The 243,793-nt window shown below is 41.2% G+C and overlaps 10 protein-coding genes and 1 long non-coding RNA gene across 19 annotated transcripts; 6 read left to right on the top strand and 5 right to left on the bottom strand.

The window, feature by feature from the left end:
• Nucleotides 1-14,234: 14,234 nt before the first annotated feature.
• On the bottom strand, nt 14,235-99,919 carry LOC146517286 (uncharacterized). The gene is made up of 2 exons (XR_014874368.1): nt 99,218-99,919; nt 14,235-15,068 (listed from the first exon to the last, which is right to left on the bottom strand). It is a non-coding gene; the product is annotated as an uncharacterized LOC146517286 (long non-coding RNA).
• On the top strand, nt 23,387-37,243 carry LOC146517291 (beta-1,3-N-acetylglucosaminyltransferase lunatic fringe-like). 2 transcript variants are annotated; one of them, XM_085161646.1, is made up of 9 exons: nt 23,387-23,936; nt 28,088-28,136; nt 28,502-28,604; nt 28,685-28,838; nt 29,788-29,873; nt 30,010-30,169; nt 30,392-30,477; nt 30,662-30,746; nt 35,334-37,243. In XM_085161646.1, the coding sequence occupies exons 1-8, from the start codon at nt 23,571-23,573 to the stop codon at nt 30,696-30,698; spliced, it is 1,041 nt and encodes a 346-aa protein (XP_085017772.1). In that variant the 5' UTR covers nt 23,387-23,570; the 3' UTR covers nt 30,699-30,746; nt 35,334-37,243. The 2 variants fall into 2 exon arrangements, with proteins under 2 accessions (XP_085017772.1, XP_085017771.1); XM_085161645.1 differs by lacking the exon at nt 30,662-30,746 and having other exon boundaries at nt 23,388-23,936.
• Nucleotides 35,825-68,254, bottom strand: ttyh3b (tweety family member 3b). 4 transcript variants are annotated; one of them, XM_085161639.1, is made up of 15 exons: nt 67,660-68,254; nt 66,558-66,743; nt 57,615-57,811; nt 51,908-52,019; nt 51,609-51,829; nt 50,856-50,951; nt 50,624-50,696; nt 50,418-50,493; nt 48,134-48,189; nt 47,940-48,032; nt 47,760-47,852; nt 47,294-47,430; nt 45,407-45,580; nt 43,864-43,939; nt 35,825-42,426 (listed from the first exon to the last, which is right to left on the bottom strand). In XM_085161639.1, exons 2-15 carry the CDS (start codon nt 66,681-66,683, stop codon nt 42,292-42,294), a joined length of 1,665 nt encoding a protein of 554 aa, XP_085017765.1. In that variant the 5' UTR covers nt 66,684-66,743; nt 67,660-68,254; the 3' UTR covers nt 35,825-42,291. The 4 variants fall into 4 exon arrangements, with proteins under 4 accessions (XP_085017765.1, XP_085017764.1, XP_085017767.1 ...); XM_085161638.1 differs by having other exon boundaries at nt 67,715-68,253; XM_085161641.1 differs by lacking the exon at nt 43,864-43,939 and having other exon boundaries at nt 67,715-68,251.
• On the bottom strand, nt 69,719-78,612 carry iqce (IQ motif containing E). 3 transcript variants are annotated; one of them, XM_085161631.1, is made up of 22 exons: nt 78,323-78,611; nt 78,163-78,236; nt 77,916-77,957; nt 77,696-77,741; nt 77,460-77,609; nt 76,926-77,027; nt 76,627-76,697; nt 76,305-76,418; nt 76,158-76,208; nt 75,994-76,064; nt 75,824-75,896; nt 75,697-75,737; nt 75,411-75,562; nt 73,784-73,839; nt 73,458-73,687; nt 73,205-73,312; nt 72,667-72,934; nt 72,453-72,539; nt 71,828-71,955; nt 71,646-71,728; nt 70,052-70,150; nt 69,719-69,905 (listed from the first exon to the last, which is right to left on the bottom strand). In XM_085161631.1, exons 2-22 carry the CDS (start codon nt 78,232-78,234, stop codon nt 69,808-69,810), a joined length of 2,142 nt encoding a protein of 713 aa, XP_085017757.1. In that variant the 5' UTR covers nt 78,235-78,236; nt 78,323-78,611; the 3' UTR covers nt 69,719-69,807. The 3 variants fall into 3 exon arrangements, with proteins under 3 accessions (XP_085017757.1, XP_085017756.1, XP_085017758.1); XM_085161630.1 differs by having other exon boundaries at nt 78,163-78,611; XM_085161632.1 differs by lacking the exon at nt 76,158-76,208 and having other exon boundaries at nt 78,163-78,612.
• Nucleotides 82,587-89,371, top strand: LOC146517288 (fascin-like). Its single transcript, XM_085161643.1, has 5 exons — nt 82,587-83,652; nt 86,570-86,726; nt 86,848-86,969; nt 87,219-87,389; nt 88,124-89,371. Exons 1-5 carry the CDS (start codon nt 82,830-82,832, stop codon nt 88,327-88,329), a joined length of 1,479 nt encoding a protein of 492 aa, XP_085017769.1. The 5' UTR covers nt 82,587-82,829; the 3' UTR covers nt 88,330-89,371.
• Nucleotides 92,872-96,230, top strand: rasd3 (RASD family member 3). The gene has a single exon (XM_085161647.1). It carries the CDS (start codon nt 94,936-94,938, stop codon nt 95,575-95,577), a length of 642 nt encoding a protein of 213 aa, XP_085017773.1. The 5' UTR covers nt 92,872-94,935; the 3' UTR covers nt 95,578-96,230.
• A 130-nt stretch (nt 99,920-100,049) lies between the features above and the next one.
• plk1 (polo-like kinase 1 (Drosophila)) lies at nt 100,050-105,055 on the top strand. Its single transcript, XM_085161637.1, has 12 exons — nt 100,050-100,277; nt 100,370-100,748; nt 101,046-101,214; nt 101,416-101,560; nt 101,843-101,936; nt 102,046-102,271; nt 102,403-102,445; nt 102,561-102,658; nt 102,753-102,830; nt 103,594-103,748; nt 103,849-104,031; nt 104,136-105,055. Exons 2-12 carry the CDS (start codon nt 100,386-100,388, stop codon nt 104,328-104,330), a joined length of 1,749 nt encoding a protein of 582 aa, XP_085017763.1. The 5' UTR covers nt 100,050-100,277; nt 100,370-100,385; the 3' UTR covers nt 104,331-105,055.
• Nucleotides 105,056-107,783: 2,728 nt separating this feature from the next.
• palb2 (partner and localizer of BRCA2) lies at nt 107,784-117,986 on the bottom strand. 2 transcript variants are annotated; one of them, XM_085163477.1, is made up of 12 exons: nt 117,079-117,986; nt 116,941-117,000; nt 116,679-116,859; nt 115,108-116,544; nt 112,254-113,566; nt 111,960-112,112; nt 111,560-111,642; nt 110,460-110,606; nt 110,210-110,326; nt 109,731-109,818; nt 109,463-109,638; nt 107,784-109,373 (listed from the first exon to the last, which is right to left on the bottom strand). In XM_085163477.1, the coding sequence occupies exons 1-12, from the start codon at nt 117,154-117,156 to the stop codon at nt 109,148-109,150; spliced, it is 4,059 nt and encodes a 1,352-aa protein (XP_085019603.1). In that variant the 5' UTR covers nt 117,157-117,986; the 3' UTR covers nt 107,784-109,147. The 2 variants fall into 2 exon arrangements, 1 of the variants encoding a protein (XP_085019603.1); XR_014874641.1 differs by lacking the exons at nt 107,784-109,373; nt 109,463-109,638; nt 109,731-109,818; nt 111,560-111,642 and having other exon boundaries at nt 110,214-110,326.
• A 1,904-nt stretch (nt 117,987-119,890) lies between these two features.
• On the bottom strand, nt 119,891-126,212 carry LOC146517283 (retinol dehydrogenase 8-like). The gene is made up of 6 exons (XM_085163475.1): nt 126,052-126,212; nt 122,477-122,638; nt 122,195-122,374; nt 121,903-121,996; nt 120,608-120,791; nt 119,891-120,485 (listed from the first exon to the last, which is right to left on the bottom strand). Exons 1-6 carry the CDS (start codon nt 126,155-126,157, stop codon nt 120,258-120,260), a joined length of 954 nt encoding a protein of 317 aa, XP_085019601.1. The 5' UTR covers nt 126,158-126,212; the 3' UTR covers nt 119,891-120,257.
• A 5,372-nt stretch (nt 126,213-131,584) lies between these two features.
• Nucleotides 131,585-177,742, top strand: LOC146517282 (uncharacterized). The gene is made up of 66 exons (XM_085163298.1): nt 131,585-132,062; nt 141,474-141,641; nt 141,742-141,833; nt 142,325-142,446; nt 143,053-143,215; nt 144,320-144,442; nt 145,333-145,452; nt 145,567-145,695; nt 145,786-145,833; nt 147,256-147,297; nt 147,439-147,501; nt 147,594-147,668; nt 148,213-148,296; nt 148,407-148,463; nt 149,250-149,303; nt 149,419-149,472; nt 149,583-149,636; nt 149,720-149,773; nt 149,857-149,910; nt 150,002-150,046; nt 150,900-150,953; nt 153,302-153,346; nt 153,422-153,475; nt 153,562-153,606; nt 153,682-153,735; nt 153,826-153,870; nt 153,956-154,009; nt 155,824-155,868; nt 156,011-156,172; nt 156,272-156,325; nt 156,408-156,461; nt 156,550-156,594; nt 158,387-158,440; nt 158,553-158,597; nt 158,671-158,724; nt 160,037-160,090; nt 160,264-160,317; nt 160,429-160,536; nt 160,621-160,710; nt 160,802-160,855; nt 161,675-161,782; nt 161,967-162,074; nt 162,168-162,221; nt 162,310-162,363; nt 162,733-162,840; nt 162,916-162,969; nt 163,063-163,116; nt 163,207-163,260; nt 163,345-163,398; nt 163,523-163,630; nt 164,659-164,712; nt 165,244-165,297; nt 165,381-165,434; nt 165,654-165,707; nt 165,791-165,898; nt 165,984-166,037; nt 166,312-166,365; nt 166,448-166,555; nt 167,732-167,785; nt 167,903-167,938; nt 168,050-168,103; nt 168,246-168,576; nt 168,715-168,827; nt 168,997-169,065; nt 175,474-175,707; nt 175,799-177,742. The coding sequence occupies exons 1-66, from the start codon at nt 131,984-131,986 to the stop codon at nt 175,943-175,945; spliced, it is 5,238 nt and encodes a 1,745-aa protein (XP_085019424.1). The 5' UTR covers nt 131,585-131,983; the 3' UTR covers nt 175,946-177,742.
• Nucleotides 177,743-182,226: 4,484 nt separating this feature from the next.
• Nucleotides 182,227-221,028, top strand: LOC146517281 (noelin-2-like). Of its 2 annotated transcripts, none has more exons than XM_085163104.1 (8): nt 182,227-182,726; nt 195,561-195,710; nt 199,656-199,811; nt 206,191-206,410; nt 208,542-208,648; nt 219,435-219,611; nt 219,722-219,895; nt 220,674-221,028. In XM_085163104.1, the coding sequence occupies exons 1-8, from the start codon at nt 182,664-182,666 to the stop codon at nt 220,992-220,994; spliced, it is 1,368 nt and encodes a 455-aa protein (XP_085019230.1). In that variant the 5' UTR covers nt 182,227-182,663; the 3' UTR covers nt 220,995-221,028. The 2 variants fall into 2 exon arrangements, with proteins under 2 accessions (XP_085019230.1, XP_085019229.1); XM_085163103.1 differs by lacking the exon at nt 182,227-182,726 and adding an exon at nt 186,279-187,276.
• The last annotated feature ends 22,765 nt before the right edge of the window (nt 221,029-243,793 follow it).

Below are 243,793 nucleotides of genomic sequence, written 5' to 3'. Positions count from 1 at the left end.
ATGATACAGTGGAAATCCTAACACTGCTTGTTTACACTGCATCAGTAAGCAGAGCTCATCCTTATCTCCAGTTTGAAGGAGTTACCTTGAAAAAACCAATACCAATCAAAGCGCTCACAGTGTTTTAAGGGATTGAGGCAGCTTTGCCTACAGGGCCGTGAAGAGACAGGCACAAACTCCAGATATGGTCAGAGTGTCAGTTAATCAGCTTGTGGATCTGAGTGTAAGCTCAAAGTTATCCTCTGATTAGTTCCCGCTGATTCTTCTTGACGTGTTTGAGTCATGAGGAGAATTCAACATGTGGAAGGCAATTGGGGGGTGGGGGCTTCGATTGGGTTGCTTTAGGTGGACTTGCTTCAGAGAATTTTAAGGCGGATGTGCAGATGAGTATGCATGTAATGTGCGCATAAAGCGATAGATCAAACACGCACAGAATGTTAAAGCTGTGCTAAGAACTCTTCTGCGTGCGTCCCCGGGCTGTTTGCTTATCGGTGTCAGTGGAAAGTGTTGCACTGTGAGGGCAGCATTTTATGCCTCTGTGTGTGAGAAAGAGCTTTTCTTCTCACGCTATGATGACTCACTGGTGACAACAGCCACCACTGAGATTCCTTTTAATATCAATTATCCTGGATTCTCCTAGAGGAGATCACACACACACACACACACACAAACATACATATTTCCTCGTGACATTTCTCCTTCTCTTATATTCAGCCTAAATGACTGAATGTAACTGCAGTACCCATGAAAAAACGACTTTCCTTTTATTATATCTAAAAAGAGTTTTATGTAATCACAAATCAATTTAAAATACAGACATTTCTGTGTTCGGTTCTGAATGCAACAGATTTACGAGGGACAAAGTGGAATTCCCGTCTGTCAGACTCTCCATTTATAGTCCATTACTGATGCACTCTTTGCAGTGTGAAAGGGCTCCATTAACAAAATAAAATAGCAGTTTGATCCGTCATGAAGACCAAAGGCCTTTAATGGATTCATGAAGTCATGGATTATAAATCAATAAAAATGTCGCAAGCTACCACTCCACCTTCCACACAAACACTATACATTAGTACAACAATGTATAAGAAGAAACACAGTTACCATTAACTAGCTGATTAAGTCATAATCAAGCACTTATTAATATATCAATTAATAATGCATAATTAGATCATGATCTAATTAACAAGAAAGAGGAAGGAAAAGAAAAACAGAAGGGGAGAGGGACAGTGAGAAATGGGGAAAAAAATATCTCCTGGATCACCTGTTGAGAGAAAAAGAATAGAAACAAGCAAAAAAAACAAAGCAACATACTAAACACAACACCATCGCATTAATCTAGCTAAGTGTAAACAGCAGTAAATACTAAATATTGAATGTTGTTGTGCAGCACGCAGGACAGACAGCGCACAATGTGCTTTGAAGTAGCAGCCAAGAAATGTGTGATTTAAGTCTACGAACAGTGAACACCCGTGTGCACACCTGTGTGGATCGGCGCGCTTGTATTCAAATGGTTTCCCCATGTAATGGTCTGCTAGAGGATGTAGAGAGCCATAGCCCTGTCCCCCAGGACATGAAACAGGCATGGAGGAGATCCAGGCCCCAGACATCCAGAGGCCCCAGAGTGCGAGAGCCCAAGGAGGACCATCGGAGGGGCATCCGTGTCACCTTCATGGGAAGGGCTGAGGATCCCCAGACGAGGGGTCATCCAGTAGCCACCGGGCAGAAGCTAGAGGGGGCTGCACCGGTGTGCCCGCCGGCTCTGCCGGCAGCCAGCTGTGCCAGAGTGAACCGAGCCGCAGGCACGGAGGCCGGAGGCCCGAGGGCCCCCCGCGCCCCGGAAGAGGCCTGACCGAGCAACAGGCGCCAGGCCCCGCCAAGTAGCCACCGGGAGTGAGCTGGTACATACCTGAGCGCCCAGCCCCGGACACCAAGAACCACCAATGCACCGACCCCTGAGGGCATCAGTCACCGGCAGGGAGTGTGGTGAGGGGAGATAGGCCTCCACACTTTGGAGGGCCTTTGAGTTCCCAGAGAGGTGGAGTCTAAGACCCGACCTGACATATAGACACAGACAAACAGGCACACACAGACACAGACATGCATTCCCACCCTCATGCACACATATACAAACACTCAGCACTCACCCAACGTAGGAATAAACGTAAATGGACATGTACACACAATCACACTCCCCAAACATACTCTATACCCCGGGTCCAGGTACCCTCGCCCCCAGAGGGGGAAACGGCACCCAGACCCAAGAGATGTTACCCTTCCCTCCGGGGTGGAGGCAAGCAGACCGTCCCAGGCTCCGCAGCAGCAGGGAGGCCAATCGGACAGCCAGCATCTCCTCCCAGCCCCACCGCCCCGATGGCTAGTAGAGAACGGGGGTGTGTTATTGGTCTATTTTTCAAAACTGATAAATTCCAGTTAGAAACAATGGGCTAAACACCTATAATTTCTCTAAGGCTTTCTTACGTAGCATCATTAAGTAAGCAGTAACAGTTGTTGTTGAAGGACACTTACATAGGAATCAATACATGCTTAATAATGTGTCAGTATGCTAGTTTATTAATTTAGGAAAATTCTAATTTCCTTCTTGCAGAAAGTTAGACTAATGCTATTGATTAGTTTGTACACATAACATACATAAATCCATGCAGTCTATGAACTACAGTCAGCAGCGTAGCTAAACAAAGAGAGGGAACCATGGCCTTCCAAAGGCAACAAAAGCACCTGTCACCACTGTTATATTTCCTGGAAGTATAACAGTGATGACATAAAATCCACTGAAAACCTCTGATCCGGCCGAGAAAGAGTGCCAAAGACAATCCACCATCAAACCTTTTTATTTTTGTGCAGATTAAACAAACACCCTATATGGCTGGGCCAAATTCTAACAAAACAATTTACCAGGCCAGTGCAAGACAAAAGTATTCCTTTTAGACTTTTCTGCAGATGCTCTTTTGCCCCGTAAACTGCCCATCCCAGGCACTCTGTGTTCCTGAAATAACCACTGCATGGTAGTGGCAGGCAACAGAAAAAGTGCAGCCCAAGCCTGTTGTTCTTAATGGCAGCACGTAGCACTTTAAAATCCATCCTGCCTGTGTGGAGTAAACTACACATTCTTTTCCACTGCTATAGAAACCAGTACAATGACCAGAACTGCACAATGGGTGTGTGTGTGCCAATGTCTGAGTGTGTGTCTGACGGATGCGTTCCTGACAGTGATGTAATTGGCAGTGTCCGAGTGCAGATTTGCAGGTGTCAGACTGATGTGACACATCTCTGCTGCAGGCTCTTTTTGTACCCCACTGATAAGATAAGACTCAGTGTCTGTCGCTATCGCATTCACACAAAGTGTGAGGTGTCAGCTCCTTTCTTCCTGACAGATTAATGCGCTGCCATATTGGAAGTGTTTTTATCACTCACACACTTCACACCCGTAAAGCACAAACACATTCATTTCTGGAAATAACCGAGTGAGGATGACAATAATATTCTCCAAACTAAATGCTTCTAAATTCGGCTGTTTAAAAAAGATTTTTTAAAAGGTTCGTAACTGTGAAACTTTCATTTCTCTTTATTAAATTTTTTTGTTCCGACCCTCCAATTTCTCCCAATCCATCAGCACCTCAGTTCTAACCCAGCAGGCTACAGCTCTCCACAGAATAATAATGACAATAATAAGGGCTATTACACAGAGGTGCGCAACCGAGGGGAATACAGGAAATGGTAATGGATTTGTACCTACAGCAACACACATTGGCCCAAACCTGCACAAGCAGAGCACTATTCATCACTTAAAAAATTTTTCCCAGTAACAGCAGAGAAATAAGATATTAATGGGGTCCATGTTATGAGCATTCCAGTTAAACAGGAAAGGGCTGCAAGCAAGCAAATAACTAAAGGCAGAGGCTGAACTAATGCCAGCTGGTTTGAAAACTGAATCACAAAAGGTTGTGACCAGGCCATATAATCTAAAGTGGATGTCAATGATTTACATTTAAACACTGGAGGGTTCATAATCTGGGAGCAATTTTGCTAATATGGCTTTTATAAAATAGATGCAAAATTTCAAAAATGATCTGACAAATTTGTTTTTCATGTCTGTGCAAAGGTCAGATTGACACGAAAGATTTAATAAAAGTTAAGAAATAGAATGCATATGTCGACCTTTTCCATTAGTACCAACTCAGGTCGGCCTGACATGGCTCGACGTGGTTTTTAGAGTTTTAATTTAGGTGATTTTACCCTGTACCAGGTGCTTTTTAGTACATCCTCGATCTGGGTTCCAAGTGATCCAAGGTGAAAAAATGACGTCAAAAGACTGCATGCGACCGACTGGCTACTCGGTAATGTCAGTCGATGAGTCGTGAGACCATCTCCTTCACCAAAGTCCAAACCCCTCAACAACCAAAAGGACTACACAGAAACAATAGCATAGCATTCGTGTCGCATACAAACAAAGTCACAAGGTGGGTGCTTAGAATAGAATAGAATAGAATAGAATACCCTTTATTGTCATTGTACAAAGTACAACGAAATTGGAGTGCCACTCCCTTGGTGCAAAATGCAATAATAAATATAAATGTAAAATATAAAAAGTACAATAAAACAACCGAAGTACTCAGACAATAATAAGTACAATATATACAGGATAGCAGCATAATATAATGATAGTATGAATAGCAGCATAATATAGTGACAATGCCAAGTATGGTATAGTTAAGCAGGTTCAATTGTTTTGTGCTTATTTACTACGGTGATAGCTCTGGGAAAGAAGCTATCCCCGAATCTGTTTGTCCTGGTTTTATGTGACCTGTACCGTCGGCCTGACGGTAATAGTTCAAACAGTTGATTACTGGGGTGGGAGTAGTCCTTAATGATATTGCCAGCTCTGCTGAGGTATCGGGAGTTTGCAATGGCCTCCAGACTGGGCAGAGAGCAGCCAGTGATCTTCTGGGCTGTGTTGATGACCCTCTGCAGTCCTTTCCTGTCTGCAACTGAGCACCCTGCATACCATGTTGTTATGCCGTACTTGGGGTCGTTGCTATAACAACCCCACGTACATTAGGTGGTACTCAATTGTAATGGAAAACGAGTCGAGCCGAGTGTCCTGAGAATAAAGGTAACTTAAGGGACTTTGAATCTGGCATGGTTGTCAGTCATAGATGGGCTGGTTTGAGTATTTCTGAAGCTGCTGATCTACAACCTACAACCATCTCCAGGGATTACAGACAGTGGTCTGACAAAATATCAAGGGAGAGGTAGTACTCTGGGTGGGTTCAGAGGAGAATGGTGGGACATGAGCTATTAGGAAGCCAATAACCACCCAATACAACCAACGTATGCAGAAGAGAATCTCTGAACATCTCAAATCAAAGTGCCCTCTTTGTCAGCCCAGAACAGTAAACTGAGGCTGCAATTTACACAGGCTCACCAAAGCTGGATTGGAAATTAATTCTACTGCAAATCATGGATGGTAGAGAGCATGAATCCATCCTTCCTTGACGTTTATGACGTCTTCCAGCAGGATAACGCTCCATGTCAAAAGGGTCAGATAATTCTTGATCATGGGAATGAGTTCACTGTACTTAAATGGCCTCCGCAGTCACCAGATCTCAGTCCAGTAGAGCACCTCTGGGATGTGGTAGGGAAGAAAATCCAAATCACGTGCAGCCAACAAATCTGTAGAAACTGTTTGATGTTAAAATTTGGACGAAAATCTCTGAGGAATGTTTCCAGGACTTTGTTTAATCTGTGACATGAAGAATGAAGGCAGTTCTGGAGGCATACGTGGTTCCAACATGGTACTAGCAAGGTGCATCTAACAAAGTGGCCCGTGAGTATAAGTATCTTGGCAGCATACAGATGTCAGACCTGTCATAATCTAGAATTATGATATGTTTGTAGAAAGTTTAGTTTTATGTGATGTCTCTGTTTTACATATTGGGTGATGTTATTTCTGGAGAAAGTTTTTAAAGGATTACATTTTTATAGCATGAAATACTAGACATGTATATGGATTCCACATTGAAAGACACACACTCACTCTCTCACAGGGAGGTCACCAGCTGCCATAAGTGTCATGTGCTGTAAAATGAAAAGTCTCTTTTAGCAAGTAAAATGCAGTTCTCACACACTCAGGGCCAGCAGACAGTTTAACAAGTCACGCATGTTTAAGATTGAATAACAGCTGTAGATTTATCACTCTGTGTGAGACAAACAGAACCTGATCTGTTGATTTATTTCCCCTTTTCCCGTCATCATCATCTTTTTTCTTTTTTTGCTCAGTTCAGCATTAAGATGCAACTTGAAACGCAAACAGTACGAAAAAACCAATCGAACTCAGTAAAGCAGTGCTTTGCAATTTGCTCTATTTAGTTTGTTTCTCTGTGCCGATCAAAGAAGGAAAAGCATCGACATTGGCTGTTTTAATATTTTACTTTTATCTGTTTTAAGATCATGTCAGTTTTGCAGATTCAGTTATAGTTTCTTGACTGTGACACCGTGACGAGGCCGAGGACTGACGGGGAGATCGGAGGCTCCCCTGAATTTGTCCAGAGCCTGAGGAGGGGTTGAGCTTAGAAAATGTGTGTCTGGGCAGACAGTGTACATTTTAGGAGCTGGGGTAAGAGTGAATCACCAGGGGAACATAATCAGCCATTAGATTTCAGGGGATGAAGGGATCATACTGAGGACAGCAGGCGACTGAGGCAAAGGTAACAGGCTGGAGTTGAAAGTGAAGGGAATCAATCTCTTAAAAAGCCCTGCCTAACTGGAGGGCCACTCCAACAGCGATTGTTCACTGTCACAGAATTTAGGATACACAAGTCATCCAGAATCTTTCCATGTACACAAATTAGTGCTGATACTGGATTTAAATACACATTCACACTTTATTAGGTCCTGTTCAATTGACTGTACAGAGACATTGTGAAGTCTTGCTGAAGTTCAAACCAAGCAATGATGAAGTAAGGAGAGTAAGGAGACTTTTTAAGGTGACATAGGTGCAAAATGGTCTGAGTAGTTCAGAAACTGCTGTTCTACTGGGGTTTCCCACAGAACCATCTCAAGGGTTTAGATAGGATGGCCCAAAAACAGGAAGTATCCAGTCCTCTGGGCAAAACTGTATTGCTGATGTCAAAGGTTAGAGGAGATTGGCTGGAGCTGATAGGAATGCAACAGGTAACCAGTCTGAATGCACAATACATCAAACCTTGAAGCAGATGTGCTATGACAGCAGAATACCACACTACAGGCCATTTTAATATCCCGAAGAGTACATTGCAGAGTAGTTTTTTTATCAGTTGTGCAATGAGGAGTCACTGATATTGGCAAAGATCTTGCAATATTTTCTCACTCCCACACAGTGACAATTATCTTTGCTTAGCAAGAAAAGAAAAAAATACTTCCAGTTTTGATTATTTCATCAGGTCTGCGATGCCAGGGGGGATTTCCAAAGAAACAGAAGAGGATAAAACCATCCAAAAAATCATAATTTGTCATTTTCCAATTTCAAACAAACAAGACATACTGATAAAAAGTGAACTTCAGGGAAAGTGGGAGGTTGATTTCAGACCCATGCTAGCTGTTTTCCTTTGTTACAGTACTTTGGCTTCATATTTAACATAATGTAAGTCTTCTAATGTCCTGATCATTTGCTTCTTACTGTTAATACATGCGAGTCCTGAGAAAGCTGTCAGTAACCAAACATCTCTCTCACTCGCCTCCGTATTCATGTTTTCTTTTCATTTTCTCTTTTGTGTGTGTGTGTGTGTGTGTGTGTGTGTGTGTGTGTGTCAGTATCAGGTCAGACTGATTAGACATGTTTTGGCTCTGAGTCAGATTAAACAACAGTTCATTTCCCTCCGTCTTTCCTACATTGTTTGTCTTCTTCAATCTTATTTGTGTCTCTTGCCCTCAGTGTGACACTCAGACACATGCACACTGTGGATTTTATCATCGCGATGCTCTCTTTGATGTAAGTGAGAATGTGGAGTGCAGCTTGCAGCTCAAACGTGGGAGAGGTGACGACTCGATCTTGTGTCATGTACTCTGCAGACAAGGTCGTAAGTCTCACTCACTGTGATTGAAACACTGAGTGACTCGCCATCTGAGAATGAGGCTGGATGACACGCCTAGCGTCTTTTCCAACTTCTTCATCGACTTTCTCACCCTCCTATTCACCCATTTCCATAATTCCCAAGTCTCTATTAAGGTTTGTTTTTTTTTCCATTATATCACACAGATTGTTCTACTAAACTCCCATTCACTCATTCAGAGATGTGCTTTCCGCATCACAAAGATGAGAAGAGCAAACCACGGCTGCAGCTTTCACTGCTTTTAACACTTAATTTAACATCACTGCAAAAAAGCTCTTTGTCTATTTTGACTTTTGTCAAAGGTAAAAGACTGACAAGATCGCAGACATAATGGCCTATAATACTAGTTGTTCTGAGGTAACAGGATATTGAAATGTGGTTCTGGAAAGTTCTTCATACCACTTATGCATTACCATCTCACTAAAATGTCTGGATCGCTTGACGAGAGAAAATATGGTAATGTTTTCCCCTCGAGTGGTCAAAAACCTTATTGCCCATTTTCAGTATAGTTTGACAGCTTAGCCTGGCATAAGTAGGACACCTGTCTGTTCTTTGACAGTCCCAACAACTATTTAAACTTGAAACTTGGCGAGTGCATTGTCGGGGACACGAGCAGGCTACACAAAAACCAACACCATGGTCCAATGACAAAGTGCATACACTTACCATCATCTCAGCGTCTTCCAGTGTTGTGTTGTTTGTGTCATATATAAATGATGTCACAGGACTTCAGCCACGTTCTTATAACAACCCCACACACATTGAGGTGGTACTATAATGGAAAAATAACTGAAACCGAGTTGAGTCGAGTCAAACCTTGTAGGTCATTGTGGAAAAAAGGAATAAGTTAAGAAGTAACCATCAAATGTTTATCCGAGCCAGAACCTGTCGTGACTAGTGCTGTGGCAGGCCTCAAATGCAGGACTCAAAACAAAAGGTTTAACTGAAGGAAGCAGCTTTAATAGCTGTGCAAAACTCAATACAAGAAAACTTAACCAACGCTAGAAACAGAAACTTTGGAACTAGAACTAGAAACTGAAACTGGGAACTGAGAGGAAACACTTAGCTATGGGAGCAAGAAGGCAAAAGACACACGCAGTAACGATGCGACAACGGACAGAGGACACCACAGGGCTCCAATACACCAGGGAGTAACGAGGGAATGGGAAACAGGAGGGAGACACAGCTGGGACTAATTTGACAAATCAAAACAGGGCGTAAGCAAAACCGAAAACACTGAACGCAGGACACGAGACTGTCAAAGGTGATAACGAAGACAGAGTGAACATGGAGCACAGAGACAAGAGTAGCAAACTGTGACATGGAGACACGACTGACTGGGGAGACACGGGCAGTGTTGGGGAGTAACGGGATACATGTACCGCTGTTACGTATTTAAAATACAAAATATGAGTAACTGTAATCCGTTACAGTTACCGTTTAAAAAGGTAGTATTTAGAATACAGTTACTTTGTTGAAATAAATGGATTACATGGTGGTACTTTCCTGTTTCATATTGTGGCGGGTCAGGACTGTTTGGGTGTTGTTTGACAGCTACGTTCTGTTGTTCCAGGTGGCAGCGTTACGGTTGCCATGGTTACAGGGCTACGCTCTCTCTCTCTCTGCGAGGTGCTCTTGTGGGTGAGAGAGAGCACCTTTTTGTTGTTGTTGTTGTTGTGCTAAGCTAACAGGCAGAATGCTACAGGCATAGCTCTAAAGAATGTAGCCTCATGGGCAGTGTAGTCCGTGCTGCAGGGAGAATGGACCGCCATACCCGTTATGTGTCTGTGAGCAAGAGGAGGGAGAAAAAGGAAAAGTATGAGCTGTCATCGAGCAATAACGGGAGCTGGAAGCATGTAAATATAATAATAACCACTGCAGCCAAGAAGAGTGCCTAACGAGCCCAGTTGTCACTCTTTTACAGCATCTGCTTGTCCTCATTTTACTTTGTGCATGAGACAACCTCATATACAACGTAATCGACAAATAATGCACAGAGAATGTACACAGAGCACTCGTTAGGGAGACTTCTGGGAATTCCTGTGATCAAAGATTGTGGTTTTCAAATCCCTGCAGGTCACACACTGTCTCCAAATACCCACAGGAGACACTTTTAACCCATAAGCACACACACATGCACAAAATTACACACACATCCTGGGTGTTATGTGCGGTTGTGATATCGTTTAATGGACTCACATGGTCTTAATCAGCTTTTGGCAAATAGCTGCCAAGTCATCCATGAAGATTTATTCGTGCTTTTATTAATCATATGATCATCACTCGCATTTTTCTTTCAAGGCTAGCAGCTCCGTTATCATCCCAACTATCAACACCAACTTCAGCAAAAACAAATCAAGTAAAACAAAACCATAAAGCTCTACTTATTTAACCCAGCTTTCTCCTGGCTGTAATAACGTTTGACTTCAGCTTAAAAAGATTTATATCGTGAAAAGTTTTTGTCCCCCAAAAAGATAGGTCCTCACACTGTTGACTTAATATATTATGTCCCCACAACACACATAAACAAACACAAACTCCCTGTATACATGTTTGCAAATAGATTTTTCATTGACGTTGAAAACTATCAGTCCTTTTATCCATAACTGAGGGAAGTATTTTAATGAGAAGCACATGACTTTACAATCCTGGTTAAGATGACAGGACCTCTTTTTGTAGCTGGACACACACACACATATATACACACATATATACACACAGCGAGAGCATGCAGAGACACCCACACACATTCTGGAAACTGGATAACATGCAGAAGGATGTGGTTTTATTAATTCAGGAAAAGAAACAAAAGGTCTCAGATAGTCTAAAAACACACACATATTTTTCACTGTTAGTGTGATTTTAATTGCATTACACTATGAAAACGGGCAGATGATATGAAACACAAGCAATGGCCAGGGAAGTTTTGGCATCAGTACACAGTGCTCGGTATCGCTCCTCTGTGTGGTGATTTGCAGTGGAAAGTACCTACCATGGCACAGAATTAACCATATGGTGGCAGAAACAAACTGAGGTAATGAAGGCAGCAAACAAAAGGGTGAGCATTTGGGGGAAAAACACTGAAGATAAAAATACAATAAAGACAGAAAAAAACATGTTGTGATGAGCCAGCTGAAGCCCTGTAAGCTCCATGCAAACTCTTAAAGATCTGTTTCTCATTGTCTTCTCTCCTCGACATTAAACAAACTCTCTCTTTCTAAAAAAGGCAAAACCAACAAACCATCCAAGCCTGAATAATAATCCAAGACATATGATGCTCTCCAGGCATTCTGTGTTTTCTATTACAGCCAAATACACGAGTCCTAGCTCATTTGATTGCCTTCCCGAGTTACTGGATGCATCGGCACTCATTCTCAATATGGCCGGGGTAACCTGTTCTGGAGCCCAGTGTGAGAAAGTGCCAATCTACTCTCCAATACCCAGAAACTGGGAAATAACAGTGTTACAGCATATGTGTATGTTTGTATAAACGATGTATAAAGTTCACAGACTGGTGAACTTTAAATTTCAAAAGTTGAAATTGAATTAAAGTAAGGGTCTGTCACGACATGTCATCATGACATGAGCTGTATATGAAAGATGGACATCGCTTTAGATTAAGTAAGTAAAATTAATATTTAGAAGGGTTTTTTTATTTTTTCAGCTGCTTTTATGTTTATCAGTCTAAGAGCAAAGAATGAAGACAATGATATAATTGGTGGCGTGGTGGCATAAACTATGTAAGTAAGTGCTCTCATATATTAATGCTTATAGAGCCTCAAAATTGTTTTAAAATGTTTGCAGCCAATAGGAAAAAAATCAGGCATGAAGTTACATATACAAGAATCAATACTGATGTTTTTCAGGGAAACCCAAAGATTTTGGTTGGTATTACAGAACTTTAATCTCTATGCACAGATGTCTGAGGAATCTTCCAGGAATAATCGCACTACTTCCCAGAGAATGGATTGGTCAGTATGCAATGATTTCACACATGTTAATCTCTAACCTGGAACCTAACTGGGTTAACTCTGGGTTAACTCAGTAAAGTGGATAAATACACAGAGATGTTAAACCAACAGGACTTTGGTCCCCAGTGGCTACTAACAGTTCACTCAGAACTGGGCCACATAGACATATTTGGGGCTGCTGTGGCTACTTCTAATTTACTTCTGTTTTATGCTTGACTGGGTATCGCCAAGGCAGCTGGTGGGCAATCATGGAAAACCTGTCTGGTTTTCTTGAATTTCTCACATTTCTAGTGAACTTCCTTATACTGGCTCGCTTGTCAACCAATCAGCATTCGACCGACCGACAGATAGGTCATCCCTATCAAGCAACATGCAGTTCGTACTGCATGGTGGCACATTTGTGGTGGGTGAAAAGCCCCTCTTAATGAACTATCCCTCACTTCCCCTCCAACACCAGACCTATGCCAAAAATACATTACCCATCAGGCAACCTTACAGAAAAGTCCCTCCATCTAACACTAGCTAACAAATGCTACCTTTAGCTGCTAACTGCCTAGCGCTACACAAGATTTCCAAAATAAGCCAAACTTTCAACAAGTGGTCCACAAACCAAATGGTGAAATCTGTCTTTCATACAGTCTACATACTTATATGCATCATAAAAAAAATGCATTCCTTTAAATACTGAGCTACATTACTTGATTACATTTTTGCCGATTTCGTTACACAGTTTAAATGAATCCATTCTCAACAAGCATCTGACACATAGAGATTGTACTGCTTTTGGTCCTGAGCTGTGCTTCTAAAGTAAGAGTGGTCAGATTATATTACTCTTACTTTCAATACACTTTGGTGGCTTGACTTATACCAAATAAACATGATAGGTCGCACACCATTGGTTTACACAACAGCAACAACACGTACATTTGCTCTCTGAGGATAACTGTATGTCTGTCTGATGGTTTTATCAGTCGGGATGAAGTGAGGAGCAGCTGAAGCAGTTTAAGAAGCTTCTGCGGACTCACAAATACACACCAAATGAAATACTTCCTCTTTTTTCAGGGAAGCCCAAACCTTTAATCAATATCACACTGTGAATCAGAATCCCCGGAAACCACGAGTGACGCCATGGCAACCCCAATTCTTCATCCCAAACTGACACCTGGGATACATCTAACCCTACCGCCCACCCCCACTCACAGCCCACCACACGCCAGACTTTTCTCCATTAGATGTGGTCTGAGAGAAATCGTCACTCTGGAAAAAAGGAACGAGGAAAACATCCTCATTGTTTAATCTTATTCCCGCTTCCAATCACCCAATCCCCACTGTTTCTTATTTTTTTTTCCCCTCTCATAAATAAGCACAATTAGGAAGTTGTTGAACTTATCAATTCAAACTTGGAGATGAAATAGACTTTGAAGGCTCGAGAATGTTTATGTGCGTGCATGGAGTTTGTAGAGCGAGAGGAAACCGGAGGAAAAGTCCCAAGTTGAGGCTTGGAAAACTGTGACCTGTGACTCTGAATTCTGCAGCGTGTGGATGACAAGTTGAAACAAGAGAGGAGAGAAGGGGAAAGGAAAAACACAAAAAGAGGGAGGCAGAAGGGGGAGATTTGAGAAAAAGAAATGAAAGAAAAAGCATTCAGATAGGTGAAGTAAAATAAAAATAATAAAAATAATAAAAATGGTAAAAATGTACGTTTTGAAAGATGAGAGACAGACAGAGAGGAACAAAAAGATGCTTTACAGTCTTTGTAAGTGTTTAACATAGAAAACACACACAGTACTGCAGAAGCACACCGATAAAACATCTTCTGTCAGGACTATAGATATGACTTCTTGAGTCCATTCAACAACCACAGCATGCTCTGGAGACTTCGTGCACACAAACACAGCTTCAGCTCACATGGTAGCTGCACAGATACAGTTTGAGAAAAAGAAATTAAAGCTACCACAAAGAGTGTGTGTGTGTGTGTGTGTCTCAGATGCTGTGCTCTTAATGATCCCAGTAGGATGAAAGTAAAGGCAATAAACTGCCCACCTGCAACTCAACACCTCAAAGACTAAGGAACTGGTTGTGGACTTTGGGAGGTCCAGAGCAGGTCCACTGCCGGTTCAGATAGAGGGGGAGGAGGTGGAGGTGGTCAACAAGTACAAGTACCTCGGGCTGTGGGTGGACAATAAACTGGACTGGTCATGCAACACAGAGCACCTGTACAAAAAAGCCCAAAGCCGACTGTACTTCCTCAGGAGGCTGAGGTCTTTTAACATCTGCAGGAAGCTCCTGAGGATGTTTTACCAGTCGGTGGTTGCTGGAGTACTTTTCTATGCTGTGGTGTGCTGGGGGAGCAGCACAGCAAAGAAGGACTCATCCAGGCTGGAAAAACTGATCAGGAAGGCTGGCTCTGTGGTCGGCATGAAGCTGGACACTCTGGTGACAGTGGCAGAGAAAAGGACACTAAAGAAACTGCTGGACATTATGGACAATGCTGGGCATCCTCTGCACACGGCCATAAACAACCAGAAGAGTCTGTTCAGTGACAGGTTGCTTCTCCCAAAGACAAGAACCAACAGACTTAAAAACTCCTTTGTCCCACACGCCATCAAACTGTTTAACTCCTCTCTGGAGGGGAGAGGGAGGGGAAACAGGAGGACAAAGGAGGGGGGGAACAACTAAGCTGTAGTGCCTCTCCACTTCACTGTGCAATTACCTTTTGTGCAATACTTTTTGTTAATAATCAGCGGTGCAATAGACTCCATACTTGAAATGTGCAATTCACTTGTATTTTTATTTTTATTCCTATTTATTCTATTTATCCCCTTTGTATATTTTATCTATATATGTCTTTGTATTTATATATGTGTGTGTATATATATATATAATATTCTTAACTCTGTAACTTCTGTCGGTGCTGTGCTTTTTGGAAAACAAATTTCCCAGAGGAACCCACCCGAGGGATTAATAAAGTTTTATCTTATCTTATCTTATCTTATCTTATCTTATCTTATCTTATCTTATCTTATCTTATCGTTGAAGGGAAGTAAAAAACAGGGATTTCATGATGAAGACAGGCAGAAGGGGACACAGAGAGAGGAAACGGCAGAAAATCTGCTTCTCATATCACCAAAAAGAAAAACACGCAAAGACAACTCAGAGAAGTCAGAGATTTGAACTGTTTCTTGTTTATGGTCGCATTATATTGAAGAAGAAAACGTAAATCTAGAGCATTTTTTGGAGTAATGTGAAACTGTTTTATCTGCTGTTGTCTGTGTAGGATCTCGTGTTTTGACTATATTCTGTTGTGGGCACGTGCTTCCTGTTATACTTCTTTGAAGTCTGCCGCCTGGAGCAAACGTACTCAGATTCACTATACAATTTTGTTACATGAGTTCAAATGTTGCATTTAATGCACTGTAATCTGGTCAAATGAAATGCACTTGATTGGTATGCATTCAGTTTATATCAAGCACATTCTCCTTAACGATTCATTATTTGAATAAATAAAACTTTGATTTTACACATTTCAGGTGTTTTTTGTTTGTTTGTTTGTTTGTTTGTTTTTTTCATTTTTCTCAAAACTTTTGTGGGTGAAGAATCATTTTTTGAAGGTGTTTTCCTCTCATCTAAAAGGCTTCTGCATTTCTAAAAGGTGGTGAGAAGCCCCAGGTATGTAACCCCCGGTGGGGTTGTCACCTTGGAGGTGGTCCTGAGACACATTCAAGTTGTTAGCGGCACATGAGCCCAAGGTGTGAAGTCTTTGTGAGATGTTGCCCCACCCTGCCATCATGCAGGTATTAAGGTGTCATGGTTTAAGTCGTGAACGGTTGAATCGACTGGGAGGGGATCTCAGGGATGCATTATAGGTGGCTGATAGTTGGTGTTGCAGGCTTGGAGCTCATTAGCTGTTAGAACTAAAGAAGTCTTTCAGCTGAGAAGTAAGACATTAAAAAAATGTTCAGTTTGCCTCCATCTCATGAACTTAAAAATGTATCTGCTGTTACTTTGAAAACTTGCGTGGACATGATTCACTACTTGTTGTAGTTACAGTGTTTCCATTACTGAACTACACTTTATTTCTGATCGGTGGCATTAAAACAGAATTTATGGGTGAGCAGAGGGTGGTCGTTGGCTGTCCGCTTCACTCCAGGGCCTGCCTGTCTGCCTGCAGTGAGCTTGTCAGATGAAAGCAGTGTACAAAGTATGTGTTGCAACCGGTCTGTGGGCCACTCTTGCCTGTGTTGTTATTAGTTCGTGAGCCAGCTGAGAAGGAGAGCGAAATTATGACATGCAAAAAGCTGAAGTGAAACCGAATGTTGAAAACAAAGAAAAGTATCAATGAAAACCACTGTTTGTGCTGTTCAAGCATTAGTTTGTGATATTTGAAGTTTTGTTTAACAGTTCTCCCATTCCTGGTATCATTTCCCGCTCTATTCCAGCCCACTCATCAACCAATCAACATTCGGCAGCCGCATACGTCATCTGCTTCCAGTCAGGATCTTGGAGGACTGCACAGGAATGCATTTCGCATGGGTAAGAACCCCTCTCACTCCTCTCTCTGAAAGTTGAAGTTCATCCACAAGTCTGCCAAGTTTCACTATGGTCATCATCACATGGTGAGCACAAGGGCCTGTGCAGACATCTGAATGACTGCTTGATGTGTTGCCTCGTCAGTGGAGAATTTACATTACAATGCACCAACTATGCACGCACAGGAATGACTACTCAGCTGGGGGTCTCCAACTCTCTGTGTTCAGAACAAGGTGTAATCAAGGCTTTCAATAAATCCTGTTCTATTATTTTAATGCAGCAACTAGAGTGAACATTTAGAATTTGCATGAAATATTTCAACAATGTGTTGAAAGTAAAATCTGGTTTAAAAGACTCTCCTTCATTTATAGCCTTCATGAAATTCAAATAGGCCTCAGCTGTGCTTTGTGTTGACTGCTAATTAGCCAATGTTGGACTGCAGGACTCTAAACTGGTGGCTCTTTTAGACACGTGTTTTTTCCCACCTGAACCTGCCAGCTTCACGTCCAAATAAACACCATGACATCATTTGACCTGAAAAAGAGAGACTATACAGATCTAGTAGCAGAGGGCACACGAAGACTACTTCGTCAGAGTAGCCTAATTCTGATCTCCTCCACCACCAACAGCAGCATCTCTACAGACCAATAAAACACAGTATTGTTTCTCCCACAGCTCCAAGCCAACACTATACCACCACATTAGATGCCACTTTGATGAACTGTCCAATTTCATTTGTACCATTTTCCTCTCCATCACTGTCATGGGTATGTCTGTATGAAGCCTTTAGATAAAGTAACAGAAAAGAGATGCGTGTCTTAAAGACAGAATATCATCACTCCAACAGACTGGTGAAGGCAGCAGTATTACGGTTCCCATCTCTGAAAAGGGCTTAAGATGCTTATACAGAACAACCTGCAAAACATCAGCATGTCAGCATAACTGTCTTTGTGGGCATGTCACCCCAATGTAAAAGTATGCCAGCAGGCTGTTTCAGACAACAAAACAAGGGATTCGTACAACATGTCGAACAGATGTGTCGAAAGGCAAAAGTCTTTATTTATGATCCAAACCAGCACAGTGGAAGGAGGCATGAAAAGAGTTTACATTGAGTTTTAAGTTCTGTATGTGAAATAAAAGGAGCCAGAGAAGTTTAAACCCAGCCTTTAACACCTTCACACAGCAATCACAATGAGAAGTGGGTGTGAATGTGGGGTCACTGGTTTCACAAAGTTGCAGAAATGCTTGAAAACAGACGCACTGGTGCACTCGTATCTTGAGTGCATATGCAACAAGTTGAGTCTGGTGCATACTAAACTTTTACTTTGTTTCACACAAGTCTCAGACAAACACACTTTAAGTTACTTTTAGAAAATTGAAACAGTGTGGCTAACAAGCAATAATACCAAACCCAAAAGAAAACAGACAAACCAAAGTGACCACAACAGAATTCAGAAAGTCCTTTGAGCAGGAATGTCAAACTCACTTTACATCACGGGCTACTTTGATCTCAAGTCCTGCCGGCAGTTTTTCCACTTGATAAAGTAATACTCCGGCAGTCATGTCAGCGCAGATAAAATTGGACTTCAACTGTAATACATAAATTAGTAAAATCACAGTTCTGGCAGCTTATTGCCCAGATTGTCCTTTAATTATAAAAGAAAACGTCTGTTAATTCACAGAACATTTCCATTCAGTCGTTTATCTGTTACTTAATTAGTTTGGTCTACTATGAATCGACATAGGCGATATATCAACATATTGATGTATCAGAAGGAAAAGCTGTACTACTTGCACAGAGATAAAAGTCCAAAAGTTATGCCTTTTTTCAGAAGGCCATCCAGTGGCCTGGACTGGACCCTTTGCTGGCCCTTTTCTGGCAACCAGGCCTTATGTTTAACACATCAGTAGAGGAAGCCTTCTCTGTTCAGTCGTTCGTATCTTAATGGGAACGGGATCATTAATCCGTACCCACAGGATGAGGATAACGGGGCAACACAATCACAACCATTCACACAACCTCTGTTCAATGTTAGAATCGAGTCTGGTTTTCCACTGCAGGCGCAATTCGTTCAGCACGGTGGTCATGTGACTGTAACTGTGCTGATAAAGTCTAACACGTACCCTGTAGTGACAATATTTACCTCATTCAGATCCCAGAAGCCTATTTCAGACTTATGCATAAAGTTACCAAGGTGAAAAATATAAAAAGTGATTATTATCTAAAATGATAGCAGTGTGAGGGGAGGGGTGGCACCCATAAAACATTTCCATTTGGTTCCCCATATTTATGTCACTTTCCTACTTAATCAGCTAAAGGATTTCCTGCTAACATGACACTTATCATAATAGTATTAAACCACAGGATGCAAGATACTGATCACAAATCATAGCACCTACGCAAATCATTCTGAGACATGTCACAAACTAGCATCGTGTGTGACAGAGAGGGAACTTTCTGAGAAAGAGCATTTTTGACCTTTGAAATGTTTGATAAACATTTGTGTTATCACATTTAAAAAAAATAACTTAAGTATGGTTCACTAGATGGAACTAGTGCTTGTCTTAAAATAGACTTACCATCACTTGCTTTAAAGCAATTCAACAACAAGCTATAGAAGCAAGATACACACATATGTCATATATGTCAGCTTAATATTTATTCTCTTCTAGCTCTGTTTCCTTTCTGCTATTGAGAAAGACTTTTTCTTTAGCTGCTAAAAGTTAGCTTTAAAAAAAAAGACTGATAGGAGTGATGGGACTGACCCAAATTGTGAAATCACACATATTCAGCCGATTCTCTGCTACTGTAAGGGTGAGAAACCATATTTGATAACTTAAATAAACATCCATATTGGACTTCGCATGACTCACTGTGAGATTATAGAAGCCCATTGGTTTCTACCAGCCACACATGAAAGATCTGGTCATGTGACATATTGGAGGATTTCAAACTTCAGTGTTGTTCGTAAAATCAGGAAGTTTTTTGCCCCTACCTGCTCCTACACATCGGGTCATAACATCAGAACTAACAGTGGTAAGCTGACGAATGTTAAGAATTACACATTTGAAGCCTGTTCTAAAATTTGACATCGGTGTTGTTTGCGTTGGATTCTAGAACTCTGTGGCACAAAAATAGTGGCACCATCATATGTAAGAGATGGGAAGTCTCTTATTAGGCATGCACCAGATGCATCTAGTGAGCCATACTTATTTCTAAAAGATACCTTATTATAAACAGAACAGTAGCAGCCAATAGGGTTGGATGTTGCAACAACTTTGCATATCAGCAGACAGGATCCAGTGAGAAATTTAACCAATTTATAGACAGTTTCAACTGAGAAATATGTGATTTTATTTGTGTTAATTTGTGTTATGTGTTATTTGTGTTATGTTTTTAGCAGTGACATTCCTGTTACTGCTAAAATTAATTTAGCAATTCAATACTTGTTTAGTTTTGACTGAATCATATATGAGAAAACAAAGAGGAGGTACCACTAGTAGTTACAATCCTTTTTTAACCTACTGTTAAGTATTCAAAATTTTTATGTCAATTTATTTTGTTTTTTAGTAGATCTACACTTTCCTTTGACTGTTTTCCTTCCACAGCCTGCTGGATATTGACTCAAAAATGTACTTGCTTTTCTTTTGCAGCTGTCCACTTGGCTCTTTTATGGAAGGCACCCCATCCAACACCATATCACAGAATACACACGCTCAGTTGTCAGTGAATGAACTTAAATTATCAGTTTTTAGCCATATTGGATATTATTACCACTTCTGCTTCTGCTTGTGACTGAACAGGGGTGCATTTCTATGTATTTTTAAATGTTTCCTGTAAAAGGTTAAAGCAGCTTCGAAGATACGTTAATCAGTTCCTTGGACCACAGAAGTGAACAGAAGTGTGACCACCAAACTCAAAACTTGAGTGTTATCTTCCTTTACTAAGTTTTTTGGGCCGTCTCCGTTGTAACTGAACAAATTCAATCAAATCAACAGTACATGTCATACAACTGAGATGCCAGCTGAATATAATTATTATCTACAGTGCCTAAAGACAGTATGACAGCATGCAGTGGTCTTTTATCAGTGTCTGAGACAGGCTTCTGTGTTTTGAAAAATGCAACATTACACCAATTTGCTTGAGGGACCAGCACAAACAAACTGCACACTATTAGAGGGGAAACATTCCTCAGATGGTTGGTGGATCTGGCAACCTGTCTGCTTGGCACGTCTTGTGTTCTGTGTGTGAGAGTGCACAGAGTTGGCAGCACTACACACGCTCCTCTGTCACGGTCTCTTTCAACATCTGTCCTCTTGGAGAATGACCCACCAGGCTTCCACACAGAGGAATTCAATACACTCTCCCGAGAGGAGAAGTGCCACTTTTATGTCCAACAACTGAAACGGCTGTGCTGATTTATCATGTGTGTTATGCTGCATTTGAAACACCTGCCATATTTCCTTTCAAGCATCACAGGGGAGGTCATTAATTGTGTCCCATTGGAGAACCTCATTTTTTCAGGTACTGATTTTAATTTAACATTGGTCAGATTATTGAAAACTAGACCGCTGAAACAGATGAGACAGATGCAAAATAAAAGGAAATGGCTGAATAAATTTTTATGGATCATCCATACGCAACACAAGGAATGTGTGACTAAGTAATTCGGGCACCGTCCTTTTTGATCATTGGATTCCAAACCTTGCTTTAACACTCATGGGATATTTTGAGACAGTACTCTTTGCCAAATTAGGAATTCTGAATTTCACTTGGAAAATGTATCCTAAAAAAAATCAAAGGAAACTCCAAAGAGCTCTGTTTCTAATAATTCAATTCAGTCTTCCTTATTAAACGTTAAATAAACAACAATCGACAACAACAATCGCCTCACGGCAGACCCTACAATAATACAGAGAAAGCCTCAACAATCGGATGACCCCCTACGAGAAAATGCTTGGAGACAGTGAGAAGGAAAACTCCCATTTAACAGGAAGAAACCTGTTAATTGGGACTGGTTGGTTCTAGAAGCACAGATGGCTTTGCTTTTGCTAGCTGTCCCTGAGCCTGGTTCTGGTGAAGCTTTCTTCCTGTTAAAAGGGAGTTTTTCCTTTCCACTGCTGCCAAAGCGCTTGATTATAGGGGGTCATATGCTGGCATCTGCCGTGACCTACTGGAGGTGAATGGAAGAAGACAGGACAAAGACATGCTGTGGAAGAGAGCCAGAGATTAATTATAACAAATAGTTAAATAGTGAGCAAAAAGGATCACTGAAGAAGTAACACTCAGTGTATCATGGGAATCCCCCAGCAGCCTTGAACTATTGCAGCATAAGTAGAGACATTGTCTGTCTCTCGAATCCAAATTGGAAGCTGGTTCCACAAAAGAGGGGCCTGAAAGCCGAAGGCTCTGCCTCTCATTCTACTTTTAAATACTCTAGGAACAACAAGTAGGCCTGCAGTCTGAGAACCTAGAGCTCTAATGAGTGATACAATAGTGATACAATACTATAATCAAGATAAGATGGGGCCTGATATTCCTTGTATGTGAGGAGTAGGATTTTAAATTAGATTCTGGATTTGGCAGGAACCCAATGAAGAGAAACCAATATAGGAGAAATATGCTCTGTCTTTCTAGTCCCTGTCAGCACTCTTTCAGGGAGTTTTTGGTCATGTTGATAATAACAAATTACAGTAGTCCAGCATAGAAGTAATAAATGCATGAACTAGTTTTTCAGCATCACTCTGAGAAGGATGTTTCTCATTTTGGAGATATTGCACAAATGGAAGAAAGCAGTCCTACATATTTGTTTAATATGCGCATTGAAGCACACATCCTGGTCAAAAACGACTCCAAGGTTCTTGGAGAGGCCATGTTGCTAGCGAGTCAGCTATGAGCTGAGCTGAGCGAAGCTTAGCGATTCCCTAAAGACATAAATACTGTGAAAATAATTAGCGGCTGAATCAACAGACTGTACCTTTGATAAAGCATGTGAAGATTACACTATGAAATAAGAAGTTATATATAAGTTTGAAATTAAATTGGCTAAGCAGATAAGCAACACAAAAAGACTGCTTTGTGTAGGAACAGTAAGTGATACTCTGCCCCTCTGCTCAGAAATTGGAGAAATGCCAAATAGGCTGTAAAAGGACAAGTATGAAATTTAAAATGGAACACAGCAAATGGCCAATAAAGTTAAAAAATACATTTAATGAAATATTTGGAGCAGGGATATTGTTCCTCTAAATCAGGGGAAGGCAACTCCAGGCCTCGGGTGTCCTGATGGTTTTAGATGTGTCCATGATCCATCACAGCTGATTTAAAGGGCTAAAGGACTCCTCAGCATTTCTTGAAGTTCTCCAGAGGCCTGGTAATGAACTAACCATTTGATTCAGGTGTGTTAACCCAGGGTGCAATCTAAAACCTGCAGGACACCAGCACTCGAGGCCTGGAGTTGCCTACCCCTGCTCTAAATTATTGGGGGGGGGGTTACATGAGTTGTTTTTCTTCTGCAGCTGATCACACTGGTTGCATCTTTATTCAAGACAAAGTCCCAAAAGATTTTTAGGGAACTTGAGAAAGTTTGTCTTTTAAAGAGACAGTTCACCCCTGTATACACATACGTACAGGCCAATGGAAAACTATGTATATTGGACGCTGGGGTGAGCTGTCCCTTTAAAGTGTATTCAGCAGCGGACTTTCCCTGCTTCTTTGCTGGATCTCCGCCCACACTAAACGCTCAAATCTGCCACTGGATGCAAACCGGACCTAAAACAGTCCCGCCCACTGGTGGATAACTTCTGTGTTAAACACAGCTGCAAGCCACTCAGTGGGAGGTCATCCACTGAAGGAGACACGCGGGACGGCCGTGATTTGTGTACTACAGTGGAAATGCTGTAATCCGGAGACAAGCGCTCTCAGAAACTTTCTCACTCTAAAAGCGTCCACGCAGCCACGATGTGGAAACCTGTGTGGGTATCAAAAGGCCTCCTTGGCTCCGCGGGACCTCGCGCTGCTGCCGCCGCGGTCACCTGTCTGCTAGTGACCGGGATGCTGGTAGTGACTGGCGGACACCCAAGCTGCAGAGTCCCGGAGGAGCTTCCAGCCGCGGGTACGAGCGGAAAAGTTTTCTCAGCGTATTTCAGCAAACTGACCCGGGAGAGAAGAGCGGTGAGCGGCCCCCCGCGGAGCAGCGATCCAACCGGTCCGGTGGAGCGTCTCTCCCCGGCTGATCTGTTCATAGCGGTGAAAACCACCGGCAGGTATCACCGGCAGAGACTGGAGCTTCTTTTGGACACCTGGATCTCCAGGAACATGCCACAGGTAAGTTTGATGGCCCACCTGTTACTCAGAAACGGGCCAGCTTCTCTTCACATCATGACGCACAAGATTTGGTTTTTAAGCACTTCGGTTTCAGCCCTTCGGTAGTCTGTATACTTGTTTCTAGCACCCTTTAGTTTCAGGTCAACTCACTAAAGGCACAATTGGGGAAGGCGTGTCCTAAAGGTTTCATACACCGAAGGGTGCGATTCCCATTTACATCCCAAGTCTTTATGTGAGTCCGGGACAGGCTGGACTGGGACAAAATAACATGGCCCTGGAAATTTGTGTCTAGGCGGCCCACACAGCACGTGACAATTAAAAGCCAAGCTTTAGTTATTAGTAGTTGCTCATGGTCAAAGTAGCCATTCATTTTACATGAATCCTTTACATTCGGCCCACCGGGAAAATGCCTCTGTAACCCAGATTATCAGTGCTGCCCTGAACCACACTCACGGCTCTTTGATGCTCCAGGCAGGGAGCTGTAAAACGGAGATGGGTCCTTTTGTAATGTATGAGATGGAGATCAGAGGGCAAACAGGCTGATCACACTGCTGCTAATGTGTTGACACGATACAGGTACAGGCAGGCCTAAGGACATGAGCCAAGTGAGGAAATCAACTTGACAATTCAGATCATTTTTTTTCTTTGTCTCTGCGATAACAATGACATGAAAGAGCTGTGCATGGTATCACTCTCATCGATTTTATTTATATAGCACCAAATCACAACAACAGCTGCCTCGCCTTACTTTGTAAGGTAAAAATCTTACAGTAATAGAGAGAAAACAGAACAAACACCAACCCCTATAAGCAAGTACTTTGGCGACCTTGGGAAGGAAAAACTCCCATTTTTAACAGGAAGAAACCTCCACATTCTGCCTTGACTGGTCGGGGCTTAAGGGGAGGAAGACAACTAACTTTGCAGATTTTTTTAGAGGTCTTCTGGGATGAATTATTTCAAATTATCATCAGGATTCAACATGAAACTGCCTGTAGCTGAATTTTAACCTCAAGCTACCCGAACAAGATTTTTTTTTTCCTCTTGTGCTATAAATGTTTTCACTCAGACTGTGTGCACAGGGCTAATCATCAACTAATCATTTTCATGTTCTGAAAACAATCAGTCTTCGGATTTTTGTAATTGTGTCTATTTTTTATTTTATTTTTTTTAAAAAAGAAAGAAAGAAAAGAGAACGACTACAAAATATTTTTCAACTTTCTTCCAAATGAGTCATTAATGAATTGGCCGATCACTACAGTTTCCTTTTTTTCTCCTTTTTTTCATTTTTTTTCTTTTTTAAACATTAGTCCTGTGATGAGGATTTAGAAGATTTTTCGTAATTGTGTCTATTTAAAAAAAAAAAAAAGAAAAAAAAGACAACGACTACAAAATACTTTTGAACTTTCTCCCAAATGAGTCATTAATGAATTGACCGATCACTACAGTTTCCTTTTTAAACATTAGTCCTGTAATGAGGATTTAGAAGTGCTGGAGTTTTAGGGAGAGGCTGGTACAGGAGGAGTTTCAGTGCCTCACAGATAAATATTTAAGATCAAACAGGACGAGCAGACAGCTTTTTGGTCTGAGGCGCGGTGGTGAGTGAGTCAAGGATGAATCCGTTGCTATAAAACACATGGGCCAGCGGTCGAGTGCACCCAGCAGCTTCAAAGCTCGTAATCAAAGGCAGACGTGACTGCGGATCGTGCGGCGGTCATTCTGATTTCCATTTAAACCTCAGTGTTTGAGGGGATGAAGCTCATTCGAGTTCAGTGCTACACCCAGACTGTTGACATGTAAATACAGTTTATGTGGAAGGAAATCGGCGTGTGTATGTGGGGCATAATCATGCATTAGCTCTCACAGTCAGGTGTTTGTAACCCTACCTGTTTCCCAGACACACCTCTGTACTGTAAGGTTGCTGAGTAATGGAAACGCGCACACGCACAGTCAGACCTTCACAAACGCACACATGCCCTGGGAACTCGAAGGATTTCTCATGGGAAGTTACAAACGTGTCTGATCACGAGGATAAACACGCACGCACTCCACCACACACACTGACTGGCTTTTGCTGCTTTTTTTTTTTTTTTTTTTTTTTTTTTTTTTCTCCCTGGGTTGCCAGCCCAACTCCTGGCAACCTACCCCCCCCCCCCCCCCCAAAAGCAAAAAAGGTCCACATTTTCTCCTCCTCCCCCCGCGCTGCTGCCTTCTTAGACTGGCTCCGGCGTGCACTGGTTTGTCCTAGAACACTCTTACGCAGGCGTTCTGATGCAGAAGCTGACTCTGCTCTGGGGGCTTAAGAGGCTCAGAGTGGGAAAAAAAGACTGACAGAATCTCACAGCTGGCTGGAGTGTTGCGTTTTGTTTTTTTGGGGGGGTTAGTCACGTTTACTCTCTTGATCACGTAGTACTTAAAGCAAAGATTTATTGATATATTCATGCTGCATGTCAGGAGGGAATAAACTGACTCAAGAACAAGGAAAGAGCCTGGAAACAAAGAGCCTATAAGATGCAAAGACTTGAATTTATTTTGTCAAATGAAAAAAGTGCAGTACATGATAGATTTTTGGAGGGGACACAACGCAGTGCTATGATGGGTTTTGCCATTTAGTGTCCTAGGAAGTCATTTGCATTCAGTTTGTGGCTGGAGGTTGTAGCAGACTTTGGACATCTGCCCTGCCCTGCTGCCAGGTCTGGACCGCAGCATCCTCTCGCATCAAGTGTTGATCTATCCGCTGGCAGAGCAAGAAACTTCTTGGCAACTTTTGTGGAGGTTCTGTAGACTTCAAGGACAACCGTTTTAGCCCTTGCTGTTGTGTTGTCTGTTTTGTTTTTGTTTGTTTTGTTTTTTTTCGTTTTTGAGCTCTTTTCTTTTCTTTTTTTTCTTATATCAAAAAATCTCAAACATACCAAAAAAAAAAAAATGCAGTAGAATCTTTTTGTTCTATGTAGGAGTTTTGGGGAGTTCAGATTTTAAGTTTCTAACGCCTCACTCGAACATAGACAATAAAGTCATAAACGAACCATGAAGAATTCTCTTTATGAACAACAATGAAAGAAAAACGGAGAGACAGATTAAATCCACTCAATCTGAGATTCCTGAAACAAACTGTCTGCCAAGTACAGTGATGACCTTATGTATTAGCTACTTGCACTTGCCACACTTGTTTACCCTAAATTTGATATTGAGAAATTGGGTGATTTTCATGGACTTCTATTCAATAGAGTCGCCCCCTGCCGGCCATGAGAAAGAATGTCCCTTTTCAGACCCAGTCTGTATTTAGTTTTAACATATTAGCACAACAAGCAATTTAACATTTAGGTGTTAGCGTTTAGCTCTATACGCCCTTGTTTTTCTTTTTGGGCGGTTTCAGTTTTTTCCATCAGTTGGCTCTTTAACACTTTAACTGCTTTTATGCTGGACTGAGCTGACAGGATGTAAAATCATCAGATATCTTGTCTAAACGGCCTGATGCAATGGGGGAACTAATGATGTGATCCCCTGCTGAATTTGTAAGTTTGCTCACTTACAAATTCAGCAGGGGATCACATCATTACTTCTACCCCTGAACATATGCGGGGACTAAATATGACAATATTTAGAAAAAAAAAATTTTTTCCCCCTCAGGACCTATAAACGGATTCAGAATTACTCCCAACAGTGAGCACATTATACCTGCGATTGTTTCATTTCAAACACATTGTCCTGGAACAAAAAAAGCCAAAACAACAGACTATTTAGAGACGTGTATGTTTGGGGTTTTTTGTTTGTTTTTTTTTAACTTCCTGTGGAGGGTTACGAGGTCTGCACAGCTTCCTGAGTGCACAGTGACCCTCAACCCTGTCACTCACCACATTAACGCTCACACAGACGCGCAGCGAGGGGGGTCGAAGCCAGCTGCTGCGCTGCTGATAGACGGGAGGTTTACCTTTGGCCTGGCGCTCAGTCAGCACAGCGTCGGTGCTGCTTACTGCTGCTTCGTGGAAACGGGATGAGCCTCACCTGAAATCACAAATGTGATGTGTGAAATGCTGATGCAGTCATCACCTGCGTGGTTGCTGTTTTTCTTTCTGTGCTACTCGGGAAAGATTACTGAAATAATATGACCGCCGTCATGTTTTTGTTTTTTTCTTTTTTTCTTTGTCCCACAGACATACGTGTTCACTGATGGAGAGGATGAGAAGCTGAGGAAAAGAATAGGTGAGAGACACACACATATACACACACACACACAGCAGTTTTGCTGAGTAGCTGCAGTCTTATCTACAGTGTGCGAGGCAGGAAATCAGGGACCAGGCTGCTGACTGGGCAGTAATGTTTCCATAAAGTGCAGGAAGTCACTTCAGTTTAATCAACAGGCCTTTCCTCCTCTTACTCATGGAATTGTTCAACTTTCAATCAGTTATTCTTCTCATGGTAATACACAGTGCAGAAATGTGTAATTGGGGTGTTTTTATAAGTGTTTTGAAGCAGTCAGGATATAATGAAATCCAATACTTAAACAGCTCCACTGCTTAAGTCGAGGCTGCCTTGATCATTGATTTCTGCTTCTTATTGATCATCAGGAGCTCACCTGATCAACACCAACTGCTCGCAGGCACACAATCGTCAGGCGCTGTCCTGTAAAATGTCTCTGGAGTATGACGCTTTTATCAGCTCTGGGAAGAAGTAAGGCGCAACCCACACCACACTGTGCACTACACACCCACATACACAGTTTACTAACCCACAGCATTGTTATGTCGCAGGTGGTTCTGTCACGTTGATGACGATAACTACCTGAACACAGGCTCCCTGCTGAAACTCTTATCTCAGTACAGCCACACACAGGACGTTTACATTGGGCGGCCCAGCCTCGAGCGACCGATAGAGGCCACGGAGAGGCCCGGCACTGACGAAATGGTAATTTGGCATGATTTTGTAGAACAGTTTTACCTTAAAATTGAAATATTGAATGTTTTAGGTTTGTAACTATGCAGGCTTGCACCTTTTTGTTCCTCCTTCTCTCACATTTTTTCTTTCTTTCTACTCCTGGCGTCACAGACGGACGGGAGTACGGTGGCCCCAAGAGGTCAAACAGACTGTAAGATAAGAAAACACCGGCAAAAGCGCACTAAACGCAACAGGAGTTAAATGAAACACAAAAGAAGTAGAAAAAACGATCTCGCAGTAACGTGATGGAACAGCTGCGGAAGTGACAGAAACCAAAACATGGGAAGGGTCACACTGAGACACGCTTAAGGTGGAGGATTCATCAGTGTTTTCAGGGAGAAAAAGATACTGTGTGTGTGTGGGGGGGGGGGGGGGGGGGGGGGGGGGGGGGGGGGGGGGGGGGGGGGGGGGGGGGGGGGGGGGGGTTGGGGTTTTTTTTTTTGGTTTTTTTAAATTGCATGATTCATATAATAGTGTCAATATGTTTGTAATTAGCCGGATACTGTTAGCTTGTCACTTCCCCAGCTGTTCTCATGTTATCGTCTCCCCAAAAACACTTCAGTTGTGTTTTGTGGGGGTTTGTTAGCTTTTATCTTGCCTATTTGCTGGTGTTGTAAGTGTTTGACTGATCAGGGCCACCGTACAGCAGCCCCTTCCACTAGCTGTTTGAGAGGGGCAACCAATAAGAATAAAGCTAGTTTAAAGTTAGTTGGAAGGCAGCGACAACAGCTTGTTTCAGACACTGGGACATGCAAAGCTACTCTAGAATAAACACATGAAGCTGAAACAATTGATTATCACACAATGGTAATAAGATTGTTTATCGACATGCAGAAATTTACAAAAGAGATTTGTGGACGCTGCACAACAAAACAAAGTGGACAGACCATTTATATTCATGCTGTGTGTTTGTTTGTAGAAGCAAGTGCGTTTCTGGTTTGCCACCGGAGGAGCGGGGTTCTGTCTGAGCCGTGGCCTCTCCCTGAAGATGAAACCTTGGGCAAGGTAAGCCCTCACTTAAGATGAATTATTATTATTATTATTATTATTTTTTTTTTTTTTTTTTTATAAATTAATTTATTTTCTTGGCACCGTTTCAGCTGCAGGTCTCATTTACTGATTCTTTCCTTCTCTGTTCTAGCGATGGCACTTTCATGACCACAGCTGAGCACATCCGCCTCCCCGACGACTGCACGGTTGGTTACATCGTGGAGGCGCTGCTCGGCGTGAGCCTCATCCGCTCAGGGCTGTTTCACTCCCACCTGGAGAATCTGGGACTGGTGTCAGACATACACAACCAGGTACACACGTCCACACAAAGACTCATTGTGACGCCAAAGAAACTAAAAGGGCAGATGAGGAGACATCTTGCACAAACTCAGTCAGTTTTAAAGAGCGTGATTAAGATCTGCATCAGAATTTGAGGATCTCTCCCTTTTGCTCAGTTTCACAAACTTTGCCTTGTTGGCTTTTGCTCACAGACAAGAAACTAACAAGCCTCATACATGTCGCCCTTCCATCAGGTCACGCTCAGCTATGGCACAGTGGACAACAGCAGGAACACTGTGAACGTGAAAGGCCCGTTTACTATAGAAGAAGATCCCACCAGGTAAATCTTCTGTGTCAACGTGTGACCGTATGTTGTCAAAAACATTCGCTTGTCTGCCTTCTCACACACACGTACATGAGGGATTATTATGTCAGCACATCATATTAACAGCTCCAACTCTTCTGGGAAAACTTTCCGCAAAGCATAAGAGTGCGTTTATGGGAATCTTTGATCATTCTTCCAGAATCTCATTTGTGAGGTCAGATCCTGATGTTGGATGAGGCCTGGCTCGCATCCTTTTCATCCCAGAAGTGTTTTATCAGGTTAAGGTCAGAACTCTGTGCAGGCCAGTCAAGTTCTTCCACACCAACCTCACTCATCCACATCTTTATGGACCTCGTTTTGTATACTGGTGCGCAATAATGTTAGGGGTCATCCCCAAACGGTTCCCACAAAGTTGGGAGGACAGAATTATCCAAAAATCTCTTGGTATGTTGAAGCATTAACCCTTGTGATGTCCACGGGTCATTTTTGTCCTCTAAAGAAATCTTTTGCTATCAAAAATGTGTTTTTTATTCATTAAATGGTCTGAAAATAACAGAAGTTATTCATTACTATACTATGCGTGATTGGAATAAGTTTTAAGTAATTTGATTTATTTATGGGGTTTTTATTGGATTTTATAACAGCTGCTGTCCTCAGGGGTCAAAAATGACCCCAAAGTACAAAGTGTTGCAAAGGGCCGTATTTTCACAACACACTGCTTTCAAACATCTTTGATCTTGGATCACTGATGTGTGGGGTCAAGCACTGGTCATAACAACCAAAACAACAACAACAACAGGCAGCACAATGAGGAGGCAGGTGCTCTATATTCAATGAAAGTTTATTTACACAGCACCGAATCACAACAACAGTCGCATCAAAGTGCTTGGTATTGTAAGGTCGACCCTACAATAATACATACACAGAAAGTAGCTCACAAGCCTCCATTGCACTAGAGATTTGCATACTTTGATGAGCATACATTTTTTTACCATGTTGTGCAAAGCAATGAGCAGCAGGCCAAAGCACATATTGTCCTCTAGTATAATGAGGAGGGAGAATCAATGTTCAGGAAGATCCAGGGTTAGAAGATAATGAAAATATAGCCAATATTTAGAGCACATGTTAACCTTTCTCTGAAAAAGCACATCACCCACCTGCAGAAGTGGAAGAAGACTATGAAGTGAAGGAAAGTGATGAAGAATCTGAACTATGTTCAAGTAGGTTCTCAGGCCTCCAGGGCTTGGTAGTCTGAGGAGCTTGGAAAGAAAGTGACTGGGCTTCTTGAAGTTTCTTGAATTTTCAGGATGTGAAACTGAAATAGAAGATGTGTCAGAGGACTGCACATCTTCTATTTTAATTATGATGAAGACAAAGAATCAAGCAGGAAAGAGGAGTCAGCTGAGACAGAGGAGTATTTACAGTAATGTGAGGAAACATTGATCTGGTCTTCTATCTTCCCAGTGTCAGACGATGCATGACTCTCTCATGGGCCTCAGAGAAAGACGATCTACCACAGTCCAAGCACATGTGCCAGGTCCCATACTCCTTCAGTTACTTTTCTACTCGAGTACTGAAAGCATTACACACAGTGTATTCTGCTTGTATTCTGCCTTTGAACGTTTACATGCCAATGGATGCATCAGAGACCAAGTTGGGGTTCAGTAACTTGCCCAAGGACACCTTGGTAAGAACTCCAGACTAGAGCACACAGAGATTGAACCAACAACCATCCAATCAGCAGATGACCTGCTCTACAGCCAACTCAATGACGAACAAGGAGGGACAACGAGAGAGGAAGAAAAATGGATCGAATGCAGCTGTAGGCGTATGTGGGTGTGTTGATTCTTACTGCCGAGCATCCAGTAGAGTCGCTACGGCCAGTTTATGACATCCTGAGTCTGGTAGAGTAGTTTTAAAGGTGACACAAGATTAATCATAGAAGCACAAAAAGGATATAATTTCTTGATAAAGACACAATAGATGATCATCGTTCATGACACAAACGTGCTCCCATTTGAGGTGTATGGAGCAAGTGGGCGTGTCTCCTGCTGTGATGTCAGACCCTGGTACTGATGTGACTGTATGAGCACCAAGTCCCCTTCAGAGGACTCTGTCCAACAGAACATCCAAGTAAACCAGGGATGAGATAAAAACATGGGCAGCATGTGATGCAGGTCCAGCTGTACATGGAACATGCTAGTGTACGATGGCAAACCGTCTCCTGCAGTCAGGACACGCGAGTTGTCCCTAACATTGCAGAAGGTTTCCAAAAGAAAACAATCACCTGTAACAACTTGTTTACTGTATATGACCCTTGGCCTGCAACTGCAGAAAGAAAGCTGTCCATGATGGGACCAGTGCAGAGGAATAAACCTGAGCTTCCTCCTGATAGGACCAGTGCAGAGGAATAAATCTGAGCTTCCTCCTGCACTTGGGTAAAACATGGACACACCTTTGTTCTTGCTTCAGGCTCTCATGTGTTCACTCAGACTCATGCCCTGCTGTCCTATCATGCCAAAATATAGAAAACTGTCAGGTAATGAGTTGGAATAAAGTTGAATAAAACCTTGAAACACAGAGATGGATGATATTTTATACTTCTTGCTTTATAAACAGTCAAAGCAAACGGGGTCATTTTTGAGCCCAGAGGACAACAGATGTGATTATTTGCTGCCAGTAAAAAACTTTAAGTAGTTTAAAAACAGCTTTCTAAATTAACTTTGACATAAACACGTCTGTGATCATCTGTTAAAGCAGCCGACTCTGGTTGTGAAACGATAATCACAATAACTGATGATTTAATTTATTTTTTACCCAAAAACAAAGAAAAAAAATCATTTTTATGAGGTTTTTATCAGACTTAAATTTGAAATGGAATAAAAAAAAATGTTTAAAAATGTTTGAATTAAGTTTTAATTAAAAGTGGGGGAAAAAATCCACTTCATATTAATTAAGTATCAATCAAACCAGATGGGGACATTTTTGACCCCTGAGGACCACAGGTGTGATTATGTGCTGCCATATAAAATTTATAAATGGTTCAAAAAAAACTTTCTCACTAAAGTTCAACATACAGCACTCTGTAGTTATTCAGATAGTCAAAATAATTTGAACATTTAAATATTTTATTTTCTCAATTTGTTTTTGCTCAAAAACACAGTGTACTTTATGTAAACAAGGTGTGGTGGCCCTAAAATGTAAAATGTTGGGTAAATTTTGTGTTAATGTGTTGGTCTTAAATAAAACTAAGGTGTAACACTGAATTGATTGACAATTTATACTTTATATTTTAAAAAACACTCAAATGAAGTGGGGACATTTTTGACCCCTGAGGACCACAGGTGTGATTATGTGCTGCCATTTAAAATTTATAAACGCTTGAAAAAAAACTTTCTCACTAAAGTTCAACATACAGCACTCTTTAGTTAGACAAATAGTCAAAATTATCTAAACAATTAAATATTTTATTTTCTTGTTTTATTTCCACTCGAAAACACAGTGTACTTTATGTAAACAAGGTGTGGTGGCCCTAAAATGTAAAATGTTGGGTAAATTTTGTGTTAATGTGTTGGTCTTAAGTAAAACTAAGATGTAACACTGAATTGATTGACAATTTATACTTTATACTTTAAAAAACAGTCAAATGAAGTGGGGACATTTTTGACCCCTGAGGACCACAGGTGTGATTATGTGCTGCCATTTAAAAAATTTAAATGGTTCAAAAAAAAAATTCTCACTAAAGTTCAACATACAGCACTCTGTAGTTAGTCAAAATTATCTAAACAATTAAATATTTAATTTTCTTGTTTTATTTTCGCTTAAAAAACAGGGTGTATTTTTTGTAAACAAGGTGTGGTGGCCCTAAAATGTAAAATGTTGGGTAAATTTTGTGTTAATGTGTTGGTCTTAAGTAAAACTAAGGTGTAACACTGAATTGATTGACAATTTATACTTTATACTTTAAAAAACACTCAAATGAAGCGGGGACAGTTTTGACCCCTGATCACCCCAGTTGTATGGAAATCGGGAGGACATTATGAGGGTTAAGAGTTCCTTTCACTGGAAAGACTTGGCCAAGCCCAACTCCTGAAAAACAACCCCACACCATAATCCCCTCTACCATACTTTACACTTGGCTCTGGAAGTGATTGACAACGGTGTTGGCAGTTTAGTAGTTTAGTTTCCTTATGTAATGTTGAGCACAGGACACAACGGTGTAATTGTTTGATCTCTAAAATAGTGACTACAAAATAGTAAGTAAAAAACAAAAGGTCACCTTCACTGTGATTATTTACAGTTCAAGGACCATAGCACATCCAAGCAAAGCAAAACAAAAGGCTGGAGAACACGCTTCCTGACATTAAGGGGATTCCTTCCCTTCTTTCCCCCCTCCCTTGGCTCTTTGGCCAGTAATTATATTGTTGTGTATTGAATTGAGGTAATTCTCTTTATTTATCTACTTTGTTAGCAGGCGCTGATGGCAGTGTGCCTAGATGTTGGGAGCTAATGAGATAAGCTCACTGTGAGCTACTGGCAGCTAATGGAGGGGAATAGAAAATCAGTAAAGCCTGCAGTAGTTTATTTTATTCATTTTATTTTTTTAAATCTCTTCATCGTAGTCCCACAGCTGCTTTGGCAGTCTGCTTTCAAATATAGTTTAGTACATGTGTAGTAAGCTTTATGTAAGCACTTGTGGTGCATGTTTTACTACTACAAGTTTCCTGGCTTTGTCCTCTGTCTGTGTGCGTGTGTGTGTGTGTGTGTGTGTGTGTGTGTGTGTGTGACTGATTGTATCCACGGCCTTATTTTGAAATCCCCAGTTGGCAGCTTCCAGGCATTGTCACACTCATTTCCCTCCTCTCTCTCAGATTTAGGTCTGTCCATTGTCTGCTGTACCCAGACACTCCTTGGTGCCCCGGCCCCTGGCGACTTTAACACCCATGTAGAGACAAAAGAGGGAGGAAGGGATGGACCGATGGGGGAGAAAACGTAAATATCTGCCGAGTCCCCCGCTCCCGACTCCGGAGAATGTCTCGAGGCAGTTGGGAGATTTGTGTTTGCCTCTCTACAACTCAACTAGAAGACATGCTTTTTAGGACACTTGAACTCTGACCCTGTGTGTAAAGGTCACGTGTCTTTTACGTGGAAAACTGATGGAGATTGACATTTATTTTTTTTATGTAGCTTATTTCTTTTTTTTCTTTCTTTTTTTAACTTACAAGATCAAATGTAGACTGTTATTTCCAGTTTTTTGAGGCGCTGAGAGGAAAGTGTTGCTGTCTTTGGACAGATCCATCCTGTAGGATTCCATCTTTTTTACTTTTTTTTTTTTTTTTTTTTTTTTTTTTTTTTTTTTAAATTTTATTTTATTTTTTTGCTGAGCTGTGCTAACTGACAGCTTATTGTGCCTTCATACTCGCACTGCTGACCCCGACAGTATGAATTTTATTTATCTGACTCTGCAATAATGCAAAAGGCCTTCAAAATGTCAAAGTCAAAGATGCTTTTCTCCTGCAAACAGGGCTGTTTAAAGTCTGTATGTTGGTGTGACTACATGGATTTATAACACATTTTATGATCATAACACCGCATTCATCCTCTGAGAACAGGGAATGCCAACGCCAGCTTACTCATAGCAAACTCTCAGATATTTTAGTTTCAAGTTTATCAGGCCTGGAGCGATGATTCAGGCACGCACCTCAAGGCCTGAACTTTTGCCGACATAACCCAGGGAAGCTGCAGTCAGATCGGCTGATCCTTAGCATGCCGGTTCACGAACACGAGAGTCTGCGTGATGTGTGATTGCGCCTGTGGAAGAATGCCGAGCAGGTATTAGTCTATTGTAGTCACGATGAGTCATGTGTGCTGCCTTCTGCACGCTCTGAGGCGGATTTTCTCCTGCTGCGTGCTACACGAGAAAGGGCACATTTGGACAATGTGTCGATCTGATTTCACCAGTGTTATCTGGAGTTTGTGTGCAAGATATGACACAGTCTGAATGTAGAGAGATGCTCAGTACCAGTAGCGCCGCTCCATTAGAACTTTTATAGAATTGGCCCCATTTGGATCTAAACTGCTGCATAGTGCAGCCTGTCCTGCTTTCCTTTGAGCATCCTCTCTTCTTTCTCTGCTGTAAAAAATCTCTTGAATGTATATGACTGTATTTCCCCATCATGAAGGAAAAAAAAAACATGTCCATAGTGTTAAAACAATGTGGGGTTTTTTTTTTTTTTTTTTTTTTTTGTGGTTTTTTTTTTTTTTTTTCCAATCAGTGTTCAATATAAACCCCATTCTTGGGTGTATATATTTTAGAACTTCACATTTTTCTCTTATTTTTTTGCTGTTTGCAATTTGTCATTTGATTAAAAGACTAAAAGGAACAGTCTGACATTTTGGGGAAATGACTTTCTTCTAATGTTTGTGCCTGGCTACTCTGTCGTATGATGTAATGTCAGTCTTATTTAATTCTCCAAGAAAACAATCAGATTCCCCAAAATGTCAACCTGTCCTTTACAAAAACTTCTTTGTAAAGGTTGTTATTGATGCAAATGGAAGGAGCATGACTGCACTGCTTCTAAAATGTTTTTGTTTTTGAGCATTGACTCATGTTGAGTCGTCTTGATGTCTTTCTGTGTGTTGAAGGAAGTTTGTGCAATTAATAAAAGTCCACCCCCTGTCCCTCCCCACGTGAATGTATATATGATAACTGTTGCTCCTGAAGCAGAAAGGCTCTCTCCAGTATCTGGACTGTATGGTTCTAATAAAAGTGTTTTATCAATCAGCTGTTTGTTCTCTTTACTCAATTGCTTATTGTCGAATTCTCCGATCACAAACAAGTTGGAGTGATAAAATTTGCACATGCAAATACACTCCCACTTCTTACATGAAAAGATATCTGCCGTTTGTTTGAAGAAGTCTGTGAGCTATGAAGAAAAATGCACTTTGACCTTTCACCTTTTTACTTGTTCATGAATCTATGGGTTTCTGTCTGGCGGGACCTCTCCTCCGCACTCATAACCCTCTGACATTTCCCTCACACATTTACACTAACAGTCCTCTTATCTGATCAAGCCATGCAGAAGGGCCTGCAAGAGATAAAGGCAGAACCCAAAGATTAGCAGGTCGTGTGTGTGTGTGACATCTCCCGCTGTGAACCCACCAGTGTCAGGCTGTGTTGACTGTGACGAAAACTTAGCCAGTGAATAAAAATCACTTTGGGCTTTCACACTCATCTGAGTGGACAGCGACACCTGCTGGCTGTATGTGTAACTGCACTGCTTTTCAAGGTCGGACGCCTTTTTATCCGCCTAACACTGTAGGTTTTAGCTCCACCATCAAGCCTGTGAGATCCAAAATCATTTGTCTTTCTCAAGATTAAATTTTAAACAACGCAATTACAAATTAAATTGCGCTGCTTATTAAGTAATCATTCCCCTTATTTAATCCAGAATCCAGACATTATTGCAAAATAAAAAGTAAGCCGAAAGTTTTGTTTCTCATGAATTTTGTCTAAGCATTAAACGTGCGGCGTGTTTGGTATGTAAGTCTAAACTGTACATGGCATATTTTATTATGGATGGTAGAATCTCAGTGCCACTTCTCTCAAAACACCGAACTTGTAAATGTAGCAATGATATTGTTAGAGTCTCTGCTTCTTGCTCAAAGTAATCTGCATCGTCTGGAGTCTCATGAATGCATGAATCGTGCTTGCTGCTACTTCTGCGCACAAGTCTGAAAACGCTCTATCAACCACTAGGTGGAGACGTGGCCATGACAGTCCTCTTACTGAGGTGTAAACTTGCTGTTTATTAATATACTAGGCTAAATGTATCTTATACTATTCTCCTAGGTTTCATTAATCATCAGTAAAAACTGCTGCTCTTAATCTGTACGAATCTAGAGGTCATAGAGCAACAAAACAAATCATTCCCCATGCAAATGTAGCTCTATAGAGATTAAAGCTTCGCATCAGCTGCGCTCATTATTGTAATATCTACACTGTCAAGATTAATGGAAGTAGCTCTCTCTGTTCATTGACATCGGTCCAGTCGCTTTTATTTTCCTCTTGATGTGATTTGTACTGGTATTCATTTTGATGATGCAGGAGAAGATGCTGGTAAATAGCATCACATCAATAATGAAATGATGGAGTCTGCAAAATTAAATGGCTGTAAAACCAATATTTCACTGTCACTGAAGAGTTTCCAGCACTTTTAAAACATATGCAATATCACCTTACAGTAAAGACGCTCATCCGTCACTTTTAGATAAAAAATTAGATAAACTTGTTCAGCTGGTCGTCAGTGGGAACGTCTAATCAGTCAAGGAAACGACAGCAAATCAGTCCATTAAGGCACTAAGATTGTTTAAACTTGGGATGGGGAAGAAAGGTGATTTAAGTGACTTTGAATGTAGCAGATGGACTGCTTTGAGTATTTCAGAAACTGATGATCGACTTGAATTTTCCCAAACAACCATCTGTAGGGTTTATTAAGAATGGTCCTAAAGAGAGAAAATATTCAGTGAGTGGCATTTCTCTGGGTGGAAACGCCTTGTTAATGCCAGAGGGCAGAGGAGAATGCCTAAAGCTTTGAGCCGATAATAGCAACAGTAACGCAAATAACCAAGTATGCAGAAGAGCATCTCTGCATCGGCAGAAGACCACACCACTCCTGTCAGATAAGAACAGGAAGTTGAGACATTTAGTGTGAAAAAAACATGAAAACAACCCACGTCACAAAGCTCACATGTCTCAAAATGTTTTCTCGCACATAACGACAAGTTCACTGCACTCAAATGGCCTCCGCAGTCAGCAGTCTCAGTCCAATAGAGCAGCTTACGATGTGGTGGAACAGGAGATTTCCATCGTGGATGTGCAGCAGAGAAATTTGCAGCAACTGTGTAATGTTGTCATGTCAATGTTTGCAGCACCTTGTCAAATCTGTGTTAAACCTGGTAAAACCTTCAGGGAACAGGGTGATAAGAAAAAAAAAAAACAGACACAACGGTCTTCATCAGTAGGTTAAAGTTGCTTTAATTTCTTTTTTTAAAACATTTATTCCAGGCTGAATGATATCATTACCACAGTTTTGACATGTATATCATTAATATCTTAGTTAAACCATCAGAAAATAAAAACAGCCATAGAAAACATTGTTTGTCTGTCACATCTGAACAGTCGTGCATTTGAAGTCCTGTAATTACCACACGGAGAAGCGCCCACTCGTTACTGACTCCTACTGGGCTCTTCCCACCTGTCACGACATACTGTACCAGAGCAGTCAAATCACAGACAGCACTGGCACAGAACTTCAAACGCAGCACTGCGTCAGGTGCGCGGACGACACTGTAATATTCTTATTAAAACAGTTGCAAGACAGAGAGTCATTCACCATTAATAAGAGAGGAAAAACGCTGCTCTTGCCTTTATTCTCCTACAAAACAGCTAGCTATTATTTTATCTTTAAAGTCTGATTTTTACAAGACAGCGAAACACTTAAAAAAAAGAAAAAAGAAGAAGAAGAAGACATGTGATATGAAGAGTGCTGTAAGAGTTTAAAAACATTATGAAAGGCCATTAATCAGTGACTAGTCCCACAGATCTTAACACTGTTTGCATCCATGGTGCAATAAAACATTGTAAAAGTACTAGACCATAGGTAGCATTGTTACCATAACATGGACGTTTCCTTCCTAGTAAAATCACACATGTAAGATTGTCTCGCTAATACGAGAAGTGGTCATCGATTAATAAGACAGTATTAAAATGCTGTACAGGATCGGGTGGTGCAACAGCGTACGGGAGTTCAGGGTGGTCGACTACAGAATTGGGGGTTTCTCTTTAATTCGGTTACTACCTACTACATCACCCATAATGCACGGGGTTATCAGCATGGTGGAGGGGGGCGCGCTGCTACTATCGCTCTAGATATGAATGTAAACAGGATAAAAGTAGGGAAAGATGGGCTTTAAAGAATACTGCAGTATGTATGGAAGGTGTGTGTCAGTAAAGCACAAAGTGTGTATATGTGTGTGTGTGTCCATTAACGTGTGTGCAACGTCAGTGTAGGAATGACTCAGGCTAGATAGGCCAGCCTTTGCTCGCTTTGCCAGTCACTTAATCACTACTCACACAGAGTAACAGTGACATAGAGCAACGGCCAATCACGTCGCAGTGATGTCACACACACGCGGGTTCACGACTACTGTGTTTGGATTTTTTTTATACACTGTACACAGAGTGGGAGGAAAAAGAGCCACTGGCAGTGACCCAGGCAGTGAGTTTTACTTCTCCATCTCACAAAGTCACCTTGAAGAGAATTTGTGCTTGTGGGTAGAAAAAGAAAGAAAGAAAATAAAAGATTCAATATCTGCGCTGAAAGGTTAAATCTGAGGTCACCAAAATAAAAGCACAGGAAGAAACAGAATACTACAGTTGGTCACAGTATCACAGCATCAATGTCAGCTTATGATAAAAACAAACTTTGATGTAACATATTTTTCAATCAGGAATGGGGTTTTTCTGGCTTCGGGACACAATTTACATTTAGTAATCACAGAAAGCCGCTCTGCTTTTCTTTAACAAATCCCTGAATTTAAAAAAAAAGAAAAGGAAAAAAAGCATTAAAAGTAACAAAAACATTTCTGTCCCTCCTCAGTCGCTTTACATAGCACCTGGCAAATGTGTAGTTGCAACTATCGTTGCACTCCTTCCCTTTTCCAAATGTCTCTCCTCTTCCCTTATCGTTGACAGACGGAGGGAAAAGATTCCGTGTGAGGTTTCTTTTTTCCCCGTCCTTTCTCGAGATATCTGGAGGCAGTAGGAAATGAGGGCAGAATCAGGCATCCCTCATTGAATTATTCAGTTTTTTGGCACAGGTTTGAGCCTCCGTATGTCCGTTGTCTCAGACTCCATTTTCCCAATGTTCAAAAGCAGTCATTTCACAACAGGGTTACTGGCTCGTAACTGAAACGTATGCGCACGTTAACAAGTATGGAAAAGACACGCGGGCACACTTTTTTTCTTTCTTTTTTTTGAGCTTACAATTCAAGTCTTAGACGACAATGTTAAGCTAAAGAGAGAATGGGGATCTGGTGGTACAGTTCATCTAAGCATGGCTTTCTGATTCACTGGCTTATTATTTACACAAATGAGTGTTTGGTTAGACTATCTTCCTACTTGTGTGTGCGTGTGTGTGTTTGTATGAGAGATACAGCAAACATTTCCATGATAAACACACAGCACACCACGTTACCAGTAAAGGATTCAACAGTCTACTTTTCATGAACTCAGAATAAAGCACATGGTCACTATTTACAGCTCTGTACAGTGTGTGTGTGTGTTTGTGTGCTTGCCTGTGTGTGAGTGTGTCAGGGGCGGTTGAGCAGTTACAGCAGCGTGGATGCCTTCACTGGACGGCAGTGAACAGATGCAAGTTGGGAGGAAGAAACTGTGGCTTTTGTGGTCCGTGCATTGTGGTTATGAGGGCTGAGCCATCGCAGCAGTGGTGAATTAAGCAGCTTGGGCGTGTGTATGTGTGTGTGTCTGTAAAGAAGAGAAGCAGAAGCATTGATCTTCTACGATGTACTCTTCTGCTTTTTCAGTTATGTTGGTTTTATGTAGGAAAGAAGTAGAAGTTGAGCTTTAAAAGTGCAGTCATGTGCTGTGGTATCTGGTTGATGAGTTCTGCTGATGAACCGGTCAGTGTTGGTTAAATTCAGTGGACCTGGAAAAAGAACTGGAAAAAAAAGCACCCAGCTCTGGTGCTGTGGGCCGTGTTGGCTGTGAGAACTGGATTCAGGCAGTGTTGTGGCTGAAGTGCTTTCTTAGTGGACTGAGGACTGTGGTCTGGCAGCGGGGTGAGGCCGGCTAGCGGGATCCAGTTGGTCGTTAGGAACGGAGCGTCGGTTCTGGTCTGGTCGGTTGGTCGCCAGGTATTTCGCTCTCATACTGGAGGTGTACTGAAGAGACGGGGGATACACAAAAAGAAGAGAAGAAGAAGCAGAAAGGGACGAGAGTGGGAAATGACGAGAAAGGAGAAAAGGATGAAAAGAAGACAAGGAAACCACGGACAAACAAAGATTAATGCTTGTAGATTGATCGATATGAAAGGCAAACACAAACACACACGTACAGCTGAAATACTGTGAGCAGTCATTTGGACAGCCGGGGTTTGATTACAACAGTTATTCATTGTGTAACAGCTGATTAGGTCAGGATGATGTTATTGTAAATTAGCAGATGTGGTTCATTCGTAGTTAGTTGCTCTACTTCTGATGTAGTAGGTTAGCTTGGTATGAGTTAGTGGTCTCTCGGGAGCACCGAGGTAGTTACAGTCGGAGGTCTGCGGTTTCCACATCGCTGCAGAAGACAGAAGAGCAGCTGTGCACAGGACGGCGGCCCAGCCATCGGCCCTGTCTTAAGAGTGGCGAGCGGCGGGCCGTTTTGCTGGCTGCTACGTTTCAACAGTGGAGGTGGGGGAATAAGTGCTCCTGTGGCTGTGCAATGGTGAAGGGTGAGGGGGAAACACAGGACACATACACCTCGACCAGAAGATGCACACATAGACACGGTGTGGGAACAAGGGAGGGAAGGAGGAGCGGGAACTTTTAAGAGGCTTGGGCTCAAGTTTTGCTAGAATTGCAATATAAGCTATATGAGCTCTGACCCGCAAGTGTTCGGGGTCAGGTTGCACCGAGCGAGGAATGCAACCCGAGCCCTGAAGTAATAACACCAGATTTGTTCAATAAATGCTGTCACTCCACAGTATTGTAATGTAGAAGTGTCCAGGTGATACTGCATGGAACGAAATCCACAACTACAGGCCCAGCAGCACTTTTTTAAAAGCCATAACAGTCAGCATTTCATTTCTTACAAAAAAAAAAGGTTCGAGGTTGAAAAAAAAGTCTTTGAGGAGAAAAAAAAAATCTATGTGGTCTGCACATCACCCAGCACCAACCAGACGTTTTACATCAGAAATAGAAGACAACTTTAGCCAAACATGACCCGGCAGTTGCGCATATCGAAACAGTCTGCCCCCTTCTTTTGATGCAAGTGCAGATCTTACTATAACAACAGGCTACTTTTTCAAGCTTCCAGTTTTCCCAGGCTGCCAAAATGACCTACATGAAGGCGATCTGTGATCACGGTCTAGCGTGAGCACGGAGGACACTTGCAGTGTTTTAGGGATTTGGGGTGGGTGGGTGGCGCTACCTTCCAATATCCACACATAGCGCGCTATGAAACATCTGAAATAGTGAATAATTTACACCGTTCTTTGCTCGTTACGCTTAAATGAATAATATGCCAACTGTGTGGGATTTGAAATGTGTCCCAGCAGCACTGTGGCTATTGGAAGATAGCTGTGGGAGAATGTGTTCTAGAAAGTGTGCACTTACAGAGGGTGGAGGGGACTCCCTGCCAATCAGGGGGGTGTTCTCACACCGAGGGTTCTGAAAGTTTGCGTTCTGGCTCCTGCATTATAGAATAAGAGGTTACTGCATGTCGTCACCCTGCCGCTGAGCTCATGATGTGCGGTTCTGCTCATCGCTGAAACACAATGACTCTGACATATGGCCTCTGAAAAATTACCTCAATAATTATTGCCAACATAGGACGTAAGCTTGGTACTACAGGGGCTTAAAACGTCTAACATAATTAACATACTTTCAGAACAAAGGCAAAATATTGAATCTCACAATGGGACTCAGTGAAATAGGACTGTTATCATCATGGATAGCCACTGGAGATGAGCCTCAGGCCCACATTTAAAAGAACTCTGCAGCAATCGTTTTTTCAGGCCAACATTTCAACTATTAAAGGATTCAACAAGATATTTTTTAACTTAATAACAGGCTGTAAATGTCCTGTGCAAGCAAAATTTATTAGGGAGCTAAATGCTGAGGAGACTGTTTATTCTATTACTGCAAGCGGACACTGTGGGTACAGAAACCAACAACCCCGGCATGGATAAGCTGCACTTTTTTTCTATTTAGCTCGATATAATCAAAGCCAGCCAGCGCTCATGCGACACTCAGTTTTTAGGGTTTTTTAGTGTACTATGGTTTAACAACAATGGATTTGCATGCTTTGTTCATCTAACTGTAAACGTATGATTCGCATTACTGCCAAACCAGCTCCTAAACCTTGTAACTATATGTTATGAAACTTATTTTCCAGGATTGATGACAATCTGGAGCTTGTCATATTCAACAGATTCAACTACCATATGAGACTGTGTACCTATGCAATGACAGCTTAGCTATGGCAAAAAGGAAAGTAATGACTGGATGAGACTTCCCATCTAACTTTCAGGAAAAGCTCAAACCAAACCCTGTGGTATACTTTGGAATATAGACTCATACAGGATTGGTGAATGTGGTCCTTCGATGGTCCAAAAACCTCACATTAGCACATGTCTTACTTTCTGGTTTCTTTGTGGCTTGAAAACCATCATTCTTCCCTTTGCAGCAAACACTGCATTGTGTTTATTAATTGTGCAGAGATATATGCTTACTTATCTTCTCTACTTCCTATTATGAACAAGCAATTCAGTCCTGTGCCAACAGCAAGCATGGTGCAATTATTAACTTAAACTATGCGAGTGCAAAGCTGAATTTTTGCTAAAATCATAGACTTTAATAGGCAGGTTGGTTGTATACAGCAAGCAGCTGTTTTTCTTTTAGCATCTCAAAGATGATAAGTACTAACTCACTGAGTAACAAATATCGCTGACAGTGTGTTGCAGTCGACATGCAAGCCATACATATTTTAAAAAACTATTTAACAGCTTTTCTAACTTATCATTACCACAAGCAGAAAGCACTGCTGCACTTCTAGCCTAGATCACATGGTGTGGGGGGGGGGGGCAAGCATCAGCTACCTATTGGCAGGCAGTGTATGATCCTGCTAGCCTCCAGCTAGTGGTGGGTGCTAACTCACATGTATTCAGTGACGGGGGCATTGCTGACAGTGTGGGCTGTAGCGGGCAGGCTAGCTTCGCTACCGTAGCTGGAGCCACAGCTGTAGAGACTGGGCATGTGAACGCGGTACAGGTTATCGTGCACCCCGCCACGTGAGGCGCCCGACTCGTCCTCTCCGTCTTCCTCATCCATCCTTCAATTGGTCGGGGTAAGGGCCAGGCACGAAAGGGCATGATGAATAAGAAGGGGGGAGGGAGGGAAAGGTACAGGGAGAGGGAGATCCGAGAGAGACAACAGAGTGTAAACAAGTGGTTGAAGAGGAGGTTAGGAGAAGGGGGAAGGTGTACTTGTACTATCAGGAGTTCCCCGATATTAAAATCTGGGTCAGGCTACGCCCTCCGGCCCCAAAGCAGCTGGACAAGAAGAAAAGGAACATTGGGCAGCATTCATCTACTAAACAGACCCACCACAAGTGCAGTGAGGTCCAGAGTGGACACTTTTATTTCCCTTTATTGCTATGTGTTGTTAAGTAATCATCAACTGTAATAAAGTAGCAAACCCTTCTGTATTCCATGTCATTGGTAGAAACATGCATGTCATTTTCTTCATGCAGTCATCCACTGTTTTGGCTGAGAGAGTTTGCTCCTTTTATTAACAGGTCGCATTGTTCAAACAGTGTCCGATTTCAAGAATGTCCTTTTATATAATTCATGCATCTCTGTGTGCTCCATGAAATTAAAGCAAAAACATCAGGAAAAAAAAAGATAATATGGCTGGTTTGGGCAAACCATTTTCAGACAAAAAAACAAAAAAAAAATGGTCAAAAATGTAAAACAGCCAGCAACGTAACAAAATGAGGCATCAGATAAGATACGTGCTGATTTGGAAGTTGGATGAGAAAGAGTTTCAATTAAGGTATAGAGGCAGGAAGCTGTATGATGAATAAATTAGCCTAAGGCCTGTGTTAACAGAGACAATAAGCTACAGGTGTTGTTGCCCCAACTGGCCACCAGATGGAGACGTGTTACTCATTAAACCAAAATGGAGTTTGCGACACAGTCAGTCTTTACAGGCAAGAGACCCAGTGAGCACTTGTTCTGAGAGATTGATTATTTTTCATACCTGTTGGGTCATACACTGCGATTCATGGCGATTTATGCCCGCAAACAGCAAGTGTAAAAGGAAGCAAAAGCAAAAAACTATCATGGCACAGCTGTTTCAATATTCAAATCCTTCACCGGAGTGACACGGTCACTGCGAGCAAAGTCTACCTGTCTCTTTCTCTGATTTTATCGCAGAATTATTTGCTCGTTTGAATATCTGTTTGAATGGTAGCGGTGGTTAATCTGACCGTGGGGGTCATATGCATCACCATTCGTTGAAGCCCAAAGCATTTCCAAATCAGGACACAGGGGAGAGGAGGAAGGGAAAGAACATAAGGAGGAAGTGGGGCACGGAAACAAACAAACAAAAAAAAAAACTGTGGTGATATAAAGTCTAACACGACACTGGTGCTCCAAGTCCAAAGAGGAGAAAAGAAAAATGAGAAGTATGTACAAACATACAAACAATGTTCAGCCACACCGGCAAACGATAAAATAAACTGTATAGATGCAAAGATGGCAAGAAGATAGTACAGAGTACAGAGTGATACGACAGTCTGGGAGGCAGGTACACTTAAAAAAGAATGACATGCATGGGCACCGAGTCGATTCTTTATGGGTCTTCCCACTGTTATCGAGACCACCAGCTGAGATCAGTTAGACAGTTACAGTAAGATGTTAACGAGCTAGTGATGTGTCAGTCATTAGTTAACTGAAGAGATGGATTTAAGAATGTAAAGGCTCATGTAGGTGTGTATGTGTGTGTGTGTGAATGAGAGAATGTGAGGGTGGGTGTGTGTTACCTCTTGCCAGGCCAGGTGTGCGGCACACTGCACACAATAGAGGAGAACATCAGAGCAGTGACAAAGGAGAAGAGAACCAGGTAGATGAGACCCTCCACGCCATCATAACACAAGCCAGTCAGTGCTTGGACGTAGTCCTACGAGGAGAGGTGAGTAGAGGAGAGCTTTGGCCCTAAAGTACCAGTCCTTTAATGAATCAATTCCTTATTTACAGTCACACAAAGGAAAACAAAAAAATAAAGCTACTGTGCATGTTTCCACCACACGAGGAGAGGAGAGAAATCGCAGGGGATTTCTACTTCACCATAACCTCTGAAAGCCTGCGCCATGATCTGGTGTGCATCTCAACAGAAATGTAACTGCACAGCCTAAAACGGTGTCAGCCGTGCCATAGAGTCACCGCACACGTCTACTTTGAGCTTCAATTACGGACATTATCTTTACCACGACACACCCTGTAACTCACCATGTGCAGGCTGCGACAGTCGACGAGAGCAGTCAGCTGGTGCAGGCCCACCTCGGTGGAATTCAGCACAGACTGGATTTGCTCGAGATTCCCCTGCACACGCAGAGCAAAGGTTACACATGTATGCTCAAATATACTGTAAATATCTGCTCTTATGTACATCTAGACACACAGACACACCTTGGTGCTGGCAAAGTCACGTGCTGCTGATCTCAGTAACTCTGCCACATCATCCTGCATCTCCACCAATGCTTTGTGGCTCCCCGACAGCCTCTGCAAAAAAAACAAAAAAACAAAGCAAAACAGCCTCGTGAAAGGAAGAAATTGCAGAAAAATGAGTTCCAACGATGCAACAGCAATGACAAAGACCTCACCTGCTGAAAGGGGTTAATCTGTCCAGAGCTGCAGGTCAGGTAATACTGCAGGATATCTGCGAACATGCCAGTAAATTCAGATCACAATGACGATGGGAACGTTTGGAATGCACAGTTTCATTTAAAAACCTCACGTGTAAAAAAATATCCAGTATAAATCTATTGAGCCATGATTGCAATTCTACTCAGGCATAATTCAGTGTGTGTGTTAAAGAGGCAACATCTGTGCGCTACAGCAAACAGACAAAGCGGAAACAACTGACAGACAAACAGAAGTCATTAGATGAGTGAAAGGAGGCGAGCGAGGGAAAGAAATGGAGACAAAGAAATGGAGCAACTGAGAAATAAAGAGGGATATAACAGGATGGAGAGATAGAACAAATGCAATAAAATGAAAAACAAAATGTAGTCAGGTTTTTTTTTTTTTTTTCTGAATCTGAGACAAGCCAAGGCAGAGCGAGCAGGGAGTACAGGGTTGCTGATGCATTGCAGTGAGCACAGAGAGAGAGTGAGAGCTTTTAGATACCAGAGTGCCAATCAAACACAATCCTGCTGGATACACACACACACACACACACACACACACACACACAAACACACACACTTGTTTCTTTAAATAGCAGCAACATGTCAGGGTGAGATTCAACTGTCAGTGAGGAAAATGGACTCTGTTTGAGACGTTTCTGCTCACACTATTTGTCAATATGCTGCATTTGCATATAAAGGGTCGTACCCTACATCCCTTTACCATAAAATGTTCAGGATTTATAATTAACAGAGAATTTCTAAACATGACAATCCCCTCTCCAAGACTTCTGGATCCAAAAGTGTCGCATTCTTTCTTTAAATTCTGATATTTTATTTGGTGAAAACCAAAATATAATGTGGGCTGCTTTTGTCTTCAAGCAGCATAAATAACTGTAAATATTCTTTTATCCGGGGATTCCCAAATGGTAGGCCACAGACCCCTGGTGGGGCTGTGATGAAACTGCAAGTAGACAGGAAAAATTTTGATAAATAAATGGGAAAAATTATAATATAAACTATAATTATGTGTGATATATAAATAATATAAATTTGAAAAAAGAAATATCACTATTTGCACAAAGCCACCAGATTTAAATTTTTTTGGGGGGGAAAATCTGACATATTTTGATGGTTAACTTCCCTTAGACTTCATTAATGATGTAAAAACCATAATGGAGATGTGGCTATCGCATGCTGCAACTAAAAGTGTTAAATGAGAATCAGCTTCAACAAGTAAATCGTTAGAAGATAAAAACGAGTAAATGGAAACACAGAAACACTTCATGAGCTCGTCTTATGACCACAGTTGTGGTTTAAGGTTTGGACTGCACACAGATTTACAGATTTTGAAATAGATGGCAGTGGTCTACAAGACTGGAAAAGGCTGTTTTAGCCCTGTAACACTTCATGCCTATCTTACCAGCACTTTTTAGACACACTGCAGCCAATGCCAATACAGTTGGATTATGGATCAGTCACACAACAATAGAAATAGGATAATAACCTCCTTGCCTTATGATTGCTGTTAATTTAGTTTTTTTCTTTATTTTTTTCCTGCCACAGGTCAAGCGTGCAACATCCTAAGTGTCTCAGCACTACTTTCAACCACAATGGGTCTCGACAGGTCGTGTGTCTCCAAAGAATTGCGACCCAACTTGGACTGACTGCAATCCCTCTCAGACAGATTGGCAAAGCTGTGAAATTAATATAATTCATAAACACAGACACGCTCACAGTCTGAGTCAGTCTGCGCCAATGAGTGTAACTCGTGTGTGATTATCTCTGTCCAACAGAAGACTCGAATGCACTGGTTGTATTTCTATATAAAAGCAAGGTTACAGACAACCTGTCATGTTGCAGTTAATTCACTGTCCTGAAGAAACTACATCACATCTATGAGGTTCTGGCTGGACTGTAAGTAAATTTCTGTGCATGTAGACAACAACAGATATCCAATTAGCGTCGATATATATCAGTTAATTGCTGTTAACAGATTTGACCTCATTTCCAACTTGATTCCATCCAATCGCAACCTGATGGCACATAGACTCTGTCTTATTGCTGTTTCATGCACCAAAGTTGCTTTACAGAGGGCAACTGACTGCAAGTGGTCACAGACCTGGTCCCCATCTTAAAAGCCATCATTTCAAAGCCAACAACACCGCAATACAATTTGTTAAATTCATTTTATGATTATGTGAAAGAAGCACAAAAGGTTTTGAAAAAAGGCCAGTGATTTATTTTCTCGTCTCCATACCTTGGTTAATGACATCGTTTTCCTTGGTCACCCTGGTGATGTAGGTATCGGGAGAGACGCAGAAGTCGCTGGCTGACTGTGGGGGTCGAGTGCACATGACACATCAGGCTACAGTAACGTGCTGAACAAACTCACTCGAGCAGTGGGTAAAGATTACATCACTGCAGAGCCGGAGAGCTCAGCAGTGTTGCCATGGTTACACTTACAGCAGCGACAGCCAGCTCCAGGCCCAGCGATCCCCAGCTGATGATCAAAGTCAGAACACCCAGCAAACACACTCTGAAGAACAACCCCCCCCCCCCAAAAAATATCTTTTTAAAGCAAGATTCAGCTTACCAACACGACATACAGGAGGCAGTCTCAGCACACACAGAGGCACGACACAATTTGATCTGTCCAATAGGAGCAGGCTTTGGTGTGTGATGTAAGGTAGCATACCCAATAAGAGTGCCTCTAGAGTTGCGTATCAGTCCAAACAGCACCAGAAGACAAATGAGAACATCAAAGAGCAACAGGCCAAGGTACCCCAACCACCTGTAAATAAAAATAATTATCACACTGTTTCATACAAACATACAACAGCAAGCCAAACAGATACATATGCAATGCAAAGGACAAGCTAATTAAAGCTTTACTAGAAGACCCGACACGTAACAGCATCACAATCTGTTTTTTTTATCAACCACTTTTTCTGTCATTCTCACTCGAGCAGTGGGTAAAAAACAACAAAGCAGGTTAACATGAACAGAAAAAGAGGGATGAAAGCCATTCACACTTAAAGAATGAGATCAGAGTACCCATTCATTCACAAACTACTGCGAAGGATACAATCTCCACATGAATATCTTTTAAGGGCTCCTTTTAGCATGAATCTCAGCCTCTCCCTTTAAAGGTGCATCATGACATTGTTGATCCAATGTGTCTGTCAGAGAAAGCGTGTAGCCTTCATTCTGGTTAGAACTAGAACGGGTTATTTTGCCTTTTCTTGCTAACATTCGTTGAATTCTGCTGTTGTGCACCTAAAATATTTAAATTCTGATTTGATTTGATGGAGGATATGACCAGAACATATGGCCCATCATCTGTGGTTTTAATAGTTTAACCTTACAGTATAACACTTTGTGTACGAGAGAATGTAAGAGTAGTCTTGAGTCTGAGCCAGAAACAAAATCCATGCTGGTCAGTAGTTACCTGTAAAAGTCAAAGGCCTCCGTTTTACGGGCCAAGTCCTCCAGGGAGATCTCAGTATTGGACCAGAAGGGAACATCAGCCATCAGCCTCACCAGCTCATCCAGCTGTCCCTGGAGCTTCTGGACGATGGACACATAATCTGTCTGATCCTGGAAGGCTGTCTCTAACTGGACCAAGTTCTCCTCCACAGTCTGGTTTAAGGCTAGGGCGCTGTCTGAAACCTAGAAAGAAAAAACTGTCATCAGGAAGGTTTTCCATAAATAAATAAATAAATTTTTTGCAATCAGTGGACAACTCACCAGTTTCTCCACTCCAGACACGGTGCGGTTGGCATGACGGAAGGAGTACGCTAAACGTGCGGCTCCATCACTCGACTCTCCGTTTCCATAGAATCCTACGGCTATGCCAGCGCTAGGAGGCAGAAAACAAGACATCCCACATGTAAACACAGCACATAATTTAACCTTTAAATTCATATCATACAGAACTACCCGCTGACAGTTGAACTGCTGAGTGCAGTTGCTCTTTCAACCAGCAACAGGCGACATTGAGCACTTTGGCTTTTTAGCTTTGGTGTCACCCTAAAGCCTCGGGCAAGCACAGGACTACCAGGAATGATTCACACACACACACACACACACACACACACACACACACACGGAGCCCAAACAATAATTGGGTCAGCAGACCGCAAATAATATGATCCTTCTGCAGCTCTGCACCCACGTTCACACATTACATATGCTGCAATATTTGGGGTTACTGGCCCCCAACTTTCCTTTATTTCAAGCCCACGTCCTCCTTAACCATGTTCACGCTACAACTAACCCATCGCCCACCCAACACCACCACCATTACAGAGATCTTCTCCACTCTGTGTTTTGTCACTCCTGACCCCTTTTCCCCGACATCCCCCCTCCTCACCATGCTTTTATAGCCTCACTCAGCCTGTAAAAGCTCCTGCGCTTCCCTGCCCTCCCCTTGTATGCGTGTGCCCGACTGTATGCTTTTGTATTGATGATGCTGTCTGCACAATAACACCAGACAGATTTGTAGAGAGAAATTTATGGCCCTTATTACAGCAATTCATTCTAGCCCATTAGATTTTGAGTAGCCCCTCTTACAACAGGGTCTGCGCTGTGTGTGTGTCTGTGTGTGTGTTTCAGAGCTTTATGACATACATGACAGTAAACCGCAAACACAGAAGAAAAACAAAGTGGTAATAAAAACAAGCACAGTGGCCCTTTAATGTGCTTTGTGCATTGATGTACCCACTGTCTACTTCATCAGTTATCATTTCCCCACCCATCCCTGCCTCCCATCATCTCACTCCATCCTCCATGTGATCTCAGCTTAAACAGTCAACCACCTCGCTCAGCCCCTATTTACACATCCTCTTCTTCTCACCCAACACCCATTCTGTCCCTTAGTTCCCTTTTATCCCTCCTTTCCTCTCTCCATGAGTTTTATCTCCCAGGTTTTAATACCAGCTGCTCCTATCAGGAGATTGCATAAGCTTAGGATATGAAACAGATAGAGCTCCTCCTTTAAGGCAAAAGTTGAGAAGTCAAATAAGAGACAGTAAACACTATCCAGCTTAGTTCTGATAACACAAACAACCTCCAAACGGGAGAATACAAATACGTTACTAGAACATCTTTTTGCCTTTTAGGAACAGCAAGCTGTTCTGAACGAGGTCGCCTCAAAGAAACTGCGCTCTGTTTAGTTTCTGCTTCAGTCCACTTTCAACTGAAATGAACTGACTTCATGAGCTAAAAATGCTTTGTTCTACCTAAATGAGCACACTTAAGTGCAGTCAGACGGAGCTCAGCAGATAAGAAAGTAAACGCTGAATACAAAGCTGGGTTATGATTAATTCCAGTGCAAACAGATTCACTGCAGTCCAAAATAAATGCATTCAGTTAGCAGACAGCATTCTGACAATCAAAACCGCTACTAACAAAGCAGCTGATGACTATTAAGATTATTCTGGGGGATTCACCAATCCAATTCGTGCTGGCCAGGCCTCCTTTCTGACTCTAATTTCATACATTATCAGGGGTGTCAAACTCAAATACACAGTGGGCCAAAATTCAAAACTGGAACAAAGTCGTGGGCTAACATTAATATTTATTGAAAAAAAAATCTTCCTCTAGATATAAGAATGAATCTTTTCTTATGGACTCAAACAAGTTTTGCTGAAAAACTGAATATGGAACAAGCAAAGCTTAATACTAAACAACATATATATATATTAGCTGTATAATACCAGTAGGCCAGCTCTAATAGTAATTTGGTATGGCTTCGCGGGCCAAATGTAATTAGGCTGAGGGCCAAATTTGGCCCGCGGGCCAGAGTTTGACACCTATGATCTACAATAAGGTCATCAAAAACATTTTGATTAATCAAAATTGATACAAAGTGTATGATACATACAGGGTGAGTGTCATAGTGCCCGTGGTTTTTATTAGTTTTACTGTTTTCTCCCTCTGTGTGAGTCTCACAGATTCTGTCATCTTGTTCAGCGTTGCTGTCTTCATGTCTCGTCATTAGTTATTTGCCTCTACCATTTTTACTTTGAAGGTTAGTTTTCTCGTGTGCCTTGTTTTGGTTTTACTTCCTGCTTTTGTTTCCCTCCTTCGAGACGGTCCGCTGTTCACTGTTTTCACCTGCATCTAGACACCGATCAATGTGTGTCGGCTCGTCTGTTTGTTCCCTGTTGTTCTCCCGTTTGTTCCCTTGCTCCTTGTTCTTTTGGTGCTTCTTTATGGATTCTTGTTTACCTTTTCAGACTGGACTCTGGACTGGGTTTGATCTGACAGTAAATGCTCATTTTCTATTGCTTTCCCTGCCTCCCTCTGTGTCCTGCTTTTGGATATTCTCACTAATATTATATGAGAAAATGAGACACATGGCTGACTTTTTTTTTCAGCAACAGCCATTTGAGCTATGCATATTTTTTTGATCCTATGATCTCTCTGTGTAATTGTTTTGATCATTCTACTAGATTCAAATTGCACAGGAATCCAGCCATTTACATTGATCCACAGTTCAGCAGTTCATGTTACCTTACCTGTTCTCTAAGTGTTTTTGGATATGCATTTTACAATCAGTTTCTCAGATACAGTGTTCAGTTCATTCTTGGCAGCCAGTTTGTTATTTGAGAAAATGTCTCAGCTAACTAATAATCAAATATGTTGATCTTTTTGTTTTTTGGCTGATCTTTTCACAACAACAGCAAAAACAAACCTAAAGCAAGCTACAGAGTCTCCTGTATAAACACACTACAGCTGCACACAAATGGAGGAAGCCCACATGTAGCTGGAGCTGAGCCAAAAATAACACATGATGTCATATTAAATTGTGGACCAACCAACCCCCCACCCCCCAAAAAAAAACAACGCATGGAACCGCACGCACACAAAATCACACGCAAATGCGTTCACATATACTCAGATCCATATTCAATAAGAAATATTACAGCTAATCATAACATATGAAAACCTCCAAAACAACGATCTTCAGCTCTGAATCACGCTAATGTGCGTACATGCACACACACACACTTATACACAAAGACAGCTTCCCCGACTGTATAATTCATTTCTCGTCTCTGCATCAAATCTGCTTCTGTCTCCATGGCAACCTTTCTAGGCCAGGAAGAAGGCCGAACAGAGAGAAATAATAAATAAAGGAGGAGGACTAACAGAGATGTAGAAATGGAAAGAGAGGAAGGAAAAGTCAGCAGAGGAGAGGCATAAAATTGATGAGAGGGTAACTGAAAGAGGAACAGTCTGTGTGTCTCTAAGCAGGCAGAAATGTGCTCGTCTGTGTCTTTGTGTCCAAGTAAGAGCAGAACCCACACACACTCTGCTATCTGTGGTCAAAATATCCTACTGCTGGGTCACTTGGGTTAAAGAACTCAGAGTGTACAAAGCCTTCAGAGTCAGATAAACACAAACACTGAAGTGTCACCACCTGGCTGGCTCCCACATATCCCACATGGGCTTCAGGCATGTGATACAGCAGCTGGAATGGTGACTTGCCACCATTGCCACCTATTCTGCATTTCACTGTCAGCTTCTTACCCTCGGCCTCTTTTTATTTATCTATTGTCCTGTCAGGGCGTGCAGCTGTAATAGACCTGCCAATTCTCTCATCAGGACTAGCTTACCCACCATGAGGCGTACCATTTCAGGCATTAACACTTTCTGGAAAGATTTTATAGCGCTTACAGTGTCATGACGACTTATCACTGATCTGCACACTTTTGTTATCTTTACTTTATATGTTCTACTTGGCTAGCCCCACATACACACATATGGTTAAACAGATAAACACACTAACATACACATGGCAAAGCAGATAAACACACTCACACACACATGTTGAAACAGAGCAGTGGAGAGAGGGGAAACGATCACGATCTTAAATAACTGGAAAATGCTGCACCTGAGTATAGGGAAGTCACTGTAATATGTAAAGAAACCAGTTTGAGATGATTAATTCAGCATCAGAAGATGGGTATACTGTGGTCATAGTATTTAAATGATGATCAGTTGATACTAAGGGGCCCAAAGTGTGCCAAGAAAACAATCTCCCACACCATTACACCAGCAGCAGCAGCCTGAACCGTTAATACAGGGATTGAGGCCAGCGAGCCTGAGTGAATTGTAGCCTCAGTTTCCTGCTCTTTGCTGACTGTAGTGTCACTTGGTGTGGTTTTCCGCTGCTGTAGACCTTTTGCTTCAAGGCTGCTTCAGAAATGCTCTTCTGTATACCTTGGCTGCAATGTGTGCTAAGACAAAACTAGTTATTAATGATAACTAATTCAAAAATTATTTACATGTTGACTGCATGTGTTTGTTGTACACATATAGTACAAGTAAGAGTCAAATAAAAAATCCAAAGTCATTCTGCTCATGCCACTCACTGCACCAAAGTAATGACGAGAGAAACTTGTTCTGATTGAGGAAAATTTAAACGTTTGCCTTAAGTCATCACTGCTCAGGCTGTTAGTCAAGCACTACAAGCCTGCTATCCCTTTTTAGTGGCACGCTGTACACTAACTGGCTGTATAACGCTTTTCTTAGCAATCCCCTGAGAAAATTTGAGTCCAGGGCTAGAGGGCAACTCTTCCAAGTGAATAGCTAATTATGCTGGCTCAGCCCTATGGGAGCATTCACACTTAACCACTGCCAAACAAAGGCATCCCTGACTTTTGTTTTGTTTTGTTTCTTTGCAGGATTGATGGTCTAATGCTGCGCTTCATTTACCTCCGAAGTCAGATGTCAAAGCAGGGAATGACATCACTCCCGACTTGACTGCGTTCAAGCCGGAAAAGAAAGGAAGGAAGAGGATTTGTTTTGCTCCTAGCAATGTAGAATCATCCATCTAGCAATACAGTATAATGTCTGTTTTTCTGCCCTTAAACACAAAGATGGAGCCTGGTTGGGTCTCTGTGTGTGACTTATTTAATAAGTCACAAATACAAAACAGTAGTAGTACAGATGAGAGGTTTTACAGTTTTTATGTGCACTTCCGCCAACATGGATTTTGAAGTAAAGGACTTTCTGAGCTGGAAATCCCACTTGAAGGGGCGTTCCAGTTATAAATTCAGTCTTGGAAGTCAACATTTCCAACTTCTAACTTCAAATAAAGTATTAGCAACACTGGCACTCTTAAGGCAAGCCAACCAAGTTGCTGTGGATACCTTTACATTAACGAGAGCTAGCTAGTGCTGGACCATTTGAATAAACGTGGCTGATATGGTGCTCGACATTCTGAACTTTTATCAACTTTTCAGCATAAGTAAAGTGAAGCAGCAGATCCACAATTCAGTTCAGCAACACACGACATTACTTCATTCAAAGTCAATGAGACACAATCCTACCTTACTCATCTTACAGACTGTGATGCAAAGGTAGATGTTGCTAAACGCACTCAAGCACAAACAGCTTCATCACATTGTACAGAAGAATCGATCTCATAGGAATAACGTCTCACCTGCAGACGAGTGTGGCAATGATGACGCACCAAGCGGTGCAGCAGCAGTCAGCGCTAGGCTGCTGGGAGTGCATATGGGAGTGTGAGGACTCATCACTCTTGCGCCGCCGGCAGCAAAGCCAGAAAGAGTAGAAAAGGAGGAAAATAAGGTCCAGGCCCAAACACAGCAACGCCACAGCACCGAGGAGCAAAACAGACTGAGGAAAGAGTGAGAGAAAAAACAAAAAAAACAATTAGCAAAAACAAGACATTTGTGATTTTTGTACAGTTTGTGTTACACGTTTTCCATTAAACTTTGTCTTGATTCATTCAGATGCATCGTGTTTGAGAGGTTTCCTTTATCACAGGGAAGTGGGCCATTTAGGATGTGGGTTAAGGAAGCAAATTAGCTGATATGAACAGAAACCAGACACACCGACAGACCACATGATTTGCCAGACACATGTGAATGTATTTGCAAAACTGTGTTCCTGTCTCCTGCTACTTGAGGCCCCCAAAATAGTGACTGTTAAATGGGCTTTTGATAGACACCATAAAATTTTTACCTTGTACTGTATTTGCACACCATAAAGCACATGCACACACACACACCTCCACGAGTGAGAGGAAGCGCTGCTGCTGGGGAGCTGTATGCGCCAGAGACCCACCACACAGATCACATACCCTCTAAAAGCTTTGAAGTGTAAAAGAGGGTGGGGGTGATGGGGGTAGACAGAAGGAGAAGTAGGGGGAGTCAATTTGAAACAAAAAAAGACACGCTGGAGAGACGTACAAGGAAGCAGATGTGAAAAATGACTGAAGTGAACTCTAAAAAAGGAAGAAGCCGGTAAAGACAGACACGAGAGCTGTTACAGCAGTTTGGCTGGGACTGATGAAATCTTTTTTTATCTTACACACACGCTGAAATGTTGATTTTTCTTCCCCCTCTGGGACTGTCTGGAAAAGTCATTGTACTGGAGGACCGTGAGGGACAATTACACGTTTCTGGAAAACCAAAAATCTCCACCTGCTAGACTACTTAAGGCAAACAAAGGAATCCTGCCACGGAGCTACATGGTGACAAACTGCAACAGTGCAACTCTGGGGACCCTTGATGATAAACACAATGGGACTCCACCTCCACAAACACTTCCTGACTTCCCAAGATTTTAAACTGCTGCTTTTTTGCTACTGACCACATGTTTTTGCTGATTTCCAGACGGCAATGCCCTTACATCTTTAAGCTTATTAAAATATATCAGGAAAAGCAATCTCTGGGACAGTGTCTCTCAACCCAACAGGATTCGTGCAAGGATTAGAAGAGCAAAAAAAGAACACACACACAAAAAAAACAGACAATCACTGCAGTTTTGAAGGTCTTCTTCCTTGAGCCTCTTAGAATGGTTCCAATGAAAAAATAATGGAGAAACATGAACATCCTCCTAAGGATTGAACCAGCTATGTGTAAATATAGGTCTAAACGAGTTGCTAAGCACCTATATTCAATACGATGTCAAAACCACTAGGCATGGCACTACTTTTGAAGTAAAGGACTTTCTGAGCTGGAAATCCAACTGAGCTAGACGCCAATGTTAGCATGCTAGCATGAGCACAAAAAACAATGCTAATCTGTTAGTAAGAGACAGTGCCAAGTTTGCGTGTTCAGCATCTTAGTCTAAAATGTTAGGATGAGGGGCCAGCTAAAACTGCAATGTTCTTACTTCTATTTCTACTTTCACTGTCTCTTTAAATTGGACTTTTTCAGTAAGCAGTACAATTCACGCTAGCTACTCACAAAAGCATATAAGTGATAACTTGTCTTTGAAGGCACAAATCTCTTTTCACATTAAGAAAAACTATGCACCCTAATAATGTCAGTGCTTCTTGGCGTGTGAGCTGAGGCACATGTAACAGCACTATAGCACCATACCAACACCTGGGGGGATTGAGCCAATCTAATCAGGTATGGGTTCATTAGAATACTACAGCAGAAGTTTTCATACAGTATATGTGTAGTGAAACATGCCAGGCATCATTATTTACTTAACGCATCAGTCTACTGTGTGAGATCCTACAGTTGTGGCTGTGACCTTGTGCAATGTTTAAATGTGATGTACCTCATTGCAAGATAAGTTACAACTATAGTATATGGACAAAAGTACTGAGCTAGCTATACTTTATACCTACAGGAGCTGCTTAGCATTGAAAATCTAGCCAACGAAGCTCCTGGTGCAGTTTTTTGCTGATGTTAATGCCAGAGGAGGTTTGGATTTCTGCAGTTATGGAGTCCACAGTGTTGGTGACGTTTACACACTACGTGCCTTGACCATTGTCTGCCATTTGTGTAGTTTTAAAAGTTGTCTTATTACACTACTATCCCTTTTCTGTCTTAAATTATCCCCTCCAGTAGTTTTATTTTAAAAAATGTAAGTATTTTATTGTGCAAATTCTGACTGTGAGAAAAAATACTCATTAGTGAGGGTCCATCTCAGCAAATGTGCCATTAGCAATGTTGAGCCCTGCTCATCAGAAAGAAGGAGGAGGAAAAGGAGAAGAAATCTGGTTATTACCCAGCTATCCCTGACTGTCTCCTCCCAACAGATTAAAGATGATGAGAGAGGAAATGATATGAGTTTCCTGATTCTTAGTCTATGGTATTATGTATAGGTATGTGTGTATGTAAAATCAACAAAGGGATTTAAACTAAATGGAGATACAGATTAACTGTAACAGACTGGCAATGAAACTGCACATATACATTATGATACATGTCACTAGTAGGACACATTCATGGAGAGGAAGTAATATTTTTTACATGAATTCACGGTTTCCCCTTTCATAAGAGTTCAATTTTGGTTGGATTATGTTTTTTTTTTCAAGTGGCCGAGATTGGATTTCAGAGCAAACTGCTCACGATGTGGTGACTCGCATGCCCAAAAGAACAATGGCAAAGACGTCACATCTCATACAGAAATAAACATGGAGGTCACAGTTAGTGTTTACATTTTCTACTTCATAAGTTTGTGTGGGAAAATTTGTGAGCAGATGACAAAGAGCACAAAGACGACAGCCAGCTTTTTAATTATGGCATTTCTTGTGGCGTGTGTGGGTGCAGAGTCGGAGCCATGAGTGGCGGCATTGTACCATGAATTGCTTCACAGAGACAATTTTCAGGTTGTCACAGGCTATTTTAACTACATAATAGAATTGTGAATGTAAATTTCAGTTCAGATACCAGAAAAAATAACAAGACTTCTGCCTGCAGTCTGAAGACAGCCTTCGGCACGGCACTGAAACAGTTTCATGCAATGACTAAGCCAAAATGGAAAAGAAAAAAATACTATACTGGCCTGAATGAATGAGAAGATCATCAAATATCAGGGGACTAGGTAATTCTTTCTGCAGATTTGTTTTTGTGTTTGCAAGTCTTATTTACAGCCTTACTGTTGCTAGGCAGGAAAATATTTTTGGACTGTTTATAGCATGTCTTTCAGGGTTAATACAATTGTTTGGTTAACCCAATTAAACACAGAGCACGAGTGAGACAGCAAAGCTGCGACATGCTTTGCTACAACATTGGGAAGAAACTCACTGTGAACACAGAGAAAATCTCCTTTTCCCAAATGATGGGCTGAAAGGTGAAAACCCAAGCCTCCAAACACAGCTTAAACTCATGACAAACGTAGGCTAGGCCATGCAATCAAACTGCAGGGCTTAAAAATTGGCATTAGTCAAAACAGTATTTAAAAACAAATTAAATGTCATTTTTCATCAATAAACTCACATTTTTAGAGTGTGCATTCTTGATTTAAAGAAAGCAATTTTCACAGAAAACCTGGGCGCCATATAAGCCATAAACAGAGTTTGTACAATTTTAGTGAGCTTGTAAGTTAATATTTGGAATATTAAACCCCTTTTATTCTTCAGCACAGACGAAACCATTTTAGGCAAACTTTCTTCTAATTTCTTATTCCAGGCTTCTTGAAGGACATTCAAAGCTCTTCTTTGGATACCGGCCGTGTTTTGTTCCATAAAGATGGAACAAAACACTATCGGGCATGATAGTATTCATGCCCGATAGTGTTTTTCTATCCAGGTATGCCTTTATAGCACTGTTTGGGATCATTGTCATGCTGAAAAATAAAGGATTTGCCAATGAGATGCTTTCCAGATGGTATTGTACGGTGGATCAAAATCTGATGATACTTTTCTCTGTACATAATTCTCCCAAAACAATGACAGTCTCCACCCTGTTTTACAGATGGCTGTAGACACTCACTGTTCTACCTCTTCTGTGCAGACTAACAACACTTTGGACAAAAGCTTTCAAATTTGGATTCATCACCCACTGCCACTGATTTTCAGTGCAGTTCTTGTGTAATTTGGCATACCTCAGCTTTCTCTCCCTGTTTCCCCTCCTAAAGAATTACTTCTTCACAGTCACCCTTCCACCGACACCATTTCCGATAAGGCTTTGGAGAACAATAGATGGATCAACTAAAAGGCCAAATGCATTTTACAGGTCCTGTGTCATGTCGTTGTTTATTTTTCTGTTTCTTAAGGACATGACTTTCAGATACTGTTCATCTGCTTAATACATCTGTTTTATGTCCTCCGCTTGTCCAGTTCACTCAGATCTTTTAAGTAGACACTGCACTGAAATGCAGTGTCTACTTAAAAACCCTAACCCATCACAAATTGGGTCTTGGAGATTATCAAACCCCAAAATTACTCAGTGCTTAGTGTGGTTAAGAGACGTAATGAAGTGAAAGTTTATGTTTAAGCAGCTAGAAATGAAAGATATCTCACGGTTTGCAGGAAATATGATTTGAATGATCACCTGCCAATGAAAAGTACAAATCAGTGAGTCATGACTGTTATGTTTACAAAGCAACAACAACTGACCTAGTACTCATAGAACTCCTCCTGGTGTGCTTGATGGCTGTTAGATTAACTGTCAGGCTAACAAACCATCAGTGCAGATTAGGCGTGGATCAATTAGCCCCTAATAAGCATGGTGAGCCTGGGTGTACATTAGTGTGTGTGTGTGTGTGCGTGCACATCTCCACACTAGAGATCAGCTTGCAGGCTGGAGGAGGGGCTAAACTTTAAACACCCCGGCACACTGATCTACTTTCAATCTGCCCATTTAAGTGTGTGTACGTGCACTCCCACAAGTGTGCGTACATGTGTGTGTGTGTTTGAGATGACAGGATCAATCACTTCCACTTCACTGAGTTGTCCTTGCACTCTCCCTGCCTGTGTGTTACTCTGTAATTTGGCCTACTATCCTCTCAACTTCTTTCCTGAGGCATTCACTGACCTCAAGTTCATTCTGTTAATATTCACCTGTGCCACTGGGTCAAAGAGCTACCAAAGCATAAAGGCATGGACAGCGCACACAAAAAACATTCAACGCTAGCATCATCTTTCTAAACTGCTACGAGGAAATGCCTTCTTCAGTGCAAACTGTAGCAAACCATCCAAAATACCAATTACTGACTTACTTTCCACAGCTGGCAATATGAAAGTGTGTGTTATTACAGGTCACATGATTCCTCTGTAATGTTCTGCAGCTGCTTAACTATGGCTGCGAGCTGACTTTGCGATTCCACCATAACGCAAACAGATGAACACAAATGCAGAACCTCAGGATAAGAGCTCCTATTTCAGCTATCCAGGGAAAAAAACGCAAACAGTTTTCTTCACAAAGCCACAGAGTCAGCATCCCCACTACAGTCAAAGTCATCACAGACCAGTGAGTGAGTGAGACATGGTGTGAGAGGAGAGCTTTTTTCTTTTTTTTTTGTGACCAGCTTCAAAAGCTGAATGCAAATGAATCCGAGCCAAATCACATCAGAAAGAAAAACACTACACAGAAGAATCTCTCTCTATTGTGTGTGTGTGTGTGTGTGTGTGTGTGTGTGTGTGTGTGTGTGTGTGTGTGTGTGAGAAATGTCGTGGTGCGGTGACGGACACCGTGTGCTGAAAGACACTGTGTAAGACCTTGTTTGTTATGTGTGCGCCCGAGTGTTTATGTGCTTCTCAGCTGGATGAGTAGATGCATGAAAGCCTTTGAGACAGATATACTGAGCCAATCTAAAGACGGGCTTCAGTGAAAGAGTGAAAGAAAGAAAGAGAGCATTCTTCCACAACAGACTCCAGCCCTCCCCTTCACCCTCCCCCCAGTCCAACTCACCCTCCTTCTCCTTGTCCTTCTCAACCTCTATCTCTCCCTCCTCTGCGTCTAGCCAGAATTAACGATTTCACCCTGAATGGAACCCCTACATTCACTCACTCACACACACACTTGCGAAATAACACACATGAAACCCCCCCAAGGGAGCTGTGTGACCTCATCTCAACGAGCAAGCTCTAAATACGCGCTGACACAGAAAGCGAACATACTGTACGTGACATATATGTATGTATATATATATATATATATAAATACAGTGCACGCAACATCTACAGCTGTACAAACAAACGTATGGCCGTAGCACAAAACCCTCACTGACATAGAAACCGCCTCGTTTGCTAAAATATGTCAGGATGTAATTAGTCTAAAAGGGGGGTCCTTAAAATTCCAGTGGGCAAACACATTGGCACACACATCTACAAAGGCCCTTAGTTAAACACTGAATAGCTCGCAGGAAGTGGCTATTTGGCAATTTGGAAGCACCTCCCATGGCTCATGGAGCCTTCTCTCTCTCCTCTCGGCTCCAATCAGTCCCTTTTTTATCTTTCTCACTCCTCTTCCTCCTCCTGCTCTCTCCCTTCTTCTCTCTCCGGTTCTCATCTCCCTCCCCTTGTTCGTGGCTGTGGGTGCCTTCCCACGCTCAGCGCATGAACTTGTACGCCCTCCCTTCTCTCCCCGTAGTGTCAGCAAATGCATTGAGGGATGACTGCGGTGCATGAAATGTGAGATCCTGAGTGATGTGCCTTTGCTTTATATGGCCTAGCGAGGCTGGGTTTACTGCTGCAGAGACCTGGGAGTCACCTTGTTTGAGGATTCTAATGAAATGCAGCAAAACTGGGGCAAAACTGGGGCAAATCCCCCCCCTCCCCCCCCCCCTCCTTTCAAGATGAAGCTGCTTTCCAATGCACCGTTCCTGACTCAGTCAGTGTTTAATCCAAGAATGATATCAATTAGTTTTATGCTTTCAAAGAAATCTAATTTGGGATTTTTCCTCATTAGTTTTTTCCAAGTATCAGGTTCATTTTAATCCGATAAAATGCTGAAAATTTGTGGAAATACGGACCATCGGAGAGCACAAAGTGCTGACTGCATATTTTGTCCAACCAACCCTCGCAAATCAGCAGCTATTACACTGATAATGATATACAAGTAGGACAATCGTGTTGGGATTTCGGCCAATGATAAATGACTTTACATATTAATAGGTTTTCAAAACTGTCTGTGATTTATTTGTGGCCATTGGTTCCTACACTTCTAATGGTGTCTAGAGAGCCAAGAAATCAATTCCTACTCACTACCTCATATTACAGATTGCATATATGTATGAGCTGCAAGCAGTTCATCATGAGTGATGATACTTTCACAAACCACCACATTTTATCATTGAAAGGTAAGAAAAAAAACCCCAATCTGTCCACAGATGATTACACAGACTTAATATGGATTCATGGCCTGTGCTGGTGTCCAACTGGTACCTTTTTGGCTAAACAGAGGGAAGAATTATGGGAATTTAACCAACGTCGATCATGCTATTCATAGGTTGACTGCTAATTGGCTGACTAGTTGGCTTGGAGATTGAGGGGAACAACAGCAGAGTTCTTAATGAACAAGAAGAAGGGCAAAAAATTGTAAATATTAAAAAATAAAAATCACAAGACCTCAGACAATGGCTTTTTTCATTGTTTTTTCCTGTTTGATCATGACAGGGGTTAAAGCACAAACAATGGGACAAACAGCCCACATTACTGACTGCTCCATGTGTTTTTGGCACTGCCATCAGGTGACAGTACAGTTGCAGCACGTAGACGGGGTCCTGCACAGCTCTGTGTAGCTGCTCCAGCCTACCAACACTGCATCATGCCACGCGCTTTACAAGGTGAAAAAAAACCACCAGGAGCACTGTTAACAAAGGTTTATAGTTTCAGAGTGTAAAACAGTGTTTACTTACTTCGTTTGATTTTATTTTTTGAAATTATAAGAACCTTCAGTGCTTAGTTCTATGTTGTGTTATGTTGGATATATTATGTGTCAGAATTGGGAGTTCTACAGCAAACTAAATTTAATTTGCAAAAAAGTAACTCTCTTAACTGATTACTAAATTCATTGATTTACAGGTTCTCCACTTGTTATGTGTCAGATTTGGAGTTCTACAGCAAACTAAAGTTTGCAAATAAAGTAAGTCTTAACTGATTACTAAATGCATTGATTTACAGGTTCTCCACGGTCTGGGACTTACAGTGCAATTCAAATATCCGGATATCTGTTGCAAGACTTCAGTTCAATGAACCAGTCACTGTTTACAAATGTAAATCCGTCTTTAAAAAAGGCTAATAGAAAGCTAAACCACTTTCAGACAAGCACGAGTGGGTTTGAGATTGCATTTCTATTCCCTTATTTAGTCTCTACGTGGATTACAAACGTATTTGGGGGAAAATAAATGGAAGAGTCAGGCTATTCATATGCAGTATCTATTTATATAGATTCATCTGTCTATGACTGTGGAACAAGAATAGGCTCACAGATTTTATTCTCTCTTTTTTTCTCTCTCTCTCTCACACACACACACTCACACAGCACACTGATCGATGCAGGGAGAGACCCCACAACTCTGGCTGCAGGACGGCTTCAGTCACCACTTGGCCACTCTGCTGTGAAATTACAGTGTGGGCATGTGGCAGGAGGTACGATGATGAGGCAATGCTGCACGATGAAGGAGATGATGAATTTCTGAGTGGGAGGTAATTATTCTCCCGCACTTGTCTTACCTTCTGGTACTCAGAGTCCTCTGGCCTGAAGTCGCTGCTCACTGTCTGAAACTCGATGTTAAAATGAGGCAACCGGTGGAGCAGATTCACCCACCAAGGTGGAGAATAATTCACCACGGCCGCCATCCTGATGCAGCTGCCTGCTGGCTCTCACTTCACTTTATAGCCTGATTCCTCACAGGGACACTGTAAAAGAAACAGCCAATCACTGCATCTGAGGAGGACACAAAGCAACTTTTAATGTCACCAAATGCATTAGATGAAGAGTAAGACGCAGCATTCGCATGTTATCATAAGGCTAATGTGATGACCTAACAGTAATCAATACCCACTAACAGGGCGGGTCAAAAATGCCAATATAATGGATAACCTCTTTATTCATTAGTTATGCATATATTTTCACAATTTATTAATTTCAATAAGATTATAGCTGCTGAATCTTTCGTGATCATTTCCCATTGGACCAATATAAAACACCCCTGCTGTAAAACACAGGGGTTACATGTTTCTGTGTTCTGTGTTTTGTTACAAAGGCAAAAAGACTGCAATATGACATATGACTTTACTATTTGGGGGGTTGCCTTCCTTTACAGTGATGTATGTTTAGCTTATTGCCAGTATCACAATGCATTATAATAACTATATTATACTATATTACAACCGCACAACAATTATCACCAATAACCTATTAAATGTAATTAAAGCCCGACAAGACATTCAGTAAGTGTACATTTCGCCCAAACGTTAAACCTGTACATGAATTATGGCATGACAAGAGCATCCATGACAGCGTCACCCAATTTACGCCCATACTGCAAAAACACAGGCTTCGTGAGGTAAATGTGTCTTGAACGGGGGGGGGGGGGAATGGCCGTTGTACTGAATTTACTGTATGGGTACATGTAGGTCAGCCCCTTCGCGGGTACCCTCACACATTCAGCATTCAAGCCTTATTTATCTATCGCAGCGCTCAATAAATTGTTAGCAAACCCAGATTAGCTAGCTCTATCCCGCTTTGTCCATTAAATCTACCGCAGTACCACAGAGTCGTCAAGGCAACGAGAAGGGAGAAAAGGAAGAATTAATTTCGAGGTCTGCTTGCCTGTGGACATCCAAGTCCGTGTGCTGGGGTGGGTAGGAACCGTGTTATGACCTACCTAGTGAAGCCCAAGCGGATGCAGACCCTCGTTTGGTATAGTCTTGGAGGTCCAGACCGGCGTATAGTTCACCTATTGTCTTCCCGAATCCGGCGGTAGATTTGAGCACGACAGCCGTGCGCTGCTGCTGCATCAACGCGGCCGGACCGAGCTAGCTGCAACGAGCGAGTCGCTTGTAGTCCCATCCACATTGAAAAGAACGGAATAACGGTCACCGACCCGGTCCGCTCACATTTCACCGAGACGTCCTCCCGTTTCGACTGCCTTCACCCTCTGCAAAAGCGTCACGGCAGATTAGGGGTTAAATTATCTGACCAGCAAACCACTATCTATTTTTTTAATAATAATACAGTTGCTGTCCTCCCCTGCTCACGGTTCGTGCTCGTCGGCGGTCTTCCCACAGTGACCGCCGGTTCAGCGTTGCGGCTCTTCAATTGGATGGTATTGTTGGAGCGTGAAGCAAACACGGTGCTTTAAAAGCCCTGAAGGACGGGGCTTTGCGGCAGCTCCGTGCGCGTGTGAGCTCTCGTGTTTCTGTACGCGCGCGCCTGAGTTTGTAGATGTGTATGGGAGAGGGCAAATGCGCAAAAAAGCCTCCCCCTGGTGTTGAAGTGGTGGAAGTACACATTAGACAATAGGACGTTTTATCCTCCACAATGGTGAAGATTATTTTAGAAAGCCTATATGACTACGACACAGGTGGAAAGCAACACAATGGGTCTTTCACTAGAAATTGTTTCAAATGTTTTCCTGGAATATTTCCAAATTTGAAAAAAAAAATCAGAAAAACAGTCCCAAACAATATTAATGTCTCCTACCAATAATAAATATAAATAAATATGATATCAGAGGTTGAAGGTTGCAGACTCAGGGGATGCACAACATCGTCAGTGTTGAGGGTGATTTTTTATTACATTATAATAAATACATAGAAATTATATTTTCACTTGTACTTTTAACACTGGGCTAATTTCAAATACATACATTTTGAAAAAAATCCTATATTTCACTGGTTGTTCTCTGTGTTTTCCCCAGAGGCACCCCTTTTGTTCTCAGACTTATTCTCTACATGAGAAGAGATCCATAAACAACATTATGGAGTAATGACACTTAACTCTGTCACTATTCTGAGGAGTTTTAGTAAAGAATTTCTCTTTTGTTTGAGCTAAAACTCTTGATCATGATACTGTTGGAGGTTTTTGTACAATCCTCAGTGCCAGAGCAGGTCAGGAGCTGTGCGGTTATAAAGTCAGCAGAGTGTTGGTGATTTTTTTCACACTACACCTCAACCAGCTTTTGTTGTGGTTCCTATTACAGCACCACACTCAGCCATCTCTTTAAAACTACACATTATTCACAAAGGTTTGTAAAGACAGACGCACTCAATCGTTGATTTTATTGACTCATTTGTCTGTTTTAAAGCACAAGTATTATTGGCATTAGACACAGTCCCTGTGTATCCTCCCCTGCTCTCACCGTTTCAGTATAGCAGCAGCCTGATCTATAACTTATTCACAGTTTGGCTCAATAGTGCATCAGTTAAGAGCTGTCCCTCAACCACACCGCAGACTCAGCTATAACGAACTAAGCATGCAACATATATTAGTGTGCTGACTTTCATGTATTACCAAATGAGGCATGTGCAAATGTGATTTTATGGATTATTACAGCCTGATGAAGCCAGATGAATTTAAAGTGATGCCTGCTAGGTTAGCAGAAATAAATGCATTTATTACTGTAATTTCAATTTGAATTCCCATGCAGCAGGCAAAAAGAAACAAAAATAAATCTGACTAATTAAACAGAGATATTTGGCTCAAGAATAACACACTCAACAAAAATGGGCTGTTCGTTTTATGTTCTTGTCTGATTAAAGAAAAAAAAAAAAACATGTCATAACCTTACATCAACACTGAGACACATTCTGAGAATATTCCTGTTATTGGCATTGGCATGGGAGCAGCTCGTGTTACACAGTGAATATTGTTATTGATATTACAAACATTATTGGAACAACCCAGCTTTTATTTGCAGGTTCAGTAAGAAGTTAAACTTCTTAGTAACTATACTCAGTAACTATACTTAGTGACTACTCAGCTTCTCGATGGGCGTGACGGAGACACGATGATGTCATCAGAATCATCAGAATAGAAAGCGGCGTCTTCATCGATGTCACGAGACTCGCTCTGGGCTGCAGGAGACATACAGCACGCATGTTTATAGGTGTGTGAACGCACTCATCTATAATTACCTTCAACACTTACATTTAAGAACAAAGGCCATGAAAGAAATAAACACAGGATACAGTAAAATAACTTGCTGTGACCTCTGTCTGACCTTTTGTGAGCGTCTTCCTGGAGGCAGAGATGTTAGACGCAGGCCGGGTATTTTTCTTTACACCTTCCTCTTCACCATCATCACTGAGAGATGCAGCATCTTATTAACAGAACAGCAAAGAGTAATTAATGCCATTCAGCCACACCCTCAGAGACACATGTACAGATGATATAGTGCTAACAGCATGCGTTTAAATATGGACCATTTCTTCTCTCGTGGCATTGACTAAACTTTTCAACAAATAAAACCCTGGCTGTAGGAATCTAGAACTGCTCAGCGAGGGAGTTCATGTTGCTCATGATAGGCCTTTTACCACATTATTAAAAACATCAAATGAAGATGGTAAAAAACATCAGCTTCACTGGAGGCTGTCCTTTACAACTTATAAAATATAACTACAATGTACCCAGTGAAGCATGACACAATACGACACACTGTAAAGATCCATAAGAAAGCACGTGTTCTCAGATGGAAAAGAAGTTGGAACGATGCAGGTTAAACTCTCTCAGTGAAGCCTACGAGGTATCAAATGCAGAGGCATCCTTGTAAGATTATAGGGGGAAAAATGCTGACATCACTGATTTGCTCTATGCACAAGCATGCTGTGACATGCTCAATACTCTGGGAGATGGCGGGGAAAGTAATGGGGGAGTCAGTTAGGGCAGACAGATGTGAAGGCAGGACTCCTGAAACAGAAACAGCTTCGCACAATGTTCTCAGAGAACTCCTAACTTTCTTGCTTAGGAAGGATTGAGGATAATTCACAGAGCGGTTCAGTCACATGGAAAGTTCACGCTCATTTGATCTGTTCGTAATTAATCACCGTCATCATCTGATTTCCTATTTTGGCATTTAACAGGAAAAAATGGTTCTACTTCGGCGCTGAAATGAACTGCATCACAGTATGACACAGTCAAATCCCTGCAATCGTTTGTGTGATGGCTCCGCTGATGGGAAGCTGCGACACACCTGAGTCATCGCGGATGTTGCGATCGCTTGACGTGAGCGCATTAAATATAATTCTGTAAAGTTTAATTAACATTGAATTACTTGCAGAGAGTTTGGGGGATATTCTTCCAAACTCTTTTTTTTTCTTCTTGTCATTTGTGTCTCTGTTTAAACAGTTCTTAAGCTCCTAAACAGTCTTTTCTACTCCTAGTAAAGTAGAGGCAGTAGTGGTGTGAAGGTCCGCTGAGTGCCCTCTTAAGTCTTTATTTTATTTGAGGCAGACGGTGCCCTTGCTGGTGCTGAGCAGACAGGCACAATAGTATTACATTACTGCTCCAGCGAAATCCATCAATACTCAAAGCAGTGCCGGGCGGAAGGAATCATAAGTGATTTGGAACCTGAGAGCAGGGAGGTGCATACATCAGTGAATATGAAGTCTGAGCACTGAGTAGTTACAGTGTAGCACGGAGGCACTGAATACATTTGTACAGCGTGTTGGGGTGCATCAACCCCTATCCCAGAACTGAAGATGGATGGAGAGCTGTGACTTTGTTTGGTTTTTTGCTGTGTTCTGATTAATATTTTGATAGTTTGCCGTGGATGTGTTTGCATATAAACAATTTTTAAAAGATGGCGAGAACCTCACCTTTTTTGCTGGGTGGGTGTGGTAATGCACTTCCTCTTGGTGCCAGTGTGGGAAAATTGTTTTCCATTAAAGAAGGCACAGACCTAACACGCAAACGCAAACAAGCAATTGTGGATTTTTTTTCTTTGGTTTGACTGTTTGTTTGTTGTTTTGTTTTTTAATTCAGTGCCTAAATGAGTCACCTTTCTCGTGCAAGACTACATCGAGCCAGATGTCCCCTGCACGCCGACTGTATCGTCGTCAAGGCGTCATCATCCAGCGTGTCACCAACGGAGGAAGCTTCATCGCTGAAGTTTGAGGATTTTTCAACCTGGAAACAGCAAAAAAGGGGGAAGAGATAAGAAAGGTTCAGCAGGGACAAAAGCTTACAGCCAACCCACCAAAAAAAATGTTTTTTAGAGCCACCTAGTGGTTATTTGTGTTAGCTGCAACGCCGACTCTGGCTTATTAAGGACATCATGATCTCTAGTAGGATTGTTGGAAGTAAAGACATCAGCACACAAGTAATTTCTGGTTTAATCAATTTTTTCCCCTTTTGTTTAGGTTTGAAGGGAAAAAAGAAAGAAAAACAAAATTACATTTAAGTCCTTCATTGCTGAAAATACTTCACACACCTGCTGATCATTATCCAGCATTAGAAAAACAAAATCAGCACTCGTTATGCTAAAATTAACCTTAACATAACATACATGAGTCTTCAAGTATCCATGAAAAGTAGCATTTATTGTTTTTATTAGTACACTGTTCTCAATGCTTTACAAGTACGGCTTGATATGAGTGCATCGCATGGAGGCGTGTGGGTAAAACCTGATTCAGTGCATCTTCCGGTAGCTCCTTCAGCTGTGAGTCTCTGAAGAGGTGGCCTCTTAAAGCTGACTGCAGCATCACTGTGTCCTTAAAAGAGAATGCAGAGGACGGATATGGACAGAAAGAGAAATCTGGGCCAGAGTGTCTAGACATTTTTTTACATAACATTTCTATCAGATATTAATAACTTCCTTTGCATAAGCGTGTTACATACCCTGTTTCTGTGCTCCCTCCAGCATATCTGAATGTCTAATGCTGCTTTCTCCTTTTCTTCTTCCTCTCCGTCACCTGTGACTGATTCCTCACCTCCCTCTGCCTCCTCTTTGCTCCCCGTGTCCCTCTCCTCTCCCTCTCTCACACCTGTGCTGCCCCGAGTCTCCTCTGCCAATGTGGGAGGAAGAGAGGAAAGCTCAGCCTGTGCAAGTTTACTGTTTTCCTCCTCCAGAGTTTGGATCCGAGTTCGCAACTGTTTCAACTCCTGTCTGGGAAACACAAAACACACGCGTGCAAAGCAATAAATAAACACAACTTTGCATGAAAAGCAAACCCCACCTGCAAATCATCATAATAATAATAATTATTATTATTATTATTACATATGTATCTATTACTTAAGACTTGAAATGAAATTACACTTGGCTTTTAACTTAAAACTACAATGATCAATGTTATGAACAATGCAAATTGAAGAAAAGTGTGGACACACTGAATCACATCCATGTCAAACACCAAATGCAGGAGTGAAAGTGTACTTATGCTGCCGTCTCTCTTCATCGTGTAGTTTTTTCTGTTCAGCTTTCCACTGTTTTGTCGCTTTCTCTAGTTTTTCTCTTTCAGTCTTCAGCTGTTTGTGTTCATCACTGGAACCACAGACAACACAGATTAACAGCTGCTGTTACAGATGTAATAATGTGGTAGGTTCAGATTATTCATTTATTAGACTTTTACATTTAGAAGTAGTGTTTTGTTTTTTAACTGAGCACTCTCAGGCTGTTCGTCACTCACTCTCTACTTGACAGCAACTCTTCAAGTGCCATTTTCTCCTCCTCCAATTGGCTCGAGCGTTCCCTCAACTCCGAAACCTCCTCCCTTTCATCAGTGAGCGTTCCCCCGGAGATCACTGCCTCTGTTGCCATGGTAAACGCCAGACTCTCAGTGAGTGTGGTCTGGACTTCCTTATCCAATAGGATGGTGCTCTTTGGTGACTGGGCGTGTCTTTTGCTGTCTTCCAGCCTCTGACAGGAGGAGAGAGTCTGTTAGCTGCGAGCTTAGAAACAGAGGCAGGCAACTGCTCGTGTTTACATGAACAACTGGTTACGGCTTCCTCTCACCTTCTCCACCTCCAACAGCCGTCTCAACAGTCTCTGTTTACTCCACTCTCTGTAATCTGGGACACATCATTACACACACTATTTTCAGTAACATTACAGCACACAGCAGAAAACTGTAACCACTTCATGACCATCCTCTTGATCTCCAGGATTTTCACTTGTGACCAAAGTGCATTTAGTCTCCTTGTGTGTTTAATTGGAGGCACAGCATTTGGTTTTAGTTGTGGCTTAAAAACTACAACTTTTGAGTCTTCTGGAAGCTGCCTGCATCCATGACCACAAGGACTTTTTGCCCCTTTCGCCCAACAGCACAGATGTAAAGACTAATACCAATTCCTTTGTTTCCTTTGTCTTTGCATTGCACTTAATGTTAGCTGGAATGTAATCAGCAATGGCAGCCTACGCAGATCATAAAGTTAAACTGTATTAACCAATTAGGATTTAAAAACAATACAATTGTTTTATAGCAGCGAGCTTTAGTAGGAGAATGGAAGGCATGTTTCTAGTACAAGCTCCTTTAACGGAACCCTAAATCAACATATAGAACAGACTGGTTCCAGTATCATTGGTTTTTTACTCCTCTCGGTTTTATTGTAGGCGTTTTACACTGATATCTGACTCTTGCTGGTTTTTTCAGCACTATGTTGTGGCGTGTGAGCAGTGTTGGGGAGTAACGGAATACATGTACCGCCGTTACGTATTTAAAATACAAAATATGAGTAACTGTATTCCGTTACAGTTACCATTTAAAAAGGTGGTATTTAGAATACAGTTACTTTGTTGAAATAAATGGATTACACGGCGGTACTTCCCTGTTTCATATTGTGGCGGGTCAGGCCTGTTTGGGTTTTGTTTGACAGCTATGTTCTGTTGTTCCAGGTGGCGGCATTACGGTTGCCATGGTTACAGGGTGACGCTCTCTCTCTGCGTGTTTCCTGGGTGAGAGAGCGCCTGTTGTTGTTGTTGTGCTAAGCTAATAGGCAGAATGCTACAGGTATAGCTCTAAAGAATGTAGCATCATAGGCAGTGTAGTCCGTGCTGCAGGGAGAATGGACTGCCATACACATTATGTGTCTGTGAGCGAGGGAGGGAGAAAAAGGAAAAGTACGAGCTGTCATCGAGCAAAAACGGGAGCTGGAAGCATGTAAATATAATAATAACCACTGCAGCCAAGAAGAGTGCCTGACGAGCCCAGTTGTAAGTAAGCTATTAAGACTCGACTGTACACCGTGTTCGTGTTTTCCTCCAAAAACAATAAGTTCCGTTGGAGCAGCGGTTCAACGCCTCTCTCTGTCTCTCGCTAGCAAAGTTGACCCAGACAACAAAGTAAAGCTAGTTTTCAGCTACGAGCCTGACACAGAACCCACCGTATTAGCCAGAGGTCCCTTTACTACGGTTCGGAGCCGCGGACCTTCAGTAACAGTAATAAATCACAGCAATAGAACATTCATGTAGTTGTTAACAGCATGATAATATATTAAGTAATCCAAAGTATTCAGAATACGTTACTCTCATTGAGTAACGTAACGGAATACGTTACAGAATACATTTTGCGGCATGTATTCTGTATTCTGTAATGGAATACATTTTAAAAGTAACCTTCCCAACACTGCGTGCGAGAAAAAACCTTTGGCTCCTCCAGCAGGACTGTCAGTGTTGAGTTCTTCTCTGAGTGCCACGTTCTCTTGTTGAAGCTGCTCCAGGTTCTCAGTCAGACGGTGAACTGTGGAGCTCAAAGCTTTTTGCTGCCTCTGGGAGCATTTGCTCTCGGCTCGACAGCTGCAACAGAGCAGGAAAGGAAGTCTCAATGCCAGAAATGTACTTGTTTATTCGTTAACCTTTTATAATGATGACGACGGAGATCCGTGATTCTCCTGAACTCGGCTACACTCAGACACGCGTGTGTCAGTCACCTTTTCTCAGCTGCTTCTAGAAGCATCCTCAGTCTCTGGATCTAAAAGGAAAGGCAGACAGACCCACTTTACTGAACTCCTTTACACACCACCAAGCTCACAGTGGGCAAAGTGGGACTGATTTTACCTCCTCAAAGTATGATTTGACTCGAATCTTCAGTTCTTCCAGGTTGGTGGCCCTCAGCTCACTTTGCAGTTTACTGAACAAGCAAAAAATAAATAAATAAATCAGATGAGCATCATTCTGTTTTACACAGAAACCAAACATACGGAGGCAAAGGTGGAGGACGGCATTACCTCAGGGCGTTTTCTTTCTCTCTGCACTGCTGCTCCAGCTTTAGGATCCTCTGCCTCAGTCCATTGATAACCTTGACAAAGAGGATCAGCTTTTCTTGTTATAAACACATCCTAAAAATTACATTTATTCCCGGCATGTTCACCAACCCACTGGGTATACTCACCACGCTCCCTTCTCTTTTCCTATCTACCAAACTACGCGTATATTCAGATCCCTACAGGAAAAACATTGCACAGTTGGGGGTTTTTTTTTCCATCATTTTCGTTTCTTTGACAAAAAACACTACACACAAAGAATTTTCTGTTCTTACCTTAGTGGGATCCAACAGTGATTCTATCTGTTTCTCTCTCTTGGCATTATCTTCCTCCAGGCGTCGTAGTTTGGCTTTCATTTGCTGGTTGTCAGATTTCTGCTCATGAAGGCTCTGCGGAGAACAGCACCAGTGACTACTCAAACATATAATAAGTGCATAAGGATTTACATTTTAAAGAAGCCTGACTAAATTAAAGAAGAAAAATGTAAAAACATATTTTTCTTTTTGAGAAGAAGAACAAAAACGAGATGGAAAAGTCACTACACCGATGTGCAGGCATGCATGTCTTGTTTTAACGTGTGATTGTGTTACTCCTTACCTTCTTGAGGTGAATGATCTCATCGTACATGTCCTCCTTCTTCATGAAATCACTTGTAACTAAAGTCAAACCTGCAAATGATGGGAGAACGTAAATGATTTCACAAAGAAGACAACACATGCTTGGCTTTGTAAGTTGTGAAAAACAACACTGACTGCACTAATATCACATCATACTCCCTTCACAGCCAGTATTTTTCCTTTTTTAAGCGTCTCCTGTTCAGCACAAAAATCTGACCTTCAGCTCTGTCTCCCTCTTCGCTCCATTTCTAAGTCTGATACACAAACGCGTTCTCTCACCGTTGGAAGCAGAGCGGAGATGTTTGGATTTCCTCGTGCTCAGGGTCTGCATGAGAAGCTCCGGTGTGGCGTCACACTCTGATCTCAGAGTTTGAGACACATCTGAAAAAGAGAAACAGACAGAGGCTACTTGTCAACGTGCTCCGGTTTCCTGATTCATTTGGCAGATTTCTATTGTTTTTAATAACGCAGTGATAGATGTCTGTACCATGCTTGTTTTTAAGCCTAGATGATGCGCTAATAAACATTAAAAAGAAGTTTGGCTTACACAAACTGTTCCAACACGAGTCAATACTGCATCTGACTCATGCCTTTTCACACTTTTCGAGGACACGCTGCAGAGCATGAATAATGCATTTAAGTTCAGATATGTGACGAAATCACTGCAAACCTATATTTCCCTTTACCTCCTTGTTTTTGCTGTACAGCCTTCCATAAACTGTTTCATTTCAAGCAAGCAGATAAACCCATTCACTGTGAATGTATTTATGTAGGCACCATTCACAGAGCTTGTTGTGCCTTCATGACACCTACCAAGGCCGTTGCTGAGGGAAGTAAGGCGAGCTGGGCCAGTCTCCCCGGGAGTGTCCAATCTGGTGTCCCCCAGAGAGGCCCTTGGTAGTCTCCAAGCACCCACTGCTGCTCTCCTGTGATTCACATTCAGACTGGTAAGGTATGGAGACCCTACAAATACAAAAGCAAACATAACTTTCAAGGTGGGTTTTCCCAGTCTGAAAATACTACCTACAGTGCAGCCGAACAGGACTCACCTGGAGAAGGAGGAGGCTTGCTAGAAGAGACTTTCTTTTTCGTTTTCTGATAGAGGACAAACACGAAGGGGGCAAAGCAGATGACAGGAGTATTTATGAAACTGATTCCATGCGGAAGAGCGCGTCGAAAGCAAAGGAAATATCCCAGCCATAAAAACAAAGACATGACGATGTGATCATCATCATGTCACAGATTAGATTCACGAGTCCATTTGTTTACCTTTACTGGAACATCAGCAGGGAGCGAGAAGCCATCCTCAACCTAGGAGGCGTAAGACACCCATACTAAGATGGAAATCCCCTCTGATTGAGAAGTCAAAAGTGCTGAAAACAACTGCCATAAACTACCATGGCTTTAAATTATGGAACCTTGTAGGCTTTTAATAAGCAATACCAAAAAGAACCACTGTAAAGTCAGTTTTAAGTAAACAGCTGTATCTTTAACCCAGCCAGATCAGAACACTCACCAGCTCCTCGTAGTCTTCATCTGTTTGGACATCACTCGCCTGAAGAGACATCTTAGCATTGGCACTGAACATCGCTAGTAAATAAATGTTATGTTAGGTTGGAAAACTCGACTTTTCCCACTTCTAAATCGGTCATCTTTTCCCAACTCCCAAATCTTACTTCACGTCGCCTCCTCTCTTGCTAAGAAATACACAGGGGGCAACAAAAGAGACGCTAGCTATGCTACAACTGGGAATTTACGTGTTTTGGGACAGCTAACTTTCCTTAATAATAAGCAGTTCATACGGTAACGTGGGCTGTAGAGCATAGCTTCCTTAAAACTGTTAAAATGCTGCTGTCTTTCGGTACAGAGGTTACTGATTTCTCATCGGCGTCGCAGATTGAGTCGTCTAGCAACCAGGCTGCCGTTAACCAGCGATGTCAATTTACCAAGAAAAAACCCGAGCTGCGCCGGAACTTTATGAGGACGTCTTCAAAATAAAAACGTAAACGCGTGATAGAAGATAGTAAACGTGACGCGTGATGCTTATCTTAATTTAATGGTAGTTTATGAAATAATGTGTTTTAAGTTGGCAAACTACGCTTCGATTTCAAACGAAGGGCAACGCACTATTTTTAACAAGAAACTTATTTTGAAAATATCGGCCGGTTGTACCCGTTAGCTTTGTTTACCATGATAGAGCACAGCCCAGGTAGTGTTTTGCCCGCTGCTCTCGGAGTGGTGCTACAAGGAGGGGCTGAAAGTGGGTTCTTCTTCCCAGGATCATTCAGGTCCGTGGGACACATACAGCCCAATTTGATCCTATCTGGGGTGGACCAAAAAAAACCTCCATAATTTACAAAACAGATGATTAACAGATGGAAGTGTGTTAGTTTTTACTTGTGCATTAGAGCTTACATCGCTGTAATGCATCATAGTGGATATACAAAGGCGCAAAACCTTCACGTGCGTTTTAAAACTAAAGAGTAACAGTATTTTTACTCCTTTACGATCTAAAAAACTTGAGATATCCAATATAGCATTATTATCGACTTCTATTATCACTTTGCAAAGACATTCAGTTGGCCAGATATGACCATTCTGAAGTCCAGTTGTTCGAACCCATTCTTGGTTCCATATAGCATGAGTCAAGGGGATGAGGATGTAAAAGTAACCTTTGAGCTCAGTTTGAAAAAGTCAGAAAAACTAGAGAATAACTGACAGAACCTAATAATCCTATTGCCTTATAGAAGACACAGGGGTGTTGTCTTAACATCAAACATGTATCAGCCTCTCTGATGCTGAGTAATTTTGATTTGTTCAGAATATTTGCCTGAACTGGAAAAACCTGATCAAATCTTTCTCTTTTGTATGTCCACTGTCAGGAGTTCATTTTTTTTGTCATTCCCTCAAATTCTCCTCTTTGCTGCAAACTCTGCAGCGAGCTGAGTGGCCATGTTCCTGTATCATTTTCTCATACTGTTTACACAGGTGCTGGACCCCCAGCGCCACACAACCAGGCAGACCAGCATATTTCTGTTCAGGGAGAGCAAACTCATTGTAACCCATTTAATCGTACAGCTGTAGTTTTTTCTTAGAGAGCTTCACCAGTCTGTATCTTTAGAATAAAACCAGTCACCTATTTTGCTCATATACACAGAGATGATTATGGTATAATTAAAATTCATTTCAATTTTATTTATGTAACACCAAAAAATGCAACAGCAGTCATTGTAAGGCATTTTATATTGAAAGGTAGATACCCTGCAATAATACAAAAAAATACAATAACACAATGATACAGAGAAAACAATCAGATGACTCACTTTGAACATGAACGTGGCAGGAAGAGACCTCCGGCAGAACCAGGCTCAGGGAGGGGCAGATGTCTGCTGAATAACTTGACTTTATCACATAGTTTGTAATCAAATAAAGACTTCAAACTTCCTACAAACCATCCACGATGCCTTTTCATTTTGGTCAACAACTACTAAAGCTGGACCCTATCCCAGCTGTCACAGGGCAAAGGGGGTATATTCTAGACAGGTATGGTCAATTTACCATTGGACTGTGGGAGAAAACTAGATTATCAGGGGAAACCATCCAAACGTCACACAGAAACAACCCCTACCAGCCAGTGAATTCAAACCCAACTTCTTGCTTTGAAGCAAGAGTCCTAACCACTGGACCACCATGATGCCCGGTGTCCTCAAACAATGATCTTAAATATCAAAATTTCCCTTTGGAGTCTCTCCTTCTCAAGAGAGAATTTCTGTTTTTATCCAAATAAAGGGATGAAAGGAAAATTCCCTGATAGAAAACCTTTCTGCCTGTGAATGGTGTAAATTGTAAATTTGTAGCACCATAGACTGATAGTTGTCAATCATTTTGTTTCTCAGCTGCTGTTTTATGAGATCTTTTAGTCTATTTCATTTTGTCATTTAACTTGATTCAGTGCTTCTGCCAGTAATCAGGCCTGGCTCTGGCTAGTGGAATTGAAATTTAACCCCGGTAATTCATGATTTAATAGGGCCAGGTAGGTTTGTTTCATTTTCTCTTGAAAAATGAAATAATAATTATAAAATATTGTGTTAATCTTGATTATCTTTTTCTAATATTAACATTTGTTTGATGATCTGACACGTGATTAAATGGGAAGGGGGTGAACGCAGCACTGTGAGCCCCGTGAACCAAAAACCCATGCTTCACATTACTTGAGTAGTAAATACTGTATCATTTGAGCAAGCTGAGTTATACTTCATTACACTTTCTCACCACGAGCTATCTAAAATACAGGCAACCAGGCATTATACTTCAAAAGTATACACAACTCAGTGTTCATTACCAAGACTCAAGGACTTTACTGTTAGGTAATGAAAAACACCCAGACTCTCCTTAACTTGATGAATTTGCTTTTTTTCTTTCCGAGATTCTTGTCCTCGCTGCTTTTCTCCAAAAAGCCAGATGGGGGCGATGTAGTCCCAGCTGTTAGATATCCTCTCCCCCAGATATCCCACCTCCGCACTAACTTTGCAGGCTGTGTCCCAGCACAGGTTTCATGTCCTGCACAACCTCCCGCTTCAAACTATATGCACAAGCTCATATAAAATCCATACTTTTCATGATTTGCTTATCCTACATGTTCATTTCATTGGACAATGTTGTTGGTGGGGCAAATCTGGGATTCTTTTCCTCTGTTGCTACCCCTTCTCTTTGTTTAGGGTATATCGTGCTACTCGTTTTAGCGATTTATAACCAATTATCTAATTATTTTATCTATATAAGCCGTAACTAATGATAAATAAAGATCCAAGCATGGGATGCAAAAGTAGTGCCATCAAAATGCTCGTCTTGTCCAGATAACGATCAGAAACCTCCGTTTGTTTTACAGTTATCAAAGATCAAAAGCTTAAAGTGAAAAGTTGTCAAAGATTTTCCTAATTTTTATCAGGTTACTGACGCAGCAGCACACCAATTTTTCACGCAACAACTTTGCAAGCCACTAATCTCCCTAAATTAAAACCAAGTAACTGAAAATGTATGCATACAAAGTGAACTGTTCATGAACTATCCCGTCTTTCAACTACATCCTCAAATTACATTAGGAATTAAGGTTTTTAGCTCTACACAGGCAAAGCTGCTGTGAGAAAACTTCACTGGCTTATAGCTGTGAGGAAGATAACTTTGCGGTACAAAATCAAAACACCATTACCATCATCGATTATATGTTCAACTACTGGACAATAAAAGAAGAAGAAAAGAGAAAAGCTTCATTTAGCTTCTCGTGGAGCTTTTTATACCTTAGAAAGCTCTCCTGGGGTAGTGGGCGTGAGGGTAAGGATAAGCACCCGCCGTTATCGCTCTCGCTCTCTCTCAGAGTAAATAAAGGTGGATGTGTAGACTGGAGTTATGACAAAGCACTGGGGAGAAGGACGGAAGGGCTGATCAGACTACAGGATGGAAAATGGGTGGAATTTCAATGAAGGGAAACAACTGAGTAAATTCGCACTTTTGTCTCTGATCTCTCCGATGTTCATGTGTGAAAACACAATATTTGCATTGTTCCACACTCAGTAGTTTTTGTTTGGTAATTTTATTCAGCACAGATTTTGTGAAAACTACAGGGGGAAGAGAACATTATACTAAAAACTACCCCACATCAGATTCAGAGGGGACATTTGACTCATAAGAGATCCCAGCACCTGGCCTTCTGTATGCTGATATTGTCAGAAAATGGCCTTTCTCTGCCTCTTTCCAGCACAAACATACCAAATCTGTTAGGTGGTGAATCCACATGGACCTAGCAGAGTTCTCCAGGAGCACTGGAAAAGTTAGTGCTGATGGTGTGGATGATACTGGTTATATGTGTGGGGCTATGTGAAGATCAGTGCAGGGGTGGAGTGGTTTGTAGTCATCTCCCTCCAGCTCCTCTGCCTGTATCTGTATCTGGGGCGTGTACTGCCTTGGAAAAAAAAACCTCACAAGCTTGCAACTCCTGCAGCTCCAGCGAGCCAGTCCGGATTTTTACCCAGTTAGGGGACACTGATCACCATCAGCACCATCAGCAGCAGCTCTCTCTCTCCTTCAAACACCCCCACAGTCTCTCTCCCTCCCTCTGTCCGTGTGTCTATCCCTCTCTATAAGACCAGCATCTCCTTTCTTTGCTCCTCTTGTCAAGCTGCCATCATGTCCTCAAACGGCGCCGACGGGGACCTGCTGCAGATCCCTCTGGGCCTCATCAACAGCGAGGGCAAGTATCTGACTGCGGAAACATTCGGCTTCAAAATCAACGCCTCGGCCAGCAGCCTGAAGAAGAAGCAGACATGGACCCTGGAGCAGACCGGGGAAGACGACAGCGCCGTGTTCCTCCTGTCCCACCTGGGCCGCTACCTCGCCACGGACAAAGACGGCAACGTTACCGCGGACAGCGAGACGCGCGAGCGGGACTGCCGCTTCGTCATAACGGTGCACGAGGACGGGCGGTGGTCGTTGCAGTCCGAGCCCTACGGCCGCTTCCTCGGCGGCAGCGAGGACCGGATCACCTGCTTTGCGCAGACCGCCTCGCCGGCGGAGAGATGGAGCATGCACCTGGCCGTGCACCCGCAGGTCAACCTCTATAGCTTCGCCCGCAAGCGCTTCGCCCACCTGAGCGCCCGGCAGGAGGTGTCAATAGATCGGGATGTCCCCTGGGGGGTCGACTCGCTTGTGACCCTGGTGTACCGCGATCAGCGCTACCACCTCGAGACTTCTGACAACCGGTTTTTGCGCAACGACGGCAGCCTGTCCACCGCAACGGACAAGGATACCGGCTACATGCTCGAGTTCCACTCCGGGAAAGTGGCATTCCGCGACTGTAACGGTCGCTACCTGGCCCCCATAGGCCCCACCGGCACTATGAAGTCTGGGAGGAGCACCCGGGTGGGAAAGGATGAACAGTTCGGCCTGGAGCGCAGCCACGCGCAGGTCGTGCTGACTGCAGGCAACGAGAGAAACGTCTCCACAAGGCAAGGTGAGGCTGTACAGCTGCACTGACCCAAGAGACACCAAGTAAAAGAAATGCAGTTTCACCCTGAGGTCACCGCATAGCTGGACACAGCAGGAGGCAGCTGTTGCGTGAAAAAGTAGAGCAGAATTAGAGACCCCCGTTAGCTCATTTTCCTCCCACACCATGTGTTTTTCATTATCGCCCCCTCCCCTCCCCTTTTTTTGGTAGTTGTTGGGGGGAGCGGGGGGGGGGGCAGTCCCTGCCAGTTTAACATTTTTCCTGCAGTAATTCTACCCCTGCTCTGTGGTTGCTGGCCCGGGGTCAGCTTTAGTCTGCAGCTGTGCATCGTTCTTTATCTCAGAACAGACAGAAAACGAGGGCAGATTTGCTTTGGAGACAATGGGAAAATGGTGGAGAGGCAGAGAACGCGGGCCACAAAGAGCGAGGTGTGCCTTACACAGGTCTGCTGAATGTAGGTCTTTATCCCACATGCAACCCCATTGTCTCGTTGCCTCCCGGTCTCTAATTGATTCTGTGCACAACATTAACACAGATTTATCAGTGTGTGAGTGAGTGTGAGACAGACAGAGAGCATACCAAGGGAAATAGAGGATGGTTTTCTTGAATGAGGTCAGTGTATGTAAGGCAGTGACTTGTGACCTAAATTATGACCATAATTGAAAGGCTGATGGAAAGCAAGACCAGGGGACTTGGACTTATAATTCATCCCAATTTCTTTTCTTTGTTAAAGAAATAACAGTGCTGCTGCATTTGTACTAACCACTAATGGTTCAGTGGGCTCAATATGGGCATTGCACAAGCATTTTGTTAACTGGCAGCTTGGGTGTCAGTAATGAGGACAGAGACATTTTTACTCTCTCAACTCTTTTATGTAATGGGAGGCTGAGTCCAGTTTCGTGTCTTTGTAAGAAATCTACTGGTCAAATCTTTTTGCTCTTTGTCTGGAACCATTTTTCCCTATCAATAGATGTGATAAACTCGTGCTAAGTTCATATTCAAACATATTAACACGTTTCTTCTTCTGGTATTCAAAATATGTTGTCTCGATGTGGGTTGCAGAGATGATGGGGCTCTGCCATTTCACCACATCCCAAAGGTGCTCTACTGGATTGAGATTTGGTGACTGTGGAGGCTATTTGAGTACAGTGAATTTGTTTCCATGTACCGGTTTAAGATGGTTTAAGCTTTGTGACGTGGTGTGGTATGCTGCGGACATAAAGGGATGGACATGGTCCATCCCTTTAGCCTACCTGACAATACTTAGGTAGGCTATGGTGTTTAAACAATGGCCAGTTGGTACTGAGGGGCCCAAAGTATGACAAGAAAATATCCACCACACCATTACACCACCAGCCTGAGCCAGTAATATACAGTAAAATGTATCCATGTTTTCATGTTGTTTATATCAAATCCTGAACCAATTATCCAAATGTTGCAGCAGAAATTGAAACTCAACAGAGTAAGAAATGCTTTTTCCAGTCTTTTGTTGTCCAGGTTTGATAAGCTTCTGTAAATTGTAGCCTCAGTTTCCTGTTCTTAGCTGACAAGACTGGCACTCAGTGAGATCTGCTGTACAGTCCAGAGGTGCCCTTCCTGTTGCTGTCCTATCAGCTTGAAGCAGTCTGACCATTCTTCTCTGAACTCTGACATCAACAAGGCATTTTTGCCTAGAGAACTGCTGTTTCTCTGTAATTTGTCTTCTATGTAAACGGTTACTTGAATCACATTTCTTCTCCATTTTCATGCTTGGTTTAAACGTAATATCCAAATACATTAAATCTGATCACGGTCTCACTAACATCTCCTCATATGTAAGAACACGATTCCTTCTATGGAGGGATATGGTGGAATACCAGACCCTTCATGCAATTGTTCATTACAAGGTTGGTGGATTTGTTCTGAGCAACCATGTCATGATTTATGTAAAATACATTGCAGTTGAATTTATAAAATGTATTTTTGGCAATTTTATGTGCCATTTAGTTCCATTATATTGTAGGAAAACCACTTATATCTGCAAAACTGGCAACTCACACCAAAAAAGCTTAGACAAATATCATTACAGCACATGTATTTAATTCATGATTTGATTTATGGGTGAACTCTTTCTTGTTTTGATGAACTCACAATTATTTTTCAGCTCTACAATTTAGCTCATTGTTTTGGTTTTAGTCTCAGAGCCTATATTTGCAGATGGCTGCCTTTTTTTAAACAATTAATTCACTTTAATATAGTTGTCCAGCAAAAAACAAAGAAAAAGGGAGACAAAAACAGCAGATCGGGGGTGAACTCAAGTAGCTATTTCCCCTTGCAGATGAAGTGAAACGAATTACAGCTTAAAGTGGGGAACATTTAAGTGGCACTTGTCATTTGACCTCAAACATGGCTCCAACTTAGTGGTCATCCCCCTGATCAGCAGCAGACGATTCTGCATGGAACAGCTGACTGGATCAGCAGTGTTTTCCCAAAGGCGTGTTAACATATGGTTATGTAACACACACATTTGTTTTTACACAGCACTTGATTTGAATGGTTTGCTTTTGAGTTTCAAATCTTTAGCATATAGTTGGAGTGTACGTGTTTTGAGTCAGCAGGCTGACAAATGGATCATAAGCAGAGATGTTCTCCACACATTAGAATTCTAACTGATCAATGAAACATTTAATGATGAGGAAAAACTTTCTACTTTATTGTTACTCTGCTCACATGACCACATCTACTTCTTCTTCTTTTATCTAGTCCCATTCAGGACTGGTGAATCCACTGAATGGGTGCAGTAAGGCCCAGATCTTTGTGAGTTTGAGATATCCTCTGGCTTTAAGAGTCTCTCGGAAGAAAGTTCATAAATTTAAGGGTTTGAAAGTTTCTGACATCCAGAGACAAGAATGAAAGCTGACAGCAGTCTGCCCCACTTTTCTAGGCATGGATTTGTCAGCCAATCAGGACGAGGAAGGGGACCAGGAAGTCTTTCAGCTGGAGATGAGCCGTGAGGACAGGAAGTGTGCTTTCAGGACCGCTGCTGGAAAATACTGGACACTCACAGCTACCGGAGGACTGCAGTGCACTGCCTCCACCAAGTAACAACACACATACGCACACACCATATAATGTTGAATGTTGGTTAACACCCATTTTATTTCATGCATAACCAACATTCAGTGGAATAACTGGCTTGTTTATTGTGTGGGTGTGTTTCAGGTCTGCCAATAGTTACTTTGAATTGGAGTGGCGTGACGGCCGTGTGTGTATCCGTGCAGCCAACGGCAAGTATGTGACTGCTAAGAAGAACGGGCAGCTGGCTGCTACCATTGACAGCGCAGGTCAGCCATGCTCCTTATATTCCCAAATACAACGTTTTCGCCAAAAAAGGCTTTGATGCACATCATATCAACATATTAAATGTAATATGTGTGAAAAAAGATGTTATGGTTCAGCATTGATGGTGCCTCCGCAGATGTTCGAGTTACCTATGCCACGTCCTCTAATGCCCCCATATACCCGCGTAAGGTGCTTTTATGAAACGAGCCCCAGAGTAGTTTGGTCCAACCTTAATCTTTTTTTCACTTCAGGGGAGGCCGAACAGTTCCTGATGAAGCTCATCAACCGTCCAATCATCGTCCTCCGCGGGGAGCACGGGTTCATCGGGGCTCGAAAAGCTGGAACGGCAACCCTAGACTCCAACCGAGCATCCTACGATGTTTTTCAGCTGGAGTTCCACAATGGTGCTTACTCCTTCAAAGGTGGGTGACTGTTTGAATAAAACAGTAAAATTGTGTGTCACCTAGATGCAATGTGTTGTTTTGGCAGGTCATACTGTTTTTTTCTTACTAGAAGTCACAGAACGTGACTTATGTGAGACTAGTTAATGCATTTGAATAATGTGGATAACAAGAAATGTGCAGTTATATTTAGTATTTTGTCAAAGATATACTTAATATAACTGAAGCTATCTACACCACACAGCAGTTGTGCTAGAATGAGACAAAGAAGCTGACTGAAACCTCTGTAGCAAAAGAGCCTGTATCAGATTCAGATCGTTCAATAAACAATGCTTCTATTTTCTTGTCTCGTGGCTTTGATTTGATTTTCTAATGAATGCGGTGATGTTTGCCATGGTGTTTAAAATAGTGTTCTCCACAACCCAACCCTCTTCAACCCCACCCTGCTTAAGGGAAAGTCAATATTTAAGCATCTAATGGGAAAGCCATTATAGCTGTATGGATCACTCACCCGGGGCCATCTCCCATTTGAACCATCATACTCAGGCTTGACAGGGAGCCAGTATGATGCATTATTTTTCATCTAGTATTGTATTGTTGGCCAGCAAATTCTGATCCCAAAGTATTTTAAACATTTAAATAAAATGATGTCAAATATCTTTTCCTTGAATTCCTAAAATGAATTGACAAATTGATATACTTATATATGTGTACTGTGTGTCTGCCGAGCCTCATTAAGTGTGTTGTTTGTCCAGACTCCCAGGGGAAGCACTGGTGTTTTGGAGATGGCACAGCCATTGTGTGCGGCGACTCATCGCCTGTCCAGTTCCTGCTCGAGTTCTGTGACCTCAACAAGATGGCCATTCGTACTCTGAGGGGGAAGTATCTCAAAGGGGATCACGCTGGAGGGCTCAAGGCGAGTGCAGACTCCCTGGAGAGCGCCACCCTCTGGGAATATTGAGAAAGCACAGCTGGACTTCTCCACTATGCTTCAAACTAGAGGTAGTTAGTGTAGGTAGCAGTTCTTTCTTTCGTGCGTGTGTGCATTTCTGAATTTGTTTGGATGGGTGGCGGAAAAATGACGCTGACGAGAGGAACCAAAGTGCTAAAGGTGTTTTGTTTTTGTTGTTTTTTAAAAATTGCTCAGTAATGATCTCATCTTACTGGTCTTTGTACTGGAGGCTTGGATTTACAACGACTTGATGTTAACTGAATGCATTGTAGTGTGATTGCACAGTATTTCTTTCACTCCCACTTAAACTTTACACATGCCGTACCTGATAACCGTCAGGACAGTTATTGTTATAAGTTGTGCCTGTCTGTGGTAACTACTGGTGTAAATGAACGTGTTGAATACTATAACCCATAACTCGCAGTATCTAACCTTCAAACCTTCTCCCGCTAATTGTCCCGCTGCCTCTATACGCTGCTTACATCTCCTATTCTCGTTCAAAGTGTAACGCATAATGCTCATCAGATGGAGGAATGTTACTGATTTACACGCGTCTGCTGTAAATACTGCTCTTTTTTTTGTCACTCAATTATTGAAACCATAGTAACCATGAGAAACACAGAGCCAGGGGCTGGCAGATGTGTCTTTTTTTTGCCTGTACACTCTCGGTGAATAAAATAAAAACAGTTTGAAAGGAGCTTCGAAACTCACTCACCGAGTGAAGGAGTCGCCTTAGCACAATAATGACACACAACGCACTCAAACGCACACAAATGCATATAAATAAAGATGCATTAATTCCAGCTGTTCTAACACAGCGCCCAAAAATGAGCACAATATTACAGCGTCCTTTTTGAACTACGTTAAAAGCACATGTTTGTGGTGATGAAGTGTCCGCCTTGGATTTTGTGCTGCTGCTGCTGCTGGTGTGTAAACACAATGGTGGAGTCATCTCTCTGGCTGTGCCTTTCATAGAGTATTCTGTCTTTTCCCTTTCATGCTCGTACATTTCAATCAAGTGAAAAGTCCAATAAAGTTTACCTTCTCAACAGTGGATCGTCTTGTTTTTCTCTCGGTTGATTTTACTTGAAAGGGTCAGCTCCACAAAGAGAGGGCATTTGTGGATTTAAGGGATTATTTCTAAAGATTCACACCAACTTCCATCTACATGTTCATCTGCTTCCATCTACAGCCAATTAGAGTGTTACAGAAACCGATATGACATTCATTTATTTTATGTGGGGCAAACTGATGTAGGCCAAAATATCTTTATCCCTTGCTTGTTTGGGCAGGACTACACCATGAGAACTCCTATAATAACTTTTTCAATGCAACACTAAATTCTTTAATGGCAGTTTAAATTGTTGGTTGTAGTATTACATTTTTTTCTATGGTAGCTGGGATAGGCTCCGGCCCCCTCGTGACCCTGATAAGGATAAGCGGAAGAGGATTGATGGGAATGATAACTGTAGAAACATGGACAGTATAAAAGTTATAAGTGGTGAACCTTGATGAAAGGGTTAGTGATATCTCCTTATGAAGCCTTGGGCAGAAATGACTTTTCAGAGTTATTTAAACTGGATGTGATGTGTGAAACCACACGCTTCCTCACTGCCTGACGACCTTTCAATCCAAAGTTCTTACAATGTGCTTACAATAACTTGTAAGTTATTCAGTATTAAGGTTGCACCTGCGATTTCTTGCTCCCAGAGCAGCTGTCTTGCCTAATCATGTGAGCTGCAAAAGCGCACTCACTTCCTTGTTCTGCTTTTTTAAAGGATCATTTCAGTCATATTCCAATCATGATGATTGTGTGCAGTGACTAGACATTCTATAAGGTGTATATGGCCACCCCTTGGCTCTGCTGCTGCAAAATGGTAGTGGGCTTACAATTTCATTTTGAGCATGCTCAAAGTACAGCCTCACAAGTTCCCAGCCTCTGGTCTAATCTTGCCCGTAATATAACTGAATTGATCCCATAAAAACAAGTCCGAAAACGGAAGTGAGAGCAGATCACATGATTAGGTAAGATAGCTACTCTGGGAGCAAGAAGTCATCCTGTCCCTTTACAGGAATCCGCTTGATAGATGTAACTTTAAAACTGAACAGCTCGAGTCGAGAGATTGAACAAAATGCACATAGTGAAAAAGATAAACCTGATAATACTTAATAATGCTGTTTTTATTGTTATTAAATTGTGCATATGGATCAATAACAGGGCTCAGTTGATCTATCTGTGCAACAACTGAGCTCAGCATTTGGGTCACATGTTTCTTCATGTTACACCTAAACAGAAAAGACGGCGGACCTACATTATTATTCTTTTCATAGATTTTTTTTCCTCCAACCATCTTGTTCTGATGAGGCTATTTAGCAAATGCTGTAGTGTGTGGGAGAAGGAAGAAAGAGCCTGCATCACGTCCCCCTGAGATTGCACTGAGCCAAAACGGTAGAGGAGAAAGGCAGCCGAGCTCAAGAAGGAGGTAACCTACTCCACTTTCTCTCTTCTGCAGACCAAATCTCAACTCTCGAACGCTATAATGGGTGCAAAACTTACCTCGCATGTTTGAAAACACGCAAAAGCAGACGAACGATCATCTTTCATCTTTCACTGCAGGGTCTCTGCGTGTTGCCATGGCAACAAGTAATGCAGGAACGAGGCTTTAGGAAGATGACTGTTGAAAGATGGAACACACATTGCTGAATAATCCCAGCAAACCTTGTAATAACAGAACTACCCTGTGTAACTACAAACACAGTTTCTGACACACTTACATGAGGACTGTGGAAATTAAAAGCCTGAGTGCTTATTAAATGGATTGGAGCGTCCACTGTGCTCACGGTAATATGATAACCTCCCATGCCTTTTTCAGTCTGTGTGCACAAAGTCTTTAATAGAAAGCACATGTCGGGTTTGAGCCAAATCCTCCTGCCAGAAAAAAGCTCACATGGCACTGGAGCGGAGGGACAGAGCAATGAACAGAAGTGAAGACAAAGCAGGAATGAGGTTTTCTTTGTCCTTCAGTTATAGGACAGATTTCTCCTGGGCAATAAACGTGATAAAGAAACTCTTCAAAGTGAAATGGGACAGTGTTTTACCATCCTGAGAAAACTGTAAGAACAGTTGTTTTTCATTTTATTATATATATATATTCTTTTTTTTAGGATAAATTATGTAATGTGTCTATAGTCATACCAGTGGGAGAACTCTTGAGTAACATGCTAACACTAGAATGTACCACACTCACAATGACAGTGTTCTCATACACTATGTCTAGCAGCAGTGTCCCTTTATGCAAACTCATAAAAGGACGCTAAATCTTTTATGAATCTTGAAGTAAAAAAACATAACCATAATAAAATACACACACACACTCACTCATTTTCATGTCTTAGTGAGGGCATCTAAGTGACATAATGCCTTCCCCAGCCTCTTACCCTAACCATCTAAAATGAATGCCTAACCCTAACCCTTAGCCTAAATCTAACTATAACCTAATTGTAACCCTGACACTAAAACCACATTTTGAGCCTCAAACATGCCTTCAAACTCGTGGGGAGAGGTGACTGTTGGTCCCCACAAGTACAGTAGCACGGCAATTTTCTGTCCTCACAAGGATGTCTAAACATGTACACATATATCAGAGGACTACAGCAGATGCCAGTGTTTTGGCGAAGCCCACAGTTGACACACTTCAGATTCATCTAAACTGCATGAAAACGTTTTCTTTTAATGTGCCTCTCTGACTGAGACAGGACAGACTTTGTTTAAGGGTCAGCTACTGTAAGATATGAAGCCGTTGTCGATTTCATTATTTATACCCGTGATTCCTGTGTAACATATCGATGACTCTTTGCTGTCACTTCTGCACAGATCACATACTTGCGACAGCAGCAACTTCCCAGTTTTTAATTGCAACTCCAACTGTCTCAATGCTTTTTTAATGTGTCTACTGCTGCCATCTAGTGTACATCATTTAAAAATGCTTTAAAACTGATTTTCACTTTATCACCAAAGTATATGGGCACTTCTGTTATTCCTAGCTTAAACTATAACCTTAATTAATATTGTTAATTAAGATAAATAATTATTATAACTGTGCATTAAGGCAAATGTTACCCTGGCAACATTTATATTTATATTTATATTTTAGGTGATTATGTGGAGCAGTATTCTGGTGCATTGTCTCATAATCCAAAGGTCCTGGGTTCAAATCCATCACCTGGCCGCAGCCTTTCTGTGAGGAATTATGTTAATCGGTGATTTAAAATTTCCCATAGGTGTGAATGGTTGTGTGTTTCTATGTCTTAGCCCTATGACAGATTGGTGACCTGTTCAGAGTCTACCCAGTGTCTCAGCCCACGGCAGCTGGGATAGGCTCCAGCTCCTCCTCCTTCCCACAACCCTGACTTAAATAAGCAGAAGAAAATGGATAGACAGAAGGGTAATACATGCTTCCAGCTTTCTGGAATATGTTTCAGTGAAGCCATCTTTCAATCTGAAAATGTTTTCATGCACAAAAGCTGAGTGTGTAAAAGAAATTCCACACTACTTTTTTTGTTGTTGTTCTAAATTGTTGTATTAATTCGTGTTTCACACCTCGCAGCTACCATATGGATTTACCCACATTCTGGAATGACCCAAAGCACTTAGAACCCCCCTTAAAGCTGCAACCACTTGTACAAGAGTTCCAGCAGGCCTCAGGTCAGTTTCAAGGTTGGCTGGTTCTGTTTTTACAGTTTGTTCCCATCTTATTTGCTCCTTTATATTACTGCATACACTTCTTCAAGGGTACAGATAAGAGAAGCAAATGCACTCACCCAAATACATGTGCACAATGACAAGCTATCGCAGTACCTATTTACCAAGTGATAGCCACGTCCAGCCAGACAGAGCTAGTCAGCAAGACACAGGCGGAGAATTTAGTTCTGTACTTCGTGCAGGGGCGTAATTTCCAGGGGGAGTTAGGGGGGTTATGACCCCCCAATAATCAGACCCAGCCAATATAAATAAAATTATGAATTATCTTGCATAAATAGGCTGTTGATTTTCTTTACTCATTTCAGTTATTACCAGCAGAATAGTTGCATGTTTAATCATCTGGGAATTTACCGAGATTTTTTTATTTATTTAGACAGAGATCTTGACACCCCCCCCCCCCAATGTTCAGCAATGTTCAGCAATGTTACGCCCATGACTTCGTGACAGTAATTACACGCTTCATAAGAAAAAATCTAGTGGGTATAGTTTTCTAAACTCCATTACTTGCATCACATAAATTCTACTCATGCCAGCCACCTGCTGTGAGGTCAATGTGTTCGCATCATCACACCACTGACAGCTTCTTCAGGGTGGTGCTGGTAGGTCCGCACAGCCAGTTACCACTGGGCAGCCTGATGCTTTCCAGATTTCTTTTGGAAGGCCAGCAGCGCTTTTAATTACAGGTAGTGCGCTTTAATCATCAGATTATAGAGCATGTGTATTTGCATCAAACAATGGGTCTTTGTGGCAGGACTGTCATTAAAAAAAAACCTTCCACACATGGTGTAAACATAACTGCACGTGACAGGACCTTGTTTGCACGTATGACTTTTTTTTTTATTATTATTATTACCACCAGACTTCAGGTTGTGGCCACAATAACAAATTCAGGTGTGGGTGGAAATGTTGAGTCAAAGGAATGAGAGAAATGAGCCAATAATTCAAAAGCAAAGGTGTAATCACCGAGCAGAAGACGGTGCACACATTTAGTTGGGAAGGGGAAGATTTACTGGTGACAGACTCACTGTGGTTAAGTCTCAAGTTTGACCACTGAACCTGAAATGGGACTTACATGCTTCTTTTAGATAGGAAAATCAAAATAACTTCTTCGCAGTTCAGAATCATGATTTATTTTATACTGGGCCTTGTAGCAGTCCCTTAATTCATCCTCTGTCAAGTAACAAGTTGCAGCTCCCTCCTAGCTTTTTTTTTAGCCAGCTTTCTTCTGATTGGCCACCCTTTGCAAACACAGGGTTTGATCAGCAGGTGGGGGTTCTTGCTCACTGCCAGAGCTGTATTTCTGCTGGTGGGAAGTAGAGTGTTGCAAGAATTACATTTTACGATGAGGATCCAGAAAGGTATAGCATCCCCATTGTTCCATTAATAAAAAAGAAAAAGAAAAAAAAGGGGGATTAGGATCATTGCAGTAAATAAGCGAACGCAATGGTGGGATGTAAAAAGGTTAACCATGGGTTGTAAATTAACTAAAAAGCTTCGACAGAAGCTTGTTATTGTATGCACACTATTGTGGACTGTGTTGTGGAAATGATTTATGATATCCGGGTTCCTGTGAAATACACTGGCATTGAGTTCCATGACTCACAAACGCTGCAAACAAACGCACGTGTTCGACTCTTTCACACATGTTGACATAAGCGCTGAAAAGACATTAAATCCATAAATCATTTATGTTTCCATGCTGCCAAATCGGGTGTGCTCCGTGGCTTTCAGAGTCTGAACTTGAGCGACTTTGAGCGGAGAACGACCGGGTGGGGTCGTATCGGTGGAGCAGCCTATAAATAGCCTGGCCGCATGAAGCTGCATAAAGCTGCACGTGCACCGGGATCGTCGGGATGTCTCCGTCAGGGCGTCCCAACACGGTCCGGCTTGTATTCCTGGGAGCAGCGGGGGTTGGCAAGACCGCGCTCATCCACCGATTCCTCCACGACGGATTCGAGCACAAGTACACGCGCACTGTCGAGGAGCTTCACGTGCTCGAGTATGACACCGCGGGCTCTGAGGAGAAGATGCGGCTGGAGATACTGGACACGAGCGGCAGCTACTCGTTCCCGGCTATGCGGGAGCTCTGCATCCGACACAGCGACGCCCTCGCCCTGGTGTACGCGGCAGACGAGCCCGACTCCTTCGAGGAGGTGCGTCGACTGCGCGCCGAGATTCTGGAGCTGCGCGGCGGCGGCAGGAGCGTGCCCATCACCGTGGTCCGCAGCAAAGCGGATCTGACCGAGAGCGAAGGTCGAGCGCCGGTTGCCTGTGACGCCATGGCCACGGTGGAGGCTGAGTGGGGTGCAGACTTCGTGGAGGCGTCCGCGAGCACGGGCAGAAACGCGGTCGGGGTGTTCAGCTCGCTGCTGCAACAGGTGAACCTGCCGCCACGACTGAGCCCCGCGGCGTGGACACGCAGAGACGCCGTACCTAGTCCCCGAGCTAGGAAGAGACCCTCGCTGAAGAAGCACAACAGCTGTGTTCTGTCGTAGAAACAGCTGCAGCTGGACTGCGCCTGCTCAGTTTCGAGCCCGTTCTCACTCCAAAATGTTTTTGGAGTGTCTCACTTTGGGAGTGAGAACGTGTTGGAGCGTGTTGCAGTTTCACACCTGTTCACGGGTGACGGCTCCTCGGGTCACTTTAATGTGTCTGAAAGCCAGTAGGGTCTGTGATGCTCATAGTTTAAGGGGAGCAAACGGGATGATGCACTTTATTTGAGTCCTGTTTTGTGTGTACATTTTTATATGGTGTCAGTAAAATAACTTTGTTGTAAAATGTGTCCGGTGCTTCATTTGTAAACCTTCCTGGTCTTGGCACCTCTGAAACGAGTCTGCCCATGCGTGGATCACACCCCTGTGAACAAGTGTCTGATGGGCCCTAGAGCTTTTTTCTTTCTTCAATAATCAGAAATCTCATACAGTAATGTGATGGTTAAAGTAACCATTAAAGCACACACACCTGTTCTTTTTCTCCTCTCATTCCCTTTGTCTGGTCTCCTCTTTTTCCTCCTTTCAGCACCTCTCTTGCCAGTAGACTGCTACAGTCCCGGATGAGTGTTGAAACGGTAGAGCCCAGAGAGCTTTTATGAGAAAAAGCACTTTTGTGAGGTCCCCACTTAGAACATTTATAAAACTTTTTTTTTTTTTTTGTCAATAAATAAGTGGATGAATAAATTAATGGATAAATGATCTTGTGAAGGCAGCCTGGTTCCTTAATTAAAATCCAGTCAAGGTCGTAAATCCACTGTTACTGTGCTAACCTTCGGATTAACTTGCTGGTCGATGCAATGAACGCCTTAACAACTTTAAAGTTAACAATGTTTTCATCCCGAAATACTATATTTTGGGATATTGTGGAAGTACTGTTAGATAGCTAGCTGACTTTGGGAGATACCATTAGTTTTATCAGTGTATAGGGGAGAAAAAGGCAGGTCAAATACAAATAAAACTACTGGATTTTACCAGTTATGATAAAAAAAAAACGAAGCAAAAAACTATATCTATGTATGCTGGCTTGTACACATACACGAGAGACACGAGAGTTCTTCTTTACTGATGTTTACTGTGCTTCTTTAACGTACACAGGTACACCGTAGAACTGGTGAATACAAATGTACAAGAAAATTATATTTCAGCATTAAACATATTACAATATAAAATTCACAAAATATAAACAAACATACCACTTTGGCCTGCAAGTAGACAAACCGGTGTAATTGGAACTTAGGACTTATTTCTTCTTTCTTAACTTGACTTTACACGGCTAGACCGTCACCATGAGCAGCTTTTCTGACTTTACTTCCCAAAACAGGAAGTTACCTCTGCCTTTACCTTATACTTACAAAATTAACCGGTTATTTTCCATGTATCAAATTAACTGTACACCAATCCGGTAGGCAAAAAAGGAAAATGTTAACATGGTCAACACAAAAATAAAACATACAAAATAAAATGCGTTAATTACGTTATAATTACAAGAGCTCTGCCTAGTGGTCAAATACTAACATAACAACTGTTACACTATGTTTTGTTAAAATAGGAGTAAAGTTTGAGATGATACAGTTCTGGTCTTTTTTTTTATTATTATTATTATTTTTCATTTCATCTTCTCTTGGATGGGCCCCCAAATATACATGGGCCCCTGAGGTCGTGCCCAGAATGGCAATTGGCAATTGGACCCACAGTCTGTCGATGCTGTGATATGGTTTGATCTACTTTTTTAAGAGAAAATGGACACTGAAAATCAGTTACAAATTACTGTGACTATTCAAATGTATCCTCTGAGAAAATATTTCTGATGGGAGTCTCTTCCATTTATTCCTAACTTCCCAGCATTCCAGGCTTTCCAAGATTTACATCTTAAAATTGTTCTTCTGAGTTATTAAATCGATGTACAAAGCCGATGAGCATATTTTTTCTAGTAATAATGAACAACAAGCGCCATTTTCAGCTTAGCGTGAGATGGTGCATCATAAAAATAGCTCCTTTCTTTGCTTGAAGCTGTGTCGTGACGTTTTAGACACACACACAGACACTTATATGAAGTAGAACAAAGGAGCTAAGCAAACACGCTGGTCTCATCATCTGTCCTCTCTTCATCCACTTGTTCTCCTCTTATTTTCCTCTCTTTATCGCCATGTCAGTTTTATAATCTGTTGCTAAGCAGATATTAATCGTGTCTGCCACAAAAGCATTAATATGAATGAGGAGCATGGCTCATGCAGCACACAAGGGCTAAAGAACAGAGGCTCCTGACAAGGATGAGTCTGCATCATTACACATCAAAAATGTCACACTGTTGGATTAAAAGCTTTTGTTGATCTTTTACCAAGAAGAGTGAACAACATGAAAATTAAAGTTTAAATTACTTTATTTGTCAGCTGCACGTGGCAAGAATAAAAGAACACCTGTGCTCTTGGACAGGCTTCTCAGTCATTTAGATAAGGAATAGATCAATAAAAAAGAAAACCAATATACACATCTTATGAAACAAGATGATAAAAATACAGAATAAATAAAAGCACAATGATTCAAAATACATGTAAACAGATGGGTGACAATGATGTGATTAAGAGAAATCTCTGAAACATGCCATGTATGTTTGTCTTGGATGAAGATGAATCCCATTATTTTCATTCTTGAGAAACAACTGAGTGCACTATGGACGGAGGCTGTGATGCTAGAAGAGACTATTTCCATCACAACAGAAATGTTTCATCAGGCCCGAGATGAACACTCATGACAGCTTAGCATAGATTTACAGTAACCACACACACACACACACACAGCATAAATGATCCACCAGTGCACCTCAGGGATGGAGGGTTCAGAGAATATTACAGCACTATATATAAAGTTTATCAGCTTTCGTAGCAATTAAGGTTTTTGTAAAGCCAACATACAGTTTTTCTTATTTTATTTTTTTTTATTGTGTGTGATAATAATTGTCATTTACCAAAACTAGCATTAGTGGCAATTGTAGAAGCAACAGGCTAGAAGTAAAAGGCATTAAAGGCAATGACGCAGAGCAAGGCTGTAGCCATGGAGTCAAGACTGGGGTGAAACAAAGGCCTGAGTGGTTGGTTTATCATGACTTTCAAGGTGGACCATGTTTGCCACAAATTTTGTTTCCACTCCACGCAATTCTTAATAATTCTTCTTTCCATAGTTAGACTTCCAGTGAAAAATTATTTACATAACCTTTTTCATGAATGCTCCGCCTGAAGTTAAGTCTAGTTGGTGTTGCAATGACAATCCCATCAATAATTGCGTGGAACTATAATATATCCTGAATGTACACAAAAGTTTTTAATGAAACTAATGAAACACAGACATTGCACTGACTAACACTCGATCATACTTGATCCAGAAAAGGTTTTAATGGAAATATGGTAACACTTTTGGAACAATCCATTCAAAGAAATTCAGTCCTTTGGTCCACTGTATAACTACAGCCTCCAACAACAGCAATCTGTTATGGTAGTGATATCAACATATTTTTGCTTTTCAACATATTTTAATATTGGGACCGTACTTAACACACTGGTTACTGCTACAACTACACATGTTTCTTTTCCAGCTATTTATTAATACGTGACTTATATATATATATATATATATGTATATATTGTACTATTCTTAGCGTATTGTCTGTCTTGTTAATGTTGGTTCATAATGGAGCACTGTAACAAAATAATAATTTCCCCCAGGGATCAATAAAGTATTCTGATTCTGATTGATTCTGAAGTTATAGCTTTATATTGCATTCGGGAAGTTATAGGAGTGACAGTGCCCCCTACTGGCTAAAAATAGTAATAACAATAGGTTGTGTGTTTTACATGAATGTACAGTCTACATGTTGTAGCTGGTTATGCTTTAGAGTTAATTAAACTGGACAACCTCACGACTGATAATTACGAAAAGCAGTATTACACGAGTAATAACGAAACAATTCTTATCGAAAACTAGTGAGGTCCGCGTATAAATAAGCAATGGTTTTTGCAGTGAAGTAAATCTACAAATTAGTAGTCTCATATAAATTAGACTGCTGCCTCGACTAAACTAAATCGGTTACAACAATCCACGATGACGACTGTTTATTCTTTTAGTTAAAAAAGAAGAAGAAGAAGAAGAAAAAAATCAAATGACCATTAAATTCACGTCATCTACTTGGGTAAAAAAAAGAAGAGGAAAGAAACAAAAACGGATGTATGTCACGATTAAAGCCCACCCCGACTACATTTCCCATCAGTACTCGCTCAGAGAAAACGATGAGAAACCAACAACAGGGATTCAGCCAATAACACTGCGGAATGTGACATACTCGTTTAGTGATTGGCTATTTTTGCCTGAATCTCCCACGATGCTTTGCTGCAATACCTTAGAATTCAAATCGAGCGGACCAATCAGAGAGCACCGTAACGACCGAGGCAGCATTTTAAACTTGTAGCAGAAACTGTTGTCAAAAGGCAGGACGGGTTAACGCTGCAGCCATCGACGGACAACTCTGGCGATTACTTTATTCAATATTTTCGTTTTAAAAAAATAATTATAGTCTAGTTGCACCGCGTTTTAATTGTCAATGAAATGTTTAAGTAACAACCGCGTCTAAAGCGTATTATAGCTAGTTTTGATTTAAATTCAGAAGTGCAGGGAGCACGCTAGCTTCCAAGGCCAAACTAACGTCAGTTAAGGTAGGGTTAACAATACTCTCTTCCTTGGGGTTTATCATTAATAACTCTATTGCGAAGGGGCTTTAAAACGTTTCTTTTTACTCCCGGCTAAGAGCACTTTAATCCAAAATGAGCGCTGGTGTTGCAAAGCCGGCGAACCCGATGCCGCACGTCGACCCAAAATCGGCCACTCTAAAAGAAATCCCAGATGTTCTGGTCGACCCACGCACCATGAGACGATACACCAGGGGGAGATTCCTCGGAAAAGGTGGTTTTGCAAAATGCTACGAAATCACAGACGTGGAGACAAAGCAGGTTTTCGCCGGAAAGATCGTGCCCAAATCGCTGATCCTGAAGCAGCACCAGAGGGAGAAGATGACTTCGGAAATCTCCATTCACCAAAGCCTCAACCACCCCAACGTCGTGGGCTTCCACGGGTTCTTCGAGGACGATGATTTTGTGTTTGTCGTCCTGGAAATCTGCAGGAGAAGGGTGAGTGCAGAGAAAGTGTCCTTTCTGTTAACTGAGGACGGCCAACGGTTACCCTGGCGGTCTCTTCCCATGGCCTTCCCGTCACAGTGCAGGAAGCTTGGCCTGTTTAAAACCACAGGAGCTCTGAACATAATTCAAATGAGCCACTATTCCTAAACTCAGTATTTTGATGGCATTAGTACTTTTTAAAAATCCTTTCTTTCTACACTACATGGTAACCATCCGATATACTTGATTTTTGTTGCTGCTTTACTGTCTCAGTGCCCCAGTTTAAAATCATTTTCTTCTCCAATTCAGTCCCTGCTGGAGCTGCACAAGCGTCGTAAGGCTGTCACAGAGCCCGAGGCCCGATACTACATGACTCAGCTGCTCAAGGGTGTCCAGTACCTGCACAACAACAAAGTGATCCACAGAGACCTGAAACTGGGCAACATCTTCCTCAACGACGACATGGATGTCAAGATAGGTAATTTGCTCAACTCAGCATGATGGCATGGACTATAAATGTAAACTGGGTATATCAGCAACCTCAAACTGCTGGTTTTAGTAGAAAAGGATGAGGCACACCCAGGTCCTTGCGTCAGTAATTTCTCATACTTCAAGAATGAACTTTTGCACACAAATGTGCCTCGTTACAGTTATGTCCACCCTTTTTCTTTTAAAACAGGGGATTTTGGCCTTGCCACAAAGATTGAGTTTGATGGTGAGCGGAAGAAGACCTTGTGTGGAACACCTAACTACATAGCTCCTGAAGTGCTCTGCAAGAAAGGCCACAGCTATGAAGTGGATGTCTGGTCACTTGGGTGTATATTGTAAGTCTGAATACACAAGCACACCTGGAAATGGAGGTGTTACGGCCACTGAGTCATTCACACCTTGTAGTGTCCATTCTGATGCCAATGCCAAGCTTTGCACATCTGCTTGTGTTTAATTAGGGTTTTTTGTCTTTTTACAAAATGCAGCCTTATGAGTCCTAATGGTTTTATATTTTTTCCCAAGACATACTTCTAATGATGTATTAGAAAGTTAAAAGTTGTTTAAAAAAACAAAAATCTGCACAGTCACTTTAACCTCCTCCTTGTCTGAATTCCTAGGTACACTTTGTTGGTGGGCAAGCCTCCATTTGAGACCTCCTGTCTGAAGGAGACCTACAACCGCATCAAGAAAAACAACTACACCATCCCCTGGGTGAGGCGGTTTAACATGATGCTCTTTTTTTTTTAAAGAAAAAAAATTGTATACAAAGATGCTTTTTTGTTTAAGTCATATCAACTTAAAGGCAATTGTCTTTGTGCAGCACATCAACCCAGCAGCGACCACCCTCATCAAAAGGATGCTGCATGCCGATCCCACCCAGAGACCCACCATTGCTGAGCTGCAAGCGGACGAGTTCTTCACGTCCGGCTACATCCCCTTGCGCCTGCCCACGACTTGTCTCACGGTGCCCCCACGATTCTCTATTGCCCCTTCCACAGCCACCGAGCTCAGCCAGAGACGCCCGTTGACGGCTATAAATAACAAAGGTAATGCTCCCACCAGGAAGAGAGTTGAAAGAAGCCCCAACTCTTCAGACGTTTAAAGCAAGGCTGAAATATTGGAGATGAATTATTTTAGTGTTTGCAGGAAAGTTAATGATACGGGTTTGTTTCTCCAGTAGGGACAGAGAAGGTGGAGATGAAGGACGAGCCTGCACCACGGTGAGATGTTTGTCCCACTGAACTTGAAATAATGGAAATATTTATAAAGTACAGGTTTGCTTTTTGTGACACATTTATGTATTTGGATGTTTTGACTGGTGTAATCTGTGTGCAGGGAGGTTGACCCGTCGGAGAACCACCTCAAAGACATGCTGCAGCAGCTCAACAGCATCATTGCTGCCAAGCCTTCTGAGAAGGCAGTCGTCCGCCAAGGTGAGTGCTGGCTTTTTATGACTGTGCTGCATGTTTCATTAAGCTGGATAATCTACGTGCTTCATACAGAGATGTAAATTCTTTTAATAAACAGAGGAGGCAGAGGATCCTGCATGCATCCCCATCTTCTGGATCAGCAAATGGGTGGACTACTCTGATAAATATGGACTGGGTAAGTATTACACTTAGAGTCCACATCCATCCATCTAGTTGGCTGCACTTGAACACCTAGTTCAAAACAAAAGAAACACAACTGTGATATTGGCTCATTTATGAAGTCTGTCTAATACTAATAGTCTAATATTGAACTCTAAAGAGAATTTATAGTTTCACTGTGAAAATTGGTAGTCATTGGCCTGTGTGTGTGTGTGTGTGTGTGTGTGTGGCCATCACTATTTTATTTTTCCTTTATTTTGGAGTCAAAAGTGATCAGATTTACAAGGTTACGAGTTCATAGATGGTATAAGACAGATGGAGCTAGTGTGATGCCAAAGCTGCAGGTTTTCACATGGATTTATTTGACTGCCATGGGACTGGATTTCTTTTTGCAACCTTGGGCTTTCGCCCTTTGGTAGCCATTAAATAGAAGACATGTTTAAGGGACTTGTGCTTAAACTTCACTTTTCAAACCCAGAATCTATGTCCCAGTTTTATACTCTTTATGCATCGGTTAATGCATAACAAGCTGATGCAGGAATTACACTCACTGTAATTCTGAGCACAGACGACGTGTTTGCTAGTTCAAAAGAAACCACAGAGCAAGTGTTGTTGTAAGGAATTGGCCTTAGATTGACTGAGGTGTTGCTTAACTAACAAGTAGGTTAACACTTTGGTCTAAATGCAGGTTATTTGGTTATTTTAAGTATTGAGCGTTGTGCTAAGTACATTTTGTGGTTATGAATATTTCAAACAAGAGTTTCTCATCTTCATTTCAGGATATCAGCTGTGTGACAACAGCGTTGGCGTTCTGTTTAACGACTACACCCGTCTGATCATGTACGCTGACGGAGACAGCCTGCAGTACATCGACAAGACGGCAACTGAATCCTACATGAGCGTGCGCTCTTTCCCTTCCACTCTCAACAAGAAGGTAAGAAGTTAGATGTTTTGTTTTGTGTGTGAGACGAGGTGTTAAATGGTCTCGCGCCTTCGTTTTCATACTCAACTCAGTGTTTCTCTCCTCTTTGTAGATAACATTGCTGAAATACTTCCGCAATTACATGAGCGAGCACCTGCTGAAGGCTGGCGCAAACATAGCACGTCGGGAAGGAGATGAGCTGGCACGACTGCCGTACCTTTCCCTCTGGTTCAGAACCAAAAGCGCCATTGTGCTGCACCTCACTAACGGCACAGTTCAGATCAATTTCTTCCAGGTAGGACGCCACACCACCTTCCTATGGTCCTTAACTGTTTTACCTGTCTCGTGATGCCATATACAGATCCTTTATTCATGCTTTTGTTGCTTTGTCTCTGGCAGGACCACACCAAGCTGATCTTGTGTCCACTGATGGCTGCAGTGACCTACATAGATGAGAAACGAGACTTCCGCACCTACAAGCTGTCTCTTCTGGAGGAGTTCGGTTGCAGTAAGGAGTTGGCGAGCCGCATTCGTTACGCCAAGCTCATGGTGGAGAAACTGTTGGACAGCAAGCCCACTCCCGCCGCACATTAGTCCCCAAGTGTCTTTAATCACCGGCTGCTTCTCCGTGAGTTCAGGACGGGCTCGAACTTTCAGTCTTCATCTGTTTTATGGGTCATGTTGTAATCCTTTTTTATTGCCAACACTTTCACACCTACCGTGACAATTCATCTTATATATGTTGTACATGGAAAATTCCCGTCTTTCAGCCGCTGTTTTCTCTTTTAAAAAATTTTCTTGCTGTTTATAGAAACTCTCATTCACCTCTTGTTCTTGTGACTTTCTCGATGAAGCTTGCGTTCCCGCTGACATCGCAGCACACAGTGTGTGTTCAGATGAGTCTAGACGGGAAAACGTGAATGTTCCCTTGGTTTACATTGAACTTAAAGTTGGAACGGTCCTCCGAGGTTTCCTCTGCATCTTATGTTTGTACATAAAGTCCTGCTTTTCTAACTCTAAGCTGAGTGGACAGACTGTGAGGTGGGAGGTTGAGACTCAGGCCGGCTGTGTGGGTGGACGAAAGCTTCTCTGGTCTGCTTCTCTAGTTTGTTTTTTCTGTGTTGTGTGTAGAGAAATGGACCATGTTAATACGTCTGCATCATGTACATTCTTTGTTAGTTTTACTTTTTATAATTCTATTTTTAGATGGCATTTTCAACAAGTTGTACAAACATGTACATACTGCTGAATATGAAGACATGTTGTAAAGATGGATTAATTTTACCTGTGTTTAAATAAAGATTCTCTTGTACAAGGCACTTACTTCATGTCTTCAGTTGAATTTTGATGTTAATGTAAGTTGTTTTTTGGGGGGGGGCAGTGTACAATCTGGATATTTGTCAGCAACAAAGATTAGTATTACAAGACAGGGATGTTAACTGGGGGGAAAAAACAAATAAATACCACACCAGCTGAGAACTGGTTGAACTTCTACTCATGGTATGACTGAAATCGTGGACAGATATCCTGTTTTCATACACCCAGCACAGGATTCACCCCTTCTCAGGTCACATGTTGAGGTAAGCTACTTTCTCTTTTTCCCCCTTTAATATAAATGCAGGTGTCCTCTGATATTACACACTTAAACACTCTTGAATTTCATTTTTTGACTTTAAATCATTGATGTAGAACCTATTTTGATCTCATCTGCATCAGACCAGTGAAACTATCCTTTCTGTCAATGTACTGCACTTTAACTACACATTCTTAATGCTGAAGTATTATTTTAACAGGTTGTCTTTTTATACATTATAATGAAGTGCTGCTGGAGTATTTGAAATAAATCTGTCAGGATGAGACTTAAACTGTTTGAAGTAAATGTGTAAAATTACAGAAATCTGGAACTTAATTACTGTGGTTTGGTATGAATGGCTATGGGGGAAATCTTGATCAGTGGAAAAAGCTATAAAACCTATGGAAGTGCAATTAAAAGTCCAAAATTTCTGTTGCCCTTCACATTGTCCAAAGCCATCCATTGGATTGGAGTCTGCACTGGGCCGATTCTGGCCCCTGTTTGAGACCCCTGGTTTGAACCATAAAAAGGATCATGTGATCATCCACTTCACTTGTCTCCTGTGGTCTTTCAGGCCTTTGGTGTTGCTTAGCTAGCCAGTGTATCCTACCCCATATGACCTCGATATTGCTTATTCTTTAATTGTGCAATTATTACTGTCTGTGGAAATGGAGCATCTGAAAATATTGTCATTAATTCCTAAACATCAGTAACTTCAGTCACATCTTGATTGCTTCAACATACCTTGGCGGTGTATGGAACAAAAGTACTGTATTAAATATATATATATATATATATATATATATATATATATATATTCTCTTCTGCTTATCAGGGTCACAGGGCTACTGCCTGAACAAGTGCATCTAACACATAGAGACAAACAACCATTCACACTCAGATTCACACCTATGGGCAATTTATAATGACCGATTAATGGCCACGTGGTAGGATCGAACTCATTAATAACTGTGAACCCCACTGTTGCCTGCTGGTCACCAACGACCTGACTGGGAACTCACCTATTTTTATGACTGTGGCTCGTAAATATTTGCTTAAAGAAAAAAATGTGACCATGGTCCAGTAAACTATTAATGATAAAATGAGAAATGGAAAACAATCTACAGGGTAAATGAAAAACTGAATATTTCATTAGGGGAGAACTATTGAATAGTAACTACAGAGACAATTAAATAATATTTCTAAGGAGAAACATTGTGGTGGCATTATTACATAAAGGGAAATAAACAATCACCTCCCACGTTGTTAGGTACTTTTGTTTAACTTCTTGGTAATGCAAACATCTATTCAGCCAATCAACAGCAGCAGATCTCTTCATTTAGGCATAAACCTGAGCATCAGCATAGGGAAGAAAGGTAATTTAAGTGACTTTGAATGTTCCATGGTTGTTGGTGACAGACAGACGGCTCGGGGTATTTCAGAAACTGCTGATCTGCTGGGATTTTCCCACACAGTCATCGCTAAGGTGTTACAAACAAAATATGCAGAAGAGCATCTCTGAAAGCACAACACATTGAATCTTGGACTGCAGCAGCAGAAGACTACACCACATGTGCCACTGCTGTCAGCTAAGAACCAATAAATTTGGACAACAGATGGGAAAATGTTTCATGGCTGATGAGTCTCGATTTCTGCTGCAACATTTAGAAGGCGAATTGTTGCTGTGCATGTTCATCCATTTATGAGTACAGTGTACTCATCTTTCTTTTCTTTTCTTTCTGATATGTTTATTGATTAGCATTCAAATATCTCAGTGAAGACAGAACAAAGATTTACCACAAAGCAAGAAAGCATGAGACAAGGCTAATCAAAAGGTATTGGCTGAAGCATTTGCTTATTACGCCAACCCTTTTAACAAAAGATCTTTTAGCATGCAGCTCCTGTACACAGGGCTCGAAGCAAATAATAAAATTCAATTCAATTCAATTTCATTTATATAGTGCCAAATCACAACAAATGTCGCCTCAAGGCGCTTCATAGATACAGAGAGAAAAGCCCAACAATCATATGACCCCATATGACATATGACCCATCTCCTGATGGCTGCTTCCATTGGGATAATGCACCATGTCACAAAGTTCAAATCTTCTCAGGCTGCTTTTTTGAAGATGACAATGAGTTCACTGTACTCATTTCCACAGTCACCAGATCTATAAATAGAGCGCTTTTGGGATGTGGTGAAATTCACATCATGGACAAATCTACACTATCTGTGTGATGCTATCATGGCAACATGGGCCACAATTTCCTGCACCTTTCGGAATCTTTGCTACGATTAATTAAAGCAGCCCTGAAGGTGAAGGGGGAGGGGCTAAAGTGTCCGGAAAGTGTCTATTTTGGGGTAAGAATTTGAAACGAACCCCCCAACCGGATGTATTGCATTATTTTTTAACTGTCCTGTAGCTGGTAAATAATATAATATGAAATTTTAATTATATAGCTTTTATACCTGGTAAGCTCACGGTTATTTTGGGCTTTTAATGATTTCTCTAACTTTCATTTACATCTGTTATGACTTTTTAAAAAGTAAGAGTGCACAAGCTTGAGTTTATTTTGGATTTTTTCTGATCCACACAGGGTCACATATACACATACATAGACTCAATGGATTGCCATTGTTCTGACATCCGGTGTCAAAGTCCAAAGAACTCACGGACAGCCCACGTGTTTTATGGTCAGACATGATAAAGATTGAACTATTTGGTCACAGTGACAAGAGTAGGAGTTTGGGGGAGTAAAACTACAGAACACTGTACCAACTGCTGACAAGCACAGTGGTAAGCACAGTGACAAGCACATCATGCTCTGGGACTATTTTGCTGCCGGTGCTACTGGTGCATTGAAGAAAGTGGATGAAATTTATGAAGATGGAAGAATGCCTTAAAATTCTTAAGTTTCACCTCAAACTCAAAACTGTTCAATGTTTTAATAATTATTTAAAAGGACACATCAAAACTGGTTTTGGATTGGATAAAGCAGGCTAACATCAAAACTCTAAAATCTTGTTCCCAAACCCCCTTTTAAATATTTGTCAACAAACATTTAAAAGCCGGGTTCATGCCCGATCAACTTGTTTAAATTCACCACCAATTCTGACAAGAATTACGATTAAATATCAGGACAGAATTATGACAAAAGCTTGCTGATGATTATCAAAAAGGATCTGGTCATCTTTCTAGGGGACGTTTAACACGGACAGCTGACGTTCACATCCATGATGAGTGTAAGTAAACTTCTGGCCTTTAGTAATTTTATTACTACAGGATCCATTTCAGTAATATACTCGAGTGTATTTCCAACACTGCATACTTTTTAAAAACATGGTCTGTTGTTTTGAGCCACATTTGTGGCTTAAAGTAGATAAAATGTACAGAAAATAAAGAATTCACAAATGTTTAATGTAAATCTTAAAACCAACTTTAGTAAGATTTCTTTTCTATATAACAAATACAACATAAACATACATAAACAAGCTGCAGTAATAAAACACACATTCCCAGTCTGACGTTACAGTGACCTAAAAGGAGCTCTAGGGTGTGACGTGTTAGAAAGCTTGTACAGCAGCCACTGGTTTATGGTACATGCTCAGTTTACAGTATATGAAAGCTCATGTTTTTGGATTTTTATGTTAAATTTACTCAAGCTGAAGGTAAATTCCTGAAATGCACTACAGTTTACAGCAGTAACCAAATCAGCTAAATGAAGGGAACGTGTCCGTGCCCCACCATGACGCTGAAACACCCCAATGTCTTTATGTCAATGCAGACTGAAACAAAGATGTTTATATTTGATTAAAAAGTCGTCTAAAAGTCCGTTTTTAGCAGCAGCGCGAGTTCTGACTGTAGCAGTATAAAGTCACGTCTCCGTTGTGATGTCCAGTCACCAGCGTGTTTAATCCCCCCCATCGAGCCAGCTGCCAGCCTTCACTCTCTGGAGCCCACACCATCCTCGAAGCCCCCGGGTGCCCGAGCTCCCACACACAGGCGCAGCCGTTCTGACTCAGGCCCACCACGCCGGAGCCACTGACGTCGGCTTCACACAGCCTGTAGAGCAAAGTGACAGATGTAAATATGCCAGTGTGTTTGAAAAGTGACGCAGAAACACAAACCTCGTCGTCCATTCCTCATCTCACCTGCCGGCCCAGGTTTCCGGTGGGTACAGCTGATTAGCGGGGATGGATTTTCCACTTAGAGGGTTAATGGCGACCAAGGAGAAAAAGGCAGTCTTAGGATCTTTTATTTTTCCTTCTTTCTCTTCGTCTTCTAAAGAGCTTAGAAACTGATGCTGCAGCAGGACAAACAACACTCCCTGTGCACAAACACGCAAAGGACTTACATCACGTAAAGAATGACAGCGTTACAGGGGCATGGTTTTTTTTTGTTTTTACTGTTTTTACTTACACAGGAGGAATATCCTCTGAGGCAGGCTGTGTGAGAAAAACCCTCTCCAAAGAGGACTCTGCACAGCAGCTGTCCAGTATTTAGATTCCTACAACAAACAGAAACAACTTAACTGTAAGCGGGAGCAGCTTCGAGGTAAAGATGAAGCTGCTGATGAAATCACATTTCTTTCTATCAAAAACAAAACAACAGGATTACATTTTGTTTTGTGTTATTTAAGCTGTTTTTTCTGTCTGTAGGGGGCAGCAGAAACAAACAGATGAGTCTTTAAACTTCCTCTTGTCCCATCTGTTGTCAGTTGATACACTGACTGGTCCCGATGGAGCACAAGGCTACTGATGTCATTAGCTCTGTTTGAATAACTGATTCTAACAACATCGGAACCGAACGAAGACGAGAGCAGCCAAAGAGAAACCCAAAACAGAATTCAGCAGTCTTGATCTTTAAATTAGACTTTTTATCATCACATTTATGTTTACCAGACAAAAAGGTGTCCGCCCTCATCTGTACCAATGAGAGCATCAGGAAGTCCGTCAACTGGTGCAAGCGCTCCCACGCAAACGCCTGGAGATACCAGAGTCTGAGAGCTTGGTGAGCTGAGAAAAAAAAAGAGAAGTGAGACACGAATCGTGACAACTCTATGTAAGCTTCTGACCCCAAATGCAGATGTAGTCTCTGACATCGACACAATGAGAGGCGACAGCGGAGAGGAAAACTGTGATGTGTTACCTGTAGTCTGACAGCGTAAACACCTGCAGAGTGGAACCTGTGGCTGAGTGGGAGGTGGTCACCACTCTGGACCGGGACACACCAATCACTGCCTGAAGAATCCCCTCACAGAGCAATATTTGCATGAGGCTGGAGCATGACAGCACTCTGTGCACACAGACAACATACAAATATTTTACAAACTATACTGAACTTAATGAAAACTGCTCGTTTGCACAGGCGAAACAAAAGCACACCCCGTGATTCAGCAGCTTGTAGAACCGCCTTTAGCAGGGATAACTTGAAATAATGGTTTCCTGTATGACTTTGTCAGTCTCTCACATCGTTGTGGAGGAATTTTGGTCCACTCTTTTTTACAGTGTTGCTTCAGTTCATTTAGGTCTGCAAGCACAGCTCTCTTAAGGTCCTGCCCCAGCATTTGGTTGAAGCTGAGGTCTGGACTTTGACGGCATCGTTGCACCTGAATTCTTTTCTTTTTCAGATATTGTGTTATAGATTTGCTGCTCGACTTGGAATCATTGTCCTGCTGTATGAACCGATTTGGGACACGCTTTAGGTGTCAGACAGATTCCCTCACATTTGATTCTTAAATACTTTAATCAACTTAACGACTGCAAGGTGCCCTGGTCCTGTGACTGCAAAGCAAGTCAGAAACATCACCCGTGCTTTACAGCTGGTATGAGCTGTTTGTGCCGATGTGCTGTGTTTGGTTTTCTCCAAATATGTTGCTGTGCATTGTTGCCAAACATCTCTACTTTTGTTGAGAGGCTTTCTATTGGCAAACCTTCCAAACAAACCACACATTTTCTGTATTTTTCTAATTGTAATGTCATGAACTTCAACATTTTAATTGAGGCCTGTAGAATTTGAGATGCAGCTCTTGGCTTTTTTTTTTAGTTTCTCTGAATAACAACCAAAAACGTCTACTTGTATTGAGGTGCTAACACTTCATGATGATAATGATCAGTTAATCAAGTGCATTTAATCAGTAGCCCCTGGCTGGTCCTTACCCTCTTAATACCTATGGAAGCAGGAAGGGTTTACTTAGTTTTTACATGACAGTACATGGTAGAGATAATCATTCACAGTTTAGTATTCACCTCACTTCTCTGATTTCCAGCTGACCCAGAGTCACACAGATCAGCCCAGCAGCATCCGGGACATGAAACACACTGATCACTGGCTGCAAATAAACACCAATTACTGCCATGTGATTTTATGCATCTCCCAAACATTCAAACTGCAGTTTACTAATCAAATTTATGTATAATTGATATTGTTTGTGCAATAACACTGGGCTACAACAAAGATGAAACTTATTCTAATACGTGGATTCTTTACGCTCATCTTTAATTATGTATTTATTGTATAGCTAGGGCTCCTGGCAGATTACTGAAACCAGGTGTTAATCAGTGGAACAGTAAAAAAGAAAAAGTAGTTCTAGCTAATGTTCAAACCTCCACAGAGTCATTCTGATATGCAGGCCCATGAGAAACTCACCTCACTAAAGGTCCAGGTGTGTATTAATTTCCATTCAGATGCTGAAGCTTGACTCCAAAGGCACACTGCCCACTTTCCTGCTGCTGCTACACACAAAGTGTCTGAGGATCCAGGAAAACAGCAAGCATCTACCAGAATGCCTCCTGCTGCAGCCTGAACACACACAAAAAACTGTAACTCACTCAAGAACGATGTCACGGATGCTTTAGATGCTATAGATGCACACACCCTTAAATTATATTTAATCTAAATAATAATCTTTAACTATACAGCAACAGATAAAACAGTTTTTACCCTCAATGTGTGCATGTGTCTAATTACAAGTTTTTCTTTCGTTTCCTCTGTTCTCAGGTCCAGCTGATGGCCAGAGGGACTCAGGGAAGTAGTGAGTTCAACTGTGTGATGCTGATTGGCCCTAACTGGTGGCTTAGATAAATGGTGGATCTCTCCAGATGGAGAGAGAGCAGAGGGGCTAGGAGGGAGGTAAGTGATGGAGGGACAGGGAGACAGGGGTGGAGGAGAGAGAACCTGTCTGGAAGGGCTGTGTGGTGGAGGCAGGTTGAGATAAGGGGCAGAGGGGGAGGAGATCAGAGGGAGGCTGCAGGTGACAGGGTGGGGGGTGAGACCTAGGGAGGGTAGTTTTGGGCTGGTACTTAGGGTGGATGAAGGCAGGTGTGGGGTTATAAAGAGGGAGGGTGCTGAAGCCAGAGGGGAACTCAACATGAGCTGAGTGATGACACCGTGTGAAGATTTGGTCTGATTTTCAGGGAGTCTGTTTGGAGACTTCAGAGGTTCTCCTGGAGGGTTTGTTTCATTACATGCTTGTATATCAGCGCAGCTGCTGGAGGAGACTTCCTCTACAGGTGACTCAAAGGAAACCAGCTCAGTGGTAACTTTATCTTCTTCACTGTGATTTATACACCTTAGATCCTCTAAAGCATGGACCACACCATAATATGTTTGTTTTTCGGGTTCAGGATGTTTTACTTTAAGTTTTTCTGGGTGATTGATGACATCATCATTCTCTGTGCAGACCGGTCTGTCTGCAGAGTTCATGAGAGTCTGAAGTTCAATATGAGAGTTCACAATCACAGTTTCCTTACAGACAGTACACTTTTGCCCCACTGGCTCTGTTGGGCTAGAGTGAGTCTCTGCCAAGCTGTTTTCAGTCTGCTGCTCTTCAGTGAAGGAGTGCTTCATCACTTTATCTGTAAGCCTGTGTTCTTCTGATAGACTCCAGATGTTTATGGACTGGGTAGCAGCCAGCTGTTCTGCATTATGACCTGGTGAACTTGCAATTGTGGGTGTGAGGCTTAGCGGGAGAGGAAGAGGCGTCGCTGCATCGGCGCCGGTGCATCGAAAGTCAAAGCGGCGCCAGCTGCTGCGTGTGTTGTAAGATGGGGATGAGAAAGGTTCAACTGCAGATTCTCCAGTGACTTGGCGAAGCTTGAGGAGCTTCAGGGAGGCAAACTGGTCATCTGGGAGATGAAAATCTTGGTGGGTGTCCAAGTTCATCAGCGGGCCAGACAACAGAGAGGGAAGACGAAGCAGAGACGTTTGAGCCGGTGACAAGGAGGGCAAGAGCAGAGAACGCCAGCTCGATGTGCCTGAAGAACACAAAGTGGAAAATAAAAGCTTCAGTCAAAAACATGCTCGTCACTGTATATAGAACCTGTTATGTATATACTGGGTGATGACCTGACTGAAGGAACAACCTGTCAGTCATCATGTCAGCAGGTCTGTTCAGGGAACTTTAAAACAGTTAAACTGACACCAGACACCAAGCCAAACTTTCAGTGCACATCTACATTCATCTCTTCACAAAATAGCCTCTGTGTCATCTTAGATGCACTTCTTCTTGTATCAAAAGAAGAAGTGCAGCTCTCTGCATTGGCTGTGGTTTCCTTCACACAACAAAAGTTTCCAGTTTCCATCCTTATAATTAACCTAATGCCGTCATTTCTTTGGCATTTCTACCACTTTAATCACCACCATATGGCAACTGTGCACTGAGGGTTAGGATTCAAGCTGAAGACAGAAGGTTCTTTTTGAAGGGTTATTATGGAAAAAATTAAAAGAGTGCATGCAAAGTGTGACACACTAAATTAAAAATTGCGGCTGTATATTGCAGCAATAATGTATTGCTGTCACAAACTCTCACAGCAAACTGTGCATTCAAGTGGGTCTCAGCAACATGTTTGGGAATTATCAGGAACTTTCTGCTGATCTCTTATTTCCCAAGGGACTGCACAGCAGATGGATGCACGCTTGATTTGGCCCAGATTTTAAACCATCTCCTCCCAGTCTTAAACCAAGGATGTTTTGCATGTAAGGCAAATGTGTTAACCACTACACTGCAGAGGCACTCATTGCTTTATACCACTACATAACTGCATCCGAACATTGTGCTGTATCAAAATGTGCAACGCAAATAATATTTTTAATGCTGTCTCTTTGGCCACAACAGTGAAATTAATCCAAAAGTCTTTGAGATGAGTCTCTCCGATTTCTGTGATGTTTTTATAATCTGAACGTGTGGAATATGTGTCAGATAAAGCACATAAACATGAACATAACCTCAAGGAGGAAGGTTGTTTTAGAAATGGGTGTAAATAGATCTTGCGCTCACCCTTTTGTCACAATTCACTTTATAGAGTGAACATAGGTCTCAGGGTATTTTTATAATGATGCACAGACACATAGACAAAGACTGATACCAGAGCCCAACAAATATATGACCAATAATGATAGACAGTTGTCATTTAAACATGCAATATATGAGCCAATATTTCTTTCTTTCAGCCACATGAAAAAACAGATTATTTTAACGTTTGTTGTATGTGGTTATTTACGAGTCCTTACTGAGGTAATGTAATAATGCTGTTAAAAAGTTCACTAGTTTCACTGGGACAACAAATCAGAGATTATTCATTAACTGCTGACTCTGCTCAGATTAGCTGGTTGTTGTATTTGTGGCTTTCGAAACAGGGACCTTGGAGAGTGCCCTCCTAACAAGTTATTTCATGTCTTTCTTAAAATTTTAATTTATCAGCCATTATAAATGCAGATACAGATCTATCAGCAAATAGCTGATATTACCCGAAATATACGCTGGGCTCTATTTGATTCATACTCATACAAGTCTTACTTTGGTTCATGTGTGGAGATCTGTTAGCCTTGTTGTTCCTCTTCATAAAGATTTCATAGACCTTCTCTGGATGTCCAGAGGCAGAGCTGGAAGAAGCTCTATTATCTCCAGAAGTAAGCGGAGGATCAGTGATGTGTGTGGGCACGTGCTGTGGTTCATCTGTTGCTGGGTTGGTTTCTCCTGGGATTGGGCAGGGCTCTGGTCCTTCAGCTCCTTGGAGAGACTGACAGGAAGAGACTGGAATGTCTGTAGGTTGGGGATCATCTGAGGTTTGCTCACCTGGTGACTGATGTGTGTTCAAACTAAAAGAGGCTCGTCCGGTCTGAGATCTCCCTCTCCCCGTGCCTCTCTTCCTCTTCCGGCCTCGTGCTGGACGAGCAGACGTGGGCGAAAAACTAGAGTCCATCTGACAAGCTGAAATCTCACCAGAGTTCTGGCTGTGTTCAGCAGATGCACACACAGATGCAACAGCCTGTGATGGTTTGTTAGGGTCCCCAGATGCAGTTGTTAGAGAGAAGAAATCTGTCTGAGTGTGCGGCTGTGAAAGGTCGCTGCTCTGTGTGCTCCTGTTCTGTCCTTTGGCACGACCTCGGCTCCTGCGATGTCGTCCCCTGCTCAGCTGGGACTCTATTACAGCCTGCATGTCAGGCTGGCTCTGTGAAAATGTCATTCGTCTTGTGGTTCGAACATAGTATTCCACTGGGAAAAGTAGTCCCTCCACTAATGTACAGGAGTCCATAAGGCTCCCACTTTTTCCACCTCCAGTAAACTCATTCTTTTCCTCTTTTACTTCCACACTATAATCACACATTTTTTTACTTTCTGTTTTGTCCCCTACATTTTGTTCAGTGTCTTTACTAATGTTCTCTTCATTCCGTCCTCTACTATTTCCACCATCCTCTCCTCTCGCCCCTTCTTTTCTCGGTTTGTTTTGTGTGCCATCCTGCCCCCTGTTTTCAGTTTGTGTTGTGAGCAACAATGACTCAGGTTCTTTCTCCCCTTCACCTTTTTCCTCAGCATCTTTTTCCTTTTGTTCTAGGGATCTAGGGATGTCTTTTCCCTGAATATCTCCTGATTCAGTGTATCCATGTGTGCTCCAGTGTGTAAGCAGCAGAGAGGGAGACTCAGAATCTGTACCAGAAAAAAGCTCTTCACTTTCATTTACAGCATCTGCTTCATCTGATGTGAGTTTCTCCTCCTCTCCTGCTCTTTTGGCACTTTCCATCCCCTCACCCTGCTCCTGTCCCTTTTCATTGTTCTCTGTGCTCCTACTTTCCCAGCGTAGGCGGCTGCGTCGTGACCTGAGGCGCAGGGAAGAACCTGTTCTATAACCTGTAGGTTCAGCATGGCTGAGATCTGGCGTTTGCGGGCAAGCATCAGATGGCAGTGAGAACCTGATCACCTGGTTTCTCCTTGAGTTGTCAGATTCAGCTTGACCTGGCAAAAAATCAGATGATTTGTGAATTTCACTTTCTACTTTTATTACAGGCCAAACATGCTGTGCCTCTGACAGTAATAACAGTGTAGTCTCATCCATATGACAAAGCAAATGTCCCATGATCAAGTGTTACCTTCAGTGTGTCTCTGACTCCGAGTTAAGCCCTGAGCTGTGTCACTGCTGCTGTTTAGTATCAATGAAGAAGGATTGAGACGGAGATTTGATGCAGCCTCCGTGTCTCTTTGCTCCAGGTGGTTTTGTTCAGCGATCTTGCTCCTCACATGTCTCTGTACTGCCTCCAAGCGCTCGGCACGCTGTTTGCAGATGTATGCATATATATGAGACAAAAAGGCTCTTTACATTTTCCTTTTTATAGCACAGTGAAATACACTCACCTGCAGTCTCTGGGCTGTCCTGAGATATTCCCTTTGTAATTCAGCCAACTTCCTACGAAGCTGAGAAAAAACAACATTAATCTCAGGGGTCATGGCAGCATTTCATGTGGCTCAGGTGTGAGGACAAGTGCAGGTTACCTTCTCCTTATCATCAGAATGCAGCGTAGATCTCAGCTGCTCCTCACAGTGCAGAATATCTCCCACAGTGGTCTCCATGCTGCTCTCTGGTCACAGCAACACACGACTAAGACTTAAATGTAGCCATGACACGGCTTCTATGGCACTAGCACAGCTGGCAGACGTAACCTTTGCCATATAAATTTCCTTAAAACTTTAGCTCACTTGACAATAACGTGATTTTTCTTGAACTGAAAAACCCACACGAAACATAAACGTTAGCAGCCAACAGCGGAAGCTTACACCGCTATTGATAAACACCGATACTTTATTAAACGTGCAACTTGCCTTTTACTGTAGTTCATACTATTTCAGAAGGTGAGCTCTTCAGCGACTACACCGGGCTACAAGTTTATTTTGACGGTCGATTTGGCAGCTATCGATTTAGTTCTAATTTCCCGCGACTCACATCGCCAGGCACGAGCAGTAGAGCGCCGATGAGTCGATCAGCGGTAGGTAAGTGAACCCAAAGCGTCTCTGCCGCCCCCTCGTGTCTGGCTGCAGTGTAGGTCATAAACTAAGGAGCTTGGAAAGAAAAGCGGCTGGACTTCTTTACGTTTCTTGAAGACGTTTCACCTCCAGGAGCTTCTTCAGTTCTAACACAGATGGTGGAGAGTCCCAGGTCATAAACCCCGCCACCTGTTACCCCAAAGATTCCTTTTAAAATTATTAAAAGGAATCTTTGGGGATTCCTTTTAATAATTTGATGACAGCTTTGATTGTCAGCTTCAGAAATAAAGTTGTTTGACAGCATTAAATAAAACCTGGTGTAAAGTCAAAGTCCTGTATTTAAATGCTGATCTGAAAACTTTAATCAGGAATTCTTTTACAGTGCATTTTGCCATAGAGAATAATATTTTAAAGATATCATTTCTCTCTGAGTCTCTGTGCATTATCTGAGGATCATGTGAAGTATTTTAACATTACACAAAGCAAAGGTCACTCTATTACAGTGTTCAAAAAGTGCTGTTTTTGTTTAACATCAGTGGGGGATCTATGGTGGACGCCTGAAGACGATTTCCCTCTGAGGAGGCTGCTGGTGAAGATGTTTCTGACATGATTTCTACCTCACTTGGTCAACAGAACATCTGGCACAGGATAGCGGTGAAGAAAGAGAGGGAGAAAGCGCCTCTAAACCTCTGGACGCAGGAATCCAGGCCCAGCTTGGTCCTGATGATCTCCCTCACCCATTACCCCCTCCAGGGTATTTATAGCTATTGATAACAAAGCAGATTCTGGGTCCTGCTGTTAAATGAAAATAATAAATTGTGCTTCTATGAAACCTTTGCTGATGTGTTTATAAGTCGAACATTTTATTTAAAGTTTTCAGGCTCCAGAGCTCTCAATCTGCAATGGATATAAAACTGTTTAAATCTTCAGCTTGATATCATTGTCAGTCTTATGCTAAAATCTCAAAAGACAATATTACATTTCCAGATTTAATTTTGATATTATCAGCAACTCTGGGCCTCTGTGGAGACTCAAAAATATTGTCAAACATATTGACAATGAGAGCAACACAAGTGTGTAGCATCACTAACTAGCTCACAACAAGCCTACCACAGCGCCCGTGCTAACTGTTAAACTTACAAAATCATGTTAGCTTATATCAGTAAAAATGAAATGCATCAAATTGCTGCCAAACAAATTTTTTTCAGCCTGCTGAAATTCTTTGAAACATTATTAGCAGTAAAAAATTACCAAACTGCCTACAAAAAAATCAAAACAAGGCCAAAGTATTTTAACTGGGCTAAAAATGCAAATAATGTAACAAAAACTTTGAATGACTTAAATAACTTAATTAATGAATAATTAATCAATATTTTATTTATTTATTAATTAAAAATCCTTAATGATAATAGGTGACACGAGGTGATTTTATTGCATAACCTTTATTAAAATAGATTACTATTACAGTTTTATTAGTGGAAAGATAGACGGGTTTTGTACAGAGCCGAGCCGTACAGACGTGATGGAGTTCTCTCTGAACAAATTAGAGTGTCTTGGACTGGTGAGAATAAAACAATGAAGTAAAGCAATGCTATGTTGTCTTGTAAGTGTGAATCCTGCTCGTTTAGCAGTCTGCATAGGATAACAAATTAAAATCTGCATCAATTAAATTGAACTGGGCTACAGTTTCTTTATATTCAGAAACATAACGTCCTATAAAGGAGAACATAGATACACTATATTGTCAAAAGTATTCACTCAGTGATCCAAATTTATGAATTCCTGCATGCAAACCGTTTCTACAAACATTTGTGAAAGAATGGCTCGCTCTCAGGAGCCTTCAGATCAGCTCAAGAGCAGTATGTAGAGAGCTTCATGGAAAGGGTTTCCATCCAAGCTTTACATTAACAGAATGCAGAAAGCAAAGCGTTGGATGCAGTGGTGAAAATGTGGGTTTGGACCGTATTTGTCTGACTGCATTGTGCCAAGTGTAAAGTTTGGTGGAGGGAGGATTATGGTGTGGCTTTTTTTTTCAGGAGTTTGGCCTTAGTTAAGAGAAATATACTCTTAATGCTTCCGCATACCAAGATATTTTGGATAATTTCATGCTTCCAGCTGATTTTGGGAACTGTTCTAACATCTCTGAGCACTAGTAGAGAAAGCTAGGTCCATTAAGACATTGAAGTTGGGTGTAGAAAACCTTGACTGGCCTCCTCATCCAACATCATTGTCTGACCTTAGAAATGTGCTTCAGGAAGAATGATCAAAATTCCCAGAAACACATTCCTAAACCTTGTGGAAAGCCTCCCCCGAAGAGTTGAAGCTGTTATAACTTCAAAGAGTGGACTAGCATCATATTGAACACTATGGATTATGAATGTGATGTCACTCAATGTGATATGAATGCAAAGGAGGATAAGTGAATACTTTTGGGAGTATAGTGTATTTCTCTTCACTACAATGCAGACTGCATATCAACAGCATGAAATGTGAAAAGTGACAAAAAAACTATTTGAAAATGTTAGTGTAAGATTAGATTTCTTATAGTCTTCTTTATTTGTGATTGATTTGCAACTTTGGGTTGTTCATATTAGCAAAATGCATTTTTTGCAAAAGCCCACATATTGCGTGGTAGACACTCATAGTGTTTGAATTATTATTCAGACTGTTGTGCAAAACATTGTTCAAGCCTAGTTTGGTGAAATTCTCCATTTCCTCATGAACCCAAAGGTGAGGCACTTCAGGACGGGCATGCCGACGTTCATCAAAGGACGCAGGGTAAATAGCATGCAGTACAAGGCCTGGAGAGACAGGCGTCCAGTTTCATCGCCATATTTCAGCGCTAAAAGGGGTGAGTACAGCGGGTTGGTCAGATTGTGGAAATATGGATTGCTGGCTTCGATCATGCTCATTGTACGCTACAAAGAAAGATAAGACAAATGGGAAGACACCATCTGCAGTCAGACTTAAAGGATTAATCCAAGAAGGAGTCAGATGGATTAGGCTGAGTGAGTCATAATGACACAGTTTATGAACTTACTTTGGCAATGTGATCAGGTGTTTGTCCGAGTATCTCAAAGATATCCACAGCACCAGGGAGATAGAAATTCCTGAAGTCATTCACTGTGTCAGGATCAACACTAGGCCACTCCTTCTCTTTCATGCCCTGAAGCATCTTTACTTCAAATTCTGTGTGCACGGGGCCTGGCTCCAGCATTGATAATCTGCGGAGAGAAAAACACACAACAAAGAAGTAAACCACATGGCTTAATTAAATAGATTCAAATGAGCTTTAACAGTTTTAAACACAAGTTTGCTCGGATGGATTTTTGACACAACTGGATAGTTAAACTGTTTTGAATTAAAAAATGAGGGGAAAAACCCCCCAAACCAAAACATTTTTATGCTGTTCTGTTGGTTTTATCGGTTCTTTGTTTAATCCCTTTTTTCAGATTGAAATTCAACTAACTAAATTTTTGGACAGTGGATTGCCATGTAAGTTTTTTTTAGAGTAAGTCATCTAACATGCCTGTTGATCCCTGAAATGTTCCTCTAGTTCGGCCATTACATTGATATTTATTGTTTTTTGTGAAATGCCTCGAGGTTATTAGACGGATCCTCTTGGGACCATAAATGTTTGCACAAAATGTCACGATAATGTTGAATATTTGTTGAACATTTCAGTTTGCACCAAAATAGTAGTGTACCAACCAAAACAGTAACATGAAGCAGTTATTTGTATATTTATTTTTGCAGCTTATCCTGCTTGATGCTGGAATTAGGGCGAGGCCTCTTTGATTGACAGGTATCCCAGCACAGGTACTTACAGCCTGCTAGACGGTCACTACTTCAGAGCATTAAACCGAACTTCTGCACCATGTGTGCTGTTGGAGCCTTTTGAAGCTTTATTTAATGGATAATCTAAGTAATATTATGATTCGCTGTTTGGTACAGGCCATCCAAGAAGTTTGGGTTTTTGGACAGTAATCTGTCCATTACTTGGCGCTGATTAGGAGATATGTATACATTTTTTTGCTGCATTTTGTGGAGTCCAAAATCCCTGGATAATGTCACGGAGTCTACATCCATCTTTTATACTCTCTACAGGCGGGCCTACCTTGACAGATTACTACACTAAAATGTAATGTTCCTAAATCAGTTCCACCCCATGCTTTGCCTTCAAAATGTCAACAGTGTGACGGTGAAAAAACTTTCAGCTTGAGGCTTCCCAAACTAATGGAAATTCAGTGACTAATGGGTAACCTCAAAGTTTGTTTGTTCATCTTTTATTCACAGCCACTGATTATTGTCTTTTTAACAGTCAGTTGTACTCACATGACATTAAAACTCAAAAGCTGCGCAGCCAGACCCTCGCAGAAGCCCTCAAGAGCAAACTTGGAAGCTGCGTATACCTCGTTAAACGCCACCCCTGTGAAAAACAAAGCGTACATGTAACCTCACAGATCGGCTGTTCACACATGTTTCTGAAGTCATACACATTATCTTTTCATATGTCCGCACTTCCATTAGCCTGCCGTCCACCCGCCTAACCGTCAAACTGAAGCTGACAGACGTGTTACTTCCCCCGCCACACCTCCTCTCCCTTCATACGTCTACATCTGCTCACCTTGGAGTCCCATCACACTGCTCATCACTATGATGCGTCCCGCTCTCCTATTCTTCATGTCAGGCATCACCTCCTTGATCAGGCGAACTGATCCATAGAAGTTGGTCTCAAAGACGTTGTTCATCTCGTCCATAGGGATGCTCTCCACTGGACCCACCAGGCCGATGCCTGCATTACTTACTGGTTTGGAGAAAAAGGATGAATTGAAGAAAAGGGTATGATCAACACCAGGTTTGGACATTTTAGCATTCCAAAGTATAGTGATGCTTTCATTGTACTGACTGAGGATGTCTATGTGTCGATCTTTGATGCTGTCGACACACTGTTTCACCGACTCGTCACTGCAGACGTCCAGTTCAGCCACAAAAAGAGTTTTGCCGTACAAATCCCCAGCAGCTTTCACCAGATTATCTTTACGTTTCAGGTCACGCATCGTAGCTATTACTGCAGACAACATGGTGACAGAAAAGAGAAAAAAGACAAAAAACAATAAGCTGGGATTAATGTTCACATATTTTGTTATCTTAGCCTCATCCTGTGATTTGTTTCATCTCTAGCAGCTCTGCAAAAACAAGATTGCCACAGAAACGCGACATTTTTATTTAACCATTATTTACAGGTAATCCCACTGAGACTCAGTGTCTCATTTGTTTCTGTCATCTTTTTCAGACACACTTATTAAAATTACGACAATAAAAGAAACAATAAATGTTTACACAGTGATATCAAAAGCAGGAACAAGTTCCCAGTGATGATTTCACAAGGACATGGAAATGCAGTCGTGCTGAGAAGTGGCAAAAACATTGGTTTGCTGAGTTTAGCCACTGCCATCCCATCCATCTAGAGCCATCACGCTATAAAGAAGACCTCCTCTGTGAAAACTGGAGAGAAACCCTGCCGCAAGCCAAAAACAAGGACAGGGCTTCTCTCTACAAACTCGAATTGGCAACTGCATGTTGCCCTTGACAAACAACTGAAGTTTCTGCAACATAATGTCACGACTTCACTCCAGCCATCAGAGATGATCATCGTCTTAGCTGACAGAACACCTGATCACACTGGAACTCAGGAGCTGGAAGATCTATAAGCCCGTAGAGGTTGGCTGGAGAGGTTTTGCAGGACTGTTCCTCTGGAAAGGCCTTAATCGACCAAATCCAAGATTGAACCCATATGGAAAAGATATATATAAATCTTATAAAGTTTGTATCTGTCTTGTGTGAAACTTGTATGAAAAGCATACAAGAGTAAAAACAGATATAAGATCCCTTGAAAAATTATATAATGAAACTTGTATGTTTTGGATACTTACTAAAACAATATATGAAAGTAATGAGAAAGTGGCCACTTTCATGAGTTAAGTCATATAGGTTTTTACTATTTCTTTTCCATATGGGAAGCCACGGCCAAAACCACTGGATGGCTTTGGATTAAAAGCTGATCCATGAGTAGCTTGTTTGGATGCAAGTCTGGGCTTGATCAGCCCTTGCTGTATTACCCAGGCGACAGTGTCTGATTTTGAACGACCAGACCAAAACAGCCCTGTAACCCCTGAGAACCTAGAAGATGTATCTTACGCACCGTGAACCAATGCAACCTTCCATCTGTAAAAAAATGATTAGGAAACTGCAGGCAAAATGTTTATATGCAGACAACATTGCAGAGTCAGACTAAGTTCAGTGTCTACGGCTGTATTCAAACTGACAAGGTATGAATGAGCACAAAAACAGTGTTTGTTATTTCAGAGAACGAAAGGCTCTGGTGCAGCATCAAAATAGGATTTACACACATTTTTAAGCTTTTACGTGAGAATTTTCAATCTGAATGAGCCTGTCCTTGTGTACATGCCTGTGGCAGAGGGGTGGTGCTCTGCTGGAGAGGAGGGTTGGTGCAGCGGGCTCAAGGGGCACTGCCAGGATGGCTGGCAGGGAAGCTGAAAGCACTTTAGAAAATGCATTTTCCCTGTTTCAGTGATGCCGGACATGGAGGAGAGGGAAGTGCAGGTGGCGATGGCTGGAAAGTGGCCGCAAAGCACAAAATACTATATATAAAGCTATCAATAAAACAGTTCTCACAGCTCTTACTGTTCACAATGCGATCAACAGCTGTGAGTCAGGTGGAATAACATCCTATAGGTAAACATACAGGATAAAGTCCACACACATGGCCTTCATCATGTGCGCACATGCCTACTTTTCATGACTCAAACACGACTCATTTATTAGTTGTCACGTTCTAAATAGCAGAAGGGAAATCTATGCTATAGATAGCCACCATAGTAATGATAAACCTTAAGTAGCTTTCTGTGATGATACATAGTATGCAGACTGGGATTAGCCTTGCCATGACACATCACCTGCCTGCTCTAAGAATAGCCCGGTCAGCCTTCACAGCCTCGTCCGTGAGATCCTTGAGTAAAGCAATTATTACACTAACTGTGGCTGGCCTCCTGTTTTTACCTATTGTCTGATGTTTTAAGATACTAAGGTCTAAATTGGCAACACAGACAGCTACACAGCATCATGTAGCGAGCTAGGAGAGTGTTTCCTTTCACTGCAAAATGCAGTTTCTGGCCTTAATGTTGGAGCAATACCCTGAGCACCACTGACAATCACTGACCGCTTCGAAGTCCATAATCTTTCTAGTTACATTTTTCATCCTCTGAACAAGTAATTCTTGGCTATGGTTCTAGAGGTAAAGCAGGACATGTGCTAATCTGAAGGTTGGTGATTTGATCCCTCACTGCTCTAGTCTGGATGCCAAAGTCTACTTTTGAGTTTCCCAATACATTAATCATTGTGTGATTGAGTGAATGTGACATGTTGTATGAAGCACTCTAAGTGCTCGATCAAATTGGAAAAGTGCTATATACAAACCAGTTCATTTACCATTTAACATAAGATAAGACAAGATAGCCTTTAATAGTCCCACAGTTAAGAAATTAACATTGTTACAGCAGCAGAGTATAAGAATGCATTTTTTCCCATGTTATGATATCATTGTTTATGACTGTTTAATAGTATCAAAAGACACAGAGAGGCTTTAATATGACTAGCAGGAGAAATGGAACAGTAGAAAGGCAGCATTACATACATATATAATTAGCTGTGACTGGGTGATGTAATGATTTTTAACACAGGCCGTGAGTTCCTTCAGTTTGGTATTGGATGTAACAGACAGGGCGTAGGAGGCAGCCTTTGAAGGAGTGCGCGCAGCCTTGATTTGGATTAGATCTGGTCTGATGCTGCAGAGTCTTAGTTTCTCTGGCAAAACTCGACGTGCTGTATTTCAGTGCAGACTGGCAAAAAATTGCCTCTCATGCTGGCGCACATGTCTGTAACAAGCTGTGCAAGTATTGGAGATCTGTTTTGTAGAGCTAACAGGTTTTTTGGCGATAACCTGAGAAAATAACAGCAGTTCTCTTCAGGAAATATATATGATATATGTGGCAGAATACTGTTGATGAGGACATGAACCATTTCCTTTAAATTTCCTCAAATCATTTGTATTTGCACCTCCGCTTTTGCATTTCTGAAGCAAAGACCTGGAGGTCAACGGTCAACTTTGACCTTTGACCTCCAGGTTCTACATAAAGTAAAAATTTCAGCCAATAGCTTTGTAAGAGACTTATTTGTTTTTTAAGAGTGTTGCATTACAAACACGATCATTTTACAACTTAACAACACTAAAAAAAAGACAGAGGATAAAGCTCCTGTGATAAATTATATTAGTTTTTAATTATTTCACTGAACTTTGTCTGTTTCCCTATGTCTTATAACACAACTGTAGCCTGTTCACATGCCAGACCAGTTAAAATCTAATATATAGGTATCATCTACCTTCCTCACTCATGTACCCACCGTGATAGCGCTGCTTTTCATCCTCGGCCAGCATTACAGCAATCCTCAGGCCAATGCCGGAGGAACAGCCTGTGATCAGCACCACTTTCTGCCCATGTCTCTCCATGGCTCTGCTCAAACTGATACTAGCAGACAAGCAGCTCAGCAGGATGAGTGATACTTTCAGATGAAAGCCATTATAAGAGGATAAACTCAGATAGGGAGTCACATGGACAGGCCACACAGCACACAATGCATGAAGACTGGGATTATCCAACAGCTTTGCAGGTATAATATAACTGTTAAAACTGAAAAAAAGGACAGTAGCATGTGGAAGAACCATACACAACCACAGCAGCCTGTCACCTCATCATTGCAACTACCTTGGTCACACACTACTGTCCCATTCTTCAACCAGCATTTGTCATATCACCCAGTACGGTTGTGTTGGTCACTCTGGCACAAACAGGTTGTGATCCACAAGTGTTCAGTGGGGTTGAGGTGGCTCCATTACATCCTGTAATGTGTGTCTTACATCCATTATATGGAGCCTGGCCTTCAGTTTGGAGATTCAAAAAAATGCTGTAGCTTGGCTTTGCAGAACACCATTTTCAGGTTACCCTGTGGCATGAGCCATGTCCAGATCAGTCACATGTGTCTGTGCCATGTGCCTGCGTGGAGCAGACACCAACTGTAGCAGGGTTCTGCTGCTGGTGCCAGTCAGGAGTCAGCACCTGGGGTACCAGAAGTTCAAACAAAAGTCAACACCAGAACAAGCTTTTTGGTACTGGCAGAGAAGTTTGGCAAGTTCTTCATGGGCGCAACTCAGATACTCAACTTTGCTGCTCAACCCACAAATGCATTTTTCTAATAAATGTGACACCATTTTAGGGGAAATAAAAAGATTTTCCAATGGTGTAATTTTTGTTGCTAAGAAGCATTGTTACAACAAAGAAATAATCCACAAAAACAATTTTTTGTACTTTTTGTGTTAAGTTTAGATGTCAGCTTGTGTAGATCTCCACCAAGAAATTTGGCGACTCCCAGTGGTCAACATGATTACTTTCAATAGATAAACTTAAATTACTGAAATGTACTCAAAATATAAAGGGCAGTGTTGCTCTAGCAGCATAAAGGATAAAAATATTATAATCTACAATAAAAACAACTTTGACAAAAGTACCAATTGTCCATACTGAAGGCCTTATAAGTGAGGCACTGCAAAATGTTATATACAGTAAACTGAAAAAAAAAGGCCATGTTGGATTTACTTGCTTCAGTAGTGGACATTGGTTGCACACAAATGTTTTGCTTTGGCAGAAACGTAAACAACTGAGTTAAATCAACACAACTTTTTCATATTCAATAAACATGTGCATTTTGTGTTCATAAAACGTGATTGAAACATGTTTAAATGAAGTAAGTTGAGCTCTTGGAATATTTTAATCCTTCACAATTTTGTCATTTTTTTTCAACACTATTCAATAACTTTTACCCCAGTACTACTTGGTCACTTAAATACGACATGTTGTCTTCATATTACATAATGTTCAACAAAGTCTAGAGTCTGGTTACCATAAAAATTGAATGGATCTACAACTTCCTCCTATCTTTATCCTGGTTGCAGGGGGTTGGGAAATAACCCTGAAGTGATAGGTTACAAGGCAGGGTACACCCTGGACAGCTCACGAGTCTATCGCAAACAACTATTTGCACTTACATTGACAGGTAATTTAGAATCACCAATTAACTCTAACAACTGCTTGACTTTTAACTGTGGGAAGAAACCAGAATACTCAGAGAGAACCCAGTGCAAACTAGCCAGATTGTGGATTTGAACCCAGGACCTTCTTACTGTGAAGCACTAACCACCATGCCACCAATCTAGACTTAACAAAAGTAGGAAAGCTATGATTTCAAGGCTTGATGCAGAATTCTTTTGTACATTTTTGTCTTTGACAGGTTAAACCACAATAAATAGCAATAGCATACACGTGGTGTATGTGTAGTTGTCTGCCTCTTATAACTCCAGTGATTTTCCTGCAGTTTGACATCTCGCGCGATCTTGTGAATTTCATGAGTTCAGCAACTAACCACTCTTACTAGATTGTATCAGGTCATCTCAACAAGAACAATATAAGTTGTTGAATTTCGTACAGATCCTTCATGATTTAATTACGTTCATAGAAACATGAAATTATTGTGTTCAAATTACAGGTCAGACTTTTTTAATGTAACAACCACCCAATTTACCTTTTTCAGTATACCAAAAAAAGTAGAGGCGGCTGCTCGACTTGACTGAGATGGATGCCTTCCTGAAACTAGAGATGGCACGATACCACTTTTTTATGTCCGATACCGATACCGATATCATAAATTTGGATATCTGCCGATACCGATATGAATCCGATATAGTGTGTTTTTTAATCAACAAAACGTTTTTTTAATATCTTGCTGCATTTTGTATAAGTTTATACTCAAGTTTAAATAAATAACAACACTAAAGCTATTCTGTTATACCTGTATGTAAAAAATACACTGCATCCAAAATAAGTCATAGTTCAGCAACACTGATCAATCTAATAAAGTTAAACCTGCTCCATCCTCCCTATTCTGGTATTTTAAAGAGTACTTAGAAGAAATTTTAAGCAACCTAACTAATAGGGTTGCAAACTCCCAGCAAAAAAAAAAAAAAAATAGGGAACCACCCTCCACCTCATGATGCTTAATCGATGTAATCAAATTTAATTTGATGCAGGGGGAAAATGCACAAAAATAAATTATTTTTCAAGAATAATTAAATAGATTCAACATCTTTCTTCAACAGAATTGCAGACTGCACAGATGGTATCTTCCCAAAGGAAAAAGTAGTATAGCTTACTAGGGTATATTAGACTTAACAGTTACTATATACAGTAATGGACTTCTATATATTTTACATCATATTAAAACTTTGGGTGTAAGAGTCAGATAATTATTTATTAAAAACTAGACATTTTAAATGAGAATAAGAAAGAAAAGTATGTCTTTGTGCCCCCTTTTCCCTGTTCATGCCCTATCGGCCCCCCTGGCTAAACTTTGCTAGATCCGCCCCTGCACAATTACCAGCCGTCAGCTACGTAGAAAAGGATCCTGGTCTAGAAAGTAATATTAAATAAATTCTAACAACAGCTTATCAAGCTTAAACGTGCTGCTGTTGTTCAGCCGCTGGTTTCCTCTTTCTGGTGAGAAGTGGGCCAAAAACTAAGAAGAGAGACGGACTCGCGACAGAAAAGCCGATCAGCTGATCATTAAGCAGTTTCAAGATTGAAGTAGCAGCAGGAGAGAGAGAGAGAGAGGCAGTCGCTCCAGGTATGGTTGTTAAGCTTAACGTGGGAATGCTTTACAGACATTCAGAGATGAACTTACACACTTGCTTTACTTCTCTCTGGGAAAACTTCCTCATAGATGAAATGCTGGTTTGCTAGCAAGGCTACAAATACACACAGCCGCTCTATCACGTGATGCACACTGCTGCTACGTGTTACGGTTATGAGCCGAGTTACGCCGCGTAGCAAGTTTTGTGAGGTGCTTTTTTGATATTTAATGGATCGGATTACATTTTTTATTTCTCGCCGATATCCGATCCAGTAATTTGGGTCAGTATCGGACCGATACCGATACGTAATATCGGATCGGTCCATCTCTACCTGAAACCACTATCCAAAGCACGTGAGACTGAAATCCCGTGCAGTGTCGTAAGTTATTGACTTACTTCACTCGAACATGATATGAACAATTTAATCTAGCCTCTCTGCATATCATGTAGTTTCTACACTATATAGTTACACTTAGCTTTAAAGCATGAGGCACTTGTGTTAAATACATGCAAGATGCTTACATAAATCCAAGAGCTGGCCAATCCCTTTTTTTCAGTGTAAAGAGAATTCTAGCAAATAGTGTAAATGGCATTAATAAATGTACACCACTAATCTAAGAAGAACAGCAAAAATGTTTGATACAAAAATTTGTAAATGTGTGTGGAAACTGTGAAAGCCTGACAGGTGTGTTTACCTGTCACAAAAAGGAGAGAAGTCGGAGTGTTTTTTAGAGAATGGTATGAATGATTTCCTGATGCGTTCTTCATGGCAGAGAGGTTGAAGAAGGAGAAGGAGCTCAGCCCCCTCTGTAGTGAGGAGTTGTGGGGGTGAGATGGGTTATCCATTGTGACTACTCCAGATTCATTATGTGCATTAAGTTGTTGAGTCTGATCAATTTACTTTGGCTTTTGTTCTAAGACAAAGAAATAAGACCATTAGCACAATGGTGTGGATTCTTTTTTATTTTAGAGCACAAACATATACACACACGCACTTCAACACAAGACAGTAGCTTCCAGTCATACATTTAAGACAACCTACCTGAAGCAGGAGGTACAGGGACTTGGGAAATATGCCTGGAATCTATTCTCTTCTCCAGAAAATCAGCATGCACGTGTGCCAGAATCCAATTGAGTCTTGTTGCCAAAACAGTGCTGTTACTTGAATAGCTCCTAATAATTATGACTAATAATATCACAAGTGCCTTTAAATATGAGATCATTTCCCTCTAGTAGGCTATGTTACCGAAAACATGAGAGTCTGATCATAAGCAACGTGCCGAAAATTGTGCTTACAAAGGAAATAATTGCTCTTTCCTTCTGATACTTTGTAATTCTCTGAGATAACTTACAGTATGTTGCCAAAAGTGTTTCTGTAGAAATAAAATAGAATAAAACTGAATTTATTTTAAGCCCAATCACAAAAACTGTAATGGGATACCAGATTTGTGGAAAACCTGCAGCCAGATCACTCCATAAATAATAATAATAATAATAATAATAATAATAATAATAATAATAATAATAATAGTAGAAAATTACCCTTGTGCACTTTTTATGACAATATCCGTTGAAATCTGGTCAAAAATTTGCATGCACATACACAAAAAAAGGGAAAGAAAAATACCTTTTAGACATAACAAATGCAAATGAAGCATTTCACAGCAGTTCACAGTCTGTTAGACTTCTTCCTTCATAAAGTTCTTGTACTCCCAGTGAGCTGCTTTAACTTTTGATAAGTTTCTGCAGAAATCAGGGAGCCTATTTTTCTTTTATCGTGCACATGTGAGAAGGCTATGGTGTGCGTCTGAAGAGAGCGTGGGGTGGGCAAAGACAGACAGGCACTGGAATTTGGAATCTGCAGCGGCATATTTTTATTAGTTGGGCAGCACCGCTGTCCTGTCCTAGCATGCTGTGTATGTGTGCCTTCAGAGGGGGGGGGGGAAGAGCAGTCAGTGCAAAGTGGCACACTCGTGTTTGTAAAAGAGAGCAGTTTCCCCCCCTTGTAGGTTATTATTAATATTAAAGTCTAATAACAAAAAAGTGTGCATGTGCTCGTGCATGCCATCGCTGTATTGCAATCTGTGCTCGTGCACGCAGCGCACACAGGCGCGCCAAATCACAGAGACATCACATAATCCCTAAATCACTCATCCAGTATTGATGCTAAGAGTGACACGCGCAGTAATTATGGTTTGAGCACAGCCCCACGAGCCTAGAAGGAGTCTCCGGGGAGGCAGGGAGGGAGGGGTCGCCCTGCAGAGGAGGAGAGGGGAGGGAGGGGAGAGAAAGTGAGGAAAGTTCTCTGCGGGTGAAGTTAGAAACACCTTCCCCCAGATCAAGGGGCTCTTCATCACCGGTCTGCCGTTTTCATCCGTCCACCCAGAAGTCAAAGAGCAAAGAGAGCGGTGTGCGGGCTCCTGGGTATCACCTGTAATCAGCTGAGTCCGCTTTTATGCATGCGCGCTCTTAATTACAGCTGCGCATTAAGACGCACGGGCGCTGCCAGACTGTTGAAGCTCTCTGGTGCAGAGTCAGAGCCGTGTCCAGAGGAGCGAAGAGCAGCCGCGACGGAAGTGTTTCATTAATAAGTTCATGATGGATCGATGGAGCCAAGTGCGCCTGACGTGGCTGCTGTTGCTGCTCGTCGCCTCGCTGCATACCTCAGGAGCAGGTAGGCTGAAGCATCCACGCTTGTTTGTTAGTTTATCTTGTGTTAATAACTGATCCTCTAACTTCAGTTACCCAATTAAATTAAATGAAAAGTTGAATTGGATCCTCCCTCCTTATCTCTCCTCCTCTAACCTTGTCACATCACTTGTCACCGCCTGCCCTCCAAGTCTCATGAGCCAAGTCTGAGTGTCCTTTTTAGCCCATCCTCGATCCTGTTTTCATGCATTTCCAGAAAATGCACCGTCAGCCACTTGTTTGGTTCAAAACTTCCTAAAACTCTTATCCATAAATACATTTTCTAGTCATTTTCTTTGGCCTCCTTTTGAGGTATAATTTCATTCCTCTGTGTTATGCAGACCTAAGGCTTATTGAACTGAATCACCTTTCTCGAGCCCACTGCACATTTGCTAGACATTGGTAAGATGTCGGCCTATATGTCCAGACTTGTTATTCCATACCTGCTGCATCTGTCTGTTCTCTCATAGCACAGCTTACGGGGTTTTTTAGCCCATACAGCTGGGTAATGAGGAACAGACTGAGGCAAATTAAAGTGAGCTGTACTGAACTTAAACTGGAGATCCTTGCAGCAGCTCCTGGAGCTGCACCAGAACCATATGTGGAGGACTTTAACTGTCTAGGGCTTTTAGAGCTCAGGGTGGCCGATGTTCATCACCAGCACAAGCTCAAGTGAGCTTCTTTTTATTTTACAGAATGAGAAAAGCCTCCAACAGTCCATTTTATGGTTACTGACATCATACATCATCATACAGCTCCTCAGTGAGGAGCTGTATGATGAACTCAGTGAAGTGCAAAGAAATAGTTTTAACCTGCTAAGCCAAGACTGACTGAACCTTAGTCAAGAGAGGCCGTGGCTTCTTAAAACTTGTGAAAACAAGTTAGTTTTTGCTCAGTAACACAGTCCTGCTTCAAAATGAATTTTTGACCTTAAGAGGTTAAGTCATTAGCCAACAATTCACCTCAGTGTGTCTTTAGGTGTTTTGGAACATTTTTCTTTGAGCGCTTGAACGGCTTTTTGTTCACTTTAGCTTAAAGACATGAGGACATCATCACCTGTGGTTGAGCTGCATTCTCAAATCTGGAAATGGCACTTATAACAAAACAAGTCCAGTGTTGGATATTGGATAAAGATCATGTAAACTAAGGGAAAAACTGAAGATGAGCTAATTTAATCAGTCACACGGACTGTAAAGTGCTTCTCAGGGACGGAAATTTCTTCAGAAAATGAAGGATAGGCTTAAAAAAGTCCAGGCTGAACTGTGTTCTTCATCTTCTAACTGTTCTTGTTTTCCTCATTTAATGATGGTTTCATTTGAAATCCCCCCAGAACCAACAGCTTAGTTCAGGAGTAGCGAGCAGGTGACTTGGCAAACACTCCACCATGTTGTCTTCACGTGCTCCGTCTGAGAAGATGCTGAGAAAGCATAAAACTATTTGTGTTATGTCTCAATAACCTTTAATAGCATCCGCCTTTGTGTTGGCGATTAAGAAAACACTTACAATCCCATGTTTCAAGGTTCATTCTCCTCCATCCCAGTTAAAGTAGTAACACACACATACTCACATACCTTATCTGTGAAGGTCATTTCTAAGCTGACTAATGTAACCTCTGGACCTAGACGGTTATCTCAGGTCAAACTCAGGTTATAAACCTGACCTGGAGGCATCTTGAGCGTGTCTCAAGATGTTCTTGTAAATAAGAGTTTATTAGAAAATATCCCACTGAAGTGAAGAGAAACACAGATTCACAAAGAGTGCAAACACATGAACAAATGCTCTTTTGTTTACCTCATCAGCTCTTTTCCAATTAACGAACAAACCCTTGGATTTTTTAACAGCCTTTGGTCACTCTTGATATTTTTCTCATGGTAGGAAAAGGTCACGCACCTGGCTGTCCAACAGGTTTTGTTTAAATTATGAGCTCAGACCTCAGACCAGCGTGGCCTGAGGTGTTTCTGACGCCTACCCTTCCTCACCGTGTAACTGATAACTATCAGCCTGACACAGTCTGTTTAGCCATTTTTTCAGTTTGAGGCTTTCTTGTTACAGTCTGACCGACTTACACCACTGACTATCCTGGGGACACAACCTATGTGAATGCAACAGATTCACCCTTTTCTCAGCATCAGTTATTAAGGAGTAGGCAGACACAGGTGGTACTGAGCACCTTAGTAAAGGCTCTGCTCTCAGAACTAAACCTTGGATAAACTGAGCAACACCTGGGTTTACCTTCTGTTTCATGTTAAAATGACTGCTGGTGAAAGATGTTGTATTTATAAGGGCTGGGAGTGTCAGTGTGGGGGTCGGCCTGCCCTGTCAGACTGAAACACTTTGACAACTAGGGGATGAATTAGAGTTAGAGTATTATCTTTGTACTAACTGGTAATTCTTATCTGGCACTAGATGTGAGTTTATATTTATCCAACTTTGTTTTTTTAAATGCCTTGTTGTTTAGCGCTCAGAGGCAAATATCGGGATAAGACGATGAGGATAGACTGTATCGTTCTGCCTTACCTTAAAGGGAGTCTGCCATGCAAGACTCGACGAAGAAATCCTTGAAAACATTCACTCAATCTCTCAATAACTAAATGCAGAGTTTCCCCCATCTGTACTCAGTTTATGCCTTATATATCCTTAGGAGAAAATTATGTTCACTTTGTTTAAGATCAAAACAAAATGTCTGGATGGATTGCCATGAAATCTGTACAGACATTTTCTATTCAATGAACACTGTTGATTTCAGGATGATGTGTGACAGCAAAGATAGTCTGGAACTGAATTTTGGTCCAGTGTGCAACGTCTGATGTGGAAAGTTGAAACTGGTATTACGCAAACAGAAAGACACATTAAGACCCTAATTTAAAAGGTTAATGACTTTTAATACTTGTTTTACACAGAAAAAAGACAAAGTGTTTCCTCCAAAACAAGAAGGATATATGTATGACTTTAATAATAACAAAACTAAGACATTTTCATCGGTTTCTGCTGTGCTTTGTCTTTAGCTAAATGTTAGCATGACTAAGATAATTACAATTAGTGAATGAAGGGGAACCACTCCCCAAAAAGCAAAACAAAAGAGTCCACATGAGTATGTTTGATATGTCAAAATAGAAAAATTACTCAGATGGAAAAGTCATTCTCAACCATTTTCATCTACTTATACAATTAAAGCTTGTCCCAGCTGTCATAAAACAAAAGATTGGGCTCACTCCTATCACTCCTATCAGTGTACTGAATCGCCAATACAGAGAGAGAGGGAAGGTTTTGAACCACCAGCTAACCTAACATGCATGTCTTTGGACTGTGCGGATGCCAGAGGGTGCCCACACAGGCACAGGGAGAACATGCAAACATCACACAGAAAGCCCACAGCTGGCTTGTGTTTTCTAACTCAGGACTTTCTTTCTGTGAGGTGACAGCAGCAACCACTGTCCCAAGCAACACAATGCTAAGGAAACACAGGAACTTACATGCACTCAAAATATGACGACTTTAAAGGCCCTCCATTAATACAAGAAAAAAAAAAGCTTTTAGTTAAACTCGTTTAGTTCAAATCAGCTGATGCCTGGGTATTTTACTGCCGAGTAACTGGTTGTATAAAAAGTTTCTAAAAGGACCCCAAGAAACACGTGTTGAACCACTGGTGATTTCAGGCTTTTATTTTGAAATATCAGACAAAGCACTTTAAAATGAAGGATGCATGTACAGGATTAACCTTTGAGCCAGCTGCGAGTCGTGGCCAAGTGATAAAATACAGAAAAATCATGAGATCGGCGTTGCGTTCCTTCTTTTTTCTGGGATAGCAGCTATGCGTTCAATTTATAATCTGACACGAGGAATCATATTTATTTCTCTATTATCTGTTTTTAAAAAAATAAAATAAAATCATGCTTTGATGTTAAGGTGCTGATAGATTTTTCACCATTTGTATATTTCTTTTATGACTCTGGCACAGCTTTAATTTTTTCCATGTTTAAAAATATGCTCACCCTTTGTTCTCCAAAATCAAAGCTACCATATGATGCAACAGCCAGCAATAATAGGGGCCAGAGCCACATAAAGCAACAAGTATCGGCCCGAGAAGAGCCAGAGCCCTGCGACTGACAAATATTGATGCAGTCTTTGATCGGCGTTTGAGAGGAAGCCTGCATGAGAGTCAGACTGTACGCACTGTACGCGAGTGAAACTCTCATTTAGGTGAAGAGAAGGGAGAAGATCACAAATAAGACGCAGATTCCTCGAAGGAGATCGGAAGCACATGTCGCAGGTCTGTTTGTAGGCTTCCCTCTCTCTGACGCTGATATTATGGATTCATTGAAGCTCTTGTGAAAATTTATGCACAGACTTGTGTGTGTGTCTGACAGCAGGAGAGACAATCCAGTGTGTTTTCTTGATCAAAGCCAGCTGAACTGGGAGGAAAGAAAGCATATGGTCTCTCTATCCTATTTTCTACAGTCTGCCCTTCTCTCTTCCCCCTGGCTTCCATCCTCCCTGTTCTTATTATTTCCTGGTTTTGTCTCTGTGGAGACGAACCTTTTAGAGGGATGTTTGAGCTATGAGATGTTTGAGTCTACAAAAAAATAAAAGCGGTAAAGGATAGTAAAGATAGTCTCCTAGGGACATGCTCTGTGGGGGGTTTGTGCCCTTGAGTGCCCTCTTTTTATGTGTGTGTGTGTGTGTTTTGGTGCAGTGTAGGAAACCTTAACTGCAAAGTGTGTGTTATTGCATTCTTTGCTATTATTGAGATAATGATACGCTAATCAGAAACACACACAGATAGCAAAAAAAAAGTTGCCAGTCTTCAAACATCTGGTTACCAGAAAATCCATAGTCTTTCCAACATGGTGCCAGTTTAGTTGTTGGTGTGTTGTTTGTGTCTGGCTTTAGTGCTGCAGTCTAACTTGTGTTGCACGGTTCATCCAATCATCCACCCGTGTAGATGAAGTTTTTTATTTCTTACAGTTTAAGCTCAAAAAGCCATGCTGAAAGATTTCTATATCTGAGATATGATGCTGAAACCGTACCCTCTTCTTATAGTCAAGATATCTCAGGAATGACATGTGTAGTAGGCGTGTTGGAGTTTCACTGGTCTGGCCCTCTTGAGATTAAAGTGAGCTGTGTTTGCCCTGTGATATAAAATGAGTCTGACATCGCTGGTCTACTGTATGTTCAAGGAATCAGTGTGAGACAGAAGATCAGACTTCAGACTGTTACTTCCACTCTTGGCCGTGTGTGACATCATTGAAATGGGATCTCTGGGTCTGGCTGTTTGCAAAGAAGCTCCACCTACGCTGGTTAAACCTTTTGTTTGTGAGCGGCAGCGAATCAGAAAGCATATATACATGTGTACCTGTTGGAGGTACACTCAAAAGTGCCACTTTCTAGCATTGACCTTTTGACCTTTTTTGTTTTATTTAAAGTAACTGGATAAATTAAATTAGATACATTTAAGTAAATGATTAACTGTATTTAGCATTAATATGACCCTTTGACTCCTCCACAGCACTGATTTTCATTTCTAAGCTGTGTTGGAAGGTTTTTGACTTCCTGCACCTGAATCCCCTGATTAGTTTGAGTACAGTAAAGAACATTTTTATACAGTAAAGAGCATTCTGCTGTTTCGTCTTTCTGTTCAAACCACAATCTTTTTGCTTTTTGTGGAGGCTTACACTTGACATACTCTGCATGTATGTGCATGTTGCTCACGGTGCCCCTCACACCACAGCTTAGCGCCTTAGGATAACAGCAGAACCCGATGGAGAGCAGAACACCCCCTTTTGTATGTACAGCACAGTATAGGTACGATGTGACTGTTTGTCTCTCTGTGTGTGTGTGTGTGTGTGTGTGTGTGTGTGTGTGTGTATCTGCAGATGTTGCTTTGAACCCATACACACTCACACATCAAGAGCACATGGAAACATTAGCTGACATTAGCTAAGTGCATATAGAGTAAAAGCAAACTCTCCATGTCGTGTCTTGTCCTCAGCTGCATTCAGATGTCAGTGCTGCTGATGTATGACTGAAACCCCTCTGCCTGCTTATAGGTGTCAGTGTCATCCCTTAAGTCTATCATTCTAGCCTGTGTGCACAACAAGAGCTACCTTGCAACCAATCTTTATCTATAAGTAAAGCATGCTAACATTGGAGCAGAGTAATAAAACAGTTTTATATAGTGTTGACCTTTTTAGTACATATGTGAGACTAAGGGCCTGTGGGCCAAATCTGGCCCTCTGGAAATTCCCCACCTGTTAATTAAAGTTCCCAGATAAATTAGGTGTTGTGTGTATGGTTTTGCATCACGTGCACACACCAGACATAAAAGAAAGCGCATCCACGCTGCAAAGGGAAGTTGATCCTGAAGGTGAGCAATTTCAGAGGCCTGTGCATTAATTTGCCACAAGACAATCACTGTTTTCAAGGATAATTTGCACCGTCACTTGAAAACTGCACACAAAGGCATCACAAAATTGCCGAACTGGCATGCAGAAAGTGCCAGTCGACTACAGCGGAGTGCGCTTCTTCAAGCCAGATCCCAAAATGATGGAGCTGTAAGGGCAATTTTCATCAAAACGGAGGAAAAGGCTAAGTGGCTGTTAGAAACTGTAAAATTAATTTGAAAATTTTGAATACAATTTCACGGCTGAGCAATAAAAAAAAAATATAAATATCAGACTTGTAGAAGAGTGTGCAGAAACACGATTAAATATTCATCACTTTGCTTTTGCATCAGGATTTGTTTGGTTTTGTTAGCATGCAACTACCAGCTGTCATATTCAAACTTGATGATCAAACAGACTTTTGTGAGTTTCATTTTAGAGCTGTAATCAGAATGCATTATCTTTATGGATGAATGGTATAATGGCACAGCACCTTTTTGTTGACAGGTTGAGGGCTTTTCATGCAAGTGTATAAGCCCATGCAATAAAGCATGACAATAACATTCATACAGTATGTGTCATATGATGGGGTGACCTTTATTCAAACTAAGCTTAACACCACTGCTATGCAGGTAGAGGATAGTTTTATAGGTTTATTTTTATTTTGCAGATGGTTTATAAGTTTTTATTTCAAATGCAATCATCCATCCATTTTCTAACATTAACATTTGGCCACTGGGACAACAGCATGAGCAGGGCGATCCAGACCTCCCTCTGCTGATAATCTCTTCAGAAATAATCTCTTCAGCATATCCAAGATCTGCCGTGGAGTCTTCTGGTTGGATGCTGGAAACATTTTAATGGAAATATTCCAGTAAAAAGGAGAAAATGTAATTTACTGTCAGTGCATTATCAGTTTTTACAGATGTTTCCATAAATGGTAAATGCTAGAATTCAACGTGTGGTTAGATGAGAGTAGAAACAGTAAAGGATCACAATTTCAGCTCACCTCAGTTTGCAAACGAGCAATGCATCTGCACACATCTGGAACCACCAGATTTCCAGTTCAAATTCAAATTGTACCAGTGAACCAAATGAGTAATCTCAACCAAAAACTCAACCTTTTAGTATTGGCGAGGTATGTTGAAGACGTGAGGACCCAAAATAGGACACAAGGAATTAAATAACAATAACATTCAATTTATTTGATTAGTGGCAAAAAGATCTCATAGATGAACAAAGTCACAAAGGAAGAACAAAAACCAATGTCAAGCTGAGGGTCATAAACGGACGGTCTATGCAGTGACAGGAGGGGGAATAAGGCACAGGAGAAGGTAATCAGCGACAGGTGAAAACGAGGATGGCAAAGCAGACAGTCACAAAACAGGAAGAAATGAAAAGATATATGATGCTGAAACATGAAGATACTAAAGCATGAGGACTGACATAAAGAGGGGGGACAGGGGGACACACAGCACAGGGGAAATAAGGGAACTAAGGGAACTAAAAACACAGAGTTGCAGAACAAAACAAAATACCAAGACAGTGACAAAGTACTCACACTGACTGTAAACTCCCTTACATGGAAGCTTTTTTTTTTGTAGTTTTCTTGTTTGTTTTTGTTTTCTGCTCACTTTAAACAAAAGGCATGATATCACCAGCTCTGAAGCTTCGGTAAGCAGTCAGAGGACTAAACACAGAACAAGTAATCAAGATGTCATTTCCTCAGCCAGTTAAAGGGACAAAAAAAAAATCACTGGCATGTTTTAATAGCATGGACTTGTATCTGTAAATGATACGATGCCAGGCAGGAAGACTGAATTACAAGCTGACAGAGTGCTAGCAGGCAGCCTGGCAGACAAAGCAGACGGACAAACCAAAAAAAAAAAAGAAAAAAGAAGAGAGAGACAACAAATACATCTGGCACTCAGACTCAGACATTATGCCAACCTCATGTGTGCATGCACATGCCTGTGTGTGTGTGTGTGCTAGGAGGGTGATTGGGTTAAGGTGCGTGGCAGATGGAGGGTTTACGTAAGCCTCAGAATACGTGTGAAAAGGAGCCACACCAGTAGAGGCATGCCCTCCTCTCCCCTACCATCTATTATTTCTCCTATTTTCCCCTCTCATCTCCCTACTTCCAATATGTTGCACATTTCTCCGCCGACCCCCCCTTCCCTCCAAACCGCCCAACCTCGTCTTTTATATCACATCTTTCTTGGCTTAGTGTCCTCCCAGAGCTCTGCAGCTATTGTGTGCACATCACGCAAAAGAATCTGAATGTCTGTGAGTGCGTATGTTACGCATTTTTACTTAAACCTCAACTCTGGGCATATTCCAGTTGTCTCTTACATGGAGTGTTTCATTTTTTTTTTTTTTGCACAACAGCAGAGTAGGTCACTATCAAAACGTGTGTATTCATTGTTGCAGTCTGGTATAACTTTTTTGTGCACAGAGCCTCTGCAACGAACAAGAGAGAGTTTAACGATGACGGGGGGATGTGCTCTCTCCGTCTCGATCGGGTTGCTTATATGTTGTGCCAACATCACCCCACAAACTTTAGAGGAGACAGCACACATAACAGCATTTGAACACAAGGTTTTCAGTTTGCTTTTCAATTAACTGCTGAGGAACTTCTTTGTTTTTAATTGGTTGGTTACTGTCTGGCTGCTCAGTGGGGTTAATGAGAGAAGGAACACCAATGATGAGCATGTGTTGCATGAGCATGACAGCAACTGCAGTCTTAGAAAACGAAAGTGTTGAAAGAGTTGCTATGCATATATTTTCCCGTTTTCCCACATGACTTTTGACCATGTCAAACGTCTGCCACTCGACGCTGGCAGCAGAACACACTGCTGTGCATGCCGGTGTGCGATTACGGTAAAAAGCATGCATCATAGGAGTGTCACTTTTGAGTCTGAAAGAGCTGTAATTTAGATGCCGGCTAGGCTGACTTGAGAAATACCTGAAAATTCAGGCCATAATCATACCCACTCAGTGCTCTTGTCTTTTGGCAGTCGCTCCTGTCGATGTCCTGAAGGTCCTGGAGGTATCGGAGGACATGGAGGGCGTGTCGTTAGAGGCAGGGCTGTGCATCAGCAGAGAGGGGAGAGAGGAGCCAGACCTCTCCTTTAAAATCAATAAGAAGATTCAGCTGAGTGCTCCCACCATGCAATTTTTCCCTGGTGAGTTTTGATACGAGTCTGTAGACTTGCTTGGCAGAAGAAATGAAAATGAATCTGTTTTTTTTTATATATATTTTTTTTTTTCGTGCTTTCTTCCCAGATTCTCCATTCCCTGTGAATTTCTCAGTGGTGACAACAGTTAGAGCTCGGAAAAGCTCACAGGTCTTTCTCCTTTCCCTGTATGACTCGCAGGTATGCATCACACATGCACCGCTGAACCTCATCTGTCTGTATTTTTGACTGCGTCCACGATACATTTTATAATGAAGTTATGTCACCATACTAATATATGAAACACTGGATCTGCACTGGCACTGCAACCTGCACCTGAAACACAGCTTGTCATCAGAATGGGAGTTTGCTCATCTCTGATAAAGATCATTTTTGTCAAAATTATAATTTTGGACTAATCTAATTTAAGTGCGTTTATGCTAGCTGGAAGAATGTGAGCACATTACCTCTCTCCAGCAGATTTTTATGCTGCAGTTACAAAAATAAAAAGGCCGCCAACCCAAAATCTGCTTTTTTCTGATTGGTTGCATCCTATGATGGCTACAGGAAACAAATCCATGCATTCCAGTGTGCATATCGAATATAAGGAAATCTTGGAGGTCTTTCTTTCTTATGATCATTTCATGAACATGACATCTTTTCCTTCTGGTCTCTGTGTCTGCATCTGTCAGGGCACACAGCAGCTGGGCATAGAGATCGGCCGTTCTCCTGTATTCCTGTATGAGGACCATGAGGGCCAGCCCCCTCCAGACCTTTATCCCACTTTTAGGAAGGTCAACCTGGCTGATGGCAAGTGGGTAACTACACACATACACAGCCACCCATGATGACCATTCTATGTTCTTATTTCTTTCTTTATTCATTTGTTTAATGCAGATAGCGTGTGCTAATACATGCTGTGTGCATGTGCTTTTCGTCTTTAGTCCCAGGACAGAAGAACCTAACAATGAACAGAGGAGTAGAATTTTTAAGAAGCATTTAGTAGTATTAATATGAGGGGAAAAAGAGACTATTAATGTTAGTAAAAACATCATATGTGAATCTGTTACTGCTTAGGCTTCCTTCTTCCTTCTCTCACCCAAACTGGTCACAGCAGATGCCGCCCCTCCCTGAGCCTGGTTCTGCTGGAGGTTTCTTCCTGTTAAAAGGGAGTTTTTCCTTCCCACTGTCGCCAAAGTGCTTGCTCACAGGGGGTCATATGATTGTTGGGTTTTTTGTCTGTATTGCAGGGTCTACCTTACAATATAAAGCGCCTTGAGGTGACTGTTGTTGTGATTTTGTGCTATATAAATAAAAGTGAATTGAAAATATGCTCAGATCTTTCTCTGTACTTACAGGCACACCTTCTCAACCAGCAGGAACTTTGGATAGAGTAACTTTCTTCTCTCTTTGTTACTAGTTGGCACAGAATAGCCTACAGTGTGGATGGGCAGTCAGTGACTCTCTACCTGGACTGTGAGAAGCTGAACACCCTTGACCTGCTCAGAGGTCACGACCCCCACGTCAGCACTGAGGGTGTTACCGTGTTTGGAACACGGCTGCTGGATGAAGATGTGTTTGAGGTAGATTGGTGACACGGAGGGGGTTACAAGTGATATGTCAAGTGAGCCGTGGCGAAGGTCATTGCTAATTGTGATGTACGGTGGCCCATAGAGGCCAAACTCACCGCAACTTAAAACCCCCACCAACAAATAGGAAAATGCTGCAAAAGCACAAAAAACAGTGGAAGTTGAATCAATTCCTTACTCAGTTGTGTTTAGTGAGATTTCCTACTTCCATTATGTTTTATTCATCTTCAGATATGTTTTGCAGCATTTTTCTTTTCTCAAGTTGCAGTGCATTTGAGCTCTCAGGGTCACCATGGAAATGTCTTTTTTATGCAGTGTATTTAGTAAAACCAGAAGCTCATTTGTCTTTGATAAAAACTATAAAAACATGCAAAAAAAACAAACGATGAGGACCCACAATAAGGTCTTTGTGTGCGGTGAGGAGGTGTCTCTGCTTGTTGCCGCTTGTTTGATTTGTCAGTCAAATAGTGAGAAATGAATCGAGCCTTTTCCCCGTTGCATCGCCCTCCAGTGGTTGTGTGAGTGGATGCAGTGCAGTTTAAGTTCTTGAACGGCTTATTTTCTTAATATTATTTACTGGTGTATTTATTAATATTTGTTTCCGGAGTTCATCTGTGATATTGCAAAAGATGAATAAGCCATTAAAATAAACAAATCTGTGCACACTTTAAAAGCATCTGCGGTCGTTTTGACACAGATGCAAAATGTGCAAACTGTAACCTTTGCTTTGTCAGGTGGTCCAGCTGCTTAGGTGAACAACTCCCAGGCGTGTTTGGCTTGGACTCGCCATCCGTTAATGTGTGTGTACATGTGTAAAACAGAGAGAAGAAGAAAGAGCTTGTGTCTGTCTTAACTGGCTCCATTTGAGACTGAAGCTCTGGAGACGATTACATGTGGAGCGGCGATAAAAACAGCCCGTTAAGTCACTTTGATCCGTCTAAATGAACACAGAAGATAGAGATGTTACAGACACGTGGATGGGCCAGTGATATTGTTCAGTGATTACAAGTAATGGCATCCTTAACGTGCATTCCTGACAGCTAAAGTGGAGTCACAGACTTTTCCGAGTTCAGCTTGGTGTGTGTTTCTGGGACACAGGGAGACATCCAGCAGCTACTGATCATCGACGATCCCAGAGCAGCGGAGACGTACTGTCAGGACTACATCCCAGACTGTGACAAACCTTTACCCTACAACAGCATATTAACAAAGGCCGAAGAGGTAAGTCCTCATTAACGGTGAGTCAGAGAGAAGGAAGGGAAATGAGCGCTGAGTTTCACAGGCACACACAACCGTGAGGCATCTCAGGTGTTGAATGCTGTAAATCTGCTCTGTCATTTTAAAATTAAAGGTGTCCCCCCAAGGTTACAAGCGGCAGGGAAACTTTTACCAGTATTTATGGGCATTTTAGAAACCAGATATGACAAAAAAGACGAATGGTTTAATTACACTATGCTGGTCATATTTCTCTTCTCTGAAATCCTCTAGGTGTCATAAATTAAAAGCTATGAAAATATGTTCACTGTGTGGAGGGAAAGATCATTAGCTCACACTGTTTTAGTTGCCAGTATGTAATAAATTTTTTTCTCCCCGACACGCACTCATGCCTCTTATTGTAGCTGCATTTTGAGAAGCACCACAGGGCTGTTTATTTCCCTTGTATCTTAAAATAAAGTCATAAACGCTACCAGTTCTCCCACTCTTACATTTTATCTCTTTCTCTGTTTCTTCCCGTGCTTGTAGTGAAGCACATTACACGGCTCTTGTGGTTCAGAGTAGCTCGCCAGGGTCCGTCTGCCAACGGACCACACTTCTGGGAAAGGCTTCAAATCCTCTTCCTCTTCCCATTGGCTTCAAGTTCAAAACACACGGAAAGAATCCTGTTTTACTGGGTTCAGTTTGTTTTTAATGTAGCACCACTAGAAATGCAACCAGGAAGCCAATAAAACACATGGACTTAGGGAACCAGTAAAAAACTGGAGTACACTGCACCTTTTTAGAGTTGTCGTGATATTTCTGAGTCCAACAGGCTGGGAGAGGAAGTTTAAAGATCCGTTATGTCCTAAAAGGCCTCAAATGTTTTATCTATTTTGATTCTATTGTACCTAAAGGTGGAGAGACCGCCAAAGAAACACGTGGTCGAAGAGTACGAAGAGTTTGACTTCAGCGACCTCTATGATGACTCCTATGTTTCCACGGTGACCGCCGGTCCAAACGTCACAGAGTACGAGGTGAGATTGTGCAGCATGAACAGCATCACGAGCTCGGACCTGTTGTGTCTCGTTGTGCTCCATCTGCTTTTTTCTGTCCTTCACTGTTTGTATCTGCGCACGTCTGTCGGATAGATCATAGAGTACGAAGACTACGACAACACGACAAACTACCACCACGTGAACGAGTATGAGTATGAGGAAGAATATGATGACCGCTATGGACCTGCGGAGAGAGAGCGGGAATTCTCCATTAACGGACAGGTACCATCAACACATTTATCCAATTTTACATGTAAACATACAGAAAACTTGCCTTGCAGTCATCTACAATAATCATGCTCTTCTTGTCAGGATATACCAGAGAAAGGACAGAAAGGAGAGCCAGGGTATATGGGAGCGGTAAGAAAAGAGATGATACTTCATCAGTTTACACATTCTCAACACGTTTTAATGAACATTAAAACACTGTGACTTTTACTTTCCACAATAACGAGTTAACAACATAAAACACACCTCTCAGTTTTTCATGTATTTCATATACTTTTAAACTTTTTTTGTTGTAAATGCAAATGCACCTGTCTCTAACGGCCCTGTTAATCACCTTGTTTTGTTCACTACTGAATTCTTTGCCTTAAAGATATTATCTCCCCTTGCTGGTACCACAACGTAAAACCGACTCAGTGGACTGGCGTGTCTATTACATGTTTTAGACCTGGCTAGAAGTTGAGAGGCCAGCTGCTGTGATAAGGTTTCAGAAGCTCTGCTATATAAGCAGCGACCTGTCCATGTAGAGCTTTACATGAAACAACAAAATTTTAAAGTCGGTTCTGAATTTCGCTAAAAGTCATTGAAGGGATGCAAGAAAAGGTGAGATAAATGACCGGCAGCAAGTTAAAAAATGCTGGAAGGATTAACAGATGGTCAGACAAAGACTGACTGTAGACGACTGGACACAGGAGGGCAACAAGGCACAGGTACAAATAGTCACAGAGGACAATACGCGGAGGAAAGCAAAATTAGACATCAGACACCAGAGACAAATAACTACCAAAATAAAACAGGAAGTGAGACTAGAAAGTAAACAGCAAATACAGACACAGGGAAAGCTGGGACACAAGAGAATGAGACAGAAAACTCTTTAAACTAAACAATAAAATCTTAAAATCTATTCTAAAACTAACTGGGATACTGTCTGTGTTGAGAGCTCAGTGGATCTGCGTTCGACTACTCTGCCTAGGCTGCACTGTCCAGCGCAGATCCAGTGAGCGCAGCGCAAGCTAGCAAGACAGAAGCTAAGCTCGTTGCAACATGGCAACTGCCTCAACGCTACCAGAAATTGAACCTCCCCCACCCTCATTCAGATCTGGCGTTTGGAACTATTTTGGTTTTCATGTGAAGCATGAACCTGATGGTAAGCGCGTTTTATTATTTTGTTGTTTCAGCAACATTACATTTAAAAACTGTACTTTTGAGTTAAAATATATATTTATAATTTTAATAAATGGCAAATCATGAACATGAACATGAACATTTTTTTGTATCGAAAAAATATCGAAAAAACCGTGACACCAAAGTATCGAACCGAACCGTGAATTTTGTGTATCGTTGCACACCTAATATATATATATATATATATATATATATATATATATATATATATATATATATATATATATATATATATAATTTTGCTGTTGTTAACTAATATCTGCTCAGGTATCAGGTATTGCGTGCCTACAAATCCTGTTTTAACTGGTTTGAGTGGTTGTATTTTACCAAAATAACTTGAATGTAAAAACTTTTTTTCATGTGAAATTTTAGGGAACACAAATCACAGGACCCTATGGACCTCCAGGGCCCGAGGTTAGCAATGCTTGCTGCATGAGATATAACATGAAACACAATTTCATTCACTATTTAAGAAAAAGAACAAACGTTTGAATTATTTGAATTAAATAGATTCAGTCATACTGACTTGCTGACTGCTTATCTGTGTGTTTGCAGGGAGAGCCGGGGCCACCTGGAGTCACGGGACCGGTGGGACCTCGAGGAGACGCTGGAGAGCCGGTGAGGACTGCCCTCTGTATATGTTGAGTGAATGGCTGAGTGCTCCACACATCGACAAGTCTCCATAAACGTTCTCATATCTCTCCTGTCAGGGTCCTCCGGGGCGGCCAGGCCTTAATGGTGTTGATGGGATACCAGGTCCCCCAGGAAACATCATGCTTATACCGGTAACACAAAGATAGCACAGTGTTGCCCGAGGCTAACAAGCTGCATTAATGTTGCTGCAGCAGTTATTTGGTCCTGTTAACCTTCAACAAAGCCTTAGGGCAAATGGGAACGTTTGAATGCCAGTAATGCCAGAGGAATGGGTTGTTTGGAGGTAGTTACAGAAATGATCCATCTGTTTGCCTCTGAAAGCTTCATAGTGCATGTTTTTGTTTACAGCAAAATATATTTGGTGCAGTTTCTGTGTCAAATCAAGTGATTGAGGGTGATCATTTATTGTAGTGATCTCTTTAAAAATTAATCACTTGTGCTGAGATCTGGTGGCTGTGAGGCCCACAGCATAGCATTCATGTTGCTGTCAGAATCATAAAACAATGAAACATTTTACAGCTTATTTATTCTGGCTTCAAAATGCCTTCCACCTGCACCTTCTTATGCAAGACCAGAGCAGCAGTGCAATGCAGCGGCCACTGGGAGGAGTATTTAGTTTAACTTGTGAGTATCATGTCCGCTCAACTGTGTGTGTGTCTCTGCCTCTGTGTGCAGTTCCACTCAGGTGGCGATCCAAAGACAGGTTCTGTGGTTTCTGCACAAGAAGCACAAGCTCAGGCCATCCTGCAGCAGACCAAGGTATACAACCGGTTGCATGCTGCACATACAGCTTACTCAGCTTATATATAGCTCTGAAGATTATTAAAACCAGACTATCTCTTCTATACTGGTTCTTCTTTGTCTCCAAGCTGGCTATGAAGGGACCTCCAGGGCCACTCGGCCTCAGGGGAAGACCTGGGCCACTGGTGAGTGCATCCCTCATTATTTATGTAAACTCTGGCAGCCCAGAGGATTTTAAAAGTTATTTCTCACACAGTACTTGGCAGATGAAGCATTTGCAGGACATAGGGAGTAATTTACGAAAGTTTGCAGACTTGTGATTGACAAGTTGTTGGGCAGTGAGTATATCCTGGATAATCTAAAGATGACCATAATTTACAAAATCAACTTCATGTTGTCTTCCCTATGACCAAAATCCTGAAACTGAGCTCATAAACTAAGCAAGAAAAACATTTACTGAAGTCACCATGAGCAGAATCAGGGGCCGTTTTTTCCATAGATTTCTATACAACTGGAAGTCTTTACAACCAGTTGAGTCGCCCTCTGCTGGACATCAAAAAGAATGCAGGTTTAGGCCCTAGGGCTGGAATCTGAGTGCATCTCTTTTATTTAACCATTAATGACCTATGCAGTGACGATTGTGTGACCATGTAATATGTATTAAATATATTTACGTGAATATCTGCAGCATACGATAGCACCTATCGTTCACATTTTTCGCCTGTAACCTGGTATATGAGAGTGCATAAACATAGATTTGATTCATGTAGTGTGTGCATATGTGCATTTAAAAGGTTGAGTGGTTGCTTATGTAACTAAAACATTCATTTGTCTGTGTGTATTCTTCCTAAACAAACACTTCCAATTTCCATTTTTTTCTTTTTTTAAATATATATTTGCAATTTGCAATTTTTAAAAAATTCTTACTATTAAATAAATACGTCAGTAATATCAATATGTTCTTTTCTCAGGGTGCACCAGGCCCCTCTGGGCTGAAGGGGGCCACTGGTGAGATGGGACCACCAGTAAGTTAGTTTAAACACACTGGAGCACCAGTTAGATTCTGTTTGTTAACACAATTCACCACTGGCAACATATCACCTGGATCTTGTTCCTTTGATGATTTTATTTTTCCTGTAGGGCCCTCCAGGACAGCCAGGTATCTCCGGTCAGAATGGGCGACTTGGGAAACGGGTGTGAATACTTACTACAGTTTTTATTGTTGAAACTGTTATAAACATGGATTTAAAGTAGTTATTTCTGTGACTAAACTACTAACATGTCTGGGTCTGTGTGTTTTTTAGGGTCGAGCAGGTGCAGACGGGGGTCGTGGTGAAATAGGGGAGACTGGAGCAAAGGTGAGCTAAAGTCTCAGTCACACCTCACTTTTGCGTCTCCTTAAACTGAGACATTAACTTTCTCCTTTTCATCTTTCTTTAAGGGAGACAGGGGATTTGATGGCTTGCCTGGTCTCCCTGGAGACAAAGGGCATGACGTAAGTTATGTGGCTGAAAAAGTTCCTGTTAAGTAGATAACTCTGAATAGCGCTTGTCAGCTCCCATGTGTGTAATTTCTCAGGGTGACAGAGGGAAGCCAGGCCCTGTAGGTCCTCCTGGAGAGCTGGGAGAAAAGGTGAGAGGTTGTGGCAGTTGTAGGTGTATTTCATGTGTGCAGGTGCTTCTATTTATGGTTATTCATGTTTGCTTTTTTTTTAAAAAAACAGGGTTCTCCAGGGCCACTTGGGCCGAGAGGACAACCAGGTGATGCTGTGAGTGTTTACAAAAACACACCTTAGTGCCATTCGGCATATTCAGTTAGACCATTTGGCAGTTTTGGAGTCAGTGAGTGATGTATTACACATTTTTAAAACTTTTCTTAAATGTAATAAAGTATGCTACTTAATCACTCACTGGAGAAAGTAGATTACTTTCTCGGTAACATGACCTGGAACGCACCGTCACATAATTATCAACACCAACACAAATCGCTGTCCTAATGAAGACACACATGTGATCTTTCTGTTAGTGTTCACGTACGAACACAAAGCCAAAAACTGAAAACAAAGATGAAAACTAGCCCAAAGTCACTTTAAAGCGATCTCCACAATGATTCGACTTTAGAAACATGAACAGGTAGAAACACAGTCCTACAGGCCTGACTGCTCATCACTGCCTTTGTTACTTGTTGAACTTTAGGCTGGACTGAAATGAACACACACTCAGCTTCACTTTGGGTTCTGGGATAGCTTTGTGTTAACATGCTGTTTGTGCAGATACTTGCAAAGAACTGACATAGTGTTAGTAGTATGATGCAATTGTTTATGTCCTGGAGGCAGTTTGCTCTTTACCATTGCAGCTCTTTTTGATTTGTGTGATTAAAATAAAATTAACCTTAGGTTGTGAGTGTGTATTAACGTTAGATAGAAAGCACTTAAGCATAGAAAAAAGGGCTTGTACGAATGACGTAAGTTGTATAAAGCACTTTGAGTGCTATGTAAGAACCAGTCAGTTTGATACTTAAGTTTGCAACAGAAAGCGGTGCTAAAATGTGGCTGCAGGATGGTGCACAGTCTCTACTGCATGCTACATTATCTTATTTATATTAACTGATCTGTGTTTCAGGGACCCAGAGGTATGACTGGCCCCAGAGGTCGGCCCGGTCCCCCAGGCATGCAAGTGAGTGTGAACCTTATCATTTTTAATGTACCACCTTTTCACACATTAACATCTACAATTAACAACAGCAGACAATGTAAGATAAGAGTGATTACAGTTCTGTGCCAACTGTGTTCAACCATGAAAAAAACCCTCTTTTACATCAGCCGCATGAATCCATCTGTGGTGTAACTATGAGATAATTGCAGGAGATAATACCTAATCACAAAGTTGCACCACTTCTCCATTTGTTAACATTGTGTTATGTAATTCTTATCTGAGAAAGAGACTGTTTGCTGGCCTGAAGCCGTTTCATTTTGTGTAACGTCTGTTTGCACTTGTAGCAACACACGTTCGCGCTTGTCGGCATCCGACAATGCTCTTTGCTTTGTTTAAATTTATTCATTGATGTTGGTTCATTATGCTTTAAAAGCCTCAAGCAGGAAAGGTGGTATACCTAAACCAGTGGTGCAGTTGATCATTTTTAAATTGTTTCCAGTCCCAGGGGTTTTATGTAACAAGCTTTAGAAAAACAAATGTAGGGTAAATACACCCTCCTCCTTACAGCTGAAGGACACTTAAAAATTCTAATAGTGACCTGAAATATCATTAGATTATAACGCCATCGAATATTACATATCAGAGAAAGGGAAACTTCTACTATTATGAGTATACTGGAAGTTGAAATTAGATTCACATGGGATGACAACCAGGTGTGAGCAGGAGGAATCAAGCTGGAATTGGTTATATAACCAACTCTAAAGAGTTTGAACGTCACCAGTCCGCAGTCAAACAGACTGTATACAGATGGACAAAATTTAAGAACAGCTATTGACAGAGTTCAGTGCAAGAGCAAAAGTGGTAGAAATGCTGTCGACAGACCTGACGTGCACAGTTTATGTGAGTAAATCCAGTCTGAAGCTGTTTTGTACAAAGAAAAGGACAAAAATGCCTCTAAAACAATGTGCAGGACTGATCAAAAGTTACCTGAAGTGTTTAATTGTAGCTTATTGCTTCACAAGCTATAGTTTTACCTCTGCACACCACCACAGTGGATGTTAAAAACAATCGAGATCTGATTGAAGTGCAGCCTTTTGTCTTTAATTCAGGGGTTACAACTGTTTATGAATAACAGCTATTTTTATACACAGTCCACCATTTTGACATGCTCAAAAGTTACTGGACAGTTGAGTGATAAGCAGCCTTGTGGCTGTGAGTCCTGTTCCCTCAGTTAGCCATGACAAGTTAAGCTCATGACAGGAGTGGGTCCCCAGCGTTGTTCATCTTCTTCTTGGTAGTCGTTCACTGAAATTCTCGATATAAGGCCCAAAGAAATGTTGATGCAAGTCAAGAAGGATGAAAAATCAAAATAAGCCTATGAGAGATAACCAAACCAACAATCTGGTAGATTCTTAAAATGTAGGAATGCACTGACCACCTCATCGACATCAAAAGACTTGAAACCTGAGACCATGGAAGACAACTGAAGTGGATTGCTAAATTCTTTCCTTGGTAAAGAAAGCCAACTAGGAACATTATCAAGGATGTAAATAAATCATTGTCAAGGCCTACAGTCCAGAGACACCTTTACAAGGTGAAAACCAGGGGTTATACTCAAGAAGAGGAAAGCCAGGTAAGAGACACACAACATCTAAAAGAGTCTGCACAGCTCTGAGGGCATCTCAAGGGAGGAAACACAACATTTTGCTGAAATAGCCTCTGAAAATGGGATTTTATGAAAAAGAAAAGGCCTTATTCCTGAACAGTCAATGCTATACTTTAAAGCTTAAAGCTAAAAGTCCGACCTTCAATCGCATCTCGATTTTTTGATTGTTTTTAAGCGATTGTTCGAATACTTATGGACTATATTGTTTTCCTCACACAAACATGTGATTTTCGCTCATTTTCCTCAACAAATGAATTAGAAAAAAAGAACAGAAAAAAATCAGCAAGTCTGAAATATTTATCAAAATATTTAAATGTGAAAATTTGTTTCATTTTTTCAGTTCTCTTTTTCACTTAGGACTTAATCTGATAATGTTTCAGCTTATACTTCTGGAGAAATCTAAACAATGGCAGCTGCATGGCTTCTTTGTTTACTCAGACATTATTTTTTGTAGGAATAAAGAGTTCATACGACAGAGAAAGTTAGTAGCAGAAAGTACACCTCATGCAAATGAATTATCTTACACAGGAAGTAGCAGCTCACAGTCGGCCCACAAAACAATGCACGTCTTTAGCCAGAGTCCTATTATTCTGAACAAAAACCTCATGTGCTTTAAATGTTTTGGTTTAGAGGCCACATAAGTAGGTTTGAGGATATAAAAAAAATGTAGTCTTTTTAACCGCCATCCTTTTTCTTCTCACAGGGCATTCGAGGAATTGATGGGGCTCAGGGTTCAAAGGGAAATATAGTGAGTAATATAAAAGCTGAAGACCCCAGATCTATGTTGATCTGTTCTGATGACATCATGTCTCCTCTGTGACAGGGACCGCCAGGAGAAGTAGGAGCACCTGGACAGCAGGGCAACCCTGGGATCATTGTAAAAGCAGTGAACATACACTCACAAATGTAACTCAGCTGCATACATGTATGTAAGGAAATGCTAATCCTCTGTCTCTGCTCCAGGGTTTTCCTGGTCCTCAGGGGTTAGTAGGGCTGCCAGGAGAAAAAGTGAGAGTCTTTTACTTGGATTCTTTCCTCAGAGCAAAGAGAATCTCAGTTGACTGACTCATCTTTGTCTCACAGGGTCCTCAAGGGAAGAAGGGGATGAGAGGCTTGCCAGGAAATGACGGGCCCCCAGTCAGTAAATGCACACTTGTATTTCTTTACTTTTGTGATCGCTTGTGACATGATGCACTCCCTCAACTTCACACATCGTCTTGTCTACAGGGTCACCCTGGACGAGAAGGTACCCCGGGGGAAAAAGGACTGCCAGTAAGTTTGTTGTCTCTGTTTGAGGATTTATGTTGTTTTCATGGTATTTCAACTGACTATAATATGTGAATATGCTCATTTCTAGGGTCCTCTAGGTGTCCAAGGGCCTGTTGGATACCCTGGGCAACGAGGGGTTAAGGTAGAAAATGCAACCTGGTTTGGAGATATATGGATATATGAATCCATTAATTTGTATATTTCTGGATATATTAAAAGGCAGAATGAGGTTTCCAGTTAGTAGGGTTAATCTTATGTGTATGTAACCACGTGATATCAGTATCAACTGACACTACAGCAGCACTGGCAAAGGAAGCTTCTCTGTGAAGATATATGAAGTTCTAAAAAGAAAACATTTTTACAATTCAGTGAATTTATAGCATACAATATCCACAATATCAAAACTGCATGCCTGATATAGTGCAGGTCCAAAACAGACTCATCAAAGCATGGACTTCTCTGACCACTGAGTCTTGTAACTTGCGAGTGGGTTGTCAGAGAGAAAAATCCCACTGAGGTCTTAGGAATTTGAAATCAATTCAACTTTATCACAACAGTTGCGTCAAGGCACTTTATATTTTAAGGCAGTGGTTTTTAACCTGGGTTCGATCGAACCCTAGGGGTTTGGTGAGTCGGTCTCGGGGGTTCGGCAGAGCCTCCGCCGTGACATGCACGGCTCATTTTGTGCACCAGTAAAAAACATATCTGTGTCTTGAATTAGAAAAAAATCATATTTTATTTTTCAGTAAAGAGGGGTTCAGTGAATGTGCATATGAAACTGGTGGGGTTCGGTACCTCCAACAAGGCTAAGAACCACTGTTTTAAGGTAAAGACCCTACAATGACAGAAAACCCCAATCAGATACGAGCACGTGCTTGGCGACAGTGGGAAAGAAAAACCTCCTTTTAACAGGGAGAAACCTCCAGCAGGAGCAGGCCCTATGTAACAACAGATTGGGAGGCAGACAGGACAAAAGACACTCTGTGGAAGAGAGCCAGAGATTAATAATAATTAATTAATAATTATTAATAAATAATAATAACTAATGATAAACACAGAGTGAACACTTTGTGATGTTCCTCAGTCTATTCCTGAATAATCTGTAGCAGGAAGCATTACCCTGTTTAAAGAGGCCATTGTTATTAGGGAATACATCTGCCATGAAGGTGTGTATGTGGTCTCTAACCATGTACAGGGAAGTGGTACTCACCAAAGTAATATCCACATGAACGCCAAGGTTTCCGAGCAGAACATTGCTTCCTGCTGCCATCGCTGCCCCAGGTGAACAACACACACTGAGCATGTGCAATGTAAATCAAAACATGTCTCATCAGAGCAGCCCTTATCTCAATGCTCCACTGTCCACCTCTGACGCTCAAGTGCCCATTGTAGCAGTGGAGAGGGGTCAGCACGGGTACTCTGAAAGGTTTATGCAGCTCTGTGAGCTGTGATGCACTGCATGTTCTGTCACCTTTCTGTCAGAGCCAGCAATGTGTTTTTGCTGCAGTTTGTGCTACTGTAGCTCTACGTGTGCATTTATGTGCCATGGGCGCCGATGACTCAATCACCGGTTCCCAGTTTGTCCCTTCCTGGAACACATTTGGAAGGTATTAAGGAGTGCATGCTGGGAACACGCCGCAAGACCTGCTGCTACAGAGATGCTCTGACCCAGTAATCTCCGTTTCACCCTATGAGTGACTCAGGTCCTCACCATTTTCTCCTATTTTTGCTTCCAGCACACCAGCTTTAAAAACAGATTGTACATGTGCTGCGAGAGGAATCAGTTTTTACTATTGTGACTGATCAGGATTTGTCAGCGTACTCAAAATGTATTATTCTTCCACATTAGATTTCACCATAAGCGAAATTCAGGAACAGCCAACTGTGACATTGTATCATGTGTTCTCTGTTTACTTGTTGACTTCCAGCTTTGTTGTCTATCTTCCTGTTTGACAGGGAGCAGATGGGCTCAGAGGTTTAAAGGGCAGCAAAGGAGAGAAGGTAACAAAGACAGAGAAACAGCGCAATTTGTCCTAAAATACAGTATACTGTATTTGTTTCAGAACCATCTGTTTATGCTGTCTGTTAAATTATCTGGACATTCCTTTGTCTTCCTGTCTCGTCTCCTTTGCTGTGCCTTCAGGGAGAGGATGGTTTTCCAGGGGCCAAGGGGGAGATGGGGGCAAAGGGGGATGTTGGGGACAATGGAGCACCAGGGTCTCGAGGCGAAGATGGACCTGAAGGTCCCAAAGGCCAGTTGGGTCCCCAGGGGGAGGCTGGACTTATTGGTATTCCCGGAGAGAAGGTACAGAGCAAATCATAGCTGATCAGTAAAAGTATCAGTGAATAATCCTAAATTATTTTGCACAACATGTATTAGGAGTCATGCTGCCTCTCTTTTTAGGGTAAACTGGGAGTACCGGGACTGCCAGGATTTTCAGGGCGACAGGGGCCAAAGGTGAACTAAACTGAATGAAAGTAAACCAGATGTTGAAGATATAATGTACGCAAAGCAAATCTGTGCGTCTTTGTCCTCCCAGGGATCTGATGGGTTTCCTGGTTCAGTGGGAGCTTTGGGAGAAAAAGGGAAAAAAGTAAGTAGAGGGTTTGGCAGTGTGATTATATTTTCTCTGAAAAAGGATGCTATTTTCTTCAATATTCTTCTTTTGTCCTCTAAATTAGGGCCCTGCAGGACAACCAGGAGGCGCAGGCCAGAGGGGACCAAATGTGAGTGTCGTCTCAAAACAGATATTTGAGTAATGGGTACCAGAAAGGACACGGTCAAGGATGCCATTGTCTCACTTTATGTCGGGGTCATTCTGGCTCAAATCAGCACGGGCTTTCTGCTTGAATCATTCATTTCCATAAAAGTTTTATGGTGCAAAAATAAATATGATGATTTTGGTGAAATCTTTGCTTCATATATCAAATAGTTTTCAAGGCATTTTTTTTTTTAAATCGACCCATTTTCAGGCCTTTTCTTCTCTCATTGAAATCTGCAGCAATGTCTGAACATGAGTATCTCAAAAACTAGATAAAAAAAAAAGATAAAAGCCTGGAAATTTCAGTGGCCTTTCTTACCATCAAGATGAATCAGACTCTGTGATTTGAAACAAATATTAAAGTTTTGGCTAGTTAAAAAGTGAAACAAAAAATAAATCCTGCACTCTTGCAAAGTCCTATATTGGAACATAGACTAATAAAAAGGTTTAATATTGCAAAAGACAATTAGTGGTGATTTCTGAATAGCATGTATTTGAATTTCACAGTACTGTAAAGTAAAAGATGTAAATACTTTATACTAAATTCTTAGTTACAAATGAAGAAAATGCTATAATGTTTTTAATATAAATTGAAGTGGGACAAGATAATTGGCCAATTTGATCATAGACTGTATAATTTTGTTCTGTTTTTGTAACCTTTTTTTGTACGTCTTCAGCTACAGCCTGCATTGAGGAGACCATCTTATCAACATATCACATCAGCTGCAACATCACTGAGTTTTCACAAAGCAGCAATCATCAGAATCAGCCCTCATTTTGAACTCATTTTGACCTCATTTGCAAATTTCTGTGGCTGTATGTTGCACAGATATTATGGCAGTGACAAAATCTCTCCACAGAAAGATTGACATATAAACATCTGAAAGTACTACCTTTGTAGTAAAACTGGCACATTGCCACATTTATGGACACACTGTTCAGAAAGATGCAGCACATCTCCATTCAGATAAAATCTGATGCATGAAGAATTTTACCATCACATCTGCACATCTTCACATCTTTCCCAAAATGGTTTCTTCTCCTGTTCTCTCCTCTCTTGAAAGAAATTGAGCCATACTGTGTAGAAAACATGGTCATCGCCATGGTGATGTCACCAATCGGTTTGTGAAGCCCTGTTTTAAAACATCAGTGTTTTTGTCACTCCCATGCTCCAGAGTGTAAAGAGTGTCGATTCATCAGCGATCAAGCCTGGTTAGCAAAATTCTGAATTTATGGGTGAAGAGCATAGCCACACGTATCTGCTAATTAGGCCAAAGTAACAAACAAGCATCAGACACAACAAACACAGGCGAGAGAGACAGTTTAGTGACTCAGATTCGAGGAGTTTAAGACTGGCAGAAAGCTCACTGCTACAGCTCCCTGCATTTGCACATCTGTCAAAAGTGTTCAGAAAGGCTGTGACCCTAACTTTAAGCCTTCAAAATGAATTAAACAGGTGAGTTATCAAAAACTCAAGGCCTTTACAGTTGTCATGAAGGACTAAATTAGCTATAGAGGCAAAAATGTGGTTACATGTGCTCTAAATTTATTCACCGGCCCACTTTAACAGGAAGCCTCTAGTGGCTGTTCAAAAAATTACATTTTGGCACTTCCCCATTGACTTTTTTGTTTTTGAGCCTCACAGGTTGCCACTTGCCCAGCAGTAATGTACATGCCTGTGCAGATGCACTGACTATCTTCCTTCTCAGATCTGCACAGGTTTGTTTGCCCTAACTTTGAAGTTTCTTCTTTGGCAGGGTGCACGAGGTGCCAGGGGAGCAAAAGGGCCTACTGGTAAATCAGGAGAAAAGGTTTGTTGACTGTATTGTTAGCCAATGGCAAAATCCTGTCACCATTAGCTATGGTTTAATATTTTTACCCATTACCGCCTCCTTGTTCTTCTTCTCTCTTATATTTTCATAGGGCGCTTCAGGACATGATGGCCCACCAGGACCATCTGGAGAAAGGGTAAGAAAAATACTTTTAAGATAATATCTTATCTTTAGATTTTGCTGTTTATAGGCTATTTTCTGTTTTTTAGGGACCTCAAGGGCTACAAGGAAGGAATGGAGAGCCGGGACCTAAAGGAGCAGTTGTGAGTGCATTACAGAGATATGTAGACACATTCACAAAATTTCACACATACAGTGATGTGAAAAAAAAGTTTTTTTCTCAGGAGTGTATGCAGTCCTGTGAAAAATTAAGTACACCCCATGTTTCAAACCGCTTTCAGCAACAATAACTTGAAATAATCATTTTCTGCAGGTCTTCATTAGTCTCTCATAGGATTGTGGAGGAATTTTGGTCCACTTTTCTTTACAGTTTTGCTTTAGCTCATTGAGGTTTACGACCATTAATTTATGAACAGCTCTATTTAAGGTCCCAATTTAGTATTTGAGCTAGATTCAGACGTGTTGTTTGACCAGGCCATTGTAACACCTTGATTCTTTTGTTTTCCAGCCGTTCTGTTGTAGATTTACTGCTGTGCTTTAGATCGTGGTCATGTTACATGACCCAGTTTCAGCCAAACTTCAGTTGTCACAGATTTTCTCATATCTGATTCTAGAATAGTTTGATAAACAGAGGTGTTCATGTTTAACTCACTGACTGCGAGATGCCCAGGTCTGTGACTGCAAAATGAGTCCAAATCCCCAGCCCTCCATCACTGCGTTTGACAGGTGGTATGAGATGTTTTTCCCCAAACATGGCGCTGTGCGCATGTGTCATAGCCAAACATCTCCACTTAGTTCTCAACATTGTTCCAGAAGTCTTCTGGTTTGTTCTGATAAAACTTTGCAATCGTTCTTTTAGAAAGTCATGAATGTTAAGATGTAACCTGTTAACTGAGGCCTGCAGAGTCTAACCTTGGGGTGAATCTGCTAGGACATCCACTCCCAGGAAGTTTGTGGTATTATGTTAACGCATATCCAAATGCACCAGACCATTAAACTACCAAAACATCTGCTTTTATAGAGGTGCTTGTGCTTGTTGATGATCATTTAATCAAGTGCATTTGATTACCTGCTCCTGATTGCTCTTTACCCTCTTAAATCCTGTGGACGCATTAAGAGTGCATTTAGTTTTTCACAGGACTGCAAATGGTGCTGTGGAGACTTTTCTAAAAGATGTACATTTAGAACTGATTCATTGCTGTGTACAACTTCTTCTTGCAAGAAGAAAATAGACCAAGTTAGGAGGAATTCGAGTTTGTAGATCTGCTGAAATTCTGTACATTAAAAAAAACAAAGATGAATTTGACCTCTAAGTGATTATTTGATATTCTACAATTCTAAACTATTACCAGGTTCATGACTTGTTTAAAAGGTTGAAGGTGAAGGGTATTTTACCACCTCATATTTAACTTCCTGAGCTCCTGTTCATTTCTCACCAAGTGTCTCTGTGTGTAGGGTCCAGCTGGGAAAGATGGGCTTCCAGGTCACCCAGGCCAAAGAGGAGAGCCGGTGAGTGAGGTCATGGGTCGTTGGTTAAAGATGTTCTTTTTGTCTCCCCACACACAAAAACTCATCAGAACCTTATGAAGCGCCTTGAGGCGACTTTTGTTGTGATTTGGCGCGATATAAATAAAATTGAATTGAATTGAACATGCTTTATTTCCATATTTTCTATGCTGCAGGGATTCCAAGGAAAGACTGGACCCCCAGGACCTTCAGGTGTGGTGGGGCCTCAGGTAAGCACGAAAGTGTGAATCCTTACTGTAATTTAGTACATCTTCTTCTTCATGTGCTGAATGTTTTCATTGGTATTACTGAGCCAGTCACATTGTTATATTTTTTTTCAGGGCAAATCAGGAGAGCCCGGCCCACCAGGGGACCGAGGTCACCCAGGAGCACCAGGTGTACCTGGAGAGCATGGTTTACCTGGGACTGCTGGGAAGGAAGGTGGAAAGGTCAGTCCACATTCTCAGGTCCACAGTGTATGATAGAAATATAACGCATGCTTCAATTTCACTATGCTTTTTATTTCCTCTCAGGGGGACCCCGGTTTACATGGGACATCTGGGAAAAATGGACCTCCAGGCATGAAAGGGTTCAGAGGGAGCAGAGGAGCCCCGGGCATTATGGTAGCACACACACATTAATATTTAGTTCTTACTTTCTTAAGATTAGGAATAATATAAGATATAAATTCAAAATGATGTGTGATATTTCCAGGGACCTCCTGGTCTGAAAGGTGGATCGGGACCTCGTGGATCACCAGGAGCCATAGTGAGTCTTCAGCATGTCTTCTGGGTTTCTGTTTGTTGCATAGTTATAAAGTAGAATATTTCAAACATTTGAACCATTTTTGCTAGACTGTGATCAGGTGATTTCCGATTCACACATTCACTATAAAAAAATTAAACAAAGACAGAAATGACACAATGGAGAGAAACCACTTGAGAGATCTTGAATACAAACCCAAGTATCAGAGTCAAGCGTGGTTAGTAATCCCAGCAGATCTTAATGCAGTCCTACATTAGCTAATGGCACAGCTGTTACCCCTTTGTTGCTTCCTCTTGGTAAATCACACTCATGGCACACTGTTTAAGCTGATAGATACAGTCGCCTGTGCAAGCCACTGTGTAAACCCCCTGAACCCTTGCTGACAATCAAAGTAATGTCCAGTGTTCTGTCAGGGATTCTTGCTGCTGCTTTCCTGCTTTTTGGCAGAATATACTGACAAACATAATTTGCTGCAGATGGATAAAACAGTCCGATCTTGACTAAAATGGCCCTGAGAGAAATGGTGACTGTATGACAAATACTCTCCTGTCCCTATAAAAAGCTAATCATTTTCTTTAAAACAGCCAAGCCAGAAAACATCAACTCATTCATGTTGTTGCCCTTGCAAACACAGTTTGTAGCTCCAATGTGCATGTGTGGTTGAAGTAAAACCTAAAAAGAAAAAGCCAAAAGCACTTTTCAAATAGTATTTGGCATATATGTTATTTATGTCAAGTGCTATTATTTTCCTACAATGACTTAAAATAAAAAAACTGTTTTTTAAGCATTCAAGTGTCAACATGGTGTACTGATTGTTTCCAGGGGCCAACGGGTGAGAGGGGCCCTCCAGGACCAGCTGGTGCCATTGGACAGCCTGGTAGGGCCGGAGCAATTGGAGGACCCGGACCAATGGGAGAGAAGGGGGAGCCTGTAATTACATCTAATCTTCTATGTTCTTATATTAAATTTGCCCATTTGGTCCATTTTCATAAGCAGCATGGATGAAAAACAAAGATCCATCAAAGTAGTCTGTCTTTGGTTGGATTGTTAGTTTTTACTATTGATCTGTTTTGTGCAGAATAACATGAATTAAATGTGTGTATTTGTGTCCCAGGGAGAGAAGGGTCCAATAGGACCGGCAGGTCAGGATGGGGACCAGGGACCTGTAGGGATGCTTGGGGCAATGGGCACTGCGGGACCTGCAGGAGAGGACGGGGATAAGGTAAAGCCAAATGCACATGCATGAGCCGGAGGGCATGGGTGAGTATGTGTCTGTACTGTTGTTATAAGATGTGTCCTCTGTATGTGTCCACAGGGAGAGCAGGGAAAACCTGGACAGAAAGGCAGCAAAGGAGACAAAGGAGAAGGAGTGAGTCTGGAGCTGCGGACGTACATACTCAATAGTGCACAAAAATATGATCATAAATGTTTGTTTCATCTTCCCTCTCTCCTCACAGGGGCCTCCGGGGCCTACTGGCCCCCAGGGGCCGATAGGTCAGCCAGGACTTCCAGTGAGTTTGCTTCTCTCATTTTTTCATTTTGAGGGTTTTGAAAATTGAAATGTCTCAATTTACACTGTCAGTGTCAATTCTTCAGCTAACTTTTCACTTTGTAGTTTTTTATTTACCGTGGTGTGTATTTCATGATGAAACTGTATTGGATTTTTACCCATAGTATGGGTACCAAACACCTGACCTATAAATAATTTACCCATCAGATCAATCCCTTCATAAATTATTTCCATTTGGTACTTTGTACTGATACTTCACAGTTTGTTGTCTCTCTCAGTCAAACAGGTTTAGTAGGAATTACATCATTTCAGAAAGTTAAATAAACAATTTCAGTCATAAAGACATTTCTCACTCTCCCCTGCATACCAGGGTCTAGATGGTTTGCCAGGTCCTCGGGGCCAACAGGGCATGTATGGCCCCAAAGGAGATGAAGGTCCCAGAGGCTTCAAGGGCTCTACAGGACCAATAGGATTACAGGTGAGACTCTTATTTTATGAAGGCAAACAATAAAGTCTGCACTCTCGTCATATAATGCTGTATGTGTTCTCCAAGGGCATGCCTGGCCTACCAGGAGAAAAAGGCGAGAGTGGCCATGTGGGACTGATGGTGAGCTCTTAATCTGTTTTATTATTTGCCACATTTTTTCCACTCCATTTTCTATAATCAGTAAACTTGTTTCTGTCTCATCACATGATTTAGGGTCCACCTGGACAACAAGGACCTTCTGGATCTCAAGGACCTATTGGGGGGCAGGTAAGTCTCACAGACATATTCGTGGATCTGCATTTAGTCAAGCGCTTGATTTACGTTTTGATGAAATTAAAAAGTCTCTGTGGTGAACAGGGGCCACCTGGTCGTCTCGGGATGATTGGGCAGCCAGGTGCTGTTGGAGAGAAGGTAAAGAAAATAACAAATAAAACAGCTTTTAGATATTGATGCTCTTTCCAGATGATCTTACACCTAATTTGCCTTCCCTCTTAGGGTGAGGATGGTGAGGCAGGTGATCCTGGACCAGTTGGTGTTTCAGGAAAGCCAGTGAGTTTGTTTGCTTATTTGGAAGGCACGGACATCCTTTAATTCTTTTATAATACTCAATTTGTTTCTCTTTTCCTTTGACATACCCAAGATGATCACTTACTCTGTTCTTTTGTTGTTTTAGGGAGCAAAAGGAGAACAAGGGGAGAAGGGAGATACGGGTCCTCCAGGAATGTCTGGTCCTCCAGGAGCTAGAGGCACCCCAGGGGAGGATGGAGCCAAAGGCAATGCTGTAAGCGACATTCATGACAAAAAAAAACATTATATTTATCAGTATTATAGTACTAGTCAACCCAAACCACTGTAATACACTATGAAAATCTTTGATTGCCTGATTACGTTTAATATAGTTTGTGGTACCCTAACATTCTTCCCTTCCTATACTGTTCAATGTACTAGACAAGCAGGAAATCCTACTCCTACTCCAACCACTTGTTGGAAACCTGTTCAGTTGCTTATTAACACAATCTTTTCACATATTCAATGATCCAGTCACATGTCGGGAACTGTTGGGAAGTGCATTTAGGCATGTAGAACTGAGCATCAGAATGGATAGCAAAAGTGATCTAAGTGACTTCGAATGTAGATTTGTTGATGGTTCCAGATAGGCTGGTATTAGGCTGGAGTATTTCAGAAACTGCCAGTCTACTGGGATTTTCACACACAGTCATCTCCAGACAAAGAATGGTCTGAAAAAGAAAAAAATATCCCGTGAGCAGCAGTTCTCTAAAAACGCCTTGTTGATGCCAAAAAGAGAGAATAATCAGAGCTCATATGAAGACAACAATAACTCAAAAAACTACTTGTTACAATCAAGGTATTCAGTAGAGCATCTCTTAATGCACAACAGATCAAACCTTGAAGACTATGGGCCACAGAAAGAACTATAAAAATAAGGCTAGCAAAAAAAGCATTTAGCAATTAGCTAAAGCCTTTAACTACTAGCTTAAGACTTTAGAGACAAAAGCTTCACAACGCAGTGCTGTATTTAATTTCCATAATATATAAACAGTCAGAAAATCAAAGTAAAGTCAAATTAAGCAAGAAAAATTGGGTTACGGAACATTTCAAGGAGTATTTCATAAAGAATAGAACATGATTAAAAAAAGAAATAGTCTCTCTTTAAAACATAAACGTGTTGTATACTTTGTAGCGAATGCACTGTTTCTGTAGTATAGTACATGATTCAATCATTTATGAAATACACTCTATGATGTACAACATGTTGCTGTAGTAGCGCCTCTCCTTCACTCTCCGCAGGGTCCTATAGGTCTGACTGGGGACCTTGGACAGCAGGGAGAGGCTGGGCCCAATGTGAGTGTCTGCTCTTTGTTTTCTTCTTCTTCCTTCTCTTCTGTTTGATCTATCGTCCTCATTCTGTTTGATGCATCCACTTTACAGAACAAAGACTCACCAAAAAAGAGCTTTCTAGGATAAAAAGTCATTGTTTTTTAAAGGACTTCAATGTTTCATCTTTCTCGGTTGCATTGCACTTGCAGTTTCCTGGATTTGAATTAATTCAAACTAAAATGTTAAAAATATATGAGGACCCATAGAGAGGGGGATGTGGAATAAACCAAACTTTGAAATTACATCCGAGCTAAATTTGAAAACACCAGGCAAACATATATTTTAGATGATCTGTGGAGAAACAAAGGTCCTCGTGAGCTCTTATATTACCACTGGAAACGAAAGTACATAAAATCCTCATTACATAACATCTTTGTAGTTGTTGTTTTCTCAGTCAGACGTCTACCAGGCTAGTTTTTTCTTATTTTTTTCTCATTTTATTGCTTTGAAAGCTGTTATGTGTTCCTCTGCCCACAATCTTTGTTTCCCCATCAGGGTGTTGATGGCCTCCCTGGATCTAAAGGAGACACAGGAGACCCTGGAAACCTTGTAAGCTGTAGACTGCTGTATGAACACAAAAGAAAACGCAACATAATGACCGACCAGCTAACCTTTTTCTTTAAATGTACCAGGGACCCCCAGGGGCACCCGGGGAACCTGGACCACCTGGACCTCCAGGGCGAAGGGTCTGTCTGTTTTTCTTATGATGTTCTTTTGTCTGCATGCAGAAACCTCATTTTCTATTTACTGTTAAATCTGAAGATTAAAACTTCTGCTGTTGGGCAGAGGTTGGGAGTATTTTTTGCTTAATGCATTCTCACTGTGCGTATGTGTGTGTGTGTTTGTGCATGACTGCACCTGTATGACAGATTCAGGTTAAAATGTTTTAAAATGTTGTTCTTCAGGGCCACTTGGGGAAACCAGGAAAGGAAGGAAAAGCAGGCCTGAAAGGAGCGAAGGTGAGAGTTTGAAACAAGTCTTTCAATAATAACTTCTAAATACTGGCAGTGCCTGAAAGCTGACTTGCTTTTTGTCACTGCAGGGTGCTCTGGGATTGGAAGGTCCCATTGGGAAGACGGGCCCTGTGGGAGCCCAGGGGCATCCTGGCAATCCTGGTCCCCAGGGTCTGAGAGGGATCCCTGGGCCTGCAGTGAGTTAATTTAGGAAAAGCACAGAAGGAGTGAGTAAAGCACAAAATAGATGATGTTTCAATCATTTCTTTGTCTCTCTTTCAGGGTGAGCAGGGTTTAAATGGACCACCAGGCCAGACAGGACCACCAGGTCCCATGGTAAGAAAACCCATCAAATAGCAAATCGGAGAAGTTTTCAACAAAATCACGCTTCCATCTTGCATTAAAACCACAGTTTGATGTTTTTGCAAAACAGATATTATTCTAAAGAGAATTTAAATGAGAAAATACGTGTGCATAGCACATAAAACCGAACTATAAAAGTTAACATTACATTGCAATATAAAACACCTAGAGGCAACGGTAGTTGTGATTTGCGCTATATAAATAAAATTGAAGTGGATTGAACTGACTCATCATTTCATCTCCTCAGGGTCCACCGGGTATAACAGGACTGAAGGGAGACCCCGGCAAGAAGGGAGACAAGGTGTGTTTGTACTGTACTCACAAATATTCAAGTTATCCTTTACTGGGACTTTTCTTTGACCTCATCTCTGATATCTTTGTAGGGTCATGGTGGTGTAATAGGTCTGATAGGGCCACCAGGAGACATTGGAGAGAAGGGTGACAGAGGACTACCAGGAAACCAGGGAATACTGGGTCCAAAGGGAGATGAGGTGCTTAAAAAACGCTTGAACACACTCTCCAACCAAGCAAATAACACAAGATGTGTAGAGGTGTATCATGAAAGTCCAGTATCAAATCACAGACATCTAGATGCTGCTGTCACAGTTTTAGCTGTATGATGATATACAAAGTATAATGTTTGCTACAAACAATGGTTTAGTATCTGTTTTTGATAGAGTGAATAAAGAACTGAAATTTGTCCAGTTATATAAATGTAAAGAAAATGCATATTTAGTCCCTGAAGGTTCTTATATATTTCAGATATTATAATGTCATGATGTTACCTAGCAACCACCTTCCAATGGGATAAAATTACAAAATGTTGTTATTTATGATAATAGTAATAATAATTACTATAACCACTTATAAAAGTAAATTTAATGTATAATTTAATGACAGTAATATCTAATTTAGCAAATATTAAATTACATATTTGACACATTAACTTATGAAGTCAAGTTTACTGTACTTAGACACTATATGAAAGGTTTAATGCCACATAATAATTATGTAAATGTAGTTAAAGCGACAGGATTTCAAGGCAGAGTGTCTTGGTATACTTTTTCAACCTTGAACAAAATCTTAGATTTTCATGTGACACATTGTTCAAACATCTAAGTGTTTTATTTAGTGCTGTCAGCGTTAATCTCATTAAAATGACGTTAACTCCACAACTGCATTAACGCGGCAAATCTCCATTAGCGAGTTAGCGCGGATCGGCCCGTGGGTGGGGCTGCATGGTGCTAACGCGTTAACGTTGGTGATTTTGATGTCCTTTATATACAGTGAAAATCGAACAGGCATGTCAGAGCAAGCTGGAAACAGAGACAGTTCACCTTCAATGTAAAAGTTGCACCTTTTGAAGTGTGTAGCGCTAAACCAAAGAAACAACTTCCTTTAACAATAAGAACAATTCATAAATATTATAAGAACATATTTCTGTCACTTTTTATCACTTGATAAATTGTTGGTATGACTGATGATTGCTGACACTCTGATCTGTTTATTAACTACAACATGATCATTATTTTTAATGTCTATATGCTTTTAATTGGTTTAAACAGATATCATTTGGCATTAATCCCAAGCTTTCCAGTATTATTCTGATAATTAACGGCACGTAAAAGGAATCTGCTGACTATGTTCACCCCACTGTGTAATATCAGGGTCCAGTTGGTCCATCAGGTCCTCCCGGGCCACCTGGTCCTACGGGTCTGTCTGTGAGTGTGCACGATTATTTTCCTACATGACTTATAAACACATAAGCATGGAGATTTCTCAAAGTGTTCATTCTGCATCCGTGTTTCCTCGTTTTTGCTCTCTCATTTCTCTCACAGGGTGTGATTGGTCAGAAGGGCTCTAAAGGAAATCAGGTAACTCTGAGATTCATCATTTCACACAACTGAATTATTCAGTGCTATTATATTACACCATAACTACTCATAACTAAAACTGAAAGACTGATCATTTGGTGGCTCATTTAGGGTCCAATTGGTCCTAGAGGAGACACTGGGCCTGCAGGACCTCCAGGACTCCCAGTGAGTAATATTTAGATCATTCAAGAATCTTATGACCTTTGGTTACTTTGCCATTGATCCATGTGCATCTGGACTCTTCTCTTCTTTTTTTGTCTACTTCAATCCATTCTTCTTTCTGTCTTTTCATCTACTTCCGTCTCAGGGACTACCAGCAGCTGGTGTGGTCCCTCTGCCACAACGAGGCAGAAGAAGGAGAAATCACTCCTGGGTGGATGGTGCTGCACTTGAAGATGAAGAGGATGGGGAGGAGGAGGAGGCCATAGGTGGGGGAGAGGAGGAAATGATGCAAGGGGATCAGGCGGAGCAGGACAGCCAGCTAAACGAAAAGAAGGGCCAAGGCATGGAGGAAGTGTTTGCCTCTCTATCCTCGATGAAAGTCGAAGTAGAAGGTCTGCGCACCCCGCAAGGGACATACCACAGCCCCGCCCGCACCTGCAAAGAGCTTTGGCTTCTCCACCAAGATCTCCCCAATGGTACTTCATCAGTTTATGTTCTTGGCCATCTGTTGAGCACAGCTGTCTCATTTCAAGATAATCTGTAGATTTTTTCTGCTGCTTCTGTCTGCTGTGGCCTTGCCCCCCCTGAGGTCCTGTCTTTGTCTCTCTATCCAGGCGAATACTGGATAGATCCCAACCAGGGTTGCCATAGAGACTCCTTCAAGGTGTTTTGTAACTTCACCGCACAGGGAGAGACGTGTCTGTACCCCGACAAGAAGTTCCAGTCGGTTCGTTTACATAAATAACACAGTGTGCTATTTTTTGGAGCAATACGATTAACATTAAAAATAAGCAGGAGGCTGTATCAAAAGCTGCATGATGTAAACACTATTTAGTCATCAGCAGTTTGCTGACTGTGTGAATTTGGAGGTGATTATTTTGTTTGTCTGTTATCAGGTAAAATTAGCATCCTGGAAAGAGGAAAAGCCTGGCAGATGGTACAGTCAATTCAGGAAAGGAAAAAAGGTATAGTTTGATGATTATTGCACATATTTGTTGGGCTTAACACATCTGGATGAGTGCCAGTTGCAAAGGTTTAAAAGAAACTCTGAATTTTAGAGACACTTGGGGGCAGATTTACTAACAGACTGTGCCAGCACAAAATCCTCTTTTGGCGTAAGAAAAGCTGCTGCTGGTATTTACTAAAGACACACAGTGTCAGTTTGCAACTGAACAATGTTTTTGTAGCTGGCCTCTCCACATAAATGTTTGTCTGGGATTCTCTTCCAGCGCTTAACATTTTGAGAGGATTTAAATGATTAAACATGATTTATTAAAGTTTGTAGATTCACATTGAGTTAAATTAATACTGAAATAAGGCATGTCTTATTTTTTCACCTCATCCGGCTTAGGAGTTAGACCAGATTATCTACTCATTAGAAGGTTGCTGATTCAATCCCTGGCTCCTCCAGTCTTCATGCCAAAGTTTTCTTGGGCAAATTATTGAACCTTGATGCACTGATTGGATTGTTCCACTGATTGGTACAAAATGCCTATGTAAGGACCAGTAAATTTACTTAAAACAACATTAATTTTAAATAACAAAGAGAGAACAAGTTAGTTATAAGAACGAGTAAGGCAGATGGCTCAAAGCTGTGAATCCTGTGCCAAAGCTTTGGCTGTCTAACTCAGAGTCCTCACCCTGCATGTTTAGACCCAAGCCCCACATATTTCTGGCTCTCAGTAACACTGTTTTTATCAAACAGAGCTGAACTTAATTGAACTGTAGTTAACGCGGAGTGTCGGTGGATGATGCTTCAATAATGCAACCTCTTTTACAGAGAGTCAAGTTACTTTTTACAGTGAGCAGAGGTGCTTATAGTGAATCACACTTATAGTCACATTTCTACACAGAAATCAGTACACAGTGAAAAAGTCTTTGACGCCTTTACTCAGAAGCACTCGCACAAAGAGTGAGTTTCATGTCATTTCTTTTTACTTAGTTGTTTTTTACATATTATTCATGTCTGAATGTTCTGTATGTAATATTAAAACGTCCAGCAGCCCCAGAGTGAAAAAGACACACAAAAAAACATCTACACACATTAACAGTATCTTCATCAAGGCTCTGGATCTGACTGTAAACACTTTTACAAGTGGTACAGGTCACCTGTTACCCACAGATTTAAGGTTTAGAAAGGTTTGTAATATTTTGCATCTTTGTCTTTGCTTTTTTGCTATTGTAACATGGTGTTAATTTGTTGAACCAAGTAAATCTGGTCTAAGCATCTTACAGATTTCATGAGTAATTCCAAACCATCTGAATTTAGACTTTGGCAGCAATTGTATCAGTGATGGGTACACCAGGAACTGTCTCCCTCACTAAAGGCCAGTTCATGCTTTTTGCATGCAAACGTCAGAGTGACGCACATTTCATCATGTACATAAATCTGTGAGGGTGGATGAATACTCCTCTGCAGACGTGCAGCCCAAAATATTTGACTGAGTGGACTGCGCAGACGGCATGGGCCAGTGGGGAAATAATAAATACTGTGGTATATGTGACGAGGTTTTTTGTTATCCACAATTTTAGATTTCAGCTTTAAATGAATACAAAGACACAGATGGCTTTAAACTCCTGCTAAGAAATAGTTCCAACTTCTCCAGAAATCCTGTCCGCCTACTGTGGTACTGTAGAGATGGGATGGAAACACACTCTGGCTTTCAAAGTGCTTGGCTCACCTAAAGAATCATTGGTGTGTTGCAGCAAGCCAGTTTGTGACTATAGCTGCTGCATTCTACTGCAAAGATCCTGAAACTTAAAATTATTTAAAAGTCAAAGCTAACCTTTCATGAACATCCATGGGGACCATGTGAGTTTTCTGGTTTGATGTAAGGGGCAGCAACCCTGTCAATAATAAAATATTTATCTGTCTGTATCGCAGACAGGTGCATAGTATTTGTAATAGCAACCATATTCACATCTGCATGTGTTTACCTTAGCTGGCTGTTCTCATGGGAAAATTGGCTGCATTAAAAGCTAACAATAATAACAATAATAATAATAACAATAATAATAATAATAATAATAATATCATAATAATAATAATAATAATAATAATAATATCATAATAATAATAATATCATAATAACAATAACAATAACAACAACAACAGTGTTCAACTGCAAAATAAACATACATTTTTAAAAGGGCTAATTATGGTACTTTCGTACTTATGTCAAGTAAAAGAAAAGTCCAGCGGTTAATAGTGGAATAGGCAGCATGTTCTGCAAAACCTGCTAACTCCAACAAGAGGAAGAAGAAGTCTGCAGGTGAAGACAGAGAATAATTGTGCAGCCCATGCTGTCCATCTAAGACTGTTAAAGAGGAGAAATTAAAATGCTTTTTTTTTTTTCAAGTTTTAGTGAGGGAGGATTCAGGTGAGGGCAAAAATCTGAATGTGTGCTGCTCCGTCAAATGAACTGCTGTGGCCTGGAGGGATGCAGGTGCTGCTCCATTCTTGTCTTTACGAGTTCAGAATTCTGCAAAGGGTAGTAGACTTGGAAAAACAAGCTCAAAGAAAACTTCAGATTAATGTTAAACAACAGTTGTGTGGTAAATGTTTTAAAAAATAATACAACAATTTAAAAAAGCTAAGAGGTATGAAAGTTGGTTTGTAAAACTAGTACTCTACGTGTACTAGAGGTGCCCGTTTCTTGTCATTTCAAAACATGTGTCTCTCTGACCTGTGCTGCACTTTGCTCGGCGCAGCAGGAAACCATTGTAGACACGAATGGGTTTCAGAACACAGCGCTGCGTGTGCTGCGTCCGATGTGAAAGGGCCTTAAGGCTAGGAAGCTTGGTTAACAACTTTTTTTGTGCATATTCCGATTTACTCTTCTAGGGCAAATATTTGTAGAACCAACGATGTAACCTACTTAAATGCCCAGAATTGTATATGTGGTGCCAGCTGATAGAAACAAAGAAAATGCTTAGACTTGGAAGTTTAGAATCTTTCTTGTGGTCAGTTTTTTTCAGTGGCATGCATATGTATCCCTCAAATTTTCCCACTTTTCACATCCATTCTGATCCATTCCCATCTGAACTCTGGACTCTGTCTCAGTCAGGGTTGCCCTTAGTGAGCTGGGGTAGGTATCTTAGTATCCCCTTGGCTTGCTGCCTGTACATTGGAGTTTTTCCCAATGCATGAGAGGGTGTTCCCTGCACCTTTGGGTTGGGGAACCAGTTGTCATCTGCCCTTATGCACCGAAGAACAGTTTAGAGTACCCGACCTTCTTGGTGGTGTGCTTTAGGGTGCTCTACCTGGGGACTCTTTTGTCCGACTAGGAGACTCCAACGCAATTTCTGTTAATGGACCTCTGTGCAAACCACAGTTTGTCCATGACAAACCCTATGTTCGAACATAAGCGTGTCCGTAAGTGCACATAGCACAAGGACACTCAAGGCTGCAGATCAATGATGGATTTTGTAATTGTATCCCCAGAACTGCAGCCATATGTTCTGGACACTTGGGTGAAGAGAGGTGATGAGCTGTCAGCTGATCACCACCTGTTGGTGAGTTGGTTCAGGTGGCAGGGGAGGATGCTGGACACACCTGGTGCGCCTAAAAATACAGGGTGGGCCATTTATATGGATACACTGTAATAACATGGGAATGGTTGGTGATATTAAAGTCCTGTTTGTGGCACATTAGTATATGTGAGGGGGCAAACTCCTCAAGATGGGTGGTAACCATGGTGGCGATTTAGAAGTCGGCCATCTTGGATACAACTTTTGTTTTTTCAATAGGAAGAGGGCCATGTGACACATCAAACTTATTGGTAATGTCACAAGAAAAACAATGGTGTGCTTGGTTTCAATGTACCTTTATTCTTTCATGAGTTATTTACAAGTTTCTGACCACTTATAAAATGTGTTCAATGTGCTGCCCATTGTGTTGGATTGTCAATGCAACCCTCTTCTCCCACTCTTCACACACTGATAGCAACACCGCAGGAGAAATGCCAGCACAGGCATCCAGTATCCGTAGTTTCAGGTGCTGCACATCTCGTATCTTCACACCATAGACAATTGCCTTCAGATGACCCCAAAGATAAAAGTCTAAGGGGGTCAGATCGGGAGACCTTGGGGGCCATTCAACTGGCCCACGATGCCCAATCCACTTTCCAGGAAACTGTTCATCTAGGAATGCTCGGACCTGGCACCCATAATGTGGTGGTGCACCATCTTGCTGGAAAAACTCAGGGAACGTGCCAGCTTCAGTGCATAAAGAGGGAAACACAGCATCATGTAGCAATTTCAAATATCCAGTGGCCTTGAGGTTTCCATTGATGAAGAATGGACCCACTATCGTTGTACCCCATATACCACACCAAACCATCACTTTTGTTGTTCCAACAGTCTTGGAGGGATCCATCCAATGTGGGTTAGTGTCAGACCAATAGCAATGGTTTTGTTTGTTAACTTCACCATTCACATAAAAGTTTGCCTCATCACTGAACAAAATCTTCTGCGTGAACTGAGAGTCCTGTTCCAATTTTTGTTTTGCCCATTCTGCAAATTCTGTGCGCCGATCTGGGTCATCCTCGTTGAGATGCTGCAGTAGCTGGAGTTTGTAAGGGTGCCATTTGTGAGTAGCTAATATCCGCCGAAGGGATGTTCGACTAATGCCACTCTCCAGTGACATGCGGCGAGTGCTACGCTGTGGGCTCTTGCTGAATGAAGCTAGGACAGCCACTGATGTTTCTTCATTAGTGACAGTTTTCTTGCATCCACATTTTGGAAAATCCAACACTGAACCAGTTTCACGAAACTTAGCAAGCAGTTTGCTAACTGTAGCATGGGAGATGGGTGGTCTCGTAGGGTGTCTTGCATTGAAATCTGCTGCAATGACCCGGTTACTGCGTTCACCAGATATCAACACAATTTCGATCCGCTCCTCGCGTGTTAACCTCTTCGACAAGTCAATGGCTGTGAACAAAGAGAAACTTGTAAATGACTCATGAAAGAAAAAAGTTACGTTGAAACCAAGCACACCATTGTTTTTCTTGTGACATTACCAATAAGTTTGATGTGTCACATGGCCCTCTTCCTATTGAAAAAACAAAAGTTGTATCCAAGATGGCCGACTTCTAAATCGCCACCATGGTCACCACCCATCTTGAGGAGTTTGCCCCCTCACATATACTAATGTGCCACAAACAGGACTTTAATATCACCAACCATTCCCATGTTATTACTGTGTATCCATATAAATGGCCCACCCTGTATAATGACCTAGTCTGCAAGATCTTCATCTCCCACCTCTAGCAGAGTTATGGCAGCATTCCAAGGGAGACTGGGGACACTGAGTCCAAATAGATCATGTTCAGCATCTCCACTGGTGAAGCTGCTACTCTGAGCTGCGGCTTCAGGGTGTTTGGTGCCTGTTGTGGTGGTGACTCCCAAACTAGATGGTGGACACTGGAGGTAAAGGGAATAATCAGGCTGAAGGAGTCCTATCAGGCTTGGTTAGCCTGTGGGACTTTGGAGGCAGCCGATAACTACTGACAGGCCAGTGGTAAGCGTCTGAAGCAAAAACTTGGGCGTGGGAGGAGTTCTGCAAGACCATGGAAAGGCTTTTGGACTGCCTCGGAGAGATTCTGGCAAACTGTGCGGCGACTTGGGAGGGGAAAGATGTGCTTTACCTGCACTGTGTATTGTTGGTGGAGCGCTGTTGACTTCGACTGAGGATATAGTCGGGCGGTGGAAGGAATACTTCGAGGACCTCCTTAATCCCTCTGACATGTCTTCCATAAAGGAAGCAGTCTGGGGATGAGAGGGCCGGTGGCAGTAAATCAGACTTGTTCCCGGCAAGGCTGCTCTTTGCCTCTTTCATCGAACCTGTTCATAATTTTTATGGACAGAATTTCTAGGTGTAGCCAAGTGGGAGAAGGCTTTTATTCGGGTGGTCTGTGAATCTTGTCTCTGCTTTTCATACATGATTGGTTCTGTTGGCTTCATCAGGTTATGAAGCCACCCTACCTATGGTCATGAGCTTTGGATAGTGACCGGAAGAATAAGATTGCAAATACTAGGGGTGGAATTGAGCTTTGTCTTTGCTGGTCTCTCCCTTAGGGAAAACAACATGTTTGTTTGATTTTTTTTCTCTCTATCTGCCCAGCATTCAGATAAGCGAAGAACCTTTGTAACGCAAGTAACAAGATACTTGCAACCGTTAAATAGGTGATTACCGAATTTAACATAGCAATGCTTTACATACCGTGCTACTGAAAAAATGTAATGTGATTGCAGTAATGTGTTACTTTGTAATGTGTTACACCCTAAACTGTTTGCAGTTATATTTTCTTTGTCTGCACTGTTTTGACTTTGTATGGTGTTGTTAATGAGTCAGTGTGATCTTGGTGTTCCAGTTTTCCTACTCCGGGTCAGATGGCGTTTCAGTCCACATTGTCCAGATGACCTTCCTGAAGCTGCTAAGTGCCACAGCCAAGCAGATATTCACCTACCACTGCCTTAACTCTGCTGCTTGGCTGCACACCGCCACGTACAACCACGAATACGCACTGCGCTTCAGAAGCAGCGACGGCGAGGAGCTGACATACGAGAACACACATTACATCACTGCACTATACGACGGGTGTCGGGTGAGGAACTCAGACACACTTTTGAGGATAACTTATTAATTAATGATTTTATTATTTATTTACTTTATTCAATTGTCTTTGTTTGCTCTAGACACGCTCAGGGCAGGAGAGGACCGTTTTGGAATTTGACTCTCCGCTGTCCAACACGCTTCCCATCATCGATGTAGCTGTGTCCGATTTTGGAAATAAGAACCAGAAATTTGGTTTCGAAGTTGGCCCGGTCTGTTTCAACGGTTAACAGAGTCAGGGAGTAATTTACAGGGAAAACGAGCCATGGACATTTTTTACATGCAGGGAAAAAAAGAAAAAAAATTGATTCAAAACCACATATTTATAAGTTGATATACCTACAACAGTGTTCCTTCTTCTGTACACACACTCGTTTGCATACTCTGTCCTTCATTCACACAGCCCTGTCATGCATTCTCACTGTGGGCTCACATGCTGTGATTAAGAGAACTGCATACATGTACTGATTGTTAAAAACCCCTCTTTTCTTTTTGAAGGAGTAAGTGGTGCTCTCACAGTTTCATTCGTGTCCTTCTGTTCTTACAAATAATGAGCTGTGCACTCAAATCTCATCCATATGTAGTCACACAGAAGCATGTTTCTGCAACATTCACTCTCCATGTTCTTCAGCATTGTCATCAAACCTCAATTTGTTGTGTTGTTTTTATCCGTTGTTGTTGTAATTTTTCAATTATGCCAATCTGTTATGTCATGTATATTGGAGTTTAATTCATCATGGTGCTATAATGGAGCTCCTTCTGGAGTAAATATTTTTTTAAAAATGGGTACTGGGGCAGTGCATTTTTTTTTCTTTTTTTTCAACATTGCGAAGCCATGTTTAATATTTTTTCTGCTTAACAAACTGTGGTGTGTGATTGCCTCGAGATCTTTCTATGCATATATGTGTGGGGAAGTGACTGATTAACATATTTTAATAAAAGTACACAATGTACATTTAAGTTAATAAGATGAAATTTGTTTTTTTTAGTGAATACATTTGCTTAACAAAGACAACTCCAGGATCAGCTTTAGGTCTGCAATTTCATAATACATGTCAGTTTGAAACTGGTCTTAGAGCTTGCAGGTGTGTCGGTCTCAGCAAATGTTGATGGTTTCTTATTGGTAACTTATTTTGTATTTCCTTTCAATTAAATCACACTCGTGGACACATCTAAAAGATAGAACATGAAAATAAATAAATAAAAACTAATGAACAAGGTTAGCTACATAAAAGCTGCATAAAATTGCTAATCACATTCCTTAATAATCAAATTGCATTTGAAATTTAGCTGATAGATGATTAGATGTACATTGTCATGTACAATGTTGAACACACTATATTAGATTAGTTGTGCGTGGTCTGCTAACATGAGCAGTGCTAGCACCTGTCATCCACAGGTTGTGTTACGTTACAAGTGATTACCAATTCCTTCAGTTACCAACATTCAACCTTTATTTTTAGTTTTTAAAATGTAATTAATTTGTTTATTTATTTTGTATCTGCAAGTACTGCAGAGCTGTGGTAGTTAGCATATCTGACAATTGTTTACAGTCACTTCATTGTTTCCAATTTCCTGTCACCAAGAGAGAGGTGCTGCCGCTGTCAGGGCTGGAGCCCCAGTTGGTGGTCGGTGGGACATCATAATATATCTTTGACACAACAGGTAACTGCTGCGTGATACTAAAATGAGAATAATTTTTAATTGGCTAGTATTTCTTGTGCGGACTAGCAACGACTTGCACACACAACACAGACATCACATGGGAATACAGGTCGGATATCGGCAGCGTTACAGAAAAACACTGAAAAAGTACACAACAATTGGAGAGTACAAGAGGAAAAAAAGAGACCTGTACTCATGCTGGGCTCCTGGGAGGACAGCATGAGAACAGGAAACAAAAAAACTCTTCTGCACAGAGAGCACATAAATGTCCACAGTACAACATTGGAGCACGTGACAAGCCACAGGGTTGGGTAGGGGGTGAGGAGTAATCTGAAGGAAACACAGCAGTCATCCTGCACAGCGCTACCATTCCAGCGCGGCACACAGACCCGCCGTCTTCCCCCACAGGAAACAAGCATCGAAGGCGTTTGGAAAGGGAGGGGGATGAGTGCGTGCTTATCAGTGTAAGTGTATGTGTGTGCGTGTCCAGAGTTCAGCTATAATAAAGTATCTTGACCATAAGGGTAGAAAGTATAAAATATTACAAAAATTGATTTATACACTAAAATGCCATTCATACACAGCTGCACAGAAACCTGCTTCTGCAACATTCACGCTTCATGTTCTAAGTAAAAGTATAAAAAGGGGGAACCTGGTTTCAGGTGAAAGCAAAAAAGGTGAAAGTGTCTTAAACCAGCATTCTTTTTAATGGGCACCGGTGGGGCTACAGTTGTCACAAAAAGATGTGTGGTCTGATAGAAGTCATCATCTGTCAGTCTGCCCCAGGGCAGCTGTGGCTACAACTGTAGCTTGCCTCCACCAGTGTGTGAATGTGAGAGTGAATGAATAGTGGAACTGAAAAGCGCTTTGAGGGCCCCGAAAAGCGCTCTATAAATGCAATCCATTATTATTATTATTATTATTATTATTATTATCATAGACAGCCATCGGCTTGACATTTTCCTGGTGAGTTTATGGGCTCAGCCATTCATTCATGGGGTAGCTCAGGAGGAAGAGCAGGTGATCTGCTGATTGGAAGCTTGGCTTGGCAAAATATTAACCAACTCCAATGGATGCTCTCTGATGCACCAAGTAAGCATTTAAAAGCATAGAAGACAGTGCTTGTGTCTGGTGAATGTGGCATGTTGTATAGAGCGGAAAAGTAGAAAAGCGCTATATAAGAATCAGCCCATTTACCATCTCTGTTCATAGTATTTCCATTTTTTAAAATTTGGGTTATATAAGTTTCATAAAGGAGGATTATCTTTGATCCGATCATTACCATTTCAGATCAGTCCCTTGCTCTGCCAAGAGGCCAAGATGGCAAAAGTAAATTACGATCATCTCAAGGCTTTGAAATGGGATTTGAGGAAACAGAGGATCACACTGAGGTAGTTATGTCTCTGGAAGTGTCCATCTTTTGGGGTAGTGTGGGGGTACTTGTTCTGAAAATTGAATGAATCACAAAATAAATTACAAAATACATTAAGTTACTTACTCTCAGCAGATAATTATTTGTTACGGTATTCGTTACATTACTTTCTAGTTAATCTTCAACATGGTCTGAGATGTACTGAATAAGCAATGCATCTAATTAACATAAACCAAAGGCTACAGCTCCACAGAAGACACACTTTCTTATAGTGATTAATTACTACCACGAAGCCAAGAGCAAAGCTGGAAAGGAAAATGTTGTGGCCAGGCTGACTCTGCTGGAGAAAAAAGTAGTGCTAGAAATGGAGATTAATCCTACAAGCCTGACTGCTCATCACTGCTTTTGTTACCTGTTTAAAAGCAAGCTTTTGCTCTTTCACATGGGTCAGTTTCTCACAATTTGCTTTATATAAGCATGCTGTCTTTACAAAGAGTTGATGTCCTGTTAGCTGCTGCATTTGTGGTTGTTTGCACTTCCATCACGTTCTTGTTCTTTCACAAAACAAAACAAAAACAACACTCATGTCTTCACTCCTCAGAAGCTGCTTCTGTGCAGGAAAAAAAAGACCTGAAAAATGAGCAGATTTTCCAAATACTTGAGATACTTATGGAGCTCTTCATGACATATAGTAAAACTACATTTTGTGAGCGTAACCAGGACATGTTTGAACTCCCTATTCTGAAAGGTCACTGTGCAGGCTGATGTGTAAAATGTTAAACCTATCGTTAACTGGATTGCAGTGACCTTAACATGCTTGAAATGTCATCTCTAAACATGAATTTAAAACCCAATTAAATTTTGAATCATTTCCAAAGTGCAGAATATCGAAGGTGAAAATAAAGGCACTGCTGGGTTTACATCAGCAGCATTCAAAAGCTTTCACTGAAAATAATAAAAATACAAAAATAAGTAATAATAATAATAATTTCTTTAACATTTGAGTGAAAAGTGATTCATGAATTTCTGGCTGGGACCTGTTGTTTGGTTGGCATGAAGTCAAGTTTGTCATCAATTTCACGCACAGCTGGAGTAATGAGGTTGTGCGTAAGGTGTATGACTATTTGTTATTGGGTTTATACTACAGGCCGAGCATGCGTGCATTATATTTCTCTGTCGCCACCTATGTCTTCTTCAGTTGGCCTTTCCTGTTACTCTCTCTCTGCCTGCTGTGCCATCTTGACATCTGCATTACAATCATGCTGAAACTTTAATGAGGGGAAGCGAGTGAACACAGCGAGCTCATCCAAGAGTATTTAACAGCTAATGTCCAGCAATGAAATATGGATTGCGACATGAAAGTCACCTACATTGTGTTTAAAGCCAGAGTGGCAGGTTCACATGGAAGACAGCCAGCATAAGTTAGTATTTTATTCCTGTTCGGTTTGTGTACTGAAGATAGATGGCAGTGTCCAGAGAGAGAACAATGCAGAGGAAAGGAAGTTTTCTCTTTCTCTTATTTTTTTTTTAAGCCATCTGAGGTGTGATAGCAGATACTGGGAATAATTACCAGAATATATGCTAACATTTTACTTACCAACATGACGAAGCTTGCCTTGACTTGAATCGTGTTCGTTAACTGGGGCTAGCCTAGCCTTTAAACTAATGCTCAAAATCATAGACATTATAACACATGGACATAACCTATAGGTGGAAAAAATGAAGCTCATCATTGCCTAAAAGGCTGCATTCTGCCTAAAGGCCACCAGATGGCCATAGCTGTGGTTGACCTGGGGTCCCATAGAAGTTTATGGGAAAAAGGCTTTCTGTCATCATGACCTCTGTAAACACTTTCCTGCTATAGGTTTAGTCACTCATTTTTGTTCTTATTGAATAAAACATTGAGTCTGTTTTCTTAAAATTGTGGTATGTACCCAAACCCTAATTGGGTAAACACTTGTCAATCACAAGTCATTAGACTTATTATTAGAAAACAATGGGTGATGTTACTGTACCACACCAGCATACATGACAATTACAGCACAACGTCCATCCATACTATGCTGTAAAATGTTGATCTAATATTGATTTAACATATAAAATATTTTTAGTTTACTTTTATATTAGACTGTGTTCTCTCATTTGGATTTTACATATTTCAGATCTTTAAAACTAAAACTAAACATAATATATATAGGATGAAACAGTTTTAACAATTTTACATTTAAACTTGTCTGAATAGTTAATTTGCTGTAATAATTTATAAAAAACCTTCCTGTTTGTGTGTAACATCATAAAATTTTAGCTCACTAGAATACAACAGATTTTTTCTACTATTGTGTCTTAATAAACATGACAGTTAATTTTAGTTAACTTGCATTTGTTTTATCCATCTTTTATTTAGGCGGATGCTGAGCCTCAGTCTATTCTGGGTGGCGGCCACAGTTAATTTATGCAGTCTATGGTTGTGAATAATATGAGCTGGTAATGATTGCTCCTTTGATACACTTTTTTTAAATTAGTTTTTTATTTATTTATTTGTTTGTTTGAATGCGGCTCTTTAATTTTCCATCAAGAGACAGAAAAAAAAATCAATGTTCTGGTATTAACCATTGGTATTAATGCAGAAACTTATATATAAATGCATCCATTGATACCTGTAATGGGAAACATACTTAATACTGGATTCCATATTTTATGCAGGAAACAACTACAAACTTAAGATGATTGTTTTAAAGTAAAGTGTTGAACAATAACTTCAAAGACAATACTATTGTTAAACAGCAGAAATAATTGTAAGATAGGCTGCCAGCTTCTGTCTAGTTGCTGGTAAACTTTCTCAGCTTTAGTCAGGGACTTTAAGGGAAACACAACACTTTTTAGAAATAAATTATTGTGTTATCCTGTTAAATAAATGTTGTATATTAATGCTACAGACCACAGCCCTGATTAGCTCCAACATGAATGTTTTTATTTTATTATTAGCCATAGCCGCTAGCTGCTACCTTAATCATAGCTTAACACAGGGCTAAACTGCTAGCAGTTAAAAAGCTAACGTTAATGTGCGCAGCAGCTAGATTAGCATTAGCAACTGTTTAATGTTCCAGTTTTGTGAAAATGAGGACTTTGCTTAACTTTAGAAAATGTTCAGTGTTGTGAACTATGAGTGTAAAAAACTCTTTTATATATCACTCTTATATAGTCATGCGATACGAGATGGATAACCGTTCCTGTGTCGTGTTCCTGAAGTTGTGTATCAACTGCAGGAGCCAAGACAGCGCTGTTGGTATTATACCAATTTTTAGTATCGATTATTAAATTATCTGAGTAATGATTTTTTTATTTTGACAACCTTACCAGTGAGCAATTTTTATTATTACATGAGTCAGAAAAGTTGGACATTTTTTGCTTTTTTTAAATGTGGAATTTGGGAGTTTTTAAAAACTAAGATTCCGTACAATTCCGGCCCTTTTTCCAAACTGTAATAGAAAAAGTTTTCTTGAGTTCTAGAGAGTAACTTTATGATACCAGAATCAGCAGTACAATCTCACATGCAATCTGTTACTAACAAGTGCACCCACTCACTAATTAACTGTATATTCACTGGCTGTGTTAAGCAACAAATAATCATCCTTTTCACCAACTCCTCCTTCCCTACGCCTCCTCTCTAATCTTCCTCAAAGACAGTTGCTGTCTCCAGTCAGCTCCTGAGTGGCTCTCCACAGCAAGAACACTTGCACTGTGTTCTTCTTCCACAGCCTGAGGGGATTCAGTCACTTCAGACTAGTCAAATTAGTCATAACCTCGAAGCTAAGCAAGGAAGGTGTACAGTACCAAGTTTTCTTTCATGTCTGGTGCGTGTCAAAGCTGGGTCAAGACCAGGAATACCAGAGGGAGAGGAAAGGACAGCCATGAGTCCACCTGAAGCCCTGTGGGTGCTGCTGCTTCTGCTGGTCACTGTCAGCTCATGTAAGGTAAGGAGACACCGTGTGCCCAACTTATCCATTCAATCTTTGTGTCAAATGAGCCAAAATTTTACTTTAAAGTGGTTCTAGAAAAAATTTGATGTACTCTGATTTATTATTTTGTTAACCAACCTTGTGTATATCTCCTGGTATTTGCTGGACATCCCCAAAATAGTTTAGCCATATTGCCTACATGCTAACAGTTAGAGCATGCATTTTTTTTTAAGGGAAACATATTTATAAGTCACAAAAACAGGACTAAAATAAAATGAAATAAATTGACTGAAAGAAATAAAATGCTTTATATAGATCCACCGCTTAAAACATATTAGATAAAGAAAATATTGCTGACAAAGGAGTTTAGCTCAAATTCAACCTCCCAAAAACTATATTTTTATAGATTTGTTTTGCCAAGTTTTATGCTCAGAGAAATCACGATCATCTATATTTATTGTTTGAGTTATTTTTATTTTATTATATTATAGTTTTGAGTTTTCTTCTTGTTTTGATCTGTTGTACTGTATTGTTCTGAGAAACTTTGTCGTTCCGCTCTACTGAAAAGATGGCGATGATTAGTTTGTAAAAATGCAGAGAGGCAGCCACCTGAGTCAGTGACCAGAAACACCCTGAAGGTGTTTTACACCACTCACGTGTCATGTTGGCTCTGTTGTTGCCCTCCTCCTCCTCATGACTGTGTAACCTTAAGTGCAGCTGATTGAAATATTCATGTTTAGAATATTTGCTGAAGGAGATTTTATGTATAATCCATGTGTATTCTGCAGACTCTTTATCTAGAAAAAACAACAATGAGTATGTTACTCCTGATGAGAACAAAGGCGCTATAAAATATTTAGTGTTGGTTAGTTAAATTGTTGACACATAATTGCTCGAGGCAGGAGACGGGGAAGAGCTTTGTCCTTCTATAGCTCTTGAAGTTGTTACAGGGCTGCTAGTTGTGCACTGCAGTCTGTTTAGCATCGTGGGTGGCCTTTTACAGCTCAAAAACACCAGCTTGATGTGTCAGTATTATCCTAATTTCATTAGACTGAACTAATTACAAACTGCAAATGTCCATTGCTAAAAATGTATATCATTCAATGATTTTGATCCTCCTCTTGACTGGTGATTAGCGTGAGGCCTATTTGACACTATTCCAATATTGTGTTTGATCCTTGCTTTACATTGCACGATGAATTTACAGTACAGTATACTTAGTTTGTGTTTAGTTCTTTTGTTAAGCTTTACATTCATTACCATATTTTGTAGACTTCATCAAAAATTGCCACCTAAGTGCTGTCCTAAATACGGTCAGAAAAAATACAGTGAAATGTGTCTCATGGGTAAAGGATTCATTTAGCAGTGTCACTGTACAAATTAGTTTTACAGTTCAGTTCAACTGAAATTCATTTATTTAGCAGCAGCTCACAACAACACTCAACTCAAGCCACTGTTGTAAGAAAAAAAAAGATGTATATGCAGGCTTTTAAAAAATAATGTACACCGTCTTTCACATTTAAGGTTTTATATGTCAGGTTATATTAATTAAAAGAAAAAAAAAAGACTTTACATGGGTTATTTTAAACATCAGCCAAAATGCAGAACACTTACTTACTCCATAACAATTAAGAGTAGCCAGGCGCTGCTGATCAAATACACGTGATTAACTGATCATGAGTGAGTGCGAGCGCCTCTATAAAAGCAGATGTTTCGTCAGTTTGCTGGTCTGGAGCATTCAGGTGTGTTTTAACACACTGACAGGGAGGAAACACAACAGCAATGATTTTATAGACGCAAATGTTGCTGCCCATCGATCTGAGAAGGGTTATAGGGACCCTTAGGGACATTTCCAAGCAATTTGAAGTCCATCGTTCAACATTGAGAAAGATTATTCATGAGTGGAAAACATTCAAGGCAGTTGCCAGTTTTCCCAAGAGTGGACGTTTCTAGGAATTTTACCTCAAGGTCAGTACTCAGAGAAACTGCAAAAAATTCAAGAGATTTCCAGGCCTCAGTTGGCATGTTAAATATTAAAGTTCACAACAGTATACAGTTTAAAAAAAGACTGAACAAGTATTGCCTGGCTGGACGGGTTACCAGAAGAAAGCCTCTTCTTTCTGAGAAGTTGTTTGGAGAAAACCAAACACAGAATATCAGCACAAGCACATCATACCAGCTGTCAGCTTTGTTGGTGGAGGGCTGATGATTTGAGCTTATTTTGAAGCCATGGGACAAGTCACTCGTTCAAACATGAACTCCTCTGTTAACAAAGTATTCTGGAGTCAGCTGTCTGTCTGACAGCTCAAGCTTGGCCCAAATTGGGAAATTCAACAGGACAATGATCCCAATCTACGAATTAATGGCTGAAAAAGAAAAGAATCAAGGCATTGCAATGGTCCAGTCAAAGTCCAGAGCTCAACCTGACTGCAATACTTTTGTGGACTTTAAAAGAGATGTGCATAAAACCAGTGAACTGAATTAACTCTGTCAAGAAGAGTGGGCTGAAATTCCTTCAATATTTTTCTATGACAAAGTCACACAGAAAATTATTACTTCAAGCTATTGCTTTTTTTAAGGTTAGGTTTAAGGTTTTTCTACAAGCTACTAAATCTTACAGCGCTTCTGCGTCCTGGCTTAGATGTTATTAAATAGATGATACATGACACGGTCTAATATGTAATGTACACCCCCCCCCCCCCCCCCCCCAAAAAAAAAAAAAAAAAAAAAAAAAATCTGCTGTGCAAACCTTGTGTTTGTGAAGCACAGCCAATCACAGGGAAGAGAAGGGAGACAAAATGTCATGGCTCAGCGTAAGACTAACAAAGGGGATTGTTTTGAACTACTAATTGTGCTAGTTAGCATAATAATGACACTTAAATTTTTTACGGCCTGCAAGGCTTTCATTTATTCATTCATATAAATAAATAAGCAGGGCAGTTAGTCATTTGGTTTAAAAAAGTGCCAGAAAACATTTTTTTTAAAGAAACACAGCTCACCGCTTCACAAAAATTAAGACAAACTGTGGTTGTAAGTTAAACCACTGGGAAAATAAAACATATCAAGCTAGAAAAACTCATCTTCATTGCAAAAACAATCAATAACAGAGCAATAGTCTGAAGAGTGTTGCAAATGCTGCTGATAGACAGAGTGGGTACCAGGAATAAAAGCCTTCAAAATGCACATAGAGACTTAGACTTAGGTTGTATTGTGTATCGTGTATACAGTAAGTATATTATTTAACTGGGACACAGTTAGGCTTTGTGCATAAGTGCTGTACCAACTCCTTTTAATCTGCAGTCCCCAGCAGGTGGATGCAAACGTTGTAAACACAGTGACAGAAGTGGCACGCAGGCTGAACTTTATTTTTGGAGTTTGTTGCTACCATGGAAATGCTGCAGAGCCAGATCAAATAAAGCATCTGTACATCTTGTACTTTCTCTGAAGTTTTGATCAAATCCAGTGTAAAATCTCTTACACAGTTTGGTTGTGGGCAGGCACCGAGGGCCACATGGTGGCAGTGTTGCATCAGTGTGTGATTTACATGAAGCACAAATGCACACACGCACGCACACACTTAAGGGAGAGGTCAGTCCAGATCATTGTGCATTCCTGTAGGCGTCTGCATTTAATCAATATCAAGGAAAAGATGGGGACATTGGACAGAAAGGAAAAAGAAAGGTGTTGACTGCAGTCAGGATGAAAAGGGAAAATTAAAGGTCAGGTAAAAGAAGAAGAAAATGGGTATGGAAATGATAAAAGAGGGTGAAAAAAGCAAGAGAATGGGATAAGTGTCAGATGAATATTCTTTTTTTTCTCGTTAGCACTTTTTTTGCGGCGTGCTTTTTTTTCATTGAATGAAATATGGTTTGAGAGGAGACTGTGGCGCTTGGATAAAGAAGTGGAAGGAATAGGTGAGAGTCTGGGAGAGAGATGGAGGAGTGTGTCTGCGAGAGAGGGTGGAGGAAAGGCGGGAGGGAGGGAGAGGCAGAGAGTTAGAGGATAAATGAGAGAGCAGCGCTGGCTCAGCCACAACGCCTCACTGCCAGACGAAGGAAGGAGTCCAGGAAACACACACACACACACATATGCACACAGTTCAGACCAGCTGTTTCCAGGAGCACCTCCTGCAGCCTGAGTTGGATGTTTGGACTTGATGCGCCTTTGCATGGATGCATCTGGATTTATCTACTAACCTGTGGCAGTGTCTTAGACTTCAGAGGGAACATTCGTGGTTTTTTCTCTTCTTTTCTTTTTAAACAAACACTACAGACCAACTGCACAACCTGTAACACCATGCTGTGCAGCTGCTCTTGTTAGAATGACTGCTGTGAACAGTTTGGACTGTGTGTGAGAGCCGGCCAGAGTTTCTGTTATAGTGTGTGTGTGTGTGTGCGGTGTGTGAATGTGTATGCATCAGGATGAGTGTTCCCATGTTGAAAATTGGAGCGGTGCTCAGCACCATGGCTATGGTAACTAACTGGATGTCCCAGACCTTACCGTCGCTGGTTGGACTCAATGGAACCATCATCTCCTCAGAGGGCACGCATGAACGGATCGTCAGCGTACGTATTCATATTCATATGACTAAACACGCACGCATACACGCGGTATCTGTGCACTTCCAGAACTTCGTCTTCATCAAACGATAGAGATGCGTTTTTGTTGTCACTTGAGTTGTGATTTTCAGCAGCACCTTCACATACTTCTCTTTTCTACACAGCAACATCCACTTTCAGTAAATATAATGACATAAGCTCTCCTTTGTGACATGATCTGTAATTATTCCAAGATAAATGTCTGCTTATTCACTGTAGAAGAAAAAAAGCCCCAGCATCTAAGATATCTACGATGACGGGGGAAGTAAGTCAGATTCAATTATCAAGATCTTCGGGGATATTTTAGCCTGCATGCAGCAGATATTTGATCCGTTCACTGGTGCAGAAAAGACATGAAAGAAGGTAGAGGAAGAAAAAAAAAAGCGTCAGAGCACAATTAGAAAATACACTACAGCAGGTGGCACAACTGAAGAATAAATAGCACTAATGAATAAATAAATAAATAAGCTTTTATGAGTTATAAAGAACACATGTACAGTATGCACACACTGCTGCACACACACACACACACTGCTAGACCCACAGACCGGTAATAGGATTGCTCTTTCTCAGACTTACTGGGGTGATATTTCTCCTAGGGAAGGCTGACTCACCCAATGGGACAGCCGGTGATTTGTTGCCCTAGCAACCCCCCTGGCAACCCGAGACATCGGGGATCACTGCACGCACCCTGGTTTCTTCACCCTGTATGCGTATCCTGTGCGTGTATTGCAGTTTGTGTGCGTTTGTGCGCACACTCAGGGTTTGCATGATTTACCTTTCTGGCACCTCGCATCTGCTGCGTGGTGGAACTTTGCAAGTTCAGCAAAGTGCATGTAGTCTCATGCAAGCAGGTGCCCACACACACACACACACACAGAGACCGTGGCTGAAGCAGATGGAGACGTTAGATGGGCAGTGTTGCTACTGCAATAGTTGACAGACAGTTTCTAGATGGGAAATGTCTGAAATATGGCTGTTGTGTCTCTGTAATCCAGCTTAATTGCACATAAATTTAATTGTTAGCTACATCACTTTCTCCAAAGTGTTTATTTATTTGTTTATTTTTTGCAAATTGTGCTTCCCCGGAGTCTTATCAAATGAACTCAAATGCTCTTTAATCAGCACTACTTGTCAGGTTCTTATTCATTTTAAACTGCATGTTAATTAAAACATGAATTGTATTAAAAGGTTTTTCTTTTTGTTTTTTAAGATAAGGCTCGCTAATGAATTGGTGCTTTGTTCAGCTTACATACTGAGTAACAGAAGCATTTCAATGGATTCTTTATTGTTTTAAGCAGCTATTGTAACTATTCACTATCCTCTGACTCTTTAGCATTTAGTTTAAGCTTAATTGAGTTTTTATTGGTCATTTTTAAACTGTTCTATTCATTTATTTATCTATTTAGCCTGTTGCCACAACACATTTCAGTTGTTGGCCTTTTACATTTTGCTACATAATTTTATTATATTGAGATTAATGTTGCAGCGTTTCTGTTGCTAACCTGTTTTTCCACGCTCAGTCAGAGCATTCAGTGTTTATGTGTTACCGCTGACTCACTATGTGCATATTTTTCTTATGTCATAAGAGCATATGAAAAAAGAAAGCTTCTATACAGTCTATTCATTGCAGTGCTAGTCTGGGTAAACACACTCTAAGCTAGATGGTGTCAGTAAGACTTTCCTATTTTTCTCTTATATAGGATGTTACACACATTTTTCTGAGTTGCGTACATCCTCCTGTCTCCTCAGCCTCTTATCAACAATTTGTCAACTGCAGAAATGCGGCTCTGTTTGCTCCGCGCTCTCTGTATTTGCTCTGATCACAATCAGTCGAGCTGCCTGTGTAGATTTTTATCATTTTTCCCTCGTGTGAAATGAGCCCCGAGGTGCCATATGTCCTCTGTTTAATTACATCGAGCAGGAGGCACAGCCGATGCTCATACATTCAGCTCATTCACATCTTCCTCTTTTTAAACCTCAACGCTCACGTCGTCAGCTCCATTGTGAACATTGTGAAGGTTACCCCTCTGAACCCAGCTGATAGATTTATCAGATGTTTCCCTCCAGGCCGCCACGGTCCCCCCTCCATATTTCCCTCTCGTGCCTTCATCCTCTCGGCAGCCTCCTTCTCTCATCCTCCTCCTCTGCCATTATTCTTTTCCAGGGTTTTTAGGGCAGCTCAGTGTGACGGGCTGTGAGTGTCAGATCAAACTCAGCCGTTCCTTTACATTGTTCTAAAGTGTTATCACTAAGTAGGTCAAGCTGCAGACCTGGATAAACCTCACAGTAATGAGCTCGTGATTTAGCATCTTCTGTGTTTTTTTTCTGTATGGTTTTTAACTTCCTCTGCTGTTACTTGCTTCCAAATGGTCAGCCCTCTGGGAACAATCGGTGTCGCCTCAACCTAATGAGTCCCAAATAACCCAAAACATAAAAAGGGCCTGATTATATAACAGCTTAGACTGTATTTTTCAAGTGCTAATAATTGCCTGTCCACTCCTCTGTGCTGCAGTTTTTAAAATCACCTCAGCAGGTTGCATTTGTGCCATTCTTTAGGCTACAAAAGATTAAAAATAAGATTCCCCTATGGTGAGGCCAATAATAACTTTTTATTTTATTTTCCCACTGTCTGAATAACAAAAAGCAAAACGTACATACTATTACACAAGCAGGAGTGCTGACATCTAAATAGCTGCAAATGTACAGCGTTCAAACAGAGTTGTAAAGGAGCCACTTGAAATGCCTCTTAAATGCTAGAATTCACACACGGTGTGCCTCTTAAGCCCTTTCAATGAAATCTCTGTTTTGTTTGTTCTTCGTATCACAATGGAGACTCTCTGATCTGAAACCCATTGTTTGATTCATGTATTAATCCTTTTTTGTCTTAAACCAAAGCCCCTCTGATTTCGTCCCCCCCCCTCCCCCTCCCCAAATCAATACCAAGGACTTCCATTAATAATAAGCACAAACGTTGTTTTTCTTTTTGAACATTAAAATCTCTATTCGACCGCTGGCCTCGTCTCTGAAGAGCACCTGATTGTGGATTATCAACACTAATCTTCTGACCCAGTGCTTTTTTTCTTTTTACTTTAATCAAATATTCAATTAATAACTGGATTTTAGATCCTCATGGGTAAATTCAAGTGGTGCATGTTAAAATAAATATTGATTTTAAAGTGATTTTTTAAAGGATGTCATAAATGCAGGCCCCAGAATCCTTTCATGTTGAACATGCAGACTGACCCACAGTGATTTGATTAGTTATTGAACTTGGTGAGCCTGGTTAAACATGGACTGTTTAGAACTGTGAGGTGTGTAGTGAGAGGACACAAATGCAAGATGCAGGGAGGCAGAGTTCCAATAACAAAAGGCGAGCTGTTCATTTAGGCTGTAGCGAGAGCCAATAAACTAAATAGCAGATTTCCAAAAACAAGGCAACAACATGGGAACACAGAGAGAAGGTACGACTACAGGCAGCTCAACAAAAGACTAAGGAGATGCGGGACAAGTTAAACACAGAAGGCTAATCAAGGGAGGGAGAAATATCCGCTATACAATCAGCTAGATGAGGACAGATGGGAAGTAAAAGCAACTGTAAAACACAAGAGGCAAAGGATTACCAAAGTAAAGCAGGAAATATAAAACATTAACCAGAAGTAAAACATGACAAGTACTTAATGCTCAGAAAGCTCAGGAATCAATGAAAATCAAATCCTAAAAGCTGAGATGTCAAACTCATTTTACACTGTGGACCACATGCAGCCCACTTTGATCTTAAGTGGACCGAACTCATGAAGCTCTCCTCTCTCAGTGGAAAGACATTTTATTACACATTTAGTCCCTGAAACACTTTAATATAAGGAAATGAAGTGCAGTTAAAACAATGCGTCTCCGTTTTTCTTCGTGATGAAGAAATGATGCTGAAGTCTGTCGTCACCAATCGTTGGCCTTAAATTTTAAGACATAAATGTGTAAAATTAAAGAAAAAGTCCTGTTTGCTCCTGTAATTATAAAACTGAACATTTTTTGTTAAATGACAGATTTAGAAAAAACAATAACTTTCTGTCATTTATTTACTTTGGTATCAGAGGCCACGGGGGGCATTTTTATTAGTAAGAAAAGCTCTAAAATCTACAAAAATATTGTTAAAATCCCCAAATGTATGCTTTCCTTTACACTTTACAGTGCTGTCCCATGGGCGAGACTGGAGTCTTCAGCAGGCTGATTCAGGCCTCAGGCCTCATGTTTGACACACCTGTCCTAATAACATTAAAGAACAGGACAAATCCTGTCATAGTAAAATTTCTTGCTGAAATCTCGTGGTACGGTTAAATAATACGTTTATACTTACTGGCTAAACAAGAGCTGAACACGAGCTTATATCTGTGTGTGTGTTTGTACCAGGCTTGTTTCACACATTAGCTCGCTGAGGTGCTATCTATTAATAGCCAACTCGTACTACTAACTGTTGTTGAAGCCAGTCTTGATTTCAGTCAGATTTGCTTTATTAAGTGATCCACAGAGCAGATAAAAGTACTTGTTCATATCCATAGGGAAGAAAATCTGCTAACACAGCTTTACTCCTTTTTTATCAGCTTACCTGAAACTACTGAATCAACAAAATGGCATTGATCTCTCCTCCACCTCTACAACAGCCAAACCACACTCAAAACCAGATTATTACAGTGTTTCCTGTTTCCCTGCTGTTAGCTTTGTGACAATGTTGTTTAGCTAATTCAACTTTTATGTTTTCTTAATGTAAAAAAGAGAATTTTCCTCATACATAAAAGAAAGTTCAATCCTGCAGTTTATCACAAACCTGACATTGTTTTTACCAGGACGGTTATGAAAAATTGTAACAGGAGAAATAACTTGTAACTATAGTAAGATAAATGTAGTGGGGTAAAAAAAAAAAAAGCACTATAAAAGCAATATTTTTGTTTGACTGTTACGTAGAAATTGAAAGTTCAATGAAAAACCCCCACTCCATTGCAGCAGGAGGACCTCAAATAGGCACTTAAGGACAGTACTGGAGTAGACGTATTTTTGCAGCTGATAGTTTTATAAGAATTGTGAACATAATGAAACCACTTTAGATGAAAAAATTAGCATTTTGTTGTCCATGTGAATGAACACACAGGTGCTTATACTTGGATGAGCTAATGTCATTTAGCAGTTCAGCCATTTTTATGATGAGATTCATTCCTAATAACTTGGAACACCGTGTTTCCTGCTGCGTAATACTGTGGGGGGAAGAACACTCTTTTATGCACTTTATCTGCAGTTTTCACATTTTACATGGCAATCCAGTGGGCTGGTGTAGACCCCTCTTCTGGCAAGTACAGAACTCTTTAAGTGGAAAAAATAGAGATTATTAACTTAAGAATAGTCATCAGATTCAGATTGAATATAAATATAGAAATATTTTAAATAGAACTGTATATTACTGCCTTTCAGACACAGGAAAGATAAACCATTTTCCCTAACATTCATGTTCATGATAATTCATTTGTAACTTTAGGTAAATTTGTTCTGCAGCAGTGGGTCATCCATCGTCATATTCACGCTTTCAATACAGGCAAAACAGACAACAATTGTACATACTACTATAAAACAATGACTAAAAATACCTTGGGCTTCATGTCGCCCCCGCTAAGGGAAAAAACTGTAAAAACTCTCATTTGTTCATTTGAGTAATGGCTGCTACAGCAAAGCTATTTTTAACTTTTGTTGTTTTACATTTTGGGAACAGAAGCGTTCGACCAGAAGGAAGAAACTGGAACTGTCTGGTGTGCAGGGATGCTGTGGTTAACCAGTCAGCCTGTTAGACCACTTAACAGTTTGATTGAGTGAGTTTGTGTTATTTACAGATAAGAATCCAAACCACGACAACAAAGAAAAGGATAAAACAGATTCAATAAAAGCAGGATAAAATAAAATCATCATGGTTTTATCAGTGCGGAAACAAGGAAGCCTTCTCAAACATGGGAGTCGCTGGTGCCCCTTCTTGCACACAGCTTCACAGTTTGCTTTAAAATCAAGCTTTGGATCAACAACTATTCAAAGGTATTAACATTAAACACACTCCACAATCTGACCTTTAATAAAAGTAGCTTTGTGTTTAGGAGGGCTTTTCCTAAAATCAGTAATCTGAGACGTGTTCAGCTGAAGGCAGAATATTTATGAGTCCTCACTGAGATAATAAGACAATGCAAATTAAAAATAATCTTATTTCACTGTTACATGATCAGCTCCTTGTGTTTGTTACCTTCCAATTACGTGTTGCCAACAAGGAAGTTGCAGAGTGCCCTCTGGTGGACAAACTATGCAGCCTCAACACTCGTAACATGGTTAAAATATTTTTTCCACCTCATTTTCTTACCTTTTAAATTTTCATTATCAGTCCCAACCAATATATTGATCAGGCTCTGATTTGTGTTATCAAAATCATTTGTACTAGCTACTGTTTCCAAGGTGTCCAGAATATTATCTAAAAGAAAGTCAGGCTTAATTGGATTTATCAAATCTATCAAAAACATTTTCCCTCAGTCGCTGTGATCACTGTTGAGGGTGTTATGAATGATTTTACGTTGAATCACATGATTCAATAACGGCTTCGCTTAAGAATGAATACATTTCCTACCTCCCATTTACAGTAGGTGCTGAGAGATAAAAGTAGGCATACATATAAACAGATCATGGGAAATGTGCAGTCATCATTTGAAAAAAAAAAGAAGCTATTTTGGTGTGAAGGTAGAAATAAAGATAAGAGGAGTTACCGCTCTGTGCTTTTTTCTTTTTCTATTTTTTAGGAGAATGTAGTCGCTGTTAAATCTCAGTTTCGTAGCCTTTGAAGTGTTTGCATGTATTTTTTATTTTCAGCCAACACACTTCTTTTCAGCGTCTCAGTCTTATTCAGGTCAGACTGCAGTCATCAGGGCTGAACAGATATTTTCCTTTTATGTCGTTATTGTCGTAGCCGGCACGTAAATCTCTGCGTGATCTCACCAGGATGCGTCTCGTGATATAAGCGTCTTTTTATATTTGTCAGACGGCGATTGCGCGCTTTCTGTGTTTTCATTGGGCTCGACTTCACCAGAGACATCCATGTCCAAATCTGAATTTCTCATTTGTTGCTAAAATCAGCTGTGACGTCTCCCACATGTCTGTGTCCAGGAAAGCTAGCAGCATTACTGGAGCGTTTCCACTCTCTGCCTCCACGAACGGAACTGCTGTTCTCTCTGGCAAAAAGTCACGACTCCCCAGAGCTCCCACAAATCTGCACAAAAGATGATTTCTACCCTGCAAACAGTCCACACCAGTGCACAACCAAACATCTACGAGCAACCACTTAATCTCTTAAAACTTCAATCATCAACTTAAATTTTAATCACTGATATTTGCTTTCTGTTTTGTTGTATTATTATTATGCAACGTCAAAGCATACGAGTGAGTTCATAGCACTGAAGCTCTTCGCTTTAATCCTTAAATGTAGCATCCGGTTTTCAGATTCCTCTGAAAACCCTTTTAAGCTAAATTTAAATCAAACTGACAAAGCAGAAATAAATAACCTCCAATACCTGAACCTCTGTTTTTTTTTCTCTTTTTCTTCTTCGTTTCTTGCTGTTTTCACAACAAAATGTGTCTCTCAAAGATATTCAACATTCACAAGACCGTGAATGTTGAACGTCATCACCCTACATTCATCAACAACTTCAAATGAATGTAAATGTTGCTCCATCCATCTCTGGGTGTTCATTGTTTTACCAATAAATTTCCTGCATTAGTGCATTTACACATTTGTTTCCTGCTACCTGGCTGCAGCATGCAGAACAAAAAGGCATTTTCACCATAAATCATTTAATCCCTCCCAGTTTGATTTGATGGTTTCAAATGTCAAACTTGTGCATTGTTAAATGTCAGTTTTACACATTTTAACTTGGTTTCCATTGTGGTTAATCTAATCTGAGCCAGACGTTTTATCGTCTTTTTACTGACAAAAACAGACCCACGGCCTGCGTGTCACAGAAGCATAAAGTAGTTAAGCCAAGGAGCAATGGTGAGGTGTTTATTTGGTAATGGAAATAGTTGTACTCCAGCTTGTTGTGTACATAATTTGCTCTGCTAATAGGTGATGAATTTGTATGTTGTTTTGTTTTGCTTTCTGTGCTTTCCTCTGCTCACCCTCTCGTCTGGTAATGTGTTATCCCGCAGTGACTTCATTAACACCGGGCGTGTTTGTGTGCAGGGGCTGTACCCGGGCTCAGAGGAAGGCTGGCAGGTGTACAGCACGGCCTCGGATCCCGACGGCAGGTGCATGTGCACGGTGGTCGCCCCGGCACGGAACCTCTGTAAACGAGACCCTCGGAGTCGACAGCTACGCTCGCTGACCGAGCAGGTGCGTGTGCATTTGTGAGTGTTCGCCTCGCGCCTTGACGTTTCAGTGGTCAGCATTGACATGCGGCACGGGGCAGAGGCGGTGTACTGGAATGAAAATATTCACTGGACTGTCTCTTTGTTTTGACACTTGCAGAAACACACATGAACAGACACACACGGGCTTCGCTGACAGATGTATTCCTGATACATCAGTAGCCAAATCCTCTGTAGACTGCCAGTCATTCAGCATGCCAAAAGAGTTTAAAATCAAAGAAAGAAACGCTGGCAGATGGGTGGGAAAGAAACACTTTGTTCTGTGTCGTGGGTGCAGCTCAGCGTACGACCATTTGCGTGTAACTGCTTGTGTGTGTGTACATGTGTACGGGGCTATTCAGTTTATGTCTGTGTCCTAAGAGAGGGTAATAAAAGTGATTTGTGACAGAAATTGATGAATTATTGAACGGCATCAAGTAAGCAAACATTTCTGAATGCATTCGCTATTCTCAGCCTCGCACACGACGGCACATTTTCTCACCAGCGCTGTAGTAAACCGGAGCACACCAATGGCAATATCACAAAGATTACTACTCTTTTTGTCCTACACTGGTGCTGCTACATATTGTTCTCGCTTCACACAAAACGAGAGAGAAATGAGGAAAAAGGTAGATGAACACTATCAGAAATAACTCCCTCTTCTCTCCTCGCTCTGCTCTTGTTGAGAGTCTTTTGTATTTATGAATCTTAATCAGCTCAGCATGTCTGTGGAAGTGACACCTAGATCCCGCTGTGAGTGTGTGTGCGGTGGTGTGAGCGCTTTTTTTTTTTTTTTCTATTTTTTTGCTTGTCTGGCCTCCACAGAACGTGTTGTACAGGAGATGTGTGGGCGGGTTTGTTTGTTTGTTTGTTTGCATATCACTCCTGAATATCTGGAAATATCTGGGTCATTTTTATAATAGATTTTTTTTTAAACACTTGTTTTTCATTCAACATTAAAAGAGATTTCAAGTGTGTGGTACACATTTTTTAGAGCAGGACACGAAAGGAGAGGAACTTCTGTTCAAATGGACCTAATGAGATCTAAGAGAGGGGAACAGGGGGTCTGCAAACTGTGTGTCTTTGTATCATATTGTTGAGCAGTGAATGGGGGATGTTAAACCCTAAGCATGAACTGCTTTTAATTTAAAAAGCATATTTTCTTCACACTCTTTTATTTATCCATTTTTATTTATTTACCTGTCTATTTCTATTTTCAGCCAGGAGCTAATGTGGTGCCTACAACTTTAATGAAATAATAATAATAATAATAATAATGATGATGATGATGATAATAATGATATATTCTATTTCTACGCAACTTCTCACCACCTTCCTTTAATACAGAAAATTAAAAACACATACACATAATTAAATTAGTAAATAAAATTAATCAATTATTTAAATAAACAATAAAATAAAATAAACATAAAACCACAGAACAATAAAACTGCCCACCATACTGTTTGCAGTTTACATTTTTAACCACATGAACAGAATGACTGTATTTAGCACTGTCAGTCTGTTGGTACACTGCTTTAGACTCAAATATCTCGACCAGTTCGGAAGAATTGCTGTAACCCTTGCTGCAGATATTCACGGACCCCAGAGGTTATCTCAGATGACTTTGGTGATCCTTTTGTTTTTGTCTTTTAACATTCAAGATCTGTTAAATCTGCCAAAAAAAAACAGCCTGTTGGTTTTGTTGGTAGAATTTAACTCCAAGGATCACTGTGTCACTGTACAGTGCTGCAAAGTTTACATCCAGAGTTGCTAGCTTGATTGTAACTCTGCCCCTTTGTTGCATATAAACATTATGTAGTATATTATGTATACTGGGGTTTTGGAGTCTCATCACCATTAACCACTTATATATCAAAGGTAGGGTCAGGTGACTAAAGCCCCATTCACACAGTGCCAGAGACTGGTTAGTGACCCTTTTTGAACCACCGGTTGCTAGCAAAATGTTTATACTCTGGCCTGTTGGTGAAAACCTTCTTATGATTGCCTTTGTCACCAGCAGATTGCTGTGGTCACCAATAGTTTGTATGGACCTTGCTGGCATGTTAGCAAACACTTGCTAGCTACTTTCTGAAAGGTAGTAAAACTGTGAAAAGTGCGACACAAACTGTAAATGGAGACTAGTTGTCTTCAGAGTAAAAAGTCTGCCCTTCAAATGTGTTGGAAACAGCACTGTGGCACAACTTTTAGATTAAAGCGACCGTTTACAGTTTGTGTTGCACTTTTCACAGTTTCGCTACTGCTTGAAAGTAATTTCAATCTTCCATGCAAACAACACGTGACTGTGGCAGCCTGCTAACGACCAGAGCAATCGGAAAGAGGTTTGTGTTGCAACCCTCTATTTATAACTGATTTCTCTTAGAGATTGTCAGCAACGTCCAGAAACCACTTGGCAACCAGGTGGTGAATGCACATTTTTTCACTTCACAACAGGCGGTTGTATCATGTCCAGCATGGTGGATGTCTCTTGAGGAATATGCACATGACATCACACGAGGCATTGCATCACCAGGGGTGGGTACTACAAAGTAAGATTACTGGGCTAGCAGGCTTAACATCAGAGTGTACTCTGTCAAGAAAGTGGCTCACTTTTTACCGAGCTAATTCACCATGGTAACTTACATTGAACACATAACCTGGTCAGGAGCAGGTTCTTTCATTTACAGCGTGTTTTCAGAGCAATATATAGTATCTGCTTAGAAAATGGAGTATTTGTGTAAGTAGTTGTAAACCTTACTAATGTCAGGAAAGAGGCCAAGGTGTAGGTTAAAGCAGCTCAGACTGTGTGCTGCATTGTCATTAAAATGTGCATGTATTGATTTTGTGATGCAAAAAGTGTATAAATGGTTTTATACTCGATTTAAATTCACTTAGTTTTACACGGGTAGAATTGCAGCAATGAGAACACAGCGCATACTTTAAGTATATCTATTCAATCAATAAAATTAATTTTACTTTGATCAGCCAGTAAACTGAAGCAATTTCCACATTTTTATCACATCTTTCCACTCAGTGTATTAGGCTGTGGGACAGTAAGCTATAATGTTTAAATGTATCAGTTTTAAAGTCTCAGAACTCTAATATGCAGCAACCACTTTAGAGATAACTAGCAGCACTGAGAGCCCACTCAGCTGTAAAATTATGAACGCACATTAAAATGTTTATTTTAAATGATTAGCTAAATACATAAATAACCAAGTTAATGATCTTCTATAGAAAAGATCTGTTATTCTATTTGCTGCTGAGTTTTTAGGGTCTCTAAAGAGACCAATTTATCATCATCATCTGATAGCTGCTCATAGGGATCATTTTGTGTGGTAGAAGGGTCAAACGCTCATTGATTGTCATTTACAAGTCATTAGCTAATGAGCATACTCCAGATAATACTTCTTTCTGAAACATAGAATTACCAACATTTATAAAATTGATCTAATTTTTTTATACATTATGTTTTCCATAGACTTCCATAGGACTTTGTGTCCCCTCTTTTCTGCTGTCTGTGCTACAGACAGCAACTACGTGGTTCTTCCTGCTCTTTCATTTCACAATAAAAGTCCTTATATACATATACATTATAAAATATAAAAAATAACATAAAATAATAAGTAAATGACTATTGAAATATAGCATTTGTTTTGTTGGTTTAACATTAACATTCAAACCAGCGTGCAACAACTTTTTTTGGTCTTTGCTATGCTAGTTACCATGGGGGGTTAAAAATTAAAAACTATCCCTTTGTTTGTCATCATATCAAACAACAGGTGTTTGGAAACAAATAACAGGTGCCAGTAATCAGACAGCAGCCAAAGCCAATCATAAATATTAATGGAAGGGACAAACAGTAATCACTGATGGTATCAGCAGTGTGTGTGTGTGTGTGTGTGTGTGTGTGTGTGTGTGTGTACATCAGGTCCAGAACGTGAGTCAGTCCATGGAGGTGGTTGACCTGCGGACATCCAGAGACCTGCAATATGTTCGAGACTCTGAGCCACTGCTGAGAGGAGTGGATGGACGGTTACACACTTATGTGGCCAGTCCCCGCAGTCTGACAGCTAGGAGCCTGCAGGTAAACACACACACAGAAACACACACACAAACAGACACACACACACATACACATCAAGTCGCATACAATGCAGACAGTCGCTGCAGGGAACATATAACCTTTGGTGTGAAAACATTGATTTCACGCATGCCAAGCTGAAGTTTCTTGCCTGCTCTCAGACACGCGAGCATCTTTCATCAAGAGGACAAAACTTGTCTTGAAGCTGTCAATTTGCTGGCTTCATGTCTGCTGTGTTAAAGTGTCGCACAGCCTTTTTTCTGAAGGTGCCAGTAAAACTGCAGCATCACTGCACACATTAAGGCTTCAAGCTGTCATAAAAAAAAAAAAAAATCTGTCTGGAGAGAGTCTGAATTTTAATATTAATGACCAGATTAGAATAATATTGACACACAAAAGCACAGAACATTTTTTTCTGCATTTGTCTTTTATAGTTTGTTCCTTGGTACTTTAAATTTGCAGTAGAGAGAGAAGATAAGATTGCCTTCCTGGATAAGTATTGTGTTTTACTGAGGGAAATCTGAATGTATTTCACTTCCTAAATTAGGAGCACTAATCTCATTAGGCTTGGTGCTTTCTGCCATGATGCCACTGGCAGGCGTCTGTGCCAACAACAAAACATGGGGAGGGGTAGTGAAAGATTATTTCAAGAGCTGCAGAGAATGACAGGCCGTGGATCTCAGGAGGGAGAGTTGAATGATCTAAACAGTTAAATCAGCTGTGAAACGGCTTCATTTGGCAGCTTAATGACACTGAAGTGGAAGCCTAGCATAACCCTGCACACTGTTTACACATGGATGTAACTTTAAGCAGTGATTTAGGGACTTTCATCTCACGGGAAAGATAGGCAAAAACTATATGGGAAAGTATGGTTGACATTTTTCCACATTTAAGGTTTGTTAATCTGCTGCTTTAACAGGTTTTTTAATCTATATTAAGTTGATCAGAAACGGATGTAAATGGATTTTATGAATGGAAAGTCATGTGAAAAAGTAATTATTTTCTTGTGTGACTTTAGATAGATAGAAGGCAGCACGGTGGCACGGTGGTTAGCACTGTTGCCGCACAGCAAGAAGGTCCTGAGTTCAATTCCACCATCAGGCCGGGGTCTTTCTGTGTGGAGTTTGCATGTTCTCCCCGTGTTTGCGTGGGTTCCCTCCGGGTACTCCGGCTTCCTCCCACCATCCAAAGACATGCAGCTTGTGGGGATAGGTTAATTGGATAATCCAAATTGTCACTAGGTGTGAAAGTGCGAGTGAATGTGAGCGCGAATGGTTGTCTGTCCCTGTGTGTTGGCCCTACGACAAACTGGCGACCTGTCCAGGGTGTACCCCGCCTCTCGCCCTATGACAGCTGGGATAGGCTCCAGCGCCCCCCACGACCCTGAAAAGGATAAGCGGAAGCGAATGGATGGATGGACTTTAGATAGACAGATAAAAGTAATAAATAAAACAGCCAACACATTTGAAATATGGAAATGTGGTTAAAAATCATATTATTGTGCATTAAACAGCTGCTGTAAAGTGGTTGGTTTAAAGGACCTCCTGGAGCGCTCTGACTGAAGGTGCTACTGGTGATAACCTCCTGGGCGTGGCGTGGTCATGTTAGCTTTAAGAGCATTCTTCTCTCTGCCACAACAGTGCTGGACTGTTTCAAATTCAGACCTGACCACGGAGCCTTCTTAATAAGTTTGTCTTCTCCGTTCCTGTCTGCTGTGCGGTCTCCTTCATCCCAGCAGGCCACAGCATAAACAAAACACTGGCCACCATCATATTGTCCACACTGCACAGCAGGAGTGGAAAGGCCTCAGCCTTTGTCTCTTACTGTACCCCGCCTCCATATTGTTCTTCCAGTCCAGCTTATTATTCGTCACACCAAGATACTTGCAACTGAAGATAACTTTCACCTCGATGCCTCAAGTGTCATTTATCAGCATGTCACCGGTGTTCTTTACACTGTTGTTTTCATTTATTTAGATTTAGATTTGCAGGTATTTGTTTTTATGCACAGCTCTCTTTTTGTGGTTTTCTTCATATACCACACTGTGGTCTTGTCTAGATGCAGCTTTGCAAACACGGCCATGCTCTGACATGATCCAGTGCTAATTTCAGTTCACACAGTTCTCAAATGCACTGTAAAATAATGAAAACGCTGTCATAAAACTGCACAATCCCATATTCACACACACAAATAACAGCCCTATATTACAGTGAACAGAGATAAACTAATACAACGAGCATGAAAACAACAATAACAAACTAATGTACATAGTTAATAACATTAAAGGTTTATATCTTAAAACACAATGAGAACAAGTTCACCAGGAAGTTATTACTATTTCAGTTAATTGGACCATGTATATAAATGTAATAAATTGATATAATAGCAATCAATCTTAAAAATAGTTGGTCAGTGCTACTATTCATTAGATTTCTACTTAAAAATAATGAGTATTTTCACAGCCAAACATTTGAATTATTTGCTCTTTCTATCCAATTACCTCACTTCCAGCTTTGAAAAGGTAACATGGGAGGGAAAAATGCTTAAAAGAAAGGTGACATAAATGTCAAACAGAAAATGTTTAAACCTCAGTTAAAAACGACACAGATCCAAAGTAAACATTGTAATTCGACAGTCATTTTGAGGGGTCACACACAGCACACATTATGCACAGTAAATTAGATCACGGGGCCAAACTGTCAAGCTCTGCAAAACAACATTCGTGCAAACACCTTGACTTTGGCACGCAGCACAAATTTGGCTCCTTGCTTCTGCATCCTCTTCCTGAAAATGAAACAAAATGTCACCTTTTCGACACAGTGGGGGAGACAAAGCATGCATCGCAAATAGTCAGAGCAGGACTTCCCGGGAGCGCTCTGAGGCTCACAGCTGTTGACAAAAAAAAGACAACCTGATGGAGGATAGCAGCCAAATATAAATCAGGTTATTTTGTTTTGTTATGGACGGAGTTCCAGAAAACTGAGCACACCTAGTGGCCTCAGTTGTTGTCATCTTTAGACCCTCTACTTAGAGTGTGATTTACACAAAAATACAGCCTTTCACAGTCATAGTACCTTAAAGGTATACTTAATAGATGAATAAATGCAGAATAAACATGGGGAACGGCATTAACCTACATTCTAATCTTGGAGACCGTTTGGATTTTATTACATTTAGATTTTATATCAAAATGTAAATAAAGAACAATGAACAATGAGGCAAGCAGCTGCAAGGGCATTTATGTGCACTCAGCTTAAGTTTGCAGAATTTAAGGTTATTATCCATTTCTATTCGTGTTTATTTAAAGAAACCTTTTTTAATACAGCATATTAAAAAAGTATATGCTGTATCCTTTGGAAAAGGAAAGAAAAGTTGTGTAAATTTGAAGGAAGCCTTTTTGACTCAACTAAGCGGTGAACTGTTGTATCAACTTGATCTAATTGTGTGTTCAGTGACTATTTCAACTGAAAACACTTCTATTGTCCTGTTCGAATGGCTAATGAGGTAAGGCCTGTGCTAATTCGGATTAAAACTGATAATCTACTATTGGAAAGGTAATTGCTTTTCCACCGTGCTCTCCAACTGAGAGGTGAACTTAGACAAATATTCACACACATATGTGTGTATGTGTAGCCTCAGGGAGTATAACCTAAATTCAGTAGGTGATAGCTGATCGAAAGACTGCCATCCCAGTTCATTCAGAACTGATTGATACTCGGGTTATATTTGTGAAATATTTGCTTGCTCATCTCGTCAATGTCAGTAATTCCAAATTTACAGGTGAATCATTTCAATAAATTCAGTTCTATTTTATTTTTATAACGCCAAATCACAACAACAGTTGCCTCAAAGCATTTAATATTGTAAAGTAAAGACAAACCTCAACATTAAGGCGACCCTCAATGAACAAGTGCTTGGCGACAGGGGGAAGGAAAAACACTCTTTTAATAGGCTTTGGGATCCGTCTGTCGTGACTGGTTGGGGGTGATTGGAGGAAATAGGACAAAAGATGCAGTACTTCACAGTCTTATCATGGATTTATGAAATATACACTTACACTCTGTGGTCCCACGAAGAATAGTTTTGTTTTTAGTGTGTACAAGAAATAACCCTCCACAAACCATCTTGTCCGACTGTAATCCTCACCATAACCCCAAACCAAGTCTTCATATTAGAATTCATTAATAATTAATAATTAAAAATATTTAATTCATGCGGACTTTGTCTACAAAAGGGACGCAAGCTCCACACTGTGACTGTACACACAGATTTTTTTTTGCCTGCTCATAAAAAGCAGTAGAAGTACACACACACACACACACACACACACACACACACACACACACACACACACACACACACACACACACACACACACTAACCCTTACTTACCCCAATAGGGCATATTACCGCCTCCCCATAAATCCATTCTGCCTTTCATCTCTTGCCGAGCATATCTTAACAGCTGGGGGGAAGGGGGGGGGAGGTCTGTTTTTAAGTTTTTATATAGTTGGTTTATGCATATGCGTGTGTGTGTGTGTGCATATGATTGTTGCTCCTGGGGGGTTTTCACAGTCATAAGCTTTTGCCTTTGCACTGAGAGGAAAGACTCCTGAATATTTATGTGGAACTTCAGTAAGTTTATCAATAACTAAACAGTATTTTTAACCCATGGAGGAAGGAAACAAGGGTGGAGGGTGGGAGTGGAGAATGGGATGTCAAATGGGAGTCATAAACAGAGAGAGATGGTGGAGGAAAGAGGAGGAAAGAGACAGGAAAGGAAGCCTTATTGCACCTAAATGTTTCTTGGTGGGAGGGAGGACATGAGAGGACTGTGCAAGGAGAAATAAGAGGGAAAGTAAAGGTTAAGCAGAGACTGGAGGAGAGATAAAAGTGTGAATCAGGAAGGGAGAGATTAGAGAAATCGAGATGAAGGCGGAGACGTGGCAGGGGAGGGATTAGCCAGGTAAAGTGGTTCACTATCTAACAAACCGTGGCACCTTTGGCATTTTATCAAAATTGGGGTTTTAATGAATATTGAATCAACTTGCAATTATATGCAAAGAACACTGCCAATAACAATCAGCGGTGATGATGTAGTGAGCTGAAGCTGCTTGGAATTACAGAGTTTTCACGCTGTGCTCTTGTGACATGTAGAAATTGGAAAAATGCGTCGTAGCGATGTTGGAAAAGTATTCAGGTCGCGATTTCAAGACAGCAGGGGAGGGATTAGATACATAAAGTGTTTGACTGACTGCCAACTGCTGACTGTTTCCTGGATATGTTGTTGTGTTTGTGTGCGGGGGTGCAGAGATGTTATGAGAAGATGATAACATTTTTGTCTTCGCTTTTGACATTTCTCTTTATCCTCCTCTCTTTTCCATATCAAATCCACCTCTTTATTCAGCAAGCTGAAAGAGAAGATACATCTAAGTATCAAGGCTAAAAGCAGAGATATAAAAGTAGCAAATAAAAATGTATTGTCCCTCTTGCTGCAAGCACAATTGTTTTATATGCTATCCATATTTTTATTGATCTCCATTTAAGCTGATTAGAGGGGAAAAGGGGCCTTTTTTGGCCCGATATGATCCAGAGTGCATTTTTTTAAAATGAGAGTTTTCCTCCATCCATTTTATGCTGCTTATTTGGGTCACATTGCCAGAAAAGACTTGCCCAGACGTATTCTCTTCCAGCACATCTTCCATCACCTCCTGTGGGACTGTGAAGCGTTCTCAGGCCAGATGGATTGCGCAGTCCCTCTAGCATGTTCTGGGGGCGCTTTCCATTCGGTTAACGTGGTTCTCCGCTTCCCTCGCTCACGTCTGTTCCTCGGGGAGAGCAAAGAGATGCGGCGACAGAGGCAGAAATGAAATATGATGTGCAGCATCTCAGCTGCCAAATGCACAGAAAGAATTAAGGAAGCAAAGTAAATATTCTTCTGAACCAAACTCAAAGGAAACGAGAGCTTTATGTGTTTCAGTTCATTTCATTTGTCTCCTACCAACCAGTTTATCAGCAACAGGTAGACCAGGGGGCTGCCTTGTGACACAAGGATTGTCTCAAACATGTGCTCAGTTTTCAGCATCAACGAGTGAACAAAAGGGACAGTTGAACCAATTCATTTGAAACATTCACAGGTGGAAGGCAGCACAACGGGAGATTAAGGATGACAAGGAGAGTAATCAGCCGAATGAGAAACAAACCACTAACCCTGTTACACATGCTGGGATGAGGGCACCCTTACGGGGCACCCTGACCAGTCCGGACACATAAACTACCTCAAGCGTGCCTCAAAGGGTGGCACTACGCCAAACTACAGCAACCGAAAGAGAAAAATAATGACTGCAAATGGCCTCTCTCACTTTCTTTAACTCATTCACAGGAGTTAAAGGGTCAGATGTCTCAGCTACGGCCCCTGTTGTCAGTGGTGGAGCAGTATCGACTGGATCTACAGACGCTGGCCACCTTGCGGATGGAGCTGCTTAACCTGTCGATCGTCCTGACAGCCATACAGGAAGAGATTGGAGCATACGACTACGAGGAGCTTCAGCAGAGGGTCCTGTTGCTGGAGACCAGGCTGCACAGCTGCATGAATAAACTGGGTACGTGCTGGGAAGAAAGCAATAACAAAATATGACTTGTGCTGCCTTTGAAAGTAACTCACGCGTTTGCAATTTGAACATGAAAGCGAAGAACGTGAGCGTGCGGGGGGTGGAAGCACGCAAAGGAGCACTCCGCAGGTTTACACACTCAAAGATTTATTTATAACAACGATTCATCAGTCTGCAAAAATAGTTCTATAAAAAAATGAATTATAAACAAGAAGAACGTTCAGGAAGAATAATGGAGGGGAGTGAAGTTTAAAAATATGCAAATTTACCACAGGGAGTGAAGAAGGAGTGTAACAGAAAATAGGACCAAGTTTCATCAAATTAGTACACAATTTGCAAAGTCAGGCCTACCAAACTAGGATATACCCAACTAGTTCACTTACACTACACCCAAAGCCCCTGGTGATGTCGTTTTTAACACCTTGGCTCATGCGATGATGCTCAATAGTGGGTCAAGACTTCACTAAACAGGATATTTAGGGAAAGATGCATACATACATAAGGAAAATCTGAGCTTGAAAAAGATGACGTTGGGAATACAAATTAAGAAGTTGGCCTAGCTGACTTAGAAGCAAACAGGACCAACTGGCAAAGGAACAAAGGGAAGCAGGGGAGTACAAAGTGGACATACAATCCAGTATCATGGCAAAACGCGTAATAGACATGCCGGTCCACTGTGTCCATTCCACAATTTGTCTCTCCAAAACATGAAATCGACTTTACCGCGTGCAGAAATTGCGTTACCAGCAAGGGGAGATAATATATTTAAGCCACGAAGTCAGTAGTGAGCAACAAATGTATTAAGTACATTCCAGGGTCCTTAATCGGCAGAACAGATTAAGCTAGGCGGCTAATGTGTATATACATGCAAAGGTGTTAATAAAGTCTGTTTAAGCACTTTCCCGTGATAATTGTTGGCTTGAAATAAAATATTTTCCTCTGCTGTTACTGCAACTTCTGCATGCACGTACATTTCACGTTTTAGAAGGCAAAGCTCAATGTGTCTGTTGCAAGCTTTGTCGTGATATCGGGTTGGGATATGTGCAGCTTTTGCAGAGGAGCACATGGAATAGCTGTAGTGAAGTAAGACTATGGTTTAGGATTAAAGAGATTTTAGGAAGGATTCTTATTTTATTTACTTGGTAAGAGTTGAGGGTGTTTGTTCAGTAAAAAGAAAAAAAAGGCGAATAGCCATCGGGTAGTAACATGCAGAGACAGCTATGGGGAAACAGATGGACATTCCCGGTTTCCTCTTTGTGCTAAGCTAGGCTGCTGGCAGTCGCTTCATTTTTACTGGACAGACATGAGAGTGGTATTGATTTTCTCATCTAACACTCCAACGGGCAGTGAATAAATATTTTCCACAAAATGTCAAAGTATTGCTTTAAGAGCAGCAGAGAGTGCTCTAACAACAAAGTCTAACATGGGGACAGAAACAGAAGTGAGTCTATTTAGGCCCATTTTGAGGAAAATTGAAAAGCCGGGACACAATAAGCCTGTTTGTTGAAAGCATACAAGTGGATGCTGATGTAGAAATGCATTTTTCTGGGAATGTTTTGACATTGGGTTTGATCTAAATAGCTCTCTCTGTTGAGATCCATTATAACTGATGTTAATTCAGGTGGCTGAAAAGGCTCTATTAAAACTCTCAGTGAAATAACCAACTCCACTTTTCAAACCTAAAAACGGTGTTTTATAGTTGGAATAATGTACATGCGGTATCACTGTGAGTGGGCAGTTTCATTTACCTGAAAAACAAAATGTCTTAAAGTTATTATCTAAATGACTAAAACACCCAAATGTATTCTTCTGTGTTATCTTTTTGAGAAATAGAAGCTGCTTTTTCACAGCTCACGCCTGTGGTGTCAACACATTTTCAAGTTTTTATGAAGCATTGCTGAAGTGAGTTAAGACTGGTGGCAGGTGATGGCTGCTCATAAACCAGCTGGCCAAGTCACTTTGACGACGAGCATTACTCAGACCAATCCGGATAACATGAGCACAAACTGGTGCTCCATCTGCATTATCTTCTCCATGTGGCTGCTCTATGCATAAACAACAGATCTAGGATGGAGGATCTCCGCCTCAGAGTTTACATGGTTTGTTTATCATTTGTTAACAGGATGTGGTCGTCTGACTGCCGTTAGCAACCCCATCACTGTGAGGGCCTCGGGATCCCGCTTTGGCTCTTGGATGACTGATGCCATGATTCCCAGCTCGGACAGCAGGGTAGGTGTACAGTGTGTGTTTGTCTTTTTTTTGTTTTTTCTTCTTCAGTTTTTTCCATTTATATATATATTTTTAAAAAAGGTTTAATGTCGGGGTTAGAATAAGGTTTGGATTGAGGCATTTGGTGGTCTGGCTAGGGAAAAGTCCTTCTAGAAGCAAGTCTCGCCACTCAGTAGCCATATTTGTAACTCTTACAGAACCCCTTACTTACATGATCGTAGACAGAGATGTTACTTTCATTTCACTGAAACATAAAAATGCCGCTTTAAAAAGTCTGATAACTTGGTTTTGCTCTGACTACCATGCAGACTGCCCTCAACCCTTAAATTATCATCTCTAACTCATGCATTTCACTTCTTTCTGCCGTCATTTATCTTGTTGTATCCTGTTTTTATTGTGTGTTTATCACTATTTCTGAGATTATTTAATTCATTACGTTTATTTATTAATGGTTGTAGCTAGAGGGATGTTTGTTTTTTTGCTGCTGGGTATTTAAATCTCTGCAAATTTCATGATGTTACAGATTCATTATTACTCAATCCAGAGTGATGTCTTTGATGGCCCACCAGAGCAGCTGAACAACTGTAAACTAAGACCAGTGAAACTCTGGTGTCACATGTGGGCAACATGACTGGCTAATAGTTTCCTGGTTTATATAAGCAGCTCTTCTGGTAGTACAAAATTCCTCTGCTTTCTTCTTTAGCTGGAAATGCACCAATCAATTTCCTGGCCGAGGTTCAGACTGGTGACTGGTTACCTTCTCCTGTGCGTGTGGGAGCCGTTCTTTCTGTAAACATGATAGCTCGAAAAGTTTTGAATGAATTCTCATAAAACTTTGCAGGAATGCAGAGTGAGGTCACACATGCTTACATCCACCAAGGTCGGCAAGGTCAACTTAATGATTTATTGGTCAAAAACTGACAAAAAGCTCAATACTGTAGAAACTATGATTCTTAGAGACTTAGAAACAAAGTGTAGCATGTATTGTCAACATATACATTATAAAAAATCATCTCAAATTTGACCTCTGACCTCTTCTTCAAGGTCAAAAGATTGATTTGAAGGTCAAAGTGATAATAATGCTATATAGAGCTGTTTTTATTAAAACTATGTTTCTTACTGCTGTTGTTTGTATTGACAGCATATAGACATATAGGGAATGATATATCTGGATTCTAGATATCATGTTACTTTGGACCTCTGACCTCTTTTTTAAAGTCAAACGGTCAAACTTTCACAAAATGTTTTTTATCTTTAAAATTGTGTGTAAAATGCTTTTAATCAAAGTGTGAATCTGTAATGCTACCCGTAACTGATTTTTCCTTCACTACAAATGTCTTAAAGTACATTTAAAAAGATTTTGTTTTTATAATGAATATATACAAAATAAAATACTATTTCTTTAAGAGCAAATACAGCCCAGAGAACGAGCTGCCTTGATGGAGGTTTGTGCTCCTGGAGTGCTTCTTGTTTATTTATGTAATAGTCTCTGGCTCTATCTCGCCTCCTTCATATTGCCAATGCAAGCATAGTGGCCAGTATTTCTCAAATGTAACTATTTGCAGTTTCTTCTTTTCACAGCCCCGCAGAACAATTTATGAGCTTCATTGATTTAACTTAAATTACTGCACCTCAAAAAAAGGAGACATTTTCACACCACCTGCATTTCAGTGTTTATTTGCTCCAACTCACACATGATCCGCTCGATGCAGTTGTCGCAGCGACATCGGGTCACCCGCAAATGTTCTGGAGATATATTTGGATGTTAAATCATGTTGTTCTTAGCAGGTCAGTCTTTTTTTTTTTTTTTAATCAAAACTTTTCTCTGCTAGGTGTTACATTCATAAGGGTCCCCACAGAGATAGGCATGCAAATATATGTGTATGTACTTGTTAGTATTCGTGTTGTGAGGGGATACATGAATGTCATATTAAAGTTTCAATACACATGCACCCATAAGAAATTAATTTTTAGTGTGAAGTCACGTGTGAGCTTAGATGTACTGTAAGTTTGGATTTAGATGGAGTAAAGGGAACTGATGTAATCATCAAAATAAGACTGTGTGCTCTTGTGGGCACATGACAAGTACGGCAGGTGAAAGTGGTCATAAAGTTGCCCGCTTCTATATTTTCGCTGATGTATTTTTCAGTTTCTTTCAGCCTCATTTCTAACATGACTCCTGTGTGCACTCTGTCTCCGCTCACTGCGAGCTTCACCCATTTTACACACACACACACACACACACACACACACACACACACACACACACACACACACATTCTGTTCAGGGAGTGCATATTAAGCTAGTTGTCAAGGCGACTGTCTCCCAGTTGCCAGGTGTGATTTATATCGCCATGGTGACCCTTGCCTGTTCTCTATTAGAATGTCTCCCTGGTGATGAGAAGGCGCTATACACAGCAGCAGTATCCCAGTTATTGCTGTCTGTTTTCCAGTTCCAGGTGTGACTGGTGTAGTTATGGGTGGCGGCTCTTTCTCAGTCTCTCTATCCATTTGCACCTTTGTCCCAACAATTGGAAGCTTTTTCTGGTCTTTTCATGCTGCACAGTGATGTTCCTGAATCGGAGCGTGGAGAAAGCACAAGAAGTGCACTTTTATAAATGCACTGTTTTTTTCTGTATTTGTATTGTTTTTAAATAAGCCAGCAAAGCTATTATATGCTGTAAAGTGCTTCAATCACTTTTATCTCCCCCCCCCCCCCCCCCCCCCCCCCCCCCCACCCCAGCCTTATGGAGCCCTGTAGAACAAAGACAGTAACGTTTATCATTAAGTCGTTTACATTTCCTCCCTCACAAGACTATTGCAGGGCTGTTTCCTTTTACAGAAGTAATTATTTCTGCATGTGTTTGCCAGGCTCTAAAAAATGCATTTAGAATTTTACAACCACTCCTGCAGTGGAACAACAAAACAAAGCAGTTGCTCCATACACAGCTGGAAAGGGCGCAGCTATAAAACGGTGAATACATTTTACTGAGTGACGCTGCATATGGACTCTTTGGATGCATTAAAGAGAACTAAAAACCAGAGTCAAGATGACTCACTTGAATTAAAATTGCACACTTGGTTCACAGGCACAAAAAAGCTTCAGTATTTGCTCCCATGTTGTGAACAAAAAAGTGGAGCTTTCAAACTGTTGAGTAAGTTCAGCCTGTTCTCATTTCCAGTACAGCAAATACGGATGTACTGTAGAAGTCTCTGGCACTTCAGAGTGTCCTCTGAGTTTGGTTATATGACACGCCAACTGATGCTTTTTACATATGGGTGCATGTTAAGCAGCTTTAGGAGCATGCTGTCTCCGCTTTCATGCTGTTTACTCCAAATTCTGACTCTACCTCCAAAATGTGAAAATCCCAGCCAATTCATCGGCTTTTGAAATATTCAGACCAGCCTTGCCACATTCAGTCCACTTAAATCACCTTTCTTGTCCATTTTAAAGCTCGCTTTGAACTTCAGCAGGTCGTCTTGACCATTTTGACATTTCTTAAGGAATGCCATGTGATTGGCTGATTAATTAACAAGCTGAACAGCTGAATAGCAGTGCCAAATAAAGTGGGAAGTGGGTTAATATGTAAACATAGCATACTGATTTGGGCAGACATTTCTCACATGAAACAGAATAATAATATGTAATGGGCTGTGACTGAATCTAGTTTAATTGTAATGATAAATAACATTAGCATAATAACTGACTGTAATTTATAAGGAAGCCATTAATCTGCCAGTAGAACAGCTGCCATTTCCTTGTTTCCATTCGTCTGCCACTCGATCTAGTCTTCTCTCTTTTCGTGTTGCGGTAATTGAAAGTTAAAAGATTCAAAATTCAACATTCAAAGTGTTTATTGTCATGTGTCACAAGAGAAAAGGCATTTCTTTGTGCAATGGAATTCTTTCTTTGCTGACCAACCACAGATGCCGATTAATATATACAATAGAAATAGAACATATAAATACAAATAGTACAAATAAATAGCTGAAGACAGAAAAGGAGACGAAATGTGGAGAATAAGGAGACGGTCAAAAAAATATTATTACTGTTCAAAATGTGTCAGTGAGTCTGATGGAAGTGGGGAAGAAGGAGTTAGTGAGTCTGGATGTTCTGGATTTCACACTTCTAAACCTTCACCTCGAGGGCAGAAGTGTGAACAGTCCGTGTTGGTGGTGTGAGGGGTCTTTGAGGATGGAGGCAGCTCTCCTCTGGACTCTGCAATGGTAGATGCTCTGCAGAGAGGGCAGCGGGGTCCTAGTGATCTTCTCCGCAGTTGTTATCACTCTCTGCAGGGGTTTGCGGTCCATAGCAGTAGTGCTGCAGTACCATGCAGTGATGCAGCTGGTCAGGGTGCTCTCCACAATGCAGCTGTAGAACCTGCTAAGGATCTTGGCCGACATACCAAATATCCTCAGCCTCCTCAGGAAATACAGCCGCTGCTGAGCCTTCTTGACCAGCTGTGTGGTGTTCAGTGACCAGGTGAGGTCCTCAGAGATGTAGACGCCCAGGTACCTACAGCTGCTCACCCTCTCCACTTCAAGGCCCCGGATAGACAGCGGTGGGTGAGGCCTCCTCAGAGTTAAAAGTTAACATTGTAACTATTTATAAAAAGGGGGGAAAAAAGCTCTGTGCAATAACCTGAATTTTAAAGTAGTAATAAAAAGACCTTCTATTAAAGAAAAATTACAAACAAGATATTGTGTGTTGTTAAATTGTCTGGTTACTCTTTAAGAAACAATTTTATCCACTTAATTTTAGTAAATGTGACCAGGTTCTGTAGTTTTTGGCTTCTAAAACTAACCGCAAATTTATGAAGGAGTGAAAATGAAAGTAATCAGGGAGTGAAAACAAAGTGTGAAACACAAAGCTCCAGAGCAGGAAAAATCACGGTCTGACAAATTTGTGATTTATTAATATTCTTAAATGCAAATTCAACACCCTAGTGATACAAATTCTGTTTTCTTTACTTTCCTTCCAAACGTTTTTCCAAGCACACAGCAGTTTTGGCATTAATTTTATCTGCTGTGTTCTGAGAAAAAGAATCAAACCTAAGCGAGGTACAAAAGAGTGGTGTGGGTGTAGCGGAGAAGATGATGTGACTTTGACAGCCATTGTGTTCTTGTTGTTAAAGCTGTTATTCTTCATGATTAGACCAGCCAACTAACGGACAATCATCTTATTGAATTGATTTCCCCCAAAAAACGGCATCTTTTTATTCCCATCTCATCAAAAACAGACAAAAAATTCCAAACAATGATGTTGATAATATTTTCTCAGGCTTTGTTTGTAGTAGTGCACATATTGAATATCACAAAACCTCACAGACCAAATTAGTTTGTTTGTAAAATTTTGTTCTCTTTAACAAAAAGACACACGCACACGCACACACACACACACACACACACACACACACACACACACACACTGTGAGCCAAAATAAGTAAAGTCATTCTCATACATCCTTTGGTATCCATGACTACAGGGTGCCACTTTGGCATTTATGAATTCTTCATTAGCTCATCAGCACACAAATGTGTATGTGTGTGTGCATATGCACGCGGCACACACTCACACGTGCGCGCACGCACGCATGGACACACCTGTCGCTGTATTTGAGAACAGCTGCTGAGGTGTGGATATCCCCTGATCTGTCAAGATGCCTCAGCTGATAGTGTGAGAACGAGCGAAAGGGCGAGAGAGACATAGCAAATGGAGGGGGCTCGGGGGAGGAGGGGGCATGAGGACGGTTGCTGAAGAGGTGTTAGGCAGGGAAAGAAGAAGTGAAACAAGGGGCGAACAGAAGGAGGGGACGAGACAAAGAGAAGAAGAAGAAGAAGAGCCAGTGAAGGCTGATCAAAAGAGCAACTGTAGAGGGAGACTAATAGGGGAGCCGGGGAGGTGATGGTGAAGGTGAAAAATGTGAAACCAAAGAAAGCAGAAGAAGAAGAAGCGAAAAAGAAAATGTCACGCGTTTTAGTGCATAATTCCCCAGTAGCAGGGGGTTAAATCAGGGTTAATTCTTCGATTAGTTTCGAATTGTAGTTGTTGATCTGGTTCACCCTGCTGAAAACTACACTGTGAATGCTGCAGTAGATCCTCTTTTGGTGAGGGATTTTAGGAAGATGCTCTGTAAGCGATGGTGAAATTCAATGCATTTGTTACTTCTAGGCTTCGTTTTTGTATTTCTATGGTGTACAGTTATCTTTAAAGCTCCCCGAAAAGCCTTCTGGTGATTGAAAACGCAGCGGCCGGAGAGCTAACAGGGAACAAGAGTAGGAGATCACATTTCTCCTGGATTATCTTCTCTTCATCGCCTCCCTGTTAAAGCCAGAATTAAATTACAGGGTTAGAATATAATACTATGTTTGCATCAAAGCTCAAGCGTGCTTGACATGACATTACATTGAGATATGGTTAAAGATGAGCCAGGTTCACAACCCTCTGGTATTTACTGTAGCCCTCTGCTTGCAAGCCTTTGATTTGTCAGTGTTGATCAGGTTAAATAGGAGCTGCGTTTTTGTTAGACAGTTAGGGCTGAATGTGAAGCAGTAGTCTGACATTTTGGCAAATATGCTCATTGTTGTTAGGGTAAGATGTAAAGAGCCTAACAATGGGCAAGTTCTGCAAATTACTTGTGTCTAGTTGTCCTATAAAGACAATGCATCAATGGCATTTTACTGAATTAGCGTAAGTAATTTTAAGTAATGCATCAGTATTAGTAGTGTAAGTAATGTATTGGTATTTCCAGTACTGTGCTAAAGTCTCAAGCCACCCCTCGTTTCCTTGTATTTTCCCTCCAAGGAGCCAAACATTCTTGTAATTTTTTAAAGTGGTCTTGAGCAATAGTTCTCCAGGTTTTCTGAAGGTCTTTCAAAGGTTGCCTATGGACACTGGATGCTTTTTCACCCAAGGGGTGAAGTTCTGTCTAAACATAACAGGCAACAAATAAAGAATCAGCAGGCTTAAAAACTATTGACAGGAGATGAACAGTATCTGTAACTCACATCCTTAAGAAACAGGAAATAATCCAGCAGTGACCTGACACAGGACCTGAGAGATGCATCTGGGCAGGGGTGTAGATTTGGTTTTGGCATTGGTGGGGACGGATGATTCAACCACCGAACCCTGCCCTGTTTCTTTTTTTTTTTCTTCCTTTTTATGTTTGCTTCTTGATAAAAAAAAAAAAAAAAGAGAGAAATATACTTGCCTACATATGGTATTCTACATGCTTTTGAACCATTTAAAATTACAATTCATAGTTTTATATGTGAATTATATAATGCTACTATTAAAAAAAATGAAGTATTTTAGGCTTTAGTTTACTTCAGCCATATTCCATATAAATCAGGTATCATACAAAAATAAAAATAGCTTCATATAGAGTCATGACAATAAAAGAATATGACTTTAAGGACTTAACAACATTACTTCAGTTATAGTACACCAACATCTCTTACACATTAGCACTATGGGAACACTGAATGACCTGGTGGTTTTCGTCCATAAAACCACTCATCTAAGATTACCACAAAGTAAAAGATCTCTCAGCAAAATTATGCAACATTTTAGGCACACTATACAAACATTGCTGATGAGTCACACATCAGTAATGTCTGTAGGGTGAGTGCATTTTTAAAACAATTTGTGCAAACAGCACTACAAGGTGGAATATTTGCAAAGTCATGACTACCTCATAATATTTTGTCTCAAAAATTAACCCTATGAATATGTCAGTGCCATTAGGATGAAACTATTGTGTCACCAACATTTTAATGTTAGACATATAATGTTAACAGCCTCTGTAAACTAATATCCTGGCTTACTCGAGGCAGCCGTTTTCTCTGACAGTTTCAATCAAAATTAGAAATGTTACTGTGGGAGACTGAAATAACCAATAGTGGGCCATAGCCTAGCATAGCCTGTAACATTATTATGACGGATACATTTTATGAGTGAACTTGACTTTAAGTGACTTACAGGTTTCTTTGAAACACTCTTATATCCAGCTTCTTCCTTGTTGCTGCCGTCCTCCACTCCTCCTCGCAGCGCAGGCTTGCCACTGCTAAAACTAAACAGAGCTCACTGAAAGGCACAGCCAATCACATTGGCCATATTTGTCATATAAGGTAGGACTCCAGTAGAGAACGTAATTTAACTCTTTCTGCACCGCTGGGTGAACGAGACGTTGACAGATCGTTTTTCTTTTCTTTCTGTCGGTTTTGTTTTTCTTTACTTGAAGAGATCAAATTATTGATGGGGACGATTCAATAATCGCTGGATATTGGTGGGGACGTGTCCCTTCTGTCCATGCCAAATCTATGCCCTTGCATCTGGGGCTTCAGTTGATCCATCTACTGAAAGGTTTGGTATCAAGAAGCCATTTTTAAAGAAAGGAACAGGAGAAAAGGTTGAGGTATGCCAAATCACACAATAACACTATCAGTCATGGATTGGCCTCCCCAGAGCTCAGACCTCAACATTATTGAAGCAGTGTGGGATCATCTTGATACAGAACAAAACAAAAGGCAGCAAAAAACCAAAGAGCTTTGAATGTCCTTTAACAAGCCTGGAGAAATATTCTAAGACTACTTAAAGAAGAGAGTTTGTCTATGAGAGTTCAGGCAGTGGCTCTAGCAAATTTAGACTGTATTTCCATGTATATTGTCAGATCATTCAATAAATCCCTGTATCTATTTCCCATTTCCCTAGAAAAATATTTTAAAAAAGAGAGTGACTTTTGCGCAGTACTGTATGTTTCCCTCTTAAGAAAATATAAATACAAGAGCCTACTCTATATGAAGCTACAAACTGCTAAGCTAAGCTAACTGGCAGTAGTTTCAGAGTAGGATCAGTCCACTGATCACAGCAGTGTTTATTCGGCCACTAGCTCCTCATGTTTAAGTATCCTTGTGAGAGATGCTGATCCCTAAATTGCACCTGATGCTGAGACCAGTGCTTTTAGGGGCAATAGTGTATCAGTGCATCAGTTACATGCTAAAAATGCCCTGTAAATGCAGTCCAACCTGTAAATGTAAACCAACATGTGACTGCCAGTAGAGACCCACTTGAAATGTCAGACGTGCTCCCGAATGAATATTTGCAAAGAGCAGGACCTGTGGATATTCTTTCCTTCTTAGTGTAGTCACAGTGGGGAGGGATCACTTCACAGCATGTGGATACTGTAATAAGATACAACTGATCCTTTAAGGGCGTATGTGAGTAGGCCAGCTGGGAGGGGAGCAGAAAGAAAATAGCTCACTAATTTGTAAAACTTTGACGTAAGCTCTAGAAGCAGAAGAAGAAAACAAAATCCTAAGTCACTTTCCGTGCGCACCGTTTGCTATATAATCAGTATCTGGAGCTTGTTTATTTAAAGTAAATGGTGCATTCAGACACGAGAAGATTACAGCTGCCAATAAACAAAGGGACTCGTCTTCCTTTGAAACCTATTTAAAAGCGAATTAAAACTGAGAAAGCTTCATCAGTGTTTGGAGGAGAGAAGAGAGCGCACTGGAAGGAGCGGGAGAGGCCAATCAGTCTGCTTCATTGTCTTTTCAAACCACTAGCCGAGTCTCAATTAAACTCTGCTATTGAAGGCCCTCAAAATAACCGCAATCAGTTACCTTTGTCTGAAAGTCTCTAATTCAATGTGAATTTTAAATATTGCTGCTACAAATGAACTGTAATTTAAAAAATTGCTGTTCTACTGCAGGAGAGGTTTTTTTCCCCTTAACAAAAAGGTTCCTTTTCATCTGCCCCCTCCCCACCCCCTTTTTATCTGGCCTCAGTACTTTTCAGTCTTTGCGGGGGGGCATAACGAGCATCTTTTTCACCAACAATGCTCTCTCTTCCCAGTGCTCTCTGCTCTTTTCTTTCATCTGCTTCACCTCTCGTCCCCTCCCCGGGTAATTAATCTTCCACGCTGCAGACGCTCAATTTTCCACCCATCCCATTTCTTCTCTGGTCGTTTGTTTCACCACTGATCTTTTTCATCTTCTGCTCCCTCCCCACAACTTCTTCCCCTGTCCTATATTTACAGCTCTTCTCATTACACTAAGATTATTGAGTTTTTACTTTTCATCAGGCGGTGATTTAAATTCAGGTCAGCTTGATTGAGGAGGTGGGAAAAAGGTGGACATCAAACATCCATACCTGGGATAGATCAGAATTTATTGCTGCTAATTATCTCCGGGAATGTTATAAACTGTGGAAATGCATAGCCAAAACTGCTTCCAGTGTCTAGTCCTGGAATAGGAATATGATAAGGGGGGGGGGGGGGGGAGCAGGCGTTCCCTAGATGGAGACAGACAAAAAGCAGTTTTGTTATTTCTGGTGAGCAACCTTCGCCGAAAACCGACTTGCATACACTTTTTGCTATTTGTGATGCAGGAAAAGCAGCTGAAGAAAAGCCCTATAACCTTTTGTATATTGAGCATCTCTCTTGCTGCGGCCTCACACGCACAACTTCAGCATGCTGACAAATCCAGAGTTTTGGCAGGCCTGCTGAACCTGCGTTTGTTATCTTCCCCACCTGGAGGTCTGGGTGATACCAACCTGTTGCCTTTGCTTTTACTTGATTTGACCGACTCGAGGTTTGCAGCATCCAACTGCGACAGTCTGAGTACATTATGTCGTGATCTAATCAGTTTGTTGGACAGCAGGAGGAGGTGGGGCATGATGGATTACTCTCAAAGCGTAACAGAATTTATTGCTCAGCAGGAGTTCATTTTACGACCTGGCTATAGATGAGCCATCTGTGCTCCTTTGCCTTCTCTCCAACAGGTGTGGTCGATGGATGGCTACTATAAGGGCAGGCGTGTGTTAGAGTACAGGACCATGGGGGACTTCACAAAAGGCCAAAACTTCGTGCAGCATCTGTTACCCCACCCCTGGGCGGGAACCGGCCACGTGGTCTACAACGGGTCTCTCTATTACAACAAGCACCAGAGCAACATCCTGGTACGAGACTGGTTCACGATCAGTAACAGCTGATGCTGATGATTGACGGTCGACTAAAATGAGATGCTGTACGTGTATGTACGTGCATATGTGTGTGTGTGTCTTTCTAGGTTCAGTACCATTTCCGCTCTCGCAGTGTGTTACTCCAGCGTAGCCTAAGCGGTGCAGGATACAACAACACCTTCCCCTACAGCTGGGGAGGATCCTCTGACATCGACCTCATGGCAGATGAGACAGGACTCTGGGCTGTCTACACCTCCATCCCAAACGCTGGAAACATTATGGTCTGTCTCCGTTTTCTCTAACTTTCCTCCACAGAGACACATGAGACACATTGCCACACAGCAAATTTTGACTGATTTAAGTGTTATGACTAGCACACTGAAACAGAGAGAAGAAGCTGCTGTGCTGTACATCAAATTCATGTGTTACAGCCAGGATCTTACGTATGGTACTGGATCTTAAGAAAACACCAGCAAATAGAAACATCCAGCAAAAGCACACGATATGCAGTGGAATTTGAATAAAGCACAACGCAAATACAATGAAAACAAACGACAGAAATCGACAAAAAAGCCACACGCTCACAAAAAACACCCTTCACAAAACCCAACAGTTGTGTTTTGGGGAGACAGTTAGTTATTAGCTGTGCCCTAAATCATATCCTCGCCATCATCTATTTTACTCTGAATGGGATCATAATGCACCAATGAACATTGTGCTGTTTTCAGTAAAGACAGAAACTAGTGATTGAGTGTTTTCTGAATCAGTTGAAATGTAGGGTCATTTTCTCATCCACCTCCATCAGAAAGAAGACAGGTTTATGGCTCCTTGGCTTCTCTTTTCAAGCCCACAGGTTGCATCCATCTTTTATGTAGACGGTCTGTGGTACTGTGAGGCCCTTTAGAAATCAAAAAAACAACAGTCCTCTCTCATGTACAATCTACGACAAACACGCTGCTTTCAACAAATTTCACCATTTCTGCAGCTACAGATTTACCTCAGTTTATTCACAACCGTGTGAGACGGCATCATTGCCAACCCTGTCCTCTCTGCCTCCAGGTGAGTCGCCTCGACCCTCATTCGCTTGAAGTCCTCCACAGCTGGGACACGGGGTTTCCTAAGCGGAGTGCTGGGGAGGCTTTCATGATTTGCGGCACCCTGTACGTCACCAACTCCCATCTGGCCGGCGCAAAGGTCCACTTTGCCTACCACACCAACACCTCCACGTACGAATACACCGACATTCCCTTCCACAACCAGTACTCCCACATCAGCATGATGGACTACAACCCCAGAGAGAGAGCACTGTACACCTGGAACAACGGTCACCAGGTCCTCTATAATGTCACACTGTTTCACGTTATCAGGAGCGATGGATAGATTTACACCTAAAAGATATAAATAAAAATGAAAATGAAAAAACAAAGTAAAGATGAAGGAGAAAGGTTTTTAAAGGACACCTCAAAACTTGCAAAAATACACACGCATGCACACACACACGCACACAACAGCAACTCACATCTCAACAAGGTAATAAGTACTGTCTGTGTTTGAATTTGAATGACTTCTAGATGATGAGAGCTCGCTGAGCTAATAACTAGACACAGTACATGGTTGTCAAACACCAGTCTAAAGGTCACAGACAAGAGTGTTCATCACCGCGACGATGGACATTAACTGCCTCTGCAGCAGGGACGCTGATAGAAAAGAAGGAAGTCAGACATTTTGAGCTCATCCATATTCTATTACGTTTCATTCCACTCGTATATCAAGAAGTGACTTTGGAAGTCGAGGTCGCATTGTTGGAAAAAAAAATATATATATATATATACACACAGCTCATGAACTGAATTTCACCTCGCTTCAAACCTCGAGCTATGACGACGGCCCTGACTGAGATATTCCGGGTTTGTGATGTGATCGTGGACGTGTTCAGTCAGCATGGTTGTTCATTCAATAAAGTTTACTGTTAAACTTTGCCAAGACTTCTTTGTCCTGATCTCTACACAACATAGTATACACAAATACACCAAAACAAAAAAGGCTTTGTGCTTTCTCTCCTTCTACCTTTCTCCACTTGGGCATCTGGTTGGATGGAGCCTCATGAATTTAGAGGATTAAAAAACACAAACAGGGAACCAAAGATGTCCTCGTGGGATGGCAGGTGTAAGCAGTATATTCAAATAGCCGCAGATGCTCTTCAGTGCACATCTTCTAGAACAAAGCAGCATCCAATCATGTGACAGTCTGCTAAATTTTTCCTTCTTAGCGTTAGCTTTTCAGGATCTGCTTGCTATGTTGTGTGAGGTACTTTTTAACATGGCTTTGGAAAAGCTCAATACAGAGTGAAAAATAAAGAGTGTAATGGATACTAAAGGGCAGTGACGATCGCACAGTGTCTGGAATGCCATTCCTATAACCAGTGCACTGATTGCAATTAGCTCCTCAAAAATGCAGCAGTGTGGTTGGGCAACTGGCTTCCATGAGTCAGTAGACCGTCTCCCACATGTTGCTGTGACAGCCAATACAAATGCTGCTTACAAAAAACACCTGAAAAAGTCACAACTCCACATATAGACAACTGGTTCCTCCAATCTTAATAACAGTATATGGAAAATGCCTCTGATGTTTATGTGCTAGCATTCCCAATGAGTGTCAAAAAAATTGAATTCTAAACCTTTTTCTGCAAGAAAAAACCCCAAATGAGCATTTCTAAGGGAAAATTATGTGATTGACATGTTAGTAACAATTCCCACCATGTACCAAAGGAAACTTGGTAAATTGTGGTTAGTGTGTGTCTCCATTTTTCCTTCTCAGTTTCTACACTTACTAGAGTGATTATGTGTTGGACACACATATTTCTTAATTTGGGCAAACTTGAACATCGAGCTCATAGTTTTGAGAGAGAAAATCGACTGAGTAATCTTCTCTTATAGCAATTACACATCTGATTTTGAGGTTTAGCTTTGTAAGTAACCAGGTGAGCATATCAGGAGACAGTTTGTCTGCACTTTATTTCTCTCATGATGGTGATAAAAATCAGTTTATTTTTTCGTTTGACGGGTCAAACTACACGTTTACTCTTATGCTGTGCATTGAAATTTAAAAGGAGAGCTAGCAAGCAAATTCTGAAAAGAATGTAAGTGTAGTCTGCCGTAACGCCACGTTTAGGAATAAACAAACACAGCATATTGGCACAAAGATCTCAACTAACTGTCAAGCATGGAGGTGGAGGGGTGATGATTTGAGCTTGTTTTGCAGCTGCTGAGCCAGTTGCGAACGCCTCAACATTGATCCCAAACATATCAACAGAATGGCTGAAAAAAGAAAGAATCAGAGAGTTTGCAGTTGCCTAGTGAAAGTTCAGACCTCAACCTGATTGAAATTCTGTGGATGTGTATAAACAAATCCCTGCTAACCTCAATAAAAGAAGGCAATGATATACAAAAGAGTGGGTCAAATTTCTTCCACGACAACACGAGGTACTGACAAAGTCATAGAGAAAATGACTACTTCAATTATTGCTGCAAAGAGTCACGTGAAAACTTTTTTCACAGTACTGTAAGGAGCTGGGCCTTGAAATTTCAGCTGGTAGCTACCAAGCGTCAGTTTGCTTCTTACTGTATGTGGATGTCTCTTTAAATGCTAATGGGTCAGTCGTCATGAGGTCTCCCAGATGATACATTGGTGCTGTACGATAAGATAAAACTTGCTGCCCATTTTACTAATTTTTAGCAAATGTTCTTAGTTTTAAAATTATTTTAGGGAGTGTAACAAGTCAATGCGGAAGGCAGATTCAAATACAACTCAAAAACACACAAAAAAATCACCCTTTTTATTATCCCAAAAAGTCAGGCAGCTGGGACCACTCGGAATAGGATGGTACACCTGTAACTAAGATCCCTGTGATACAAATTAGTGTATCGCAGGTAATCACAGAGAAGGAAAACACACAAGGGCAGGATGTCAGGATCTGAAATGACAGGACGGCTCAGTTAAAAAATAATAATAATAATAATAATAGAAAAATTCACAATACAAAGTAGAGTCAAAGATTGAAGAAAATAATAGCACTGCATGCTGTATAAAGCCCCCCCCCCCCCCCCAAAAAAAAAGAAAAAAAAAAGAGAAATTGATGATAACTTGTTTTCCAAGGTTGGACCTCTGCTTGAAATCAAAAAGAGCCCAGCCGTGTTACACGGGATCTGAGTTGAACGAGCTTGGGACAAGCACAGCTGCAAAGGTTAACCTGCTCATTATAATTTAAGTGGCTGTTATGGACTGAAAATGATGAGATTACACAGCCAGAAATTAGTCAGTGCTGCTTCTTGAAACCGGCAGTCTCACAGAAACACACACTCACATTCGCACAGATGAGCTCACATACACGAAATGCATACTGTAACACAGCAGATGTACAGACGAGGCAGGAGTCACAGGCGGTGGCGGGCTCATGGATAACAAGATGAACAAAATATTGGATTGATAGAAAGCGATGGAGGATAATAAAGACAGTGGAAACATCACAAATGGCCATTCTGTTGCCATGGTGACTGTGATTATATTGTGTCTAACTGCTTTGAGTTCAGGTCACTGCTCAGAAACATCCACTTATTTTAGCACAAAAATGAAGAGACATTAAAGCAAATGAAATTTCTTGTGTATGGACACTAATCTAAAATTTGTGGATTCACTCTACAGACCGTGCTGACAACACTCAGCATTACTGAGTCTGCATCACTGGCTTCTTTTACACAGGCTGAGCTTTTTTCCATTCTCTGGAGAGAACAGGTGTGATCCTACCACCTCCCTTCACTGCATTTCCAACAGCAGTAATTAGCTGATTATAATCACCAATGCTTTTTAATTACAACAATTATACACAGGGCTAAATGAGGTTTTTACATTCAGGTTGTAATGGCAAGAAGAATAATTCAAGTGACAAAACTGAAACAACTGAACAAGCATGTGCAACAAAATGTGGTCATATTAGTCTTTGGTTGAGCAAAACTGCTCCATCTTTCAATTTGCAAACAGCAGGACTAAAAGAAGCAAGCTGCTGTGAGCGCTGAAAAACTGCAGTTCCTCGGCTGGCCACTTGAGTCAATTCTTGCAGACTCATATGTTAACATTCTCCTCTTTAGAGGGTAAAAAGAGGGATTCACAGCCTGGGAAGAAAACAGTTAATTTCTTCCTTCATACCAAATGTTTTCACTATAAGAGAAAAATTCCAAGATACAAAACAGCCAAAATGTTAACCGTTGGCAGCGTACATTTTATGAATCAGCTTCACCAGATGTTCTGACGTCATGGTTTCTTTTCAGCTAACACAGGAAACCCAAAGGAGACCAATCAGATTTTAAGCTTTGTAGTTTTTGTCACGTTTTCTGGCGCTGAACTCAAAAGGCAGAACTCTGAACTATGCAATCAAACAAGTGGGTTTGTACATATATACAGTGAGGCGGGGAAAAGAGGATTCCAAGTGCAGGTCCAGACCTGGGAAAAGGGGAACACACGCTCACACTCCACTATGCACAGTCCAAATCCAGATTCCACACCGTCCACTCCAACTGTGGACTCTCACTCACGGTCAACTGGGAAGGGTCCAGGAAAGACAGGTTCAGATCCCAGAAAGTCTATACAAGGGAGATGGAGACAGACGTCAGAGAAACACTCAGGAACACAGGGAGAACAACAAGAGACTAAACCGGGCTACACTAACACTTAGGGATGGGTACCGGTATCCGGTGCCATCATAAACGGTAGTAACCAGACCGAAAAGCAGCGCACGTTTTGGTGCTTTATTTCGGTGCTTTTTTTTCTGAGCTGTGATACACTTTAGATTCTAGCCAATCATTTTACGTTTCCGAGGATAGTAGGCGGGTCCAGGTACGTACGTTCTTTTAGAGCAGAGCTACAGATTAAAAATGCCCAAGACGAAGCGGTCAAAATCTGGCTGTACTTCACAGCAAAATATGCAAACTCACCAGCCTGCAACAAGTGCTTTAAGCTGATACTGTGATGCGCCATATTTGATAGCTTGCTGCAAGACCTCACACTGTGCGCATCTACTGCGGGTGTGGTGCCTGTTATCGGACCGGAGTTAGCAACATCCCCCAAAAACCCGAAGAGGAGAGTCCTGTCCCCTAGCCCTGCCAGTGTAGCAGAAATGATGAGGATGATGATGGCAGTAACAGCTGTTCTTCTCTGCGTGAGTAGCTTAATGTTGTTCGTGTGTAATTTACGTTGAGTAGGCTAACCACGTTATTACATTAATGCATGTAACGTGAACTAGCAAACACCATCATAGCTACATGCGGCTGTCTTCTTGTTTGATGGCAGATACTCCCTTCACCCTGGCCAAAAAGGCTAAAATGACCAAAGAAAAAGTGGATAACAGTTAAACATGAGAGGTTTTTGGACAAAGTTTGTGTTTTTTCCATTGTTTAAGCACTGCTTCCAGCCAAGAGTGATACCATATATGCCCTATAGCTGCAGAAAAGGCTAACATTGTTATCTTTTTACAAAAAAACAGCTGAACATGAGAGGTTTTTGGACCAATTTTGTGTTCTCCATTCTTTAAGCACCGGTTTGAGCACCGTTTAAGCACCGGCACCGTTTCAAAAGTACCGGTTTGGCACCGGTATCAGATAAAACCTAAACGATACCCATCCCTACTAACACTAGTAAGTACAACACTCCAGTGAGGAACACCACGCCAGCCAGGCCTTAAGTTTGGTTGGTGTTTGTCAGCCGCGTTGAGCCACAGGTGCGTGTGTGGGTGTGAAGATCAGGTGACCACTGGAAAACAGGCACCACACTCCAGGACATCCACTGGTGGATAATGACAGTTTGGGGTTTGACTTTCTCTAAGTGGGAGTTCTCCTAGAACTACTCTAGGGACAGGATGGCGCACAGAGTTTTAACTGCATTAATAGATTTACTTATATTACACATGTGAATGTGACCATGATATATTTGATCACATTTAACAGTTGTGATTTCTTAGTTAAATTCATTTTTATTGACACTATCAGAAATATTCAGCATCACGATAATTCCGGCCACGTGCAGACAAGTCCTGTTGTCTGAGAATATGATTTTACTGCTGCACTTTTTCTCTTATGACTTAATATAGTGACTCAATTCCAATTCACTTTCCACTTGCAAATGCAAAGTGTCTCTTAATTAAGTCTTTTGGAGCAAGCATGCTGGCTCAATCTCAATGCCCACACTCACAGACTTTGGAACACATTCCCCTTCAGTCCTTGAGAGCTCAGGGCTATCCCACTGTTAAATCGGCAATGCATGAGCACTCTCTATTGCAGACGTTTTAAGCCCTTTATGCACACTTTCCTGTTCAACAAGTCTGCGTTTCTACAGACTTTGCCTGAGGGAATTACCCACAGTTCATAGCGCTGTGACTTTAAACGTTTACCAGGGAAAGCCTGGGAGAATTAAACAGTAAACAAACAATGGCATAATCAGTCACTCCACAGCATTACAAGGAAAAGGAAGATGGAACTATGAAGCAATTTTATAGCTTTAATTGTGTGCAGTTGCTTTTCTTGTGATGGCAAGATGATGAAAGTCATATATTGTTTAATCAGATATGAGCCAACAGGATTTTTCTTAAAACTGTACATGTCAACAAATACTGCCTGACCTCTGTTTACACTTTCTCAAGCTCGTGCAGCCTGTGGCACTCAATCATTTACCAGGTGAATTCAGTTAAGTCTGTGAGGGTTTACTGATTGGGCCCTTAGGGTGGAGATTGGAAATGAGCCACTGGCAGGCTGTAAGAAACCTTCACCTTTTTCAGATGAAAACAGAAGCTTCGAGCATCTGTGGTGATTTATACTGCTATCAGATGGATGTATTATTTCACAGATTCTGCCTTCAAACACGAAGCACTGCCAATATCCTTTTTTTTTATATTTCCAACAAAGTCATTTCATGTTATTTATTAGTAGGAACTGCCTCTGAAATAACTATAGGGAACTTCTATTTGTAGGTGTGTGGCACGCCATCCATCTGGAAAACAAGGCAGGTGGTGTGCTGGTGAAGATTGTGCTTAATAAACCTGCACGGATGCAGACTTTGTATGCAGTCTTCACACCATGCTGTTATTTTACTATTGGCCAGTTTTGAAAAAATAAATAAATAAAAAAGGTCCTTGTACAGATAACCTGCTATGCAGCGGTAGGCTTTATGCTTTCTAGCTCAGTCACCTGACCTTCCACACCTGCCTGCTCACCTGCTTTCTACTCCATACTGAGCCATTCAGCAGTTTTACTCCCTACTTTTCAAACAGAGTACAGCATCAAGTCAATTACACTTTGTAATACTGATCTGGTCACTTAAGGAATAGAGTACCGTTTTGACTTACCTGACTGAAATGAAATAAACTAGCCTGCATCATCATTTTTTTCATTTGATTTTCCAAGTTGTCTTTAAATTCAATCCTCTGTACACCGATCATTTTCATTTCCATCAAACGATGTGGATAAGCAAAAGAGGCAGGGTTCCTTTAATTGTTTTGAATGATGTATATTCAATGTGGTAGCCTTTCCAGTCCTGTTTTTTTTTGTGTGTGTGTGTGTGGGGGGGGGGGGGGGGGGGGGGCTTTTCTAATTCCCATCATATCCAAACTAAGTCCTGTTTGCTTTTACTGAGTCATGATGTGAATGCCAATTAGCTTTGTCTGGTGCTTGGATATGGGCATGTAGTTTAGAGCATTTTTGCTTTTTAGAAGCTGGCTCTGAAATAAGCGAACCAAAGGGTCATTTGTGGCTAAAAAAACAAAACAAAAAACAAAACCAAAAACATACACACGCACACACACACACAAAAACAATCCTGAAAGCCGGTATAAAGCTGTAGGTTGATGTGTGGATTTATCATATAAGCGATCAGAAGAACAATCATTCAGTCTGTTGATGCAGCATTAAATCGTATGTTTTCACATAGAACAACAACAACAACAATAGTTGTAATAAATGTATATGGCACATTTCTACACATGGCGTCTGACTGACACTGTTTGTCGAGCATTGCAATATCCAAGTCAATAAAAGGAAAAAATATATAGCAGCATGCATAAGGTTTGGAAATTGTGACAGACAAGAATGATCTAATTTTGGAAATTTGCTTAAGCCAACAGCTGCATGACTGGACAACTTTTTCTTTTTTTTTTTCTTTTTTTTTTTTACATGTGCATCGAAAGTGAGCACAGTATCAAAAATCACTCCCCTGTCATGAGTGCAAGGTTTGACATTTTGGTCAGTGAGTTAATTTTCCTGTAGGCTCAGGCAGTAGAATTTTTAGAAAGGTAACTAATACATTGGATTTACTGTCAGGGAAAAGTGCAGGTAAATAAATTGTCAAGGCTACTGGGATTGGAGAGGGACATATAACTATGTGTCATCTGCATAGCTGTAACGGCAATGTCATGATTATGACTGATCTGATCAGGAAACATATACATTAAAAAACAAGAGTGGGCCAAGGATAGAGTCTTGAGGAACGCCGCATTTTAAACTGAGAATTAGAATGTTTGAATTAAAATTAGCCTTTTTTTCTAAAGATGAATGGAACCACCATGATTTGTCCCAAATAGACTCAAACCCTTTCTGAAGCCTTGAGTTGACCTTTTTGCCCATTACTATCTTGTTTTTGGAAACTGGACATGGCGAGTGAGAGATGAATCTGAGTGAGGAACCAAGAACACTGGACTCTCAGATGCTTGTCAAGCACAAATTAAGTATGCTCTAAAACATTTATTTGATCTTAAATTTAACCAACAAAGCAAACATTAAGTTGCATTTAGTGAATATTACACTAAACTCACGAGAAAGGTTTCTATTTACAAAAAAGTGAGTCCTGTAGTTATTTTTCCACAGATTTCTGTACAACCAGGCTTCAGACCTTTCTCAGACCTGAAGGTCAGAATCCTTCTTATATTTATCATTTACATTCAAGTTTCTAAGAAAATAAGAGGGAACAGCATAAAAACAGCTTTTATTATTTTTATTATTTTCCTAAGCCTGTGAGTCATCTTCTTTGCAGACACTATTATCTCAAATAGTTTAACAGAAAATGTTTGTGTGCTCCTGGGTTACCCTCCAAAGAAAAGCTGATTAAGGTTCAAATTTTCAAGAATTTCCATGCAAAACTAATTTGGCACTAATAACAGGGAAATATCAGGCTTCTATCTATCCAGTAAAATTAGATTAGCAAGTAACTGTACCTAATGGACACTGCTTTTATTTCCCCTATAATTAGTACCAAATTGCGCAGCTCTTTCCTGGCAGCCACACAGGAAATTACCAACCCATAATTTAGTGTCATCTTCACATCCAATAATGGTTGCACTTTTTAAAAACACAGGTAGCAGGAGGTTTTTCAAACATACACACACACACACACACACACACACACACACACACACACACACACACACACACATATATATATGTGTGGATTCTTGTGTCAGTATTGTGTCACTGCTGCTTATTGCATGCAGTAAACCACGGTCGTTGTCTGGTATTGCAGGTTGTGATGTTATCCTTGCAGACACGTTACATAACAGCTTATTCTGCTTTCTGAGACAAGTGAACATATTGTTGAATGCACATCTCGGTGATAGACTGCAGGCAGACAGACTCCTGGAAAATTTACTCCAGTTGCTTTGTGCACCTCCACCTTTATGTCTCACTTTTACCATCTATCTCTTGCTCCTTTGTTTGGCCACCTCCCTGCTGTCTTTGGCAGGGCCCCAGTCAGTTTGGCATGGTCCCCACTGCAAGGTTCCCTTCTCCCCATCTATCACCATCATTGGCTCAGATTTTCTGCATAGTGGAAGCACCTCTCCGGAAGACCTGCCGGAATTCCACACAGCGATGCAGTCTCACACGCCCACACACACACACACACACACACACGCTGTTCATTTAGACACACAATCACGACTTGGACAAAATGCTGCTCCGCAAGGAATAGACAGGTGGATATATCATTTTTATCTTTTTATTTATTCATCTCTATCTGTCCAAGTATCCCTTGGCTTTTTGTCTCCTGGGCGGAAATCAGCCTGTTGAATAATTTAGTGCTGTTAAAAAGAGACCACCTGAGGGGAACAGAAGGGGGAGAGAAGGAAACAGAATAAGGAGAGGTAAAGTGAGGAAGGAAAGACAAAAAGAGAGACCTTTGGAAGAGAAACGCAATCCCGATTTGGGAGATAGTGGGGCACACCGATGCAAAGCAAAGCACACAGAGAGACATGATCATGTTTAATTAATAATGGAGAGATCAGCCTATCTAACAAGGACACTGGCTGAAAGACTAGCCTGAGAGGAAAGCATGGGCTGGTGGGAGGAAGAGGTCAGGGAAGTGGCAGATAGTTTTCCTGCTTGGGTGTAAATGAGCAATGAAGAGGATGCTGGGGTCTGAGAGAGAAAAGAGAGGCATAAGGTTCCACCCGGGCTCGTCTGCTGTTCTATTAATAGAAGCCCTTGCACATTGGGAAGGGAAATCCAGCCAATTAGAATCAAGCTCCAGTACCAGCAGTAAACCCCTTACTCAGTCTCTCTCTCACACATTCATAGAGATGTCAGCTGCGTTGTCTTTGTCACTTATTGTCACCTGGATCTTCTCTTCAGGGACCTCCGTGGGAAGCTTTCCACCAAGAACACTAATGATGTCCCCCTCACGATGTTTGGTTGGTTGTGTTGTGAGAAGGAACATCACTAGAAATGGTTGAAATTCACAGGTCTGATTATGTGATGCTGTGCTGGTTTTGGGGGATTTTGAAAGTAATAGTGATGTAAATTAGGAGTTGCAGCAATTGATACACAAGCTATGCATTTGTTTTGTGTAAGCATAATTACTATACAGAGGCAATAGACTAGGAAATTTATTTTATCTAGATCATCCCCCTGAAATGCAACATCTCATTTTCAATTAGTCTAAAAATGTCTTTATTCATATCCGTTAGCCAGTAAACACTAGATGCTGAATGGTGTTTGGAGATTACACTTCAAACTGTATAGGTTTTCAATGAGGAGAGCCTAATGAAAAAAGGCAATTATTTTTGATAGGCAGACAAGGCTGTCTGCCAATCACACAATCATGTGTGAACAAGGACGTTGCTTTCCGAATTGTTTCGGTCTGTTTACAACAATTTGTTCATAAGGAGGTGTGTGTTTGTTCTCCAGGAAAAGTGGGGGGAAGTTTCATTCACAAAACTGCAACCTAAGAAGAAGCTGCCAAATTGTGACACATGGAGGCGTGTTGTCTGCAGTCACTTGTGTCACTATAAGAAATGCTGCTAAATAATAAATGCTACTACTACTGCAACTAAGATGGGCATAAAATATATCTTCATTGATCCAGGCAGAGACGCTCCAGCTTTGCATATTATATATCAAAAGTATAAGACGCAAGGTGGAGCCAAGGTTCAGCACCTCAGGATCAGGATGTAAGCCACCACCTTGTTGTAGGCCGCAACAACATGAGAATTTACCTACTTTGTTTTTGAGAAATCAGAAGAAACCCCACAATCCCAGGTTTGAATTCATAGTTATTATTAGAGTTGTAGGAATGACTGAATATTATATGGTGTTGAGGTTACAGGATGATCGTTTACACCAAACTGCATAAATAAGGCAACAGCAATGATGCTCTGCTGAAATACAGTGGGGCAAAAAAGTATTTAGTCAGCCACCGATTGTGCAAGTTCCCCCACTTAAAATGATGACAGAGGTCAGTAATTTGCACCAGAGGTACACTTCAACTATGAGAGACAGAATGTGAAAAAAAAATCCATGAATTCACATGGTAGGATTTGTAAAGAATTTATTCGTAAATCAGGGTGGAAAATAAGTATTTGGTCAATAACAAAAATACAACTCAATACTTTGTAACATAACCTTTGTTGGCAATAACAGAGGTCAAACGTTTACTATAGGTCTTTACCAGGTTTGCACACACAGTAGCTGGTATTTTGGCCCATTCCTCCATGCAGATCTTCTCAAGAGCAGTGATGTTTTGGGGCTGTCGCCGAGCAACACGGACTTTCAACTCCCGCCACAGATTTTCTATGGGGTTGAGGTCTGGAGACTGGCTAGGCCACTCCAGGACTTTCAAATGCTTCTTACGGAGCCACTCCTTTGTTGCCCGGGCGGTGTGTTTTGGATCATTGTCATGTTGGAAGACCCAGCCTCGTTTCATCTTCAAAGTTCTCACTGATGGAAGAAGGTTTTGGCTCAAAATCTCACGATACTTGGCCCCATTCATTCTGTCCTTAACACGGATCAGTCGTCCTGTCCCCTTGGCAGAAAAACAGCCCCATAGCATGATGTTTCCACCCCCATGCTTCACAGTAGGTATGGTGTTCTTGGGATGCAACTCAGTATTCTTCTTCCTCCAAACACGACGAGTTGAGTTTATACCAAAAAGTTCTACTTTGGTTTCATCTGACCACATGACATTCTCCCAATCCTCTGCTGTATCATCCATGTGCTCTCTGGCAAACTTCAGACGGGCCTGGACATGCACTGGCTTCAGCAGCGGAACACGTCTGGCACTGCGGGATTTGATTCCCTGCCGTTGTAGTGTGTTACTGATGGTGACCTTTGTTACTTTGGTCCCAGCTCTCTGCAGGTCATTCACCAGGTCCCCCCGTGTGGTTCTGGGATCTTTGCTCACCGTTCTCATGATCATTTTGACCCCACGGGATGAGATCTTGCGTGGAGCCCCAGATCGAGGGAGATTATCAGTGGTCTTGTATGTCTTCCATTTTCTGATGATTGCTCCCACAGTTGATTTTTTCACACCAAGCTGCTTGCCTATTGTAGATTCACTCTTCCCAGTCTGGTGCAGGTCTACAATTCTTTTCCTGGTGTCCTTCGAAAGCTCTTTGGTCTTGGCCATGGCGGAGTTTGGAGTCTGACTGGTTGAGGCTGTGGACAGGTGTCTTTTATACAGATGATGAGGTCAAACAGGTGCCATTCATACAGGTAACGAGTGGGGGACAGAAAAGCTTCTTACAGAAGACGTTACAGGTCTGTGAGAGCCAGGGATTTTCCTTGTTTGAGGTGACCAAATACTTATTTTCCACCCTGATTTACGAATAAATTCTTTACAAATCCTACCATGTGAATTCATGGATTTTTTTTTCACATTCTGTCTCTCACAGTTGAAGTGTACCTCTGGTGCAAATTACTGACCTCTGTCATCATTTTAAGTGGGGGAACTTGCACAATCGGTGGCTGACTAAATACTTTTTTGCCCCACTGTATACCAACAAAACCTAAAGAAAAACTGATTTTATAACAATTTTACATTACATAAATCTTTGTTCATGTAAATTTTTCATTTGCTTTTGGAAGTATTAAGAAAATTCAGCAAAAACACCAGGCATATTTCACCATATGGGGTAAAACAAATGTTTCTTTATCCTTCTTCAAAACACTTATGAGCAATACAATTTACAAAATTAGCATCATGTTGTCCTCAACAAGATGTGAAGCCAGTGATTGAGCACAGTTATTGATCAGGAAATTTAAAGGGCATTTTCCATTGTTATAGATCAATTTGTGACTATTTTTCACCCACAGAGGTCGCCCCCTGCTGCCATTACTAAATATATTCAGCTGTTGGCGTCAGTTTTGTGCCCCAGAGGTATGCCTGTGTTTTATCTACAGATAATGGTCCACTTCAAGAATATGCCAGTGATCTTTGATCAGCAAAGTCAAACTCATTTTACATCGTGGGCCACATGCAGTTCATTTTGATCTTAAGTAGGCCACACCAGCAAAACGGTCCTTTCTGTCAGCGAAAAGAATTTTAACGGCACATTTAGCGGAGATGTTATTTCAGCTGTATTTTTTAGTTTCTCTACATGATAAAGAACTCTTGAGTATAATGAGTAAAACTGCAGAAAAAGTTCTGTCAGACTGTGCTGTAACAGATAGTTTCTGTTAATCAACAGTAACTAACATTAGTTTTCTTTTTCTTTCTTTCATTTTTTGTTTTTTGACCATGGGTCCAACCATTTTCCAAAGACATCCAGTGGGCCAGTTTGGAGTCTTTGCCAGGCCCATTCCGGCCACCAGGCCTTATGTTTGACACCCGTGCTGTACAGCATTAGATACAAGTGAACACTGTATAATGCAAATAATTTTATGTTGCTTATCTTTTCAGTTGAAAGTAGCAAAACATTTCGTTTGTCACAAGTTGGAAAAGTTTAATTATAAATTTTCTGACTCAGTTATCCAAAAGCCTAATTTGGATGCAAAAGTCCCCTTTTAGAGCTGCTGATCTGTTTAATTCTGTTAAACTGACTTCGGATGATTTAACTCTTTGCGTTGGTTTGTTTTGGTATCACATACTGTATCTTTACTGAGATGAAGGGTCAATGACTGTAGGGTTTATGCGTTTCTGATCTTTGCAGCTGTGCTTCATGCAGCTTGTTGACATGCCAAGTTGGAAACATCATCTCTGATACCGTAGTCAGGAATCCAGCACATCTCATACGTTCCACAGACTCGAGGCTGAGATGAAAAGTGAACACTTGCTGCCTATAATTCGGTCTAAACTAACCAACGTATATACAGCGAAGGCATGACTCACATCACTTTCATACTCATCAAACCCTTCAGTGAGCTTCTTTGCCCTTTAGGGAAGCATTTGTTATGCTTCACAAATCATTTATTCAAGTTATTCATGTTTGTCACGCCTCTGTAGTTGTCAGACATGTTCAATATCTGGACCTGCTCCCGGGAACTTTTTGTTTAATTCAAGTCAGACATCTGAGAAAAGAAAACTTTTAAAAATACAATTAAATAGGTCTAGGTGTAATCGAATCTAATGGTTTTGAATAGTTCAGGGTTAAATTAAATTACACTGAACACCAAAGCCTCTATATTTAAATTTATTTGTACTTGAACGACAATATAAATGACAGGCATGCAAGAAATAAAGTCCACACAGACAACACTGTAGAATCACTGGGGAAACATAAACCTCGTGCTGACAGCAGCAGTCGCCTTTCGTATGAGTTATGATGACAGAGTTTTCAAGCTTGATTGTGTCCTGCGTAACAATATGCGTATTCTGCACGAGCTGAGGAGAGTCCACCAATTTGCATGTAATACAGTTCCACTTGCTGTGTAACATTAAAAGTCTAAAAATATCAGCTTACATAACACAGGACAGTTCATCGCTGTTGTTGTCTTGGCAAGAACCCAGCTCTTAAGCTCGAAATATCACCTCGCTTCATTCAAGTGAATTTGAAAGCTGAAACCATAGACTGTATATAAACATGGATAACATGACCACGTCCTGTTCAGTTGTCCCCTGGTGGATGGTTGCAGTATAGGTTAAAAAATCTACCAACTCCATGTTGAACATGGATGGAATTTTTCTCATCTCCTTTGGTTGATAGATAGATAGATAGATAGATAGATAGATAGATAGATAGATAGATACTTTCTTTATAGCTCAAATATTCTTCATGCACTGGTCACATGTATTACAATACCAGAGGGGAAAAAGGAACTACGTGGAAGGTGTAGGTTATCTGTGCCAAACAAGTGTAGTTCTCCTGACTCTTCAGCCTTATCTAAGGAGAGGAATATAGTTTTTCTTATTATAAACTTCAGTGGTTCCCAAACTTTTTTTGCTGGGCCCCCTTTGTTTTACAAGGAAAATGTTCGCGCCCCCCCCCCCCCCCCCCGCGCGCGTGCCCGCACGCACACACACATCCTCCAACCACACACCCCCATATTTTGCTCCATTGCGTTTATTTCACACCTCAAAATTTAGTAAACAATTAAGCAAATACAAGTAATCTGCAATAAAATACAGGTAGTAATAAAATAAACTAACTCTTTTACGTCTACTACGTCCGCACCTACACGGGTATTTTTGAAAAAGCAGCTGTTTCGTCCACACATAAACGGCGTTTGGAATCACCGAAAACGCAGATTTTTTAAAACACCTTTTTTGCGTTTACGTGTGGACGAGGAATACAGAGTTCGTCAGGCAACGTCAAAGGTATGTGCCTTTTTTTCACGTCACGCTGTGCGCACATTATTTTTTACATGAGATGAATTGCAGAATGGCAGATAGAGACGAAATACTGTTAATCTGACTATCTGCAGGTTTTACAAGCTTACATATATGCACACAGTTACTGTCCATCCATTTACAAAGGCAGAGGCGTCACGGTGTAATTATTTTACGTGTAGTTTTTTTTTTCTGTATAATAATATTCAACATTGATATCAATACATTTTTCAAAAAATGCCCCTCTGTGCAAAATGGGTTTAAAAACATAAACAACTGTGGGATACTGTTTGTCCGTGATTTGAACCGGGGGAACAAATCGTGGCAGGATCAGCCTGATGTTATTTTTATCCCACTGTAACTTTACTGTATAAAGAGCTAACATCTCCAAAATGTTAGGAGTAGTCATTACAAGAAGTGTTTGTGAACTAAAAATCACGAATGTGGGATGCTGTTTGTCCCTGATTTGAAGAGCCCAGCGCTGCTCCCGACGAAGGGAAAACCAATTTTGCAGGGGAGACCTACCTTCGCACTTGTGCAGATGAAACCAAAGGGAAGATATGTTTCACCATATTTTCTAGTCTTTGGCTTAGAATGATGTTGGTTTGGAAACATATTCAGCGATGCTTCATCTCCTGCTTTGCGTTTCTGTAGGCGCCCGTGCTAGCAGTGTCCAAGCGTTTTGTTTTTTTTCCCCCCTTTTCATCCCGCGCCCTCCCCCGCCCCCCGCCCCCCCAGGCATGGCTCTGCACCCCCCCTAGGGGGCGGGCCCCACACTTTGGGAAGGTCTGTTATACTCTGCTGTCCTCAAGCTCTTTATTTTTATTTTTTCACAGTACTCCTATTAGTGACTCACCTCATATTAAGCCACTTAAAATGAAGAAGCAAACAAAGTATTTCTGCAGCAGAGATGAGATTATCCACTTTGTTCATACTTGGATGGCAAGTAACAGAAGAAAACCAAAGACAGCTCATGAACACAAACACCTCATATTAACTGCAGTGCACAGTGGTGGAGGTGTGATTTGTTTTGTAGCGAAAGAAAGTGGGCACAAGCTTCAGTCAATGAGTCGACCATGAAATCTGTCTGATAGGTAAGACGTGGGTATAACTGGGTCATGCGGCAGGTTTATGATCCCAGATACAGCAGCAAATCTACAACAGCATGGCTGAAAAAGAAAAGAATCAAGGCGTTGCAATGACCCAGGCAAAGTCCAGACGTCAACCTGAAACCCTGTGATGTGAAGAGAGCTGTGCATAAACAAATGAGCGCAGTCTTTTATTTTCTTTATGTAAAGAAGATGGGCCAGAATTCCTCCACAGAAACTGATAAAGAGATAACAGAAAGCAATTACTTCAAATTATTGCAGCTAAAAGCTGTTCTATAAGATACTCAACTCTTGGCTGTATTTGTTTTATTTTATTTTTTCACAGGTCTCGGTCTTCAGAGAGGTACTTCAGTGTGTATATCACCAGATGCAGGAAATGTTTGCTTTTCTGTCTTATTACCTGGTACTGGACTTTAACCCTGAGCTCCTGGAATATACTGTGTCCTTTGTCAGGGACCTCCCCTTCACTGAACCACTACAGGCGAGGTTCCCGCTCAGCCCACATTATTGATTCCCTGCATTATTCCATCCTCACTACCTTGCCTCTTGTTCCCCTTTCATCCTCTAATTTGATCTCTCTCCCTCCCACAGAGTCTCTCTTCATTGAGATGCCGTCCCCTTCCCCACATCCATCAGAGCATCGCCTCCCTCTCCCACTCCTCTTATCTCATTACTCTCTCTAATTAGCCCCAAACGAGCCTGTAGGAACCAATAACACGCCTTCGCTCACACATATCAATGAGTTTCTCACACACGCACAGACACATGCACATCTGCAAAGCCACATTTCATTTGTGTCTGTGTGTGTGGACCTGCGAGTGTGACTCACATCAGTCTTTTTGACTATTTGGACTTGCTGATATGGCCATTAGTTTAGACAGACCTTTCTTTGGTTCATTATGCAAGTGGGAAAGGAAGTGTGTGCGTGTGTGTGTGTGAACACTGTGTGTGAACACTGTGTGTGTGTGTGTGTGTGTGTGTGTGTGTGTGTGTGTGTGTGTGTGTGTGTGTGTGTGTGTGTGTGTGTGTGCGTGCGCCCGTGCTCGCTGGCCACCTCCTGGTACATAGTTCTGCCTGGGACAGGTTCACCATCAACTGTTCCCAGACAAACACCCATTTCCTGTGCCCAACTGAGATGCAAGCTGGTCTCTCACACACACACACACACACACACACACACACACACACACACACACACACACACACACAGTGTTCACACATGCAAACCCATGTGCAAACACGCAAACAAACAGTCAAGTGTGCAAGTCCATTCATGCGATTAACTCTGAGCCCCAGCAAAAGTAATGAGATAATTTCCTGTTTGTTGGGGTTTTTTTTTACTGTCATTTCACCAAATGTCATGTTCTTCTGTTTGTGAATGTATTGTTAGGACATTTTATAATGTAAACATTGCGTGTTGACAGTCAGACAGTTTTAAATGGAGCACTGTGTTTAATTATGGCAAGAGAAAGTCGTGTCTGACCGAGAATGGGAAGCAACCCAGGCACAGCTGCAAGTGCAGCTAAACAAACACTCATACATAAAAGATGAGTCCCCCAACCCCACCGCCCTCCTCACGACATACACACATACACGCGCTGCACTATATCTATAAGTGTTTACCTGAGTCTATTGACTAATCTCCTTTTCGTGGGATTTCATTTACCAGCTCTCCGTGTACCCTGGAAGTGGACAAACAAGGTTCCTCCGTTCCACTTGTTATTTTAAACCTGTATGGATCTGTGCACCTGTGCGTTCATTTCCGACTTTTCCGTCTCTCCTCTCCGTTTTCCTCTCCCCTCCTTCAGGCCCCAAGTCGGTCTGACAGGACAGAAAAATACCTTTAGGTGTTTTTCATCAGCGCCACTCACCTATCTGTGTATAAAATGGGTTATATGCTGCCTCACCGAGCCTCAGCTCAGCCTGTTTAGCATTGTGTAATGAATTAAGAGTGCTGCCCATTATGAGTGTGTGTGTGCAAGCAGGTTAGAGTGGATCAATAGCATCCGTGGAGTGAAAGGAAACTAAATCTCTCATCTCTGTCCCCATCTCACTCAGCTGTATCTGTCTCCTTTATTATCGGTGCTCCCCTCATCTTCACCCCCCAACCCCCTGCTATCCCTCTCTCCTTCTATCTCTCTCTGCCTCTCTCTCACACCCAGAAGCAATGAGTGACTTGAAGGGCAGAGGGTGAAAATAGGAATTAACCACAGAGAGCGAGTGAGTGACAGAGCCTGAGAGGAGAAGGAAACGGAGGGATAGACCATGTAAAAGAGATGGGAGAGAAAGATTGTCCCCGATATTGATCTGGTAATCCTCGTTGTGCTCTCTGGCGATTCTAATCTTCCTCCTACACAAGATAAGGAGACGCAAGGAAAGGGCAAGAGAGAGAGGGAGAGAAACAGACTACATGGTGGGAGGGAGTGGTGGGTGAAATGAAACTGTGGGAGGAGGAGCAGTGCCATCCAGTGGTTCAGAGAAACCCTGCACTCAGGGTTTCTTATTATGTCATTATCATACACGTGATAACGTGCGTGGTAATGTTTCGTCAACATTGAGAGGTGCCTATTCGTAATGCAGTGATCGAACACTCGAACATATCACCTCCTTTCCCCTCAGCACAGAAGGAGCTACAAGAGTTCAACGTGCTTTAAATGTAGGACGACATGTGTGGCATTATGTAGACACAAATACACGTTGAGATACACAATTTGTCCCATTAAACACAGTAAAATACTGTCAGATGTCGCCAGTGTTTTACTGTGTTTAAACTGTTTTCATGCACTTTCTCACTTGCTTGTTTCCTTGGTTTTCTGCACATTATTTAACTTGTTTTTTTCTTGAGCGAAGACAAAATCACAGCTTCCGTGGCAAATCCTGTGTGCTTACATTTCCCACAGGGGTGCAGCTTAGTTAGTGTTCAAGTGACCGCTCTGCAAACGAACACTGACTGGCTGACTGCATGTAGTTATTCAGCCAGAGTGTGTGGATGTCCCCACATCCACACACGTCCCTACACACTCTCTGCCACACAAACATTAGAGACCACATTATGCACCCATAACAAATACAGTACTTTAGAGCCCGAGCATTTACACTGGCATCAGTCACTGCTTTTGCCACTGCAGACCTGAGGGACAGCCTCTGCAGCTCACTTTGTCATTTTACAGCTTTTTAAAGATCACTTGTTAAACGAGGTCAAGGAACTTGATATAACGTGATTTCACACAGATGAGTTATGGGTGGACTCAAAGAGGACTCGAGTGTGACTTAGAAAGAATAAAGAAGTACTGTATAATACAATACAGGGAAAAGTATTACTCTTGGAAAAGCACCAAGGTCACTGCAGTTAAATAACACTAAAATAACTTCTGAAATTAACTGTGGAAAAAACTATTTAGTTTGCTGGCACAAAAACTTGCACAAAAATATATCTGAAACAACACTGTGTGTCAAAATAACTCAAAAAGCATACAGGAAATGTGTCTTCATTTTGAATTTTGCTCATTTTTGTCACATTTGTTAACACAACACTTAGTGCTGCATATGTTTACTTAGAGTGGAGTTATGTGTGAATGGTATGTTTCAGTCACATTGCTGCCTCCAGTTTCACTCATTTGCATCTTCAGTTGTAAGCTACATGTGTGTTACCTGCCCAGCTAACACAGTCAAAGACTAGCTGGTGAACTTATTGGAGCATTAAGTCGGTCTATATTCAGATATTACCATTAAAAGTTGACAGAGTTTAAAAACAGAAGTAAAAAGAGAATTTGTATTGATCTGCAGGCTTGAAACTCCAGATGAATTGTAATGCTGCTCCACATCCACTGAATGCATAATTAAGCAGCTGCTTGCTCGACATTCCACCATGACAGTTTTATAAGGTAATGGGTTTTGGCCACTAAAGTTAAAATGTAAAGTGCAGCCATCATTAGATCATTTGCTCTGAGAATGAATTCCTAGACCTGAACATCAGCATTGCTTAGGAGGTGAGACTACATGCAGGGTCCAGGTACTTCCCGGAGGTACCTGGAACTCCTGGAAATACCTGGAAGTGTGCTGTTGATCAACCGCAACCACACTTTACTACTGCAGCTGCCTCTAGTGTGTTTTCTGATGCTAAAAAAAGAGGCCCAGTTATAGAAAAAGGGATCAACATAAGGATTTTTTTTATTATACTGTCTGCAAAATAGGACATAAAACATAACTAACATTGATATAGAACATTTAAAACATTAACAGTGACAAAAGGCAGGTTGCTTACCGTATTTGCACTACTTTTTACCTTTTTATCACAGAGCTAAGTCATCCTGAGTGATAGCAACCCTAACCTGTGTGTTTTTTGTTTGTTTTTTTTGGACAAGCTGGACTATTTTGAGATATGTTTTTTAAAGGGTTTTTGATATGTGGGTAATTCCATCTTATTCAGCCAATTTTTAGGACATTTTCAGCTCAAATATCTTCCTTTTGCAATATGGTATAAGGTCTGAACATATACAAAGAGTCCTGTGAAATTTTAGCTTCATATAATAGTTTTCAAAATATATATTTCTGAAAAATGATCCTTTGAGCCACTTGCAAATTATTTTTTACACTTTGAAATCTGTGGCAACGTTTGAACTTGAATATCTCAACAACTATTAAAGATGAAAGCTGATATTTTCACTGGTCTTTCGTGCCATCACAATGATTTAGGATCTGTAATTTTGGACAGATACATCACAAAACGTCTGAGCGTTGGCTAATACTGTCTATGGATATAACTTTCTGAAGTGTTTAACTGAGAATTATGGTCATGTTCCGGTAACTCTCAAGACTTTGAAAAACTGAAAAACAGGAAAACACAAATATTTTAGAAATCTGTCAAAAACTTGTTTTAAACTAAAAATTATGGAATATTCACAGAACTCACATTTTTATGCTCAAATCTGAGCCGCTACACTGGACTAACAGAAACTAATCAAGCATAACATCCAATCACTGAAATGATTTTTCCTCTCCAGTAAGTAAATAACTATAATTTGTCATCTCAATCAAAATAATAATAATTTACTTTACTATTTTTTCTGCTTTTGGACAACAACAGTTTTAGCATTTAGATTTAATAGCTTGAACAAACTAGATGATTAACCATTATATAAACATAAATTAAACTGAATTACCAATGCTGGCTTAAACCTTACTTTAGGTGGTGGTGCGATAAATCTCTTTTAAGCACTGTATGTATTCTGAAAGTACAGGTTGGGGTCATCAGCGGTGATGATTCGGATCTCACTGTGTTAAACCTGGAAAAGTGTTGCGTTATCAACTAAGAATGGAAATAAAGAACTTGTTTGCTCACAGTAGCTTACTTAAGTTGCTTACTAAACAGCAACAAGGAAATACTGTATGTGCTCCATCTGAAACATGCCTCTGTATAAACTACAACAGTTACTCAAAGAGCAACCAGGTAATGGGAATCCCTCAAAATCTTGTGGAGCTCAAACTTAAAGGCTCTTTTAGGTGCACTTTCAACCAATATCCCTAGCTAGGTACAACATTTTGGACAACATGTGAACACTCTTAATTTAACACAAACACTCCTTTTCTTCCTTCCTTTCTATCTCCCCTTTTCCTCCAGCTGCATTTGACATCCTCAAAGGCCATTTATTAACATGGATTATTTGTCGAAACGAACAAAACCTGGCAGGAAAATAGCAGCCTCTCTACCGACCCCTCATCCCCACCCCTTTTCTCTGAGCCAATACACCACCAGAAGCCCCGCAGCAAGACTGAGATAAAATGAAAGAAAGACAGAGAGACATGTGAGAACAGCAGAAAGAATCCACTTTTTTATTGACCTTTTCTTGGAACATCATTCACAAGGCCCTGGGTTTGATTGCGTCTCTGTGTTTGAGATTAGCCATCAATAACTGTGTCGTTAATGTCAAGCCACCGCTGACCCGGCTTCCTCTGGTAGGCAGATCGGAAGGAAAAAAGAGAGAGCAGCTAGCTGTCTAG

The sequence above is a fragment of the Neolamprologus multifasciatus genome, chromosome 6, assembly GCF_963576455.1.
Source record: "Neolamprologus multifasciatus chromosome 6, fNeoMul1.2, whole genome shotgun sequence".
In the NCBI taxonomy this organism is placed as follows: domain Eukaryota; kingdom Metazoa; phylum Chordata; class Actinopteri; order Cichliformes; family Cichlidae; genus Neolamprologus; species Neolamprologus multifasciatus.
This window is presented reverse-complemented; position numbering and strand designations above follow the sequence as displayed.

Bases quoted from the DNA above. Each gene is read 5' to 3' on its own strand.
- LOC146517291 (XM_085161645.1), top strand. From the start codon at position 23,571: ATGTGGAAACCTGTGTGGGTATCAAAAGGCCTCCTTGGCTCCGCGGGA. The intron at 23,937-28,087 runs GTAAGTTTGATG...TTTGTCCCACAG, and splicing joins TCTCCAGGAACATGCCACAG to ACATACGTGTTCACTGATGG. The intron at 29,874-30,009 runs GTAAGCCCTCAC...TCTCTGTTCTAG, and splicing joins AAGATGAAACCTTGGGCAAG to CGATGGCACTTTCATGACCA.
- ttyh3b (XM_085161639.1), bottom strand. From the start codon at position 66,683: ATGGCGGCCGTGGTGAATTATTCTCCACCTTGGTGGGTGAATCTGCTC. The intron at 52,020-57,614 runs GTGAGACGTTAT...TCTGCCTCCTAG, and splicing joins ATTGCCACACTCGTCTGCAG to CGCTGGCATAGCCGTAGGAT. The intron at 45,581-47,293 runs GTAACACACACC...GACCAATTGAAG, and splicing joins CACACCTGGCCTGGCAAGAG to GATGGATGAGGAAGACGGAG.
- iqce (XM_085161630.1), bottom strand. From the start codon at position 78,234: ATGTTCAGTGCCAATGCTAAGATGTCTCTTCAGGCGAGTGATGTCCAA. The intron at 76,209-76,304 runs GTAAGAACAGAA...TTTTTCCTGTAG, and splicing joins CACTGTTGGATCCCACTAAG to GGATCTGAATATACGCGTAG. The intron at 75,897-75,993 runs GTAATGCCGTCC...TTGCTTGTTCAG, and splicing joins GAGAAAGAAAACGCCCTGAG to TAAACTGCAAAGTGAGCTGA.
- LOC146517288 (XM_085161643.1), top strand. From the start codon at position 82,830: ATGTCCTCAAACGGCGCCGACGGGGACCTGCTGCAGATCCCTCTGGGC. The intron at 83,653-86,569 runs GTGAGGCTGTAC...CCACTTTTCTAG, and splicing joins AAACGTCTCCACAAGGCAAG to GCATGGATTTGTCAGCCAAT. The intron at 86,727-86,847 runs GTAACAACACAC...GGTGTGTTTCAG, and splicing joins CAGTGCACTGCCTCCACCAA to GTCTGCCAATAGTTACTTTG.
- rasd3 (XM_085161647.1), top strand. From the start codon at position 94,936: ATGTCTCCGTCAGGGCGTCCCAACACGGTCCGGCTTGTATTCCTGGGA.
- plk1 (XM_085161637.1), top strand. From the start codon at position 100,386: ATGAGCGCTGGTGTTGCAAAGCCGGCGAACCCGATGCCGCACGTCGAC. The intron at 101,561-101,842 runs GTAAGTCTGAAT...CTGAATTCCTAG, and splicing joins TGGTCACTTGGGTGTATATT to GTACACTTTGTTGGTGGGCA. The intron at 102,659-102,752 runs GTGAGTGCTGGC...TTTAATAAACAG, and splicing joins GAAGGCAGTCGTCCGCCAAG to AGGAGGCAGAGGATCCTGCA.
- palb2 (XM_085163477.1), bottom strand. From the start codon at position 117,156: ATGGAGACCACTGTGGGAGATATTCTGCACTGTGAGGAGCAGCTGAGA. The intron at 117,001-117,078 runs GTAACCTGCACT...GTTTTTTCTCAG, and splicing joins ATTCTGATGATAAGGAGAAG to CTTCGTAGGAAGTTGGCTGA. The intron at 110,327-110,459 runs GTAACACATCAC...TTTTTTTCTCAG, and splicing joins TTTACGCTGTCAGACTACAG to CTCACCAAGCTCTCAGACTC.
- LOC146517283 (XM_085163475.1), bottom strand. From the start codon at position 126,157: ATGGAGAGACATGGGCAGAAAGTGGTGCTGATCACAGGCTGTTCCTCC. The intron at 121,997-122,194 runs GTGAGCAGATGT...TGTTTTTCACAG, and splicing joins CAGTGTGATGGGACTCCAAG to GGGTGGCGTTTAACGAGGTA. The intron at 120,792-121,902 runs GTGAGTACAACT...TTCTCTCCGCAG, and splicing joins CTTTTGAGTTTTAATGTCAT to ATTATCAATGCTGGAGCCAG.
- LOC146517282 (XM_085163298.1), top strand. From the start codon at position 131,984: ATGATGGATCGATGGAGCCAAGTGCGCCTGACGTGGCTGCTGTTGCTG. The intron at 165,298-165,380 runs GTAAGCTGTAGA...TAAATGTACCAG, and splicing joins CAGGAGACCCTGGAAACCTT to GGACCCCCAGGGGCACCCGG. The intron at 166,366-166,447 runs GTGTGTTTGTAC...ATATCTTTGTAG, and splicing joins CCGGCAAGAAGGGAGACAAG to GGTCATGGTGGTGTAATAGG.
- LOC146517281 (XM_085163103.1), top strand. From the start codon at position 187,133: ATGAGTGTTCCCATGTTGAAAATTGGAGCGGTGCTCAGCACCATGGCT. The intron at 187,277-195,560 runs GTACGTATTCAT...GTTTGTGTGCAG, and splicing joins CGCATGAACGGATCGTCAGC to GGGCTGTACCCGGGCTCAGA. The intron at 199,812-206,190 runs GTAAACACACAC...ACTCATTCACAG, and splicing joins TGACAGCTAGGAGCCTGCAG to GAGTTAAAGGGTCAGATGTC.